This window comes from Stegodyphus dumicola, chromosome 3 (assembly GCF_044657685.1).
Source record: "Stegodyphus dumicola isolate Sdum_Otavi_A_Nest chromosome 3, ASM4465768v1".
In the NCBI taxonomy this organism is placed as follows: domain Eukaryota; kingdom Metazoa; phylum Arthropoda; class Arachnida; order Araneae; family Eresidae; genus Stegodyphus; species Stegodyphus dumicola.
The window spans coordinates 243,064,969-243,353,326 of NC_140770.1; the positions used below are offsets into that span (position 1 = coordinate 243,064,969).

The 288,358-nt window shown below is 32.4% G+C and overlaps 4 protein-coding genes across 9 annotated transcripts; 2 read left to right on the plus strand and 2 right to left on the minus strand.

The window, feature by feature from the left end:
• Window positions 1–10,135: 10,135 nt before the first annotated feature.
• On the minus strand, window positions 10,136–104,391 carry Pect (phosphoethanolamine cytidylyltransferase). Its single transcript, XM_035358379.2, has 16 exons — window positions 104,155–104,391; window positions 86,080–86,122; window positions 80,374–80,419; window positions 68,446–68,531; window positions 63,747–63,822; window positions 48,961–49,027; window positions 48,512–48,559; window positions 41,786–41,870; window positions 30,768–30,860; window positions 27,369–27,414; window positions 26,088–26,164; window positions 25,725–25,802; window positions 20,017–20,082; window positions 18,771–18,836; window positions 18,594–18,682; window positions 10,136–14,962 (listed from the first exon to the last, which is right to left on the minus strand). The coding sequence occupies exons 1-16, from the start codon at window positions 104,259–104,261 to the stop codon at window positions 14,887–14,889; spliced, it is 1,149 nt and encodes a 382-aa protein (XP_035214270.1). The 5' UTR covers window positions 104,262–104,391; the 3' UTR covers window positions 10,136–14,886.
• A 178-nt stretch (window positions 104,392–104,569) lies between these two features.
• On the plus strand, window positions 104,570–157,300 carry LOC118188043 (stimulator of interferon genes protein 3-like). 5 transcript variants are annotated; one of them, XM_085813985.1, is made up of 8 exons: window positions 104,588–104,876; window positions 119,716–119,948; window positions 123,747–123,794; window positions 128,683–128,794; window positions 133,791–133,817; window positions 137,435–137,658; window positions 149,740–149,902; window positions 150,958–157,300. In XM_085813985.1, exons 1-8 carry the CDS (start codon window positions 104,744–104,746, stop codon window positions 150,990–150,992), a joined length of 975 nt encoding a protein of 324 aa, XP_085670111.1. In that variant the 5' UTR covers window positions 104,588–104,743; the 3' UTR covers window positions 150,993–157,300. The 5 variants fall into 5 exon arrangements, with proteins under 5 accessions (XP_035214281.1, XP_085670110.1, XP_085670109.1 ...); XM_085813986.1 differs by having other exon boundaries at window positions 104,601–104,876; window positions 149,998–157,300; XM_085813984.1 differs by lacking the exon at window positions 123,747–123,794 and having other exon boundaries at window positions 104,579–104,876; window positions 149,998–157,300.
• A 548-nt stretch (window positions 157,301–157,848) lies between these two features.
• LOC118188024 (uncharacterized) lies at window positions 157,849–175,533 on the minus strand. Of its 2 annotated transcripts, none has more exons than XM_035358361.2 (2): window positions 173,253–175,533; window positions 157,849–160,486 (listed from the first exon to the last, which is right to left on the minus strand). In XM_035358361.2, the coding sequence occupies exons 1-2, from the start codon at window positions 175,513–175,515 to the stop codon at window positions 160,089–160,091; spliced, it is 2,661 nt and encodes an 886-aa protein (XP_035214252.2). In that variant the 5' UTR covers window positions 175,516–175,533; the 3' UTR covers window positions 157,849–160,088. The 2 variants fall into 2 exon arrangements, with proteins under 2 accessions (XP_035214252.2, XP_035214258.2); XM_035358367.2 differs by lacking the exon at window positions 157,849–160,486 and adding an exon at window positions 170,234–170,445.
• A 90,996-nt stretch (window positions 175,534–266,529) lies between these two features.
• Window positions 266,530–271,790, plus strand: LOC118188016 (uncharacterized). The gene is made up of 3 exons (XM_035358349.2): window positions 266,530–266,655; window positions 269,534–269,615; window positions 271,358–271,790. Exons 2-3 carry the CDS (start codon window positions 269,534–269,536, stop codon window positions 271,678–271,680), a joined length of 405 nt encoding a protein of 134 aa, XP_035214240.1. The 5' UTR covers window positions 266,530–266,655; the 3' UTR covers window positions 271,681–271,790.
• The last annotated feature ends 16,568 nt before the right edge of the window (window positions 271,791–288,358 follow it).

Genomic DNA, 288,358 nt, shown 5'->3' on the forward strand with positions numbered 1-288,358 from the left:
GTAAAGATAATAAATAATGGAATGGAAATGCCGATGTACAGAAAAAAATAAATAGCGATATGTTATTAGTCAAAATATACAAGATCTTATGGGTGGACCTACAAGCTTAGAGTTAATATTTTGTAAAAGTGCCGAAAATTATTTTTAATTCAAAACAGAAATGATAATAAAATAGACGAATTGAGACCAAGACCTAGAAAAATTTTTTAGAGAAAAAATATTAAAAACAGACCTGCATCAGTGCCGTCTTCTTTGGTTAACGATGAAATTCGAAGAGGGTGGGTAAACCCCGAACGTGCTTATTGCTTTCCAACTCGCAGGATGACGTAGAAATGGGGGGGGGGGGAATAACGTCGCTGGGAAAGAGCCAATGTAAAGTGACTGACCGTTGGCAAAAAACCTGACTTATTGCACAAGGGGGTAAAATGTGTTGAAAAAAGCGAAAAGTTTCAAAATGGCGTTTTGTCTTAGTAGTTTGAAGAAAATTGGACTAGGAGAAAGAGAAAATTGCTAATTCAACAAAATATTACCTAAAATGGCCACCAAAGTCAGCAGAAATAATGAAAAATAATAATTTGTTAATTAAAGTCATAATTCTTCAAGTTAGAGGGCGTTCAAGCTGCCAGAAACGAAATAGCCCATAAGTTAATGACAGAATAGAATTGGCCAGCAAATGTTTAAAATCTATTCAAAAATAGGATTAAAAGTATTGTGCCAAATTTTAAGAGGAAAACTAGAAGTTGTGACAGGAATTATTTGTACATTTATACATTAGATCTTCAGAATCAGCCATGCACTTTACACCGTCCCATACGGCTATAAGCATAAAATTTCATTATCTAACTCAAAAAATCTAAAAAATAATTTCGGAAGGCTCTTCAATGTCGACGTCATGTTCTTGATGTCCTCAACATCCACAAAGCGTGTTCCTTTGATCACAGTTTTGAATTTGGGAAACAAAAAGAAGTCTACGGGGACCAAGTCAAGAGAGTTTGACCGAAAATTCCCAAACTCAAGACTGCGATCAAAGGAACACGCTTTGTGGATGTTGAAGACATCAAGAAGAACGTGACGTCGACATTGAACAGCCTTCCGAAAGATGACTTTAAAAGTTGTTTCTACAACTTATACAACCGAGCACAGAAGTGTATTACGGCAGATGGGGATTACTTCGAAACATTATAAAAGGTTACGTTTTTCACATCATCTGTTCTGGTGTCATTAGAGCAGTAGTCCTGGAAATTAATAGCCACACCTTGAATAATAGAGATGGAATAAATATAGAGAAAAATTATAATAAAGGCGCATCCCAAGGGTCTGTCCTTGGTCCCACTTTATGGAATTTGATTGCAGATAGAGCCTTGAACTTGAAATTTGATAAGGGAGTAAAATTACAAGCTTGTGCTGATGATTTTGCGTTACTTATCTCCAGGGGCGTAGCTAGAGGGGGGCATCTGTCCCCGGGCGCAGAATCCAAGGGCGCTAAACTGATGTTACGACATTTTAGAATTAAATGTTTTCCATCCTTGGCTAGCAGTAGGGTGCGCAAAATCTTCAGTTGTCCCTGGGCGCTGAAAACCCTAACTACTACTCTGCTTATCTCTGGAGAAAGCTTTGGATGTTTCTTCAAGTGGGAGTGAAGAAAATAAGTTGGAAATTAGTGAAGCTAAAATAACCATAACTTTTCCAAAGAAATCGAAGCTAGTTCGTCTACCTTCAGTATCATGGAAAGACAGGAATATTATTAGTTAAGCCACTATAAAACATTTGAGAATAATTATGGACACAAACCTTTGCTGGATTCCACATTTGGAAAATGTTAAGTCAAAGGTTTATAAAATTGTTAATTAATTAAATAGATTGATAAATGAAGCTAATTATAAAAATTAAAGCACACTCAAAGAGTTGTATAAAAGAGGAATAGAAAGAATTATCTTATATGGAGCTTCCGTGTGGTGGAATAGGAAAGAAAAGACAAGACTTAAATTATTACAGATCCAAAGAGTAGCACTGCTATCTATTACTGCGGGCTACAAAACACTATCAACAAGTATACAAATTCTAGCGGGAAAAAGATATAATTTATGGCGATTTGCTTGTCAATCACAAAAATATTGATATAAAAAAGATTACTATTATTACCATCCTGCAAAAATTTAAAGAATATAATATGGGGAACATTTCACAAGGATGTGATTTACAGATATTCACTGATGGCTGGGTGAAGGACGAAAAAGCAGAAGCTGCTTTTGTGGGTTATTATAATGAACAAAAATGTGAAGATAAGGGATACAGACTTAATGAAAAAAGTACAATTTTTGAGGCTGAATTATCAGCCTTTAAAAAAGCTTTAGAATGGGCTGATATATGGATAAAAGAAAATAATTTGGCAAATTGTTTGTTTCAATCTTCACAGACTCTCAAAGTGATCAAAGCAATGAATTCTAGAAAATGTCTTTTTAAAATAGTAATTGAAGTAAGAAATAAAACTATAGAATTTATAGAAAAGCATAACTTGAAAATTAATTGGGTTAAACGTCACACAGGAGTGCTGTTTTCCAAAGGGACTGTGTGAAGCTGCAGAACAACACTGCGAAGGAAGCAACTAAGAACGATAATATAGATATTTTTTCCACCATACCAATAGAACACGTGAAAACATTATCGCAAAAAGAAAAATTTGGCCACCGAAGTTCATTAAAAGCATTTCTAATATCTACTAATATCAATGCAGTATGTAAATTATTCCTTTTATTTTCTTCCACAATTTTTTTTACATTTTCAATTGCTAATATTGTATCTTTTCCAGGCGTGAATCCATACTGGTTTTCATTGATTAATTTATTGTTTTGCAGATGAAAACATAAATCAGTTTGGCCAAAACTTTTCCAAAGGAAGACAGTAAACATAACGGTCTATATGCCGAAGGATTAGTTGACTTTTTTCCTGGTTTTGAAAAGAGAATTAAACAGGCAGCCTTCCAAACCTTAGGAAAATATCACTCTTCTAAAAATATGTTAAACAGATTAGTAAAAATAACGCCCTATTTCTTCTCATATTTCCAAAAGCGTTGGTAATTTCCTGGAGTACAAAGGGAACATCCTTTTTCATTTTGAAACTTCTTTTGCCAGTTTTCGAATTTTCTTAAGATTTTCATTTTCTTCTTCATCTATCTTAAAACGAAAGTCTATAATAGCTTTTATTGCTTCTTCAATGTTATTGGACATTGTGCCCTCATTCTTCTTTATTACTGAAATAATTGCAATATTTATGTATTTGTCATTTGCTCTTTTTGAATTGAGTTCCAAAGGGACTAGAAGTCGTAATATTGTCCCATATTTATTCTTTCAATAATCTTCTTTAGCTTGTATATTTTTTCTATACTGCGCAAGAATCCTTTTGTAGTTAATTCTATTTTCTGCTCTATAATATTGCGGACACGTTTGAAACTTCTCTCTCTTTATTTTAAGTTTGTATTCCACCATGAGGAATATATATATTTTTATATTCTTTAAGATTGAAATTTTTCTTATGTATTGTTTCAGCATAGGTTAATTTATTGTTTATAATATTTCTAGGGGAGTTTCATCAATGTCTTCCGACAGCTGTAAATCTTTAACCTTGTCACTCAATTTTTCTTTATATTGAATTTTCCAGCCCTTCCATGGTAGAATTTCAAAATGAATTCTCCAGCTGTGTATTGATATTGGACATATTGTACTGCTCTAACAAGATGCCTACTCTAAGACCAAATGATAGTATACACGATAGATGTGCCTGATACAAAAGACAGCATGAATCATTGAGTAGATGCAAACGAACGGGTTTCTAATTTCCTGATGATTTTAAAATAATGCTTGAGTAAGACGTTCACGTCTTAAATGCTGGGAATCTTGTAGCATTCGACATATAGATTTTCTACTGGTTACGTTATAAAACCTCCAGTGCAGATTCGAAGTGCTAGGCGATGTACAAGGTCAGTTTGGTCAGCACAGAAAGCCTTAGCATAAGGTGAAAAAGGGAAGCCAAGCTTCAAGAAGAAGAAGAAAGTCTCGCTGATAGCAAATAGCTGATACGAAGTCAAGTTTTGAATGGATAAGGGTTCTGTAAATACAAAGCATTGAGCTGCGATCAGCTCTGCAGAAGGTATTCGACAATACGTTCAGAGCATTCATAATTTTTAAACATTTCTTTTTAGATACATGGCAAGGGGAAGCAAAGGAAGTTTGTGGTCGAAAAACATAGTATAGAATTTTACTAGCTTTTTTTCAGTAGGAATCAGCAGATACTACAAGGATCATTGGGATCAGAACGAGGAATCTTTGTGCAACAAAAGGGCACGCACACAGCCGTTTGTGTAGAAAACCAGAAACCATTCTCCTGCGGCCATTTAACTAGACTATTCAAAGATGTTTGCAATTGTCTCTTGATGTTTTTCAAGTTTGCTATCTAACAACAAACTTGGAGGTCATCAATGTAAAGCATTTCATGGATTGTTTGAGGAAATTGTTTTAAGACTTAATTTTTAAGGTAAAACGAGTGACACTTAGCGCATTACCTTGCAGAACAATCTCTTCTTGACTAAACACACTAGAGAGAACACAGAGCCACTCATCACGTTAAACCTTCGATCCTATAAGAAATGCATGATAAGAATCTTCAGATTTCCTTGTAAGCCACTATTGTATAAGTAGCCAAGCATGGCGTACCTCAACGCAGTGTAATAGGCTTACTCTGTATGCGAAAATATAGAAGGAAGTGATTCCGTTATATGTACGCTTTACGGATACCAGTTTTTAAGAGCAGAATATTGTCAACATTTGCCCTTTCTTTTCTAAATCCACTTTGATAAACGGAGATGCATTTATTCTTCTCTAAAGAGTAGAGCAGGTAATTGTTGAGCATCTTTTCGAGCAGTTGGCAGCTAGTTAAAGTGATGGGAGGGCTACTACAGATATTTGTTGGTTTTTTTTCCCTGCTTTGACTATAGAGATAACGAAAACTTTCCACTTTTGGAAAAATACATACTGTTGAAATTATAAAGGGCTGCCAGTGACAAGCGGAGGTGTTTTAATATAGGATAACTATCCCCATCAGGCCCAGGACATGATTTCCTTTTCTGTGACAAAGCTCTTTTCAGCTCTAGCATAATTTGATTTTGATTATAAAGTTCAGAAGTGAGAGAGTTGAAATCAGTAGGCTGTTTTCCAGATAACAACTTAGCAGACAGAAATGCAGGATGATACTAAGTGTTATTATAATTATATATATTATTATACATTTGTTATTATATATATTATATTACTATATTATTTGATATGGCTGAAAACGCCTCTCCGATGTAATTTGCAATTCTTTACTACTTATTATACGGCCATTTAACTTTGAAATGGACAATGTGCGGTCTTTATATATACCAGACGCTTTCCGAACTCTTTCCCAGTCGATGTGAAGGTCGACGCACTTTTGCTTTAGCTCTTTTATATATGACGAGGTTCGATTCAGTAGGATATCGCCGAAAATGCTACAGGCTTTCCTTTGTTTTCTGATTGTATCATGGCATTCAAACTACTGCCACTGACTTGAGTATTTTACTAACGATTTCGGAATAGCTAATTCACCTGCTTGAACAATTTTATCGATAAGAATCTTCACAGCATAATCAGTTTGCTCATCTTTCACCACTTTTTTAGCGAAATAGGCATGATGAGAGAAACAAGTCCGGTTCTTCTTTATCCTACAAAACCATGGTGTTCTGAAGGACTTCCACTTCCCGCAAAATTTACAACGACTGGAAAATGGCTTATTAAATGAATAATTCCCAACACTAAAGGAGCAGAATTGCAGAAGATGTGAAGCAACAATAGCGAAGTTAATCGAGCGGAAGGTTCTTGTTGGTTGATTGAAAGTGTATCTTTTCTGCATTGTTGAGTATACAGAGACAATGGTGATGGAGGAGCTGTTCGATTTGCATTCTCCGTGAATTTTGAATCTCTAGTATCCCACAGGGGACCGTGTATATTAAAATCACTAATCAGATTATATGGTGCTGGTAGCTGCCCAATCAAATCATCCAAATCTCACTGATATATACTTTCATCTGAGGGAAAACATGCACTACAGACAAAGAGGTGTAACCAAGGGAATGGCACCTGATGGTCAGTTAATGGAGGTAAGCAAACCAACACCATCACTTCGACGTCCGATGAAAGTGTTATCCTTTCTTATCATTGAATTCATATGTAGCTTCGCTGAATAATGAGGTTCAAGAAATGTCTTTTGTACTGCAATACAAGTAGGTTGATAATTACAAATAAGCTGTTTAATACATTTAAGACTCAGTGGAAGCCACGACAATTCAACGATATGACGGTGGCCATTAGGAATGTTTATAATTACGATGCAGTTTCCTTGTTCTGTGTGCTAAGACATGTTTTGGAAGGTCTGCGTCTCGCTCCATTTCCATTTCTGATTTAACAAAATCAGAAAAAAATACCTTCGACAAAGTTTCGTCTTGGGCATTTTTAATTTTCTTTTCGGAGCTTTCTGTTGTCTGTTTGGACGGAGGAGGACTTAAATTTTTTTTTTGCTGCCAGTTCTTTTTTTGTATTCTATGCGATGTTTGGTTACTTATTAATCGAAACGATTTGGTGGCTTTAGCATAAGAAAAGTTTCTTGGTTGACTGGTACTAAATAACTTTAAAATAGATGATTTTTAACTTTAATATGCTGTATTTCTTTCTCTTCCTTCCATTTAGAGCAGGTTCCCGGGTATGATGGATTGCCAGCTTGACAGTTTACATATTTTGGATCAGCAGCGCAATCTGTAAATTTCCACAGTATGCACCCTTTGCATGTCCAAATCGTTGGCAACAGAGCAATGAGTTTGGCACATAAGGTTTGAGGGGACATATCAAGTAATTCGCTTTAATGGACTTCGGTAGCTGTGGAGATGAAAACAGCAGGATATATATGCTTTGCGTTAAAAAGTTGCTCAACCCTCGGATTTTTGTTCGGCGAACCCCACCAACCTTTGCTCAGCCAATTCTTCCTCGGAGTCTGATATCAGGTCTATTTCTGAAATGACACTTCTGAACGTGTTCAAAGAATCATGTGAAGACACACTAACCAGAAAGCTCGCCCATATTTGTCATTTTTAGGAGAAAAGAGGATTGTACATCAGATAATCGTCTCGATGTATAGAGATCTTGAACGGAGCTTTTTTGCTCACCACCATACACTTACTATAGCCACTATATACTTAGACACGAGGAATGGTGATGGAGTTCCTAGTTGATGAGTGATGATTACGAATTTAGGACATCTGAATGTTCTCGTTAACAATGGCAGAAAAGCATATTTCCCTAACAGTTCCAGAATTTTTCGTTTTCATGTGATTGGAAGACTTTAAAGTTGCCATATTATAAATAGAAGAGATTCAGATCCGACAGCTCCACCCTTCATAGAGCCCAATGAGGAAACAACCCGTGTCAGGGTTATACGCAAAATGAAGCTTCACAGTTAGCTTTCTCGAAAGCTTATCCTCAAGCCACTGACACAAAGGACTAGTAGCCTCCCGACAGATATTCACGGGTAGAGTTAAATGCCTCCCTTTTGGGCTAAGCAGAGTGTAAAGTAGTGGTGTGATAGTACCTCGCCCTTCAAGTAATCAGGATCCTTCTTTCCAGTCGCACGGATCTCCACGCACAGCAAACGCAATATTTGTTCCATTAAGACAGGAACAAGAGAGTTATAACCGAACTTCATAATGAGATTCATCCTCTACAAACCATAAGGAAGACGTAAAAGCTAAGAGAAGAGGAAAACGGGAAAGGTCACAGGGGAGTTGGGGATTGTGACATCCAGTCACCAAGAAGTTAATTCCCTGAAGAGTCTTCGCCTGCTATGGATATATTGGAATGGCCTTCAAGCCTGCGGTGAGGCAGCACAGCAGGACTTGGGATCCAGCAAACGTGACTAGAATCGGTAGTTTTGTTACCTTTCTTTGCCTTAACTTTAATTGTGGATAGTTAGAATATTGCACTTTTTCTGAGTAGTTTCAGGAATGTTACCTTGCTCACATAAGTCAACATCTGATACTACTGCATATTTTTTTCACTTGCGTTAATGCACCTCCAATTTGAAGAGTTCGCCAAGTCGTTTAGGTTCACCTGAATACATTCTACATTTAGAACAAGAAGGAAGATTACACCTGCAGTACTCATGTGAATATCTACAGTTAATTCTGTACATAAGCTGAGTTTGCAGAATCAGCATTAGTTTTTCTGTTCAACACTTTTTTTTTTTTTTTTTTTGCATAAATTCCGGCAAGGCATTGAAATCATTGTGCATCTTTCCTCGCATTCCCCGAAAAAGTGCTTTGCTTTTCAGGAGTTCTTTGAAGATGAAATTTTGAAGATTCTAGCAAAAATTCCAAGATATCTTGAAAACAAGATACAAAAAATAAAATATAAGAGAATATTCAAAAAATAAAATTTAGGACTCTCCAGCATATCTTTGACAACCTCTCCAAACTCACATGGCAAACGTTTTGAGTTTTCAGATTAAGTTGCAGAAAAGATAGAAGTAACCATAGTCCACTAGTAAGTGATGAATTCACTAGCTATAGCCGAAAATATTCTGGAACAGAAACTATCCTAAAGCTGTACAAATTATGTGGCTTAATGATAACCAATCCAGGCAAGCGCTGCTTGCATGCACTAACTGATGGAATCATCTAATGGCCTTTCTCCAACATGATGCACGGTGGAGTACATTATCTCTCTCTTTCTCCAAATGGATACCATCAAACAAGCGTGAAAAATTCCCTCAGCGAGTGTCTGAACTGCACAAAAGAATTTCGTACAATTTGAATCAGGAAATACAGGTACAATTTGATGTGAATATTACTGTATACTTATGGTTGTTGCATTTCATGACAAAAATTACATTGCGAGTTAAGAGAAACATACCCGCATTATTAATATATAATACAAATGAATGGGAAGAAGGAACTTTATCAAATACAAAAATTAACTACGATTTCATAGTTTAAGCATTGTTCTCTTAAAATACTGAAAAATGTATAAAATAAAGCATTACTATCTTGAGACAAATAAACTGATATTCTCAGTGGATACTTCCAAACAGTGGATACACCGTAACATGAAATTGATGTAGAATTTAATAATGAGCATTTCTCATTCATACAGCTCCTTAAACACTAAATCACATATGGCCCCTGCACGAGGATAACATCTGAAGTCTAGTGAATAAAACCAATTAGGGCATCAGTTGAAACACACATCTGCAGTTAACTGAATGAAACCAACCAGCTGTACTTTATACTGGGGAAAAAGAACTAACTACATTAAATTTTCATAATTGACATTAAGTTTTCATAATTGACACTGCAAATATGAGCCATATATTCCTAAATATCATTTATAAAATGCATGAAGTTTAAGAACATAGGGTATTTAATCATACCGGTAGTATTTCACACATTTTATAAACTCATATTTCCCAAGCATAAGTTATAAAAATATTTTTAATCAAAAAGTTGTATTAAAAAGTAGATAATTAAAAATGTAAAGTGAGGTATCTTTAATGAAACAGCTTAAAAAATTTTATATATATATTAAAATTAGTTTAAATGAGAAACTCAAACTGCATGTGGGTCACATGCACAATCTGAAAACAACTGAGAGGTCAGACTTTTTTTTTCTTTTCTTTTTTACAATATGAAAAACTTTATTAATAGAATTAAAAATATTTTATATAAATTTTAAATTTCGCTCACTAAATGTTTATGAAAACGTGACATAAACAATATTGATAATATTACAAAAGATATTAAAAAAAAATTCTATTTATTTTTTACCTGAAATCTAAAGTTTGGAACTTGGCAAGAGATATTTATTGGTTATGCTTTTTAATTTAAACATACTAACAGCTAAATATGAAGTTCTTAGACTGACATTCCTTTCTAATAAATCTAGCATGTTTAATTAACCATAAATTATTTATTTAAATTTAAACTAAAAATAAACAAATTATAAAAACTTTCTAAGTTTTCAGAGAAAATTTTACAAGTGGGACAAAACTATAGACTCCACAAAGACAAACTACCTGATTTCCTTTTCTTATTTATTAAATTTTTCTTTTCAGCCCTTAAATAAAAACACATGTTTGTATACAAATAATTTTAAACTCTTTATTTCTTACTACAACTTGATACTTGATAGTATTAGTTTCTGATAAAACTTGTAGCCTTGGAGAGAAATTATTGGAAATTATCTTTATTAGTCAATTGGGTTCTTTTCTTATAAATGTTCAAATATGAAAATTTATAATGTTCACATAAAAATGTATTCTAAAACAAAAGTGCAAAATTTCATAACTGAGTTTATTTATTTTTTGACAAATAGGAATAAAAGTTAATGAAATCTGTATCTTGAAATCTTTGAATAAGATTTATATCACATCGTAAATTAATTAACTACTTTCATTGATTTTCTGGTACACTGCTCATGCTCATTTTTAATGTAAATGAAAATAATATAAACTCGAATTTCAAATTATTAAATTTCGAAATCTTTGTAACATCATTTTGAGACAAACACATAACTGAAATAAATTTGTGGGCTATATAAAATTGCTTTGGAGGCCATCAGTTTGATACCCCTTGTTTAAAGTTTTAAAAGAACACGAATGCACAAAAAAACTTAAAGAAAATGTTAACAAACACATTTGAGTTCACATTCCATTAGTACTATGGAATATTCCATTACTACTATGGAATCCATAAATATGGAATATTTTTAAAATTTCAATCAAATGAGTATTATTTTGTATTACTTTATTTTTAGTTTTTAAATTGAATACAAGTTTGGAAAAGCATTTGAATTTAAAAAAGAGTATTTACTGAAAATTTGTATTCAAAAGTATTTATGTAAAAAATATTCTGAAGCGGAAGTGCAAATTAAGTGCTTTAGCAAAACTTTTGATAATTTGAAATACTAGAAAAATAATTTGTTTTCTTTTTTTTAACAAACTGAAAATCAGTAAAAAAGAAGGAATATAAATATAACAATTTTACTTTGCTATTTTGAAACATTAATGACAAAGTTTGCAATTAATGAAAAAGAAAGATATTTAAAGAACGTAAATCTATTAGAAGTTTATATAAATTATAAAATACATTTAGTAGTTTGCAATTTGTTTAAAATTTCAAATAATTTATACATGAATTACAACAAATTAGGAAAATAGTCTGACTAGTTAAAAAATATCTAATTTACAGGTAAGTGCAATATATTTTACACAGATGAACACTAACTACATAAAATCTCTCAATTTTAACTAAGTGCTATAAAAATGGTTAATAAATAAAGTTGAAAATATAAAATGCTTTGTTTATTACATAAATATAACATTTCCCCTTAATATAACAATTAAATAAATGCTTATTTTGCTACACATTAATGTACTAATAAAGAGTATTTTAAAAGTATGCAAAACAGTATTTATAGAATAATTTCAAACCATAAACATAATATCAAATATTATATGCTACAATGTAGAGTTACAAATGAATGACATTACAAGAATTTTAGTGAAATGGATCATAAAATAGATATTTTTGTAGTATTTGTGCCCATTAGAATGAGGAATACTTTATAAAGATTAGACAAAATAGCAACTTTAATTTGGTGTAGATTCCGAATAGTCATTTTGATGACAATCAGACACAGGTCCTTCTTCAGAAGGGAAAAAAAAAAAAAATCTATGTTAAGCTGAGGCTAAATTTTGAAATTAAAATTTTATATTGCTGTGTTTCACTTCCAATTTAATATTCGTATAACAGATTCCAGCTGAGTTTTGAGGAAATGCGATTAATAAAGTTACCTTAGACTTTTCTTTAATAGTTATTCTGCATTTTCATTTTTGAATAGTAGTTCTTTAATAATAAATGCAATACAGGCACTGACAACATAATGTAAGAAAAAGCCTTATCATAATTACAGTTCTATTATAATTCTTTTTTTTTTTTCTTTTTTCTCAAAAGATAAAAAAGTACTATATATTACCACATATTAATGGACTGAAACAGACAAAAATCCAATGTAGGAGTTCAACAATAAACTTAATGAAGTTTTTTTTTTTTTTTTTTTTTTTTTTTTTTTACCCATGACTATCTCTGAGTAACACAGATCAATCATAAGTGCAGTATAGGTACAGACAGCTTGAAGGCAAATGAAATGCCATGCATGGGTTTCAGTCCTGACATTTTAAATATTATCACATATTTACAAATGCAACCTGAAATATTATTTTTCATATTTCACTCCTAAATGAAAATTATATTAGACATATTACAATTAATGATAACATTATAAAATATATAATCAAGGAAAAGCAAATCTCAGAAAAAGAAAAATAAATAAATCAATATACAAGCAAAAAATTTTCTCAGAAGTTTAACAAAAAAGACAATGCAACATATTCATGCAGTGAAATTCATTAAAATTCATTGTATGACATGTACTGAATTTTTTCTTTTTAGACAAGATTAAAAACATTAAACAGATTTCTAATAAAAATGATTCTTTCTAAATAATTTATATATAAAAATATAATGAATATAATGATTTGTTCCACAAATTAAGTACAAACATATCATGAAATAACTAAAATTTTCAATGACTAGTACATTTGTTACATTGGCATAAAATATAATCACATATTAAAACCGCATTCTTAATAATGCAGAAGCAAAGAATATAGCAGTAAAATTATATAACAGATATAAAGCTATACAGTAATGATATCATGTAAACAATATAAACAAATATGAGCTAAGGTCGCTTTTATGATCCAACCCCTACTTTTGAGCATATTTTATATTTGTACACTACCTTAATATTTTTTAATTTCAAAAATTGTTAAGGCAGTTCGAAGGTACATATAACTACTTTGAAGCTATTTATTAAAGGAAAAGAAAGAATAAAAAAATAACTATTCACTGAATATGCATGTAGAAAACATGCAAATATACTCAAGCATAATTTCAATTGTGTAAACTATTATTTTTTAAACAATGGAGAAGTGAAATGAAATCATCACTCAATTTTTTCCCCACCCATAAGACAGAATACTTCTATAATTTTGATTAGCTTTACAAAACAAAGGTTCCTAAATAGCTTAAATTTATAATTACTATTTTCAATAAATTTCTTCGCAAGGAATAATGCAATAACAGTCTACAGAACTATACTGTTTATAATATGAAACTTAGTATTTGTTAATTATTAAACTTTTAAAAATTATTTTTGAATCCTGAATAAGAAGTGAGAATTATTCAAGTTTCTGATGAAGGTTTCTGCATGTTTTTAAAATACTGCATAAGAAATTTTACTATTTTATAATTACTTTTCATATTATGATTATGCTCTTTTTTTTTCAGCTCTACTTACATATACAGAATACACTATACCATTTTAAATTTGACATAAATGTCTAAATCTATGATTTTGCTATAATTTCATTATCAAATATTTTGCTTTGGCACATACGCCAAACATGTAATACTGAGTGTTTCGGAAATGCAGATAAAGCAAGTTGCTTATAGCACATATCTTGCATCAAATCACCCAATCAACTTTTATATTAATAAGAAAAAGAAAATTTTATTTTAAATAACATAAAATAATATTTGCAATATTAATAGCAGATTAATAGATTTTCTAATATGACTATATTAATTGACTTCTAATATGTTAAAGATTCTTATTTCTTAAGAACTGTAAATAATTTGTATGTAATAAAATAAATTTATAATCTCTGCAAATTAAATAAATAAAAAATCATAAATACTTAAAATATGTTATAAAACTGAACTATGTTTAAATATATATATGTATAAATAAATATATTCATAAGATAATATAAATTAAATTGATTAAAAGCTTGCCACAGCAACAACAACCAAGATCAAAAATAGGAATAAAAAAGTTTAATTCTTTAAATTTTATAGCAGCACATAACTTTTAATTATAAATTTACATAAATGTTATGCAATATGTTAGCAAAATTTGGAGCATTTATTAAATCAAGAAGCTCAAGTGCATACCAGTTCAACACACCAACGTTTTGTGTACATAGTGCAATCTTTGAGACTTTAACTATGAATTATTTTTCTTTGACAGTTAGTTTGTCAAATTTTTAAAGATTTTTTTTAACGTAATTGTTTACTTTTTTAGAGACACATAATTTTGATTATACTCTTTTTCTCCTTAATGCATTTCATTTTTTCCTGCACGAAAAGCTTAAAAATGCATTAAATAAACCAAATCACAGAATATAATTTGTTTTAATTTCATCTATAATCTATAAACTCTATGCTTATAAATAACTGCTTAGTGACAAAACTATTCTCTGAAACAAATTACATAATTATACTTGAAACATAAATATTCATGTTTTAACTTGCACCTCTGAAAAGGTTAATGCTTATTTAATTTTGTTGTGTAATTGTGCAATTACAAGCTTCTTGATTTACAAGTAACAACCATGCCTTAATTTGTTACCATTACAGAAAAGTAACTGATCACATGTATTATTTAAATATAATTTTTTTTCATATTTACAATAAATAAGTTTTAAAAACTTACATATGTGCTCTATAAATTATATTAAAATATGTGTGGTTAATTGTTAAGTAGTAAAATTTTATAAAACTACATGATATATTTCCTATTTATCATAATTTGAAAAAGTTTCAAGATTCTAGAAATAACTCCTAGAACATTCTGAATAAAACGTGATAATCAGTGTAACAGCCAGGATGCATTCCAGTGATGATAGAATATCCACTCACTGATATCATGCTTTCCGCAGTGCATCCAACATAGCAATTTCTTTAGCTTCTTTCAGACGATTTCGCTTCTCATATTCTAACCTAAAGTGCATGAAAATCATTGGTAATAAAAAATTAGGCTCTCATAAAATTAAATTTGAAAGGCATTTAATTAAAAAACATTAAATCCAATTTTTTTCGAAACCTTATTATTCTTTTTAAAAGTATTACTATTTTACACATATAATTGGGAAAAAATATATGCATGTATGCTCATGATACATATTTAGAACTGCATATTTTCTCACTATTTAAAGAATTTATTAATGAAATAAAGACTTTTATTTTTGAAAAATTACGTTTTCCTATGAAAAATACAGATAATATAAAAAAGATAAATCTAACACATATTTATTGTCAATTTCATATTTTCGCCTTTTAAAAGGGTTCGTCATTAAAACATTTTACCAAAATTATTAATATTACATTTTCATAAAACAAGCTTTTTTATACATATTTCTAAAAGTAAATAGCTAATATCTATATAAATTTCAATAACAATTTATAATAATAAAATATAAATTTCAATTAATTTAAAGCCCACCAGTGGCCGAGCGGTAAAGTCGCTGAACCCTGGTAGTTTGGTCCGTGGTTCGAATCCCATGAACGGGCTGGCTGTATGGGTGTTTTCGTGGTTTTTCCCATGCGTAACGTGTATATGAGTATTTCCCTTAGAAAGTCCTCCACGAAGGCATCCCTCCCCTTAGGCAGATAGCCCTCGAGGCTTTGCCGTAATTAAATAACCTAACCTCAATTCAATTTATATTCAATTTATAATAATAATATATAAATTTCAATTCAATTTCTATATAAATTTCTTCAAATGAAAAAGGAAGTTTTCCTTATGTAACTATATGGATGGTCAGTCAAATGTTCATAATGCATTATATAATAAACCATTAAATCAATTAAGAAGCTGAAATAACAGAGGTTCTAGTTTTTAGCCGAGGTGGAAAATAACATTCACATTTCTGTATTCAATGCCTGTAAATTGACAAATCTTTTTAATGAGATGATTATGGACCATGCTTTTTACTGAGCATATCTCATTGTGGAAGGCTTTCAATACTTTTTACACACTGAATTTAAATGCAAGTTTCATAATATCTGTAAACTGTGGCTTGACATTAAAAACATTCCTCCAAAAATTCTTCACACTAATGTAGAAAAAGGATAAAATTAGAGGTGAATTTTGATTTCTTTTTATGTGCACACTACTTAAATTTTATAGTATTATATACATGCAGCTGCCTGTACTTTGAAAACATATCAAGTTATACAGTACATAATAACCATTTATAGGTATTTGCAATGTTACTAATTTGTATATAGTGTTACATCTGTATGTTATATGCATATCTAAAGTGCACCCATTAAGTAACCAGACAATTTCTTATAAATAAGGAAAGCGACTACTGATCTTCAAATAAATTTAGATCCTTCAAAATAATAAGCCAGAGGGGGTCTATATAATTTTTCCAATGTTTCTTCAAGCAACTGAAACACTGTTTATAGGTAATGGAATTAACTGTTTGCAAAATATGCATAACATTTGATTTAACATCTGAGACGTTTCCAAATCTCTATCCTTTCATGGCCATCTTAAGTTTTGGAAATAAGAAAAAAAAAAATCAGCTGGCGAAAAGTCAGGAGAACATGGTGATTTATCACTGCAACTGAATGTTTAGCAGGATACTGTTATGCAGACAATGTTGTATGGGAAAAAGCATTATCATATAAGGAAAAAAAAAATTGTGAATTAAAAAGTTCTTTCCTAACTCACTTTATTCTGTTTCTTAATCAAAAAAGCACCTTCTAGTAAAAATACTGATTAACAAATTGATTTTCAGGAACAAATTCATCGTGAATACGTCCTCTGTAGTCAAAAAATCCAATCAGCATGGTCTTAGTCTTTGATTTTGATATCAATGCTTTTTTTTTTTTTTTTTTTTTTTGATATAGGAGAAGACTGTCCTTTCCACTGTGCACTTTGTCTTTTTGTTTCTGGGCTGTGTTGTAGACACCACATCTCATCTTCCACTATGATACACTTTAAGAAATTGTTATTCTATCTTGCAGAAGCCATTAAACTTCATAGCAAACTTTTATGTCTCCTTTTTGTAGTTCTGTCAAATTCAGTGGCACAAATCAAGCACTCAGATTTTTAATTAAAATTCATCTACAGCTTTATTTGCTTAGCCAAAGCATGTCTAAAAATTGTTGAGCTGATTCACATCTGTCAACTTAAACCACAAAATGAATTGCCTCCACATTTTCCTCACTCTTTTAAGTTGAAGGTTGCCCTATTTTTGGCTTCCCTTCAATGCTTTTGTGCCCACACTTAAAGTAGTTGTACCACTCATACACTTGTGTTTTTGATAATGATTCATGACCATATACTGTTCGAATCATCTTTAACTTTGGTAGCAAATTTACCTAATTTGTAACAAAATTTAATATTACAACATTGTTCCATCTCAAAGCAAATTTTTTTGTACAGTGCCTTCTCAGTAAATGAAAATGACTTCTGTGTTTGCATATACAAATAACAAAATAACCAGTAGAAACTGGCTTTAATAAGAGTTGAGATGTCATTCTAAACATTATTCTTCCACTTTTTAAATTTATTGTTTGGTTTTTTTAATTAACCAGGGTAGTTTAAGGAACATACCTTGTATCTGTAAATATTTAAATTCTTTTTACTGCATTGTTAATTATTTATTTATTTAACTATTTGTTTCATATTTGTGGCCACATTTATTTTTTATATGTGTGCTTGTTTCTAAAATGAACTTGCTAATCTGACAATAGTAATGTTTAGAGTGTAAAAATAGCTGAATAAATAGTGAAAAATAGTGAAATGCTTTTAACTCAACATAACTTTCTTGAGTTTTCTGGAAGCTTATGTCTTACATAAATACAGTTGAAAGAGCGCAGAGTTGTTGTTACTGTGTTAGCTATTATTCAACCATGAGACTTAGATGAACTGTGAATTTACCCTGCAAGTGATTTTGGCAGTTGCTGATATTTATTGCACCCTAAGAAGAAATTGTTTATACCTGAATTCTGTTTAAGCTCTATTATTATTGTTTGCAATTAATTTTATAAAAATCATTAATTTCTTCCTGTTATTTGATAAAATCTCTGAATGCGTTCATGGTGTCACTCAATGCTTGCAAATTTGAAAGAGTCAGAATTCTTGAATCTAGCACAAAAGGGTCTTTTGCTCTAGTGGTAAAGGATTCTGCTCACATGTCATGGCCTCAAGTTCTGTGTCTGAAGCCAATGCAGCCTCTTGCACCATACTTCTGATTTGATACATAGATGTCACACAAGCAAGCGTCTGCTAAAACACTGAAAACGTCATTTTTTTGTTTTTTCAATTGAGTTCTTGATACATTAAGATTCATTATGACATATCTTGAAACTAAAAATTTCAATTAAATTCTTTGAAATAAAACTAGCCAAATTCACACCATTAGTGTATGCTACGTAAAAGTGTTTTAACATTTATTTTTTTAAATCTAATGAATTATTAAGTAATTTATAAAACATAACTTTTAAGTGTAAAAGAATATTCTTCAAATTTTTAAAATTAATTATATTTCAGGAACTCGTAATTATTTTAAAAAGAAAACACACAATAAGTCTAACAAAATAGTTAAATACTTACCTCTGCTGTATAATTCGTTCAACAATTTTTTGAGTTGTAACATCATTGAAGCTATCTAATTGCTTGAATTTACCCTGCCTTTTTGGTTCCTATGCAACAGATTTAATATGTAAGAAATTTAAACTTTTGAAAAATCAGAAGTATAATGTGATCAGATATGAAAATTAAAAATGTTACTTCATAAGGATCAGCTCCACTATCATCAGGCATCACAGGCGTTTGACCATGGCACACTAAATCTACCTGATATAGGAAGAGGAGAGAGAGAAAGAGAGTATTTATTGAAAAGTCAAATTCATACATCTGAAAGCATATACTATAGATAAAAACCAATAATGCTAAAACAGGAAGACCTTAATGATGCACATGAAATCAAAACACATCATAAATGGGAGGAAATGAAAGATTCATTAGAATATGAGTATGAGCACTGTATTACATGATTTTAGTAAAATGTTTACCGAGATGTTAGAATTTCTGCTTTCAATTTTATTACACCCTTTAAATTCTTATTTATTTTTTTCAAAATTTAAATATAATAATGAGAGTACATCAAGCACGTCACTAATGAACATCTCTCTAATAACTCCATGTTTTTCTAATTAATTTAATATAGCAATCCCTTGTTACAATCAGGAATTAGACTTTTCATTATTTCACAACTAATAAAACCAAGGGTAATGTGGCTAAAAGAACATACAAAATTTGCTGCAATTTTAACCATTCATGCAGAATTTCAATAATTTCAGTAAAAATAAAAAATAAAATACAATGAGAAGATTTATTTATGTATACATAACAGTAAAAATTAATTTAATAAAATATTCATATATAAGCCATTCACTAGGTCACTAGGTTTTTACATAATCTTTCCAAGATGTTTAGATCTTATGCTATGTTATGCTCAAGGCTGGTTTCAGAGCTTGACATAATGTATCATAAGGGTAATAAATAAAAAAGTTGTCGCCCTTAAATTCTGCTCTCCAGAGCAACAAAAATTTTCAAATTTAGGAAATGGCAGAATTTAGGAATTGTACAGTTTGCACAACACAGAAAAAAGTGTAGTGTCAGCTCCAGATATACTGCTATGGATTTTCTTACCCATTTAATTTAGTATGTATAGCTATTATTAAAATATAAGGTCTTTAATTTATCTTCCATATGATCTCACAAAACAGCCAGTTCTCGGTGTTGCCATTTAGCAAAGCATAAGATCTTTAATGTACCTTTCAAATTTCAACTCAAAATCTCGAACTCAAAATATGACATTAAAGTTAATTCATGTTTTAAGCAAATTTATAGCTCATAATATATTTATTAGTAATTATGAAAGGTCTGCAAAATTAGCATCTTTTTACTATTTTAATATCTATTCAAATTAGTTAAAAAAATCCTATTAAATTGTAAGGATTACTTTTAATACCTTAAAATGTTCCATGAGATCTTTTGTAACAGCATATGGAGCTCCTATCACAACTTCATTCACATACTAGATTAAAAAGGGAACAAAAAATATAAATTTTCTTTAAAAGAATCATTATATAAGAACAGATGGTGATTATTATCACAAAATTAGTATACAACAATACCATTCAGCAAAAAATTGTATTAGTTTGAATATGAGATGATTTCCTAGCCATCTTGTACATAATGCATCTACAAAGTTTTGGAACTTAATTCATTAAAAAAAAGGGGGAAGGGGGAGAGAAAAATTTTATTGCTGTTAAAATTTCTACTTGCATTTTGTATAACACTCTCTTCTGTATAACTCTTGGTATGTTTATTGAGCTTCTGAATGCTTTTACAGAAATCATCTGTTGAAATGCTGTCAAAATCTAGATTTTTAGTGTAGGATTAAATATAGGGAACAGAAAGTAGTTCTCAACTTGCCAAATTGTGGGGGGGGGGACTAGGCAAGATGATGATTAATAGAAATTAACACTTTTCTTAGCAATCAAAATTTTGACGATAGTTGCATTGTGTGAAAGGGTATCAAATTTATGTTACTTGTTTGAAACTTTTCTGTCCTAAAAAAACAAATTCTTTTTAAAAGTTGCATCTATTGGTTCGAAAATGAAACAACAGCTTTTTTCAATAGAAATTTTATTTAAAAATCCAGGATTATTGTCTGCTATTTCATATCACACAAAAATATCAGGCCACCACATTTTGGCCAATGTAGTACAAATTTTTGTTCATTTAAGCTCTATAAAACAGAAAAGCAGATAAACTATTAAATATGCTCCCTTTTTATTTATAATACATGCATATCATGATCATGTAATCGCATAACATGCAGCATGAATTTAGCTTTATTGAATATACAATTATGGTACCTAATATTAGCAGTAACCACAAAAGTATGTACCTCAATTTTGTAACTTTCTTGTAATCTGTGTAAATTTTGGCAAAATATAACACTAGATATTCATTTTATGGGGAAAAAGAAAAGTCCTCCCATATTATAAGAAAATCTGAAGTTTATTTTATTTTCCCTCAACAAGTGCAAAGGCTTTTTTCCTGTTAGTGAATTTTTACTGCAGTATTTTTGAAGCTAATGATGCTTCTTAAATTTTTAGCTATTGATTACTTTGATCATATTGAAATTTATTAATAATTAAGGTTTTCAGTTGGTAGTAATGGCAAAAGATTCATGAACCAGAATACAGCAATAAATTTACAGTAACGCAGCAATAATTTTAATAACTATTATCTTTCTACTCCTTATTGGCAGAAAATATTTGTTGTTGAGTGAGAGTTCCAGATACCTGTGTTGATAATATACAAATAAAATACGAGATAAATTTTCAGTTAGTAGAATGTCTTCTCAGCTTACATATACTGAAGTCTATTTAGTTTAATTGAAATAGTGAAATTATTCTGAGAAAACACAAAACATTCCAAATTCAAAGGCATATACAAAACATGAGTAGAAATTAATAGATTATTTCACAGACACTTTTCAAGTACTTAAGCAACATATAGTTGGCGAGAGTGTGGTTTAAAAGCTACAAGTATGCAAATGCCATCAAGTATATCATTTATGTGATCAGGCCACTTGACAGAGAAGCAAGGACTTCTGTACGATCTTGTGCGTTATTTAAAATAATAGCACTGTATTTTGGCTAAGTTTCCTGTTAAGAACATGCATTTGGAGAGCTCCTTGCATAAGAAAAGTATAACTGAAGAGCAGATAACAAAGTTTATATGCACAATTTCTTACCTACACTTTAAAGTTAAAAGACTATGAAGTGGACACTTGAAATAGTCTAAAGCCTGAAACTGTTTGATTATCCTGTTAATAGAATGAGAAGGGATAAACCATAAGTTGGGAAAATTTGAAAGAATTTTTAAGTGTTGAGCTTTTTTTGAAGGAAATTATACAAATGAATCAAAAGCTGTTCACCATTAATATGTTAAGATGATAGCACTGTAATAAAAAACGATTTATTTATACCAGATGTTGAAGAAAAGCCTACTAAGCCATTTCGGTCCAAGTCAGAATAAAATGCTGAAGATGGAGATCTTAGGTCATTGAAAACTGTTGTGCATGGCAGCTAGGAGGAGCTGTTGTGATATAGATTATGGCATCAGGTGCAGAGCTTAGCTACTGGCTACAAGTAAGAATACATAATTGCACTTTCTTCACAAGAAATGTATTCAATATGTCGGTGGATAAACTGAGATAGATTCTTCAGTACAATGTTATATTTCATTCAGTTACCACATTGCTAGGAGGTACTAATAAAATAGACAACATTACTTTGATGAGCTCTCCAAATTTATATAACACACTTTTATATTGTAATCTTAAGCCATTCTACATCAATTCGAGAAGTAGCAAGGACATTTTCAACAAAATCAGTGAAACTTTGAACCCCAAATTCAATTTCCAATTGATCATCATTAACAAACAATTTTTTGACCAATAAAACAATATACTGAACAGAAGAAAATGAAATCTTCCTTGTCAAAAAACAACTACTATTTCTGCACATTTCAGAAAATTAATGTTAGTGGGCATTTTCTTAAGTAATAGTCACAGCCTGCATTGAAACATCCCATCACATTGGAATAAAACTGACTTATCTGTGAAGCTGTAGGTTTCTTTTTTAGAACATACACTTATAGTCTTAGCAGCAGTTACCAAATCAAAATCTTCATGGTTTTTTCTTTAATAATGATTAAAGACATATGCCTCATTAACATCAGCCTTAAAAGCTGTAAGTTTAACAAATCTTATTACAACTAAATCTGTGAAAAGAGCAAGAAGTTTCTTATTAAGAACATACATTTGGAGAGCTCTTTGCATAAGAAAAGTATAACTGAAGAGAGAAAATTGTGAAGTGGACACTTGAAATAGTCTAAAGCCTGAAACTGTTTGATTATCCTGTTAACAGAATGAAAAGGCATAACCAATCAGTGCTCACATGTTTCAAAATATTGTGAAATTAAATTCTAACCACAATTTGAGAAAATTTGAGAGAATTTTTATGTGTTGAGCTTTTTTTGAAGGAAGTTATACATATGAATCAAAAGCTGTTCACCTTAATTCCAAGAACTGACTTGAGGCATTTTGAACAATTATGTGAAGAAAATGGGAAGAACATATTTGCAGAAGTGCAGAAGGCTGAACTTTTCTAATGAAAGCACAAAAAGCAGCAACCTTTACCCTGTCCACCATGGTATTTGCACCATCCCAATAAAAGACAATACAGTTTACCCAAGGTACACACTTCCAAGGAAAATCATTGTGCAATACATTAAGAATTCCTTCCCCTGATTTATCAGTGGATTTCAACACTGACAATAATGATAGGCATATTTGCCTATGATTTCTATCACAGTATGAAACAAAAAAAAGCAAAAATTTTACAGAACTCATATTGAATTTTGAGCTACCATCAACAGCTAATGCAAACAGAACATAATTGCAACACAACTTCCTTTCTTGTAGTATTCACCATGCATTTCAACAGTGTGGCTGCCTCAGTCCTTTTGCATGCAATTGTTTTTGGCATGGCAGAACTGGGAAGTACTGATCAAAACAAAGAATTTTCATGGTCAGCCATATATGATTGCAATATTGTTTCTCCAAAAGAAATGATGAGAAAAGCTCTACAATTAAATTAGAATAGTCATAATGTTTTATAAAAAATGATGATACTGCCTTTAATACTAACTTTATTTTTATGTAATTATGGTGTTTTTATTAGACTGCACAGGTCACTTGCAGTTCTCATAACTGCCATGAGTGATTGAAAAATCACAATAGCTCTCATAATGCAATGGATGACTTTCTGAAAATTTAAGTAAACATGGCTACTCATCACTATAACTGTTTCCTGTACTCTTGAAGAACTTTTTGTCAATCTGAAAGTGACATGATAATTATACTCATTACAACACTTTTTAATGAAAACACAGTGAGAATCATACACATGTTTATGGCTTTAACAAGCACTGTATTACTAAAGCTGGACATCACTCACATAATGCACGCATGTGACATCATAAAGCTTTGAGTTAATTTGACACATCAACTGTGACATCATTGGAGTCAATATGATCACAGCACAGCCATAAGCTTGGATTTTTTATTTTTACTCACTTGCATTTAGCTGTAATGCAATTCAGACTTGATATAGTCTATAACAAGTATTGTCCCATTTTTAATTTCATAACAAAGGGAAAAAATCAGTAATAATTGTAGAAAATCTGTACTGGAATTTCTATATACATAAACTTGGTCAAAGGTAATTAAGTACATCTGCCAAAGGTACATATCATCTGCAGAGATATGACACACAGACATACCACTGCAGATGACTGTTGAATGTTCTAAGAAACCAGACTGTGACGAGATTTCATCAAAACAAAGGGCATAAAAATCAGATAGAAAATGCCACATTTTTTTTTTTTTTTTTTTTTTTTTTTTTTTTTTTTTACTGCATAAGAACCAAGTGCACTTACCATTTTTTTAGGTTTACTTCTCAATATGAAAAGTGGACATATAAATAAATTTAAAAAAAAAAAAAAAAACCTGGAAAAATACATAAAAGGAAAATTATGTCTAAACATATAAATGTTGCAAACTCTAAACTATGAATAATGCTGATATACCAGAACTGCTATTGCTTTTGTGTTAGTGTTTTGGTGTAGACAGAGACTGCTTGCATTGTCAAAAGTGTAAAATTGTCCTTCATTATACTGCACCAAAAAAGGGGGAAAATTAAGATGTAAATCATGGTCAATTATTTATTTAAGGAGCTCAGCAGATCATCAAGAAACAAGCAAGAAATTTCTATTTTACTATATATAATGTGATGATGAGGATGGAGATTAACATTCCATTTTAAGCTCTTAGATAGCCAAAGGATCAATGTTGATCTGCACTACTCATAACTGAGGGGATTTTGTGGGCAATGAACAGCAAAATTACAGTTGCGTTCCACTAGGGGGAAAATAAAAATAATAATAATAATAATAATAAAAAAAACTGCCAATATTATTAACTTTATTATTGAATACACATTTACCTTATATTATTACTTAAAAGGAATTCTGAACAGTTTGCTTTTCAATATCCACAGCAAAAAAATGCTGGAGAGGAAAAACTGCATCGCCAAATTCTTTGCATCACAGTTTTAATTATTCTACAATACTAAAACTGTTTCACCAAAATCATACAAAAAAATCACCAAATAAATACATTTTGTAAAATCGAACATCCTCTAACTAAAATAAAATTAAACTTTTAATACATTAGGAAAAAGTGGAATATTTCTACCTCAGTTTATGATTTTAATACATATGAAAAAAGATAAGGCAAATATTCAAATTTAATTATTCATTAAAAATATACAAATTTATACTCCAGTATTTAATTATTATAATAAAATAAAATCATACATATTAGTATACTAAGTAAGCAATACTATTGCATTAAAAACCTAAATAATGTTAAAAAGTCACAATCAAGCTGTACAGAAAATTTAATACGATAAATGTTCAGTGACATTTGAGAATAGTGAAAAACCATAGCATAAGAATGAGCAGTATACTATTTACAATCAACTAAACATCATGATATTTTAAATTTTATTCATAGGCTAGAATAAGAAAACTTACTTTGCATGCAAGAACACTCAGTACTCTCTCATGAAGATTCATAATTGGGTAGTTACTGCCTTTGTATCGATTAACAATCTACAAATAATAAACATGAAGGATATAAAAATATAGCTTTGGAAAGATTCAATATGTACAAAATTCTCATATAAATCCAGAAAACAATTACATACATTTCTCATTATTATAAATAATATGCTACCAAGTATTTTTCCATGTTATCATTAAATAATACATTGAGGTTTCAAAACAGTAATAATACAGTTGAGAGCACACAATCAAAACTAACTTTTGTGACCGGTAAGTGACACTGCAATAAGAATTATACCATAAAGAAATATATATAAATATATATTAATTTACCGGATCAGTATGCAAACCAACAATAACATAATCTCCTTCTGCTTTTGCTTTTTCTAAAAAGTCTATATGTCCTACATCTAGATAAAAGTTAAGGTTATTAAAAAGACATATTACATAAAAGCCCAACACTAATTTGAAAATACAAGTATTGAAGAATATTCATATTTATCAAATCATAAAAGAAATGCTTATTATACACTTTCATAGATTTTCTTATTTAAGATAGGACATTTTTACTGTCTCAAATAATAATATGGTACAAAGTCCAAGATCTGAAATCATTGGGACTTCAGCAATTTCAGATTTTGGAGGCTTTTTATCATCAGGTTAAATATAGTATGATCACATGTAGACATGGCACTAGTGGGGATTTAGTTATTGTTTAGGTCAGGTAGAAAAATGCAAACCTCCCCACAACCACTAAAAAGCCGAAAATGTCATCTTGGCCACCACTGGTCATGGTGCCACTTCCTAGCCAAGCCATCAGGTGTTTGAAAGTGATAAGCAGAAAGAAAGCTTTGTTAGACATATTTACAGCACACCTACTTCCTTTTGCCAATTATTACATTCTCTATTCCTAGATTCAGTAAGGAGAGGGAGGGTATCTCATATTATTTATTTAGTTATTTTATTTGGCATGAAGCAACTTCTATATTAGTAAGTCAAACTTGGCAGTTTTTTGATTTGAAGAGTGAAGAGAATTGAACTGTTCATTTCAGATATTATTTCTAACCACACCAAAAATAAACAAAATAATCTTTTTACATGATATATTATTAGTATAACGTTTACTTATACTAATAATATATGACGCATTCATATATTATTAGTATGAGTAAACTCACACTCATACAAATTCCACTGAATATAGAATAGAGTTTGAGTCTTCATAACAGTTTTCTAATTATGCATTATACAATCTACCATTCTTACTTAGGTCTCTCTCTCTCACACACACACAAAAAGAGTTTATCAAGATTTTAAAAACCACTGCCAGTTTAATAATGAAATTCAAATACATGGCTCCTTATTATGACAGTGGGAAAAACTTATTAAGTTATGTATATTTTGGTACTAATCATAATTAGCCCAAAATTATGCACACAGTAAAACAATGTAATATACAAAACTATTTAAAATAAATAAGAACACAGCATAAATAATATCCATATTAAAATACATTCAGAAAAGATAAAACATGCATCTGAAACAATCAGTGAGAAACAATAATTAAAATCAATAATTCAGGGGAAAAAATTCTTAAGAAAGTAAAAAGGATACGAAATAAGTCAAAGGCACCAGCAACATAGACAATACGATCTCCAGGCTGCAAGATAAGTTACTATATATTATTGATGCTACATTACTAAAATTTTAATAATGTTTAAGAATTCAATGAGAATAATTACTTGTCATTTAACCGTCATTAGAGAAAAATATTTCAATAATTACTACAACATGTACCAACCTTAAAAAAAAAAAAAAAAAAAAAAAAAATTATGATGTAGCATTGTAACCTTACAGCTTTCAAGCATGTAGTCACCGCAAGACCGATTTTTTTTTTTTTTTTTAAAATGGCAAATGCCAATAGAAAAATAAAGTTTTAAAAATATTTTTAGGAAAAACAATAACTGACATAAAACACTATAAGCTATCAATGCTTAGATGTAGGGCCTCCTCGTTATAAATTGGTAGCACAATGCAGGACTCAAATGATTTATCCGGTTCAGAGCAACCAGTGTTTAAGAATTCAAGAGTTGCTTTGAACCAGGGGGAGATAAAATCCCATATAGTGAACTTTTTTCAAGAATCAAGAAATTTTCAAGAATCATTCTGATTTCACACAGTTAAATGAATAATCCCGATTCAATGAAGTTTGAAGAGAATCATCATGATTTTATGCAATTTTGAGTGAATCATCCCAATTTAGTTCAGTTTTGAAGAACCATCCTGATTCTATGCACTTTTGAGTGAATCATCCTGATTCAGGGAAGTCTGAGAGGAATCACCCTGATTCTATGCAATTTTAGATGAATCATTCCAATTCAGTGGAAGTTTTGGAGAATCATCCTGATTTTGTGCAGTTAAGTGAACCATTCTGTTTCAGTGATTTCAACTGTAATATAGTTAAAAGTTCAATAAGTGTCATGCATGCTTTAAAGTCATTGACCTTTCTTTAATTAGTAGACAAAAGTTTGTGTTCTATGTCTAAATTGCAACATTTTCTTTTACCCTCCACAAAATGGACAATATGACGCTGATTCTGGTAATGAATCAAGTGCTGAAGATGAAGCTGAACTGTCGATTTCTTTAGAACTGGAACCCTCATCTAGAGAAAAGTTATCTTTCATTATCAAGTTCTGTCTACGGAACAAATAGTTCAACATATAGTTGATTTTATATGAAGTAAATATTGTAAGATGTACATGTATCTGATGTATGTAAATATCATGTTTTGCATCTGATGAGATTGCCATGGTATTACCCACAAAGAGTATCTGGAAAAAGGTAACAGCCTCAACAGTAAGGTGGACAGCAAGATGGCAGTTCATGTTGACACTGCTATCAAGGAAAAATGTCTGAGTTCTGGCACAAAAAGGTATTGTTCCATCAAGGTAATGAAAGACCACATGCATCAGCATTCTCTGGGTGGACTCCGTACAGACTCAAATGGGATCTTTTGCCACACCTGCTATATAACCCTGACATTGCTCCTTCGAACATTCTTTCTACTTTTTTTCACACCTGCAGCTACATCTTGCTGGTGCTATTTTCCATTCTGCACAGGAAGGCCGAAATGAGGTTGATCTGTTATTAGACTCATGGCCACCAAGTTTCTGGTCCAAAAACTATGAAATGTTGACAGAAAATCGTAGATTAGGGTGATGATTATTACCCACATTAAAGGTACTGCTTTCATGTCTTTTTTTCTAATTTTATTAAGAACGTTTTTTTGGTGGAAAACTTTCGTTGCAACCATATATTTTTCAATCCTGAGCTTGAAAGTCGTTCATAAACGTTGTTGCTGTTAATATAAAACCAAAATTTTCTTTTACATATTCATGAAATTTGTATTATAATCCAGTATTTAACACTTGTATAAAAATCCACATTTTCTTAATTGTAAAGCAATGTAAAATGAAATTTAAAACTTAATAAACACAGAAAAGTAACAAAATTCAGTACAATAACAAAATAAACTTTGATAATAATGGGCATATCCTCTAAAATGCAAATCAGTATAACAACTTGCTGATGGCTGTGGGATGCTGAAATAGAATAGAACCTAAAAACCTCTGTTCCTTAATAAAGGTTATAAAATATTATATTAACTGTCAAGAATTTCAAGATATCCTGGTTCAAAAAACGCTAATTCAAATCATACATATTATCAAGGTAAATGAACACTACGCATCAGATTTCTAAACTGCCAAGTTTATTCAAGTCTAACACACATTCAACTGGCGGTGCCAGATCCAAGAACAAGAAGTATATATACATTATGAAAGATTTATGCCCTCTTTGGTGATTAAAATATATTTCCAGATAAAATTTCTTACAAAGGTAACTGGCTTCTAGTATTATATAATTATCAAAGTTTGCATTTATAATTTATGGTCATAAAAATTTTGAAATTAGTTAACTGAAATAAAAAAAACTAAATTTTAAGACATTTAGAGGAAACTCTAAATTGCCTTAGAATAATAATACGGATCATATAGCTTTGTGAATATAAAATAAGAAAATAAATAAATTTTATAATTATATTTGTTTAAGGAAGGGTTTTAAAACTTTTCAAATTAAAAAAAAATTAAATACCTCTACTATTTACATTACAAAATCAAGAGAAATTCCAAAATATTGTAACATAATTAATTTTTCATTAAATAACATCACTTGAAATAATTTACTTAATGCTTTATATTATTTTTTTACATTTCTAATTTATTTATTTTGCACAAACTGGAAGATCCCACAGCTTATTGTGTACATAAAATTAATAATATACCACCTATTAATGTAAAACAAAATTAAATACAAATATGAACTGATTAAATACTGATTGAAACTTCGAAAAAATTATGAGTATCTAAAGGAGATTAAGATAATTCAGATCAAATGAAATTTACTGAAAATCACTAAGGGTAGGAAGAACAGCATTTTTAGAATTTAAATTTAATGAAGTCAATAATTTCCATTTACTGTGGATGGATAAACATGTTCCTTTGTAAAGGTTAAACGAATTCCATAATCTACTGGGAAATTAGGAGATATAATGAAAAACTGAGAAAATTTGGCAGCTATGATATGGCCTAATTTTCACATTTATAAACTACAAATGAAATCATGATTATTAACTTAATGTAGATTATTCTGTTGAGTTAAATGATCAAGTCATCTTCCATTCTCTGGTACTTATTCTTTTTTAACTATTACAAACCTCATTCAGCAGATTAAGAGTAGCTTAATTAACTATCAAGAACATACCCATCACACTCAGATTAAAACCTAAAACTATACCCATTATATAGCTGAGACCTAATATCATTTTATGAAAATAATCATGCAAATTTCTGATATAGTAGTATATCATCATACAATAATCAGTAAACATCTAATACAGAAGTTAAAAAATTAATTTTTGTTTCAAATTTTATATGACAAATAAATTTCAATTACTTTAGGCTCTTTTCCTTCAGAAAACTGAATGATTTTTTGAGTAGTTGGAAGAAACTGTGATATACCAGTCCAAGGACTATGAGTACTAGAGTCCTAAAAATTATATATATAAAAAAAAGATTAAAAATTTTTTTTTGAAAATGCATTATATCTAGATTATTATAAAAGTTGAAACTGATAAGTACATAGTATTAATTTGACAGTAAGATATACTTAACGAACAACAGAACATCAGATGTAGAAAAGATTTAGAGTTTAATTAGACAGCAAGTTTTGTCAACTGTAGGTAACTTTTCCAAGAACTGTAATTTACATGGATCTCCAATTCTTATAAAATATACGTGCAGGGCTTGATGTCTCAAACTAATACAATAAATTAACATTTTGATACAATAAACAGACATTTAAATTAACACAAAAATTTTACTACACATGAATACACACACACACACACACACACACACATATATATATATATAAAACTGACTACTACAATTTTTGTATCTCTCACATACAGCGAGGATAAGTCTGGCAACAGCTGCAGGGAAAAAAAACTTGACAGTGCTGGAATGGCAACAGTGGATGATATTCTATACATTTTTAATTTTGATTTTGAGTAGATGTTTTTTGCGATACTATTGCGTTACAAATTTTGAGTTTTGTGTGAATGAAATAGAATCCGCTGCCCTGCTGCGGATATTAGTAAAATATAATTAGAAAATTAGCTGCATTGAAACCTTTGTGTTTCAAATTTGCGGTATTTTACCTCCTAAAGTTGCGACGAGTTCATAAATTATGCCAGGCTTATTCACACTGGTGCAGATAAGTTCAAATTTTGTTTATTGCGTTTATAGTGTATAACTTGCAAATATATGAATAGAATTATATTAAATAAACATTTAAAATTCTGGAATGGTGTTTTAAAATTTTAGATGTAGAGTGTTCACATTGCTATGTCGGAGCCAGTGGCAGTCAGGTGTAAAGTAAAATTGTTTTTGCTCCACGACATAACAACAATCTTTACATTCTCATCATTGCCAGCTTCCAAACATCATTCTTTTAAAAAGTACAGGGTTGCCATTTACTGACATATAATTTTTTTAATGTTTTATAATTTCTACATAATATATGCAACACCTAAAAAATTGATTGGATAAACAAGCCAGACTTTTTATATAAGCAGATAATCAAACTTTATATAAATGATTCAGTTTTCAAAGATATACAGTGATAAGCCATTTAGATATATGAAGAATCAATAAGATGTTGTGGCTCTGTTTTAAGCAATACATTCCTAAACACTTCCTTGCCATTAAACCAGTGAGTATCCAAATCATGTCCTGTGGTTCAATGAGCCATGCATGTTAATGTGATCCGACAGTTCATCTTCATTTAATGATGGCAGTGAAGTATTCAGTCGATGCCCAATCATGTCCTACAAATGTTCAGTTGGCAAGAAACTATGCTGGCAGAGTAAGCACTTACACACCGTGCAAGGAATTCAGGATGAAACAAGCAGTGAGAGGTAGAGCATTATTTTCTTTAAAATTGGAGTTTGAAATGCCCTGAATAAAAATGAATGTTTGAAAATAAAATTTAATAAAAAGGTGAACCTGCAGCATGTTATCACATAATGGCATCCCCTTTATCTGCCTATGCACATGACAGGTAAACAGCTGCTAGTACTAATGGCACCACAAACCATTATTACCCTTACTGTCGATGGATTATATATTGGCCAAAAATGATAGAGATATCCAGTGGCCATGTTGGTCATCATTTGTGAGGCAAAAGTGAGATTTATTACTGAAGATTAAACTATTCCATTCGGCATTCCACACAAGTCTCTGTAACAACATAAACTTTTACAACAGTGATTTGTTGTTAATGAAAGTCTTAGTTTAGGATGACTGGACAAAAAACCTGCATCAGCGGATCATTGCAAAATTGTCTGCACTGATACAGAAGTATGAGAAATATCACACGCACTTTGCAAATGGCTAGAGTTGTAAACCATGGCTCACATATGGCATGTCATATTCGGCAATTAGTGCAATCTGATATCCATCACCTTGTTCTGGATAACACTTAATGCTGCACAATTATTCATGCATTCATTTCATCAATTTGACAGCACTTCATATATCATCCTAAATTTTGACTAATAGTGAATGTCTAACATGAATCCTGAAATGAATTTGTCCATTTGTTGATAATGAGTATGATGATTCTTAAAGGCATTCTCTTGTCATCTTCACCACTCAGAAAGAGCAGAAAAACTCACATATTATAGTAATAATAATGTCAAAATTGATGTCTTCATGGATTTTTTGGACGTTTATATCCGACTTAGTAATTGCTGGAATGACTTGCAAATGTAATCATTAGTCTAACTTGTACATGTGCACACAGAACAATTTGAACAGCAATGTATTTTCCTTTTCATGATATGACATTATTTCTGTCAGGCAGTGCATCCTTTAGCAAGATGTTTGGCGGTTCCAGAACTTTTTTACTTGTGAAAATGAACTTATGCTTCAAAACTGATATATAATGTACAAATACAGACATATTTTGCATTGAAGGCAATTTCATGATAAATACATAGACTCCAACCTTCAGCAAACCTTGTCAGTAGTCAACGCGCGAACGACATTTTTACAACTTTGAAAATGTGCGCGTAGCGTATGTTGTAATTAACCATTCATTAATTTTAAATTAATAATTAATTGTAATCAATTTTATTACATTTAAAATCCATATACATATAAAACTGAATAATTAAAAATATACCTTGTAAATTATATGCACATTTAATTAGAAATTTTCTTTTAACTCCTCAAGCATTCACTAATAAAAAGTACTTCAAATCACTACTAATCATAGAAAAAATCAGAAGCTATAAATCATATCTTTATTCTGGATATGATTTCTACAGGGAAATAAAATTTAAATAACCAAGAATGATACATATAAGTATTAAACAAAATACGCATAATTTATGAATGCAAAGATTTATATGTAGCATGCTTAAGTTCTGATTTTGAGAATGTTTTTTTATAACACAGTTCTTCATTTGCCTGCATATTTATTTTTTCAATCAAAACTGCTTCAAGAGTTTTAAGACCTAAATTTGGTCGAAATTCCGTCTGATTTTTTTTAACAATAGAAAAAATTCTTTCGCAAGCTGCATTTGAATGAGATATTATTAAGACAGCAAGCATTACAGAAGGCAATACTTTGTATTTAATACACCCATTCATATTTTTTAATTTGGCAATTTCTCCCCATGCTATATCAATACGCAAATCTACAATTTCTTTCAAATCATCTACTTGATACATGGAAAATTCAATTTCTACTTGATTAAGACATTTTTTCATCAATAATGGATGGAAAAGTATTCATCAAGTAAAGAACAGATGAAAATGAGACTTCAGTTCTCAAGTTGATGTCAGCAACTTCAGCATGTTTTAGAAATGGATCACTCAGTGGAAATTTATCAATTATATATGAACATGCAGTTACAAAAAAAGCTCGCACAGAATTGAAAAATGATTTCACTTCACTTTCATTCAATTTGGCATTTTTTAAATATAGTCTTGTTTCCGCACCAATCACTAAATTTTCATTTTCTTTTTGTTTACTATACTTCTGAAATGGAATAGACGTTAGAGTAACATCTTCATTTTCTTTAGAAATTACTGATGGTTTTACAAATCTAACAAATAAATTCATTAAAAGTTCAAAAAGTTCTCTTCTCAATTTATGTATATAAGGAGCTTGTTGTTGCAAATTAATATTTACTGTTATAAACAAAGGCAAAGTATTTTTCAAAAATAACAAGTACAATTTGGTGGTCGGTGACTGTAAAATTTTTTTAATGTTTTGCAATCTCTTTCCTTCATTCTCACTGTTATCTGGTTTATCTCCAAAAAAATTTATCACAGCATCCCACTGTTCCAAAATCCTTGTTATAGATTCTAAAAGAGACAACCATCTCGTACTGCAATATTTCAAAATTTTATGAGATTTTGCATACTGTCCCAAAATTTGTTGAGCAACTTTGAAGCTATGCTTCCGTTTCGAACTTTTCTCCAAGTAAAAATATATATCTATTATCAACATTTCAATTTCTGAGCCAATTAATTTTTCAGTAGCTTTTTTTGCAGCTATATGCAAGAGGTGGCATGGAAAACCTCGGGTGATTATACTTGGTTGATGCATTTTGATAAATGATGCTACACCTTTAAACTTTCCAATCATATTACTAGCATTATCTGAAGAAAATGATAAGCAATTTTTCCATTCTAAACCTTTGTTTTTAAAGTTTTCATTTATACAATTAAAAATACCTTCTCCTGTATTATTCGTGCATTCTAAAATAGAAATCAATGAAGTAATTATCACTCCCTTTTCTTTACTGTAGTATGTTATAACCAATGGGTACAGTTTGTTATCATTGTTATCATTACTTCCATCAGTACTTAGAGAAAATGATGTACTGCACACTGATTTTATAATATCAGCAACAGTATTTTCTGCAAGCGTTTTCACAATAGCAGCAGTTTTGGTATGACTGCAGCTAAATTTTTTTGCTATGGCAGAATCCGGAAACATTGCTTTGAAAAGCTCTTTGGAATGATCCGAAACAGAAAGCGGTAGATTATGTTCAATTAAAAAACGAACAAAATAGCATTCGGCTTTTATAGGATCTGTTTCATCATCTTTTATTAAGAAATTTGTTATTTCTTTAGATTTTCTTTAGATTTTTGCCAAGCTCTATATGCTTTTGAGAAAACACATGCCGTTTACAGTCATCTTTTCCGCCATGAGCAACTGAGAAGTCTTTGTTGCATACACTGCAGTGTGTGTGATTCACAGAAATTTCGGACGCTTTAATGCATGGAAATTCTGAAGAATATGAATCTTTAAACTTCTGCTTTGATAATTTTGGCTTCTTCGTTCGAGGCAGCATTATGATTAAAAATCTTTCACCTGATTCACAGTTCACAAGACACACGCTAAGCTCTCGCAGTAAACTACACAATGCAGCCGAATGCAGCCTAAACACGCATCAGCGAGGAACCTGGGAGACAGACAATTGGGTGGAACTATTGATAAGTCGTTAACGGTTGGAGTTACTGATCTACGATTGGCTAATTCTTCAAAACTAGGAACGCACTCAACACGTGATATATGATAACACGAGTATTCAGCCAATCATCGGATGAATTAGTTGGTTCCGTTTTGCGTACTGGTTCTCCTGCTCTTGTTTCTGTAAAATCCGTAGTTTTTTTCCATACTTTTCGTAGCTCGTAGTTTTTCATGAATTTCCGTAGAAACTACGGAGAATCCGTAGTAGTTGGAGTCTATGTAAATATAATAAATTTTTAATATCTCAAAAACTCTTAATGTCAGAAAACTTGTAAAAGACGGTAGGGAAGCTTTGCCTTGAGAACAATGAAACTGCATTAGTATTTTTGCCAATGCCACTGATGCCAGATGAATAAATAAATTAAAGATTTTACTGAGAAACATGAGGACAATCTATGCAAAAATACTGACTAGTATCTGATTTATTGAGTAATGTTTAAATTTGGAAGCAAAATACAATAATATTTCTAAGTTATGTAATAGGTGGAACCGATGAAAAGCATGTAAACAGAATCTGGGGTCTAACATTGCGTGCAAATATTTCAGTTAGATGGGACCTAAAAAGTTATTAGTTAAATAGGAAAGTGAGGGAGAAGAGGTTAAAAAATTGTTCAAAAGAATTTAGTTCCCATATACATCAACATAAAATAATGTTAAAATAAATCTGCTACATAAAACAGAATTATTTCAATACCAGTGGCTTCATAAAATTTAACAAATATGCCTGATGACTCAATGATATTTTTTAACTAGTAAATTTTCTTAGTAGTCTTAAAGTATTATTTAAAACAATGATGCAGAGCTATATAAAATTTTATGTATTTAACATTAAATTACCAAAATAAGCATTTAAACTTTTTACGAAGTGAAAAGTGCTGACGAGTGGTAATATTACATTTCAGTTTCTTTAAAACAGCTTTTCTTAACTACAGTAGTAGGATGTTGCCAAATTAATTATACAAAAATTAAACATTGCTCATGCAAACAAATATTAATAAGAGAAAGTTAAAACGCATTTCAGGGAAACAATGCACAAACAAAAGCATAAAATAAATGCATTAAATAAATTTGAATTCACAATATTAACACTTCCCCTTGAACTCAGTTTATTAATTAATGTTCATGATACCAAGAGCAGCTCTTAGACTTTCAAAACATTTTCTTGACAATGGTTTTTTAAAAATATCAGCAAACTGTTCATTATCAGAGATATAATCAACATATAGTCACCATTTAGAGCTTTATCATGTACAATGTGATACTTAACATCTATGTGTTTAGTTCTTTGATGATATTCTGGGTGTTTAGTTAAGCAAACAACACTTGCATTCTCAACCTGTAGTGATGGGGTTACTTTCAGAAAAGCTATATATTCAAATAAGCACTTCAGCCATATTACATCTTTGGTAGCCTCACTAGCTGCAACATACTCTGCTTCAGTGGTGCTTAAAGAAATACACTGTTGGCTTCAACTTGTCCAACTGATAGCTCCACCAATGTATTTTAATATTGCATCAGACACTAGATTTTGAATACTAAGATCGTTTGCATAATCAACATCACAATATGCTGAAGGCTCTTTGGAACAATATTTCAAAATTAATTTTTCCTTTAACATATTTTAAGACTCTCTTAATCATTGATCAGTGTCTCTGATCAGCTTTCTCCAAAAACTGTGAACAAAATGATACTGCAAAAGTAATGTCTGGTCGAGTAGCCTTAGCCTAGTAAATCAGAGTACCAATAGCTTGTCTGTATGGAATTTTCTCACAGTTTATCTAATCATCATATCTTCCCCTGCAAGCTGACACTTCCCAACAGGTGTAGAGACAGTCTTTACATCCAGCATATTATTTTTTTTAAAAAACTTTGGTGGCATAATTTGGTTGGCCAATAAATATATATCACCATTACTTAACCTTTTTATCTCAAGACTCTAGAAAAATTCAGCATCTTTATAAGTTATTTTAAATTCTTTTTGCAATTATTGAAAGAAATTGACTTTAAACTTATGTGTAGTGGCAACAAACTCATCGTCAACAAATATTGCTTGTAATAACTTGTTCTTCGTCGATATTGCAAAACAAACATGGATCAGCCTTGCTCTCCTTCAGACCATAATGTGACAAGAAAATTTTAATCTTCTACTCCAACAACGAGAAGAATGCTTAAGCCCATACAGACATTTTACTAATCTACACACTCTGCCTGACTTGTTATCATAATCTCCAGGATGAAGCATATAAATCTCTTCATTCAATCAGGGTTCGTACACATTTCTGCACATGGAAATTAAGTACTTTTAAGGACCATTAATGAAAAAAATTAAGGACCTATCAGCAAATGAGAGCTGAATAAATTCAATTAAAATTCAATCAACTGATGTCTGAACTTCATTTTTGTAATAACCCTCTAAGAATAAAATAGATCCATTAGTAAGATGCATTCTTATTAAACATAATTTAATAAACATAACTATAAAACAAATTTGAGAATAAAATCCACTTTATAAAGTTTATTAGGTAGCATTAAATATTTTAAATGTATAATAGTTGGACATAGTTTGAAAGAAGATTAGGGACATTTTATTTATGTTTTACTAACAGCTTTACATTTTTTTTTTTTGTCTTTTATGTCTCATTTTGCCATGTACTTAAGTCTAGAGGTTTAGTAAATAGCAGGTAAATTTTATGTCAAATGTCATAGGTTAAAATGAGATGTAAAATCATATTCAGCATGATTCAAAACAAACGTCTGGCTGTTGTCACCGATCCTGCTTCCCTACAGAGAGACCTGCTGATCAGAACAAACTTGAAAGGCCTGATATAAGCATGGTTAGCAAGTTTTGAAAGTTAGCTGGGCTCTGCCTGACGAGCTAGTGTCGTAGCTTCGTGTAGAGTTCCGGGGGTTGTAACTCAGTTAATACACTTTAAGGTTCGAATAATCCACTAAAGCACCAGAGGTGATAAGTTGTTTTGCATTATTAAAGTCTTACTAGATGCAAAGAATAAGTTTTACATGAATTTTTACATTTTTGTGTTTTATCTTATGACCACGGTAACGGTTAAATGAAAGGCAATAACTTGCTTCAATATGCAGAGATAACTTTTAAGGATAAGGAGTTAGTTATAAGTAATTAAATTAGGTATTAGATGACTTTAGTCTTTATGGATTTACATGGTCACTATTAAATCTTACTTCTTTTTTAGCAATATTTGTTAAAAAGCCCTATTAAAATCACAATCTAATAAAATTTCACAGTTTAAAATACATGTAATTTATGACATTGATTCTTAAACGATATTAGATAATTACACATTAAAAGATACAAACCATTTATGTTTCATAACAACAACATTCAACAAAATATTTATGCATCTTTCTAATTTGAATCCTTCCCAGACATTTTGGCTAATTTATATAGATTTCCTTCTCTTTAAGCATTTTTTCTAACAATCAGAAATTTGTCTCAGTATGCAAAACAATGTTCTCACTAGTTCTTCATGTTTTATCTCCTAACCTGTCAACCTCTCCACAAGGTAGCTATGAGGGTTTTACTTGAGCTGGTAAAAGTTAAGTAGTCCAACCCCCCCCAACACATGTGAAACAAATTATTGCTATGTCTGAAAGTAACTACAAAGTCAGACAGGTTTAAATAAGCTTCTTATTTAAAAAGAAGGTAGAACATAAAGGTATGTTCTTATATGCTAACAAACTCAATTACAGCTCATAGTGATGTAATTAAATAAGAAGAGTCAAATTCAAGCTAAAAGTATGGACTAGTGGTCAAAGACTATACAATTTAATTTCATCTTAAGCTGGCTCAGTAACTCTATCATCATAACAAATTCAAATGTTGGCAGTGGTTATGCAAAGACAAATAATTGCAAATTATAAGAGTTGGCAGGAACTATTGCAAGGAGCAAGTAGAGGTCAGAAACACACTCTTGTCTTACACTCCAAAAAACCTCAGTTTAAAAACTGTCTAAGTGATTTTTATTCTGGTGAGAAAATAGAAATGGGAAATTATAGTAAAGGATGAAATTGTAAACAACTGGGTAATTTACATAATAATAACTGTACATATCTTTAAGGAATAATTTTCTTTCTCTTTATGTATTCGGTTTCTTTCTTCCACGTTTCCTTCACATTTTAGAATTTTGGGATTTAATTAAAGATTTCTGTTATTCTAAAAAAACCTAAATGCATTTAGAATGTATAGAAAAAGCTGCTAATTTTATTTCTCTAGTAATATGAAAATTCAGAAGAAATATGAAATATATATGGTAAGGTCTGGTTACAGAGCTGGTGTGGCAAATTTTTAGAATTTAGTGACACACCGAGCAACACAATCTAGAAATGGCAAAACTTTTAGAATTTAGAACAGGCATTGCAGGCAGAATTTAGAAAGGCACCAAGCAGCAGAATTTAGGATCCACAGAGATTGCATCAGGTGAGAAAATGCCTAATGCCAGCGCTGTGCATGATGCATTAAGACACATTAGATAAATCTTTTAAATTGTCAGTTTTCAAATTCTTTATTAATAAAAATACTTCTTTTCTATAATGCCTATTCATATGATAAGATTAGAAGTAATTTTTATATTTTCCATGCTTGTGTCTAGTGAAAAGTAGAGAAAATAAAGGGAAGAAAAAAATGTTAAGAAAAAATTCTAGTATCAGAAATAAAAATTCAACTATTACGTATTCATTGTTCTTACAGACTTTCTCCAAAAAGTAAGAAATTACATGTTAATATACCATGGAGACATTTTCCATTTTGCCACATTTTTCTGGAATCTTCTAGAATCATGGGTCTATAAATCTTGCCTTCAAATCTTTCTAAACTTTCCAAGCTGAAATGTTTAAAATCCTAAAGAAAAATTACCCCTACCAATTCTGTAACAGCAAAAAGCCAGAAATATTTTGAAAAAAAAGGGGGGGGGAGGAAAAAAGTGTAAAATTAATTTTATAGAGAAAACTGATGCATAGTCTGAGAATTCTGAATATTCTGAGACAATTACATGGAAAACTCTTATCATGAAAAAATTAAAAAGACATTTTAAATTAATTACATAGCTATTTTGTTATTGCTAAGAACTGTTTTGTAAATTGCGTTGCTATACCTTGTTTATTTTTCAGATTCAAAATATTGCATAATAAGTGACCAAAATGGAATTTATAAAAAGACAGAAAATAAAATGCTTTAATTTAATGTTATATCTTAAACATGATTACAATACATTATCATTATTTTAATGAAATTTATCAATGTTATAATGATCTAAAAAAAGGTCATTAAAAAATTTCCAGATCTCGGAATTCAAAAATTTCTACAGAAACTGATCTTAAAATCGTCAAAATGTTGATAAGTCACCAAATTTAGAACGCTTTAATAAAAGAAAATAAAAGAATTTACATCCCCAAAAGTGAAAAGTTGTTTAAGAGCTCTTCATTATAAAAAATGAAATAATTTTGAAATGCTTATGTCTCACTTTTTGCTCAGAAACTCTATTTCACATTTATATTAGAAATAGGAACAAATTATAACCTATTAATGCATTTACCCATTCAAAAGATAACCATACTTGTCAGCAAATCGCCAAAAATATTCCTCCGAAAAGCTAATTCACACTCAAAATGGCAGTCATAGAAACAAACAGCAATTTCAGATGATTAAAATTAAGGATCTTCTGCCTATTTTGGCCAAAATTAAGGACTTTTAAGGACCAAAAATCAATTAAAAAATTTAAGAACTTTTAAGGACTTTGAAAAGGCCCATATGAACCTTTTCAATGCACTTAAATTGCATGGGCTCAAAGCAAAGATAAGTGATATTCATTTAAGTAAGTAAAACATACTCTGCTTATGTTGCCAGCTTGTTCTTTATCAATGCCATACTCTCTTTCTCCTCTGTTATGATGCTGTTTGGTAAGTAAAAGCATCCTGCAAATTGGAAGAAGAATGATATATATATATATATATATATAAAGAAATTAAAGATAACAAACAAATTAACTTATTTGTGCAATTTTTATTACGAATAATTTAGTTACTACATAGGTACATTTTATGATTCTAAATATAATGCATTTATGAATAAGAAACCTATTATTAAAAATAATTAACAGCAGAAGGAAAAATGGTGATTCCAATCAGTATCAAAATATAAAATACATATATTACATTAGAAACACATTTTAGAAATTATAATAATGGTGTACACTTCTAAAAATTATCAAACTAATATACACTCTATTGTAAAACATAATATACAAAAATTTGAGCAATGGACATAAACTTGATATGTTTGTATCACTCGAGAAAACATGCAAATGATTAGAATTTTGAGGCAAAAAACATTTTATTAAGAAATGGTGACAACAATAAGGTTACAATTTTAAGTGGTAAAATTTACCAAGTGGTCATACAAGATAATATTCAATGTGAATTCGAATCAATTAAAATGTTTATGTGCTATTATAGAAGTTTCTACAACAAATTTTGCATCACGTCAGCTAATTCAATGATAGTTTTAGAAGGCTACATTTGAAATCCCAGTATACTCCCAGACATGTTCTGAATGGTTATGGAAGGGTATTAAATCCTTGAAGACATCACTGAAGAAAGTTCACTACCTTGCTGGAAAATAATGATGTTTGGATAGTGTTATTATTTTCATTCAGCAACATAGGCACTACAATAAGCTACAGAATTTTGTCAACATACATGTGTTACAACTCGAACGCAAAATTAGCGAAAGTTTCTCTTCTGCCAGTGGCAACGAGGAGTTGAAAAATGAACTTGGAAGAGAGCGGTCACTCACTCAGTTTCTCTTGATAGAATTTGATACAAAGGGGGGATAATCTCCATCTTTTGATTTGAAATTAATCTCGAATTATGTATATATTGTAATATAAAAGATGTGTGTAAATAAAAGTCATTAAGACTTAATTGAAGTAGTGATTTGAATTGAATATACAAATCGAAAGCTCTCCCAAATAGAACTATGGATTATAGAAATAGCATACGGTGCCTTCACTAAGGGACTTTTGGATTAGAATTTCGAAGATTAGATGCTAAAGAATTTGAAAAAGATATTTCTGCAAGTGATAAATACAATGAACAAATTATGTCTTCAAAGTTTAGAATTAAAATAAGATTAAAGAAATGTAATGAAAATTTGTCTGTGAAAAATGCATCAGATGCAAATTCTTTGAACACTTCTGTTTCTGAAATAAATGTATCGTCATCAGCTATGAAATTGCCAAAGTTAAATATTCCGAAATTCTCAGAAGATGCAGGAAAATGGTTAAAATTTTTTAACAGTTTTCAAGCTGCGATTGATCAGAACAAAGCGTTAAGCAAGATTGAAAAATTCGTATACTTGAAATCATTATTGATAGGGCAAGCATATAATGTCATTGAAGGATTTCAGTTAACCAAACAAAATTACAATTCGTGCTTAGAACTTTTAAAAGAACACTTTGGAAAACCAAAGAAAATTATAAAATCACATAGGAATAATCGTTTGGACATAGAACCAGTTAAAAATTCTTCTCACTTAAATGCACTAAGAAGATTACACGACACTTGTGAAATAAACATTCGAAGCTTAAGTAATTTAGGAGTAACTTCAGGTTCGTATGGACACTTGTTAAATCCGATATTATTGAAATTATTGCCTCATGATTTGATTCTTGAATATCATCGAAAGCGTGATCCAAAAGAGGAATCTGATGTTACAGGTTTAATTGCTTTTTTGAAAAAAGAAATTGAATGCCGCGAACAAATGTACGCAGTTAACAAACTGGAACCGAAACTCATTCCATTGAACGGAAAGAATAAATACAAAAGTAGTTATAAATACACAAACAATAAGTTTAACTCTAAAGTTAACCCCTCGTCGGCGGCAGAATTATTAGCTCCTGCAAAAGAAGGAAACTGTATTTTTTACAAAAATAACACACATAATAGTGAAAAGTGTAATATGAGTGTAAATGAAAAACGAAATGTACTGAGATTACAAGGTTGATGTTTTGTTTGTCTGGCTCAAGGTCATCGATTTTCCGATTGTTCTGAGAAAAACTCTTGTGTATACTGCCACAAAAAACATAATGCAACCCTTTGTTACAAAAATGAGAAAAAAACAAAAGCATCACAATCAAAAGGTGTAGAAAATTCAGCATGCAATCACATTAGCATCGGTAGGAATAAAATACTTTTACAGATGGCAACAGTAGAACTTAAAAGTAGGTCACGCAATAAATTAGTTCATTGTTTATTTGACAGCACTAGTCAACGCTCGTATATTCAGAAACATCTGTCTAAACAACTGGGATTAAAAGTCGTAGGAAGGGAAGAAATAATGATTCATACTTTTGGATCCCAAGTGTTTAACAAACAGAACTGTGCGCGAGTAGAAGTAAAAATAAAAAACATTTTTGATAACCAGGAATTAATTATTCAGGTTTTAGAGACTGATGAAATATCGAGTGCTGAGCTAGACTATCCTCCGCAAAATATTAAGGAGTTGTTAAAAGATAGGGGAATAATTTTAGCGGATGTTGATCACAAATCTTTAGATAACAACAATGTATCTTTACTCATTGGAGCCTGATAATTACTGAAAATTAGTAAAAGACAAAATTGAACGTTTGAACTCAACATTAGTTACAATGGAAACCAAAATGAGTTGGATTTTAATGGGAAAATTGTCTTGATCATATCGACGATAAGGAAAATGTGACTAATGCCGTCGCAGTGACTTCTTTACTAATTCACACATGGAAGATTGAAAATTTGTGGAAATTAGATTTATTGGGAATTCAAGACTCTGTTGAAAGAAAATATAGAAAGGAAATGGAAATTGCCGCATTGAATTTTTAAATTATTTTATGTTATTTTTAAAGAGGGAAGATATGAGGTTCATTTGCCTTGGGTAACAGAAAAGGAGTGTTTGATGATTTGTCACTTTTATCCAGTATTAGAATTCCAAGGGCTTTAGATATAAATGGAAATGAAAGTCTTAGTCCTCATACATTCTGTGATGCAAGTAAACAAGCCTATGGATGTGTGATTTATTTAAGAAAAGAAACAAGTGAAAATGTATCGGTGTATTGTCTTCTAGCTAAAAGTAGAGTGAGTTCATTAAGAAAAATTACCATAAATCGTCTAGAATTATTATCCTGCTCTACAGAAGTCAGACTTGCAGCTCTTGCTTTACAAACACTTAAATTAGACAATGTTCCAAAGAACTATTGGACAGATTCGAGTACTGCTCTTTCTTGGATCCAAAGAGATGACCATTGTGCAGCATTTGTCGCAAATAGAGTAAAAGAGATACGAAAATTGTCATCGGAATCTGAATGGCGTCACATTCCAGGAAATTCGAATCCAGCAGATACAGCATCACGAGGGTGTTCGATTAAGAGTTTTGTGAAATCTCGCTGGTGGCAAGGGCCAGAATAGCTTATGAAGAACAATGAAGAGTGGTCAACTAGTGAAGTGATTACTAACGAAGAAGAAATTATGAAAGAAAAGCGAAAGAATATTATTTCGACTTTGGCTAATATCACCGCTGAAAAATGGTATCTGATTTACTTTTCAAGTTACTTTAAAATTGTGAGAATGATTTCTTGAATTCTAAGATTCATAAATAATTGTAGACATGGAGGAAGAAATTATGGCAGAATTGGACATTGCTGAGAAGAAATTAGTGAAGATCGTTCAACAAGAAGCATTCTCTAGTGAAGAACAGTTGAAGAGACATTTTACTTTCAGAGATGAAGAAGGGATTATAAGATTGAAAACGAAGATTTTGAGAAGACATGATGATGTAAATTTCCGGTGCCCCATTGTACTTACAGCCAAACATGAATTAGTAGAAAGAATGATACAAGACTACCATTTACAACTTTTACATGCTGCAACTCAAGTTCTTTTGACCAATATTCGTCAAAAAGTTTGGATAATAAAAGGAAGAAAAACAGTACAAGGAGCCATATTGAAGTGCGTTCGGTGCAAGAGACACTCAGCAAAAGCTCTTGATACAGTGCCTTGTCCTCTCCCAGAAGATCAAGTCAGAGATGCTTATGCATTTGAGGTGACAGGTGTTGATGTAGCAGGACCATTTTATTTAAAAGAAAATAGAAAAGCTTGGATCTTGCTTTTTACTTGTGGAGTTTATCGTGCAATTCATTTAGAATTAATCGAAAGCTTATCGACTAATGGATTTTTTCTCGGATTTAGAAGATTCATAGCACGAAGAGGACGGCCTAGGGTAGTATACAGCGCTAACGGCACAAATTTTGTAGAGGCAACTAATTTGCTCCGATCTGTTGACTGGAACCAAATTATCAGAAGTTCTTCGATAATGAAAATTCAGTAGAAGTTAAATCCACCAACCGCAGCATGGTGGGGCAGCTGGTGGGAGAGACTGGTTCAGATGATCAAGAAATTATTGAGAAGAGTCCTGGGAAAAGCATTACTTTCATATGAAGAAATGTTAACTATCCTATGTGATGCAGAAGCAAATATCAACTCCAAATCATTAACATATGAGTCAGAAGATTCCACCGATTTATGTGCACTCACTCCATCTATGTTTATTCAGGATGTGCGAACTGAAGGTGTTCTGGATCTGGACAGTTTGGACAAAATCAACTTATCGAAGAGATGGCGATACCACCAAAAGTTACGTGTGGAATTTCGTAAAAGGTTTAGAGATGAATATCTTGGTCTGTTAGTACATCAACCAAAGACTGTACCTTCGCGAACCATCAAGAAAGGTGACTTAGTGTTTGTAGAGGACGATAAAAGGAAAAGAACAGACTGGCCTATGGGTCGTGTGATTGAAACATACCCAGGAAAAGACAACAACATCACAGTGGTGAAAGTAAAAACATCTAGTAGTGAACTGTTAAGACCAGTTCAAAGAGTATGAGTATGTTTCAAACGTATCTTTACTTTAAGTATCAAAGCAGAAAATCCAATTAAAATTGTTAGTGAACGAAAGCAAAGGTCCTTTTAAATACTGCCCAATGTACCTATCTCAAACACTTTAAACAAGTTCATATGATAACTAGCTTTGCAATTTTAAGTATCTGCATACTTTATTAAAGGACATTTACACATGGCTGCAGTTCAATTTTTGAAAGGTTCATATACTTTTTTCTGCAACAAAGTGTACTGTAAATTATATAACAAAATTTTAATAATAAAATAATGGCAATAAATTATTATGAAGTATATTTATTGTTTTTAAATCTCTTTCAGTTTATTTAGCAACTACAATTATAGTTTGAAAAATACAGGTTTTATGCCATGTCAAATTGCAGTTGGCTACCACCAAGCCAAGTTAAATTACATATCTTTCCAAAATAGCAACATTTGTTAGGTCATATGGATGCCCTTGTAATACAATATGAACTAAAAAACTGGAAAGACTCAGTGAATAGACATTTCTAATTTTAAAAACTGATACTGCTTATTTGAGGAAAATAACTTTCTACAGTAAAAAAATACATAAACAAAATTCAGTGCAATAATTAGAACACATCAGCAAGACTTTCATCTCTAACTGCAGTTTTACTGAGCTTAATCCAATATTATCAAAGCATTAGTGTTTTGATAATGTTGGACTTAAGCTCATTGTCTAAATATTGATATAATTTAAATAATACAAATGTAGTATACATTTGAAAAGTGACTTTCAGCAATCCAGTGAAAATTAGATGCAGTGACACAGCAAATACTGGATTACTGAAATGGATTGACCTGCTTGTTCTAATCTAAATTGCACTAAACCCATAAGAGATGTTCCATGCAAATATTTTGCAACACATCCATGATTGCTGCCAACAATTCAGCAGATGGGAGGGACCATTTGAGGAAAGGGAAGGATAATACTACTACAGAATTTGGTATACTTCTGTAAGTATACATGTAATGCAAAATATGCACCACTACTTAAGGTGATCATGGCAGATAACAAAGACCATTTGTAATCTTTAGTTAATTTTTTAACACTAATTCATCTGTAGCTATAGTTTATTGTTACTGTTTATCGTGATTTTTTCCTTATGATTTTACTATTAACTGATGTACCACCTTATATGTTAGATTTTTCCATATGTAGGCCAACTCAGCAAAAAACTGTCACTGAATAGTGATTATTTATTAAATTTTACATGGTAGAATATATTGTCATGTTAAAATGAAAAGTAGACACTAACATTTTTACTTACTTTGTTTAACATTAACACATATAATATTCTACGCACTTGCTGATATCTTTAATTACCTAAAACATCCCAAAACAGCTTTTCCTCATATTAGTTTAGATAAATAAAATTCCCCTGCTTTTAGTTTATTAGAATTTTAAACAGAGAATGAGAAAAAGTTCCTTGGTATAATTTACAGCACAGCCTTTTAATTTCACATAATCCTTTTAATGTAGGATTATTATTAATTTACTTATTTTTATTATTTATGTTATTATTAATTTACTGTTATTTTTTGTTATATTTTTACAGTATTTTTTATTTAAAATGTTCTATTAAAAATCAAATAAAAGTCAACTTTACCGTCCAACAAGATCAGTTGTAGAAACTCCAGCAGTTCTCTTGCATTCCCTAAAATTAAAATAATAAAACTAAAATAAATATGAACAAAAGGTTAAATGTTTAAATTACATCTTTCAGTATGCAATATAAGAGAATGCACAGATAAAAGTTTTACACACATTCTAGAGAATTAAATTCTTAAATTTAAAACTAACCTGACACAGATGGACACACTTGAAGGAAAATAATATGATAATAAATTTTATGAAAATAAAGATAAAATAAAGCATAAAACTACACACAGAAATCAAAACAATGCAATACGATATGGGAAATAGTTGGGGGAAGTAAATTATAACTGCTAAAGAAGCATAATTATGTGATAATCCCACAGATAGTTCAGATATCCAAACACATGAAAGAAATTTATTTTGTGCAAAAATGATAAAACAATAAAATATTAAACTTACTTGTATCTACCAGCAGCTTTGACATAACGATATGTGTCTTGGCCATCAGCATCCAACGTAATATCATCTGTAAAAACAGACAATGCAACTTTTATTAACTTTTTAACAATAACATGCTATAGTTTTGTTATTAAAACCTCAAAATTATCTTTTAACTTACCATGATTTTCACAAGAAGATGCAAAATTATGAGCAGCTACTATAAAAGGCCTTACAAATGTTCCAAGTGAAAAACATTTTTTTTTAAGCCCAAAAGGGCATTAGCCCAGAAGGGCCATTAATTTCATTTTGGCATTTTGTGTTGGTTCATTATAAATGTCCGCTCACTTTTCAAACTGCTGCCACCAAATATTAAGAGCCCTGCATTATATTTAAAGATATTAAATAATGAAGAATCTGCATAAATGCATGTATGTTTGTAAGGATCTTAAGTTTTACTAACGTTTATTTTATTTTAAATCTTTACTATCACTTCTTATTTTCTACGTCCGGCCAGAATTATAAGTGTTAAGGTTTTTATGCAAAGTTTGTCTGGCGAACGCCAAGTATTTAAGTTGTGGCTTTTTGCCAAGCGAGAGAGAGGAAGCAGTGAGTCGAAGCAGGCCGCTTACCTTAGAAGTTACGCAGTTGCTTGTTGCCTTCCAGGCCAGAGGTTTTAATCCTCTTGATAAATTTTAAACGTATTGTAGTGTTCACAGTTCCCTGTACTACATACGCTTCCTGTTAATATAAGGCCAATCTTCCATGTTTATTATTCTAAAGTTAAATTAGAGTTTAGTTTTATTTTTATACTTTTACGTTTTGACCTTAAGTAGCGGGTCGGTGTATTCCGAAGTACGGAAGTCATTGTAAATAGAGAAAAATAAAGGGTTTTGTATACCCTTCTTGTGTATCCTGTTTACTTCCCACAGTTTTGAACATAGCTTTAGTAAGCTCTCTGTTCCAAGTCAGGTCCTTGCATGTTCCCGAAGAAGGTTAGAAGGAACATTGAACCTGATATGTTTCTTGCATTGTGATAAAACAACAGTATCTAGAGCAATCAAATTTCAAAGTGAGCAATGGCAACATTGTACGAAAAAAAACACACTTTTATCCCCAGCGCATGAGACTGTGTATCGGAAATTCTAAAGATATGCTCATTTTAAAATTATTTTGTGATATTGCTGTTGAATTGAATTTTATGGTTTAAGTGCGAAGAACATGATATTTAATTTACACTTCTTTGCAAAAACATTGAAGCAGCAAGAAGGATTTTTGCGATTGTGATGATATTTGGTATGCAAAAACATTTTGATCAAACATGCAAATGGTCAAATTTTCAAGGCAAATGAACATGAATTGTGATCACAGTGCACATTTCTAGTGCGAAATTCGCAAAGTATAAAACCAGTAACAGAGGCGGAAAATTTATCTTTTTTTGTTGCTGCCTGTGTAATTCCATAAAGAAGCAACTAAAGATGCCATTACGATGATATCGAAGACCTTACAGACAACTAAACGACTTCGAACGTGGTCACATAGTAGGGTTGCTTGAAGCTGGATAGTCACACTGAGCAATAGGCTGCCACCTGCAGTGTACAGACACTGCTGTGCAAAGATGTTGGCAGAAATGGTTGCTACAAGAAAATTGCCGACGAAACGAAGGCTCTGGAAGGCCAAGGATCACAAATGCGAGGCAAGATAGGATGATTGTTCGAACCGGCCCAACGGTATCACTGTTGACTGTTCAATGCACTACAGCCACGTCGGTACCTCCCGTGGTACCGTCCATCATCTCATAGTGCTTGTCTGAGGAATGCCTGGCAAAATGTGTCTCAGGATGACATTAGGAACCTCTACCACTCCTTGCGTCAACAAATTCAAGCATGCACTGCCATCAGGGGTAGTTCGACCATCTACTGATTTGAACACTCAATGGGTGAATGTGAGCAGTGAACAGGTACTATGACCTTGATTTTTTTAATCATTTTATTATCTGTGTATGAGCTATACACATATTCAATTTCATTAAAAACAACCACTTCCTTCATGGTGCTTTGATTTTTTTGCAAAAGAGTGTATAAAAGAAACACACAAAAAGTTTAAAAAAAGTACCTTTGGGCATAATGTAAAATCTGAAAGCTTTCAGATTTTTAAAGTTTTTTTCAAGTTCTGGAAACTTTAGATTACAGACCCATACCCCGATTAAAAAGTTTCAAAATTTGTTAATATTTATATGTATAAAACACCAATGTTTTCTCTGCTTTTTAATAAGAAAAGCATTCATGGGTGTCAGGTCATGAAACCAGATCTTCCTCCTTAAATAAAATTATAACTCAAAAAGAATTTTAATTTAAAAAATTCTATTTATTCCACAACCTTTTTTTTTGAAAGTATAAATAGCACAGAAAAATATCCAAATATTAATAAAATATATTACTGTCTGAAAAATAAATTAAAAACAAGCATGCAGAAAGCTTTGCAATCTCTGTGTAAGCAACCAAAACAGAAGGTCTAGCTGTAAATTTTGCAATTAGTCAAATGTGATCAATTTGTGTTGCATTCAGAAAAATATTTTTATAATACTAAAGAGAAACAAAACATCTTTGATTGCAGAGATGATTTTATCACATGCTGAAAATAATAAACACCTCAAAGTGGATTTTCTTCAATATGCTTAATCATCATCAATTAATTCAAAATTTATTTGAGAATATGTATGTCTTTATTCATTGAAACTATTCTTAAAACAATTAAATCCTTGGTCTTGTTTAACATTTATTAAAAATTATTCATAATCTCCTATAGCTTTATCTGATAATGAGAACTATTTTTCTCAGCTCTTCCTTCACAAATAGCAATTAAATAATTTATCAAATCATAAAATAAATTAATATAGCAAGTATGGTATTTAAAAAAATTATCTCGCCCCTCCCAGGAGAAATTGTAGAACAATTTTACACATGGGTTTACAAGTTTCTGGGTGAAAAACTAGTTTTTAGATAATTTTACTCATAATTTTTTTACAAGCAGTGTGTGAATAAGCAAACACTTTAAAAAGATTTTGCTGTAAACGTATTTATTTTATGTCTTTGATGGCACATCTTAAAGCTGGTCACTTATAGAACAAAAGATATAACTATTTTTGTAACTGCTTTTTCTTTTTCTTCTGTTTCTCTGACATTTTGTGTTCTTCTGTCATTTGCTGTTAAAACAATGGTTTACACACATACATCCACATTTCTGAAAAACTTTTCCTATTATATTTTTTTACTTTATTTGAATCAGCCCACAACTCTTTTTCTGCTTACAGTGAAGCACCAGCCTAGAAAATAACTTTCTGAAACCAAGGGAATCACGAACACAGTTTATGCTGTTTGACCTGATCTTTAGAGTCTCCTTGATCTGCCCACAGATCATATGAGATCTCAGCCACAAACTTTCCAGCAGTGAATGAAACGGATAAACAACCCTCAGATGTGCTATTTTTTGAGGAATTATTCCTCAATTAAAATTTCCCTCAGAGAACCATTCATCAAAATTAGATGGAGTTTAGGCAGATAGATCACGTTAACTCTGCCTAAATTAAATAATCCAGTTCCTAGTTTAAAATGAACATATCAACTAAAAACTGTGACATATAAAGCAGCTTCAATTTAACCTCATTTTGTTACATATATGTATAAGCCCTACCCTAAAAAATGTTTTTTTAGTCAGCAAATGATTTTGTCAGGAATGTGAGTGCTCTATTTTTTTTTTTTTTTTATTTTTTTTAAACAAAAATGACATTTAATGCCAGATTCTTAGAATGTGCACTGAAAGACTATGGCAGTACTAAGGTTTTAACTCTCATCTATAAATCTCACAACCTCTTGACTGTCCTACACAGTTTTAATTAAATTTTTCAACTTGCATTATATTTATATTACTATTAGCATTAGGTATTTTGCTTATTAGTGATAATTCAACAGATGATAGTGACTTACGCATGGCTTTGCTTCAAGTTCAGGTTTTATTTCTTCAGTGTGCAGTTCTAAAACATATCACAAACACCTTCCATTATGCCTTTGTACTGTGACTTATATAATATTAAATATTCTTGCTTGCGAAATACAAATTGTGAAATTAACCACATAAATGACATCTCAATCTACATTATTTATTATTGCTAGCCTGATAACTAAAAATTTAATAACAAAAGCTTGAAAATTGAAATTTCATTTCATTAAATAAAACAATATTGCTATAACTGCATGAGCATGTTTATTGGACAGATACAAATATTCATTTCTTCTACAACACACATTTAACATTTACAGCAAGCATACAGATACTTGAAGAACTTCTATCTCAAAATTACAATAATAACTAGAAATATTAAAAACCAATAGGGAAAACCTGATGAAACTTGGGAAATACTGACTTATTCTGTAATTATAATAGCAAGAAAAATTTTTTTCCCTGCTGCTGCTGAGCTGAACTGATACATAGTAGATCCTTGATTAATCAGAGTAATACCATGGACAATGCCCACAAAATTGGGGTAGAAAGAAAAGAAAAAGAAATAATTCATATTATAGTTAATAGAAAAATGCTATTAACAATTTTCTGCATTTTTAAAGTCTACTTTGGAGAAGAGTTTCACATGGCTAAGAAATTAAATCAGCATTTAAAAGAAGAACAACACAGTTCAAAACAGAAAGAACAGTGATTTGTTTATATTATTTACTTATTTTGATAGGAGTCAATAATAAACAGAAAATTAATGCCTATAAACTTAATTTATTTTTATAATTTAGCAACTTTTTTAATGGATGACTTAAGAATGCTATATATTCCCGATTATACGTAATTACATAATGTAATGTAACAAAAATAATTCCTACATTCTGCATCATCATCTGCTATTGCTGTTGTTATCCCATGCATTTTCTTATTTATTTCTCACAGGAATTTTGCTTAATTCTGATAGTTCATGACAATTACTTTTCCATTGTTTCACATAACTGCTATTACACTGTTATTATTGCTGTTATTCCATGCATTTTCTTCTTTTTTTAAAATTCCCCATAGAAATTTTCCTTAATTCTGATAGCCTGTGATAATTACTTTTCCACTGTTTCACAATAAACAAACTTAACTTCTTTTACACAAGGTCTGGATAAGCTGCGACTTAGTTAATTGGGAACTGACTGTAACTGCAAAGGGTCAAAAATAAAGAAAACCAGAATACAATTTCTTGCTCACAATTGAAATCACAACTAACAATTTTTATTTATTTACCTTGCACCAATATAAAACAATTTTGGGTTCAATACTCTAGCCCAACAGTATGTAATCAAAGAACTGCAAAAAATATCACAGAAATAAGCACATGGATTAAACAGCTTTAAAACTGAATGAAATATGCTTTTAGTTAAAAGAAAAAAAAATTGCTTAAAATGACTCAAATGAAAATTTATTTATGTCTTTTAAACAGCCTTGTCATAATACGGATCAAACATTTTTGATTTTCTAAAGAACAAACTAAACTGTTAACTGAAAAATTTAGCTGTTATTGGTGGCACATTTTGCACTTGAGGAGCCTGCCATGAGCACAGACAATATTTAAGACCTCTTTTTTAATGTGTGAGTTTAAAATGTAAAAAAATAAAAAATAAAAAAAAAAATAAAGTTAGTTCACTCTATTAATAAATCACTTTTGTTTAACAGAAGATAAAAGATGTTACAGGTCACAAATGATAATATCACTGACCTGGAGAATTTAATAATGTATTATTATGAATAAACTAATATAAATATTATTGTCAAAATAAATATTATTATTGTGATATATGATTACTATGTAAAATCTGCTTGTGTAGCAAACATATCAGGTAAGTCAATTATATATGTACAGATCATTCTGTCATTTTTAAAGACTTATACATAATAAACATATTTTCTTAAATACTTGCATGATTTAGGATCTGCAACATTTTACAAGTTCAGCATGAAATTTAAATAATAAAAATTGTATGAATTGAAATTATATGTGCATTGAATTACCTATTTGAGATTTTAACATGTGTAATCTAACCTTTCTTCTAGAAAGTAGGTTTAGAATTAATGAGAAATAATTTTCATGGCAGAAGAGAGCAGCTGATTTTAGATTCTTTCTGTGACCTCCAAAGTGCTTTTGAAAGGTTTTACCAGGTGATGGTCATATAAAAATAAGAGTATCTTCATTGCAGCATTGTGTTCTTGGTGATGACACAACATGGATGAAAATTGAGCAATACATGAATATAAAGTTTTGTGTGATGTTAGAAAAACAGTAATTGAAATCAAGATTCTTCTTCAACAGAGATATGGTGAGTAGTTGATATGCTGCATTTGAGAGTGTCCGAAATAGATTTCTGAGTAACTCATTTTGATAAGTTTGAATAGTTTTCTGCCAAACTTTTTCAAAATTTGTTTAATGATATTTCTTTAAACTTTTGATTTATGCCAGAATCAGTAATCAAAACAAATTTTTTAAAATCAGATGCAGCATATATATATTGGCTCAGATGTCTTGTGAAAGGATTTCAAATTAAAGAACTGTCTTCCTAGCACTGTTTGAAATATTGATTATAAGTCATGCAAATTTTGTAATACTTCACTGTAAACTTTACTGTCTATTTTTTAACATTCTTCATTAAAAACAAAACAAATTTATTTTGTTCTAGCAAAGAAATCCAGAATAGTCTGGATTCCATAATAGTGGAAAACTATAATATTCATTTTTTAAAAATAATAGCATTTTTTATGATAAAAATATTACACTTTTTAGTTATTACATGAAAAAAATTTACATTTATTTATCAATTAAGACACTGCAGGAATGCTTGTGCTTTCTGCATGCATTTCATCAGATAATGTGTGTTCATCGACTGCTGCTTTATTGGTTTCTTCACTACTAGAACGTAGTTCTTAGTTGAAGAGTGAAAACAGTATGTTAAGTCAATTTCTTACCAAATATCAAACCATTAAAATCAGGTGTCTCAGAATTCTTGCCCTGATTACAAATATTCATAAGGCATAAAATACACATGAACAGGCGACACATAGACAAATACTTTTTACCTGTAATTGCATGTAACATATTCATGTTCTCATGTACATACTTACTTTTACTTTGTTACAGGGTGCAGTGACATAACAACAACAGAATGAGACACCACTGACAGAAACATGCACCCAAACCAGTAGAAAGCTCAATGTGTCTGCCAGTATCACAACATACAGTCACCAGAAAAGTATAGAGACAATTCAAGATGGCATACCTTAGACAGCTACCAGATGTTAAAAGCATCAAGATGTGATATGCTAAGTTTAAGGAAACTGACAGCGTCTGTTATCTTTCTGGAACAGGAAGGCCTGGACCTAGTGCACAGACAATTTAAACAGTGAGGGAGTTCTTCATAAGGAGTCCCAAGAAGTCAGTCCACTGGGCCTCACGAGTTGCAGATGCTTAAGATATAAGGGCACTGAATCCAACGTACAAAGTCAAAATTGTGCAGTTCCTACAAACAACGGATTACAATGCTTGTTATTGTTATGACTTTGCTGTTGCCATGCTGTCTGTGAATGGTGTTGTCAACCAACATAAAGCTAGAAGTATATGGGAGTCCGAGAGTCCCCCTGCTGTGTTTGAGACTGTCAGAGACAGTCCTAAGTTGAATGTGTGGTGTGGTCTTAGACACAACAAAATCATAGGATCTTTTTTTTCTTCAGTGAAAAGATGTTAACAGCCAACACCTATCTTGATATGTTGCAGTTATTTGTTGTGCTCGAGACTGAGGACATTCTAGACTTAAATTTTCCAACAGGATGGTACAAAACCTCATTGACAGATGTCTGTGCCTATTTGAATACAACCTTTCTGGGAAAATTATTTGGGCATGATAGTCCCATAAACTGGCCTCAGCAATCACCAGACATAAACACCACTGGATTTCTTCCTTCCACTGGTTATGTCAATGGCCAGGTTTACCAAACACCAGTGAACAATATCCCAGCATTACATCGCTGTAATGCTGCGAAGTTATAACATCCATCCCTCATGTAATGTTGACCAACATATGGATGGAATTGGAATATCACCTGGATAAATTTCGGACAACAAAAGGATCACAAATAGAAATTTATTAATAGTGTACACAAAAACTTGAATATGTTACATGCAATTCAAAATAAGTATTTATGTGTCATATTTTATGTCTCATTTTAATTGCTGTTAAAATTCCATAATCAGCACGAGTGCCAAGCTTGGCAAGGGTTTTTTATTTGGTGCGATTTTGATTTGTTTGTGGTTTCTGGCCGTATGTTTTCTTGTGGCATACCTAGAGCTTTATTTCAGTAACTGTAAGAGTGCAAATTTAGTGTAGCCAGAAGATTTTTTTAAAAATTTTAATTTTGAAATACTGTGTTTGTTTTTAAAAGTTTTACTGTTTAATATTATTAATATATATATGTTTAATTTTATATTTATATAAATATTTGCAGAAGGTTAAGCTGTTGTTGGTGGGAGAATGTTGGATTTCAGATGATGTGATTTTTATAATTTATGAATGTTTTCATTTAATTTTATTTAGTTAATTATTATTATTTTTTTAAAGTTTTATTTCTTGCATGTAGCAATCAAAAGATGTGGAATATTTAAAGCTTTGAAGTTTCGAACGAAAGTTGTTTAATGTGTTGAATTTTACGACGATAGTAACTTAAATATTTTAATGAGTTCATGATGCATCTGTTATTAGTGAATTTCAACATATTTACTTAGTTGACAACTCTGGAGTCTGAGGTAAGTGTCATAAGATTTATTTCAGAAGTTGGTTTAATTCCGTCAATTGAAATTGATGTGCACTGTCTGAAATGTTCTACAAAGATGCTTGCTAATAAGGATTCAAGTAAAAAGCTAGGTTGGCGTTGGATTTGTAAGAATAAGATTACCGCTTTGAGATGTAGTGGTACAGTGAATCCACTGAAGGGCACCTTCTTCTTTGGAACACAAATACCTTTTAGGGATATTGTAGCCATTATTTTTGGTTTCGTTATGAAATTGGCTGTACTTTTCCTTTTGAATAATATTAATGCATGGAGAAAACACAGGAATGAAAGTAGTATATCATCAGAAACTGTTACTGACTACTTCAATTTTCGAAGAGAAATTCGTGAAGTTATTGTATCTCATGATAGCCACAAACTGGGAGGTAAAGGAAAAACAATTCTTTTGGATGAGACTTTTCTTAGCCGTAGGAAGTATGAGTGCAGCCGAGTTAGAGGAGGAATGAAAATTATTGTGTTTGGTATCTACTGTAAGGAAGATAAGCAAGGCTCGTTTTTCGAAGTAGAAAGTAAGAGTAAAAGGAATCCGTGGCCGTATGGGAAACATTATTGCCATGAGGAGACAAATGTAGTTATCTTTTCAGATTCAGCAAAGCAGTATGCTAGAGTGGATAATCTTTTTTGTGATGCTAGTCATAAAACTACAAATCATAAAAAGGCAGAATTTGTTTCTGCTGAAGATAAATTGAATACTATTAATGGTTTAGAGAATGAAAATAGATTACTGAGAAAAGTGTTTAAAAATAGAATTCCTTACATCGTTTCATGGCTGTATTCTTTTATTGGCAGGTTCAGATGAGTAATTTAAATTCGGAAGGAGAAAAAATATTTAAATATTTGGAGGATGTTAAATCAGTTTATCCAGAATATTGAAAAGTACCACTGAAACTGAAAATGATTAGCTCTCCGACTGTGGAATCTGAAGGAATAGAACATCTTTTGCTGAAAGAAGTGTCTTCCTATGATTGTGATATTTTTGAAGAATGTGATGATTTTGATTGGGGATCTTTGGGTTAATTCGGAAATAAAGATTTTTGTGAATGTATTAGTAAGTTTCAAGAGTTTTTTTAAAGAAGGATGAGTTTCTTATTTTTAATTACGTTGCTACCGTGTTTACTGTTATAATAATTGGTAGAATTCAGTTACTGTATCATGGCAATTTGAAATACTATAAACAACTTATTGTACTTATTTCTATATCTGGTAGAGAATACATTGTGACGTCACAAGCTAAGTCCCACCCATTTATAGATGTCACTTATTCAGATTTAGTAGCAAAGAGAGAACTTTGTTTTTACTTAGAAAGCTGATGCACGTTGTTTTTTCATTTACTTTTCTGTTTGCACATAATAACCACTGTAAACAAAAATTTGCTATTCTGTTTACGTTTAAAATTCACTTTGCAATGTTCTGATCTGATAAGTGTATATATTTATTTACTCAATAATTATTTACAAGAGTTATTCATTCTACTATTTTATGATGAATACATAGATAGGACTATGTTTTTACTCGCAAAGCTGTTGGACTTTGTTTTACTCATCTATTATTTTATCATCTCATTTTACTATTCTGTTTACATCAAATAACGGCATTTCAGTACTGCAAAACTTAAAAGTTGCTATTCTGTTTATGTTTAAAAATCACATTTTAGTGCTTTCATTGCCACCGAAAAAAAAAAAAAAATTCGACAAATTTTGAAGGCCAAAATAGTTTGGTGCCAACTTACCAAGCTTATGGAAATTTAGCCTTAATTCGATGTATTATTGTATCTGAAATCAAGGAAATAATTCTATGACTAAAGTTATGTTTTATTTTTACTTAAAAGGTTACAATTTATAGAGAAAGGGGGGAATTTATGCTAATTTCAGAGCTTTAATTCTTTGGTATTTCATCTGATTTAGATTTGACAGTCATTTATATAAATTGAATATATATTGGCTCTACTATAACTGCTGGTAGCTTCAAGACCTATGTAGTTATATGAATTTGTGGGCTATACAGAATGTAATTTATATAATGTAATATACTAAAGCTTGACAGGGAAATATATATAGTAAGATTAAAAAAGGAATGAAGTAATAATAAAATGCAGTATCTGTGTTGTATTTTATATGTGTTGGGTACGTGCTCAGTGATGATTACAAGATGTACACAAACATCATTTATTCTACATTACTCATCTACTATACTATATTACAGTTATGGTTAAAGATAATAATAGATACAGTTACAGTTACATTTATAACATCTCCCTTTTTTATAAAAAATAATAATAGTAGTAAAATTAAACATATTCTTTTAAATAATAAGGTTTCTTAACAGTCCTACCAGATCGAGTGACGTAGTTATGTCCATTTGAAAAATTTGATGATACTATACCTCTTTCACTATTTGGTGACACAACACTTCTGTTAGATTTTGAAAGACTTACCGGCACATCTAAATTTGTAGTGCTCCTACTATTTTCATGTATCTCGGGTTCATCTATAACTTCATTCTCATAGTTGCTTTGTATTGCAAACACTTCCTGATTAGTTCCTTTAAGAAGGTCTCTTCTGTTCCTTTCTACAATTCTTCCATCTGTTCTTATAATCCTATATGAACATGGTCTTTCTGCTTCTTCTATAATTTTCCCTCTTTCATTTAGTTTTTTCCATTTCTCTTTTATGTAAACATGATCTCCTGTTTTCAGTGGTTTTAATGGTCTTGCATTCCTATCATAATAACTTTTTTGTAAGGGTTGTCTCTTCAGTAAATGTTGTTAATGGTCTTCATATCATTTAGCTTGGATGAAATTCTCTTTTATAGGCATCAATCCATTTACTTTTCTTCCAAACATCAATTCAGAAGGTGACTTAATTTCATCTGAAATAGGAGAGTTACGATATTCCAGTAAAACTAAATATAGATCCTTGTTGTCAACTACAGCTTTTTCTAACATTCGCTTGACAGTTTGAATATGTCTTTCAACCATTCCATTAGACTGTGGGTATTTTGGACTTGAAGTTCTGGTTTCAAAATTCCATCTTCTTGCAAAATTTTTATATTTCCTGAAATTATATTGTGGACCATTATCCGAATATACTATTTTTGGAATACCATGTCTTGCAAAAATTGATTTCAATTGCTTTATCACTGCTACACTTGACAAATCTTCCAAATGTCCAATTTCAACATATTTGCTAAAATAATCTATAACTATTAGATAATCCCTTCCTTGAAAGTAAAAGAGGTCTGTTCCCAATACTTCCCATGGACCATTAGGTATTTCTTTAGATATCATTGGTTCTTTAGTATTAGCTTTTTGTAAACTTAAACTTGTTTGACAATTCAGTACCAAATCTTCAATTTCTTTGGACATTCCTGGCCAATATAATATTTCTCTTGCTTTGATCTTGCATTTTACTACTCCTAAATGACCATAATGAATTCTGCTTAACATATCTTTTCGTAAACTTCTTGGTACAACAACACAGGAATTTTTAAATATTAATCCATTTGCTTCTGATAGTTCTCTGAAGTTAAAATATGGTTTTGCCAGTTCTGGAACCATATATTTTTCATCTTACCATCCAGTTTTAATTAATTTTCTTAAAACTTGTAGTTCTTCATCTTTTTCTGTTTCCAGTTGAAAAACTTCCATTTTACCATTAGACATTGGTATACATTCTACAACTAATCCAACATGAGCTTCTATTTCTCCTTCAAAGAAATCTGATCATTTATCAGTGAATGATCTTGATAATGCATCCACTATAAAAAGTTCTTTTCCTGGTTTATATTTTATCTCAAACTGATATGGCTGTAATCTTATATGCATTCTTTGTAGTCTTACAGGGCATTTATTCAATGGCTTTTTAAAAATTGATTTCAGTGGTTTATGATCACTTTCCACAGTAATATTTTTTCCAAATATATACTGGTGAAATTTCTCACACGCAAATACAATAGCTAAAGTTTCCTTTTCAATTTGAGCATAATTCTTCTGTGTATCTGTTAATGCCTTAGATGCATATGCCACTGGTAAATTATTCTGCAGTAAGACTGCTCCTAGTCCTTCTTGAGATGCATATACAGATAAAACTACTGGCATGTTTATATCATAATACTGTAAAACTGGTTTATTTACAAGACATCTTTTAGTCTTCTAAATGCTTTTTCATGTGTTGCATTCCAGTTCCAGATAACTTATTTTTTCAACAAATCTCTTAAACATGATGTCAATTCTGATACATTAGGTATAAATCTAGAAACATATGTAATCATTCCCAGGAAAGTTTCTAATTATTTCACATTTTTTGGTGGTTTTATATCTAGAATAGCCTTAATTTTAGTTTTACATGAAAGTCTTTCTTACAAGGCTGACTTTTTTCCTCTGAAGGTCGAAATTTATTACGTTTGATAGCTTCTATTTTATTTTCTTCAGTTAAAGTTTTCAGCTGAAGTTCTGCTAATTCAAAAGCTTTACACATTTTAATACATTTCTCCAATGTTAACTGATCTTCCCTTAATAATCTATCTTTGAGATTTTTATTTAGAATTCCACTTTCTATTCTATCCCTTATTAAACTATCTTTTAATTATGCAAATCCACAGTTGCTACTTAATTTCTTTAAATCGGTTAAGAAATCATCAAACGATTCACCTACATGTTGTGTTCGACAGAAAAATATATGTCTATCAACACTTTCGTTTGCTTTCGGTATGCAAAAATTTTCGAAAGCTTCAATTACTTTGTCAACATCCTTCTTATCTTCTTCACTTAAATTAAAAGTATTAAATTTTTCAAGTGCTTCTTCACCAATTATATGCAATAAAATAGCTACTTTAATTTCAGGTGATTTAGTAATACCACCAGACGCTAACATATAAATTTGGAATTTTTGTTTCCATTTCTTCCAATTTTTGCTTAAATTTCCTTCAAAACTTAGATTACTTGGTGGCTTTAATCCATCCATATTTAATTTAGGAATTTAAATAGTTTATATATACATATTTTTAGCCACTTCCAATAAAAATAAACAACTCACTTACCAGCGATATAAGTTTCGATTTCACAGTAAACAATTTCCCATGATGTTTTTATTTAGAACATCTTTACCGAAACTGCATGGTTCTTCAAAAAAGATTTTCTTTTTTAATCAACGACGGGCTGCGCCATGTGTTGTATTTTATATGTGTTGGGTACGTGCTCAGTGATGATTACAAGATGTACACAAACATCGTTTATTCTACATTACTCATCTACTATACTATATTACAGTTATGGTTAAAGATAATAATAGATACAGTTACAGTTACAATATTTATATTGTATTTTCCCACTTTTCGCATATACTCTCTCTCTAGAAGTTTTGGTATTCTGATGTTTTATCTTAATTTTTAAGATAGAATAATGCAATAAAATACAGCATGTATAAAACTCTGTAAAGTTTCAAGGGATAATAGAACATTGTGTATCAAAGCAATGCAAGAGTGATCCAAAATAACAATATTTTCCCCTCATTAATGATGAAGCCATGGCATCCATTTAACTATATGATAAACCATGTTTATTTGAGGTATTCTGTCATCTTATAACTCATTCTCCAAGCTGGCAGTCATTTTATATCTTATAAACTACTCATTTTCTTAATTTTCAAAATATGTATTATGGAGCAAAAAGTTGCAGATAACAGAAACCACGGATACTTAATTAATATACACAGCAATTCCACTATGCATAAGTTTTATTTGAGCTAACATAATAGGTATACGAAAACTATATTTGCCACATTTTTAATGTAAAAACTATACAGAAAAAACTTTCAAAAACTTTTATTCTCTAATTGAAATATAGTATTATTAATGTTATTATTAAACATACGAAAATACTACGTATAAACATTATTTAAAACCCTTAATTTGTATATAAGAAATAAAAATTAACATACCTGCATGAACACAAAAGTCACAATTGTACTTATCCAGAGTTTCAATGGTTGTAATGTAAGGTGCAGCTTCTACCACCTAAACATATTATAGATGATAAAGTTAAATCAAGTAATGTCTAAAAAATTGAGATAAAAAACTGTTTAGAACTAGGTAATAATAAAAGCACAGGTAACTGAAATGCACTTTTTAAATTTTTTTAAAATTTAGAATGAAAATTACATAAAAGTACCTTTCTATGTACTTGAAAGGAAAACATTATGTTAGTTTCTATTTAACAAAATACATTTGAAAGAAGAAATATTTTTAGAAACTATTATTACTATTAAAAAAACAGACAGGCAAATTATAAATTTTGTTTTTCTGGTTCCAATAATAAATCCAAATTTTCAACTTTTCCAAACTTCCTTATTGCTACAATAATATATCACATATGTTTCACAAAATCTCATTTTAACTCTTGGTTCTTACTTAAAACATTACATTCAGAGCCAACTATTCTCATTTTCTACTTCAAACTTTCTTAGACTAAATAAATTTTAATTATTTTATTAGATTCTTCTACCACTGCTTGCCATATTCTTGAACCATAGCATAAAAGAAAATAACTAGAGAGATTTCTTATTACAGTGAAATTAGAATCAGACATACTTTAGCTGTGAAAAAAGAATCAATCAGATAAAAGATGCTGGATTTAATGAGATTTCTATAATCTGTACAAAAGACTCTAATTATCTCTGAGCCCTTGCTTCTAGATAATTCTCAGTCAGAACACATTAAATGCCAGTCCCTTATGAAAATTAATGTATGCGCAACCTCAGTTCAATGCCCTTGAGTCCCTGATGATTAAATGTCCAACAGCTGTTTAGTGGTTAAATTGCTGAGCAATGATAATTTGGTCCAGTGTTCTAATCCTGATGAATGGAATGGCTGCATAGGTGTTTCTCCATGTGTAACGTGTATTACAAGCCAATTTCCCTTAGTCCTCCCCAAAGGCATTCCTTCCTTTAGACAAAGAACCCCTGAGTGCATTGCCATAATCAAATAAACCCAAAACAAATAAACCCTGATTTACAAAGTATGAGATCTGGACTCATCAAGACTTTGAGGATTCCAGATTTGAGATTTTTCTACATATAAAATCATCAATTAAAATTTAATAAGATCACATGTAGAAATTATAAACCTAAAAATATGAAATAGTACTATATAAAATAATGAAGCATGTATGTCCTTAAATAAAATTAATAAAAAATTTAACAAAAAAAAAAAAAAAAAAAAAAAAAAAAAAAAAGCTAAACATTTATTTGTTAGCTTAATTAAGCATTTCTTTCATTTCAAGTTATTCAAATTGTGTCAATTTTGGGGTTAATATTTGCTCTTTAATTCTGTAGATAGATGTAATCTCTTATTCAGTTACAACACTGTACAAGTCTTGTAAATTTCATGTTGACAATTTTCACCAAATTGTTAGTCAACACTTTTTTTTGTTCTCAACAACCTCTGTGCAGCATTTATTCACTATCAGTAGCAATATTTTCTGGATTAAAAACCATACTACAAATTTAGGTTATCCAAGGAGGTTCAGATTTTAGATCATTTATTAAAAAAATTTAGTTTAAAAATGATCCATTTTAATCTTGAAATGAATGGAAATAAAAGTCTACTTTGATTAAAAACATGCTGTATTTTCTGAATTACTTCCAAATGCATTTCTTAAACACTTCATACTTCCTCCAACTCTAAAATTACTCATATATTTAAAAAGCTAAGCTACATAATAAACACCCTCTGTCAGAGAAGTTAACTGCATCAAAAGAGGATAACATATATGCTCAGTTAAACCCTGAACAGCTCCTATCTTTGGCTGCTATCAGAAGGTAGAATACAAGATGTCAGTCATAAATCACTTATATTGAGTGAAGATAAGATGGAAACCTAGCTGCACAACCAAAATTTTAGAAAATACTCCAACAAGTTAATATTTCTGTAACTTTTCTTATCATTCTTATCATTCTTGCAGTATGATAAGATTTTACAAATCTTATCAAAATCTTATCATTCTTGCAGTATGATAAGATTTTACAAATACCTAAGAAACGCAACTTGAATCTTTTAGAATGCAAATTACTTCAAGCTGAGCTATCGAAAATGTCAGACAGTTTTCATGCAATGGAGGGGACCCCCCTTCCCAAACAGCTTAAGAAGTTTATATATCTTTGTACAGTTATCGAGCAGTATAAATGCATGGGCTTCTGTCCTTATCAATGATTCTTCTTTGTGGTTCCCTAAGCCATTTTACTTAAACCTGACTGAGCAGGACTTTATTCATAAAAAAATATCTATTCCACAGTTTAAATTGACAATTAAAAAGTATGGTTCAATTTACTATTCTAGATATTTAGTTTCATGGTTAACATAGCACCCAAATATTTCCTTCAAATTTTGATTTGCAGATCCTCTAGTGAAGTTGCAAGGAACAGAGTTTGAAGGCTAATAACATATATGAAATGTGTTAATTAAAAAAATATACTAATATTTAGGAACATATTAAGGAACTAAATGTGTTAACAAAAAACTCACCATATAAAACCATACACAAATAACTTTGCTTTATTGTAAATAATATTCAACTTGTTACTCAGGATAAAAATATAAATGAGAGAAGAATATAGCTAGTATAAAATTTCACAATCTTTTAACTCAGAAAATTATTTTTTTCTTTTTGTCGGAACAGTAAAGTATACTCAAAACTTCTTGCAGCAACATTGCATGAAAAAAATTACAACCCTTCCTGATATTAAAAAGAATGCATTTCATGTATTAAGCAAATACATGAAATAAGTCATCTATATAGTTTATGTAAATTGATTCTTTCACAAAAATTAAGTACATATTTTACACAGATTTTAACTCCTTTTACCTAAATGAAATAACTTTATGATGATATACGTATTTAATATTAATTGTAATGAAACTTAATTTGAATTTTCATATAAATTTCCATAGCAAACAATATTTAGCAGAACATTATCTTGAGATAAATCATTTCAGAGATCGTGAAAAAAATTATTTGAATTTGTACTTGCACTATACATATTCAACATTTCTTCTTTTGCTTTGAATGGAAGGGTATAACTAAAACTTCTGGAAGCAGCATATGTTTTATGGTAAGTCTACTATCCAGAGCTGAATCAGCCATTAAAAAAATAAACCTTTTCTTAGAGGCCGTCAAGAAATGAGGGCACCATAAAATGATTTTTGGAACTCTTCATCAAAATCTTTTAAGTGTGCTGGGCGTCTAAAAGTCTTAATGTGGCCTTGCTAATCTTATTGTTAGGATAATTAATGGTTGAGAGAAATTACGACAAAAATTCAAATAATTTGTAAATTTAATTGTACTGCAGAACTGTTGACACTGAAATATGATAAACGGAGATTTTTTGCATTATGCTGTGACGCAGTTCCAAAATAGCTCCGGACTAATAAATCACAGTTACTTTTATAATGAAAGCCAGATTCAGATTATTAAAACTAGTTCTTATGTGAATTTTTTTTATAAAACACACCGCCTTATTTCTTTATTGCAAATTTGAATTTAACTTTAATCCTCTGAGTGGCATGACCAGCTTTTATTTGGTCATGAGATTTTTTGTCACTTGAAACATATCAGCTTACAATTTAAGATATTTTGCCTTTCTTAATTTCTTTAATAATGTAAATGTCATCTTAATGAATTTAAGTTTATGAAGATATGGACTAAAATAAATAATCATACAAATTTAGCTAAAAAATACAGGTCTTCATGATAGGTTCAAAAAAGAGTCACGCAGCAGGTCAAGTTGTAATTTTGCCCCAATTTTATTCTTTTTTATAATTTCCTTAAATTGTTACATTAATGAAAGCAAGGAAAATTGTTATTCATTAAAGTACTTAATTAAGCATTAAAAATAAAATTAAAAATTCATGTGATTTTAATTATGTGGTGAAATTAAAAATGCACCACTCAGAAATTTAGAGCAAAATTGAATACAAATTCTTTTACCTACTAAACAATAGTTAAATCTTTATAAAAATACAGTATAAATATCTGTAATACATTAAAGCAGTCAGATTACATAAAATTATTTATAAACATAATGATGAAAATCACCAAGACAGGATATGGAATTCACACAATTTAAGTTTCATTAAAAGACAACAATATCATTATTTTATAAAAATAATTAGATTTGATAATTTAATGACAAACTAAAAGATATAAAAAAACCCCGAGTTTCCTAATTTTACAAACAGAGATGGCAGCTCTGGTATTGTATTCTTACAGATTTATTGGTGGCTAGTTGCCAGAATTTAGCAAATGGATTACAAATGAGTACCAGTGCAAATTATGTTTTTGAAAAATGCCAGAACTAGCAGAGATTGATTTTTATCACTTTATTATTAGGGAAAACAACAGAAGGTTAAAAAATTTCTGTCTGAGGAACATATATATTTTGAATAATCAGTAAAAACATGCTTCCTTAAATATTTTTTGCCATTTTTTTAATATGTTTCATTAAAAATTCCTAGATTAAAATTCTCATTTATTAAAAAACAATGTGCACAATCTCTCTCAATTCTCCTCTTATTCTCATGTTAAAATATATAAGAGCATAATTAAATTACTATACTTGGATTTAAAAAAGGTAAATATCTTACTTCATCAACCCATTTGACAGCTCGAACCATTTTATAACGTTCCTGTTCTGTAAATACTGGAGGACCTTTGTGCTTTGTTATCTCTTCTAAAAATGAAAAATGACTATGTTAACTACACTAAATTTAATAGCAAAGTAACAGCAGTAAAAATTTAGCTATATAAATTTAATTTAAAGCTATATAAATGATAATTTGGAAAGTTCTGCAGCTTTTTAAACCAAAATGTGCTTTCTTTCAGTTATTTTGCTTCTGTTGCTAAAGAGTTACCTTGATTGAAGTGGATGTTTAAATATAGTCTTTTCTAGTCACGTTGCACAATTCTAGCATGTGTTGGGGCATAATTTTTATTTTAGTGCAATGCTAAGAATATGAAACTCAAAAGTTTATTTTCATCATATTGTACTCTTCTATTTAAAAAAAAAAAAAAAAAAAAAAAAAAAAAAAAAAATGCTAGCAGACTGCTCACAAAATTTGTGCTTCATATGGACAACGTGCTGCTTCTGATGGCCATGTTTAAGCATGGAAATTTCAACCTCAAAGATGATGAGTCTCTGACAACCTGAACACTCTGAACAACCATCCACTGCACACAAGAACCTATTAAAAGAAGCTATCTCTGAAAATCCATGTTATACAGTTCAGGAATTATCAGATGCACTAATTTTTCCAAAAAGTACAGTACATGACCATTTGAAGAAGAATAAGGTATATATGCCTCTAGGATGTATGGGTACCCATACACAGAAGAATATGTTTGCTCGAACTCTGCCATGTAATTCTTTGCTGAAACAGCTCATTAGTGGAGATAAAAAGTGAATAGTATACAATAATGTTACAAGAAAATGATCACAGAGTAAGCCACCTTTAGTAACACAGAGAGGGGGCAGCTGCATTAACAAAAAGTAGTGCTTTGAGTATGGTGGAGCTACAAAGGAACTGTATAAAGTGAAACCTAGAATTACAAATAAATAAATAAATAACCTGAATAGTTAATGCCTCTGATGATTACTATGCCATATAATTAACACATAAGGCCTTCAAGAAACACTATTTTAATAGTTTCCATTGCTTAAATCTCATTAACAATTTCTGGCATCAAGTGTCTTACAAGATCATGAATTGGGCTCCGAGGAAATTATGGCAAGATTGGGTGGCAAGTAGAGACCTTGACATTTGGGACATTTTTTATTATCTATGACATTATGCCTCAAGGCAAAACCATGGCTCAGAAGTAAGACACACAGAAGTTACCAGAGGCTCATAAAAATGAGCTCAACAAGAAAGAACCACAGAAACAACAATAACTTCAGAAGCAGCAACAAAAGTTGACTGTGGAAGAAATGCCTTCAGAAGAAGAGGAGGAAGAGGAAAATGATACTACTTCTCTATTCTGCAAAATTTGTGCAAAATGAAGCAAGATGCAAAGTTTAAGCAAAACATATGCCTAGTGAGTCACAAGCAGAGTGGAGTTTCACGGAGAGACAAAGAAAAGATGAAGAAGATGTCTCATTCAAGATATTTATCCCATATTTTTATAGAATAAAATTTTTTATCCAAAATAACATCTTCCTGATTTTCCATGTATGCTGTATCCTTTCATTTATACAGGTGCAGTAAAATTAAATTAAGTTTTTGGTCTATTTTATATATTTACTATTATGTTTCTTTGTTTAATATTTACTAATTTCCATTTATTATGTATTATGAACTTGTGCACAAAGTACAGTTGTAAAATAATGAATCATCTGTGATCTAGGAATGAATTAATATATTTTACATTAATTCCTACAATGGAAATTGTTTCGGTTTATGAATATTTTGATTGATGAATGGCTTTCAGGAACAGATAAAATTCTTGAACTAAGGTTTCAATGTAATATGAGCTCTTGCCACCAAATTAAACAAAAAATGCCCCCAAAAATCCATTCCCAAATGACAGTTTAAAACAGAGATCAAAGCAAAGAGCCCACAGAATAATTGGGTGTAGCTGGGATGTATCATCTCTCATAGTCTTGGCCCTTGGATTTTCCTCTCTTCAGTCACTTCAATGGTCCGGAGTTCACATCTTTGGATACTATCAAACAGCACCTAGATAACCTCTTTGCAAAAAGAAATTCAACTATCGTCTTTTTCCAAAAATAAGACATTGTCTTACTTTCTTTTTTGGTCCAAAATATGCGTTAGGGCTTATTTTCAGGGAAGGGAAAAAATAAAAGTATATTTATATATTTTTATTTAATATTTATTTTACACAGAATACAGAAATTTAAATTTATTCAATTACAGTCATGTCATCTTCTCCTGGAACATCGTCATAAATAAAATTCTGAATTATATTCTGATTTTCTTCTAAATCCATTTCCTGTTGAATCATTGGTCCAAATCTCTCCTGTCTTGTGATATAGCTATCGTTAAATGAATACTTCTTGTCTAAGTAGCCTGTTCATAGTGCATTTGAAACATCACTATCAGTTATTTTGTCCCATGAATTTTTTACCCAATTCACAACTTCTTGTAAGCCTGGTTTTACAAAATTACCTCGATGATTTCTCACCATTCTGTTTTCAATATATTCATTGATTTCCATCCGAAAATGATCCTTGAATGGCTTGTTTATTGCAATGTCAAGTATCTGGAGGTAACCAGTCATTCCTGCCGGAATCATTATTTGATCAATTTTCCTCTCAGCAAGAAAGTTTTTCGTGTCTTTAGCGCGATGAGTACTGGCTGAATCCCAAACTAGTAAACCTCTATTCTGATCCCTCAACAGTGGTGGCAGCATAAAATCAACCCACTTTCTTATAACTGCTTGGGTGCACCAGGCTTTTTCACTTTCAATGACATAAATTCCTGAAACACGTTGAATCTGGTCATTTTTACCTTTAGTGATTAAAAATGGCGATACTTTCTTGCCATCTAGACGAATCGCCAAAATACAGGTAACACGTGCACTATCGTAACCGGTAGAAAGAACGTAAATTGACAAAGAAGCCTTGTGGTGAACTGTCATTTGAGCTCCTTGGCCTAGGAATACCGTGGTCTCATCCATAGAAATCATGTTGCAGAGTTGGTATTTCGAAAAATCGATGCCATCAACAAAAAGCTTAAACGCAAGTGCACGCTTAACAACTTCATTGTCTTCCAGCTTAAACAATGTTGTTGATCTCCTTAGAGACAGTTCATATCGTTTAAGGAAGTTGTCCAACCAGTGTGACGATGCTTTAAATTCTTCTGTGGATATATCAAATTCAATTGCTGTTTCAAGGGCAAATTTTTGAATATCAGCCCTGCGCACAACCAAAGCCATTGCTCTCCTGCCTGCAATCCATTCCCAGATGCAATCTTCCAACTCAGAAAATAACGGCTTCCGACCTGATCCAACTCAGCGTTTTTTCTCATTTCCTTGGTCCACCAGTTGACACTATTGTGGTAACAACTCTGTATCAGACAAACTACTACTCAACTCATGTTTTTACTCTCTCTAGTTTTTCTTAAGCCGACTGTAGCATGCGCTAATAAAATGGTTGCGTTGCTTGACCTTAACATGCTTCCTCGTTTATTTGTACTTAATTAATTGCTTTTTGTTTTTAGCCCAGATAGTATTTTACGATAACTTCAACAGACACAGGTAATCGTAGTCTGCACGCCATTTACGAACCATATGGAGATTCAGCATCTTCTCTTTACAGAATGCTGCAAGATTTACATCCCTGGAGTCTTCCAAGATTCCCTTTTGTACTCGATGGAATAGCTCTTTCGTTTTGTACTCATTTTAACTGGGGTTAAAAATTATTCACTTGATTTTTAAATAAAATTACGTATGAGGAAATAATCAGACTTACAAGACTGAAATGAATGAACGTTGTATACCTGCACTGTCGCTCAATGTAGACTGCTGCCTTATGTTGTATTTTTAACCAGTTCGCCGTTAGGAAAATCACAAACATTTCGTGCCATTTTCTGCATCCAAAGGTAAACTTATTGTGCCTAAAACTGGGCTCAGAGTATTTCTTTCCCCCTCTCACCACCTGTGAAAGCTTATTTAGAAGTTCTGTTCAAATCAGATTGAACAGCGTACCTGTCACACTGAAGGATGGTGAATAACGACCCCTAAGGGGCAACATAAAACACAAAGACTGGTGTAGTCCTCAGAGCAGATATTTTCCCCTTTGCACCCAGCCCCACTTCCACTTCCTGCACCCAACCCCAAATCTATTGCAATCTATTACAATGTAAATGTAATTTTTAATTGTCAAGAAAAAACTTTATATAAAGTAAAACTAAGGGCATTAGCTAGTATTTGAAATGTCCTTGAATTTTGCTTTATTATTTTCTTGATGGCCTGTAACAAAAGAGAAGAATTGAAAAGATAGCATTCAAATCCCTTTGTTTGTTAATAGAAAGGGAGAAAGCTGTTGTGAATCTCATAAATTATGTTGAGGGGGTAGCTATTCGAAAATGTCCCCATCCTTTACTTTCCTGAAACAGTCCTGCTGTGATCCTAGTGCAACACCGCTGAGAAGATGAGTAACCCATCAATCATCCCTTTTGATTTTCGACTAATTCTGTGGAGGGTTGAAAAAAGGTAGCTGCGTCGTATGTGTCTCAGGGGTTATGGTTCAGCCCAAATTTCACCCCGACGAGAGTCTGTCGATGCTAACGGATGACGATGCCTTTCTTGTGAACGTATCTCTCTCGGGGCAAACGGTGAACTGGTTAAGATAAATTACAAGAATTAATTTGAAACGAACTGTAGAGGTAAACAATTAATTTCTCGGAATATTTTGTTTCAAACATTTCTCTGAAATACAAGTATTAGGAAAGCTAAACATATTATTACTCATACTTAATAAATCAACAGCATTTTTTAATGAATTCTTTTTGTCTCATTATTTTAACTAGGGATTATTTTTGGGGGATGTCTTATTTTAGAAAAAGTTCCGAAAATTACGATAGGGCTTATTTTCGGAGGATGTCTTATTTTACAAAAAGTTCCGAAAATCACGATCGGTCTTATTTTCGGAGGATGTCTTATTTTCAGAAAAAGATGGTAGCTGCTGAAAAGGTTGCAAAAAGTCATAAGACAAAATAGTGCTTATGTGATTCAATGAAATTTTATTATGCTGTCGAACTGCTTCATTTGCATTTATCATAAAAAAGTGCATAAGTGCATAACTTTCCAGATGACTCGATAGAATTATTGTAATACACGGAAAATATTTTAAATTTCAAAAATAGCATGATAAATTAATATCTCAGTTCTTTGGCCAAGGTGGAAAACAAACAATATTTCATATCATTTATATCTATTATGAAATATTATTTGTTTTATAGTTCAAGGAAAATTCAAACGAAATGTTAGATTCATTAAAAATGATTTGCTGCATCAACGTTCCTGGCAAAAACGTCTTGATCTAATCATTAAGCTATAATATAATGTATTTCTAGAATTCTCCATTGAAAAAAGAGGGAAAAGAGGAAGAAAAGGAAATTTACACGATAACTTGAACAAATACTCTAGAAAAATGATAACTGGAATTAAAATTATTAACGAATGGATAAGTTTAGCAGAAGAAAATGTGAAAGAAACATGTGTACCACATTTGTATTGTTTATTAATTCATCTTATATTGCTCTGTGTTATTATGCTATGCTATGCTAGGCTAGTAATTTAAGATCTTTGGAATAAACTAAGTATTATTATAAAGATTACTAACTGTTATTATTTACAATGGCCATTCCAATAGGATAGCTGTACATCTTTGGAGCTTGCATGCACTTTTGGTAAATCTGGCTCACTCATCTGATGGTGATTCTTTCAGCTGGAATCAAGCTAGGTCATATTAACAGTAATGAAATGAAATTTTATGTTACTGTTTCTACTGTTCATTCTGAGATTTTGGAATCTGTAGGAAACATTGATTTGAACCTTCCTGAAAATGACAAATATGATGCATTTAAAGCCAAACTGATTGCTATTAAATTCAAAATCAGCAAATGCTAAATTCAAGTGAATTTTGCAGGACTTTAAATTTGGCAATATGTGCCCTTCCCAATAGCATACAAAACTTACTGATCTTACAGTTATTTATCTTAAAGAAACAGTATTCAGGTCATCGTGACTTAGCTGCTTATCAAATTGCATTCAAGTGATCTTTGCTGCCTGTAACGAGCATCTTTAGCTTACGTGGTTGATAAAATATATGAGCTGCTCAGCACTCAACAAATCCATATTAACACTTTACCGACCATTGGCAGTCCAACAGCATACGCACGTCTGACCTGCTGCTCAGCCACAGATTCTCCCTGTCCTGAATAACTGTCAGGACACTCTGATAAATCATCTAAATAAAACTCTCCAGTACCATTTTTTTTTCTCATCGTGAATGGTAAATTTTTTAAAAACGGTGTGAAAATGTGGGAGTTTATGAAGCAATGCACCTCAATACTAATAATAAAATGCAGATGATATAGCAAATGGCAATTGTTTATCACCTTGGTTACCGATTGATATGCTATTTTTAGGTAGCCCCGAGAAAAAAGTGATTAATAGGCTATCGGTCGGTAGGTGTTGGTGAAAAAAAGCTGATTAATAGGCTATGGGTCAGTAGGTGTTGATGGAAAATGCTGTTTAATAGGCTATCAGTCGATAGGCGTTTGCGATAAAAAGCCAATTAATAGGCAATCAGTCAGTACAGTGTTAAGCAACAATCTAGTACCCTAGATGAGAAGTTACAAATTCAGACTGAGGAGCTTTCTAAACAAATTTCAATTTTTACAGATAGACAACATCACAGACCATAATTCATATAATTATAAAGAAATCACTTCCACACTCAATAATGTAATAATTCTAGATGATGTTATAAGCAGAAAGAAGGAAATATTGGATGTTATAAGCAGAAAGAAGGAAATATTGTTTTTATCATGCAAATTTTGATCAACTCAAAAGTGTATTTTTGTGATTTCTAAAAAACTTCAGGTTATTCAATGAACAATTTATAGCAGCCATCATAACCGACTTACTATTATCCACTTCCAGAAACTTTATGGCAGACTCTTTTTTGAAATATAAATTTCTCATTAACACTGATTGAAAAATTTCTATAATTCATTGAATGAAAAGTTTTAGACATACTCTTGACAAATCCACATTGTTTATAGCAAATACTACATTCTGTACAGATCTAGGACACTGGACTTCTTAATCTGGATTTGAATTTGCAACAGAAACATTTTTGTCCCTTCATCATAGCAGACATTAACAAACTGATCATACAAGTCGATTTCTTAAGGTATTTTAATTTCCTGATAAAGATTCTGAACAAGAAGACAGTGAATGCTTTATTAACAAAGATCACAATGATTTGAAATATTTTTCCCAGTTCTACAGATACTTTGATCATTACACCTATGTTTCAACTGCTTTTACGAAACTTTCCCTAAACTTCTCCAAAGTTAAAACAACTACATGTGTTTAGACAAGCATTCAGTCCATCTTTGTTAGCACAACGTCACTGCTTCAGCACATCATTATTGAAGGCAGCCACCACATCAGTAATTCAATCTGAGTTCAAATCCCAGCAAATAGACTGACTGTATAAGCCTTTCATGGTTTCCCTCATGTGCAATATGAACACAAGTCATTTTCTCAAAAAAATGTCACCGCAAAAGCATCCTGTCTTTTAGGCAGTTAGCTCTAGCATGCTTTCCATAATCAAATAATCCAAATGAATATATTCCAATTTATTGAATGCAGTCTAGGAAGAATTTCAATTTATGTTTGATCAGAGCATTATTCAACTGTCAAAATGTCCTTGGCTAATCTTTACATATATTCAAAAAGAAATCCGGAGATTACAAATCACGTGATGACTATACACGAAGCTCAATGCTTGTATTATTGTTTACTGATACTAACCACACCTTTAAGACTATGAGCCAGAAACTATCACTGAACTATTCACATGTGAGCAAGTATGAGATATCTGTTCATAAAATATGGTGATAAAATAGTGTCTATATGTTGAATTTTAAATGTTCCAAGTTAAGGCTTGTGGAATACTTTGATACCAATTATTTTAAGCTGTTTTTCTGAACTTGAGCAAGAGCTAAGAAATCAATGGATGATAGCAGTATCAAATCATTACTCTTGGGGAAAAAAGTATTTGCCACCACTCTGCCAGAAACTTTAATATACTAAATGTCCATCGAGAAATGGGCAATACAATCTTTGTCTCAGTGGCCTTCGAGATTTGGATCAGTTTTTTTCTGAAAGCAAATGCGAAAAGTTAATGATCTAGGATTAAGAGATATGTGAGACTGATTTGAACTCAGATTGAATTACTGATGTGCTGGCTGCCTTCAATAATGATGTGCTGAAGCATTGTGCTAACAAAGATGGACTGAATGCTTGTCTAAACACATGTAGTTGTTTTAACTTTGGAGAAGTTTAGGGAAAGTTTCGTAAAAGCAATTGAAACATAGGTGTAATGATCAAAGTATCTGTAGAACTGTGAAAAATATTTCAAATCATTGTGATCTTTGTTAATAAAGCATTCACTGTCTTCTTGTTCAGAATCTTTATCAGGAAATTAAAATACCTTAAGAAATCGACTTGTATGATCAGTTTGTATGATCAGAAGATAACCACTTGCTATACCTGAAGCATCAACAAAGAAATAATTTGTCTCTTTCAGAATGATAAGCAACAGTAGTTGCATTGCCATAACCTTCTTTACACTATTTAAATGAAACCATTATTTTTACATAATAATTGTTTTGGCATTTTTCTTTATTATCTTTGAGAAAATGTATGAATTGCAATAAATTGACGGTGGTTTTAGGAATAAACCTTTAGTAGAAGTTCAGTATGGTGAGAAAATGTATTAGTTCTGCTACAGACCAGAAAGCATCACTGAACTATTTACATGTGAGAAAGTATGACATCTCTATTCATAAAATATGAAGATGAATCTTGTTTACAAGATGTACATTGACTCTCCTGAAGATTTGCTTGTCAGAATTAGCATTGTTGCTCCTGATATATGGGACATTTTCCAAAGTGTATGCCAATCACTTGACCACCTATGTAATGCATATATTGCAGTTGGTGGTTATTTATTTAAATAATTCTTATAAATATCAAACATTATTTATTGTAACACTAATATTTGAAATTCCATGAGACACTGTATCATGAAAACTGTTGCTTTTGCCATGTTTTATCACCCTCTTTAAAGTTTAAATCATCAAGCCTGTTACAACTTACACATATGTAATAAGTGCATGTAATGTTAACTAGAATCAGTGTACAAGAGAATAAGAAAGGATGAGTTTTCCATATAGGAATGCTGTTTCCTCTTTATTTATTTAACCTGAAATGCAAACCAAGCATCAAGTTGTAGAGTTCCTCACTTTTATTCTACTAAATGAACATTGAGGAACCTAGTGAACTACTAAGCAACTTACCACCAAGTTCAAACAACTAAAGAGCTAGAGTCAAGAAGGGTTAACTACTGTTTATTTAACTTAAAATAAGATGAACAGTTGGCCCCTTTCTTGGCCTTACAACAAAGCCTCCACTTGGGCTTAAACTCAGAATAAAAATTAAAGACTAAACTATAACTAACTAAGAGACTTAGTCGAAGCTAACATAAATCTAACATAGTTGGCCCTTACTTTAAACTAGCCAGTGAATATCAAAAGACACGTAATATATGGCTGCGTGTAACAGCTTCAAGAGAGGTTTAGCCTTAAGGCAAACAAGCGCTACTCAGGATTCCTAGCTCTATCTTATGAAGTAAGCTGAACCTTCTTTAAATACCACTTCTTACTCACTTGCATTCAATGTGATTCTAAAAACTCATTCTGGTAGGGAGTTGTAAGTGGGAACAAGAATCAATGAGAAAGTATTTTAAAATTAAAATAACTGTTATAAAATTAAAATATACCTTATAAAGTAGTAAGATGAAATGTACAGGGCTTGAATTTGATTGCAGGAAAATACTATGCTTAGACTGTGGATTATTATGCTTCACATGTTCATTATAATCTTACCACTGTCATGTGAGTATTTAACAGATGTGTCCAGAAAGGACCGACAGAATGAAATATAGGTCCACAACAACTTCAATACACCAATGTTTAAGAAAGCAGACATCTTATGCGAATAGCTCATATGGACCATACACCTATGTAATATAGCATAAAAAATAAAGTCTGTAGCATGGCAAAAAGTGTCTTTACATGCAGTGTGACACTATCTTGAGAATCACAGAATGTTTATATGGTGATGACACAGAATGTTACATAGTGACATATTCTTCTCAGATGAATTTCACTTTTGATGCAATATCATTATGGACGTATGCATATATGGCACCATTACGGGGAGAACTCATTGAAATTCACAATTTTTTCCTTTCTTTCAAGAGAATCATATGTAATTTCCTCAATAACTTTTTTCATTCCTTATGTTACAACTTTCCTCCTAAATTATAAATAAATCCAGTATCTTTTTTCTCTGAGATTAAAAACTAATTATGAAATTATGAAACATATTTCCAAAATTTGTTTATTCCCAGCTTATAAATTTCAAAAGCTAGTGCTGTATCCATAACTGTTAACATGTTAGACTGAGAATCAGAATTGTATTTATTAAACATCATAATTGTATTTTACTGTATCTTAGGCTTATCGTGCTGAAAAGTCATGCAACTTTGATTATACTACACTGCCCATTTTTATTGCATTTACAACACATATTTAGCACTGGTCATTCAGTTTCAAAGTGATAAAGAAATGACATGCTCTTTACCTGAAAATTATGACTCAGCAGTCTTCCTGAACACTGACATTTAATAAAGATAAATGAAACAAAAATATCTATAGTCATGCACATAATGTGATTGCCTTCCATATCAGAATATTCTTTACAGAAGTTTTAGATGATATCAAATATGCAATTCAAGCCAAGTGTGAAATGAAGAGATACCAGAGCTCATCATGCACATAAAGTGATTGACTTCTCTATCAGAATATTCATCAGAGAAGTTTTAGATGATATCAAACATTCAATTCAAGCCAAGTATGAAATGAAGATATACAGGAGCTCATTATGTTTACCAGCAATGGTCTTATGCACAATGGTTGAATTACAATTTTGATCAAAAGTACATGCACATAAAGTAGCATGGAGCTTATATTCGATTAAGTATTTATTATCTTCGACCCCAAATCATCTGTGTTAATATCAACTCTTACATATAACATATTTTACTACTGCCTTAAGCATTTACGTAATGAGTGTTCACTCACAGCATATATTCAAGTACAAAAGTTAAAACAGAGATAGGCTACTATGGTGAATATAAATCCAACATTCACAATGTACATGATAAAATTTCTGCTGAAAAGGTTTGGTTTATTTAATTAATGCAAAGCACTCAAGGGCTGTCTGCCTAAGGGGAGGGAAGCCTTTGTGGAGATCATTCTAAGGGAAAATGGCTTACATATATGTTACACATGAGAAAAACCATAAAAATGCCCATGCAGTCAGCCCGTTCACTGGGATTCAAATCCCAGACTAAACTACTAGCATTGAACAATGCTCAGCCACTGGTGGTCCAATTCTGCTAAAAAGAAGTGGATTTTAGAAGAATTACACATCGTTTTATTGAAGAAGTTTTATGGGTTCCTCCCTTTTTTAAGAGGTGAAATCCAAGTTTTATGAACGACTTTTAAAGAAGTAAGCCATAAGATACAATATAATGACTATTAAAAATGCATAAGCCAATTATTTGTAAATATGATGATGAATTGCAGTAAACTAAAAATGAAACAAACATTTGCTTGTTAACATGAAAGCTAACACATCCTGAAGTAATAAATTAAAGAATCTAAAAATTTCAGTAAAGTATACTTTACCATCAGTATGAACACCAACTATCAAATAATCTCCCATTGCTTTAGCCTAAATAATAATAAAAAACAGCATTACATTTTGTTTTTCATATTTTCCATAAGCGAGAAATGGATTAATGATATTTTGATATTGAGACAAAAGTGATGTAAAAAATACACAATTATACTTGATTACAAGAATTTTATTACTTATATCACACTCAAATACTTATTAAGAAGCTGTTATTAATCTAAACAAATTTACATTAAAATCCAAAAATCTTCACAAATTGATAGTAGCTACATTTCTCAAATAGAAATTCTGATCACTGTTTAAAAAAAATCCATGAAGAATTATGTTTTGTTAAATCACTAAGAACTATTATTTCAAAGTTTTGATGTCATTTTTCAAATTATCTGCATCAAAAGGAAATGGATATATCTCCTATCATATAACAAACATAGCTCCTGAATACATAAATGATGTAAAAATACACTGGTTATCATAAATTAAGGAAAAATCACAAAAATAGCAATAACTCCCTAAAAAATAAGCCAAACCGTGTAAAAATTGAATATGTTGCCAAGTAAGAGTAGCCGAGTAAAACTGCAATATGCAAATTAGTGGCGCTGCACTCGGAATACGCTATCCACGAGGAGAATAAGTCCATGTTTGAGAGCAAGCCCACATATTTCACAGTGATAGTGACATCAGAAATGAGAGATAGCCAATTCGTAACAATGACCTCCAGGCATCATTTGCCTGCAGAACTACAATGGAAAGCCATTGGGAGACTAGAGGCAGGATAAAGTCAAACAGAAGTGGCTAGATGGCTAAATGTGAGTCCTCCTGTGATTCATAGACTTTGGAGGCAATTTCAAACCACAGATTCGGCATCTAGGAGGTTCAGCTAAGGATGGCCCACTGTTACGACGAGCGCCGATGACCGATATTTGACATATGCACGCACGCAGGAATAGAACCGCTACTCCGACTTTTCTTATATCCTCCCTTGCTGCAGCCATCGGAAGGTTCACGTCAACGTCAACTGTGCGTAGAAGGCTTCACGAAGGTGGTCTGTATGCGAGGCGACCAGCCATTTGTGTGCCGCTCAAGTCACGCCATAGGAGGGTCTGTTTTCAGTGGGCACGACAGCATGTCCACTGGATGCCTGCTCAATGGAGGGCGGTTCTCTTTACGGATGAGTCCAGGTTTAGTCTAGAAAGCGATAGTAGGCTTTATTTGATATGGAGAGAACCTGGAACCCGTTATCATCCGTCAAACATCCGTGAAAGAGATGCATACGGAAGAGGCAGTGTCTGCGTTTGTGGTGGCATCTCTTTGGGTGGACGCACAGACATCCATGTCTTTCCAAGGGTAACCGTGAATGCTGAGATTTACAGAGATGACATCCTTGATGTTTATGTGCGCCCATATGCAGGGGCAATAGGTGATGCTTTCTTGTTACAGGACGACAACGCAAGATCACACAGGGCTCGCATCGTAGATGATTATCTTCAATAGGAAACAATTATGCGCATGGAGTGGCCAGCTTGATCCCTGGACTTAAATCCTATTGAGCACGTTTGGGATGCTTTAGGGAGACGTTTAGCTGCTCTCAATCCGCACCCTTAGACCCTTGCCGCACTTGCAACTGCTTTGCAAGAGCAATGGCTGTCACTTCATATGGAACTGATAGACCGCATAACTGAAAGCATCACACATCGCTGAATGGTCTGTATTTCTTCTAGAGATGATTATATTCCATATTGAAGGTACTTTTACTATAGCAAACTGACATCTTCGATTTGTTAATTTTATACATGTGCTAATTTCTATATTACCGTAATTGTCTGGTAATTTCTTTTTATGTTATTTTATACTTTACTATGTGTTGTATATTGTGGGTAAGTTTCATAAAATTCTACATGCAACTTTTTCAGTAATCATGATTTTTCCTTAATTTATGATAACCAGTGTAAATAAAAGTTACAAATGACAGAAATTAAAAAAAAAAAAAAAAAAAATATATATATATATATATTTCAGAAAATTGTGTGGTAAAAATGTTACAAAAGAAATACCATAAAATGGTACTCATAATTTAATTAATATATGCTACAGACAATTAAAATTCTGTTAGCTTATGTCAACTCCGATGCAATTTTACATTGTTTTTCGAATAACTCCATAAAGAAACTGCAGGACCGCTAGTATTACTTCAATAAGAACAACTGGGGGGAAGAGCTTTAAGAAATTTCAGGAACAGATGAAAATTACTTCAGTATTTAAAAGCTCAAATATTTTCTGACTATTAAATTTGCTAGTAAATATCAAAATAAAATGCAATGAATAATATAAAGACAAACATGACTGTCTCTCTTTATTATTGCATTTATAAACATCTGCGTTTCTAAATTAACTGAAACAAAAGTGTATCATGTCATTATTAAGTGAGATACAATCGTGTAAACATGGATAAAGTTCATTTGCGACACAGTATTTTATATGAATTCCAGCAAGGAAGAAATGCTACAGAAGTTTGTTGAAATTTAGTAACATTTTTTGGTAAAAATGCCGTTTAAAATAGAATGTGTAGGAAATGGTTAGGAAAATCTGAAGCAGGTGATATCGCCCTTAATTATAAGCTCTTTCTGGCTGACTATCCCTGATCAATGACGATATTGTCAAGACCACGGCAGAGCAAGATCCTGTTCTGACAAAATTAGAGATATCAGAAAAGCTTATTTCAGCTCAACAAACAATTTCAGATCATATTTGGAAATCAGATTGGTCTACAAATATTCCAGATAGATGGTTCATGAGTTAAGGAAGAAAACTTTGCATGAATGAGTCAGCATATGCACATCTCTGCTTGCTTCGAACAAAAATGATTCCTTTTTGAATAGGATGATAACTGGGCATGAAAAAAGGATAGCCTATGAAAACATTATTAGGAAAAGAGCACACTGAGAGCCAGGAAATCCTGCTCCATCCGCCTCTAAACTGAGTTTGAGCGTGAATAAGAAAATGCTGTATATATATAGTAAAAGATCCAAGGACCAATACATTGCAAGCTTTTAAAATCTAGAAAAGCTCAATTCAGAGAGATATTGTCAGCAAACAGACAATTTAAACAAAGCAGTCAAAGAAAAGAGGCTGGCAATATTCAATAAGAAGCACATCACACTGCATCATGATAATGGCAGACCATATGTTGTTTTGGTGACTCGTCAGAAAATTGTAGAGCTAGGTTGGGAAATTTTGCCACATCCACCATACTCCACAGGCCTAACAACCCGGTCCCCCTTGATCCTCACTTGTTTCTTTCCTTGCAAAATTTTTTGAAGGAAAAAATATTCAAAACTGAAGCAGATAACAACCAAAGAGTACTTCAGTTATTTGTCTACAAGGACAAGACATCTTTCAAATGACAAAAATGGTATTTACAAATTACCATTATGCTGGCAAGAGGTCAAAGTAACAATGGAAATTAAATTGCACAATAAATATTTTTAAATGTATGAAAAGTGTATTATTCCTTTTCACTTCCTAAATGGACAGAATTTTCTGGTAGACTTTATATTTTGTTTTAAAGCATTTTATGACAGAATTTCTGAAGGAAAAATATTATAACTGCTGCTAATTTCTTCACAAATGAATCATATATTTATATATTATACGAATCATATATTTAGTATGATTATTAAGATTGAATAAAAATAATTGTATAAGAAGAAAAAAGACCATAATCTAATCTAGATAATGTTAAAGTCACAAATAAAAAATATCTTAAAAATATAAGTTGATCATAAGAAAAGAAGAAACCTATTTCATAACTTCATAAATTATTTTGTTATGTTTCAGTTAGGTTTTGCTTTGATATTTATTTTTTTAGAAACTATACATAGGAAATACTAAAAGTATTTTCCTTATTTCAAAATAAAAATACTTACATTGAGTAATCTGGTGCTTTATCTTCGGAATTAAGATATTCTCTCCTTCCATAAGCTTTCAAGCAAATAAAACAATTTCTGAATATCAAAATAAATTTGTCAAAAGCAAGAAATCCTGTTTTTTATGAACTAAATTAAGCCAGTCTCTATTCCCACATAACCTTTCTTTTAACCCAGCAAAGCCATTAGCAATATAAGAAATTATTTCTAATTATGCATGTATTAAAGAATGAAAATTTTGCCTTCATTATCTGAACATCATCGAGTTGAAAATAACCTGATGTTACCATCACATTTCCACATTTCTATCTTTATTACTGAAAATCAACACGCTTCTTTCTGTCATCAGCACATCACATTATCATCAATTTTTAATTTTTTTAAAAATGAAATTCAGTCTTTTCATAATCTGGATAGAATAAAATTATGATGTGAATAAAACAAAAAGTCTACTGACACTACACTGCATCTGCGTCATAAATGAACTTGCCAGAATGGCATTTTTTAAGCTTAATTTCTGAAATCTCGTGTCCTCTCAATTTGGCTAATAATAGAGAATTCCATAGGATTTAAGTTTTTTCCCCTTAGCTATTTGCATAATAAATAATTTTTTAACATGAACAAATATAGCATGTACATTTTTTCAGAATGGCTTTTAAGCTACATTTCTGAATCTGGCTTCTTTTCAGTTAGGTTACAGAATTCATTTAGATTTCTAGCCCTGCCTGAAGCATTTTATCATAAAAAATAAATCTATCATTTGCAATTTTTTATAATCTTTCTTTAAAAATTACTTGTGGTTCTTTATTTGTCAAACCTTTCTTTGTTGCATCAACAAAGGCATCAAAATTACGAGAATCCAATTTTTATTTATGCTGCAAAGGATTTGCATGCAATTCATATTCACTAAATAGAACAAGAAACATTCCTCTTGCCACCTTTAATTGTCTAATAATTTTTAGTAAGCAAATCCTCTCCTAATCCTCTGTCATACACTTGATAAAAAGAAAAGCAAATGAATTGAAATTGGATACCCTATATCTTCTTGATGTTGTTTTGAGCATTTACACAGAATAAATGCTTTGAAAGAAATGCTGCAAAAATTTCAATAAATTTTCAAAAATGAGAAAAACATTTTTTGAACAAAATTTGCATTCATACCAATGGATATGATGGATACTTTTGAAGCATTTAGGGTAACAACAACATGAAAAATACATTTAAAGTTGTCTAACTTTTTCTTGATTATTTTATTTGTACTGCAATCCTCATTACAAAATTTTATAGGAGCCGGTCACAGTGTGGCATTTGAAGCATTTCTATAGTGCAGGAGCTAATTTTTTCATTTCTTTTATTGATGGCATTAAAAGAAAAAGTTTAACATTTATGAATCATTCACCAGAGAATATTATAATGCATTCAAAAGCTTTTCCTGCCAGATTTCTGCCTCTTAATAGAATAGTTTCAGCAAAGTGGCTTAAAAGCCACAGAGCTCTTTCTTAGACAATAAAAATAATCAGAAAACTTTCAAGAAACTAAGATACTTCACCACACTTCTAAATTATAATATTGAAAAAATTTCAAATGTTCATACGCAAAAAATATTTATTATGCAGGAAGTAAAATGAGATAAACTATTAGATTTTCTAAATCTTCTTATCTTAATAAAATTATGAGTTACACATCAGTCTTTAAGGCTAAAGGATGATATGCCATATTTTAATAACTAACACCTTTAACTGATTTTATATAAATTTCTGTACTGTTCATTACCTGACGTAGCTGATTTGCATGACCAAAATGAACCATGTCATAGCTGAAAGAGAAAACTGCCATAACTAAACAATATAACACATTAAAAAAGTATATAGGATAATATTAAATTTGACAGCAAATTCAAATCCAGTCTTTTTTAAGATAGCCCCTACTAAAAAAGGGGAGGGGATTGGTATTATTCCAAATTGTAAAAATTATAAAACTGTCAAATGTCTTTTTTAGCTGGTCTACCTTATAACTTACCACAAAATATTCAATCCAACATTAAAAGAATTTTTTTACATTTCCTCCTGATTATTTTGTTTTAATTACACACATTCTTCAACTAGATTTTACACAAAAGCATAAAGTGTAGCTGAAAGCAAATTTTTTGGGATATTTTACACTAACAATAATAAAACAGATAATACAATTATCTAGATTTTCCTAATGCTCGGATAGACTGTGGTCTTATTCTGAAAATTCAGAGTTTTACTGTACTAAATATTGTACCAACTCAGTGCAACTGCTATATATTTTTAAATATCAGAATGATTATGTTATTGGAAATGTCATTTTAGTGGCATGACATTAATTTATTCTGATAAAAAGGAAATAGGTTACTGCAAACATACTTTAGAGAAACTAAGATTAAACTCTGGTAACTAAATATAAATTTTAATCCTTTCTGGTTGGAACTGCTTTATTTGCAAGTTGAAATCTATGATTCTGAGCTGGTAAATTCTTTGAAAGAGTGTGGGTAATCTCTTTCAAATTTCTAATTCTAAATTTCTAAAATTGATTCTAATTTCTAAAATTGATTCTAGTCACAAAACATATCTAGCACATACTCTTTACTAAACATTCATTTGACACAGTCACATTAATCCACATATTGATGACTTGAGCTTGGTTTAGGAAGTCAACAACGACAGATACCCCCACTTCTTCAATGTTTCATCCATGAATTGGTGCTTTCATCCTGCACTAAAAGATTTCATTTTTATTTCACTAATATCAAATTCACACAGCAGTATTACCATATTTATATTGCAAAAACATTTGGCTTAATTTAATTTTTTTAAATTTAGATTTAAAATTCTCCCTCCCCCATAGCAAGCAATGTTTTAAAAGTACCTTAGATGATATAGTAATATTTCAATTTCTGAATGTACTATATTTTAAGTCACCTCAGGGCTGACATAAGAGGATCTGATGTCTCTAGGAAAAAGCATAAGCATTTCTATATACACTCTGTTAAAAAAAATATATGCACCCCCAAAAAATTGAGTCAAACTACAAAATGTGGCACACAATTGTGTTTTGGGAAGTTGCATAAATGATTTAACTTGTAGCATAAATAAGCATTGTGAAGCGATACAATATGTGTCTGAAGTGCGCAACTGATAGAATATAAAAGGGCAAGTGTGAGGAGTGACAAGCATTTACAACTGAACTTACAGCTTGCATACATGACATTATAATAAAAGATGCCTTTAAGATGCACTCGACTGTGTTACCAACACTTGTCGGCTTAGACGAACATTTTGTTCACAGTGTAGGTACCCGCGCAACTTGGCGCTACCCCGGAGTATCTGAATGCCGATTTTCGACTATTTGAAGCTTCGAACATAAGTAAGAATCCTAATAATTAATTGCAGAATGATGTGCATAGATGAAGCAAAGATAGGCATAATCTTACAGATAGTCTTTGGCGAAAAAATATGAGAGACGACAGAGACCAGCGTGGTACGGCCGTAGCCGATCAACCAATTCAGGCGGAGAAAGGTGCGAGTAAGTACAGGACGGTACCATGCAAAGCAAAGAAATGCGAGTAGTTGCAATAGAGTCAGAGAATCAAATGTGTGACACACATATATACATAAATAAATCTATCTGACAACATTATACAAAGCAAAAAACAAGATCATGGAAAGTATATACATAAAATATAAATGAGTTGACATAAGCATATACAAAGTGTACATACTAAAGTGATAGGTACATGGATATAGGCACAAGATATGAAGTATGCATAATAATAATTGAGGCATATGAGGTATTCATATGCAGAGATAATACATATACAGTCAAAAGTCGTTAATTCGGACACCCATAATCCGGACCTCAAAGATAAAATCTTTCTGCACACGCGCCGCGTTGACGCATGCGCACAAGACTTTTACGACTGCGCATATGGGTGTGCGCAAGCCCAGAATACGTTTTCGCATGCGCATTTAATGTATAACGAACGGTATAAGCTAAAATTATCTAATTATCTATTTCAGTTAATGTTGATGATTGTGTTGTTCCTTAATCTTTGAACTGGATCCGGCTTATTATTTTTTGCAGACTGTAAGAGCAATTTTATAAAAGTAAGCTTGAACTTTCGATTATGTCAAACAGAATTTCCGATGCTGGAGCTCCCAAAGGATCTACAAAACGAAAGTATGTTTCGATGTCCATCAAACAAAAACTGGAATTGCTGCAAAAAATGGATAAAGGTATATCCTTTGTTTATCTAACCGTTCCGAAATCTGTTTATCAATTTCACGCTGCTCTGCGTGAGGAGGGGGGAGGGGGAACGTCGCGGCACGCAATGAACTGGAAGTTGATCTGTCAGCACTATCGTTATCTTCAGGGCAGATGTTTTTATTTTATTCGGCTTATAATTCCTTACTAATTGTAGTATTTCATCTCGATGCACTCCGTCTTTGATATGATTTAAATCAAATTCCACGTCATTATAAATATCACGAATACAAATCAAATAGTTTTCTGGTTGCAATTTTCTAATTTCGGCTATGCGTAATGCATGCTTTACGCATGCGCACGTTGAAAGAAATGTTTAATAAAGTAAACAAATAAATATTAAGCTCTTTTTTTTTGTAAATTTTGATACCTTTTAGATCATAATTGCTCATTATTTTATAAATTATGGTTTCATATTTTTAATTTTATAATTTCTGCATGCCATCTTACCAGATTTAAACTGATGATCTATAAACCGGAAAAATCGATAATCCGGAATCGCCGAAGTCCCGACGAGTCCGGATTAAAGACTTTTGACTGTATATTTTTTAGATTTTTTTTCATGTTTATTTTTATTTATTTTTTTTTTTGAATTAATTTTCATTCATATTATGTTAATATTGCTTAATTTAGATGTCTAAGTATCGCAAGCAGTCGCTTTCTATTTGTTCCATCATTATAGTCCTAAATCAACATCTGAATAGTGGGGTTTTGAATTAGTGTCATTTTACTAAAAATTCTTTCGGCAAGGGTTGTCATGTAGATATGAATTTCTGGTATTTTGAATTCTCTGTGGATTGCCGACTTCCTAATAAACCACGGACAATCCACAGGTCTCAGTACAACATTCTGCAGTACTTGCAGTCTTTTAATTGCAGTATCATTAACATACCCCTAGACAGGGCAGGTATACGTAATTATGGAACGTAGCGTGGTTTTGTAAATGAGCAATTTATTATCAATAGATAAAAGGCTGTTCCGAACAATTAAGGGGGTGCAATACAGTTGTCAGACTTTGAGAGGGCTCACATCTTAGGAATAAGAGAGGTCAATTGATTGAACAGACAGATCGGCCTGTATATTGATTGAAGCAATATGGTCACTGTCCGTTGTTGGAACCAGTGGCTCAGCAAAGGCATAATCAGCCATTGTAGTAACTTGGGACGTCCCTGGGCTACCAATGCACAAGATGATCATGCAATTAGAAGAGCTGCCCTGTCCACATCAATAGTTCAATACCCGAGGTACAATTTGCAGAAGACCAGTTGATTCTGGGCCAGATCTTTATGTCTATTAACTTACTCCACCATAAGCAGTGTCGTTTTACTTGGTGCCACTCTTGCTCAAGCTGTGTCCGATTGGAGAAGTGCAATCTTCAGTGATGAATCATGCTTTTCTCTCAATGCTGACGACCGCCGCATATGTGTCTGGAGGCAGAGACGTAAGCATTCCAATGTATCATTTCTTAGTTATCCGCACACAGCCAAAATATACGGCTTGACAGTCTGAAGAGTGATCAGCTGGGACAGCCCTTCACTTCACCATTTGGCATGCTGCAAGGTACTCTGACTACTCGCAAGTACACTGACGACATTTTGCTGCCGATCGTACTGCCTATGCTATAGGTCATCCAGGTTTTGTTTCCAGAAGGATAACTCTTGGCCACATATTGCATGACTTTCCCAAACATTCCTTTGATGTGTTAATGCCCTCGAATGGCCTGCCAGGTTTGCAGACCTGCCGCCTATCAAATATGTTTGGAACATACTGGGCAGGCAAATTCAGCCACATACAAATACATCCCAACTTGCTGACCAGTTGCTCCATTTGTGACACAGTCTACCGTAGAGAGATACTGGCAACTTAATAGACTTCACACCCAAATTTAGTTGTTTTTCCTTTTTGTTCTAAAAATAGTAACATCTAATAATAAATCTCCCTAACTGAATTGTTTCAAAATTAAAAGCTATCGCACGATATTTATATAGTGTAACTGGGCTCTGACTTCAGATTTGGAAATCAAAACTTTTAATAGGCAATAGTGACACCTTTTATTAGCTAATAGAAAAATTATAGTCATAACTATGTCACTCTGAGCTACGATTTCATTTTGGACACATTATACTTTCTGTTTTTTGATCAAGTTAGACTGCTGCTTCTCTTCTTACACTTCTTTTTTACACTTCTCTTCTTATAAAAAATATGAAAAGTTATGAAGAGGCATGCTTATTGTACCATTTTATTTGCATTGGCTAAATGAAATGTTCAGCAATAAAAAATGAAAAAAAATAACTAAATTTGGCCATGTTTGCAAACTTCTTGTTCATATAGAAACATCTACCCACCAAAACCTTTCCAAATTACTGCAGCAACAAAAACTTAAATTAATAACTTACGTAAATTAAACCCTCTCAGGAAAAAGCAAAATTGTATAAAGGAACCTATTACATTTTAAAATTAAGAATTAAAATTTAAAACGATCCACTACTATTTTTGAAATTTTTTTATAATTATTTTAAGTGGATAGACTAATCATATTAAAATTACAATACATTATACATTGTTCATATTTTTACATTGTAGACGTACTTCTCAAGGGCTAATAATATGAAACATCAAAACCTGAATAATCCGGGAGAACTGTATCACATTTTGTTCCACACGACTCTTTGAGCATTTAAAGATAAAAACAAAGTACACAATAAAATGAAATGTAAGTTGAAAGAGAAAGATGAAAAATATATGCATTATTTATACCCCATACTAAAAATATGCGATTACCCCAACATGATACAGTCTGGCACAAATAAATGTTTATTACCTAATTTTTAAAATAAAATTACCATAAAAATACAAAATGTAATTGAGTTGAAAACTTAGTAAAAAATATCAAATTGCATTGAAAATACTGAGGTCAATTTAAGCATAGAATTTAAGCTTACTAAATATTTGACTCGTAACAAATTTGCCAATTATGTTGTAAAACGATATACTATAGACAAGATTACTAAATGCTTTTAAATTAAAACTATAAATAGTGAAAATTAGTGTTAAATAAGCAATAATTTATTTACATACTTATTTAGTACTTTAAATCTTCACTGAAAAGTCATGAAAAAGTATTGTTCAAGCAATGCACATCTCCAAAAAGTACTTGCCTCACAACCTATGATGTTATTAATAAATATTTATGAAGCAACCCATGCATGTGAATGCCACATTACTTGTAGGTTTGCACTTAATTAGAAATTTAATGACCTTTTTTCTGATTATTATTCCTTTCTGCTTTGTGTACATTTATTCTTGTCAAAATGAATCTTAATGGAGCTGGAGAGTTTTGCCTCTTATTTTCATTACGTTGGAGTGTACATTTAAGTTTCAACTGTTCTTGGACAAATGTGCACAATGCCAAGTTTGCGGAATACTCAGATTTTTTTTAGCAAAAAGAGATAGTTGCATACATGGGTATAACAACAGCATAAAAAAATTACAATAATATTTCTTAAAAATGACTGAGCATTTTATTTTTTTAATGAATATAAAAAATACATGGTACCAGATGCATCACTGAAAAGACAAAAAATACCTAAACAATCAATTCTCTTCAAAGTCATCAAGTTACAACTTTTCAAACAAATAATCAAGTTCAACAAGTTACAACTTTTCAAAGGAGATAAGGACAATCATAAAGTATACTAGTCATATTTTAGAGAAAATATGATTACACGTTTGTGACGGAATACAACTTTTTAATACTTTCTGGTTGGAAAACAGGCAGAAAGCTACATTAGAAGATGAAGGGTTAATGCTAGTGAAAGAAAATTGGCAAAATGGATGGCCTTTGAGTGTTGATAAAGTTCCTAAAGAAGCAAGATCTTATTTTAAATTTAAAAATGAGTTGAGTGTTGAACAAGATTTAGTTTTTTTTAATAATTGAATTGTAGTACCTGTTGCATTAAGAAAGTGTATGTTAACATTATTGCATGAAGGTCACTGTGGGATTGAAAAATCAAAAGCTAGGGCTCGACAAGTACTATTTTGGCCAGGAATCAACAGTGACATTGAGAATATGATTTCTAAATGCCTAATTTGTGATAGGTTCAGGCCTAAAACAGTAAAAGAACCTCTTGTTTCTCATGAAATTCCCAGTTTACCTTATGAAAAGGTTGGTGCTGATATCTGTGAGTATGCAGGGAAAAGTTATCTAGTAATAGGCTGTTACTTAACTAAATGGGTAGACATAATTCCTCTAAAAAATAAAAGTGTAGTGGAAGTTATTAGTAAATTGAAATCGATATTTGCAACACATGGAATACCCAAAACTTTAATTTGTGATAACGTACCATTTAATAGTTGGAAAATGAAGAGTTTTGCAAGGGATTGGGGATTTGAAATAATCACTAGCAGTTCTCGATATCCTAAATCCAATGGATTTGCAGAAAGGTTGGTAGGTATAGCCAAGAGTTTATTTAGAAAAGCAGGATTAGAGAAATTAAATGAGGCTTTACTGGAATATAGAAATACTCCAATTTCAGGTATAAATTTATCACCAAGTCAAATGCTATTAAGTAGGAATTTAAGATCATGATTACCAATTATGCAAACAGAATTGAAACCAACTGTAAAAGATCAATAGAGAAAAGGTGAGGAGTAAGCAGAAACAGGCTAAAATCTATTATGATAAGCATGCAAGGGAAAGACCTGAATTTATTCCTGGGGAAAAGGTAATGTTGAGATGGGAAAATAAATGGGAGCCTGCTATAGTTTTAAAAAAGCATTCACCTCCTAGATCATATTGGATTAGAACAAAAGATAATAGGGTAATTAGACGGAATAAATTCCATTTAAGAAAAACTAAAAATCAGAATTTAGTGACATTAGACTATTATGATCTATGTAATGAAAATGAGGAAAATATAAGTAGTGAACATCCAAAAATACATAATGATCCTCACCATCAAAATAATAGCAATAATATTAATCGTGATTGTGTATATAAAACAAGAAGTGATCGTAATGTATATCGACCATCTAAATATGATAATTATGTAAGGCATTGATTCCTATGAGTTTCCCAAAAGAGGGGAGATGTTACATATATGTGGCAACACACTAGTTGCTGGTCAAACTGAAGTGAAGTAATAGTCAGTGAATGTTAGTGTGGAATAACAATGTGCTATGTGAACGTGTTGCAATGACTTAATTATAGATCAATAAAAATTAATACGATTAAAACATATATAACTTGCTTATGTGGATGACAAACACCAGTTGGGTATTCTTAAAGCAAACATTAAAAGTCCACTTATATGACTAAGTGGGACATTCATAATCAAGAAACAAATTTCTTTTTTTAAACAAATTAAAAAGAAGTCAAGTGTTAACACAAAATTTATAGGTTGATATCAAATACGTAATTCATAATAATTTGACTAATCATTCTTCGAAGTATTCTGCTCTTGCCAGAATATGTAAAATAATGTGTACATTCATTATATTCGGTCTAAATTATAACTGCATGGCAGTTTATAGAGGTTGAAGTTTTAGTCTTGCTCTTATTCAGTGTTATGCAAATTTTATTTTACATTACTGAGCTGAAGAACAGTGCAGATGCAAAATAGTTAGATTTTTTTAAATCAGTAAATGGAGCTTCAGCTGGTAGCTGCTAAAATTTATACTGTGTTTGTTCTTCTAAGGTGTGCTTTCCTGAAGTATGCAATTATGAGGAGCTTAGCAAGGTAGAATTTTAAAGTTTTGGGCATGCGTGGCGAGTCACCGTTCTTCAGCCTAAGTGATGTCTGCAAAAAAGACAAATACGCTAATTTTGGGCAAGATTATGAGCGATTTTTGGCGCAAGAATTGCCGCTATACAAAGCTAAAACAACAAGACAAAGAATTGCACAAACTTGGTATCCATGTACACATTGACCTATTTTTACTTTAAAAAAATCCCAGAATTGCACAAACTTGCATATCACACTCCTTTGACTTTATCCATGTACACATCGACCTACTTTCACTTAAAAAAACATTAGAGAATTGCACTCCCTTCACTTTGTCTTTCACATCGATACACAAAGCAAATATCCACTTACCTTATTTAGAAATGTCTTCACCTTCAGCCTGTGGTACACACATATCCTTAACAGCATTCAAAAACTTCCTAAAATTATCTGAACTCATAAAAAATATCCTAATAAGCACCATTATCATCTGACATTCCACCATATGCATTTCCTTCCTACAAACAGGACACTTATAATGACTACAGTAAAAAGTCGTTAATCCGGACTCGTCGGGACTTCGGCGATTCCGGATTAGCGATTTTTTCGGATTATAGATCATCAGTTTAAATCTGATAAGATGGCATGCAGAAATTATAAAATTAAAAATATGAAACCGTAATTTATGAAATAAAGAACAATTATGATCTAAAGGGTATCAAAATTTAAAAAAAAAAAAAAAAAAAAAGCTTAATATTTATTTGTTTACTTTATTAAACATTTCTTTCAATGTAAGTTGTTTAAGTTGCTTCGTTTTTTATGTGATAATACATTCTCTTTAATTCTATAAACAGACATAATTTCTTGTTCAGTTACAAAGTTCCGCTGTTCAAGTCCTATAACTGCTGTGTTGAGAATACCGACTAATTTGTCAATCGAAATTTTTCATTTTCAATAACCTCTGTATCACTTTCTTCACTATCAGAAGTGAATTATAATGATGAGGAATTTGTTTTAAATCATATCAAAGATGGAGTACATCGAGATGAAATACTACATTTAGTAAGAAATTATAAGCCAAATAAAATAAAAACATCTGTTCTGAAGATAAGGATAGTGCTGACAGATGAACTTCCAATCAAATTCCGTTTTAAAGATAAACAAAGGATATGCCTGTTGGCTTTAGTTTTCCACATGCAAATTCTGATCGGAGGTCAATTGGCGGTAAGCTAACGTGGTTGCCGCTCATTGGCCGATGACGTCAAGATCGGCGGGTTGGCCGAGTATTATATATATGTACGCCGGTATCGGCGAATGTCTTGTTCTCTTGTGTGATTATCAGTTAGCATTATGGTAGTTTTTCTTTCACTTAATGATTTTAAATGTAAAGGTTACAGTGTTAGCTTATTTTATTTTATTTACGGAATAAAGCATGAATTTTATTTAGATTAGTCTTAGCTTTATTTAAGGGAAGCAAAATATGCTTTGCCTTTATCATCACCACTGCCAACAATGCCTTTATCCATTTTTTGCAGCAATTCCACTTTTTGTTTAATGGACTTCGAAACATACTTTCGCTTTGCAGATCCTTTACATATTAGTAAATATATATCAGAAATTCTATTTGACATAATCGAAAGTTCAAGCTTACTTTTATAAAATTGCTCTAACAGTCTGCAAAATATAATAAGGAGAATCCAGTTCGAAGATTAAGGAACAACGCAATGTGCAACATTAACTGAATTAGATAATTTTAGCTTAGCTTTTACCGTCCGTTACACATTAAATGCACATTCGAAAACGTATTTTGCGCACACGCATATTCGCAGCCATAAAGGTCTTACGCACATGCGTCAATTCGACGCATGCGCAGAAAGTTTGTACCTTTGAGGTCCAGATTATAGATCATTTCGGATTATGGGTGTCAGAATTAACGACTTTTGACTGTACTAAGTAAACCTTCATTTACACACCAGCCAACTCTCTTTTACCCTTTTTTTCCAAATCATACAAAAACTTCAAATTAATTTTACTACGTTCAGCCATTCTACCATCTAAACCAGCAGTCGGCAAACGGTGGTTCATGAAAACTTTTTATGGTCCGCAGAAAAATTGGAACGTTATTTATATTTTTATGAAGATTCAGTTTAAAAAATGGCGAGTAAGAAAACCTATTATGGAATATGGATTATACTTTTTTAAAAATTTTTGCTACTACTTTTAGCAAAATTCCTATTTAGCGACTTTTCAGCTACTTTTGCAGGCATATCTAGTAACATTTGAAAGTGAGAGTTGGCATCCATGGATATGCTGCTTTTATCAATAAGTGCACAATGTGGAATTCTCTTTCTTTTTGAATTACAAACATCTTGTTAATTCATAACACAGTTTTTCTCTGTTTCAATAGGCAATTTGATGGATTTTTATGAGAACCATCTGCATTCTCGTTTATAACTGAAAAACTGGAAGTTTCCGTTTTTGTTTTGTCTAAGTGTTGAGCGATGATTATTATGTTTACAATAATTAAAAATTAGTGGCATAACACTTTCAATTTATTGATATTGCTTTGCGTTTGCCTGTTTGTTCTTGCTTTTCGTGAAGTTACTTTTCAACGATATGGAAATGTGAAGCTTTCTGTACAAGAAGGTAAGATTTTTCTACTTTTCACATAATTTTTCAATGGGAACGAATTATGTGTATCAGTGAGATGTAAATAGTGTTTTAATTGTTACTCATAATCAGGGGCATAGCCTGAATTTACATAAAGGCATGCTGCTGAACACTAGATACAGTCAAAATTCTTTAATCCAGACGTCCATAATCCTGAATCATCTATAATCCGGACCTCAAAGCTACAACTTTTCTGCGCATGTGTCAACGCATAATACCTTCACACATGCGCATAATACGTTCACACATGCGCGTTTAATGTATAACAGACGGTATAAGCTAAGCTAAAATCATCTAATTATCCATTTCAGTTAATGTTGCAGATTGCTTTGTTCCTTAATCTTCGAATTGTATCCGGCTTATTATTTTTTGAAGACTGTTAGAGGAATTTTATAAAAGTAAGCTTGAACTTTAGGTTATAGCAAAAAGAATTTCCGATTCTAGAGCTGACAAAGGATCTACAAAGCGAAAGCATATTTCAATGTCCATCAAACAAAAAGTGGAATCACTGCAAAAAATGGATAAAGGCATATCCTTTGTTTCTCCAACCATTCCGAAATCTGTTTATCAATTTCATGCTGCTCTGCGGGGAGGGGGGGGACGTCGCTACGTGCAATGAATTGAAAGTTGATCTGTCAGCACTATCCTTATCTTCAGGACAGATTTTTTTATTTTATTCAGCTTATAATTCCTTACTAAATGTAGTATTTCATCTCTATGTACTCTGTCTTTGACATGATTTAAATCAAATTTCTTGTATTTATAAATATCACGAATATACATCAAATAGTTTTCTGGTTGCAATTTTATAATTTCGACTATGCATAATGTATGCTTTACGCATGCGCATGTTAAAAGAAATGTTTAATAAAGTAAACAAATAAATATTAAGCTTTTTTTGTAAATTTTGATACCCTTTTTATCATAATTGCTCATTTCATAAATTACGGTTTTTGCATATTAATATGTTGTTAAGCATTTCATAATATGAAAATAATTTAATGCATTTAATCAATATAGTAAATTCGTCAGATTTAAAGCTCTTTTTGTTAAAAATTTATATTAGTCGTCAGTCAAATATAAAATTATATATGTAGTGATCTGTGAAGTTCTAAGGGTTGACGATAGCTGGTCTAAACAACAAAACAAGCAAAGTACTTCCTAGACAACACATACCATAAAAGCCCTCACAAAACATTCCCCGAGGTCCACCAGCAGCCGAGCGGCAAAAAGCGCTGAGCACTGGTAGTTCGGAGTTCGAGTCCCGGCGAACGGGCTGGCTGCATGGGCGTTTTCACGGTTTTCCCCATGTGTAACATAGATACGAGCCAGTTTCCTTTAAAAAGACCTCCATGGGGCATCCCTTTCCCCGTGGAGTGCCTAAGGGTGGAGCATGTAATAAGCAAAAAAAAAAAAAAAAAAAATCCCACGATTCAAAATTTCCTGGAATAATGTAATCGATAATGTCATAATAGGGTTTCCATAACATTTAACAACTCAGGTTACCATAAATGAAACAACAACTTGGCGATAATACAAGGGGTACCCTTCACTCTACTCGAACGCTAAGCTGAATTTCTTTTTTATGTTATTTCATTGTTTGATTTAAAATGTAGTTTGTTGAGATTATGCATTTTTTGTTGGCTGCTCTTTTGACTTTTTAAGTGAATATAGATCGATGTGTACATGAACAAAGTCAAGGAGTGCGCAATGCCTAGTTTGTGCTATTATCTGATTATTTTAAGTGAAAATAGGTTGATTGTGTACATGGATACCAAGTTTGTGCAACTGTTTGACCTAGTTATTTTGGGTTTGTAGAAAGCCAAAATAACAAGTCAAAGAATAGCACAAACTCGGTGTCCATGTACCGCCAAAAATTGCCACTTATTGGCAAAGGGTACCCATACATATATTTTTACCCATCTTAGCACTACTCAAAGAAAATATCCACTTACCTTATTTATGAATTTATGTGTCTCCAGTCAAGTAAAATTCCTTAACAGCACCCAAAAACTTCTTAAAATCATCTGAACTAGAATCTGGGTTGATCTTTACATTATGGTAACTTGGCGTTTTTTTGGCGATGAACTCTCCTACAGCAACCCTCTATTTTTTTTTCCCGCCGCCATTTTGTCTTCACGAAGTAAAGACATGTTTCTTTTCTTTTTATCTACTGAACACTTCTTCCAACAATCTACTAGCCGAATTACACTTATGCTAAAAATTTTATCTAACAAAACTGCTTAATAATGACAAATATTCACTGCGAACTTGGGAAAAAGTGCACAATACTATACTCCTTACGCTTTTTTCAAAATAACACATACACATAAACTATGTACACGTGGACTTATTTTTACTTAAAAAAACATCTCAGAATTGCACAAAAATGGCATTGCGCACACTCTTCACTATATCCATGTACACTGCTTTTTTCTCATAAATTAGAAAAATTTCACGAAAATACATGACAATTTTCTCAATCTTTAAACCCGGTAAAAAGAACATATATGAAATTACCTGATCGCGAAAAAGTATTTACCCTTTCCAAATATGAACATTTCCACATATAAAATAAATAAAATATCCAAAAACTTTTACCTCTAAATCATCTATTACATTATACACGTCAGCAACGAATTCATACCGCAAGCATTACAAATACATAGTATCAAATATTTAAATTACTTCCATGCACGTTTACTTCAACTTAAACGTATACCAAATTCCTACAAACATAAAATTCACAAAATAACTATCATTTAATTAAAATATCACTAAACCATGTACACGCCGACTTATTTTTACTTAAAAAAACATCCCAGAATTGCACAAAAACGGCATTGCGCACACTCTTCACTATATCCATGTACACTGCTTTTTTCTCATAAATTAGAAAAATTTCACGAAAATACATGACAATTTTCTCAATCTTTAAACCCGGTAAAAAGCACATACATTAAATTAATACATACATAAATACCCATTTCGAATTCATTTTAGTTACGGCCATGGGATCCAAAAATTAACGAACACTCTTTCACACAACACAGAATAAAGCCAAATACAAAATTTCCAGATTTTTTCCCCATTTCCCCCCTTTTCCGATTAAAGAACCGTAATTCGTCCATTAATATCACATGACATATCCCATGATCTCTCATTTCCCTCACACAAAATAATGCGTAATCGGAACTGAGTACTGCTCACATTATTACCAAAGTCCCAGGTAGTTTATCGCCTCCAAAATGTCGCCAAACTACCAGTTACCATATTGTAAAGATCAACCAGAATCTGTACACTTACATCGCCACATAAATTCACAAAAATAAGAGTAAACAATATCCTCCACAATGCCGGTATCATCTGACATTTGACCATATGCATTTCCTTCTTACAAACAAGACACTTAATAATGGCTACTAAGTAAACCTTCATTTACAGAACAGTCAATTAATGCATTTTTCCTTTTCGTTCCAAATCATACAGAAAATTCAAATTTATCTTACCACATTTAGCCATTTTACTATGTAATAATAACCACGAAATAACAATGTGCTTCTTATCCAAAATCCGACACACACTTTCCAAATCTTTCTCCATCATTCAAATTGACCGCAATCACACAACAATTACGTCACAATAGGCTTCCATAACATTCATCAACTCATGTTACCATAAATGAAACAACAACTTGGCGATAAATGAAACAACAACTTAGCGATAATCCAAGGGGCACCCTTAAATCTACTCTAACCTTGCCTTTATTAATCATGTTATATTTCCTAGTCCATAAAGTCTGAAATTCTATATTACACTTATCTTGAAATTTTTGTTCTTTTTTACAAATTAACCACATTTAATAAATTAAAACAACTCACACAAATTTAAACAAGCAATTATATCAATGAAATTAGTTTAAACTTTTAACTGTCAAGTTATTTTGATGATTTGGGTGCATAAATTGTCAATTTTTCTTTTATTTCAAAAATGAAATGTTTGCCTCACAGTCAAAAAATCAAAAAAATGCCGCACACTTTGAACTTTAACCTCTATCCTTTGAAACCTTCAGTAAAATGCTGCCATCTGTTGAACTGAAGCCGAAATAAACTTCTCACGATATATATTCAGGTATAACAATACGATGCCAGTGCTGTGCAGGAGATTATTTTGGGCATGACAATCAAAAGGTTAAAAATGATAAAAGCTACAAGTAATTACAGCTGACATAAGCATAAACCAAATGAAAAAAACAAGTGAATAACTAGCTTTGTGCCCCTCCTGCTACCTGCACATGATCACTCGTATTTGTACAAAACAGCAGGCCTAGCCATAATCACTGCTTGCAAAGGAAACAGTTTTGAAAGTGATCAAATGTTGATTGGCATTGCTAATAGTAAATACCTAAATTCCTCGAATGATGCCAAGTCCAAATTTTCTTGCCGGATCCATTGATGGCATGCATTCTCGCGTATGCAAATTATATCCAACATTTGCATACATGAAGGCCAATTTTATATTTATTTCGGTCCACACAGAATATTTTGGTTGATCTTTACAATATGGTAACTGGTAGTTTGGCGACATTTTGGAGGCGATAAAGGTTACTACCTGGGACTTTGGTAATAATGTGAGCAGTACTCAGTTCTGATTACGCATTATTTTGTGTGAGGGAAATGAGAGATCATGGGATTTGTCATGTGATATTAATGGACGAATTATGGTTCTTTAATCGGAAAAGGGGGGAAATCGGGAAAAAATCTGGAAATTTTGTATTTGGTTTATTCTGTGTTGTGTGAAAGTGTTCGTGAATTTTTGGATCCGATGGCCGTAACTAAAGAAAAGTTTATCGAACACGTAATCAAGATTCTGAAGAAGATTAGGTAAGTTAGTATTTTTAATTATTTGAGGATATTATTTTTATGCATTGTTCTAAATGTAAGGTGGAAGTAAAGGAATTTGGTATTATTAGGAAAATTGTTATTAGCAATGATTTAGTTTAAAGTAATTAGGATTGTAAGGTAATTTTTATTAATTTAATGTATGTGCTCATTTATATTTTAAGTAGTGTTTTTGAATTTAATTATATTTTAATTAAATGATAGTTATTTTGTGAATTTTATGTTTGTAGGAATTTGGTATACATTTCAGTTGAAGTAAACGTGCATGGAAATAATTTAAATATCTGACACTAAGTATTTGTAATGGTTGCGTTATGAATTCGTTGGTGACGTTTATAATATAATAGATGATTTAGAGGTAAAAGTTTTTGTATATTATATTTATTTTATATGTGGAAATGTTCATATTTGGAAAGGGTAAATACTTTTTCGCAATCAGGTAATTTCATATATGTTCTTTTTACCGGGTTTAAAGATTGAGAAAATTGTCATGTATTTTCGTGAAATTTTTCTAATTTATGAGAAAAAAGCAGTGTACATGGATATAGTGAAGAGTGTGTGCAATGCCATTTTTGTGCAATTCTGGGATGTTTTTTTAAGTAAAAATAAGTCGGCGTGTACATGGTTTATGTGTATGTGTTATTTTGAAAAATGCGTAAGGAGTATGGTATTGTGCACTTTTCCCCAATTTTGCAGTGAATATTTGTCATGATTAAGCAGTTTTGTTAGATAAAATTTCTAGCATAAGTGTAATTTGGCTAGTAGATTGTTGGAAGAAGTGTTCAGTAGATAAAAAGAAAAGAAACACGTCTTTACTTCGTGAAGACAAAATGGCGGCGGGAAAAAAAAAATAGAGGGTTGCTATAGGAGAGTTGGTCGCCAAAAAAACGCCAGGTTACCATAATGTAAAGATCAACCAATATTTTTTACACATCATTAAAAAATACATCCTGATATAGTATTCAATAAGTATATACTATTCAATATATATTTACTTTCTCTATATAATCTACCAGCTTTGAATCATCATGACAATTTTTTTTGGAGCAGCAGACTGATAATTAAAATACTAACACTGAAACATGTTTATTCAGAGCCAAGCATATTTCATCTTTAAATCCTTCAAACTACTATTGCATCTTTGAACTACTCAAATTACCAGTAAGTGCAAGGTTAGTATATTTCCTAAAAACATTGCCATTATAATATCGAAAAAGCTGCCAGTTGGCTATTATCAATGTACAATTCTATTGCCTATCAACTGGATTAATCAGAAGATAAAAGAACCTATGATTTTGAAATAAACACTCTAAAATAACATATTCATGAAAACAGTTTCATCAAATTTTACTATGAATGCAGAGTATTTAGCCAAAGGGTTTGCAAGTATGAATAAACATTATAGAAGTAAGGAATAAAGTGAAAGATCAAAATAGTTTTGCAAAACACTATGAAATGTTTCTCAAAGCATGCTATAGATAACTGAGAAAATTAAAATGCCTAGCCAGTATTTGTTTGGAATTATCAAGCATGCAGAAGTTGTTGGATGCATTCTTGTACTGTGAACAAAATTTGGGGAGTTGAAGAAAGAGAAAGTTAAGATGGTGAAAACTTTTATCCTTCCTAAACAACCATATTTTAAAGGAATTTTTTTTTTTTTTTCTTGATACATCCAAATATCAGCAGGAAAAAATATCTTCCGAAACAAGTTCATAAATCTTATAGACATTTTCATGAATTTAAAATATAAACGTAACACTGTATTTTTTTAAATAGCAAATTCAGTAATTTTGTCATCTGTAACGCTCTTTTAAAGCGAAATTTACACTAGTTAATTTTTATGCCATTATTTATTTAAAGTTCGGTTTACAACACATTTGTAGTTAGTTACACATTTTCGTTTCGACAATACGCTTTCATTTGAGTTTTAATCAATTAACTGATTCTACTTTCAGGTCGGATCCTTTCCTTGACCTCTTAACAGTAAGCTACTTTTCCTTTTCACCAAGGTTTTTCAAAGTAAAAATATGGAAATATCCCAGATTTTTTTAAAAAAATTTTATGGAAACCTAAGGATTTAAGAAATTACTTAGATTTACTATTTGACCACAGATATATATCATGAGTTTATAAATTTTCCTAGACATTAAGACAAAACACACACAAGGTAAGAAAATGCGCATATACAGCTAGAAATATCAGTAACTAACAGTTCATAAAGTGTTAAGCATCAGCGAGTTTTAAAAGGTTTTAACAATTATTATTACCATCCATCACACCAGACTCGAATGATTTTTCGTTTTCCAGAGTCTTCTGATGCACGAGACATTTTTAATTCTACACACCCGTTCATTTCAGCTGTTCTAACACTCATTTTGGCTCACTACTTCCCTTATCAAGCATTTCCTTCACGAAACACACTATTTACAAAATTACGCAAGGCCATCGATAATCACGTCGTTGCTCATAAGCAGAGCAGACAGCCGATCGATATACCTGTTGCCAAAATATCGCTTTTAAAATGCTGAATTTAGATAAAATTAAAACTGTATGAATAACACTTTGTTTAAGAATGCACTTCAGAACTACTGTCAAGTGTATTTAAGAAGTTTCTCTGTTCTTCTATAATTAAAAGCTTAAAAAAATTAGAAGAATTATTTATAATCGTTTCTTTATAAACTCGTACCACTTCACTTTTCTTCAAATTTAAATTTGCGGTTAGCATATCGCGTGTTCAGAAAGTTTTTCCCTAACGGACTGGAGGAAACGGCGTTCGCCAAAGTCCTCACCTCCTTTCTTCTTGCTCAAAAGCAAGATTGCTACAGATTGCTACAGAAAGTTTTTGTTGACGGTGATATGTTTCCAAGGGTAGATAGGCGCAGGTATTTTTTTCAAAGGTTCTGTAGCATTTTGATGCTACTGTTCTTATGTGCAATTTTTCTGATGAGATCCGATAATAAGGAAATTTTAATAACAGATGATATATTGAGTAAGTCACAGAGTTAATAGTCTTTTTGATAAATAGCTAAAAGTTCCCAAAGCTGTGTATGCTGAACATGAGAAATACACAACATTTAATTTAGTATAATGCAATAACAGAAAACTTATATTATCAAATTAAACGGAAAAAAAATTGAAATTTTTTATGATATATTTATCTCACGAGCTTACAGTTTTAAGTGAAGAAAGTTTAAGTTTAAGTTTTGAGTGAAGAAAAATATTAGTCTTCTAATATAATTTATTAACTACAAACATACTGTGAAATCATGTGCCAATTTTGCATGTTGATTGACTATTGAAGGACTGGAATATTTCATGCACGCTGTATTGTTAGCATTTGTTCAGTGAAAAATGACGTTTGGTATGTAAGAGAGAAGAGTCGTAGGTGAAAGTGGAGTCTGGCAATAAAATTAAATGAAAATATATCTCAGGTAACATACTGTTGCCAAATTTAAGTCATGATTTCTGAGGGACATAATACAGGGCATTTTACTGAAAAGTGGTTCTAGAAAAAGTGTGATAAAAATCTTATAGCAAGAGGAAATGAAACCAAATTTTTACATCATATACCTTTCTTTTATGTTTGAGAAATTAAAGTATATTACAAGAGGAGCTGGAAGTGACTTCTCCCACCTGTATGCACAGTTCAGCATGGTGCTGAGTTTTTGTATATGTTGCTTCCAGTGTAGGTTGCTATGTGGTATAGTGATAAAGTGAAGTTCCACTTTTCAGCATACATAAACTAACAAAACACACGTTTTTGGAGTAGTGATAACCAGCACGCAACCACCGAGCAACAAAGATGCTGCTTCACAATTGGTGCGAGTGGCAGTTAAGCCACCGCCTTTTTGTCGCGGAGACCCATCATTATGGCTAATTCAATTGGATGCGCAGTTTAAATTGAATCACATTACTGCCAACAAAACTCAATTTTGTACAGTGATTGCCGCATTAGAATCAGAGTTACTGCAATCAGCTCGTGAAATCATTTTGAATCCACTGGCGACGGACAAATACATGGCTCTAGTGTAGAGTTGGGTTCCCCTTCGATTCGCGACAATTTTTTGTAAAATTTTGGCGATTAAATCTTATTTCTGGTTACCATGATAGTGTAACTTTGCTTTAGCCTCCTTATTTTTTTAAAATAAAAATAGATTGACGTGTACATGAACAAATTTAAACAGTGCGCAATGCTTAGTTTGTGCAATTCTGGGATATTTTTTTTAAAGTGAAAATAGATCGATGTGTACATGGACACAGAGTTTATGCAATTCTTTGTCTTTTTATTTTGGTTTTTTCTAGAGGCCATCTTGAAATTGTGTCTTCCTGGTACCGATCTTGGCGTCAAAAAAGAATTGCCGAAAAACAAGGGGCACCCAATTATTATTTTCTGTTTATGAAGAATCTGAGACATATCGTTAAAAATACTAACAATACAATAAATATTATTTTGTTTTTGGTTGCTATGGGTTATCAGACTAGCAGCGCTGAGTTGTAGTAGGCAAGTTGCCACAATACTGCTTTGGAATAAACATTAGTTTTCAGTTTTTAGTCTATGGTGTTTTGTGACCTTATATTTATCAGATAGCTTTGAACTCATGACTTTAGTTTGATAAATTTTTCATGATATGCTTTCATTTGAATTTGGATTGATTACCTGATTATATTTCAGAACCTTTCTTGGTTGATCTTTACATTATGGTAACTTGGTGATTTTTTGGCGAAAATTTGGCAACCAACTCTCCTACAGCAACCCTCTATTTTTTTTTCCCCGCCGCCATTTTGTCTTCACGAAGTAAAGACATGTTTCTTTTCTTTTTATCTACTGAACACTTCTTCCAACAATCTACTAGCCGAATTACACTTATGCTAGAAATTTTATCAAACAAAACTGCTTAATCATGACAAATATTCACTGCAAAATTGGGAAAAAGTGCACAATACCATACTCCTTAGGCGTTTTTCAAAATAATACATACACATAAACCATGTACGCAGCGACTTATTTATACTTAAAAAAAATCCCAGAATTGCACAAAAATGGCATTGCGCACACTCTTCACTATATCCATGTACACTGCTTTTTCCTCATAAATTAGAAAAATTTCACGAAAATACATGATAATTTTCTCAATCTTTAAACCCGGTAAAAAGAACATATATGAAATTACCTGATCGCGAAAAAGTATTTACCCTTTACAAATATGAACATTTCCACATATAAAATAAATAAAATATCCAAAAACTTTTACCTCTACAAATAGTTAGTATCAAATATTTAAATTATTTCCATGCACGTTTATTTCAACTTAAACGTATACCAAATTCCTACAAACATAAAATTCACAAAATAACTATCATTTCATTAAAATATAATTAAATTCAAAAACACTACTTCGGTGATTCCGGATTATAGATCATCAGTTTAAATCGCGTAAGATAGCATGCAGAAATTCTAAAATTAAAAATATGAAACCTAATTTATAAAATAAAGAACAATTATGATCTAAAGGGTATCAAAATTTACAAAAAAAAAAAAAAAAAAAAAAAGCATAATATTTATTTGTTTACTTTATTAAACATTTCTTTCAATGTAAGTTGTTTGAGTTGCTTCGTTTTATGTGATAATACTTTCTCTTTAATTCTATAAACAGACATAATTTTTTGTTCAGTTACAAAGTTCCGCTGTTCAAGTCCCGTTAATCGCTGTGCCGAGAATACCGACTAACTTGTCAATCGAAATTTTTTCGTTTTCACTAACCTCTCTGTCACATTCTTCATGTCTTTATCCATTTTTTGCTGCAATTCCACTTTTTGTTTGATGGACGTCGAAACATACTTTCGTTTTGTACGATCCTTTGGGAGCTCCAGATTCGGAAATTCTATTTGACATAATCGAAAGTTCAAGTTTACTTTTATAGTATTGCTCTTACAGTCTGCAAAAAATAATAAGCCGGATCCAATTCGAAAATTAAGGAACAACGCAATCATCAACATTAACTGAAATAGATAATTAGATAATTTTAGCTTATACCGTTCGTTATACCCTTTCCAAGGATGAACATTTCCACGTATAAAATAAATAAAATATCCAAAGACCTTTCCCTCTAAATTATCTATTATAAAGGTCACTAACGAATTTATAACGCAAACATTAAAAATGGTTGCAAATACTTAGTGTCAAATATTTAAATTATTTCCATGCACGTTTACTTCTGCTGAAACATATTCCAAATTGCTGCAAACATATAATTCACAAAATAACTATCATTTAATTAAAATATAATTAAACCACGTACACGTTGACTTATTTTTACTTAAAAAAACATCCCAGAATTGCACAAAAATGGCATTGCGCACATTCTTGACTTTATCCAAGTACACTGTTTTTTTCTCATAAATTAGAAAAATTTCATGAAAATGCAGGAAATTTTTGTGAATCTTTAAATTCGGTAAAAAGGACATATATGAAATTACCTGATCACAAAAATGTACATACCCTTTCCAAGGATGAACATTTGCACGTATAAAATAAATAAAATATCCAAATTATCTATTATAAACGTCACCTGCAAATTTATAATGCAAACATTAAAAATGGTTCCAAATACTTAGGGTCAAATATTTAAATTCTTTTCATCCACATTTACTTCTACTCAAATGTATTCCAAAATACTACAAACATATAACTCACAAAATCACGATCGTTAAATTAAAATATAATTAAATTAAACACTACTTAAAATATAAATAAGCAAATACATTAAATTAATAAAAATTAGCTTACAATCCTAATTACTTTAAACTAATTCATTGCTAATAACAATTTCCCAATAATACCATATTAATTTATTTATTCCTTACATGCATAAAAATAATATCCTCAAATGATTAAAAATACTAACTTACCTAATCTTCATAATCTTGATTGCATGGCGGATAAACTTTTCTTATAGATTCAATAATCCAGTAGTCAACTGGCAGTCTATTCACCCACTATTAAGAAATTAATAAAATTTCACCCATACTCAAACGACTTTCAGCAAACCACGTTGCACCGCCACTCAAACTTATCTGTAATATCCTTCCTTTCACACAATTTCATTTCATTCCCACATGTTGGACATTCATACTTACCGCAATTAATCCTACACTCATACACCATTCAAGCAATTCTTTTGGATTACACATAAACGCAATAAAAATTTCGGATTTACTTTACATAGGGCCATGGGATCCAAATATTAAGCAACACTGTTTCACAGAACATAGAATGAAGCTAATGCTATAAAGTACGACAGATATTTTTACAAATTTACCCCCTTCTCCGATTACAGAATTGTGATTCGTCCATAAATGTCACATGACATATCTCATCTGTCATTTTCCTCGCACAAAATAATGCGTAATCGGAACTGAGTACTTCTCACATTATTCCCAAAGTCCTAGGTAGTAACCTTTATCGCCTACCAAAATGTCGCCAAAGTACCTGTTACCATATTCCAAAGATTATCCCTGTTTAAAAAGTTGTTTTAAATTGCTGAGTTTATCTAGTTCTAATTTTAGTAGTAAATGTGGTTCTCGTGAAAAGAAACACAGTGCTGGTTTTAAATGCAAAGCCAATCATTTCGTGAAAATCGTGCTACAAGAAGGATGTTTGGCTTTGATAAAAGATGGAACGGATAATGATTATTTATTTATGGATCAAAATAATGATGAAGATGAAACAAAGTTCGACAATATCGCTGAAGACATTATCAATTGTTTTAAGACAAACATGACAAACTCTTCATGTTATCCAATAACATCTCATAATGAAAGTGTATAATTTCATGAGTTATGTGCAGTCGAAAGTCTTTAATCCGGACTCGTCGGGACTTCGGCAATTCCGGATTGTAGATCATCAGTTTAAATCTGGTAAGATGGCATGCAGAAATTATAAAATTAAAAATATGAAACCATAATTTATGAACTAAAGAGCAATTATGATCTAAAAGGTATCAAAATTTGCAAAAAAAAAAAGCTTAATATTTATTTGTTTACTTTATTAATCATTTCTTTCAACACGCGCATGCGTAAAGCATACATTACGCATAGTCGAAATTAAAAAATTTCTACCAGAAAACTATTTGAATTGTATTCGTGATATTTATAATGACAGGGAATTTGATTTAAATCATATCAAAGAGGGAGTACATCGAGATGAAATACTACATTATAAACCGAATAAAATAAAAACATCTACCCTGAAGATAAGGATAGTGCTGACAGATCAACTTCCAGTTCATTGCGTGCCGCGACTCCCCCCCCCCCGCGCAGAGCAGCGGGAAATTGATAAACAGATTTCAGAATGGTTAGAGAAACATAGGATATGCCTTTACCTATCTTTTTGCAGCAATTCCACTTTTTGTTTGATGGACATCGAAACATGCTTTTCCTTTGTAGATCCAGCATCGGAAATTCTATTTGACATAATCGAAAGTTCCAACTTACTTTTATAAAATTGCTCTAACAGTCTGCAAAAAATAATAAGCCGGTTCCAATTCGAAGATTAAGGAACAACGCAATCTGCAACATTAACTGAAATGATTTTAGCTCAGCTTATACCATTCATTATATATTAACCGCGCATGCGTAAACGTATTATGCACATGTGTAGATGCATATGTGCATGCGTAAAGGTATTATGCGCATTGCGTTGCCGCACGCACAACACACTTGCGTTGATGCATGCGCAGAAAGTTTGTAGCTTTGAGGTTCGGATTATAGATCATTCCGGATTATGGATGTCCGGATTAACTACTTTTGACTGCAATCTCTTTTAAATAAGCAGCATTTTGGTGCATGTAAAAATCTAATTTTTTCCTTAGTTTTAAGCTGTCATTTTAAGATCTGGCGTTAAGGTGCACCTGTAAATTTTAGTCCTATTTTTTATATTAAAAATTCGAATAGTAAATATACTGCCGGAATGTACTGTACATTAATACTCCTATTCATTTCTAATATTGTCATGAATTTACAGATTTACTCCATATATGTTAGAAATGCTATTTCTGAGCCTTTAGCATGGAGGTAAGAAGTAAGAGGAGAGGCATTAACTGGTTTTCTCCGTACACTGCTCTGAAGCAGTGGCAATCCCTTTGTGGGCCCAAAACATTCAATGACTTACCATGAAGATCAATGGGTTTTGACATGATCGGATGTAAACATTTTGTAATTACATAGTAAATGTGCATATAAATGTATATATCTTCATTTTCTACGATATTTCAGAATCCTAAGTATGTGAAAAGAATACATTTTTAAACAACATTTAATTCTGAATGGAATTAAATGCTTTACTTTTCACAGAACAGTTTAATTTGAATGAAGTATTTTCACATTCATTAATAATATTAGAAAAAAATTTTAAGGTAATTCAGTTTTATTCAGTTAAGGATTACAAAAATTAAGATTAATGTGTATTGTATTGCAGTCAAAAGTCTTTGATCCGGACGTCCATAATCCGGACCTCAAAGCTATAAACTTTCTGCGCATGCGTCAATGCATTATGTGCATAATACCTTTACGCATGCGCATTTAATGTATAACGGACGGTATAAGCTAAGCTAAAAGTATCTAATTATCTATTTCAGTTAATGTTGCAGATTGCGTTGTTCCTTAATCTTCGAATCGTATCCAGCTTATATTTTTTTGCAGACTGTTAGAGCAATTTTATAAAAGTAAGCTTGAACTTTCAATTATGTCAAAAAGAATTTCCGATTGTGGAGCTGCCAAAACTCTACAAAGCGACAGCATGTTTCAAAGGATTGACCAAGCAAAAGCATGTTTCGATGTCCATCAAACAAAAAGTGGAATTGCTGACAAAAATGGATAAAGGCATGAAGAAAGTGACAGTGAGGTTAGTGAAAACGAAAAAATTTCGATTGACAAGTTAGTCGGTATTCTCGGCACAGCAATTACAGGAACAGCAGAACTTTGTAACTGAACAAGAAATTATGTTTGTTTATAGAATCAAAGAGAAAGAGGTTTAATCCTAGTATCCAGTGCACACGGGGTTTGGCTACTTTTGGCGACTTTGATGATGAACAATAAAAACGGGACATATACGATGAGTAGTAAACGGGTCATTCGAGTGTATATACACTATAGTATATAGTATATACACTATATATAGTATATACACTATATATAGTATATACACTATAGTATGTAGTGTATAATATATATATAGACATTCTTTGGATCATGTTTGGTGTTGGCGATAATTTTCAAAATCGCGCCAAGGCTGCACTGTATACTAGGATTTTACCGAGAAAGTATTAGCACATAAAACGAAGCAAGTTAAACAACTTACATTGAAAGAAATGTTTAATAAAGTAAACAAATAAATATTAAGCTTTTTTTTTTTTGTAAATTTTGATACCCTTTAGATCATAATTGTTCTTTATTTCATAAATTATGGCTTCATATTTTTAATTTTATAATCTCTGCATGCCATCTTACCAGATCTAAACTGATGATCTATAAACCAGAAAAACCGATAATCCGGAATCGCCGAAGTCCCGACGAGCCCGGATTAAAGACTTTTGACTGTATTAAAATAGCACATTATTTCTTTTCTATTTACAGAGCTTTTTCTAAAAACACTTTCTCAAATACGAGATGATTTTTTTAGCTTCTGAGGCATCTTTTAAATCGAAAATGAGTCGATTTATAATTGACGCTGTGTTCAGTTCATTTTAAATTAGAGTACATTTTATTTTTAATAGTGAAATATGTTAAATAATGGTGTTGATTTCCATGTGCTTACCTGTCTGAAATGTGAGTGTTTCTAAAAGGGAATGGAAAAATGATTGTTTTTAAAAAATATTATTTGAAATTTGTAACTGATATAAAATGTAAGGACCTAATTTTTTCAATATTTATCAATTTTTTTACCATTCATTTCAAGAATACATTTTCTAAAATTCTCATTTACTGCTTCCATAAGTACATATCTCATAGAATTTGTTTTACAATACATTTTAACAGATTGCTTTCCAGTGTTAATTCTTACTTAAATAGTTTTATAAATCTATTCGTCAACAGAATTTCAATTAATATTTTTACAATTAAATATTAAGGTTATTATATATTTAGATAACATTTATAATTATTATAAATTTAAACGTGTTTATTAACTAGATTTCTTCACAGTAACTTTCGCAGGAGTTTTTGAATTAATAAATCCTTCAGATAAAAATATATCTACAGGTGCCCTTTTGGCGAAAATTGGCGATTTTTGGTGATACAGTCAAAAGTCGTTAATTCAGACACCCATAATCGGGACCTTAAAGCTACAAACTTTCTGCGCGTGTGTCGTGTTGACGCATGCACATAAGACCTTTACGGCTGCGAATATGCGTGTGCGCAAAATACGTTTACGAGTGCGCGTTTAATGTATAACGGACAGTATAAGCTAAGCAAAAATTATCTAATTATCTATTTCAGTTAATGTTGCAGATTGCGTTGTTTCTTAATCTTCGAATTGGATCCGGCTTATTATTTTTTTGCAGACTGTTAGAGCAATTTTATAAAAGTAAGCTTGAACTTTTGATTATCGCAAAAAGAATTTCCGATTCTGGAGCTGCCAAAGGATCTACAAAGCGAAAGCATGTTTTGATGTCCATCAAACAAAAAGTGGAATTGCTGCAAAAAATGGATAAAGGATATCCTTTGTTTATCTAAACTTTTTTTATCTTTAACGCCGCAGCGTGCAATGAATTAGTAGTTGATCTGTCAGCACTATCCTTTTCTTCAGGGCAGATGTTTTTATTTTATTTGGCTTACAATTCCTTACTAAATGTAGTATTTCATCTCGATGTACTCCGTCTTTAATATGATTTAAATCAAATTCCTCGTCATTATAATTCGCTTCCGATAGGGAAGAAAGTGACAGAGGTTATTGAAAACGAAAAAATTTCGATTGACAAATTAGTCGGTATTCTCGACACAGCAGTTATAGGACTCGAACAGCGGAACTTTGTAACTGAACAAGAAATTATGTCTGCTTATAGAATTAAAGAGAATGTATTATCACATAAAAAACGAAGCAACTTAAAACAACTTACATTGAAAGAAATGTTTAATAAAGTAAACAAATAAATATTAAGCTTTCTTTTTTGTAAATTTTGATACCCTTTAGATCATAATTGATCTTTATTTCATAAATTACGGTTTCATATTTTTAATTTTATAATTTCTGCATGCCATTTTACCAGATTTAAACTGATGATCTATAATCCGTAAAAATCGATAATCAGGAATCGCCGAAGTCCCGACAAGTCCGGATTAACGACTTTTGACTGTATATGGATACTAAATTTGTGCAGTTCTTTGAGTTGTTATTTTGGCTTTGTGAAGCGGCGGTTTTTACATAAAGACAAATTAACCAGTCAAAGAATTGCACAAACTCAGTATCCATGTACACATCGACTTATTTTCACTTAAAAAAACATCAGAGAATTGCACAAACTTGTCATTGCGCACTTCCTTGACTTTGTCCATTGTACACACCAGTCTATTTTCACTTAAAAAGTCAAAGGAGCACCCAGTTCTGCAGTAGAGCCAAACAAAAAATACACAATCTCAATAAACTACATTTTAAATCAAACAATAAAATAACATAAAAAGGAAATTCATCTTATGCATTTAAACACTACACAAAGCAAATATCTACTTACCTTATTTAGGAATTTTTGCGTCTTCAGTCTGTGGCACACAAAATTCGTTAGTGGTATCCAAAAACTTCCTAAAATTATCTGAACTAGAATCTGTATATTGGCATCGCCACATAAATTCACAAAAATAAGAGTAAAAAATATCCTTTGTAGTGCTGGTATTCTCCGATGTTCAACCATACACATTTCCTTCCTACAAACAGGATAACACTTATAATGGCTACTAAGTAAACGTTTATTTACACACCAGTCAATTAATGCTTTTTTCCCTTTCGTTCCAAATCATACAGAAACTTCAAATTAATCTTACAACATTCAGCCATTCTATCATCTAAACCACAAAACAAGCAATGTACTTCCTAACCAACACACACCACAAGCCCTTACAAACATTTTCCCATCATTCAAAATTTGCAGCAATCGCGCTATCAATTACGTCATGATAGTGTTTCCATAACATTTAACTACTCAGGTTACCATAAATGAAACAACAACTTGGCGATAAATGAAACAACATCGCGATAATACAAGAGGCTCCTTTCAATCTGCTCTAAACATCCTTCATTTTCAAATATATTTATAAATAATTTAATAAATATTTATGTATTTTGTTAAAGGTAGATACACGCTTTTTGCAAGCATGTGCATAAATATCCATACATATTTCGTGCAAGCAGGAACCTCAAAATTTCTGGGAATAAAAGACTTGCATGACAAGATGCAAACATTTAACAATCTGGAATCAATAAGGGAATCATTCATGACCAGACCTCCTTTGGCAGGATACTCAAATGTTTTCACTTCCGTTGATCACCCTATTTTCAAATTCTTAATAAGCTGTCTTGATGATGTGGCACATTCACATAGTCACATTATCTTGACCACGCGTTGTAATTCTGCTGAATTTGCAAATGTATTTAACTTCTGTTTCACACATTTGTATAAAATTTTATATAATTTTACACAAATGTGTGGTTACAAATAAAGGAAAAGTTAACTTATTAGCATATTTCTCTGTGTATTTATTAATTTCAATGATAATTGCAGCATTTGGTGGTAATTTCACTTTTTAGCTAATCCAAAGTGTAAACCCGAAGTGATTATTTTTCAGTGATATAAAAATAAAATGATGAGTTTAAAATGAGCAACTATTAAGCTCTCCTCTTAAAATTTAAAAAATGTACATGTTAGAATAATATGTGGATGACAAATATATATATATATATATCTTATTTAAACACTTTGGTGTTTGGAACATAAAATAAAAGTAGCGAATACTCTATCAAGGGTATCGAAAGACATATATGATTTTAAATGTACTGTAAGTTATTTTTCAGTCTTTACACACAATATTTTTACTAAAATCTGTATTTCTCTGCGATTCGATGAGAGCCATCTACAGTGTGGGGCAATTACATAAACAAACATGAACGAATTAATTTGGAAAGACACAGTCAAGAAAAATTAATGCATTGAAGATGTTAGGAGGGGGACTTATAAAAATGTAAAGAAGACATTTAAAGAGATGTTGCTAATTAAGTTATTTATTTATTAGAGGTTTATTTTATATTTTATGCACACATTATGTATACATATATATATACATGTTTTTTTCTATTTTCTTTTTCAGTCACGCTGCTCTGACCATAGTTAGGCACAGAAGTGCTACACACACACACACATAAATTTTAAAATAAAATTTTTCTTTCTTTCTTATTATAGGGTACTACTAAATTATATTTTTGCAAAATGTAAAAAAGACTTTTAACTTGATTACACAAGTTATTTGTCTTCAATTTCAGTTTTAATTTTGTATAATGCTGTGTTATTATTAATATGAAAGATTTTTGAAAGAGCACAGAAAAATTTTGGCAAGTGTACAATAAAAGAAAAAACTAGTTACCTTGTTTAAAGAACGAAGGTTTTTTTGACCTCTGCCAACCACCAGCAAGTTAGTATGCTGATTTCATTGGAGAGGACATACCAAATTAATCGTTGAAGTGTTAGTGTATTGTTTAGTAATGCATAATATTATTATATTTTTATATTTAATTTTTGTTGTATTAAGTATGTGTATTGTCAATAAAAATTTATTTAATTAATTGTAAAATGGAGTATTTTATTCACTTTCATTTCATTGAATATGAGTTTAACTAAAGATGAAAAATTATATTTCTACTGAATATGGAAGTTATATTTTACTGAATATGAAAGTGTATGAAAGTTCACAATTCAATATATACTATAATGAAAATGTGTTCATAAATGAAAATTTGACAGATTTTTAGTGAACATTTACTTTATGCAAAACATGTGAACATTTACTTTGAAAGACTTTTAGTGAACTTAAAAACCTTATGGAAGTATTTGAACATTTACCTGGTTGAACTATTTTCATCAAGAGACTTCTAAAACAATTTTCATTGAACATCCAAAAAGACATTGGACATTTTGTTTTGAAAAAGAATTAAGGACTTTTAAAATTATATTTGTCTTAATTTATTAGTTTATTTAGAAATTATATTGTTATTGCAATAATTGTAAATTAGGTGTTTAAGTTTTACATAATCTATGTATGAAAAAGGTCATGAATGATGACGGGGCATAGGTAAACCTACTGGCTATGTCCTTGATGCTTCTTCATGTGTTTTTTCATGTACTAAAATCTCTGTTGCTTCTCTAATACTTTTCTGCCACCCTGTTCTTTCGACCTTTCTTTTAAAGGGGGGAATATGTAAAATATAACAAAATATGATGGCTGCTCTCCCAAATTCGAGATTTTTCTACATTATGTAACGCTGCTTGAAAAGGGTAACCAAAACTAATATTAACCAATCATAGCTTAGAGTACTTTCTGCATGTACTTTGTATAAATGCCACCTAGAAATAAACTCCCTTACTCTTTTCCTACCTTCCACCTTGCTAATATCTCCTCGCTTTGCTATTCCATCTATGCCCTTAATTTTAAGAATCAATGTACATAAAAATTTATCATATTTTTATTATGATTGAGTCATAAAAATGTCTCTGATTTCATTATGATCAGATAAGCATCTATGGAGATGATTTTATATGGGTAGAAATAAAGACTGGAAATTCTTCAAGTTCATGCTTTGTTATCTTCATCTATAAGCCTGCACTGTCAGCTAGGATGACTGCAAGCTGATTCTTCTTCTATGCTTCCCAGAAATAAGACATACGTACATTAAATTTAAAGTGTAATAGGAAAAGAAATCCTGATTATCCTATCTGAGAAAAGAGGTTTAGAGTAAAAATTAAAAGTGCACAATTTAAAGTTGACTAAAATGTCAAATTAAGTTTTCTTTTTTTCGTGTGGGAAGTTGAAACTTGTTAGAACACTTTTAAATTAAAATACTAGCAGTAAAAAATTAAAATAAGAAGTAATGTAAATTAAAAGTGTAAAATGATAAAATCAATGTATTGATCTTCTCTATTTGATGTTTCAAAAGAACCTTTCAAGGGGCAGGTATTATACAGATGATATGTCAAGAAGGATAAGAAGACATATCCTCTGTATATATATATATATATATGCTCTCCTTTTTTGGAGAGCATGTGGTTAATCTGAAATTATTGTTAAATTTACTAAATGCTGCACACTTTGAGACATAGAAGTTTTATTATATAATGCTTCCCCGCATAAGAGCACCTCACTTGGGATGTTATTACTATTTGTTTTATCAGTGTTTTTATGCAGATGTTCTGTGGCAGTTTTTTTTACCAGATTAAAATGAAATAAGAGTGGAAAATGAATTTAAAAAAATATATCCAAAATCGCCATGTTATATAGTAACTATGTTCCTGTGCAACTGTTTTACTACAGCCCTAGGTCCAGCATGAAACTTGTCCATGCTCCTCATGCTTTATTGCTCCTTTAGTTTCTCATTGGCTTACCTCATTTCAAGTTATTTAAAAATTTCCTAATGGCCATTTCATTGCCTATTGTGCATAATGAAAATGGGGAATTAACAATAACAATTATACTCACATTCAAAAACTTAGAACTTCTGAGCTGCTGCTTTTATCATTTATTTATTCTTTTATCATCTTTAATATAAAGATGCAGAGTGATTAGATATTTATTAGAACACGAAACGGAAAGTGGAATACATTCACTCAGATTCAAACTCTACATCTCCTAATTGCTAGTGGGATGTGCTGCAGATGCTATGAAGGCATTTGATAAGGACGTAGAAAAGTCCTTTGTATTTTTTCTTCTTAAAGGGTAACTGGGTTTCTTCTTAAAGGGTAACTTCATCATCACCAAATCAAGGTGATGATGGATTATCGTTCACCATATTTTAGTTCTGGTGCTGCTTGTAAAATGGGTAGTTTCTTATTGGAGCTGTAAAAAAAAATCAACAATGCTGTCACGAGGATTCAAACTGTGGACCCCTTAACTGCCAGCCAAATGCACTTTCAATTACACTGTGAAGGTATAATTTAAGGAAGGAGATTCTACTTAAATGTCAAAATATCAGTATAGGTCAGCTTTTCTGCTAAAGATCTACAGCTATGCAAATCACCATAGCTGTTTCATTTAATTTTGATGTTGCAACCTTAAAAGTAGTGCTGATCCTTAGGCTTATTGTTTGGTAATTTTTTTTTTTTTTTTTTTGTGAATTTTTTATAGAATATGTTATTTTTTACTTCACTGTCAGAATAATTTAGAAGATAATTATATTAGCTCTTTAAAGTAAAATATAGACAGCATAGGAGCAGTAAATTGTATTTTTTTATTGAGTTGTAATTGGCATTTCCAATTTAAAGTAGACCAGGAATTTGTGTTTTTCAATGCTGATTACTTTAGAGATATATTAAGGATATTATTTATATTAAGGACCTTAAATGACCCATGAATGATTTTAAATGTGTTTGATATTCTAAAGTGTTGCTTTTTAACTAATACATTTAGTTAAATGTTTTTTATTGTTTTCTATAAATTTTAATTAAAACATATAATTTTTAAATAGAATAAAATGTAAGAGTAATACTAATGCAATCATTAATAATTTAAAAATGCATTCTGTTGCTAATATATTTTTAGATGTGTATATAATATACATGTATGTACTTTTTTTTTAGGTCAGTTGTTTTATGCCGGAACACTTATTTTTTTCACACCTAATTTGACTCTTTTATTTTACCGAATTATAATATTTATTGAGGAATGCTTTTATTGGAAAGAAAAATGGAGAGACCATCTACATCTCTGTTTTGGTAATTGTTATATGTCTATTTTCATAAGTGCCCTTTTTTTAATCTTCTCATGTGTGTGTTCTCATACGTCCACCTTCTGTGAAGAATTCCATGTTTGTGTAAGTATTATTTGAAATTTTTATTAAAATTATGGTCTGTGATAAGTTTAATATTGATTAATAACATAATTAATAACATTGATTAATAATGATTAATAACATATTATAACTTCGATAATTTCTGTGTCAAAAAGTGCACGTATCTAGGCAAATTTTTCTTGCGTGATGGAATTTGACATGATCAATGAAAAATGTAAATGAAGGAATGATTAAAATTGAGTTGTAATTAGCTCATTTTTTAAAATAAAACATAGATCTAAAGCCATTATGTGTTAATATGATGTGCAGCTACTTCACCAATGCATGGGGGTATTCAGTTAATATGGCAGCTGAATGCAGTTCTATGAAATTTGTTGGCAGTTAAGTTATTATTTTGTTGCATGAGGTTGTTGCATAAGGTTTATATTTGTTGCATGAAGTTTGTAATTATCATTCTAAAATGTCCTGTGCATATTCAGTTGAAGTTCTGGAGATGTGGTAGGCCAATAGAGAGATGTTGATGCATTGCAGAAGTTTTCTAGAGACCTTCACAATAAACAGATAAGCATTACTGCTGAGAAATATTCCCTACCGACAGCACAGCATGTTTCAAGACGTTGTCAAAGTGCTATTTTGCAGTGCCATGATTCTAGTATTAGTCAGGCCTCCTCCGTCATGAATGTTGGTCACTGAATCCAAACCGAAATTATTTGTCAACCATTTTACGACTTCAATACATTCTAGCCATAACACCACTGCAAGCATTGCTACTGAGCACACAGCTGTGTTGGAATATGCCATGTTGGAACTGCTAGTATCAGGATTATCTGCCTGTGTAATCTACCCAACCCTTATGCAAGATTGTTAGTGAAGCGATTAATGACAGCTAATTGAGTAATTTTTGTTAAATTTTCCTGACTGAATGTATTATCTTTGAATGAATTTTGGGAGCATTATTATATCCTAAGATAAAAAAACACTGCCACATAAGCAGTCATAAGTTAACAGCAAAGCAGTATGCTTTCATATTTATTTTGATATATTCATTTCCCATGCATTTTATGTTTGCTCTGTCTATTTACTGACTGTACATTTTCTTGTCTAGTTAACATGAATGATCTTTCAACCTTAAGTGTTCAATATTTCTGGGAAGAAAGAATTATATTTTACAAAGCACATAATATGTTTACACATGCGCATATGCGTTTATGCATGTGCATAATATGTTTACGCATGCGTGTTTAGTATAACTAAGTTTGTAAGTATAACGGATGGTATAAGCTAGGCTAAAATTATCTAATTATCTATTTCAGTTAATGTTGCAGATTGCGTTGTTCCTTAATCTTCTAATTGGATCCGGCTTATTATTTTTTGCAGACTGTTAGAGCAATTTTATAAAAAGTAAGCTTGAACTTTTGATTACGTCAAAAAGAGTTTCTAATTCTGGAGCTGCCAAAGGATTGACCAAGCAAAAGCATGTTTTCATGTCCATCAAACAAAAAGTGGAATTGCTCACAAAAATGGATAAAGGCATGAAGAAAGTGACAGAGAGGTTAGTGAAAATGAAAAAATTTCGATTGACAAGTTAGTCGGTATTATCGGCACAGCAATTACAGGAACAGCGGAACTTTGTAACTGAAAAAGAAATTATGTTTGTTTATAGAATTAAAGAGAAAGTATCAGCACATAAAACGAAGCAAGTTAAACAACTTACATTGAAAGAAATGGTTAATAAGGTAAACAAAAAAAAGTAAACAAAAAAAAAGTAAAGGTTTTTAAAGTAAACAAAAAATTTTAAGCTATTTTTTTAAAATTTTGATACCCTTTATATCATAATTGTTCTTTATTTCATAATTTACAGCTTCATATTTTTAATTTTATAATTTCTGCATGCCATCTTACCAGATTTAAACTGATGATCTATAATCCGGAATAGCCGAAGTCCCGACGAGTCCGGATTAAAGACTTTATACTGTATATATATATACATGCAGACATATAAATTATGTACATATGTGATGTGTATATGAGTGTATGCACACACACATATATGCACATATATACATACATACCTGTACAATTCTGAATCCGTTCAACAATAACAGAAGAGTACCCAAGGCTTATTTAAAATGAATTTCCAATTGTGAATTTTGATACTATCATTATACAGTCAAAAGTCATTAATTCAGACACACATAATCCGGACCTCAAAGCTACAAACATTCTGCACGTGCGTCCCGTTGACGCATGCGCATAAGACCTTTACGGCTGCGAATAAGCATGCGCATAATACGTTTATGCATGCACATTTAATGTATAACGGATGGTATAAGCTAAGCTACAATTATCTAATTCAGTTAATGTTGCAGATTGCATTGTTCCTTAATCTTCGAATTGGATCCGGCTTATTATGTTTAGCAGACTGTTAGAGCAATTTTATAAAAGTAAGCTTGAACTTTCGATTATGTCAAATAGAATTTCCAATATATTGTTGCGTGCGTACGGGTTCGTTATGAAATGAATGCACAAGTCCGATGAAAAATGAACAAAAATTTATTATTATCACAACAAAAATGCTTAAATTTTCTCAAATTATCATGCAGTATTACAATATCTCACAGTAGTTATCTTTTAACTACTCAAATGTCCAATAGAACATAATTCAAAACAGCTAAAGAAAGCTAATCCGCGAATTCGCTACAATCAACAAGAGCAGTTTTCTAAACAACAAACTAAGCAACTACTACGAACTGAGATGTTTTCCTCCTTTTATAAGCTTTTAAAATCACGCGCTCTTGTATTTTTAATTTTACGGCTTAGCTTTCTTCTTTTAATATTCGTCACGCGCTGCACTGCGTGGGAAATAAAACCAATTAATTTATAATTGAACTAACATTAGCTTTTTAAGTACCGAATTCGTAACAATATATTTACTAATATGTAAAGGATCTACAAAGCGAAAGTATGTTTCGAAGTCCATTAAACCAAAAGTGGAGTTGCTGCAAAAAATGGATAAAGGCATATCCTTCATTTCTCTAACCATTCCAAAATGAATTGGGCCGCACAATGAACCGCGGAATGAATTGGAAGTTGATCTGTCAGCACCATCCTTATCTTCAGGGCAGATATTTTTATTTTATTCGGCTTACAATTCATTACTAAATGTAGTATTTCATCTCGATGTGCTCCGTCTTTGATATGATTTAAATCAAATTCCTTGTCATTATAATTCGCTTCCGATAATGAAAAAAGTGACACAGAGGTTATTGAAAACGAAAAAATTTCGATTGACAAATTAGTCGGTATTCTCGACACAGCAATTATAGGACTTGAACAGCGGAACTTTGTAATTGAAGAAGAAATTATGTCTGTTTATAGAATTAAAGTATTATTACATAAAGAGAAAGTATTATTACATAAAACGAAGCAACTTGAATAACTTACATTGAAAGAAATGTTTAATAAAGTAAACAAATAAATATTAAGCTTTCTTTTTTGTAAATTTTGATACCCTTTAGATCATAATTGATCTTTATTTCATAAATTACGGTTTCATATTTTTAATTTTATAATTTCTGCATGCCATCTTACCAGATCTAAACATAATCCGGATCTATAATCCGGAAAAATCGATAATCCGGAATCGCCAAAGTCCCGAGGAGTCCGGATTAACAACTTTTGACTGTAATGTATTTTATTTATATGTTGTACATCATGCATACCTGAAGTTTAAATTGTGTTTATAGCTTATTTGTATTGATTACAGTAATTTTTATGTTAATTTTAAAATCATTTCTTAATTATTTTATTATTGTACAGATACTTGGGATTTTTTCCGTGGTTATTTTCCATTCCAGTTTAAACATGGTAAGAAGCAGTTTATTATTTTAGTCAGTATAATTTAATTTGCACTATGTTATTATCTATTTCAAAACTAAATAAACAATATTAAATAAGCAGTACTTGCTTCTTATCTGGGCACAAAATGATGATTTAGTTAATGCCAAAGGGGGAATGTAAAAAATCAGCAAATGTGGTGTTAATTGGGCTAAATATACAAGCACAATTGAATCTCTTTTAAAGATGTTTCCATTTTTTACTTTCTGGATCCCTAAGGTTGGAGACCATTGCACACCTATTTATCAGACAGTCCCTGATAACTGATAAATTTCTTAAATCCATTGATGCATAGATATGATATTTAATGGGGAAAATACAGTGTCTGTGTTCTTATGTAGAAAGATGAGGACTGATATTATCTATAAACAGCAAAGTTTTCATTGTTTCCTTAATTTTTTTTGTATCAAAAGATAAAAACTAATGTAATATTACATCACAATTTATCTAGGATTTTTTCTTTGATTCATTCAGGATTTATGTTCTATACAAAATTTTTGAAATCAGGTTGTTTAAACCACTGAAGTTTTTATGTTTTTTCTTTTAAAATTCTGTGAATAAATCAAAACCACTGAATGAATGATTTAGAGGAAAGAAAGCCATCTCTTACTTTAAGTATACATTAGATCAGTGATCTCAAACTCAAATCACTCACAAGTTGAATGCCTAATCTAAAAAGAGCTAACAGACAAGATTTTTTTTTCCTACAAAATTTAAATTTTTTTTAACAAAATTAAAAATATTTTAAATTTTGCTTATTAAATTATTATCAAAACAATAACAACATTGCGTGAGGAAGAATGCAAATTTATGTTTTTGTCTGAAATCTAAAGTTTGGTACCTGCAAGACAATTTTGTTGGTTATATTTTGGAATACTGTTATATGGACAGGGTGTCATTGTCAGCTATGCTTACAGTGGGCCTGGAAACATTGAGACTGAACCATCGATAAGTGGAAGATAATTGCCTGGTCAGATGAATCACGATTTCCCGTTCATCACAACGAGGGTTATGCCAGGGTATGCCATTTTCCTGGTGAGTAGTTGCTCCTGCCTGTACAGCAGGTCATATGATACATAAGCTAGTGTTGGCAGTACAGTCAAAAGTCTTTAATCCGGACATCCATAATATGGAATTATCTATAATCCGGACCTCAAAGCTACAAGCTTTCTGTGCATGCGTCTACGCATGTACATAATACGTTTATGCATGCACGTTTAATGTGTAACGGACGGTATAAGCTAAGCTAAAATTATCTAATTATCTATTTCAGTTAATGTTGCAGATTGCGTTGTTCCTTAATCTTCGAATTGGGACCGGCTTATTATTTTTTGCAGACTGTTTGAGCAATTTTATAAAAGTAAGCTTGAACTTTCGATTATGTCAAATAGAATTTCCGATATATATTTACTAATATGTAAAGGATCTACAAAGCGAAAGTATGTTTCGAAGTCCATTAAACAGAAAGTAGAATTGCTGCAAAAAATGGATAAAGGCATATCCTTTGTTTCTCTAACCATTCCGAAATCTGTTTATCAATTTCACGCTGCTCTGCGCGGGGGGGGGGGGGGGGCTTCGCGGCGCGCAATGAACTGGAAGTTGATCTGTCAGCACTATCCTTATCTTTAGGGCAGATGTTTTTATTTTATTCAGATTATAAATCCTTTATAAATCCTTACTAAATGTAGTATTTCATCTCGATGTACTCCGTCTTTGATATGATTTAAATCAAATTCCTCGTCATTATGAATATCACGAATACACATCAAATAGTTTTCTGGTTGCAATTTTCTAATTTCGACTATGTGTAATGCATGCTTTACGCATGCGCGTGTTGAAAGAAATGTTTAATAAAGGAAACAAATAAATATTAAGCTTTTTTTTGTAAATTTTGATACCCTTTAGATCATAATTGCTCTTTATTTCATAAATTACGGTTTCATATTTTTAATTTTATAATTTCTGCATGCCATCTTACCAGATTTAAACTGATGATCTAAAATCCGGAATCGCCGAAGTCCAGATTAAAGACTTTGGACTAATATGTTTTCAGGGTCGTTCTCATGGGTGGCTCTTTGACCCTTAGTTGTGGTAGCACAGACAATGAAAGCTGTATACTATCTGAACATAACTATGGATCAGTTGCGTCTTTACATGGCCTCTGTCTTCCCAACTGGAAGTGGAATCTTCCAGCCTGATAATGTCCCATGTAACAGGGCTAAAATTGTGCTGGAGTGGTTCAAGGAGCACAAGGATGAATTCTAATTACTGTCCTGGCCACCTTCACTTGATCCAAAAGAGCACATTTGGGATTCCATAATGTGGCAGCTCAGAGGTCAAACACCACCATGTCGGAATATCTCGAATTTGTGTGACTGCTGCTTAGACATTTGGTACAACCTGTCTCCAGTCGTCTACCAAAAACTTGTGGCATCCATTCAAAGGCAATTTGCTGCTGTTTTGCGAGTCAAAGATCGCGTAATGCGTTATTGAGGAGGTAATATTATATATATTAAATATTTTGGCTCTTCAGTATATATGGACAGCTAATTGTTAAATTTTCAGACTGACATTTATTTCAAATAATCCTAGCATGTTTAACACATTGAGGATAGCGCAGATTTTGCTATATGACGCTACTGGATGACAATGCCTTTAGCTGAAGAACGTTTAGATAAATCAACGAATTTATGTGATACTGTAAAAGTGAACAGAAAATTTGTACAGGCAGAAGAAAAATGAAAACAAAAACAAGGTGACATTGTGAGTGCTAAATATCCTAAAGGAGTTAAATTTTTTAAATAGACAGACAAATGGTCAGCTTGCATGTTAACTACTTGCAACAATCATACTTGTACTATGATTGAAGGAACAACTGGCAAACGAAAACCTGATGCTATTTTTGACTAGAATAATGTGAAAAAAAAAAAAAAAGGTGTTGATATATCCAATCAAATTGCATCATATTACAATTCCTTACACAAACTGTAAGTGGTATAGAAAATTTATCATAGAATTGATTTGCCCAACATCAGTTGTCAATGCATGGTATATTCTTAAGAGGTGGGGTAATGAGCATTTTAATATTTTAAAATTTAGATTAAATGTTATTCATCGGCTCCTGGAGGAAATAGCTACAAAAATACAAACATCCAAAAGAAGAACTACACATTTTCTTGAGAAGCATTCCAGAACTGCGAGAAAGTTGTGGAAACGATGCCGCAAATGTCATAAATCCTAATCTGCTCAATGAGGTAGAAACATAGCTGCAAATAAACGAAAAAGGTTATAATGTTTTGCTGATTTTGCGAAGGTGAAAAAATGTTTTAACCCTCCCAAAACAAATAGATATGTAAATGCATTAATTCTGTTATAGTCTACCTGTAAAAATCAGCTTTTCAATTTTTCAACAAAAAAATTATTTTTAACCACATGAAGTTTTTTTCATCTACAAAATTGTTTTATAAAATTATAGCTGATGTGAGCCACCAGTGGTACATGTCGCCAGATGAACCATTTGCATGTAAGACACCAGTGGTTAATGCCATCAGATGAACCATTGGCGTATGAGCCACCAGTGGTATATGCCGTCATTAAATAACTTACTTTAATTTAAACTAAAAATAAAAAATATAAAAATAATTTAAGTTTTGAGAGAAAATTTTTCAAGTGCGAAAAAACTTGAGTATAAATAATAACAGTTTGTCTATTTCTATTATTTACTAAAATGTTCTTTAGTGCATTAATAAAAAGACATATATTTCTATGTAGGCAATAATAAACTTCTTATTCTTAATACAGCTTGATTCTTCTAGGTATTTTGATACTGATAAGGTTTGTAGTTTGGAGAGAAATTACTAGATATTATCTTTATCATGGATTGTAGATGCTCATCATTCAATCAGGTTCTTTTCTTATTAATTTTTAACTGTGAAAAAAAGCTTCTTCATTTATAAATGTGTTCTCGAGGAAAGCAATTATTCTTAGTGCAAAAATTTGTAAGTGAGCTGATATATTTTTTGATAAGTGTGAATAAAAGATTATAAAATCTGTATCTTCAAATCTTTGAATAAGCGTTATGTCACATTGTAAATTATGTAGCTCCATATATAAATTTTCTGCTACATTAGTCATGTTTATTTTTGATAGTAATGAAAATAATATAAATTGACACTTTAAATATCTTGAAATTTTTGTAACACTGTTTTTACAATAGATACCTATTTGAAATGTACTCGTGAGCAACATAAAATTGCTTCACTGCCACCAATATGAGACCACTACAATAGATTACATATTTTATTGAAAAGACTGGAAGAGGTGTTGTCTATTTGTATGCAAAGCCAAGTGGTCATGATTCTTTACTTCTTAAACATCAGTTAAAAGAATGGTATATTTCATTTAAAGAATTGTTGATGTAAAGAAATAGTATGAATTCAGTTTTTCCCTCACCTTTTCAGTATTTAAATGAGGAAAATTTTAAAGCTTAGATTTGAACAAATTATTTAAAGCTGCATATTTATTAGGGTGAAGCATGAAAGAAAGAAATTAAGTTAGAGTATGATCTTAAATAAGATATAAATAGATGTGAATAAGTTATATATTTAAATTGCAAGACTGGGAGTAGCAAAACAAAATAAAGGTATTTCTTGGAGATGATATGGAAGAGATGTTTTGCTGTGTTATTAAACAATTCATCATAGTGTATTATTTCTGAGTGTGCAAAATTATTTTTAGTCAAAAAAATCTGTCTTTTGTTGTTAATTATATAAAATGTTATTTTGATAATGATTTAAGATTATCTTTCTTCTCTTTTATTTTAGTATAACTATTTATGTAGTTTAATACTTTTTTTTAGCTCTTTGATTATGATGAATATGTCATAAACAAGACTTTTGATGATGAAAAGAGCATAGGTTGGTCATGGGCCTATGGGGCCTACAGATATTATTATAACATTTGTTTTGAAGGTAGGTTAACTATCTACAGCATGTTTTATTGTTTGACTGTTGTATTTTAAAAGTAGGTGTGTACTTAAAATGTGTTTAAAAAATTTATGCTGAGGCTAAATGAAAAAAAAAAAAAAAAAATTGTTGTTACATAGGTATTTTCATATTATTCACAGTCCATTGAAAAGCTGTGAAAAAGTATTGACGAGGAAATGCATCGTGTTGCCAAAAAGTATTTATGTGGCATTGCATGAAGTCATAAAGTATTTATGTGGCAATCCAGATGATGAGTATAGTATCCTTCCTGACAACTTTTCATTTCAGATATTTTCATCAGTGTGACTGTAGATTATGTCTTCTCCTGTGAGAACTTAATTTCAGTATTTTAGCCTTGCAATGGACCTCAGACTATGATTTCCATCATCTTTAGTGAAATCTCGAGCTTAGATTTTTGCATCTGTAGAGTGCAATATGGCTTGCTTAAAGCCATCGTACCTTCTCTAATCCATCTCATTTTAGGATTTTGGTATTGAGGTTGTAAATGCTGCTAAGTTTATGTAATTCTCTCATTTCTTCATTAATGGAAACTGATCACTGTTTACAGAGACAAATGCAAAAAGCTTAGAAATGTGTGCGTATAGTATGGAAAATAAAAAAATGTTTAAAAAAATGTAGATGGCACTAAATATACTATTGAAATAGATGTACAGATACCAAATAAATGTTTCTGCCAAAGTCGGCAAGTAGCCTATGACTTTTGATGCAAAACCTAATCTGAATCTAGCCTGAATTTGAATCTTTTGGTGGTTTAAATAATTCAGATGCAACTTCAAGTGCAGAAAATTAAATCTTATCATTCTTCAGTGACAAGATTGAGATACATTTGCTAAATATATTTACTGAAATATTTACAACTTAAACATTATTACTTCGTTTAATTTTAAAAAAAAAGTACTTCTCTCACAACGTGTCAAAAAATATAATCACAATTGCTGAGGTGATTCTCGCAGCCGTGTGAAAACCCATTGAGTGAAGCAGTGCCCTCTTTTTTAAACAATTTCCATATAATCCCCATCTGTACTCATGTTAAGGAGTACACAAAATTTACACAGCAACATTAACATAGCTTAATGCTAAATAGTAGAACTTATATTAGGGGATATCATATAGTAACGTACATCAAAAATAAAAATAATGCACTATAATTAAATGAACAGTATATGGTAATCAATAATATAAACAATATTAAATGCTCAAAAATGACATCCAACATCCTAAGTTAAATTTCAAATGGATATAAAAGCTAGGCAGCTCTTTTGAATTGTTCATTTGGTGTGGGAACGATGCACACTCGTATATGTCGATCTTGTTCCACAATTACTTCTTCAACTACTCCCATATCCCACAGTACCTTAGATTGTTTTGGTCCTTCTACTAACACAATGTCTCCCATCTTAAGGTTATACTAAGTTGAAGGATTAGCTAAGTTACGAACATTTCTGAGCTGTAGCAAATATTGCTCTTTCCACTTGATCGATGTTAGTTTTAAGAGCTTGGCTTGGTAAAGCTTCCATCTGTTTAAAATAATTTGTCTGATACCTTGTTGAAAATTTCTAAAAATGCTCAAGAAAGTTAATGGTAACACATCCTGGAAGTGAAATCTATGAAGGTATGAGAGAGTGGTGTTCACCGAGCTCATTGCTCTCATAAGTTAATAGTCTCTTATTTAACACACACTCAATTTCAGTTAATATTGTAGAGAGCTCTTTGAGAGGCAGTAATGCTGCCTGAGATTTTCTTTAGAGGTTCTTTAATGCTTCTCATTAAATGCTCCCAGAATCCTCCCCATCCGCATTTGAATGCTTTATGGGGACCGTATTGAGAGATTTTTCTTATAAAGCCTGTCTGATGTACCTGAGTTATGTCATTATCATCAGGAAGAGTTTTGAAGAGCATTTAGAAAATATTAGGAAAGTATTTCAGAAATTGAAGGAAGCCAGTCTAAAATTGTCCTGCCAAATGTAAATTGGTCAGACAGGAAGTGACTTACTTTGGACATGTCCTCTCTGCCGAAGTTATGAGTATGGATGCAGAAAAAATGTCAAAGATTGGAGATTCCCCCAAAATATCCATTAACTGAGAAGTTTCCTGGAGCTTTGCACCAACTATAGAAGATTTGTGAAGGACTTTTCTTCCATTACAAGAGCCCTTCACAGACTGACAGAGGGCTAACAAAAGTTCTTGTGGACAAAAGAATATGAGAGATGCATTTAACAAACTGAAGATGGCTTAAACATCTGTGACAATAAGTTTTCCATCATCATCTGTATGGCAGATAATTCCTGCTCCTCACAGTTCATGCATCACTATCCCAAAGGCCAAATAGTCAGATGGATACAGAGACTGCAGGAATATGACATCACTATTCGCCATTGGAAACGATCATCAGACGGAAATGCCCGCACCCTGTCCGGGCAACGCTGCCCAGAAATCTGTTGACATTGTCCCAGGGTCAAAACAAAATATGACATGGTTAATCTTGTTGCACGTCAAATTACAACTTCAACATCGTCTGACTCAGTGTTATGGAGTGGCAAAAATGTCAGGAAAAACTAATTGGAAGACAGCGACATCAAACCCATAATTGACTTATTGGAATCCTTAAATAAGAAATCTACCTGGCAGGACATTTCGATCTATAGTCCTAGTTCTATAGTTTGCATAGAGTTTGAGAGTGCTTCTATTGGAGTAATGCAAGGGCTGATATGCAACTGTGGTGGCAATCTTTCAATGCGTGTATGGGCCAGAAAGCACAGAAGAAACGTAACTGAGGGAAGCTGCAATCTTATAATGTACGAGCGTCTTTTGAACACACCGCCTTCGATGTCCAGGTACCTCTGCCACGATATGCAAATCAGTGGCGACAAATTAATACATCCTAATTGTCATTAATTACAATCCTAATTACAAGTTTTCTGAAGTATATCCTATCACTGATCAGTCACTATCGCTGATCGGTAAGAGGCTGTCAAGGTAACAGAGGTAATAATTATACAGCATTGTATTTCCAGGTTTGCAGTGCCTCTTCAGTTACATTCCGATCAAGGACAATTTTATCTGTTTTTTTTCCTCTCTCAAGAACTCTGTAAACTACTCAGTATTGACTAAACCCAAACAACATTTTTACATCCACAGTCAGATGGCATGGCTTAGAAGTTTAATCGCACCATCTTTGATAACCTCTTGCTGATGCTTTCATAAAATCAACGGGACTGAGACCAGAAGTTACGTCCGTTCTTACTGTCTTATCACAGTGAGATGTTGGCTATGCCCCATCCCAGATGCTGTTTGGTTGGGACCTTCGGTCTGCCTTGTGTTTTGTTGTTTGGTCGCCCTCTGAATGTGCCTTAATTGCCTGAGGAGTACATTCAAGATCTCTAGGCATGGTTTGGAGTGTTGCAGAATTTTTCATGAGAGGGAGTCAGCTTGGATACGGAGAAAATCAAGACTCAATACGACACTAGACTGGCAGGATATCGATTCAGCAAAGGTGGCAAAGTGTGGTTATGGAATTTGATTCTACAGAAAGGACTCTCTTTTTAAACTACAGTCACCTTGGAAAGGTCTTTCCACGTCAGGATGAGTGACATCATGGTTCGAATCTGTAGTCATCAAATTCTAAACCTGGAGTTGCTCATTACAATAGGTTAGCCCCTTACTATGGCCATAGTACATAGTCTGCATAGTATATGTATTGTAAGTAGAATACTAAGACCATGTTGTATTTATATATAAATTTCTAAATTTGTGCATTTATTTTTAGCCCAATAGGGCATTAGCCCAGAAGGCCTATTGATTTCATTTTGGCATTTAAATTAAATTACTATAAACAATGTATCACTTTTCAAATTGTTGCCACTAAATATTATCACCCGGTGTTATACTTAAAGAAATTAAATAATGAAGAATCTGCATAAATGTATGCACGTTTCTTGCATTGTGTTAAAACTATGGTACCTAGAGCCATCAAAATTTGAATAACATAATCTCCCACCTGAATATTGGCATCTGGAAGCCCGAATTTGGTTTATTACCTATTTAATTATTTTGCAAAACTCCAATGAATTTTTGATTGGAAATTATAAAGATATGCCCTTTTAAAATTATTTTATGATATTACTGTTGAAAGGAATTTTATGGTTTAAGTGCGAAGAACACAAAAAATGTAAAAAAAAAAGCCCCTTTGGGCATAATATAAAAATCTGAAAACTTTCAGATTAAAAAAAAAAAATTGTTTTATGTTTTCCCATTGAACTTATTGTTTTAGTATTGCATCGAATTTCCTTAGTTGTAAGTATGGATTCTTATACAGGGTCTACTGCCTGGGACGTGCAGTCCTTGGGAAGGGAGAAATGTTACTAATTTTTCTATATATGCAAATAAATTTAGTGAAGTTATGTTCAAAACTGTTTTATTTTCTGTATTCTTGCACTTAGATATACATTTTCTATACCAAAAGCTGAACATTGACAACTGGTTTTATCAATTTATCTGCAAAGCATATGAATATGTATATTATATGTGTTTAACAAATATTCTCTCATTCATATAAAGCTAATTTAAGGTTAATTTAAATTGAAATTTTAAATTATGAAAATTTAATTGTATACAAATAAAAGATTAATTATTGCTGCAAACTAATTTACAATATCATTTAAATTCGGAGAGCATATGTAAATTATGTGCAAGTATCTAAAACCATGAAAAAAATGTATTATATACATTATATGTATTATAAATTCAAAATAAAGTTTTTAAAAGTAAATTAAAAAGCCTGTGACTTGCACTAAAGCTGCAAAACAATAAACCAATAATTCATAATAATTTATAATAAGAAAATTTTCCATATACCATCTCCAAGGGGCACAAATTCAATTTAATACCAATGTATTATATATATATATATATATATATTATATATATATTTTATTAAAATATATTTTTCTCCCTAATTTAGGAGACCCAAATAGTTTAACCAGCATTAGTATGTATTGCATTTTTGTATCGTAGTTTTAAATGCTTTTCATTGTCAGATATTTAAAATATAATGATGTTTAACTTTTTTTAAAAAAATTATATATAAATTTGTTCTTTACCTTATTAAGTATAAGATCTGTTCGTATCCCATCTAGATAATCTGCTTCTTTTTCAGTAGAATTCAAAATTTGTTTTTATAGAAAGGTTTTATTTAAGTACATAACTTAAATTGAGCTTGAGCCCTTAAAGTAGACTTAGTAGCTTATGATCATGATAAGTTATTAAAGTAGCTAGGTAACGCTCTACTTTTCTCTTCTTATTCAGGCATCTTTTGTGAAAAGCATTGAGATATTTAATGAATATTGTTGATAATTTTAAATAAAAAATTAAATAATATTGAAGTGGGTAGAAGAATTGCTAATTATTCCTATCCTATTATAAATTGTCAGACGCAAATTTATTTAAAATGGGTGCCCAAGTAAGCATGGGGAAAGTAATCTTGTCTTGAAAAGTGGTTATCACGTTGGCGTGTATCCATGCAAATCATTTGTGTATCACTAACAGCTGGCATTCCTTGCCCACTGCTGTTGATAAAATGCATTTTTTCATTTCTTATTGAAATTTGCACCAATGTAGATAGAATATGTAAATGATTAGCGCATATGCATATATGCAACACATATGCAAATTATGTGCTACTTCGAATATTTATAAAAAGGGAGAACAGTAGTCTATTTTAAGTACTAAAAATATTGTTTTCCCATTGTTCTTTTGTGTAAAAACTTCAGTATGCTTTATCCTTTCTTCCCTTTTTTTTTTTTTTTTTTTTGAATGAGTGCAGAGGAAATACCATTTCATCTCAACATCTCCAGGCAAACACTGATCTCTCTTTAGACAGATGCAGGGAAATGCATTCACTAATCATTATTTCTACAAATCACATCTACACAGCAACTTAATGGTGGAAATATTTCGCATTCTTAGATTCGTTCAGATGTAAACGGTTTAAGAATCAGATATTGAACTAAACTGAAAAAAATCAGATATTGACTGAAAAAAAGTGCAACTCTATTGTTAAAGACTGACGTTCTTTGCATCAGTTCAGATTGGCTCTCTTATATTAATGAGGTCAATGTCAGCCTGTAAGGATCTTAAGTTTTACTAACGTTTATTTTATTTTAAATCTTTACTATCACTTCTTATTTTCTACTTCCGGCCAGAATTATAAGCGTTAAGGATTTTATGCAAAGTTTGTCTGGCGAACGCCAAGTATTTAAGTGTGGCCTTTTTGCCAAGCGAAAGAGAGGAAGCAGTGAGTCAACGCAGGCCGCTTACCTTAGAAGTTACGCAGTTGCTGTTCGCCTTCCAGGCCAGAGGTTTTAATCCTCTTGATAAATTAAACGTATTGTAGTGTTCACAGTCTCTGTGCTACATACGCTTCCTGTTTTTATAAGGCCAATCTTCCACGTGTATTATTCTAAAGTTAAATTAGAGTTTAGTTTTATTTTTATACTTTTTTTACGTTAGACCCCGAGTGGAGGGTCAGTGTATTCCGAAGTACGGAAGTTATTGTATATAGAGAAAAATAAAGGGTTTTGTATACCCTTCGTCTGTATCCTGTCTACTTACCACAATTAGTGAACATAGCTTTAGTAAGCTCTCTGTTCCGAGTCAGGTCCTTGTATGTTTCCGAAGAAGGTTAGAAGGAACATTGAACCTGATAAGCCTTTCTTAAACCTTTGGGGTACAGTTTGATGCGATACAAGTTGCAGTAGTGACTGGTTCCATTGCTAATCATGAATAGAATCTAGTCCTGAGAAGCATTTGTTCTTATACCTTTGTCTCAGCTTCCTATTAGTACCATCTGTAACAGTATTATGGTCCTCCAGGCTGGACTTTACAACAGCAAATCATAGAGATGAAATATAAATGGGGATCTGCAAGTGCCCAGCAGGCCTATGTATTAAGAGGGCCCTGCTTTCAAGGAATGGTTTCAATCTTTAAATCAAAGCAGTGTATAGATTGCCGGTCTTTGAACATTCAGCTCCCTTACTATCTGTTATACTCTCTTGCTGGCAGTTCTCCACTTCAAAGACTCTTTCAATACAATTTTGATGCTTTATTTATGTATTTATTTTTTACATAGTAAGCATCAAAATCTGAATTGCAGAAGTTCATGAAGAAATGCAATCATGCAGACAGTTTTCTACCCTTTTGAATGCTGTCATACCATTATTTGAATTTTAGGAACTGATTGAAGTTGATTGGGTAATGATTATGAATTTAGTTTTTTGCTCATTTCACGAAAATACAAAGTAATTGAGATTAATTATTTACTTCACAAAATACAATTATTGGATATTAATGTATTTCAATCTTTTTAAGGGAAACTTGTATTTTTTCAGCCTAACCTAAACTAGCATTGTATAATCTATCTTCTTTCTTTTAATCCTATTGGCTGACAATAATTATGTGCTGTTAGAAACAGTCTGATCCTGTTTCCATCAGCCATTCAGATTTAATATTAAGGCATCAGCTTTCAAACTGACAGTCTTTTTATGTAACTGAAGTCTTTTCCTTGTTACTTTATTTAATTTTTTTTTTCAAAGATAGCTGTTAAAGCATGTACTGGAAAGTGTCCAGTTTCAGTAATAAAATTATTCATTTTGATCACATAAACTGACACAAGAAAAAAGGTATACAAACAGGAGCAGATGGGGCATCAAGAATCTGGAAAATTTCTCAATGTGCTGTTGGTCGTGATGTGGCCTTGTTAACTGATATCAGTGCTTTAAAAAAGATAGGTTATTAATCATAACTAAATGATTCCTGCAACATGAAGCAATAATGGTACTTCCTTTTTATTACTACCCCTTTTATTTAAACAGTCAGGTATCTTGATCACCAGTACTTTATATTTCAGTCAGGTATCTTGATCAACACTACTTTAACAGTCAGTAATTATGATCACCACTACTTTATATTTAACTATTTTTGTAAATATTTTTTAATTATCATTCATCAACAAATATTAAATTGTTAATTGTACTGAATTAGTTTCCCACACCAGTCAGATTAATCGCGTTTGGTCCCACATACAAAGGTATTCATTTCCTGTTGTTGGACTAAAAGAAAGTGCAACTGCTTTGTGTAAATACAGTGAAAAAAGGAAACTTACCAGTATCTGCACTGATATTCTCATAGTAGAATAATAATTGGACATATTTGCAAAAGTAAGTTTTAAAGGTTTCTATAAACATTTTCAGTCTTGAGAATAAAGGGAAAGAGGTGCCACTTTGTACCTTAATAATCGGAGAAAATAAACTAAAGTTCTTAGAAATTTCTCTCTCTCTCTCTCTCTTTTTTTTCTCGTTAAAACGTGAAACAATGTTAAATAATTAAGGTCTGTAAATTAAATGTTATGCAATTTATCTGACAGCTAACGTTACAGTTAATAATTTCTTTTTCTTCATTTAACTTCAATAACTTAAAAAAATTATAAAAAAGTTTATTATTATCATTATTTTTATTTTATTTATTTATATATATAGTTTTTAAACTTTTGTTGGTCACATTTTGATCAATTTTTCCTTGTGTAAGTTAACTCTTACCTTTCATTTGTAGGTATATTGCAAAGAATGGAAAATTTTGAGCAGGAACATAAAATAAAATTATTTGTTAAACGCCTTGTTATTATTTGTCCACTTTCATGTAATATCGATGGTCTACTTAGTGGCCGAGACCCTGCAATATGTTTAGTTGGAAGATTAGAATCTGTTTTCAATGATCAAGGAGGAAACGTTAACAGAGATTATCATAATTCTGTTTATAAAATAGGTGATTCTAATGTAAGTCTTTAAAAAATTGTGCATTAATTTAATACTATATACTTAAAATGTCTTAAACACTTGAAATATTATTTTTTAAAGTGTTATTAAGTACATATGCTTACACTATTAAATTGTTGCTGGGTAAAATTTGTGTATGTGTTTTTAGCGGCAACTAAGGGCTGAAACTTGTGATCATAACTATTTAAGTAATTTTTAGTTTAAATATCTATTTCACATAAAACATTGTACAAATTAAAGCATCATAGAAGTTAACCTCTTAACAGCCGTGGGCACTTATATACACTTTTGCCATACACTTTTATGCAATCGATATGTTAACTATCTCAGGTGTTAATGTATGCCTTTACCAAATATGTTCTCCTGTAATTTGCTTCTAGCCATATAACTAATCAAATAGGAATGCAAAGGCAGATTATCATGGGTACAATATACTTACTGTTTAAAAACAGTAAATATAACTGTATTTGTTAAAGCAGTATCAGGATACGCGTACAAGGTGATTGTGTATACAAAAGAGAGTACAATTATAAGGTATTTCTCCTACCTTCTTAGCATGCCTTCGTGGTATAGTGGTCAGCATGCATGATGCGAATTCTAGAGGTCCGTAGTTTGAGTCCCGTCGAGGGCATTGCTCATTTTTCATTTCTCCTGCTTTGAAAAAAACCTAATCTCTCTACACAATATTTGATAAAAATTTGAGAATTATAGACTTGCTGTAGGAACAGTGATAATGCTTGTGGAATCCTTTTTTTTTGGGGGAGGGGAATTATTGTGTAATTGTTGACAAATTTTATCTGTAAACAGAATTAGCAGATGTTTTTATCCAAAATAAAATTGACATATAGAGAATTCTTCATTCTAATTGGTGTGATTTGCCAGAAAGCTTACACAACTTATTTTCAAGAATGGCAAAGTTGCCACTTTTCAACTAGCAGAATTACTGTATTGAGATGGCATGACAAAAAATATGTATCACTTCTTAACTCAAACTGCTATAAAACTGATAAGAAAGTTATCAAGTTAGTTATGGTTATTGATTATATCTTAACAATCAATATGAAAAAGATAGAAGTATTTGTATAACACTTTTCTGCCATCTTCTAGACATGGCTATTAGGAGTAGCTTTATTTTACAAAAGAAACAACTTCCAAACATTAACAGTTACTATTCTGCATGAACACATTTTTCAAAAGTTTCACTTACCATTGTATTATCCACCAAATACAAAAGCTACAATCTGACAATCCTCTGTGACTTCCTGTTAGATAGTAGCATAAACTTCTACAAAGAAAAATGTATAGTTTTTCTAAGAAAAACATAATTGCCTGATTCTTGCTGTTAGTGGGCTGAATGAGATGTTGGATTATGTGTTCAACCATATTTCAAGATATATCAAACAATAGTTAAATGCTAACTCTTATTTATTTTATTATACTCGGTATTTTAATTTTGTATTTTTTGATATTTCCACGATAACAATACACACTTTTTCAATGGTAAAATGTGCCTCTGCTTTTACAGAAACACACAGTGTCACTGTGTATTTATGAAAAAGACAGTGGCATTGGGGAGTGAATTGCAGAAGATTTCGTCAACAGTTAAGCTATTGTAATACTATAATGCCTCATGCATAAGAAGATTAGGTAACTAAAAAATATAAATAAAAACGTTGAAAAAGTTACATTTATATATCCAGTAGGGAAAACATTTATCTGTCTCTATATATACCAGTTTTGAAAAATTAAGGAAAAGCCTTATTAGTAGTAATAACTCAAAAATTTATATGAAATTTGGGAAACATTTAGTGAAGTACAAAGTGACACATGCACACACACACACAAAATATATATAGCAAATTGTTTTATTTTTAAAACCAGTTTGTGAATGAAAATAATAAATTGGAAGTGCCAATTAGAAATAATGGAGGTTTCTTCAGTATGGAGTTTGATTAAAGAGCAACAATGCAGCACAGACAGCTTTGTTCCGTGTTGTTAAATAGGATGTCTGTGGGTACAATGGGGCATAAAGCAATTGTTGTCATAGAGCTTGGCCAAGTGTATTAAGTATTTAAAAGAGGAGTATTGAGAGAGCAACATATCTTCATAGAAAGGGCATACCAGACATGCTGCATAGAATTCAAGTTGAGATATTAAGCTACATTTTATGTGTTAAATTGTTTCTCATTGAAAGTATTCTTTCATTATATGAACTTTGATTGAGTGTTGTTGTTTTGGAGGATAAAATTTTCACTGATAATCTTGCATAAGCATCAACAGTATCACCTCTATACATGTGAGCTGTTACTGTTCCATGTGGGAAAAAATGGATGTTTGTGTTTGCTTTGATCCCACTCTAAATATGGATGTTGGAATGAGTAGTCAAGGTTATTAGAATGATGATAGCATGTTCTATGTTCTTTCTGAATCATGTTTGCAGGTGTTTTGCATGCTATGTTGGGCTCAAATAAGCTCCACTGGTCTTCAGTTCAGTAAACATGTTGTTTGTCTATAACAAATGTTGTCATCTATAACAGATAGTGAGAATTGCTCAACTAGCTGCTTGCTTTGCATGCAGATTTCTATATGAAGCGTTCTGGAGACATAAGATATCCTTCCAATGGCTGCAGTGAGGAAAAATTTTAATTGGCTTGGTGTCAAGTTCTTGTTGCTTTATGCATATAACTGAAAATTTCAGTATTTGATGCCATCATAGCTATTGAACTTTCCTTTCTGCTCTTTCTGGAGGCTGTATCTGTGCTTAAACATTTTGCCCAAATTCTTCAAAATGTGAGGCAGTGTTTCTTAAATTTTTTTCAAATGTGGACCTCTTTTATAAATTAGAATGTTCTGAAGATAATATTACTTTTGCCCCCTTCAAAAGCAATTTTTAAAGCTTATGTTATTATCAATATATTTATATTTTTAAAAGGCAGTTAATTTAAATTCATTTAATTTTATATTAGTATTAAGTGAAAAAAATTTATGTTTTTTTAATAATAATTCAAGCCTTTTAGAGTTTAGATAATATTAATTGTAATAATTAAAAATTAAATAAATGTTGCTATTCACATTAATGAAATGAATGATCCTGCACATTCTTGCATAATTCTTCTGTGTTTCCATGTATGCTAGTAAGAAGCACCACAATCATAGGGCCAAAATGAAGTGAGAAGTCCATAGCTAGGGAAATCAGTAATAATTTCATAAAATGCTAGTTGTTAGTCTTGAGAAAATGTGATAGACAATTGCCATGTGTAATTAAAAATTTTTGAGATTTTCAACTGCAGTGTAGTATACACAGTTAATTGAATTTCATTTTTTTGTCTTTTTGGAAAGGTAATGAATGCTGTAAAGCACAATTCCATAATACTTCTTAGAAAAAAACAAAAAGTTACAATAATTATTTTTGAAATGATTTCATTTGTCTTCTTTTATATTTTGGATAAATAATGATAAAGATAATAAATGCTTACTTCTTAAAAAAAGCTAATATAATTATTTTAAAATTAATTTCATTTGTCTTCTTTAATATTTTTTCATGATAAGAGTTTTTTCCTGTGTGATGGTGCCAGAATATTTAAATATCAGCATACTGTTACAGATTTGGTATTTAATTAGTTAATGTTAATAGAATTATAAATAAAATTGTTTTATTCCCCGCACAATGCAGCACATGATGAATATCATTAGGAAAGATTTAGCTGAACAGTTTAAAGATAAACTTATTTGGATGCCAACCTGTGTTACCCTCCAGACTGCGTCTGGTGACAAGATCGACATAGCTGGGAAGTTAAAAGTTCACCTGTAGTTTCATGTAGCAATGTTGCATTTGTAGGATCTCATCAGGACTTAAAAGAGAAGGGCTAGCTCATAGAGCTTTTCCCCCTGAAACAGGCAGTGGGGAGTGATGACGTAGCCATGATGCCACTAAGCGCCGAGATGCAATTGACAACATAGAAATTAGCGTTTTAAATTTGAAGAACCAGCGTTTAAAATGAGCTGTGCGTGAAAGATAGCTATAATTTGGAAGAGACAATGTTACTGCAGTATGCATTTTACACTGAACATTAAAAAATTTAATAGTACTTATTCAGTTTTAAAATAAGAGATAAAATGCACTACTCTTAGCATCAAGTTCCTTTTTTTTTAATTTTTTAATTTTTTTTTCTTTAAATGCCTGTTTGTTTCTAAACATTTCTTTATATGCATGTTAACTAAGAAAACTGTACTACTGCTTCTAAGATAACTATAATAACAGCGATTTAAAATTAATAATAATAATAAAAAAAAAAAAAAAAAAAACCTTAAATTGGCAGGGTTTTAAACATGTATGGTTATATATGGCAAAATTTCTGCTAATAGAAGTTTGAGTTTCAGCCTAATTGTAAATTTCACGTTGGCATATTTTTCTCCCGATTCAATGCAATAACATATATTTTTTTTAATAATTTTGTAACTTTGGCTTACATCAATATTACATTTAAATAAATACATGTAAGATTGTTTTCTTAATTTAAACAAAACAACTTTACTCACATTACCTAAAAAAATTATTTAATTTTTCAAAAGTGGCTGTTAAGAAGGCAGGTCTTCTTATGAAATTACTTTAATGTTATACTTTATGCATATTTTATCTAGAATGCTAAGCTAGCACAAAATCGAATCAATAATAACACAGGATACAATAAAAATAACTTTAACAATAACTTAACAAAATTAGTTCTCATTTGAAATATGCTTTACGCTATTAACTTCTAAAATGTCATCTAGAAATATTTCAAATCAAAACATATTATATATGCTTACTTGTACAGTCGCAGTGCAACTACAAATTGTTCAAATATTATTTATTGGCTGCCACATTCAAAGCAATCCACTTTTTTGCCTTTTGGGTTACTTTTCGTTGGGAAAAAACACATGCATTTCTATTTAAGAAACGTATTCTAATAAAAGTTCGCACTCTGCAAAATAAACGAATTGCTTCTCTGTTAACTTCAGGATAATGTTTCTCCAGTTTATTAATTAAAGAGCCAATTACATGCTTCCCTTTATAGTAAGTTGTACCATGAACTGCACAAAATATGTTTTTGAACTCATAAACTGTATTCATCCATGAATGAGAAGGTGTAGTCAAACTTCCTAAGGACAATAATTTAATCCATTCTGAATTAAATATTGGTTCATCAGCACTATTTTTAGATATTGTTCCTAATGATGGGTCTTTGTCTTGCACACGGTAGGCAATATAACCTGCAACATATATTAATGCTTCTTTTTCGGCGGTCGAAAATTATCTGGCAGAATTCAATGAAGAAAACATCCTTCCTACGGCAGATAGCTTCGCATGCCTTACTATACGAGATTGCTCAATGAATCAGTCTTTAATATTGGTACACCTTTTATCAAAAATGAATTTTTGTTTTAAGAAAGACTTATATGAGCTTGAACAAAACTTTACAAACCAGTCGATTCTGATTTAAATATGGCCACTGGAAATTAATAATGTTTAATGCTTCATACTTTCTCTTTACTTTCACCTTGCTCCATCAGTTTACTATGGGATCTTCGTTGTGTTAAATTTCACAAATATGATAGGTGGTTGCAACCAATTTTTATTTGCATTAACAAATAAATTTGATGTTCCTAGTGTAATTGATTTTGATATTTAAGTTTTTAAAATCTTCAAATCGACAGCTTTGTTTGTATAGTTTAACAGTGTTTTTTTATTATTAGTTATATTAGAAAAAACCTTAAAAGCTTGTTTTAAATTTCCCCCAGAAACTTCAAAAATGCTGAACTTTCTTTACTTTTTTATATGTTTACATTACAATCTTGACAGCTAGTAAGACTATATTGTTGATTCTTTATCCATCCAGATATATATGTAACTGTACCAGAAATAACCGTAGTTAACCAACTGTGCAGTTCTGAAGCAAATCACATATGGAAACAACGAGACAAGATCTTGAATCATGCATTTCATTCATTGGCAACATTTACGCAGTAGACTGATAAAATGGTACAGTTCATTTTCAAACATCCTTATTTAGTTTTCTGATACTTTCCCAGTGGTTCTTTATGTGTTGGGTCCATTGCAAGATAATGTAGGAAATTGCGTAGATATTAGTACTCAGTTTGTATGCTTTGGAAAGCTTGTCATGATGAAAAAAAAAGAGCTCAAGTTAAAGGAAGCTTGTTATGGTGAAAAAAAGAGCTCAAGTTAAAGGAAGAAGAAACATATATAATAATATGAAACCTCGACAGTTTTTGAAAATAAATTGATATTATTAACTCGTTTATTAATTCAGCTGAGTTGTATAAAATAAATCAAAACTATGCAATAAAAAATATGCATCAAAGAAACCTGTGTGCAATAAGGAAATAATATTAATCATTTAGTTTGCTGCTTATTATATAGACACTATGCTGTACCAAATGTAAACTGAGAGGCACCACCCTGACTGAGAAGAGAGTTACAAAAGATTAACAGAATTAAAGCTGTTGGTGATATAAGCACAGAGAGTGAAAGCTGTATTTATGAAAGTAATGCTTTTAAATTATTATAGCTAGTGTTAATAAAATTATGTCATTTGAAATATATTTTTAAAACAGTTCGATATTCAAAGTATAAAATTAAAAATCGGTGTTTTTTTAATAGAAAAATTCTGATTTTTCATGCCTCCTTGTAGTCATTTACTTGAGGCAAGTGCCTCACCTGCCCCACCCTTGTTCCAGCTCTGCTAGTTAATTCAAAATTCTACAACATCTAAAAATCAACACTAGAAAAAGTAGCTCACCCCTTAGAATAGTAACAGTTACAACTATTGTAAGAACAAAACTATTGTAATGTAAGCATATTACTTACTATCCAGTTTGTCTGTACTTGATAAAAATAATATTGTAAAGCAGTTTAAATGATATTGAAAATCCAGTCAATGTAAAAATGAATTATAAGTTTACTTTGATTATCTCAGTAAAAGTATTGTAAATATGAATTCAGATAATGTTTAAATGTACACATCGCTGTCATGATTTTATGTAACTATCATATATAACTTGTACAAGACAATGTTTGTAATCAACATATCTATGCTTATACACAAGCCTTGTATGTCCATATAATATTTATATTTATATTTTTACACGGAGGAAATATTCCCTTCTGCCAGTATGACTGTTAACACTGTAAGACTTTTACAATAAAGTCAGGTCAGTGGTTATCTCAGGCGGCGCTCAGCTCTGCTAGTTAGCATGTAAAGGATGATACAAATGGAATTGATTTCTCTAATTTCAAATAATGCTACTAATAAGGTTGTTTGAAGTGGTATTTGAATCATTTTCACAAAGTTGGTCCAAAAGGTATTCCTAGAAAAAAGAAGAAGAAATTAAAGATGTGAAGGATGTTTAAGAATTACAGTATAAAGTCTAAATTCTGCAATCATTGGGACTTCAACAATTATGTATTTAAAAAAATTTTGGATTTTATATTATCAATTTAAATCTAGTTAGATGATAAATAGAAACTGTAAAATTAAAAATATGAAATAATTGTTCATGAAATAATGAAGCATTTGTGACCTTAAAGAAATTAAAATTCACATGCACGCATGCATGCACACACACGCACACATCTTTTGTTCAGTTAAGGTTCTATTCTTTAAGTTTCATGATTGCCATGCCTGTTGAAAAACTCTCAGGTAAAATCTTTTCATTCTAAATGACCTCTTCCTTTATTAGATCAAGTCATTGCAAATGAAAACTTTTATTATATCTCTATAATTTAGCATTTATATGCATTTCTTCCAAATTCTGTTCATCAGAAGATTTCCTAGTTCTTTCCTGTTAAATCTCTTAGGACTTGTCTTGGCATATTTCCTGGGCACACTTAGACATGTCCTCTGCTCCACACAGAAGATTTTATATTGAAATATTTCAAAAATTCTTAAATGGTATGGCCACTATTTGGAAACTTTATCATAGATTTTAAAAATGCTGCTTTGTATCTGCATTTCAGCATGCTCAACAGTCTTTCAATTCATTCAATCTGTTAGTTTGAATGGAAGAATAAGACAGAAAGGTTATTTTTTACCAATAATTAAAGGAAAATTATGCTCTGAACCAATCATTTATTAATGTTTGCATCGTGCATGCTCTTGTACTTGAGCAGTAGATGTTAGAAAAAAATCTTGACTCCCAAGGTCACGCTTTTTTTTTTTTCCTGATTATAAAAAGTTTACATTTTTACATCCTATAAGTTTACATATGTGCAGCCCTGTCCACTTGCTATGATCATTAGTCCAGCTTTCAAATCATTGACACCAGTTGGGTCTTTTTCACACAGGTCAGCATAGTATGAAGGTCACTGAAATTTTCGAGCGATATGATGCAGTTAAATTTACCAAACCTTAATCCTAGAAGTTTTCAAAGTAGTCCCTTCGAACACCAGTGTATTTTTGTAGCAAATTTCCTGAAGATGAAATGTTTCAAGCCATCCATTTCTTGGAACCAATGAAAAATATGCTTTTATAGCCTTATCAATCCCTCTCTAGAATGAAAATAACGGGCGTGTAAATTTTGTGTTAAATCACACATAGTGCGATCAGGAGAACAAGGTGGATGTTTTGTCATTTAAATGTATAATTGTTCTAGGAACTGAACTGCCAATCTTAATGAAGGAGGAACATGGTGAAGCATCAATTCCCATAATTTTCACTTTTTAAATAATTTTGTGGAAGATGCTTAGTGTTTAAGCAGTTAGATGTCACTGTGTTCTGCCTCTCTGACTTGATGGCTTTGATCAGACCTTTACTTCTGAAGAAAATGGTATACATTACTTCTTTTCATAGCTCATTGTCTTTTTACTGTTGTTGATTTGGGGCCATCTTCGAAGACCTATATTTTACTTTCTTGATATGTTGGAACATTAAAAAAAAGTTTGTATGCTTCATCACCAGTTATGATTTCAGAAATAATGCATTATTCACTATGAAAAAATGATTCTAGGATTTCACTACTGATTCAGATACACTCTGGTGTTCTGTTAATTATAGGGGACCAAACAGCAAACTAATTTGTTTCATATGCAGTTCTTGAGGAATAATTTTATGTATAGCTGGAAATCCAATGCTAAGTTCCTTTTGTATCATTTGATTAGTTAAGCACTTATCACCAATTAACACATTTTGTATAGACATATTTTCTGGGTCTACAGCTGACAAAAACCTTCTTGTATGTTCTTCATGCAGTAGAGAATTTCACCCTCTACAAAATTCTGTAAACCATCCATATACAGTGGCACAAGATGGAGCTTCATTTCTGTGTGCTAACTGCACATGTTGAAAGCATTTTACTTGATCTATTCCCACTTTAAAATCATAAAAAAATCAGTGCAATGGTTCTCTTATGCTAGCTTCATTTTTCTTTCTTTCAAAGTTTATTCTACAGATAATGTATAATTGATGTCACATATTATTATCTGTGGACAAAAAAAGTGTTCAAATTTACATATCTAACGAACAGTTTTCCTTTAGTGCATATTACATTGCTACAATGCTGTGTCATCCATTTAATTATTACCTTGTAATGATTATTACTTTTAGAATAATGAATGATTTTTTTTTTCTGTTATTCATTGCAAGTGGGGTGTAAGAATACACAAAAAGTTGCTTTTTTTATGTCATATTTTGTTGACTTTCCAATACAATACTCCTTGCATAATTTTGAGATGGATATACCTTTATCCATTTGATGCAGCAGTTCCACTTTTCATTTGATTGACAATGAAACATGCTTTGTAGCTCTAGAATTTAGATCTCTTTTGACATAAATAAAAATTCACACCTTAGTTTTGATAAGATAGCTGTAACAATAATATCCTGCCAAAAATAATAAGGTGGGTCAAATTAGAAAGTTAAGGAAGATGACAATATGCTATGTTAACTAAAATTTCTTGGAATCTAATTCTAATCTAATGCTAAAAAAATAAAAACAGAATGAGCAGTATCCCACTCCAAACAAATATGTCTTGGCACTTATTGTTTAGGTCAGGTAGAAAACTGCTTCTCCTACAATCACTTAAATACAGTGTTAATGGTCTTAGTTAGGGTGTAATTTCCTAGTCAGAAGGTGTATGAATGTGACCTGTAGGAATCTGTTAATCAAGAGAAAAATCATCTGCTTTTTCTTGAATATTATCATCTGCATTCCTAGACTTTTTAAGATATATATATATTTTTTGCCTTTTTTGTCTCCACATTCTGGATATTGGATGTCTAGGTTTTGGACTTTATACTGCAATATGGAACATTTGGGATGAAGAAGCTCCAAATTGCGGTCGACATGATCCAGTTACTCAGATGTAAAATAATTTATCTACTAACTTAATCACAAAACTAAAAATAATATTTATATAAACACATAGGCTCTAAATTTACAGGCATTATTTTTTTAATTTATGAATAAACTTGAAGTATATTTATTGAAAGATATGCATTATGTTTAACGCTTACTTTGAATGGGTGACCAGAAAAATGCCCATAGAATAATGCTCACAGGAAAAAAGCCCACACAGAAATATGCCCATATAGAAAAAAGCTCACATGAAAAAATGCTTACTTAGAAATATGCTCACACGGATAAATGCTCACTTAGAAATATGCTCGCATGGATAAAAGCTCACATGGATATATGCTCACATGGAAATAATCCCACTGATAAATAAGATACATAGAAATATCCTTAGATTAATCAATCAATAATTAATCAATTTGAACATCGTACACCAACTTGAATTGTACATAGAAAAATTATTTAAATTACCAAAACATCTATGGTATATATATATATATATATATCAAAAACTGTATAACTTATATGTAAATTCAGTTGCTGTATAATATTAACGAATGAGCTGTTTTGAATTAGGAAAAGGAGAAAAAGAAGGAAGAAAAATTAAACAGAATATACAGTGAAAAATTATTACAATTTTAATTATTAAAAAATAAAATAATAGTAAATATAAGGTACACATTTTATAATATAAACATTTAGAAGAATAAGCAAATATAAATAACTATTTTATTTAAATTACATAAAATACTTTATTATGTATAAATCATAAACATATATTTCAGAAAGTTATAAATACATAAACGTGCTGAATAATAGCTAATATATGTAAATATCTAATTTTATCATAGATTTCATCATAATTTCTTATATGATTCGCGATTACCAAATGTAAGTTTTCATATTTTTTTTTTTTTTACTTCAGTATGCCATGTATTTACAATAGCTAATAATAAACTTTGACCGGATAAATCATTTTCCAGTCCATCAAATAAAAAACACATACTGGGATGGCTAGAGTTAAATAATGAATTTAGTACCTTATGAAAGCTTTCGTAACAATTTGTGGTTTTAGGAGATTTTTTGAAGGCTGCTTCATAATGATTCCCTACTTCAATTGGAAACTCTGGTCTTCTAGAACTTTTTTGGTTCCAAACTTAAATAACTACATTCGAACACCAATTTCTTTAAATACACATCAAAAGTATGCAAAAGTAGAGTAAAAAACAATAATTAACTATTGGCAGTTACATGAATAAGAATGTTGAACAGAGGCGGTAGTATAAAATATTATAGTACATTCAAAATTTTACTATAGTTTTCATTCTTTTATATACTGCCCCTGAAAAGCTTTATGTGAGCATTTGTCCAATAATTTTTTTCAAATGATCAAATAATTTTTCTTTTAAAAATTAAGTATGTGTAGGATGTTCAAATCAATTAATTATTGATTGATTAATATAAGGATTTTTTATGTATTTTATTTATCAGTGGGCTTATTTCCATGTGAGCTTTTTTCCGTGTGAGCATATTTCAAAGTGAGCATTTTCCATGTGAGCTTTTGTCTATGTGGGCATATTTCTGTGTAGGCTCTTTTTTCCTATGAGCATTATTTGTGTGGGTTTCTTTCCTAGAACCTTTTGAAAGATATGTAGTGTTTAATGCTTGCTTTGAAATCTTATCCATTAAATTCATACTTCTGTTTATCCATTTGTCATGCATTTTTTTTAGCCAATTTATGCCGCTGTGGAATTCCCAAATTCTTTGAAATGTTTTAAGAAGGAAGGTGATGAACAAATGAGTGAAGAAATGCGAAAATACCACAGAGACTGCTTTATAAAGCATTTAAAAAGGTTTTTAGAAGACAAACCTTGTATTTTTCTATTATATGATGGTGAGAGTTTTAACTTCATTTTAAAATCACATTTGAAAATTTTAAATTACATAATAAATTAATATTTTAATTTTCAATATTTTCTCTTAATTTAGATGAAAATCCCACGAAATCATTATCAGAATTTCTTGAACATGAATTATACATGTTTGTGAAAGACAGTAAATTTTCAAAATTTATAGCAATATCTGAAAAGGACATTTAAAAAAATTGTATGCTAGATGTAGTTAAGTGTTATTGTGATGAAATGTGATAATTTTACATTATTTCTGAATTCTGTGTCATTTTTTTGAATTGTTTTATGTCGGTTCTGAATAATTTTGTGTTATTTCTGAATAATTTTAAATAAATATTTCTGGAATATTTTTTACATTAGCTAAAAAAATTAAAATTTTTTAGTAGAATAGCATAGAGAAAACTTAATGATAAAAGTTTTTGCTTTTATTTATGTGTTGTAATTTCAGACATATAAACATTTTATTTTGATGTAATGACTTTTTATTTTGTTATGGTTAACATGAACAGCTTTCTGTTTGAGTTAAATTTTAAAGAAAAATTTAAAAAGAAAAAGCTTTATTTATCTAAATGGAAGCATACTATTTAATTAAGATATGCATCAAATTAAGAAACTTCCATTCCTTGGGAATTTGGTGTTTGTAGGTGCTTAGAAAATTATAACATTTAAAGATAGATAGCTGAAATTATCTTTAGAATAATATGTATTTTTTTAATTCTAAGCTGGAACTTTGTGTATAGTACTAAGACTGTATTCAGTTCCTATCGGCCAAAGATGTGATCGGGAGCTTAATGTGTCATTACAGAAAGCAGCTCAAGCATTTTGATATGACATTTAAGAATGGCGATCATGTTGATTATAATGTTTTACTTCGTGATGGAATACTACTGCTAGAAACATCCTGACAACTTATTACAGAATCAACCATTTGAAATTGTTTTTGATATGCTGATCTTGTAAAGGATGTTTAAGAACAAGACTAAATTGAGGATATGCCTGTTGTTAAGTAGATAAAAAAATGGTGTTTCATTATTTTCAGAATGTGACATGAAGTATTTTCCAATCTTGCAATGATAATATTGTTCCATGCGAAGATCCAGATGCTGCAAATATTGTGACAGAAATTAAGATGAGAAATGCTGGTGTCAAAAATTCTTTTTCTGTTGTTGATGAAAATATTGAGTAAATGCACATATGAAACATATTTCCTACAGCAATGTTTTCCAAAGCTGTGATGCCTATAATTATTAAGTTTTTATTCATGCGAACTGTTGATCTGAAAGCGATAGAATCTTTTCAATTTTTGTACAAAAATCTTGGTAAAATTTTTCTGCATTCTGTAATATCCCAGCAGAAAGTTATGGATTATTTTTGTACTTAGGAGTTAAGTAAAAATTAAATTAAAATTTTTCAGTATTTTTTGTTATTCGTTTTTAATAAAATAATTATTCATAGTTATAAATATGTAATTCAAGGGAATGATCAAAACCATGATATTTATGCTTATCATTTTATCACTTAAACTTATTATTATGCAGTGAAACTGGAAAAGCAGAACCGACAAATTTGATAACTGTCTATAATAATGATTGTAACTAAATCTTAATAAGATTTTTAAAATTTTGATTTATTATGTGCTTTATTTGGCAGAGGTGACAGTGTTAAAGTCTTTTTTATTCATTTTTCAATTTTTACACGTTTTTTGAGACTGCCCATTTTTTCTTATTGAATATAGCAAACCAAACTTCAGTTTCTTAAAGCTTGTTTTAAATCTCTATACATAATACAAAGTCTGAGATCTGGCATTGTCAGAACTTTGTCATTCCTGATTTTAAGCAGTATGATATTACTGAAATTTTCTTTGCTTTCTGTGATTTAGCCCCAATCCAAATTGAGTTTAAGTATTTTAAGTTTCACCCGTTGGTAGACCTAAAAAAATTATGTGTCTGATGCACTCATTTCATTTATACTGATAAAAAAATCACAAATTTTAAATAGTAATGCCTTTAAAGTAAACAGTGGTCAAAGTAAACTGTGATTTTTTTTAGAATTTTTGATTTTATCTGTGATATTTCTAACTTTACAATCTTTCAAGCTTCTTAAACGAATTTTAGATATAAAGGAAATAGTATTTAAATTGGGCTTGAATGGCTAATGGAAAAAAACCTTATAAATATTTCATGAAGTCATATGAAGATGATACGGTAATACATAATGGTATTAAATGGTGGGTGAGTTTTTAACTTTGGCAGGAGCCAGAGATTAGCACCATTTAACTGAAAGAATAGTGACTAAAATTGTTGAATTTATGCTGATCTTACAGCACATTTCTTACTGTATATTTGTCACTAATATAGTTTCTTTTATACTTCATGTCTGTCCAATGTACACTAATCCACATTCACTTATTGTACTAGGTTTTCTCCATTGATTTCATTTTATTTTTCAGTCTCAATCTTGATTTCATTGAGCCAGGAAGTGAAGACAGTTTCAAACATTGCCATATTTCAGTTATTTTAAAACGGATTGAATGAGATCATATTTTTATTTGATCTACTTATGTATCAATCATTCTAAATTTTTTTATAAGAAACACTTTTCTGCGCATTAATTAGGAAAACTGGGTTCATGTATAGTTTTTTTAACTCTCTTAGAATTCATATTATATTCAGAAATAAATAAAAACTATTAATTTTTTTCATGAATGAGTTGTAGGATAATCTAAGCATCTAGAAAACACCTGATTAGATTTCCCAGGCTCAGATGTACTTGAACTTATTCTTTATCCATAAAAAATGCTTTGCCTGTGTCATACATATGTACTGTCACATTAAAAATCCTTAAATACTCAGAAAATTAACACAGTAAATTATGTTTCTAGGGTAATTAAACAACAGAATATGTAATGCAAGTAAATTTTGGAGAGAAAGAGATGGTCAAATTTGTATTCTTTTTCTAATTATTATTTTGTTTAAATAAATGTATTGAGCTCATCATTTGCAGATTGATAATTAACTCTAAAATTCTATTGTTTTTATAAATCAGTAAAATTGAAATAATAAGCCAAAATTCAATTGAAACCTTACTTGTATAACCAAATACTTTATTGTAACTTTACCTGTATGCCAGAAGAATAATGTAATTGCTGAAAAAATTAGATTTTTTTTAATCCAAGTTTAGAATATTTGTTTTTAGTATGAGAATGATTATTGCTAAAGTACTATATGAGAATATTCTGAATTTTCATAAATGTCATACCGTAATTTTGAAATTTCATTGTTCCCATTAAGCTTAACCACAAACATTGAGGAAGAAAACTACCCCATTCAAAGAGAATTCCAAATAAATAGGTAAATACATTATCCAATGTCTCTAGCTAACAATATGCTTTTCGAAGTCATTTATTGGAGGATGTAATTGAAAAGTATTTCAAGATTATTTTTTTAATCTGCCTTTCATGGAAGTGATTTATTAATATAGAAGGAATTTTACCTTGTGCTCAATATTTTTCAGTATGAAGTAAAATATTAATATTTTTCAAAATATTTAATACACATTAAGATAAATATTTATGCTTAAATACGAGGGCATTTCGAAAAGTAAAGATACAATGGCTCGCATTCCTTAAGAAAACATTTATTTAGAAAGCGTCAGTTACATCTTATTAACTGGATTATTTATTATTTTTTGACATAGTCACCCCCGTTATCCAAACATTTGTTAAGTTGGTGCACAAGCTTTTGTATCCCACAGTCATAGAAGGTTGCTGCCTGTTGGAATCCAGTGTGCACACAATTTTCTGTACCCTAACTTGACAGTCACAACTTCATAAAGAGTTGTCATTGACACTTCTGGTATGATCTGATCTTTCAATTTGAGATGTCTATTCGCACAAATTGCATCCTCTGTTCTCTGAAGAAGGGCATCAGAGATCACAGATGGCTGACCTGTTCTTTGTTCATCATGAACATCAGTCCTACCTTCAAAGAAATGACGACACCATTTCGTTACATTTTGTCGATTCATAATTTTCCCATAAACAGAAACAATTTCCTTGTGAATATCCGCTGGTCGTTGACCTTTTCCATGAAGAAAACGTGTGACGGAGTGCACTTCATTTGGCGGGATTCTGAATCAGCGCAGTCATTTTAAACACTACCTACTCCAACCAGAATTAACGTTGAAATGCCGAACAGCCGCAAGGAGAAAGCTAATGGTTCAAGGTTAACACCTGTGTTGCCAACTTGCTCACCAAAACTTTTCTTTTCCTCTGGCATACGGTGTATCTTTACTTTTCGAAATGCCCTCGTATATATATTACTGGGCAATAAAAGTGTAGTAGATGTATCTATCTAAAAATCAAAATGCCATAAATTTTGATATAAATGTATAGTTTGTTGAAAATTACTAGTCAGTTTCAATCTAAATAATAAAATAGATTTCTGATATCTGTAAAACTTCTTTTATGCCTGTAATTATATTATTATATGATTTTTATGATATTTAACTTGGGGTAAATGTTTACCCTCTCATGTAATACTAAAGTTTCACAGTTGCACTGTGTGCTTAAGGGTTAAAATAATTTAAATTTTGCAAGTTGCACATTTATACTTTTTTACAAGTGATTGTACCATTTGTGCTTTTTAACAGGTGATCTTTTTCAACAGTTGCTTCCTCTAGTCTAAAATGTTTTTTGAAGCTTTTTATAACAGTTATTTCTTCAGTTTTGAAATGTTTCTTGGAGATTTCATATATATATATATATATATATATATATATATACACAGTACAAAGTCTTTAATCTGGACTCGTCGGGACTTCAGCGATTCTGGATTAGGGGTTTTTCCGGATTATAGATCATCAATTTAAATCTGGTAAGATGGCATGCAGAAATTATAAAATTAAAAATATGAAACCGTAATTTATGAAATAAAGAACAATTATGATCTAAAAGGTATCAAAATTTCCCCCCCCCCCAAAAAAAAAAAAAAAAAAAAAGCATAATATTTATTTGTTTACTTTATTAAACATTTCTTTCAATGTAAGTTGTTTAAGTTGCTTCATTTTATATGCTAATACTTTTTCTTTAACTCTATAAACAGACATAATTTCTTGTTCAGTTACAAAGGTCCACTGTTCAAGTCCTGTAATTGCTGTGCTGAGAATACCAACTAACTTGTCAATCAAAATTTTTTGGTTTTTACTAACCTCTCTGTCACTTTCTTCATACCTTCATCCACTTTTTGTTTGATGGACATCAAAACATGCTTTCACTTTGTAGATCCTTTGGCAGCTCCAGAATCGGAAACTCTTTTTGACATAATCGAAAGTTCAAGCTTACTTTTTATAAAATTGCTCTAACAGTCTGCAAAAAATAATAAGCCGGATCCAATTAGAAGATTAAGGAACAACACAATCTGTAACATTAACTTAAATAGATAATTAGATAATTTTAGCCTAGCTTATAGCATCCATTATACGTTAAACACGCATGCGTAAACATATTATGCGCATGCATAAATGTGTTATGCACAATATGCGTAAATGTATTATGCTTAAATGCTACACATGTGCAGAAAGTTTGTAGCTTTGAGGTCCGGATTAAAGACTTTGTACTGTATTATAACAAACTTGCCAAACCATGATATATATCACTTTTTTCATATATGATTTGCTACTGAATCTGATATCTGATGAAAAATACTAGTACTTTATTCATATTAAAGTTTCTAAAATTACAGATATAAAATTGAAAGTTACTTAAATGCCACATGATTCTATAAAAGTGACGACAATCAAAATAGTGCTCCAAAATTTTTCATGTTTCAGAATTACTGCGTTTAGTATTTGTTTGTTATCTGTGGTTATTTACTAACATTGCCATGTTAAACTTTTTTTTTTTTTTCTCCCAGTAAGACTTCAATGTTAAATAATTTTTCCCATTGAGACTGCCATGCTAAATATATAAATTTTTTTTAATTGTGTCACTTTGTAATTTTATATTTGGATTTATATTTGGTTTATAATAAGTTTACAATGAATAAGATTTCCTTTAATTTTGATGAAAATGAAAATTTCATTAAATGAAATTACTTTGTCATCTGTTTTGATTTGAATTTTATGAACAGTATTTCCCAAATGAAGCTGTAAAATTATTGGAAGAGTTTCATAAAAAAGGAATATGAAAATACAGTAATATCTTAGTATACATCCGCTTTGAAATGCATCCAACTTAGTACTTGTCCTGTCTGGAATGCAGAAATTATTTGATGTATGACATTTGTTTGGAATAGTGCTGAGGTCAGTGAGTTATGACTGTGTGCACTACGCCGGCTTTCATCATTCGAGGTAATGCTCAATGTATACACAGGTACATATATACTTATTTTTGTAATGCTTATCTGCTTAAAACGTTGACTGCTGTGGGGGTCACTGGTGGCCAGCAGGTGACTTGGCTGCAGCGCCGTGGGGACCACCAGTGACCGCCGAGGCAACCAATAGTACAAATGCATAATTAGAGTAAATATCGATAGTGATAGATACATTTTTAAATAATACCATTGTTTCTATAATGGTTTGAAGAATATTAAATCACAAAAATTCAAATAATAAACCGCAAAAAGGTCTACAGCACCTCAGAGGTCAGCGGTGACCCTCCCCCACGAAAAATGCATTAAACACGATTATATAACTCACCTTATCCTCTGTAGGTAATATTTCAACATAATATACATTGCATAACAAAATCTTCTTGTTGGCGCCATGAGCAAAACACGTAAAATGCAAGCAGTAGTAAACGTGTCAATGAGGCGAGGGGACATTTTTATATTGGATTTAATTTTCTAAATTTCACAAGATATGCCTACATTTTGGTGCTCATTTATGCATTTGTGCTTCATCATTTTATTTCATTCTGTGTTTTAACTTTTTTATTCATTATTCATGAGCTTGATTATTTTAGTATTTTTCTGATCAATAAATGTATTGGTATTAACATTATTAGTTTATATTACCATGTCTGTCTGAAATTACATCAATAAAATCCATAAATGAAGTAGGAGGGATTTTATCTTGAAAACACAGAGTATGGAATTTTTAATCATCTGAAGAAATTTGAAAAATATTTTCCGTTAATTCATTAAAAGTGATAATGTTATGATTTGTGTTATGGATACATAAATTTAACTTTTAATTAATAATTTTATTTTTATATCTTGTATGGCAAATTTATTTTTGTTTTAAGCTATTTCCCAATGTAAAAATAGTTTAAACAACAATTACATAAATTATTTGTAAATAGTTAAATAAGAATTTTTAAATATATTTTTATGTTAGTATGAAAATCTGTATTAAATTTTTTAATAAATTTATTTTATAATAAATTGTTTTTTATTAATGTAAAAAACATAAATATTCTTCAATGAATATGCCATGAAAGAACTTGAAGAAACTTGAACTTGAAGAAATGAAAATGAAATAAATCAGTATAAAACTGAGTAAGAAGCGTCGGTTTCTTTTATCAGAAATAGATCTTTGTTTCCACAGGCATCTTGTTTTTCAGATTACTCACTTTCTCAATTCATTAAAATTGTTCATTGAGCTCAATATTTTTAAGGAATTCAAGTTACAGTGTAACCTCGAGATAAGAGTTTAAATTTGTTCCAACATTGAGCTCATATAGTGAATTTCTTGTATCTAGAAACAAACTTCCCCATTGAAAATAATGGAAATCCAATTAATCTGTTCCACCCCCCCCCAAATATCAACATAAAAATCAATTTTTCTAATAAATAACACTGGAAAGTAATATAACTGTAGTTTACCTTTATGATAGCTTCCCACACCAACTTTAACTGCTTCTCGTTAATCCACACCAACAACAGCTGTTTTGGACTGTAGCTATGAAATAACAAAACTAATTTTCTTTTAAATTTATCTTTTATTTTATTTGAAAACTAACCGCTCAATTAGCAGCCATTCACAAATCCAAGCAACAAATTTCTCATCGAACAAGCTAATAAAAAGAATTACAAAAAACAAATGATGTTGACACATGCGCATTACATGAGTCATTGCTAGGCAACAATGGTAGAGAGGAGAAAAGTTTCGTATAGCAGACATTCAGGCACCAGCAACAGCTTCTACGAGTTTTGGACGGTGCTTGGAAGTAACAGTAACTCCTTTGCCTACATCGTTTCTTAATTTCTTCCTTCTTCAGAATAGTGCAGATTGTCGATGTCAAAAAGGTGTAAGTCTTTGCCAATTCCATCACTCTTACACCATGCTTTTGTTTATCTTTGATTTCATTCTTAATTTTGAATGGCTATGGCTTCCTTATTTTTCTTTGCAGCATTATCTGAGGCACCAATCTTCTTAGCTGGCATCATGAAATAATTATTTCGACATTAAATGTAATAAACAATTAACAAGCGCACAAACACGCAGCTCAAAGAACACTGAGTGAACTGATGAGGGGATTCCCCGAGTCGAGCCAGATCGGGAAATGGGGCCACACATACCAACAGCCTGGTTCATTGCTCATTACTAGAGTCAGTGCTCGTATTTAGAGACTCATTTTAGAGACATGTTCACATATTTAGAGACATGACATACATATTTAGAGACACATTCAAGAGATATAAATTCTCTTGACAAGCTGTAAATAAACTGGAGTGCAGTCACAAATGTTATTCTCCTGTTCTGAACCACGCTTCTTTTTGAGTGGATGTTCTGTTGTCATAATTTTTCATATTGCATTACCATTGTTTATCCATATTCAAATAAAGTACATTATTTTTTTGCTCTAATACACACTTCTTTTTGATAGGATTCTATAACTATTCAAAATAATTCACTACTTACTATTCTGTAGAAGGCAGATTTTAAATTTTAATATATTTTTTTTATCTAATTTTTTCAAAGTAAACTTTCCTGTCACTCAAGACAACCGGTGAAGATCATCAAAGGAAATCAACTGGCTGTTCAGAAGAGGCAGTAACCACCTATAGGCAGACCACCTGTCTGGAACTGAGATTAATTAAGCTTTTTAACCTCAACAACTTTAATATATACTATTGGAGGTAGAATTACTAAGGCTGCTGGCACCAGACTTGCCCTCCAATTGATCTTCGTTAAAGGATTTAGAGTGTACTCGTTCCAATTATGGGGTCTCAAAAGAGTCCCGTATTGTTTACAGTTTATTTATTTCTTTTTTCATAAAAAGAAAAAAAATTGTCTTATCCAGAATCAATCTGTATTACATAATATGAAAGCACAGATGTTATGAGTGTGCTGTGATGGCATAATATACACTAAACAGTATTGCGTGGCGATACTTTCATGATCAGTGGGATAATATGTAAGTATCAAATAGAATTCATATTTCAAAACGGTTGTAAGTTAGTTCTCAGATAAAAATATAAAACTGGAAAAAATTAAAATGATCATGTAAATATTAACTCATCTGGAAGAGCCAATGCATATATTAACTATATCAGCAAAATTAACTATGAGAATAAAATTTTGCAAAGCTTACTAAATATCACAAATAACCATTATTAATTGATAGCTCTGAATACAGACATCCTAACTACCAAAGACAAATTGTTAAACCTATTAAAATTTTCTGTATCTACTCCTCAGTATCTATGAATTATTTCATGGTTGCTTTCTTGCATATACTATTATCAGAGTAAGCTATTTACCACTAAATATTCCAATAATAAAATAGAAATATTACTATGAATGATTTAAACTCAAAGAACTCACAAAAGTATGGGGAAAAGCCTCCCCGCTTCTCTTAATGAAAGAATCCTTGAATGTAAGATCTGGTACTTTGAAAGAACCAGACTTTTCATAGATTTTTTAAATTTGTTTTGAACTAAAAGTTAGAAAGAATATTTTAAATAATCTAGAACGTTTGCATTTTTGCAGCACATTAGTACTGGAAAAATAATTTTTAAATACTTGAATAGACTGAGTTCGGTAAAAGATCATGTTTTGAAATGCTGTCACAGCGAATCTCCGGAAAGGAGTTAGTTGAAACCACATCGCTATAATAACTTTTTATAAGATGATAAGAAGTTATACTCTACATAATTAAGAGTGTATAGAGTGTATTTGTTACATTTTATGAAAATGAAATTTTTTAATCAATTACTTTGCTTTATTTTATCTTATAAAGTGTGGTTTATATCTCATCATTCCACTTGATTTGCTCTCAGTGTCATTCATTCTGGCTTTTTCATCTGTGAGCTTTGTAAAAGAGATCTGCTCACTGTTATTTTTCTGCATTCTGTCCGCTTTCAGTGTCATCAAATTTTTTTTTGCTTCCGCTATAGAAGCTTCCGCTATATTGTTTCTAGAAAATTTTCCACCATAGTCATGTATATCCCGACTTTCGCTATGAACATTTTTACCTTTCTCTGTTGCTTGAGTAGTAAAAATTCTTTCTTTGAAATTGCTCATTTTCTCTTGTACAGGAAATGCATCTTGATTAGTACAGCATTGCATGATGACCTCTTCCAATGAATAATTTTCATCTGATGGTGTGTGTTCTTTCCTTTTTCCTAAAGTTAAGATAAAAATATTTAGTCGTTAGTTACATCTATAGGAAATATATTACATAGCTTCTTAGGAGAATCACGTTAGAAAATTCCTAACACTCAGTAAATCCCAAACAACTTTCAAACAGCTTGTCTTAATGGCCATATACAAAATAATCATGAGCAGGCTGACTGAACTTGTTTATAGTACCCCTAATTAAAGTTTTAATTATTGGTTAGGCTCACAAGGCATGGGGCTAATGCTCAAGATATTAAAGGGGTCTTAAAATTATTCCATACTTTCTTACAATCTTGTTTTCACTCTCGAAAACAATAAAAAGGAATTGTAGATAGGTTATTTGTATAGTAGACAAAATAGATTTGTACAGTAGGTAGGTTAGGTTATTTGACAAAGCACACCAGAGCTATCAACCCAAGGAGAGGGATGTCTTTATGGAGGGCTTTTTAAAGGAAACTAGCTCGTATTTATGTTACATATAAATGAACAGTAGAAGACCCTGAATGAGCACTGTGCCTAGGGCTTCAGATAATCTTAAGTGGGGCTTGCCTATTACGGCACAATACAGAACTTAGAACTTTAGGAACCGTAACTCAACTGTTGACTTGGATTGTTTTGAGTATGGTAAAGTGCGAAATAGCTTTCTACCTAAGGGTAGGAATGCTTTCAAAAATAATTTTCTAGAAGGTCAAATGGCTTTGTATTCACGTTACATATGAAGAAACCATTAACATACCCCAGGCTGCTGTACTGGTTCAGTTCCCGTGTAAGAGCTTTCTCATGTCCGATTGAAGCGATTATGTAAAACCTTCCCTTTTTTTTCCAAGCGAAATATCGGTATGTAATGCACTTTGGGAAATGTTCTTGGTGATGAAACAGTGTTTGTGTGAGATACCACAGCTTCATGTTAACTTAGAACTTGACTTAAAACCTCATAAGACAGCCATAAGGGCATCGATGAGGATTGAGCAAAAAGTGAGTGGATAGAAAATGAGCATGAATTAGGGTACATGAAGATCTAGCCCTTGTGAAGGGAAATTACAGTCAGATACTGGTTAACCGCGCTTTATTAAAAAAGTATTATGAACGAACGAAAAAATTACTATCACAAACCATAAAAAGAAGCAAGATTTCTACAAAAAAAGGCCGAGTAGTTAAGACGCGGCTGTAACTAAGAGCAAAAAAATGTCTAGAACTTAAAAAGGCACTGAGCTGCAGAATTTAGAAACCGCTAGTATTGGACCAGGGAGCAAAATGTCCAGCGCTGACCCTGAACTGGTGATTACCGAAAGTTCAACGTGGGCGAACAGTCTGGTTGTATGATAGTTTTTCGTGCTTTGTCTATTATACTATACCATGAATACGAGTCAATTTTCCTTAGAAGGCATCCCTCTCTTAAGGCAGACAGTCTTCGTGCGCTTTGTTATATCCAAATAACCTAACGTAACCTGGGAGAAGTACACAAGGAAAAGAAAATATACGTGATAACAGCAGGTGATAGCAGATGATGTTTTAATATTTAGAGAACAGTTTTTTTGTCCACAGCAATACGCAATTTAATTGCACATAATCTGGAATGTTATCAATATAAATTATTAAATCATCCGTATAAAATAATTTGTTAAATGATAAAAATGAGTGTATAGTCCATTAATCTTTAAGGCCTTTCATTAACTCATATCGAAACACGAGAGTAACATAAACAAAAATATTGTTCTGTTAGTTTCGAAATGTGTTTTCCTTTTGAATGCTGATTTAATTTACGTAACTAAAGATCGTAATTAAACGTATTAAGTTACTAGAAAAATCTTGCTATTTAAATTAAACTGCTTAAAATAACAAGTAATTCGTTATTAATATTTTTTTGTGTTAATTACAATATGGGTTATATCTCATTCCTGTAGCTTTTATTAACTACTGTTGGATTAACCATAATTTGTGGTTAACAGTGAATGTGGTTCCCAATACTATTCACCTTCAGGCGTCTACCAGCGGCCGAGCGGTAAGTAGCTGAACACTGGTAGTTCGGTCCGGTGATCGAATCCCGAGAAAAGGGCTGGCTGCATGGTTGTTTTTCTCATTTGAAGCGTCTATTCAAGCTTAGAAAGTCCTTTACGAAGACATCCCTTCCCTTAGGCAGGTAGCTCTCGAGTACTTTGCCGTTGTCAAACAAACCAAACCAATCATCAGGCGTCTACTGCGCTGTGATATTCTATTGATGCATAGCAAATTTTAACATAATGCAGAAGAGACTGAGAGGTTGAACGATATACTCTATTATTTGTGACATGAGCGTTACTTCACTTGACTGTTTCTCATTTATCTGTATGTGTTATAAAGTTCTGTATTTTTGTGAAGAGCGTTATATTCGTGTTCAGTCCTTATTTCTGTGACATTGTCACTTGCCGTTCAGATCGAGAAATCTGCGGTCTTTCCTAATAAACTTGTACATACTTCGTTAAAATATTTATTTGCAGGACAGAATTTCTTTGTCAGTCACTACTAATAGATCTGCCAAGTGGTGATAACAGCAAAATAAAATGCTTATCAGATTCAACTAACATACGGAGAATAGTCTTCATTCTAAACTTTGTGAGACACTTGATTGTAACTTGAAAACTACTACTTCATGTTTCAGCTCTGAGGAATGAAGTATTACAGTATCTTACATTTTATTTGGAGACTAGAAAAAGGTGAGAATATTGCTGCTATTTTTGGTTATTACCCGCTCTCTAGAAAGAAAAAATGAATACTCAACGGCTTTTCTTGCAATGACTTTGATAGGCTTCTGACTAGTTAGTTCTTCAGGGTTATTATAAACGATGCAACAAAACGTAATATTTCATTAAGTATTCGAAATTTATATAAAAATGAATACCAGATGAAATGAAATGAAACATTTTTCAAATTTTGAACACGATATGATAAATGTTGGAAGTCCGCTCCTTTTTGTGACGCGACACACCTCCAAGGTGTACTGCAAATCCGGCCCACGTGCGTTATAACACTGTTCCACTAATAGTCACAAAAGCAGTTATAATGCAGCTCTGGAGTTCCTTGGAGAGCACCACGATGGATGAATTTCAGTCTTCCTTCAAAACAAGATCCTTAGAATAATTATTGAAGCTCATTATTACATTAGAAATAAACTCTTGCACAATGGTTTTAAAGTTAATTATGTAGTCGACTACCCACGGAAGTGCAGTGAGATATTCTCTTTATTAAATGCATATACTTTCTCCGCCTCTTCAAATTTTGAGATTATCCCAGAAAATTTTAACATCTGGCCGTATGTAGCGCATTGAGATAAAAATTTCTCTAATTAGTTTGATTTAATCTCTGTTTTTTTTTTTTTAGGAAGCGTACTCTCTGATTTCTCTTAACTACTTGATAGTTGCCTGGGGTATAAAACAGCGATGTTCTCCTATTTGCCTCCTTTTTATCGCTAACGGACTTCATCTGATTGTTATTCACGTGATATGCTTATGAGGAATTTCCTGAATTGGTTTGTTAAGGCCAATATCTCTTGGTCACATAATCATTTGACTATTGGATCATTAGAGTCTTCTTTCCGTCTTCCCTATCACTAAACTACTGGAAAGGACTTTCAACACTCCAGACTATTTTAATGCTGCTTGCCACAATGGTCTGTTTAGCTATTTAGAGCTTACCAGATCTGCGTGCCGCAGCATTAAAATACTGGCGGATACTATATGCTTACAACCTCGGGCTTGAATGGCTACCAGGCGCATCGGCAGTTAACGGATTGCCGGATATCCTGTATTATCTTACAGGATAGCTCCGAATAATAAGTAAGAACCTGCGAACTCCCTCTCGTAACCCTGGTGTTATGCGACCCGTGCTTAGGGTGAATGACACTGCGATTAAATTGTCTTAACGGAGACTTTAAAATGCCTAGCAACTTCTAGAGTATTTTGCCTTACCCAGCAACAGGCAATACTGAATCGCACGCACACAAACAAAAAAAGAAAAGAAAGAAACGTTCTCGAGGATTGAACATTGCCAAAGGTACTTGGAGTGAAACACCCAAGGGAAAGTGGGGAAAAAAGGCAATCTCAAAAGTTGGAGCAGAATATAGCCCCAGGACTGCCAAAAGATATAGACCTGAGGGGTTATACCTTCGGGGGGGGGCTCCTACGGTCATCAAAATGGCTGTACTCATTGAGGGACATCCTGAAAAACGTTTATCGGAGGAACACGCTATCGACCTTGAGCTTTTGATATAGCGAATAGAATAGGAATGTGGGCATTGCACCTATCTTCCTATCCTGTATACTTGAGAATGAGGCTCTTACGAGCCTCATTGTATTATCAACTGTGCAGATCTGGTAAGCACTAAATGGCTGGAACAGACACTCGGGGAAATCAAGACCATCTTGATGGGAGATTGAATATAATCAAGATCATCTCACATCAAGATGGCCTTGGTGAAATAATCGCCTTGCAAGAGCAAACATTTTTGGCGCGCAAATTGGCACAAAATGCTATTTAGCAGAGGTGCCTGATACCTGACCTGAAGAAGAAGAAGATGCCTACAAACTTCTTCGCGATTTGAGCCCTGGCCAAACGGTGCGGCAGCCCCAGCATTGTTAACCACTTTACCAATGAGGCTGACCTTGGATATCATCGTAGAATGTTCTGGCTTGCTGGATCCAGTGTCGTAGCTAGGGTTTTCAGCACCCCGGGACAACTGAAGATTTCGCGCCCCCTACTGCTTGCCAAGGATGGAAAACATTTAATTCTAAAATGTCGTAACATCAGTTTGGCGCCCCTTGGATTCTGCGCCCGGGGACAGATGCCCCCTCTTGCCACCCTCTAGCTACGCCCCTGGCTGGATCTGTATCTTACTGTCTTTGAAATACGCGTTGCGCAATAAAATAAACATTTTACGTGTCTTAGGAATTTCCTTTCCTAGAAAATTCTTTATTTTGAAGATGGAATTCATACCCGATACATCATATATCACAAGAAAGTCGACACGCACGAATTTAAAATTTCATTTTCTTTCGTTATTTGAATGTCAAGGGCAGTGCGTTCTTTAACTTGGAAATCACAAGACTTGAGGAAGCATTTGCAATAATTCTGCATTTAATTTTTTTAAATATTGAATGATATATATGCAAATATTAATTTGCTTAGATAATGCTTTGCGCCATCAGTCACAGAAAATTTCATTATTTTTTTTAAACGTGATTGAATCCAATAATTTATGTGAGTGTTAAAAAAAAAAGTAGTACTTCATGTTGAATATTTAATTTCTTCTTGCCCTACCTTCGATGACTCTAGATTATGCTGAATAATCTAGAGCCGACATAATGCTGAATCTCTAGATGAAGAAAGATTTCAAAACGTTTGGCGTGATTTGGCCAGTAAGCTTATCTATTTTTGTGAAGTCCAGACTGCTATCCTTTGTTTTTGTCCATTTTATTTATGCTTGAAATGTTTAATGTTTTAATTAAGTTACTTTTATAAGTTCTATGTTGTATATCTGTAGTGAACGGAGAGATTTTATGTGTTCAAAATAATGAAAACAATTTGTTTTAAAAATAGGTTATAAGGTATTTCTCCCACCTTCTTGGTGTGCGCCGGTCTGCACACTGCGCCGGTATTCCAGAGGTCCGTCGTTCGATTCCTGGCGAAGACGTTGCTAATCTTTCATCTTGCCTGCTTCCAAAAAAAAATCTTTAATGTCTCTAAAATGGCGCCCGAACTAAAAGAGTGGTGGATGATGATTTCTCCTCACCCATGATTTGGCGATTGGGTTCCCTAAAAATCCCAGTCGCCCTTTAAAAGAGGAAGTACATAAGGTATTTCTCCCACCTTCTTGGCGAGCCGTCGTAGTGTGGTGGTCTGCACACTGGGCCGGTATTTCAGAGGTCCGCGGCTCGATTCCCGGCGAAGGGGTTGCTAAGTTCATCTTGCCTGCTTTCAAAAATATGCCTAATGTCTCTACAAGGTTATTGAATTGTTTTAGCGTATTTTTATAACATTTATTTTCATTACACAAATATTTAACATTTAGAAATAATGAATTTTAAAATGAGATCATTCAATAATATGCTTACTTGTTTAATTTATGAAGCCTGGTTTTTTTCGAAAGCAAATTTCCGAAAATAATGTTCAGGCTTAATTCTTTACATTAAGATGTATCACAGGACAGAATTTCAAGTATGACTTGAAGTTTCTGATTATGTGTTCGTAGTTATAAGTTTGAAATATGAAATTCTAGGCTACATTTTTTTTCCTCCGTCATAATATATAGGTAGAAACAATCACCTAGGTTTCATAATTTTTATTTTCAACCAATGGATTGTATCGGAGGACAAAATACACTGCGAGAGAGATAAGTGCGACATCATGAATTAGCAAACGCATTTAAAAAAAAAAAAAAAATAAGATAACAGATACAAAACTCCTCGTGTTCCACGAAGTATTCCACGAGGCTTACAGACGTAAGTAAGTAACTCACAGTACAAGGAATTCAGCTTCTCTCCATGGTGTCTTTAAACACTAATTCGATCATCGTGGGGTACTACAAGTAGGAACGTGATTCGTCCGAAAACACAATGTCATGCCATTCGGATATCCATCTCTGCCGTTCAGTGCCCCATTTCAAACGGAAACGCCTGCGGTTTAAAGATAAGCGAAGCAATGGACGCCTAGCGGACAGTCCACTGTACTTTAAACGCTGCCGAACTGTTCTTGCAGACCGCGACTGTTTTGTTTATAGACTACATTCGTTGTAAAATGGTTGCGGATGTAGTAGTGCGCTCATCAATATCATGCGTACAACATGCCTGTCTTGCCGGGAGTGGTGCGACGAGGCGGTTGCAATTGTTCCTGTTTGTCAATCATTCCCTCCTGCATTCAGCGGTTCCATATTTGCATGACTGTTGCTTGGCTATGTCCGACACGATGACTGATTTCTCTGAAGGATAATCTGCAATCGAACGATTCTGCCTCGGTCGCACTCAGAAACGTGCTCAAATGATGTTCGTGTTTTTCTACGAGGCATACTGAAACTGCCCAAACAAAAATCTTACGAGAGAACAATTCCTACTATTCAAAACGGCAATCTTACTCACGTTATATACGGGTTATAAGGAGCATTGTATTTGCCCATAACTTGCTCTGAAATCGTAATCATTTGCATATTCCATCGCGATATACAAATGATGCATGTTTCAGGCTTTTTAGATGCTTTCTTCATGATGTTGCATTTTGAATGGCCAACACTTTATTTGAAGCCATAATATCTGTCTTTTCTGACATTTGGCAACCTTCTGGCATTTTGTAGCAACCATGATTCACTTACGGGTTTGTCCTGTTAAAAAAGTCCTCAAAGAGGATTGAATCAATATCATTTATCCTCACTATTTTATTGCTTTTGTATCTATCTCCTGTTGCAAATAAAAAGATTATCACACTTCTTAATTATTTTCGAGTAATTTTCAGTAATTTTCTAATTTAAACAAAATCCGAAAGTTGTAGCACTAATTACTTTATTTCAATCACTTAGACGCAGGTTGATTATTTATATCAACATTAAAGAAATTAACGAAAAAAAAGGATAAATGTTGCTGTTCATTTAGAAATAATAATTTTGCAGTAGAAGAAAGGTATTTTATAGCAGGGGAGGGGAAACCCCGGCCCGAATCGGCTCTTTTAATTGTTTAATCCGGCCCCTTATAAAATCCTGTGCAACGACATTTTCATGTGCTTCCTACCCAAGTTTATATACAAATAACCGAAATCAAAAACACGAATTCTCTTCTATTATTACTGAGTAATGTGCATTACTTTTACTAATGGACAATCTATGCTGAGAACAACAGATATGTTAGAAAGCATGTGCATCAACCGAACAATATAATATCGGTGATATCTCGACTCATCTGTAAAAAATATGGCACTTTACTGAAGTCTTGTCCAAGACGCGTGTTGTCTGCACTTTGTTGAGTACTGAAACGAAATTTTTTGGCAAGACAGTGCCATGGCGAATCAAACTGCAATATTTGCTCAGTCATTATCTTTGATCTAGGTTGAGTGTTAATCAATGAGTGGGATACAAACAGCGGGTCTTCTTGCATACAACCCTATCACATCAAGCCTTCAGCCAACTATAAACAGTGAAACTCGGGTTTCAGTGGTAGCATACAGCTCATGGGAAAGCCGTGAAGCTGTAGCAGTCCTGTGTCACTGCGTTAAAAGTGCCAAATAATAATCTTCATTTGTCGTTGTGAATCTTGGTCAACCTTATCCAGATCTTTTCGACAGGAACCAGTGTCCTGAAGCTACCCATCTTCCGAAGTAACTATTAAATTCCACTAAAAATTTTAATATTCCGCAGAGATTTTTGCCTGGGTGCTTTTTTCGCTTGTGTGGAACTGGTCAAAAACAATTCTTGGGAGCGAGAGACGGACAATTTAATAACGATGTTCCTCTGATGATTGTTGTAATCAGTTTTTTGCATGAAAATGAAGGTTTTCATACCTTTATGTTCGCAGTCTGATCTGATAATTGTCTGTAGTATTACAGACTTATATAAGTGGTGGGAGGGATATAGATTATGGATCTCGCTAATTACGTGAAGATAGTGTAAACATTGTAAAGATTTTTTGGCAAGACAGTGCCATGGCTTCCGCAGAACAGCTTGATGAAAATGTTATATTTGAGGTATAGTTCTCCGAGATAACAGCAAAACGTTCGCCGCTGGAAGTTCGACAGAGCTCAGCAAGAATTGAACACCGAAGGTACGTTATCGCCAGATCATGATCAGTTGAATTCCAAGCTTATCTGACGGAGCAACGACGGAAGTCCCTACACTGAAGTGTGGTGTTCGTGTTACAGAATAAGAGAGTTCATGTGAGTACCTCTTATTACTCACATGAACTCTCTTATTTTGAATGTTGATTACCTTTAAGGTTATTTAAGGGAATGTAGAAGGTACATTTTTTTTATAAAGGTATTGAGTTTAAAACTGGGGTTGGGTTGAAAGTGTATGTGAATCAAACTGTAATATTTGTAGAAGGTAAAATTTTTTTTAAAGGCATTGAGTTTAAAACTGTGATTGACACTGTGTGCGAATCAAACTGCAATATTTGCTCAGTCATTATCTTTGATCTAGGTTGATTGTTAATCAAACTACAAACATCTACATTTACTAACTGTAATATATCTGTGAAAAAAATTGTAAAATTTCACTGAAATTCCAAAGTATATTAATTCAGTAATCTAATCAAGACTACAGTAAGAGAAAATATGTATTTAAGTAAAGTGAGAACGTAATTATATGTGAATTACTTATTAGAAATATCCTTAATATTAACGGTGAATTATATTGAATGCGGATCATAACTGGATGTGAAGTTCAATCTTTTATGCATACTATCAATACATTGTGTGTTATTTTGTGAATTGATGTAAATTAGTAAATTTGATTATCAGTATAAGAAAATGTGTATTTTGGAGTATAATTTTGAGAGTTTAGGAAGTGTTAGTGCATATTAAAACAGATCTATATCTATTAGAATTATTGTATTTTAAATAAGTCTAGAATTTAATGTCTAGAATCTTTAGAACTTACTGAAATAGTAAAATGGTGTATTTACTGAGATTCAAGCATTAAGTTATTTTAATTAGTTAAGAATTGTGGTCTTGATATAAATATGGGAATGAAAAAAGCACAATTAAGCGATATACTTCTAAACAGTGAAGGGTTTCAACAAGAAAAGGTCTTTATTTTTTTATTCCGTGCTCCGCCATTATGCACTACATGGAAGGGAAGGGATTCCCCGTGGAGAGGCCATTTTAAAGGGAAACTGGCTCATATCCAAGTTGCACACGGGAAAAACCACGAAAGCGCACATGCATCCAGCCCATTCGTTGGGACTCGAACCCTGGACCGAGTTGCTACTGTTCAGCAGCTTTTACCGCTTGGCCGCTTGCGGGTCAAAAAAAAAAAAAAAAAAAAAAAAAAAAAAAAAAAATAAATAAATAAATAAATAAATAAATAAAAAATAATAATAATAATAATAAAAAAAAAACAAAATCTGAAATGTTTCAGATTTTAAATTACGTCCAAAGGGGCGTTTTTTAACATTTTGTGTGTTACCTTTCTTTATTAAATATCATGTTCCTCGCACTTAAACCATAAGATCCAGTGCAACAGCAATATCGCAAAATAGTTTTAAAACGAGCATATCTTTAGAATTTCCGATACAGAGACTCACGCGCTGGAGATAAAAATGTTTTTTCTGCACAACGTTGCCATTGCTCGCTTTGAAATCCTTGAGTTTGTTAATCAAAAATTCGTCAAAGTTTTAAAAAATAGGAAATCAATCATAAAACAAATTTCAAATTTGGTCTTCCACATGCTCATATTCGTTGGAGGATTACGTTATTCAAAATTCGATGATTCTATGTACCGTTGTTTTATCACAATACGAGAAATATACATACATTTATGCAGATTTTTCATTATTTAATTTCTTCAAATATAATGCAGGACTCTAACATTTTGTGGCAACAGTTTGAAAAGTGAACCGACATTTATGAGTCCGACGCAAAATGCCAAAACGAAACTAATAGTCCTTCGGGATTCAAATCCCTTTGGACAAAAAAAAAAAAAATTAAGGCCACTCTTTCAGTTATCGAGAGGGAAAGAGACAGCGAGAAGAGAAAGGCAGTTTAAGCAAAAGAAGTAAAGAATTACAACCGTGAGTAGTATTAGGAAATCCATTCCCAATCTTTCAGATATTCCATTTCAGCGAAACATGATTAAAATGCAAAGATTCATGCCAAAATTGAATGTCCAGGTAACCGATGTTAATATATATTTAGCTCTTTTTTGAACTCTAAATCGAATCCAGAGCTTTATGAGAAACCGAACGCACAGCCCACCTTATTGCTATTTTGCCAGTGGAGGTAGGGCAGATAATAATTTGCAAAAAGACTACAGAAACACGAGAATAAGCTAAAATCAAGGTGGTTTTGTTGGATCATTACCGTTTAAACCCAGAAACATTTGCAAGTCATACAAAGAAGCCAAACAATTTAAGGGGAAACGTTTTATGTACTGCAGTCTTATTTTGATGGATGCATAAAAGTGTGTGAAATGAATTCTTCTGATAAACTGAAGAAACTAATGGTCACGCACCTCACGATTCGAAAAGGGACATGACTACCGAAACTAAAGATAAATTCATAAATGAAAAGGGGAAAATTAAATCGCCGCTGTGTTAGCGAAGGAGCTAGGTAACTTCGAAAGTGTGAAACTAGATTTCAAGCAAAATGTAATCTCTATTAAAAGAGATTTTTCGGTTGTGATACTCAATGAACCTAGAAAGCGGAAGAAGAAAAGAGAAAACAAGAGGTCGGCTCAAGAAATTATCCAAGAGACAGAAGAATCAGATTACATTTCCCCCATAACCTTAGTAGAGGTCTTTGAGAAAGATTAGAGACATGTATTGATTACCGAAAGTTGAGTTGTATGATTCAAACCGAATTTTTTTCCTTTGTCTACTACTGAGGTACGGATAAACCAGGTAGTCTCCGTCAAGTAAGTAAATAATCACAATTTATTAAATGAATTTAAAAATTTTCATATCTAATTTGGCTCTTTTGGTAGTTTGTTCCCCTCAATCAAGGGCTTTACCACATAGCATTGCTGAATGAAATATTTTATAGATATGAAATTCAGGTACTTTTCCGTTTTGCCGGCGCAAGCGATAAAGTCGTCAATAATGGTACAACCGATGCCAAACGGAATGTTCTCGCTGGTAACCTTTTACGCCTCATTTTCAAAACAAGTCGCAGCTTTTTCTTATCAGATTGATTGTTTCTTTCAATACCGGCATATCATTACATAGAATTTTTATCAGATAGTTCAGTTTTATGTCTAAGGCAATTTTCGGCAATTAAGTCAATTAGGATGCAATCACAGCGTTTACCCGAAGCCGAAAATATAGAAAAGTTAATGTCAAGGGTTAAATTCATCAATTCTAATGAGAATGCATTAGCGAAGTAAAGCACTGCAGTTTTACATAATTTCTGAGAAAGTTATTCGTACGAAATTGAAATATTTCTTGCATTTAGACTTGTGTTCCAAATTAAGATTTAACATGAAATTAATGTAGATAATTACTGAGAGCATTAGATTTTTGTAGAGTAGTTTACGTGACATGAGATCGCTTGGGGTCACGTGATATGAACCGGCGAATCAGGATGTTGAACCATGAAAGCATAGTAAATTCTTAAATTAATGTCTTTTTACAAATTTGTTGTCTTTATTTATTGGCTTTTTATAAAATTTTAAGCGATATTAAAATGTTTATGCCTTCTTTTTTAAAAAGAATTCTTAGAACTAACATATTTTTAAATATTTTTTATGTGTATACTGTATGTTGTCGCCAATAAAGTCTGCTTGGCGAGATTTGCGCCGACGAAACGGAAAAGTACCGAAATTCATAATTTTTAAAAATAAGTAGTACATCTATACGTGTAAAATATTCTGAACCGTGAAGTCAGTATTTTGTCTACTATAATTTTTTAATATATCTGCTCTAGTCTGAATTCGAAGTAATCGTAAAAAGGCCCTTATTAACAAAAGGTCTTTATAAAAATCGAAAACTTTATGCGAAATGTGTTGGAGTTCCTTTTTAAATAATGTTGAAACCATTTATAATTGCACTGAAATTAAGTTTTGACAAACAGATCAGAAATAATTTAAATGGTGAATTATTTAATTACCTTTTGGAACGAATCCTTTGGTACTTCTGAAATAATTGTTGCTCTGTTTTTGTACACATTTTCCTTTCATATTAGCAGAGTTCCCGCTGCAGTTGTAAATATTTAACCCTGCTGTTGGTGGTCCCTGATTACCTTTATCTTCTGCGAATGATGACGAAAATTGATTACTTTCAAACTGCCTTCTTTCCTTTATATAACGCTGACGGAACAAAACAGATATGATAATTACTAGGATTAAAAATATTATAGTCAGCAACCCAACAATGAAACGGGATAAAAAATTCTGACTTTTCACGTCTGTCAGAAAATTATTTGCATGAAGTGTTCCATTGTTGTTTGTGATAAATTTCTCGATCAGAAAGGAACTTCTTCGTAATTCAGCCAATAAATTCGCACCAAACAGCCGAATAAATATGAAGAGCGATGATATGTTACGATTACCAGATATATCCATTTCACCACCATGTACGTTATATCCTTCCAAAGCTTTTATGGATTCAAAAAGCGCATTGGTAGTATTTTCTAAAATTTCTTCTAATTTTGCAATGGATTCCGATTTTTCCGGCCTAATATTGTCTGAGTTTGATTTAATAGTTTTTATTCGAGCAAGCTGTATCAAAGCTTTATCTAACCGGCTGTTGAGTGTGTTATTCTTGGTGTCGATATCTATTGATTCCTCTTCTATTAATGAAGCTTTATTCTTGTTTTTAAGTATTTTGTTTGCATTTCCTTGTAACCGATGGAACTGTCTAGTTTTTTCTCTTAATATTTGTATTACATCTTTTAACTCTGGTGATATTTTAGAGAATAAATTGCTTTCAACAATATTTCTTACAGGAATGTCTTGGGTTCCAGTCCAGCTTGGGGTTGTCGCTTTAAAGTGTTTCAATTTTTTAATTAATAATTTTGCAAGGTTCTTCTGTTGTGATGACATTTTAGAAAATATGCTGCTTTCAGTAGGAATAGAAATGCCTTGCATTTCATTCCACTTATGGGTAGACACTGTTTGATTTGCATTTATACCATAGATTTTTTTCCTAATAACAGCTAAAAGATGCCGTGTCTTTTCTAATAATTTTTCTTCTTTATTAAAGTCGTTTGAGCTATATACTTTCGTATTCTTTATGTAGACTACACCTGGATTCTCAGCTCTCTTTTTATACGTTTTAATATTTTGATTACTTAGAGGTGATGTGATATTTTCAATACTGTTTAACTTTTCTTCAGGTGCTTTCAGTTTTGACTTATGTTTTGTGAAGTTTTTAGAAACTATTTCCTTTAGAAATTTTTCAAGTTCCATAAAAATTTCATCCTTAGACTTATCTTCCTCTTTTTTCAATGAATGTTTATTTTTCGACATTTCCAGTAACTTTCGACCTAATTTCTCGATATTCATTTTGGTATCAGTCTTCGACCGTCTCCTTCCGTCGTCATGAAATAAATATCCTTGGATAACTGTATTATTTATAAATGCTTTCCCCATTTTTTGACGAGGAGAATCAAATGTTGAGTAATCATAATTCTGATTTTCTTCTGCGGAAACCTCAGTAATGTTACGTATGATTATACGATCTTTGTTGTTTTTTTGTAATCTAATTTCATCCAGGTGCGTAGTATTCTCATCAGCATACTCAGAAGTAATTTTCTCTAAAGCACTTTCTGGTATCTTAAACCCAGCTAGGCCTATAGATCCTTTGGAGGTGAAAGGGCTATCGGTAATCTCAATTTCTCGTATGTTTTGGTGGTTTTTATCCGTAAAAGAAATATGTATTTTGCTATCTGACTTTTTTTGAGTCTTATTATTCCACCTATTTACATTAGCAGAATCATCAATCTTGGAGAAAGGTTCGTCAGTCATCCGATATTCAGAGGGATATTTCTTTTTATAATAAATTTCAGTTTTATTATCATTTCCATCGTAATCAGAATTTTCCTCGTTTCGAAGCTTACCTCTATTCGTTTCTCGTTTTGTTTTATCCAGAGACGTCAATGTAAATTTTGGCGATTTAAAGGAATTAGATTTTTTAATATTTCTATGATATGCTTTGCTTTCGCGAGATGGCACTGCTAACTGAGTTTTGTTCATTATATACGTTCCAAAAGGCCTCAATTCTGAATCTGCATTTTTATTGGTACCGTCATATTTGATTTCTATTTCACTAGACCCATGAATTAGCGAGGGATCTAAACTGGTGGCTGTCTCATTGGGTGTAACTCTAAGATCTTCCTTCTTCCATTCTAGATCCGCATCATCCATAGTCATCACAGAGCTTGCAGTTGCTAAGGGCTTATGGGGAGAAAAAGAAATTAGTAAACATTTTTGTTTATAATTTTCGGTACTTATTATTACGGCCCCCGTTTTTTTTAAACACGAAATTCACGCTAAGAACGTTGATTGCTAAGTTGATGCTTACTTCTCACGTATATTTTGCGGTTGCCATGTTTACGCTATGCTATGTTGCTATGCCGGTTGCCATGTTTGCGCTATACGGAAATCTGAGCGAGAAAGAATTCAACAATTTCTCAGCATAACCCGCTAAATATCTCGTACTATGGAAGAACCCTGTAGGCTTTGTTTGGTTACAGTAGAGAGAAGGGTACCTCTTGTATTATCGCTAAGTTGTTTCATTTATCGCCAAGTGGTGGTTTATTTATGGTAGTCTGAGTAGTTGAATGTTATGGAAACCCTATTATGACGTAATCGGTTGCATAATCGCGGTGAATTTGTAAGGGCTTGTCGTATGTATTGGTTAGGAAGTACATTGCTTGTTTTCTGGTTTAGACCGTAAAGGGCTGAATATGGTAATATTAATTTGAAGTTTCTGTACGATTTGGAAAGAAAGGGGAAAAGAGCATTACTTGACTTGGTGTGTAAATGAAGGTTTACTTAGTAGCCATTATTAAGTGTTCTGTTTGTAGGAAGGAAATGCGTATGTTCGGACGATACGGTGGTGCGGAGAATATTTTTGACTCTTATTTTGTGAATTTATGTGGCGACGCCAGTATACAGATTCTAGTTCAGATAATTTCAGGAAGTTTTTGGATGCTGTTAAAGAATTTTTGGTACAACTCTGATATACGCCCTAATTTCACTAAATGTGGCGATATGCGTTCTGCGCTGGTTTTTGGCGCGATTGCGTATTATATGGCAACCCTGTTGACGTTGAAAAATCTTTCGCTGGAGTTCGTTGGTTCGCGTCATGCTCTGTGTCTGAGAAGCTAGGGGAAAAGATAAAATGGTGGAAGTTGTTGAATTGAAGTTCGGCAAAAGGAAATATCGTCGTGGCCATCCTGTTGAGGGGCTGTGGGTATTTGGAGGTGTGGAAAGAGGATCTGGGAGATTATTTTTAGTGGATGTGCATGATAGAAGTAGGGATTTGTGATTATTTGTTATTTTATTTATTTGTGAACCGTAATATGAATTTTCTGGATAGTGTGTCTGACTGTCATATAAATACGATAGTGATTACGTGGCCGCATGTTAAAGGCGGTATGAATTTGCTGTTCGAAAAAGTATTAATTCATGGTAAATGCATTTTATTTTATTCTTGTTCTTATTTTGTAGAATGTTATCTTCATTGTTTTTTCAGTATGAATTTCTGTTGTAATTGTTTTTTTGAATTGTTTGAAATTTATTTTAGTTATTTTGTTGATTAGTGCGTACCGTCTAAATTGTGCAATTCGTAGATGTTTTTTAAAGTTGAAACAGAACGCTGTATACATGGTATTCTTTGAAATTTATTGTTGTTATGTTAATTTATTAAAGTGAGGTGTGCGTAGTTCGTAGATCCGTTTGTTGCCTAAATTGTGCAATTCGTAGATGTTTTTTTTAAGTTTAAACAGGATGTTGTGTACATGGTATTCTTTGAAATTTGTTATTGTTATGTTAATTTATTAAAGCGAGGTGTGCGTAGTTCGTAGATTCGTTCGTTGCCTAGATTGTGCCATTTGTAGATGTTTTTTTAAGTTAAAACATATCGCTGTGTACATGGACTCTTGTCAAATAATTTTTGTTAGAAACTTTACGATTTTGTTATCTAAATTTTTTGTTTTTGTTTCGGATTTTTAGCTTAAATTGTGTGTTCAAAACGTGGTTTTTGCATTCTCAAAAATTGTGTTTTTGGAGACATTTTCGGCTTAAAGTTCGAAATGTAGACACAAAATTTAGATAGCAATATGGCAGCGTGGAGTTTCTCTCCAAACAATTTTGGCGACTTGAGGGCGCATATCAGAGTAGTTCCGAATTTTTTTTTGACTGAAGATGTGTTAATTCGTAAATGAGGTAAGTGGGTATTTCCTTTATGAAAGGAAAGATGAATTTCCTTTTTTTATGTTGTTTCATTGTTTAATTTAAAATATAGTTTATTGAGATTATATATTTTTTGTTGGCTGCTTTTTTGATTTTTTAAGTGAATATAGTTCGATGTGTACATGGACAAAGGGAGTGCGCAATGCCCAGTTTGTGCAATGTCCTGAGGGTTTTTTAAGTGAAAATAGGTCGATGTGTACAAGGGAGCGCGCAATGCCAAGTTTGTGCAATTCTGGGATTTTTTTAAAGTGAAAATAGGTCGATGGATACTGAATTTAGGCAATTCTTTGTCTTGTTATTTTGGCTTTGTGTAGCAATTTTAGGCGAAAAAATAACCTCTACACAAGTTAAAATAACAAGTGAAATGACTGCACAAACTCGGTATCCATGTACCGCCAAAAATCGACAATTTTCGCCAAGGGGTACCCGTAAATATACTTTTATCCTTTGTTTTTCTCCATACGAACAGATTTACTTTATCTCCACATAGTTTCATGGCCACCTATTTGAATGTTTGGTTGTCAGATTAAACATAAAAACTAAATCTCTCTTATAAAACTGAACGAATAACTGTATTTTCGTAAAGTCTGACTTGCTTCTCTAACCACTACATCAGTTCCTCTGGCCAACAGTAAATAAATCTCAGGTATGTTACAAACAGTATTTTGGAAACTTCTGATCATATTCTTTTCCCGTTGCTGCTCAAATGCCGTGCAATCTGTTACGTTCGCATATTCGAATGCGAAGTAAAACGCATCTTTTTTGGAAGAAAGATGTGGCATCTTCTCGGTAAATCAAATATATAATATTTCAAACATTTTTTAAAAGAAAAGAAATACGTCAGTACATCGTCAACACAGAACTCTGTTCTTGACGAGAGAATTGTGAGGATCGTTAATTGTTAACCATTTATATGAAAAACCAAATACGGTAACATTTGCTTTTGTCGGACTCTCACGAGGAAACTATAAGTGATCATGGTTAAGACTTCCAAGCATATGATGATGGTTTGCGATGGCGATTTATCGATGATATTGGCGCCGTTTTAGAAAACGGGGGCCGCAATGATAAGGAAGTACACTAGTATTTTCTTAATTATTTAAGTATGAGAACTATTGATTAGTACGGAGATATAACTACGTTTTAGAAAAAGATAAAATGTCAAATACTAGTACTTCATAACAAATATTATTCATATTAAAAGTAAGTCATATTTAAAATTGAAAAGAGAAAATTTTACGATTACTGTAATATTTCCCATATTTATTCAGTACCAACCAGTTTATTGGTTAATTTTCTTTCATGGGAGTTATGAGGTTTGCTTTAGTGATTTATTGGCGACATTCGGACAATATTCGTTATATGATTTTTTTCTTTCAGTATCGAAGCAGGCTACCGCATTTCATTAATAATCATCTTCTTAAGTATTGTTAAATATAAAATCACCAACCTCTGACGTCCCAGCTGAATAAAAAAGCAACGTGTTTTGTTTCAGTATGTACTAACATAAGCTTTGCTAAAATGTAGAGGGTTTTACACATTTTTAGAACGCTTTCGGGGTCGTTAAATTAATGTTTAAAATATAAAGAGTATTTTTTAAATATTCGATTTGATAGTCTTTTTTCTAGATTATAAGACTGGATTGTGCTTTCCGTAAATTTTTCAAGGCATTGGTTTCCACATTTCTTCCGTTACTATCCCGATTCTCTGAATCGTAGTGAATCTGCGATTAGAAAGAACACATTTCAGATCAAGAAAGGACTCTTTTTAAGACATCAAAGTCACAACGGCGAAACGTCAGCAGGGACTTTCCAGGGATACATTGAAAAGGTATGTACGCAATATTTGTATCAGCCTTCATTTTTTTCAAGGAATAAAGTGGTACTTTTCGAAGAATTACTTACTGCTTTGTATTGATGAAGTTTCGCTCTTTGAAAGTCATTGGGATCAAGACACAGAATTATTTCTGTAAATATCAGGCATAAAACTTTCTATTGGTGGTATGCTGAGTTGCTTTTAACTTTTCTCACAATTTTCGTTTTTTTACTTTCCCATCGTAAGATAGTTCTGCGACAGTCATAAGTACATTACTGAAATGTTCTCTTTACTGACGGAAACAAGTGTGTATATTTTTGTTTCGTTTTAGACAATAAATAGACCTTTTGTGTTGCAGTCATTTAGATAAACTAATGCTCCATTAAGGATCAGAATGCATTTCCATTTGTCTTTTGCTAAAGAGGTTTCATACAGTGTTCTACATATTGTTGCCACCTCAAAAACGGAAAAACAGTATGTTTTTTTAGCTTTTTTTAAGTTGTAAATGTTGGTCTATTATTTTATTTTTTTGTTGCTAGAGATGTATTAAGAGATTGCTATTGACTTCTGCATCGGCGGATTTCCTCTTGTTACTAACTGTTTAACGTTAGAAATAGTATGTATCTTTCTCAGATATTCACCTGGAGTCTTTTTTCGATGTAGAGTGACCATGAAGATTTTTCCCGTTACGATTAATAATTTTGTATGTTTTGCACTTGGAACTTTTAATACCGTGTTTTTGAACTGTGAATAGGAATATTTCTCTTCGGAAAGCTCAAAATCGTATCCTTAAATCCGCAGCTTGTTTACATGCGCCGCTGTAAAAGAAAACTAAATTTAAAAGTAGCAGATAATATTTTTTATTTCAAATAATAAGCTATTGTCAAAACGTTTTTCCAAAATATTTGCCCTGTAAATTTTTTTTTTGCATCGAAATTGTTCTAAAATTGTGTAAACATCATTCGTATTTCACTGATATGAAATTTAGTAGTTGCTTTCTCATGAAAGTGACACCCAAATAAAGTTTTGTCCCTATATGAAAGTTGCACGTTATGAATTTGGCAATTAAGTTTGTCAATTTTTCGGAATAACCGCAACGACAGGTTATGAAAGTACCATGACCGATAGTGTGGGCCTAATCATTTCAACGAAGTTTAAGCATACTTCATTAGTGTTTCAACGCTATTATTGACAGTTGAGAACAAGGTTTTATTGAATATTCCTCAAACAAATTTAGTTCTAAAAACTATAATTCAGTTCAACAGCTTCTATAAGTATGTGAATATAAGTGATACTGTATAATGATATTTGAAGCTTCTAAGTAGTTAATAATGCTTTATCAAGATCCGGTTATAATATATATTACTTATCAATGAAGGCTAGCAATAATTATTACTGTGAACGACTGCTCTGAAAGAATAACAGGTGTAAAAGAATTATTGGAAAAAGGAGAAGTATGTTATTTTACTTTGGGCGTTCTGTGAGCGACTTTAATGGAAGTTGATGAATTGAATATATAAGTATCTCACCTATAACATGGTAGAAGGCACCTAGAAAATATTGTGCAGTGTGAAACCGTATTTTACGAGACTAATAGTCAACACAAAATAGAGGAATGCGTTTCGAAAACGTTTGAAAACAAAATGTTTTTTTAATCGTTCTCTCTGCTGCCTCATTTAAACTTAGAATTTTTGCAACATGAGATGCTTCTTCTGCTTTTAACATATGATTGAAAATTTGTATTTCCAACTTCAGAGAAATAAATTTTCTTTTAAAAGTTGTTTTCTTACTTTCAGACATAATCTGGGATTGAAACAGTATTTCGCCATAATTGCTCCTAAAAATGACAAAGCAAATTCGTAATGCATAACAAAAATGTTTTTACGAGTTTCTTCCAAAATCACAATTACGCACCTTATGCAATCTACCAAATGAACACTTAAGGCAGAAGATGCATATTGTATAAATTATGGGCACGACTCAATTTTTCAAAAATTTCGACGTGAGAGAAGCAAGTATTCCGGAATTTATTTTATGTTTTTATGAATAGATGAATTGTCATTTTATTTCACACGATATCACAGGACTTAACTGTTGCAAATATTTAAAATAAATGTAGTGCTATCGAAATGTTATGAAAGATCTTTTATGTGTATTCATTAACCAGGTAGAATGAAATCATGTTACCGTGATATATGGAGATTTCCGCAATTTTCTTATTGTGTGGCAGCGAAACCATGTTATAAGAGGATACCTGTAATTATATTTGGGCAGTTAAAATTCATATTTAATTAATCATTTTACAATTTTCATATGCTTTCGGAAAATATAAAGTAAAAAATTAATAATGCTGTCAACTTGAGAAAAATTTCTCGTATAATCGTCTTGTGGTTCTTATACAATTACTTTTCAAATTCTTTTCATTGTGATATTATTGATTATAAAATTTCATCGAAGTTTTTTTCAGTAGAGAAATTAAAGCATTATTGTTAAGCTTATTTAAGCACTGCTTTGAGACTATTTTTTTAGGTGGTTCGAGGTTAGAAGTTAGAATCACGAAAAATCATCTACGATCTTGCCAGTAATCGAAACGTGGATTTTAAGTTTGCTAAACGATTATGCTAAGCGTTATGGTACAATTACTCCAACAGCATGCATAACCGAGATAAAAAGGGAAAAAAACCTTCTTTATATTCATTTTTTACTCATTAATTCTTTACATTTTCAGGAATATGTTTGGAAAACTGTGCAACTAAAGGTCTGCACTCAGTACATAAAATAAAATAAAATAAAACCAATTTCCTTTAAATAATTTATTTACTTTTTTCCACTTAGACAGGTCTTAGAATTCAGGAATGCCAAGAAACTGTATAACATCGGAATAACAGCTTTATTAACTTATTTTGGAACAATAAAATAATGATACGGTACAAAAATTCTTACACAGAAAGAAAACTAGGAAAAATCTGAATTTATTAATATAAAAAATCTGAAGGTATTAAATATTCAGTGAATTTTATCTCGGGTTTCATGAAATCTTTAGATGAAATTATCTTTAGATGATAAAAAATTCTTAGTTTTTAAAATTTGATATTTTTAAAATTAAAAAGGCTAAAGTGCAGAATCGCCCACTTATTTGATTGGCGTTTGTTTGGCGCTTTTTATAAAAGTAAGAAGAATTGGATTTTTGTCAATTTTCTTTGACTTTTCAAGTGAAAATAGGTCGATGTGTACATGTATAAAGTCAAGAGAGTGCGCAATGACATTTTTGTGCATTTCTGCGATTTTTTTTTTTTTAAGTGAAAATAGGTTGATGTGTAATGGGATATCGAGTATGTGCAGTTCTTAAAAACGCGCCAAGCAGTGTGCGATTCTGCATTTTCTCCAAATAATTTAGATTATTTTGATCAATTATTTGATACTTATATATTATCCTGCACACCGTGAAAGTTTACTGCCTTCGAACCATGAAAACTGGCGTAGATCCCGTCAAAATTGCGCCAATTCTGAGTCACACTTCTGTCTGCAGAAGTCATTTGTTTTGCAAACTCATTTGTCAGTTTCTCTGCACAACCTAGCAAATAGTAACTTCTGTGAAAGTATTCTGTGAGCATCGTTTTCGTTCTTTGTAGAAAGTCTTTCGCCAATTCTATTATTTTATTAGACCCTCTGATTTTACCGAAAGCTTTGTTTGGAACGTTTATGAGTATAAACTTTAGTATTACTATGAGTACTGATAGTTCCAATCTATTACTGTTTCGTTAGCCCCATTTAGTTGTTCTTTTCCCTATTCAACATATGTTAATTCTCTCGACCAATGCAAATGAACGGAAGTGCAGTCACAAATGGGAGTTTACAGCCCTCGGATTCACTTATTTCCGAAAAAAAGGAAAACAAAATAGAGCAGTAACAGTTACTTTATGCCTTTTTTCAAGAAAATGGAAGGTGGTTTATCGAAAATTAATCGGAATGTTATCAAAAGAAAGTTGAGATAGTATTATGCCGTCCCACTTATTCATAATTTGCGGTAAATCCTATTGTTTGGCTTCAGTTTTTATGGTCAACGAGAAAATACGTAAGTACCAGTTAATCTTCTGTTTAATTTATCTCATTTTCCATCTTTTCATATTTATAAGGCTAGAAATTCACCGAAATTTTAGCAATTAAACTACGCAAACTACTTTCTTAACTGTCATGATCGAAATTGTATTGATGAATGCTTGAAGAATTTAGGGTAAATCGGTCTTCGCATAGGCCTTTACGACATCTAATTTTTTCATATAACAAATTGAGCAGTTAAGTTCACCAGGTCTGGTAAAATATATGTGCAGTGGTGGCTTCCGCAAGGAAATATCGAATTCATAACTCGCTCAAATTAACTAAGATTTGAAAAATCTACATATTCACAAAGGTAGTTGCGTCATTTAATCCGAATGACTGTTCTGAAACGATATACTCCGAAATAGTTTAACAATTATACCTTGAGTTTCATTCTTTGCTATTTGACTACTGAAATATACGGTGAAAATATGCTTTAGCCCACATATTTGGCGGGATTTTAAAAATCGCGCCAGACTCACCCACATACGCCGTATTACTTAAAGTAACTTTCACCCAAAATATACCTGCATGCATAAAAATATCACTTTTGAGTGAAAGCAAAGTTTAAATTTGCTGATATCATATTTAAATGTAAAATAAGAAACATATAGTTTTATGAAAGCTTTGCAAAAGTGTATTTAGAAGTTGATATGATTAAAATCGCAGGTGAAATATTAAATGGATATTAAAAAAAAGATTCAATCTTAGTTTACGGTGCACACGGATTTGGCGATATTATGATGAGCACTAAATGTGGTATTTATAATGAGCAGTAACCGAGTCATTTTGGTGTTGGCGAAAATTTTCTGAACCGCACCAAGGCAATACCGTCTACTAGGATTCTATCAAAAAGAGATTTCAACTAAAAACATGAAAAATTCGCTATATAAACAAAATTTGTAAAGCGAAAATAAGCCATAAAAATTAACTACAGCATACTCTAGACTTAATCTAAAAAATCACCTAATCACAAAATTTCAGTTTTCGGCAAGAATACGTTAAATCGTTGTGTTATATTACGGTTTGATTACTAAAAATAGAACAACAAATAATTTTTTTTAAGATGTCTAGTAATGAGATGAAGCTAACGTACCATTTTTCTTTGAATTACATTTGGAGATACAGTCCTGAAATGATTTGACGAAAAACAAATTATAATATAAAATAAGTATAATTTACTCCTCATTCTAACATGTAAATATTGAGCTCTTTTTACGAAATTATCCCTGAAGGTGAGTTTGTATTAGATGCCATGAAATATCGTACAAAATTTCAACTTCAGTGAAAATTCAATTTGCCAGAAAACCTTAATTTCCAGAGATATAATCAATAAAAATATACTTATGCAATAAATTTCTAAGATATTCACTTAAGTATAAATTATTATTTGACGTTCATATTTACTTAATTTCTCAAGTTATAAAAGGTAATGCCAGTTAAAGTGACAGCTTGTAACCTCTACAAACGAAATGTAATCTTTTTGTTTCTACGACTTTATGTAGACTGGAATGGCAACGGTAAAAATATAGTTATATGTTTTAGAATAATAACGTTGTTTCAGAAGATCAATGTCTGAAAAGTAATAAATAATTTTCGTTAAAATATAGAGTGAAAAGTTATTCGTAAACACATAAATAGCGTTTTTTTTTTAATGTAGCAACCGCTACATTTATTGACCTGCGTTAGTAACGGTAACCATTATGGCAAATAGCGAGAATACAGAAAACCAGTCAAACGGTGCTCATTATTGAAATCCTTGGCAACCAACGATATTTTCAACATAGTATTAAAAATATTATGGACTAAAAAATTGGCGCACAATTTTAAACAGATATTGATGTTAGTGATGAAGGTATTGATAAATTGGCGATTATGGCTGATAAGAATTTTGACATGCATTCACAGATTGAAGTATATGATGCTTATTTAACAGAAGGTAAGAATTCGAGAGCATCGAAGATTACCATTTCACAGTTACTGGAGAAGATAATCTTCGTTGTAACGGCGGTTTGAAGAGCTCCATTTCCATCATCAGCCAAATGAAAGAAGTTGTACAGAAAGAAATAACAATCATTGTCTCGAGGCAGAAGTCGGAGGCGTTGCAATTCGGATGCTCTGTGTTATTACTTCTTTATTTTCGGATCAAGATGCTTTCTGGAAAAATGTAAGCCACCAACGTAACTGGAAAAACAAGGAAAATTTGCCTGCGCAGCATAATCCGAACTAGCGGCCGCATCCGGTTTTACTGCTAAAGATTTAAATAATTACCTTGAATCCAATTATAGATTTTTTTTTTAATTGACAAAAAAAAAAAAAAAAGTGTCTGCAAGATTTTAAATTACTTTCAAAGGGGCCTTTTTTTTTTTAACGTATTGTGTGTTACTTTTATTTATTAAATATCATGTTCTACGTACTCAAACCGTAAAACTCAATTTAACAACAATATCGCAAAAAAATTTTAAAATGAGCATATCTTTAGTTTCGATACACGTTTCTGGCGCGCTGGACATAAAAATGTTTTTTACTTTTCGTACAGAGTTGCCATTGCTTGCTTTGAAATCGTTTAGTTTTTTAATCAAAAATTCGTTGAAGTGTTGCAAAATATGAAATCGATAATAAAACAAATTTCAAATTCAAATTAGGGCTTCCACATGCCCATATTCTGTGGAAGATTACGTTATTCAAATTTTGATGGCTCTAGGTACTGGCTATGGTAATTTTGATGGCATTGTTTTTATCACAACGCGAGAAACATACATACATTCATGCAGATTCTTCATTATTTAATTTCTTTAAATATAATACTAGTCGCTAAAATTTGGTGGCAACGATTTGAAAAGTGATTCGCCGTTTATAGTTTTCAACGCAAAATGCCCAAACGAAATTAATAATCCTTCTGGACAAAAAAAAAAAAAAAAAAAAAAAAAAAAACCTTTAAAACAGTAATTAAAATTTTTGGTTAGCAGTACGATGTAAGTTTAATTCCAGCTACGTGTAAAGGCAAAATAAGTGGCGACTGTATCCTGCAAATGGTACTGAAATTCTATCTTTCGGGCAGGAAACTCTTGATTTGGGATTTCTGCATAATTTTTAGTGGCCATTTAAAGCAGCCATAGTCAATAAAGATATTTTGGGTGCAGATTTTCTTAACTGATTTAATTTATTATTGATATAAAAAAAGAAATTAAGTGTTGGTGTAACTAAACTGATAATTATTGGCGCAATTACATCGTCAGCCGATGAATCAAATATAAGGACCTTAAACAAAAATAATAAATGTTATGATATTTTGACACAATATCCGGAAATAACAAAATCTAATTTATTAATGTCTGAAAAATAACACAATGCTGAGCATTATATAACTACTACTAATGGCACACCAGTTTATTCAAAAGCAAGACAGTTAGATCCTAAATGATTAGAAAATAGCCAAACAAGAATTCAACTTTATGCTTCAAAATATTATCAGACCTTTAAAATCACCAATGGGCAAGCACAATTAATTTAGTCACAAAATCAGACGGCACTCTGAGATCCTGCGGAGATCAAAGCCGTTAAATGATATCATAGTACCAGATCGCTATCCTTTACCCTAAATTGAAGATTCCATCATATTTTAAGAGGCAAGAAGATATTTTCTAAACTTGATTTACTTAAAGCTTATTACCAAATCCCAATAGCAGAATAAGATAAATAAAAAAACAGAGATAATAAAATCATTTGCAATTTTTGACCATTGCACGTAATGTGTTTTGGCTTGAAAAATGTGCCCTTCACTTTTCTTAATACAGTTTTCAATGTACCATACTTTACGTTTCGGTATTTGGATGGCATCCTATAAGCGTCAGAAACAAAGGAGCAGTATAAAAACCATCTTACGAAAGTATTCAATAGAATTCAGAGAAAAAGTACAAGCCATAACAAATTACAAACTTCCTAAAACTATTAGCTAACTTCGTGAATTTTTAGGAATGACTAACTTTCACAGAAGATACTTAAACGATGCAGCTAATACCCAAGCTTCCTTAAATGAATATTTAAAAGATTCAACAAAAACGATCGAAGGAAAATTCCATGGACAGAGGAAGCAAAAGAATTACTTTGAAAAATGCAAAGAAGATTTAACCAATGCTGCTTTATTAATCTTTCCTAATATACATCTAGTTTATGTATAGACGCCTCGAAGTTTGTGTGTGTGATTATGGCAAAGCCTCGAGGGCTATCTGCCTAAGGGGAGGGATGCCTTCGTGGAGGACTTTCTAAGGGAAACTGGCTCGTATACACGTTACACATGGGGAAAACCACGAAAACGCCCATGCAGCCAGCCCGTTTGCGGGATTCGAACCTCGGACCGAACTACCAGTGTTCAGCGACTTTACCGCTCGGCCGCTGGTGGGCCCGCCTCTAAGTTTGCAATTGGACCTGTTCTATAGCCATATGAAGACGGAGATTGGAAACCAATAGCATTCTATTTCAAAATGTTAAGTGACATTCAGGAGGCTTATAGCACATATGACCGTATAATTAGGACATATGACCGTATTTTAAGTATCTATCTGCCCATCAAACAATTTAAACATGTGCTTGAAGGACGAGAATTCACAATATTCACAGATCACTTTAAGAGAAAAATGACAAAGCATCACCAAGATGATTAAAACAGCTCCAGTGTATTTCTCAATTTTCAACAAATATAAAATATATGACTGGGAAAGATAATACTGTTGCAGATTCGATATCTAGGAATGAATTCGTTTCAGATATGAATTATGACAAAATTGCGGACTAATAAATCAATAAGGAAGAACTCTAAAGAAGAATTACTAAATAATAGCAAAAATTTATATTTTAAACGATACTCACTACCCTTTAGAAAACTCATCTGGTGTGAGGCTTCAACTTTAAAGATTTGACCGTTTATACCACAATCATTTCGAATGAATGCTTACACAAAATACATGACCTGAACCATACTGGCATCAAAACATCAGTGAAACAAGTAATATTAAGGTACATTTAGAAGAATATTAAAAAAGATGTTATAGAATGAGCTAAAACTTGCATTATTTGTCAGCAAAATAAAATTATTCGGCACCCACATTCCAAATTCAACTCATTTGAAGAACCTGAATTGCCTATATCGATATAGTTTGACTCTACCCTCCATCAAATGGGAATAAATATTGCTTAACATGTATCGATCGTTTTACTTGCTGGAAGTTCGTTTTACTTGTTGTTGTTCCATACAGCATGATCACAGACAGAGGAATTCAGTTTAGATCAGAGCTTTTCAGAAGTTTAGGCATTATCTGTGGTTTTCAGAAGTTTAGGCATTATTTGTGGTTTTCAGAAGTTTAGGCAAACAACTTCATACCATCCACAATGCAACGGAAAAACTGAAAGACAAGACATAATATTAAAAGCAGCCATTAGAGCTCACAGTTCAGTCAAATGGAGTGAAACTTTACTTACTATACTTCTTGGTATAAGCACATTTCTACATGATGATACCAACTGCTCCATTACAGAAATGGTTTATGGTAAATCACTGAAGCTACGATGATTCTTTCAAGAACCCAAAACCAAATTAGAACCAGATATTTTCACTAGGGAACTGCAAAAGCAAACGGAAAAATTAAAACCAATTATGTTTAAAAATTATTTTGCCATATGGATTTAGGTTTATGTTCACATATATTTGTCAGAGTGGACCGTGTAAAGAAAACATTCGAATCTCCTTATCAGGACTACTATTCCTTCTAATTTCCTTGGGAAACATCTAATATCCTGAATGAGAACAGGAAGCTCACTCAAGTTATATTCGTGTCTGTGTGGAATAGACGACACAAGTAGGAAGGGTTAAATTGACCCTTTATTTTCCACACTTTACAGGTGCTCTCGCACTTCGAGATACATAGACCAATCACTTGTGGTCTCAACGTAAAAATATAAGAACTACTAACTGACTAAATCTAAATAAGAGCTAACTTCGAATATTTTACACGGATGAATGACACTAAGATTGGCCTTTCAGATTATTACGTAGAACGCAAACTGCGGAAAACTACAATAGATCTCAGATCAAGAGGACTAAACCTCTGGCCTTAAAAGCGGACAGCAACTGACTAAAAGCATGCGTGAAATAAAGTGGCGAGAAGACTCACCTCTCCCCTAACTCTCTTCTTGGCAAAAAGCCACAACTTAAATACTTAAGAGTTACAAACACGATTTGCATAAACAGATTAACTCGTTTATTCTGGCCGGAAGTGGAAAATAAGAGAGGACAATGAAGTTTTAAAATAAAATAAACTTTAGTAAAACTTAAGATCCTTATATACTTATGAAAGAACTTTTCATGTGATTGTACGCGTCCCAATTTGCTGATGGCTGTGGGTGCTCAAATACAATTAGACGTAGAAGCCTTCACTTCTTAACAAAGGTAATTGGCTTCTGGTGCTGTTTAATTATCAAAGTTTGTATTTATAACTCATGGCCATAAAATTTTTTATATTTGTTATTAGATATATAAAAATATATGCAAAAATCAAAGAAGCATAACAAAATTCTACGTTGCCTTGCAATAATACTATAGACCATATAATTTTGTGAATATAAAATAAGAAAATAAATAAACTTCATATCTGTTTAGGGAAGGCTTTTAAACTTTTCAAATATAAAATTTTTAAATGAAACACTTAATTACATTACAAAATCACAAGAAGTTTCAAAATATTATACTGTAATTAATTTTTCATTTTAAATGATATTGCTAAAGTTACGGTTTCTATTATTATCGACCTTTCTAATTTACTTATTTTGTACAAAAAAGAAGACCCCGCAGCTTTCTCTTAATACAAACATTTCCATCTTCTAGGCAAATCCACAGCAACGAATTAGTGTATATTATCACCAATGGTTAAGAATGCGCACGTCAGTTACTTATAAAGACCTCCTTTCCTCACTTAAAGGCAACTGACTTTTCTGAACTTCGCTATAGCATTTCATTTATATATAAAAAAATTAACCACAATTCATTATATTAGAAAAATAACAGTAGTAATTATATATAAAAAATAAAAGTGGAAGCCCTTCAAAGTTTGTTTTAACGTGTAAGCATCCATACATTTTAAAATTAGTTGACATAATTAAATAGTTATGATAATTATTCAGTTTCTTGAATTATTCATATTTTTATGTTATTACACTATTCTGTATCAAAACATTTAATGTTTTGTATAGTAATTCTCAAAAACTCTATTTGTTAATCTATCTGTTACTAAATTTTCAAAATTAGTTCACACACTTAAAAATTCTTATCAACAATTCAAAATGTTCTACATAAATTCAAAAATATAATTATTTATCTTAATATCCTTCACTAGAAATAGTTTAAATACCTTAAAATTCGTTATTGGGATTTCCCGGCTCAGGTTTGTATCCTGTCGACTAAAAATGCAATGAAAACAAATCTAGGAACGCTGAACCGTAGAAACGTAGCAATGTTTTTGGCGTAGAACGTAGATCCATATTGAAGAGGAAGAAATCCGATTGCGTAGAATGCTATTACATAATGAATAGGAAACTTGCCAGTCGAAGCAGACTGAATTCCATTTTTATTTAAATTCCCATTTGTGGCCACAATTCACTTGCCACTCTAATCGTGCCTATTTCCATAACATTTACATTTTTGATACTGTTGCGATAGAGAGAGAGCACAACAAAATTGCGTCCAAGCAGTATACAGAGAGAAGCTAAAAGTGCGTATTTATCTATTATAGAAGATCACTTACAGGAAATTTTTGGTTTAAGTAGGAAAAGTTTCCGTTTTCAAAATTTTAACTTAGATTCCAAATTACCTACGTTATCAGAGTTGCCCAGGCCAAAGCAAGACGTATTGATCTAAAAATGACGTAATCCAGAGAAGTTATTACAATTTTTAGAATAGAGAGGGTGAATTAAGGGGTTGCCGTTATTTTAAATTGTAATTTTGGTTTACATATTTTTTTACCTTGCATATATATATATATATCTTTACATATGAAGATCCGAGAAGACGCCTTTTTGTAAGATTCTATGAAAAAGCTTGGCTTATATCAAACAAATTTGGCAACTTGACGAGTATTATCAGGGATTTATATCATTCTTAAATAAAACTAAAATTGAAAATTGAAAGAAATATCTCTTACTTCTTTTAACGAGATACTTGACTATTTCTTAAAAGTATATATTTTTTGAAGTAAAACACTGTTAAATTTACTGACAACTGACTTTTTAAAGCACTTTAGTTAATCAAGAATTCTTTCAGAAAGTTTACATTCTAAACGCAATCCTCGTAAAATGGCAGACGAAAGCAAGAAAACAGTACAAATTTAAAATAACCACTTTTTTTTATCCTTAAAGATAAAATGTTCTTTCTTTAGGCATTTGTAATTCTAAGATGGAGAATAATTCTTAGTCATCAATAATTAATTTTTCTTCCATTGTTATTTCAAAATTTGCACATTTTTCTAGGATAGGTGTACCGTTCTTAGAATATCTGACAATATTTCATACATCATACAAATATTCGAAGAATACCTTAACTGATGCAAATAGCTCAAGAAATAATCAGAAACTTAAGTGTATTTTTAGCAATCCGAATACTTGCAACCTCTCAGACATGTGCTGTATTTTTCGTTGTAAACACTTCGGGTATTAAATATTTCATCCTTGATTTTATGATGAAATTATTATTCTCCTCTTAAAATCTCATACTGGTAAAATATACCCTTAAACTCTCATACTGGAAATGAAACCAGGGTTATATAAATGATGAAATATTTACTAACAAGAATACATTTAAGAATTAGAGGAAAATATGAGCTTAAATATTGCTCTGTTCTTATATTCAACTCGAAGAGCATTGTTTTAAAAATCCTAACACTGCAGATAAAAGTTATTCTTACAATCGCTTTAAAAAGTTGAATAGCATTGATATTAATAGCTCACAGGGAATTTCGTTGCATAAGTAACTCGAATTTGAAAACATAAAATTGTACATCAAATTTATTGAAAATTGATTAACATCTCTGATCTAATAAAAGGAAAAAATGCAGAATAAACAGCTCAAACATTTACTTAAAATAACTACGAAAAAAGTGTTCAAAATTATGTTTCCAATTACTGCCTAAAAATTATATTTTACGAAGTAACGAATCAATCTAATTTATTTTTTCACGACATGAGTAAAAGTTACACATAATTACCCTCATTCAATTCAACTTGATCAACCTGTTTCTGAAATCAAAATAATGCCATTATCCAAAGGCTTGGCCAAAGAATTGCTCAAAGTATGTTTTCCAGCGAATTTTCGCACCTCAGTTCAAATTTAACGTTTACCGAACCAAAAAGGTTTTAATGCGAAGTACTCGTATTATTTGAAAAAACTATTAGAGAGTTATCTTTCGCTTAGGTAAACGTATGTGACAATAAATATTTATTGCAGCAACCACTGACTGAACACTTCAAGATAAACAGTTTACACTCTCTGTAAAATAGTTAATGATTAAAGTTTTGCTGTAGCAAAACTACAATCAATGCTGTAAAATAAAATAAAATCCATTTCTGCTTTCAGCTGCCTTTTTTATAATAAGAACATGATCACTAAACAACTGAATTTAGAGACTGCAGCCCCCACTTGCTTCACGAGCTTTTCTTACAAATGTTGTACTAGATTCTTTGAAGAAAAGTGTTGATGAGCAATCGCTGAAAGAAATAAAAGATTTAGTTTAACAGCGTAAAATAATTGCTGGTCAAATGTGAAATTCAAATAATTTAATTTAGAAATTTAAAGGTGTAATTTCAAATTCATCAATGGCTTTGATGACAATGTACCATTGCAAAACCGAATGGACACAGGAAGTTGTTACCCAGTTACTAAACGATATCCTCAACATCATCTTTTGTCTAAATATGAAGAAATCGAAAATTTTCCGAAGGAAGCGCAAAACGATGATATCATTGAGCTCGAACATCCGAATCCCTAACAGTCTCTTACAGTTTATAATAGCCGTACTGGTGGCTATTTGATGTTAAGAAGACACCCCTAGAGTATGTCAACGTGTCTTTTGGGGCAAAATACAAGCAGCTATGGAAAAGTGATGCAAATCCTTTGATGTTTCTGCAGCTTATAAATTCCCCGAACACATACCCGAAGGCGATCACAGGACAATAATATAGAAGAACGTTTTGAAAATATCATTTTTGATAATCTGGAACCATAATCACAACCCTAGAATCTGAACAATCGAAGCGCAACAAGTAGTACGTAGTTGCTATATGAACTACTTGAGTTAAATGGTCGGAAGTTTATGACATACTTGATCAGGAGACTTCAACTCTTGCAGAAGTTTTGGTAAAGAGCTGGATTTCCCAATTCGGAGTGCCTTTTGTTATTCACTCTAACTAAGGAACAAATCTCACATCTGCCATGTTTAATGATGGACTATGTAAGATTTTCAGTATGAAAAGAGTCAGATAACTTTCCAGCACCTACAGTCGAAAGCCGTGTGCCAGAATTTACTTGAACAGTGTAGTTGGTTGTGGTAGTCGTGCCGAGACAGATAAGCATCGTTGTGTTAAACCGTAGCGTAGGGTTCAGTTGCTTCACACATGTCACCGTCGATCGACGCATAGATGACACCCATTTTTTGTTTGTTTAACAATAAACTTTAATAAGTAAACAATTCTTGATTATTATACATTATATGTACAAGCATGAATAGGTAAGTCCGGCATGGTCTCCGCCGGATGAGAAAAACAATCTCTCCATGACGAAAGAAAATGGCGATTCTCCCCCGCCAAAAAAAAAAAAACTCCGACCGTCCCGTCCGACAACCAGGGTGCCAAGTCCTCTTCGCCCCCCTCGTCTTCTTGTTCGTCCTTTCTACTTCCGTCCAACGAGCCACCTGCTTCGTCGGGCTAATTATTCCGCTCGCTAGGCTTTTCCTTCTCCTTCTCGGGTTATGGGCATTACACGCCCCCACCAAGATGAAGATTTGCCTCTTAAAGGCTAATTTTCACAACAGGTTCAACCGAACCGTTCAGCGTTCATTAGAAATAATGTAGAGTTCATTAGATACAAAACCCAGCGTTCATCCTAAGCAATTCCGAATTCGTCAGAATCAGAATTCAGAGGTTTATTAGTTGACACACTTGATTTCATACAAAATGTCAAAGTTCCTGATGGCTGACATGGATACTGAAATTTTTCAGCCTCCTACCCGACCAAGTGCAGGGGGTACTTAGAAACCAAAATCTGATCAGGATACAAAAGTCTTCTTACCATGTTTATTCGTTTAACAAATACAAATATTACACTAAACCTAACTGCATAAATACATTCTACATTAGACAAACATTTTTTTTTGTTTACCAACATCATTTAAACAAGTTATCTCGAAAAGTATTTTAAGGACAAGAATTAAGAACTTCTGAATATCTGTGGTTCCTTTCTTAAAAAAAAAAAAATATTACTATTTTTCACACCAATCGTGACAATGCATCTGCGGCTCGATGTTGTACTCCTGGACGATAAGTGATTTTTAAATTCCATCTTTGCAAAGAGAGAGCCCAACGTGTTAATTTTGGACTCCTAGGTGTAATTTCAGTGAGATATTTCAAAGGATTATGGTCCGTAATGATTTCCACCGTCCCCCCGAAAATCCACTTATCAAATTTCTTGAGCCCGAATAACACTGCCCAGGCCTCCTTTTCTATGGCTGCCCAATTCTTTTGAGCCCCAGAAAATTTTTGGGATGCAAAAGCTATTGGTTTAAAATGCCCTTGTGCATCTCTCTGAGTTAGACAACAACCGACGGCCACATCTGATGCATCAGAATGCACCTGAAATGGAAAATTAAAGTCAGGCGTGGTCAGAGACGTCACCTGACACAGCATATCTTTCAACTTCTGGAAAGCCGCGTCTTCAACTTGACCCCACCGTACATTATTCGGCGCATTCTTTTTAGTCAAATCCGTCAAAGGTCCAGCTATCTCGGCATAGTTCGGGATATATGAGCGATAAAATCCCATGAGACCCAATACCGAACGGACTCCCTTTTTATTCGTGGGCCTTTCTAGCACTTTAATTGCTGCAATCTTACTAGGATCTGGGCCGTGTTTGCCGTTTCCTATCTTATGTCCTAGGTAATCTATTTCCTTAGCTGCAAAATCACACTTACTGAGCCTGACAGAAAATTTTAACTGTTCCAGTATCTTAAGGATCGTTTCTAGATGCTTCAGGTGTTCTTCAAACGTGTTTGAAAAAATTATAATATCGTCTATATATGCTTGGGCGAAATCGCTGTACTGGAAAAGAACCTTATTCATTTCTCTTTGAAAGGTACCTGACGCTCCTGCCAAACCAAACGGCATGACGTTCCACTGAAACGTCCCGTTGTGAGTTGAAAACGCTGTCAGTGGTTTACTTGATTCCTCCATTCCGATTTGCCAGTATCCTCTGCGCATATCTAAACTTGATAGCCATTTTGAATGCCCAGCCACATATATTAATTCATGCATATCCTTCATAGGAAATGCCGGCACTTTAGTGATCGAATTCAATGCCCTGAAATCAACGCACATCCTGATTGTCGCGTCTTTCTTGACCACACACACAACCGGGTGGGCTATGTCCGCTTCCGACGGTTCAATGAGACCCAGCTCTAGAAGTTCCTTGACTTGTTTGTCCACCTCTTTGCGATATGCCATTGGAATGCCATAACAATGAGGTTTTTTTCTGTCTGCTCCAGGCATAATATCAATCTTATGTTGTCCTACTCTAGCAGGTTGAACATGTCTCAAAAATAAGTTCTTGTACTTTCTCAACAGTAGTTTTAGATCATTAATCTGCTTGTTGTTAAGATTAGTGGTACTTAGATTATTTAACCTGCTTTCAAAACTACTATCCTGGTCTAAAGTAGAGGGAATATTGTCTACCTCCCCGAACTCTTCCCCGTCAAACATTACATTGATTGCATTTGACCGCACAATGAATTTCCTTATTTTATTTTGATGTACATGCTTAATGCTCCCGTCAGCCAATTCTACTAAAAAAGAGTGTGGGTTTTTTCTTTCCTTTATCACTGCAGGACCCTGCCAACGAGCATATAACCTGTTGCTTGAATCAGGTATGAGGACTACAACCCTATCTCCTATTTCAAAAGTTTTACTCGAAGAGCGCAAATTATAATACTGCGCCATCCTACCTTGTTGGATTTCACTCGTAAGATCAGCTTGCTCAGCAGCACGTTTCAACCGCTCCTTCAAATCTTGCAAATATTTATGAATTGGCTTCAGATCGAATTTTAATTCGTCATGCTCCCCTAACCATGTAGATTTTAAAATAGATAACGGTCCTTGTGGGGGTCTACCATACAATAGTTGGAAAGGTGATACCCCTGTAGTACTGTTAGGTATTTCCCTGTATGCCCACAATGCGTAAGGTATTTGGACATGCCAAGCTCGACCTTCCTCTCTAATAATATGATGCAACATACGTTTCAAAGTCTGATTAAACCTTTCGACTAAACCATTTGACTGAGGGTACATGGGTGTCGAAAATCTCGGACTGGATCCTAATCTTTTCTCAAATTCCCGTGTTAAGTCTGCGTTAAAATTGGTACCATTATCTGACGCTATCACATTAGGAATTCCGGTCCTGGAGAAAATCTGCAGCAACGCGTCGCAGGTAGTCTTTGCCGTCAGACTGGTTAATGGCACTGCCTCGGCCCATCTAGTATGCTGGTCCACCAAGCACAAAATATATTTATGCCCCTTCGAACTAGGAGGATCTATAGGTCCGATTAAATCTACATTGACAACCTGAAAAGGTAACCCTGGTCTTGCTACTGGAGTAATTGGCGCTCTGTCCTTCACTTTCACTGGCTTTGTTAATTGACAACTTTCACATGATTCGCAAAATTCCTGGACATCTCTTTTCACGTTTTCCCAATAAAAGGAATAACGAATCCTCTCTAATGTTTTTTTAATTCCCATGTGTCCTCCAAACACTGATGCATGCGCGAGCTCTAGAATTTCATTCCTTCTGCATTTAGGAACAACTAATTGCTCTGCACTCTGTCCCAAAATCTTGTCCCGATGAAAAAGAAAACCGTCCCTCACAAAATAATTTCCTTTATCCGTTTTCGCTCTTTCCCACATCTTAGATAAGTCAGTGCATTCTTTTTGTTGCTGACGAAACTCCGCTGTCTGAGATAAATTAGTTGTTTTCTCCACTAAGGGCGCTCCGACATCTGGGATAGCAGCTACGTGGCTTTGAATGTCCGTTTCTAACTTACCCTGAGGTGTTTCTGCCTCTCCCACGTTCGAGGAATCCTTCGATTCGTAGAACCAACCACTGCTACTTCCGTCTCCGTTGAACTGTCGATCTTTACAAGTGTTTTCGCCCCGTAACATATATAACACCTGTGGGGGTAATAAAACATCTTCAACTAAAGATTTTGCCACCGCGCAAAGTATCTCCTGATGCACATTTGTACCCTTTCCATTAATTAGTGCTAAAGGTAATTTTACTAACTCACACCTTCTCGGCGGTCCAAAAATCCCCTTCAAATAAATTGCCGATCCGCTTCCAGATCTAAAATTTGGAATTATACTTTTCTTTACAACTGTTATCTCACTGCCAGAATCGATTAATCCGTTACATATCCGACCGTTTACACTAACCTGCACTCTATCCAATTTGCACAACTCCTCTTCGATTGATTGTCTAGAAATTTCCTTTCCAAAATGTCCCGCTTTGGCAACAATAACTCTGTTCTCTTGAGTTTCGATAACCTCTCCACTATCTACTGCACTTGCTCTGTTCACTTTCGCAAATTTGTCCTTCGTATTTTTATTTTGAGGGCAATCACGCTTAAAATGTTCTCTTGACCCGCATTTGTAACATGCGAAATTTTTCTGAGGAGAGTTTATTTTGCCTCTATTTGACACTGTTGAAGCCTGCTTCTCTGGACCAAGTTTATAGCTTTCTTTTGGCTTTACTTAAATCCTCTCTGGTGATAATCCCTCTTTAATATCATTCTCTTTCCTATAACCCTTAGCGTAAGATTTCCCGGTTGCCGAAAAAAACATATCGCATTCTCTCGCTAACTCCTTTGGTTTCCACCAATTTTCACCTTGCTTAATACCAATATGAGTAACAGTTTCCGTATCGAGCGTTTCCATTAATCTGTCCACAACTACTAACTGATTGACAGTTTCCAGATCCGTCGCTCCCCTCAATTTGCAGTAATAACTCCACATAGAATTTAATCTTGTAGCAAACTGAGTAAAATTTTCCTCCGGGTTCCTTTTAGCCCGCTTAAAATTTTCCAAACAAGTCTTAGGTGAAGGTTCATATTCCCGAAGCACTATGGTTTTCAAAGCCTCGTAATCCTCGTACTGTTCTTCCTCTAAATAAGTTAAAAGATGCGCAGCTTTGTCTCCTAACAAACACATTAACACCTTAGATTTTAAATTATCCGCTACTTTCTCACTCGCGAGGGCCTTTTCCAAACTGTTAAAAAAATAATTCCAGCCTTCTGACCCTGCGGGAACCCTCACCGTCAGCAATTTTATAGTTTTCACAATTTCATCCAAACTTTTAACTCTGGGACTCATTGTCGAATCCACCGGACCTTCCGAATTAAGACTCCGGTTTTCCGCTTCGAGTCTTAATCTTTCTAATGCTATCCGTTCGCTTTCTATGCGTAATCTCCCCTCGGCTAGCTCTATATTTTCTTTCTCTTTCCTCTCGGAAATTATCGAAGTTAACAGCTCTTTAACTACATCCTCTTCGTAATTTTTACTTCCTAGAATGATATTTTTTAATTCGATCATTTTTAAATCATCCGAGACAACTTCCCCTAATTCATCGGCCAGAAGTACAAGATCGGCCTTCTTTCCTTTCATTAAATATGCCATAATGAAATATTAAAACAATATGCACAGCAATAAAATCAAAAACTTCACTGATAATTACTATAACATAAGTCATAAAGTATAAATACAGCCACTTATTTTTGTAAAAGAGATATACAAAAATCAACCAGTTATTCTAAAAAAATTATTTTACCTACTAAAATTTAAATATACAAGCATATATGCACTCTAATCAATTATCTGAGCTTTTACATACTTTATGAGTTGATACAAAAAATGACATCTGTCAGTTAAATGTTACAACAATCCTTTTAACAAATTTTAGTACTTTACCTCAGAATAACTTTACATTTGATATGAAACAGTAATAAAACCGTAAATAGTATTTGCAGTAAGAAAAAATATCACTGAAAATTACTCTTCACTAAATACACAGTTCCCTAAATTATTCATACGACAAAAACACATACAAAAGTTTACATACATAAAATATATATATAACACTTAAATTCTACCGAGCTTCCACCATTTCCGGAGCTCCAAAACCAGAATTTCAATTGACCTGTGTTATGATACCCCTAAACTTTTGTATCCTGACGCAGAATAATTTTAAACTTAAAGAAAAGTAATTTAACTTCAGATAAAATTTCTCCTACAGTTTGCTTTACAATCTTGCACCTTTTAGCCGTACCCAAACAAAAAAATAAGATACCCTGCATCCGATCGAACAGAGAACTAAAAAAAATCGGTACTCACCCCTGCGATGAAGCATTTGATCGCAAAGCTGCCACCATTGTAGTTGGTTGTGGTAGTCGTGCCGAGACAGATAAGCATCGTTGTGTTAAACCGTAGCGTAGGGTTCAGTTGCTTCACACATGTCACCGTCGATCGACGCATAGATGACACCCATTTTTTGTTTGTTTAACAATAAACTTTAATAAGTAAACAATTCTTGATTATTATACATTATATGTACAAGCATGAATAGGTAAGTCCGGCATGGTCTCCGCCGGATGAGAAAAACAATCTCTCCATGACGAAAGAAAATGGCGATTCTCCCCCGCCAAAAAAAAAAAAAAAAACTCCGACCGTCCCGTCCGACAACCAGGGTGCCAAGTCCTCTTCGCCCCCCTCGTCTTCTTGTTCGTCCTTTCTACTTCCGTCCAACGAGCCACCTGCTTCGTCGGGCTAATTATTCCGCTCGCTAGGCTTTTCCTTCTCCTTCTCGGGTTATGGGCATTACAAACAGGATTGCGGGGCAAAAACTGTGTCGTTTCTACTAGCATATAGGAATGCAGTTCATGACAGTTCCTGATTCACACCATCCTAGATGATCCTTCACTATGATCTACGTCTGCCGAGGGCATTATTCTTCCTCTGACAGCCGATTTCACTTCTTCGCTTAAGCAGTAGCTGAAAGCTTTGCAGGCAGGCTAGAGGATTAGTGTTTCTAGTGAATTAGTTTAGTTAGTAGAATTAGGCTAGAAGATTAGTTTCCTACTGAGCAATCGCCAAAGAGGAAATTTGGAACTGACTTAATTATGTATGGGATTTCGATTTTTAGAAAACTATAATGTGATTTCTTAAGGCCTGAAAATTCCAAAGTAACATACATATGATTAGCGTTTCACAAATATCAACTTCTGTAGTTGCTTCTGGAGAACATAAAATGCTCTTAAATTAATAATACAGTGAGGAGAAAGAATTTATTGAATTCTTTTTATGAAAGGTAGGATACACTAAATATTCAAATTTAACTGGAAATAAGACTAACTGTAGAAAGGAAAATGCACGACTTTCAAACAAAAGGAAGCTTGATATGAATAAAAAAAGTTTAATTAGATTAAAGAAAGATTGAATGCAATAAATGTAGAGATAATCAGTATTAGAAAATTTGAAAGCAAAAATGCAACAAGTGGGAAAAATTTTTAAATTTGCCGAATTTAATCAAATTTCATAATTTATAACTTGAGTACCTTCTACACTTATCTGTCAGCTGGGTTTATTCTATCAGTGGTACCAATTTGCCCTCAGTAGAAATGAAATTAAAAGGAATTTCACTATACATTTTCTAAAATAAGAAATTGCTTTAATGTATTAGTAAACAACTATAGGTTATACAAATTAATTGCAAATGGATTTTGCTGGAACTTGCAATCAGTAATTATTTAATAAACAAAATTACTTTTTATTACTCTGGAGAACACATGTATTTTTTCATTTTTCTTGCTTAATTAAATTTATAGTTCATTTCTCGAGTTATGCTAGCATTTTTCAGTAGTCATAAGTTTTCCTATAATCTTTCTAAAATTAGAGATCTTTGAATTTAGGTGTTAAATTAGACAGATGGATTTTCAGAAATGAAAATAACATCCGTTACATAGTTCATTGCTTTTCTAATTGTTTTTGATTGCAGTAATTTAGTAGGAACGTGTTCGAACGTATTCACAGAGGAAACACAGATGTAATATGCTATTTCAGCAAATTTTCATTTAACATGCGAAGGTATTGTTGATGATTCAACATAAGCATTTGATGCAAAGTGGAAACAAAAGGGTATTTTTTTTCTTTTGACAAAAAGGTTTTCGTAAGAGAGATCAAGAAATATTACACTGACTTAGGAATGTTATCAGTCAAAAGAAGTAAGCAGGTTCAAGTATTTCAGAAACATTGTTAACTGATTTTTACATTCAAAAAGTATTAATGTTTTAACAAAGGAATCAAATACATTCAGCAGTCAGTTGATATTATATCCGGAATAAAATTTCATAGTACGCATTAGTAATCCTCACTTCGCATGCGAAACAGTATTTCAAGCAGAAAGACCATAAGTGCAACAATAAATTATGATTTGCGATAACAATTAAGAAATCATGAAATAAAATGTATGATACTCAAAATGAAATCGAAACTGAAAAATTATTTGACAGGTATTGAGATATTCTCTTGCTTATTCCCATGCCTGTAAAACATTATTATCGAAGATGAAGCCTTTTGTTAATATTATGTAACATGTGAACAACAGAAAAATTTTAGTTAAAGAAACAATGCATTTATGCTAATTATGGACGCTTAATTTCATTGGCTTGCTCTGGACATCGCCAGATGCACCTTTCTTCCAAAACATCCGAAGAGGCGTGTCCAATTCGCATCGCTTAGGCATGATAGCACACTCCAGCGCTTTGTCATAATAAATCAAACCAAACCAAACTAATCCGCAGCGGCGGAGGTTCATTTGCTTAATAATAATGAAAGAAAGAAAATGTGACCACATGAGACTTTGATTTTAACAACGAGTTTATGGATGACTTTTGTTCGGTGTAACTACTTGCTTGAATGAATGAATTTGAGTCTTAGCAAACACATCACTCATCAGATAAATGACATTTCAAAGAATGATGGCATGAAAAATTACATTTGAGTGATCTCGATCTCATTTGAAAGAACAGTTTAATTCCCTACAGAACTCTGGAAAAATATTGATAAATATGTAGCATTATTTGACATTTTATCAGATTTCGAGACTTGAGGAGGGAAACACATAATTAGCTCAAAGGGGCAATTTGGCTAGAAGGGCTATTAATTTCGTTTTGGCAATTTACGTTGATTCACTATAAATGGCGAATCACTTTTTAAATTGTTGCCACCAAATATTACAGCCCTGCATTATATTTAAAGAAATTAAATAATGAAGAATCTGCACAAATGTATGTAGTTTCTAGCATTGCGATAAAACAACGGCACCTAGAGCCATCGAATAACGTACGTATGCACGCGAATATGGGCATCTGAAAGCCCGAATTTGGAATTTGTTTGTTATTCTATTTCATATTTTGTAAAGCATGAGTTTTTGTTAAAGACACTCAACGATTTCAAAGCGAGCAATGGCAACAGTGTACGGGGAAATTTTTTTTTTTTTTTTTTTTTTATCTCTAGCACGCGAGACGCGTATCGGAAATTCTAACGATATGCTCTTTTAAATATTTTGTGATCTTGCTGTTGAATTGAATTTTATGATTTAAGTGCGAAGAACATGATATTTAATAAATAAAGGCAACGCACAAAACGTTAAAAAAGCTCCTTTGGGCATAATATGAAAACTTTCAGATTTTTTTATTTTTATTTATTATTTATTTATTTTGTATTCATTTGAGTTGAGACAAAACTTACATGCGAACTTGAAAACAGGGTATATACATAGAATGAATCTTGTCTTCAATCACAGTGTTGAATTTAATTACACGTTCTTCTGAAATTTACAATTTATACCTTGACTAGAAACAAAAGTCTCTAAACTCTCAAATTCCTAAAGTTTTCTTGGTTAAACTTTCGAGAAACTGAATAACTTTCAGTTGAAGCGAAACTCCAAGAACAACTTCACCTAGGACCGGCTTTCAATACGGATGTTTTCCTCCCTTTCCGTCGTTTCGGTTCACTTCGAAGCTAATATTCCACTGATTCATAGCTACAAATCATCTGTTCGACGAAAGCCAGCTGTCAGACACCGTCATTAAACACTAGAACCTGTCATACATCTTTCCCCATCACTCGACATTATCCTTGGCGTTACTACAATAAAAGCCCGTCTTCAGCCTAGTATTTTAAAGAACATTTCTGCTTGTCCAAAATGATCCGCCGGGCTATCTGGCTACGCGGAGCGAGATTTCTAAAGTCACATCACCAACAACTGCTTACAGCAATTCTTTTAAACTGTCTGGTCTCATTTGAAGTCTTCGTCAAACACGTATAAGAAATGGCATTAATGGCTAGGATTTTGATGTTTCTTTCTGTAGGATGTAAAGAGCTGATATGGAGATTTTCTTCATTATTTTTTCAGCAACTTAAAGTTAATTTGTCGTTCTTCCGAGGTGGTATTTTCTAGTACGAAACCTTAGAACTAAGCAGTTGTAAAATTTGGGGTAGAAAACGAGGTAGCTTATATTTTTAAGTAAAAATCTATCGATTCCGAGGATGACTGATATAGGCCAATCTTCTTCAAAAACAAAATGATTTGCATCTGCAGAAGAGGGATCTATGTCAGTCACACTCATATTGGATAGAATTTTATTTAAAATCTGTGCTACACTAATTAATACTAGTGTGTCTCCTTTACATATAAATAAAGCAGTTATTTCAAAAAACCTATAAAATTAAGATAAAAATAATTTTATCTCTGAAGAAATTGCTATTAATTAAGCTTTGCTAAGTTAGTATTATAGCCTGTAAACAATCGAATAGTTAAAGGTGATAGTGTTATTCACGTCATACCGTACAGAAATTGATTCAAAAGATGATTGATGATAAGAGTTCAAAGACTTGCGCGCACTTGAATCTAGCTCTCTTGCTGTTAATGCGCGTTCTTCCTATCGCAATGTATTAAAAAATATAAATGTTCTTAAATAGGCATGACTAGAGTGCCAAGTAAATTGTGGCTGCAGATGTCAATTGAAATAAAGTTGAATATTTAAACTCACTCGGCTCCAAAGTTTCCTCTTCAGTACGGATCTACATTCTACGCCATCAACATTACTACGTTTTTTTTTTTTTCATTACATGTGTGTGTATATATAGATATTACTTTTTTGAGGCTGTCGTACAAGATTCTGAAGAAGTAGAACGTGAAGAAGCTTTCACATATTATCTTTATACCAGCTAAATCCGTAGAAAACATTGAGAAACACAAGAGGCACATGTTTTTCACGTATTCATATCACTGTAACATGGCAATAAGAGCACGAAGTGGCGGACGTGACATTAGCAGTACAATTTCAAGCAGGAGAAAAATGAGTAGATTCTAATATAAGTGTTAGTTTAAGACTAATGAAGGTGCCACTTTTTTTTCTAGTGCTTGATTAAGGCTCTGATTTGTAAAATTTAGCATGTTGGCTAAAATATTTAAATTTCAATTTTGAGTACATGCATCATGAACATTATATAAGAATGGTATAACAAGGATTAATTTTGAAATGATGCATAAGAGAAAGATTTATTATAAGCATGTTAATGTTTTGGTGATAGAAAGGGGACTAATACGAAAGGGGACTCGAGGAGTTACTACAAATTAAAGTTAGAATCCTATCTTATTTATCACTATAAGTAACAACATTGAAACAATATGTAATGTAAATCAAAACGTCTTCATTTAATAAAGTAGCTCAAACTTTAAGAGAGTTTTGCGTTGCTGGAAGCATGCATAAGTAGATCGAATGAAATGAAAAATAGAAGGAGCAATGCAAGTAAAAAACAGTGTAGATAGATGAATAAATCGATTAATAATGAAACATACGGATTTCAACCTGACATTGGCGTTATTAGCTTGTATAGCCTACTCAAACATCAGGTATGAAACTGAAGGCTTGATAATTGATCTTCCTGCTGCGATAAAATTGCTGATAAACGACTTTCAGAAGCATTATATCTCTGAATATAGTAATACAACGTCGTATATACCTCCAGATGGCTTCTTGGCTTCCAGAAATAACCATCAGTATCGTTAGCAGCATGCGTGCCTGCAATTCTGACACTTAAAAACGTTTTTCAACGTCCTTTTTAGGCACATTTGGATTGATGCTGTTGTTATTCAGTTTCATATAATTAACTCTTTGCTCTTGTCGTGCATCTGCAAAGTTGTACTAGCTGAAACTATTTTAATGTGCTGTTTTGATCATCCGTCCCAGCAAAAAAGAAATGTTAGTTTTTGGATTTGCACATAACTTTAGTGAAAAGATAATCCTGCATTCTATATGCTCACCACAGACTTTATAATCTAAGTCTATTAAATGTAGTACATAGTTTACTCAAAGTGTACAGTGATTTATTAAATAAACAAACTATTAATGTTATGAGTGACTATATACCTGCTTCATCTGGACTTGACAGATTATGAAAAGTAATGGAATGAAAGTTAAATACAGATTATCATTATCTGTATTTCTGTGTATCTGTAATGTAACTAATGGGATTGAACAACTTAGCTATAAAATGGAAGTTTTTTGGTATTCTTACATTTTCCGCAAATGAGTCTTTTCTTTCACTCTCAAGTTATAATCATGTCCTTTTCTCATTGAAAAAGATAATGGTTTGCAATAAAATTATAATTTTGCTCCTTATTATTAGAGGCAAGCTAACTTTTAAGATATAATCATAAACTGAAGTAAAAAATATTTACTTATGATTGGAAAATATCAGTTCAAATCATGCTTAATAAAGCTAATGATATAACCCAGGTCCGATATCGAATCGTTGGCAAGTTATGCAGAGTCTAGAAAATAATACTAACGATCGTTGTGGAAGTTTAGTGTAATGGTGTTTTTACCAAACCACTTTTGTTTATATTCTTATGGAACTTTTATGGAAAATGTGAAGTTCGTCTACGTATTTTCCATAAAAATTCGATAAAAGAAATAAAATATTTTTCATTAATAACTGGACTCCTTTTTCATTCAACAACTAAATAAGACTTTTCATTTCTGAGTTTTTCATTTTGTTTCTCAATATATCTCCAAATTATCTTTTCATATCAGTTTTGCCTCGTAGTTAAACGGTGTGAGTTTCAAACATTTCGTTTTAACTCGTTTAATTGGCTAACCAACATTTAGTTATCAATCATTTTCTTCAAGTCATGAGTTTCAGAATAGTTTTAAGATCATTAAGTTTCGAATTCTTTTTTATGCTACATTATTTTATTTTACTTCATTTATCTTTTTTTAAGAAATGTTTTCAATAAAGCTATGTCAAGATTTCTGATAAAAACTTTGTCATATGCTGAACGACATATGACAAAACTGTAAAATAAAATAAACATATACGAAAAATGTAATTCGTAATAAGTTTTCCTTAAAACAGATTGCAATAATGATAGCTTGCTTATTTTAACAAAGATAGATGTATTTTAGTGATATTTGTCTTGTCTTCAGTATTATTTCTTCATCTGTTCAAATAAGAAATCAATATGTATTAAACTACACAACTAGTAACATGATGCCAGGAATATTTCTTCTACATCTTATGCCATTTTCTTCTGTAGATGACAATTAATATATCATATCAGCAAAATAATCGCCAAAAAAGTGTGTGCTTGTGGCAGAGTAATTTTGTAACATAATTTATTGTAAAGAAGAGTGAAAGCTTACCACGAAAAGTCTGATTTTAGTCGCTACGTAAATGGAGGAAATCTTTAATCGAGCTCGACCTTACCTGTCAAAAATAATCCGTGTTGATGGATTATATGAGAGACGTCGCTGTTTGAATGAGTGTCACAGAGAGTTATTAATTATACTAAAGCATTGTTTCTAATAATCTGTCACTTTAAAGAAACACTGCAGCTCTGCTTATAGAATAAAGAACCATTCCTAAAGTAAGTATATAAATGATACTGCGTTCTTATTTTTAAATTGTTTTCAGGGAAGTTTCAAGTTTCAGGGAAACAAACTACTGCTTTCATCAAGAAAGTTTTCTATTGCGATATAGTAGGAGAGTTCCAATAAAGGAGCAAGTAAAGGATTGATTTGCCATGAAACATAATTTCTTTCTTTTTATCCAAAAGGGCTATTAATTTCAAAACGGCATTTTGCGTCGATTTCTCTTTTCTAACTGTTGCCACCAAATATTATCGCCATGTATTATATTTAAAGAAACTAAATAATGAAGAATCTGCATGACTGTTTCTCGCATTGTGAAACCAATACCAACCAAATTTTGAATAACGTAGTCCTCCAACCGATCATGGGCACTTCGAAGTCTGAATTTTGAATTTCGAATTTGTTTTATTATAAATTTAGATTTAGTAAAAGATTAACAAACTCAACGATTTCAAAGCGAGCAATGGCAGCACTGTACGTATAAAACATTTTTTATCTCCAGCGCGTGAGACTGTGTATCGGAAATTCTAGAGATATGCTGTTTTTAAATATTTTGTGATATTGCTGTTGAATTGAATTCCAAATATTATAAGTGCGAAGAACATGATATTTAACAAATGAAGGTAACACACAAAAAGTTAAAAAAACGCTCTTTTCGGCATAACATAAAATCTGAAAGCTTTGAGATTTTTTTCTTTTTTTATTAACTGAACAGAATAGGGATTTAAACTGTTTAGCTCTTAAATAATTCTAAAATAATTCATCCTAACTTTGTATTAGTTTGTTCAATTTTTTAAACTTCATTGGCAAATGTAAATATCCCCACAGTTTCTTGAAAATGTCTGTGATGTTAAGCAAATTTAAAATAAGATGTGGAAAGCACACAGATTTATTTTACACATTGTTAGAATCTGATGATGACGATCTAAATTTAACAGAGATAATATATGAAATGTTTTAAAATTATTGAAAATAAGTACACCAAATTATTTTATTTATTTATTTATTTATTTTTTTTAAGGTACTGTGTTTAATGTAATTGTGTTTGTTCTACAGCAGCCAAAATTTGGTATTCAAATTTAATTTGAATTCAACAACTTTCAAATACTGCTTGCTCATCACTAAATGTTGCTTTCAAATGTTGTTTTTTGATAAGAACACTAATAATATATAGAATCAACCCATTTGAAACTACACATTAAAATTTTATAATTAAGAAATATGCATTTAGGTTCAATACATTTTCTTTAACAGAATATCTTATACTTAAAATGGGAGGATTTGGTTGCTTTACGTTACAGAATTAAAGTAGTTTTACAGAAGTGGGAAATTTAATTTCATTTTAACTACGAAAAAAGATTAGATTTTAAAGTAATATCTACAGATATACACTCATGCGCAAAAAAATACTCAACAAATGCTAAAAAGAAAAGGTACGAATATAAAAGAGTGAATTAAAACATACAATTTACATATGAGGTAGAAGTTGCATCTCCGAATGCAAATTGACAACCAAAATTAGCATAAAACGCAATCCAGCAGTCACACTACAGCGCCTTAAAAATGGACATGCCGGAGCTATGCATCAGTTCACCAGCGCTAGTTCCATATAATCCGAGATAGCCAAAGCGGAAGGCATGAGTCGAAGACATCTGTTGCATGATGAAATGCGTTGGAGAGTTGGGATGTTGGAAGCTAGTGCAAGACAATCCGCTTTTGCGAGAGAGCTCAATGTGCATTGTAGTGTCATCAACAGGCTGTGAAATCGTTACTAAAGTGATCAAAACCCCGCGTGGAAGACGTAGGTCTGAACGCTGGCAGACAATCACACGATTATCACAACGACAAACGATCGCTTCCTGTTGCTATGTTCGAGGCGCCGTAGATTACTAACAGCACGACAGAGGAAGTCGCATCTGTCTACTGCTGCAGGAAGGCCCATATCCCGATAAACTGTGTCACGTCGACTGCATGAAGGTGGACTGTACGCCCGACGACCTGTCGTTTGTGTTCCTTTGTCCACATCGTATGTCACAGCGCGGTTGAATATAACCCGTGAGCATCGCATTTGGACACCAGAACAGTGAGGCTACTTCCTTTTTTTGCGGATGAGTCTCGATTTAACATCCAGAATGATTCCCGAAGGGCAGTGATATGGCGAGAGCCAGGGGCACGCCATAGCGTGCCAGACATTGTTGATAAAGACCATTACAGAGGAGGAGGCTTCTTTGCATAGGTTGGGATAGCAAGGAACGGCCGCACCAACCTCTACTTGATTCCTGGTGGCTCCATCACAGCCAACCGATATCGCAAAGAAGGATGTACACTCTTTTGTATATCCTTTTATCACTGCTGTGGGTGCTGACGCGATATATACAGGACGATAACGCGAGTGCACATATAGCTCGAGTGGTGCGGAGTTATTTGGAGTATCCACCATTTCACATCTGCCGTGGTCATCTGGATCATCAACTCACAATGTGCAGCCAGCAATCCTCCACCAACTCTGACATGCAATACTACAGGAATAGGCGCTACCGCCACAATAAACAACAACAACAACAACAAAAAAAAAAAAAAAAAAAAGGGACAGATTGCCGTTGTCAAGCATGCATTTCAGCTTCAAGGCACCATACCCGTTACTAACATGATGTAGCCACTACACATGTTTCCGACCCATTTGGTCTTTCGTGATGTGATGGTCGTAACACATGTGTTTTCTTTATGTCTTTGCTTTATTGCTTGCCATGTGGTCTAGTAATGGCACACCAACCTCTTGGATCAATTTCACGTGTATTCATTAAAGACTTTTTCTTTTACTCCTTGTTTTGCCTTTGTTGCTCATTTTTTTAGCAGTTGTGTACTATACTTTACAGTGCATTGAAATGTTTAAAAAGCTGAAGAAAATGCTTTAACTTTCAGATCTATCAGGTAGGAAAAATATATAAATTTTAAAAAGAAAAGTTATACTTTTCCATTTTATCTCTCCAGACTGAGAATGGGCCAAATAATAAATAAATCCAGCAAACAGAATTTAATTTATCAAGAAAAAGAAATACATTTTATAAAAGAAAATAAGCAAAATGTAATGATCATATGTAATACCTTTAATTTTAAATCAGCGCCGTCTTTCCGTAGTAAAAATTGAAAAGCATTCCTAAAAGATTTCTAGAATCGAACGAAAGTCGTTTAAAAATAGTTATTCCTTGCTTTACACATGAAAAGACTGAACGATGACTTTACACTGAACGATTACTTGCGAAGAATCGGTGAGATATAAGTAAGCTATAGCTACAACTAAAATTTTCATAGGATTTGCTGATACCTTGGCGAAAAAGATAAAGCGACTTTGATAAATGATAGCAGTTAGTTTTCTTGCGGAAAAATTGAATACTCTTTTTTTTTTTTTTTTTTTTTTTTTAAAGGACAAAAAAGCAAAGAAGGGATTTATGGAAGATTTTAGGGATTTGATTTCTAACATTCACTCAGATCATTCTTGAGAATTTTATTTTTCACCTTGGAATCTTGTAGTGATTTTCAATGAATAGAGAACATTGAAACAAATACCGAAGAAGGAAAATTTCTTGGAAATTTAAAAGAGAAAATAGGATAGGTAAAATCTAGAATATTGGAAAAGGAATTAAACCTATTTCTTATAGCTATTGTCTTTTACACATTAGATGATGAACATAGACGTAATAAGGAAAAGAAGAAGAAATTTTCGATAATAAATTTAGAAAATGCAAAATCTAAATTTTCTAAATTACAACTAAGATCTGAATTTCTACCCTTCCTAACTCAATTTTTTACGCTAAGATAACTCCTGGATATGTTATATACAGCAGTTCTCACTTTTCGAAGATTCGCCTGTCGAACCTTTTATGTTGTGAAGAGAACGAAACATTTCACACGTGAATAGCTTTTCCATTTTATTGCATTATGCTTCAGTGACCTTTTGATATATTTCTGCGATTACATATTATTTGACAACGTTAAAATTCAAGGGAAAAATTCAGAAAAGAAGCTGTCGTCCTTTAGAAGTGCGTGTGCTGCTTTCATGATCTCAATGGTTTGGTCAGAATGGGTTTGGGTTTGTTTTATTACGGCAAAGCATTCGAAGGCTTAAGAGGAAAAATGCCTTCTCGCAGTACTTTCTAAGGTAAACTGGCTCTTATACACGTTACATGTGGCAAAAACCACGAAAATATCCATGCGCCAGCCCGTTCGCCGGGATTTAAACTACCAGTATTCAACGACTTATCGCACGGTCACTGCTGGACCTTTGGTTGGAACAGAACGTGTAATCAACGATACTCCAATGCAATGTAAATTAAATGAATCAAAGGGAATTCTGATCAGGTGAACAAACGAAACTTTTAATAAAGAATGATAATTGAAAAAAGTGTACATTTATTATTGCTGTTGTCGTGACTATCTTACTTATTTGGCAGTAACATCTGATCAATCGCCGAATTTTATAGCGGCCGAGAGCACAAAGTTGTGCCTATTGTTGGTTCAGCTATCGGGCATTTTATAGGTGACAGCACGAATTGGCCCAGATACTTGGCAGTTTAATCACACCTTCATCCCCGAAAGGACGGATCCGTAGTCTATCATTTCCTCTTCCACCAACCTCTCGAAAGAACTTTCGGCTTAAAAGTATTTTAAAATGCTTTCATGGTGACACTATATACTTAGAAACGTCCATACTTTCTCCGGGATCCGAACTCGGTCAGAAAGCTCTAGCGTTTTAATTACCGCCAATCCATCAAGGCAGCACAGTGATTGTTAAACGAAATGTTTCCTATTAGCTCTCAGTTAGGCGTGAAAAATCCCCATTGTATATCAGTATCAAATAACGTCACACTATTTACAATCTCAAAGTAAATTTACGCAGTATTTAAATGTGAGTAACTAGCAAACGGTAAGCAACAGTAAAAGCAACAGCAAAAGCAACAGCAAATTACAAATGAAACTAAACGAAATGTTTATGAAGTGGATGACCTCGACGTATAAGCATCATAGCAGTTTGGCATAGCAATCCCACCCGTTTTTTAACTCAATGGTTCGGTACCGTCTTTATATTACGTATACTAGAAGAATGTCTCCTTGAATTTTGCAATTATAGTCTCCTTCAGGCTTAAAAGAATCTCAGCCATTCAAATACATGTATATTATAGTAGACTAATGAAGAAACTCAAAGCCATTTATTAGCATTAAATCATAAAATTAATCAGTTTAATTGGGCTTCATTCCAATTATATGAAAGCTTTGCTATTACTCCATTGTTATTGAAATAATAACAACCGTTTGATAAAGTTGCGCTAATTACCAACAAAATTGTAGTCAACAATAATTTTTATGCTTATTTACGCTAATTTTTATATTGAATTTCTTCATTTTTCTGCTGTTATAACGATCTGTTTCAAAGGTCATGCGTATTCAAGCATCAAATATTTCAATTTAAGCTTCTTTAACTTTACAATAATTTTGCATATTTAGATGCTTAGTTTCCTAAAATATGTCTGAGCAATACATTGCTAATTATTCACTCTATTTTCTGGCTTCTTGTCATCTTATAAAGATTTTTTTCTGAATTTCGTTGATTTCTGTTTTTTTTTTTCTTTAAATAAAACTTTGGTGCTTAATTTGTTGAATAACCTGAGTATGTCTTTATTTTTGATAACTTTATTCTTATTATCTGTTATAACTCAAAACTGCTATACAAAATAAATATGCAAACTTTATGTGAAAATGACAGGTCATTAAATTTTATTTTAAAATTCGTCAACCAAGAAATGTAAATTTTTTGAACGAAATCTAAAGAAGCTTATGAATGGAGTATAAATTTGCCATTAGAATTATCTTCTAAGGAGTGACTGAAGATGAAGTGCTTACGAAGTTGTTTTGAATTACGAACATAAAATGGACATTTTGGACAAATTTCCTAAGAAGGGATTTTTCACTTCTGTTAAATGTTCAGCCTTATGTCTATCTAGATATCTTTTTCATAATTTTGGATTTTGGAAGTATTTTTATAATTGCTTCACCATCCTTTATATTTAAAATTTTAAATTGCTTTACTTTTTCTTTAGATTCCTGAGCTTCTTAAAAATTTTCAATTCAGTTTTGTCTTACAGAAATTTAAATTATTTTCAGATTTCTATCATGATCTTTTCTGAATTTGTTGTCTGGTAATTTTCAACAATATTCCAGGTTTCACTTGCGATTTTCGTTGTGAGTTGGTGGAATTATTTTCTGATAACTTTTGCGGCATTTCTTCTCGTCTAGAGTGGAAGAATTTTGGAAGAAGTCTCCATAAATCAAAAGCACAGAAAAAAGACAACCAAAGTGGCAATCTGGATTTTCTTACAGCATATTTTACATTTGTGTATCCATCTTATTTACTGTATATATAAAAATAAATAAGTTTTAGTTTATGAATTTGTATGTTCTGTTTAAATGTAAGACATAGGCACCAGAAAGGTATTATTATGCCCGCATAAGAAACATACTCTTAAACGTGGATACATGTAGAACGGGTGTATAATTTAATGGTTATAGAAATATACAGGTATAACCATTAAATTTGATCATTCAGGTTTAAACATGGAAGAAGGAAGATAAGGCGAGGCTCTACCTGGTTTGTGTTAGTAACCGCGTTGACGCAGTGCCACAGTCCTCTTTTATCAAAACTTTTAGTGAATGGTTGACCTATAAGATTTATCGGTTTTGACATGTTCGGAGGTAAATATTTTGCAATTTTGTATTAAATATATATAATATCTTTGTCTACAATATTTCAGAGTCCGAACAATGTGAAAGAATACATTTTTAAACAACATTTTATTATGAACGGAACTAGAAATTTTGAAGTAATTCGATTCAGTTTAGTTAAAGATTACAAAAATTAAATTCAGTTTATTCATATTAAAACATTATGGTCTTTTATCTCTCTTGTTTCTTTTTGCATTACAGATCCTCTTTCTGAAAAGCTTTCTAAAATATGAGATGATTTTCAGCTTTCTGAGGTATTTTTAAAATAAAAGTATAATCATTTTATAATTAATGCTTTGTTTGGCTTATTTCAAATTACAGCATCTTTTGTTTTAATAGTTAAACAATGTATGCGAATGAAATGGCCGATTATTATGCTTATGGCATAAAAACATTTAGAACTATAATTAGTTCGGGAGTTATATGAAAATTTTAACTCCTCACTTTGTAGAGTCTTTGTAGAGAGAGAGATCATTAAACAGCTATAGAGTCACATGATTTATTTGCAATATGAAATGGGAAAAATATGCAATTCCTTGACGAGACTGCGAACCTCCAGATCGCTAGTCACACGTGCTTTCAGTTACATCATGAAGGCACGCTGTAAGAGCAGGGAAAATAACAAATTTTCATTGCTTCAATTAAATTTATTATGATTAAGATTAATACTGATTAAAATATAATTATACATACTTACAAACTTAAATTTAAAAGCATATATTTACATACTTTTATTACAAAGTAATGCGCATCTACATATTGGAAGATAATTATGCAATTAACTTAAAATTTCTCATAGGTATAATTTTCCTGTTTGTGTGCACGATTTCTCTGAAACCACTAATCAGAATTTCCAAAAAGTTTAATTAATTGTGTAACCCAGTGGTTCTCAACCTGCTTTGCCTTAAGTACCCTTTTCATCAATTTCCAAAAGATCATTTCTCTCTCCTTCATCAAACTAGAAAAATACATATGTGCACTGCGAAAAAAAAAAAAAAAATGGGACAGTTCTATATCTCTCGTCCTAGTGGGCCGATTGACGAAATTCAACTTACGTTTTTCATGTCTCCAAAGTCCATCCTAAGTCGCTCCAAGGCGCGACTTAGGATATGTATTAGATTAATATATAGCATTGTTCAGGTATTTTGACATAAAATCCGAGTTTCTCTGAAACGACATGCCAATGTTTTCTCATATATCGATTCTACGACTCAAATTATGCCAAACTGCCAAGTTTTGTAAAAATCGCAAGAGTAGTTTTTAAAAAATTAGCTCTCAAAATTTTAGCTCCTCAATGTTAATTGAATATGGTTATATTTATTAATATCTCTTTTTTATTAAACTTATTTGATTCTTCCTTTCATATTTCGAAATTTAGGTACATTCCAAATAAAATTCGTCTATTTTTCACGATTTATTTTAAAAATTTGTATTTTAAAATAAATTGTATAAATTTTCTGAAAAAATTTATAAAATTAGAGTTTTTTATTCAAAATTTCCTAAGATCTACGTGAATTTACATTTTGAAATTTGGTGTATTTATTATAAGCGATAATAACGAAAATGTGGTTTACGCACTTTGTTAAAATTATTTGAAAGTAGGAACGATGACTTTTTTTCCCGCTCGTGGACAAAGAAGGAAAAGGAAAGGAAAATAGGTTGCTATAAATTAAGAAGTTTGCCAAAAGAAATATTCTTAGCACAAACTGAAAAATATTCTCCAAGATAAATTTTTAAATTTCTCCATACCTTTCTCACCAAAAATTACAAAATTTAATATCTAGACATAATTTGAATCATAGAATCGAAATATGGAAACAATTATATGTTATTTCAGAAAAATACCGATTTTGTGTCAGAATACCCGTGTTAGAACAAAGCTATATATAAATCTAATATATATTAGTCGCGTTTTCGAGACATGGAAAACACACTTTAAATTTCGTCAATCGGCCCAGTAGAACGGGAGATATAGAACTGCCCGCCCCCCTTTTTTGCGCAGTGTACATTTATTTAGATTTAGATTATTTTCTAACGTTTCATAAGCTTTTTGTAAATTATGCAACAAAAAGTATAGGAAATGTTGATAAATACCAAAATTTGAACAAAAAGTTTTTATATGCATAAACTAAAACTAAATAATTAACATAAAAGTTTGACCGCATTCCTCTCTGGAATTCTGAAATTCTTTCCTAGGGCCAATTTCAGAAATTAATTTTAGGTTAAAAATAGTCGATTGTAGAACTAATTTTTTTAAAAAATTTAATTTTTAAGAACATGTAATTCTAAGATAACCATAATGTGATATAGCGTGCGGAAGTGCTTCTGAACTATACAAACTGCTGTTAACTCATGGAACAATAAATGCTTTTTCGTGCGGAAAGCGTGCGCTTTGGCATGCGTGTCCTTTTTTATTTAGATTTGTGCCAATCTGTCATGTGCGGAAGTGGTACTAAACCGCTGCCAAACTAACGTGCTCTAGATGTAAACAAAAGAACCACATCTTCTTAGACTATCAAATCTTGAAAGCACTGCATCAGCCATGATGGAAAGGAAGGCGTCTACTCCTATTTCTTCCCGTGAGTTAAAAGAGAAGCATAATACAGGTAGATCGGCTGCTGTTAATTAATAATGGCAAAGCAAAAGCATTCGAGAACTGTCGGTTTGACGCGAAATATAGTGTTATGGAAGACGTTCTAAGGACAACTGGCTAATATTTCCATAACAGGTGCGAGAAACTATGAAAAACATTTGCAGTTAATTCTTGCGTTAGTCGTAACCGCATCACAGATAAATTACTAACAGATTTAGGCTTTTGACATTCAACAACTAATTTGACAGCTCAACAATTAGTCAGCTGAAAGAGCAACATAACAATTCTTACTTTTGTGAAGTAAACCATAACTGCTACTTAAACATTTCAGTATTTGTAATTCATATTGCAATGCAAATAGAAATAAATTGTATTTTCAACAACAAAATTAATCATTTTGCCTAATAATCGGTAATAGGTATTTTAGAAGTTTGGATGTAGAGAAAACAGCATTTATTTTTGTGCCGTTAAAACTTTTTATGATATCATATCCGAAGATAACGAAGAATGGTATCTGTGTCCTCTATTTCAGAAAGAAAACTTTTCCTAAAACTCAGAACGGGATTTTCTAACCGTTAGCTCTAATAAAGAGTGAACAACGCTATTCAATACGCAATTAGCTTCATTGTTATTGAAGTCATTTTTTTCCCGTTAAAAGAAGAGCGTTTCCTCCTAACTATGCCAATAACTCCTTTGCTAGTATTGCCAATTAAGGTAGTTTTTATCGATTTTCTTATGTTCGAAATCCTTACTTTAGTACTTTTAAATGATGGGCCATTTCCTACGTCCTCAAAGACAATCTTTTGAAAAATACTCATTGTGAAAAAGGTTTCAAATTGTATTTTTTACATGCTACTTTAAAAGTTCGAAGATCGGTAAGTTTCTGTATTTACTCTAGATAGTATATTATTACTGTTATCAATAGAATTAAAGTGACCATCGAAGTATCCTAAACCTAGTTCAATACAGTTTCAGACAGCGTTTCATTTAGACATCTTTCATGTGTTTTACATTTTAGTGAAAAGTTCTTCTAAAGATGTTTGAAATGTTGTGTAATATACATAACATCGGACGTTTTTTGAAAAGACATGCCAATGTTTTCCATATTCCGATTCTACGACTCACATTATGTCTAAATATTAAATTTTGTAAAATTTGGTGCGAAATTTACGGAGAAATTCAAGAATTTATCTTGGCGTATATTTTTCAGTTTTCGCCAAGAATAATTCACTTGGCGAACTGAAGAGATAATTAAAAAGAGAAAATAAGAAGAGAGTTATAAAATTAATATGAAGAGGAAAATTACACGAGCGAGAAGTTTTTTATTAACTGTATTGGTAGGTGTTTAAGAGGTTTTCAAGTTTAAATAAAAAGATAAATTGTACGGGAAATCATAGAGAAAAGTAGGATTACGTTCCTGTATAATGTTCTAATGGGAAAGCAAAAATTAAGACTCTATTTGAAGCGTGCTCGAAAGTTTATATCTTAGAAACTACAAATGTTATAGTCAATATAAATACATCATTAGATAGATAAAACACCACACTAGCAAACACACACACACAAATTAATAGTAGTATTTTTTGAAAATTCAAAGCTTCGTGCGCATGCGTGACCGCCTGCAAGTGAGAAGGTCGTCTGGTAGATAGCCGCGCGTAGGCAATCAGTGTGTTCAAGTGGTGTTTTCTGCATTTTATTTCGCAGAGCTAGTAGTGTCGCGATTTATAGAAATTTGACGAGTGTAGCAAATAATGCACCAACTGAATTTATTGTAAACAGCGTAAGATAATAGAGAATTCAGAAGCAAGCGGTATTTGTATGATTGATGTAATTGTTAATGAACAGTCAAGATTTATCTAGCATCCTTATATATTTATCCAGCCGTTAATTCAGGAGATTTGAAGAAGCACTTCTTTAGTGCATTGATGGAATATCCTGAGACTACTTTATGATCAATGAAGAGTTTACTGTAGATACAGCTGTTCCTAGACTGCAATGTAGGTGTCAAACGAAGTGAAAAATCATTTGATTTTATGAAATATCATTTTAATCTTAATATGGTGCTAAGTATCTAACTATCCATGTACCATATCACTCTTTCGTCAGGCAAGGAAGAAAACCAAATGCATAAAAGGCCAATTAAAGCAATCTTTGTCCTAGGCAGACCGGGCTTCCAATGCTTCACTTTCTTTTCCATGAAGGAAAAACAGAATTACGAAAATTATGTGGGGCCTATAAAATCTGAGGCCTTCAGTTCGGGTCTTGTGGCCAACCAAATTTGCCTACACACCCAAAACATATGATGCACGAAAGATTTATATACAAAATAAGGCTGAAACTTGCTTGAACTAGTGTTTATCAAATTTTATCGGTACGTCTTGACAATTTTAGTTAACAGATGGTAAAAGCCCGTTATCATCGTTTAGAGATTAAATGCTACTGGATACTTTTGGCTCAGATCTGACATTTAACCATCATTCGGTATAAAAAGATTCATAAAGCCTAAAATAATTTTAAATATAACAAAATCAAGATTGATCTAGTGACTGGACAGCCTATATGAAGTCGTAATTATGTAAGAATGATCCTAAAGTCAGTAAATTAAAAAACAATTTGCATATAAATGAGTGCTTAATGCACACTGCCAAAATCAGCAACAGAAATGAAAAATATTTTTTTCATTACAATTTTCAATATTTCATCCTAACGCAAAATACTTAACAAATAAATGCAGATGTGTCATCTATCATTACCGATTACTGCCTGGAAACGAGCTAAAATAGCAATCAAAAACTGTATTTCTTTAGGAACCATTTGATTTATGTCTTCGTGTGACGCTTTTCCACACTGCCAGTGACATTGGATAATTTTCCTGTACCCAGGAATTCATGTACCTCCTTAATCAAAAAAGAATTTAGGCCTGGGAATCTGTGTGTAAAAAATGACGGTTCATTACTCCATTTTTCAAACACTGAGAATCTAATAAAAAGCAAAACGGAAAAATGCAACCTTCTAAATGAACGCCAGTTTGGGAGTATGCTAATTCGTAACATAACGTTGACTTTTGACAGTGATAATTCAAAAGTAGAGCCATCTATGGAGAATTTTGATGCACAATCAATTAAATTTCAATAAAATTAAATAATTTCAACACAATTAAAAAGAGCACTTGAGAAAATTTCTTAAAAACCACAATTTCACAAAATTCTATACTAATTGCAATCTTACCTTGTAGAGTGATTAAGTTAAATCAGTATAAGAACGTGAGAAATATACAATGCTCTCTCGGGAATTTAAACCCTGACCTCCCGAATATGTGTCAGTCGTGTGCTTCTACAAGTAGTTCTTGTAGTTAATTACGAAGGCATGTGGAAAAGAGGGAGAAAATACCTTATAACATATATGTTATGAATTCGGCACTGTGAATCTATCTTACACACACACACACACACACACACACACACACACACACACACGTCATCAAAATTAAAGGATAATGAAAGAATAAAATTTAACTGATACTTAATGAAAAATTATTAATAGAAATTTGTACAAAATCATGGTGAACATAAATTGTAATATTTACCAGTTGATTATTCGCAAAATATTTAAATTAAAACCAAATTCATAAAAATTGGAAAATGATGGAAATATTAAGTCACCTCTTCGGGAAAATATTTTTCTTGAATTCTTGAAGATTTTTCTTGAAGCTATTGGTAGGAAAACTATAAAATCTAACAGTATCGAAGTTAGCCTGCATGTCTGTTTATTTATTATCTGATATTATTAGCACGTCTGCTTATTTTCTAAAGAATTAATTTAAAGAAGTTTTATTTCATATGCGCTTAGGAGTTTTGATTTTTACTGTTATTGTTGTTTTTCTAGAAAAACTAGTTGATCACAATTACGTATCATTTATATTTATAACGTAATTACTGTTGTAAAGTACATACTTATACGCATATATTCCAAACATTTGTGCACAATTAATGTATTAAACTGATAAAAATGCATTTTAATTATATTTAAATAACAGTCATATGAAAGGTTTTATAATTAAAATATACATAACATGCACTGCAAATCAGCTCCATGTTTTGAATTTTAAGTAATAACAAATAATGTAAAATTTGAAAAGTTACTTTTTGAACACAAAGACGTATGTAGCAAACCTACAATTGTGGAATATTACCAAGAATGATTACTAAGTATTCAACAGTGGAAAGGATTGATACTGGTTTCTTGAAAACTCTAACCATTTATGAGGCCAATAGTCCAATAGTCGAATGATTATGCTTAGAAATATTGGCTTTAACAAAGTTAATGCCTCACAGTCACATCACGTAAATAATAATCATTTGATATCTCCTATGGGGAAAACAAAAGGCAAGCAAGAAATAGGAGACCGTTACTTTATTAAGTCAGGCAGCTATCAAAGTAGTTAAAAGAAATCAAAAAATCAGAAAGTAATGTTTTCTGGGTAATCGCGCAGTATAAAACAATTTTACTCAGATGAATACTAATACGACAAATCAATACTATACAACACACAGAAAACAATAAGTAAATGCCAAATACGAAATTCTAATACAAGTATGCAATGCAGAATATTACAGAACTAATTGCAAAATATATGTTCAGTAAGAACAACTAAAATACAAATACATGAATGCAGCGAAGAAGAGACATCGGATTTTAAATAAGCAAATACGTATGCAGAAATAAAATAATGAATACAGTGCGAATGATCAGAGATTAATACAGGTTACATAATAAAACTGCTGTCTCTTAGAAAATGCTCTAAGCCATCCATAATGACTCTGTGGTTTAAAGAGGTGCCGAAATTGCACTTGCATGCCTTTAGTGAAGAATTTCGCATTGCATTTGGGTATGTAGTCAACTAGTTAATTGATTTTCAAGTCATTGTGCGAAAGCTCGTTTCTAATGTAATAATGTGTCCCAATAATAGTTCTAAGAATCTTGATTATAACTCTTCAGTATCTATAGCCTTTCAAATCAGTTTATGTGGCTGCAGCCTAGACCGGAGATGCATAGCATATAATATGTCTTATAATGGAGATACAAGTTTGGCGCTTCCTGTAAAGACTAAACCAAGATTTCTTTTTATGTAACACTAGCAGTTGACTGGCAATGGAATTTATTTTACTTGCAGCATATTTTATGTGTTTATTGCAAGTAAGCCTGATTAAACAAACGCCAGATAACTGATACTGGATACTTTCGTCAATTGTACTCCGAAAAAATATAAAGATGTAATATTGGTGATCTTCAAACTTTTACGCTGAACTAACAGAAACTTTGATTCTAAAGCGTTCATGAAAATTCTCCACCAGACACATCTGCCTCAGCATCCAACACAATGTCCTGCAATTTATTGATAGCGTTGTTATATCGAATTGATCTGACTGCTACAGCAGTGTCAGCCATGAAGCAATCCAGCTTTGAGTTGTAATTTAGTTTTCCTTGCGAGGCATCTGCGATTTAAAAAAAATAAAGCACGAGGTCAAGGCAAGATTCTTGAAGAACCTCTGCCGCAATTTATCTATAGGACGACTAGATTTCCACTGTCAAAGTTAAATACTTTTGAGTAAGTACGAGTTCATCAGCAGGATAATTTCTTATGAAAAATTAAATTTTATCAGCTTGTAAATAAGGCTCTTATGACTGTAGAGCGTCGAAGATTTCGCCACTTCCAACATAAGGAGCGCAGTTGAACATTTGGGGTCAAGCGCCGAACCGATAATTTCACTGTCTCAAAAGCTACTTTGCTGTGAAGAGTTCGTTTCTAAATCCATTTTTTCATCAGGTAGAAGAGGCATATAGGGTTGAAGGCTTATCAAATTATTCTTTCAGACATTTTAACCCAATGATGGACGTATGTTTTTGCCATCTCCAAGTCTCCCAGTTTTCTAGTTTTCTAGTTTCTTTATATTCTTATCAAGAAGTTATGGCAATTAATCTCTTAAAATGTTTTCCTTCGTCATGAACTCACTTATCAGTAACATAAATTTCGTCGTTTTTAAGTCTTTTCAACTATACGCAAGCATCGGTGGACACTGAGATTTCTCCAGAGATTTCATGACTGCATTTTAATAGGCTTCACTTTTACCTATGAACGTTCAATTTTTATAATGCCGTAGGTAAATTTTAAAGTTAGCGAGTAAATGCTTTTTTAAACTTATGAAGTTTTGAGGAAAAGTACGAACCGACAGTAACATAATTTGTTTTCGATTCGAGGAAATTCTGAAAGCACTTAAATTAAAAATTCACAATTCATGATTTAGAAAACACAGAAGTATATACAGAATTTTCTGAATAGTTTCTGAGCAAACCAAACTGCGAGTCAAGCAAAAGCATACAACAGCAAACCAAACTGCGAGTCAAGCAAAAGCATACAACAGCAAACCAAACTGCGAGTCAAGCAAAAGCATACAACAGCAAACCAAACTGCGAGTCAAGCAAAAGCATACAACAGCAAACCAAACTGCGAGTCAAGCAAAAGCATACAACAGCAAACCAAACTGCGAGTCAAGCAAAAGCATACAACAGCAAACCAAACTGCGAGTCAAGCAAAAGCATACAACAGCAAACCAAACTGCGAGTCAAGCAAAAGCATACAACAGCAAACCAAACTGCGAGTCAAGCAAAAGCATACAACAGCAAACCAAACTGCGAGTCAAGCAAAAGCATACAACAGCAAACCAAACTGCGAGTCAAGCAAAAGCATACAACAGCAAACCAAACTGCGAGTCAAGCAAAAGCATACAACAGCAAACCAAACTGCGAGTCAAGCAAAAGCATACAACAGCAAACCAAACTGCGAGTCAAGCAAAAGCATACAACAGCAAACCAAACTGCGAGTCAAGCAAAAGCATACAACAGCAAACCAAACTGCGAGTCAAGCAAAAGCATACAACAGCAAACCAAACTGCGAGTCAAGCAAAAGCATACAACAGAAGGGTATATTTTAGATCAAACAAATTCAAATACATTGTAATCTTTTACTCGATGTTACAACAAACCCGGCAAAGCTACATACTTCTTGAAATGATAACCACAAACGATTATAAATATACAACACGAGCATAGTGAACACATTTTTAGAGCAAGTAAAGAGAAATCGTAAAGATACTCTTCGTTGATTAATATTTACGAAAGTCTGAGAATATATCTAATTCTAAATATTAAAATCCGATTTATTTACAGTTTAAACGTCTGCTTCAATTTCTTCTCGTAGAGTATTCACTAATCTAAATGAATAAAACACCCGTGAGGAGAATCTAAATGAATAAAGATATGGCAAGGAATGATCACGAATGATTATTCTCGGGAATAAATAATTTTGATATACTATCGTAAGCTGGAAATCGTAATGAAACGAAAAATTTATTCATTCAACAAATTCTTCAGTATCTATAGCCTTTCAAATAATTCTTCAGCCTATAAAATAGTTTTATTGCAAATAATTTCATTTTATCTAATTCTTATGTAACATCACTTTGCAGAGCATGATAGAAGCCAGTTTTAAAAAAAAGGTAAACATAATTCAGACGAATTAATTCCAAATCTTTATTTATAATCACTTATTTTATTGATTTAAGTTTAATGTAGCTTATTTTAATAGCTTTTAGTAACTGTAAAGAGCCTACCAGCTGTCGAGCCATAAAGTCGCTGAACATTGTTGGTTCCAACCTGGGTTTGGTTCCATGCAAACGGGTTTGCTGCATGGGTGTTTTCGTGGTTGTCCCCATGTGAAATGTGCACACAAGCCAATTTCCCTTAAAATGAACTCCACGAATGCATTCCTCCCCTTAGGCATATAGCCCTCAAGTGTTTTGCCATAATCAAATAAACGGAAACCAAACCAATAAACGACACAGAAATCTTAGCATCTATAACGAAAGAAGAACACAAATTAACAAAACTTGGCGCAACTGGAAAATTAAAAATATGGAATTATTATTGTTTGTAGCTACAGTTTCATGAAATTAAATATAGTTAGTTTCGAAATTTCATTAATGCAGTTGTTTACTGGTTAATTACTTTATATCATTTTACATGTAATTCATTTTAAAATGCTCTATTTTAAAGTTTATTCACTGCAAAGGTGTTCGAATGTAAGTGTACGATAAAGAAAACTGAGAATTTTTTAAAAATTGAAATATTTAAAATAATAAACTAGTTGCATTTTTCCAATATACTAAAATTCGTATGAAACTAAAATCATTTTATAACATGCATGCTTATTTAAATTTACCTAAACGTGTTTTCTAAAAATAATAATACAGACTGTTTTTGCTTAAAATGAACATGCACAGAAATAATAAATTTCAAGGCAATGATTAAGAGATTAATACACTCATTAATTTATTTGAAAGGTAACCTTAGGATTTATTGGTTTATGATTACCGATGTGTATATTCATCTCATCTTGTTGTTCGCTGCATTAATTTATTTTTGAACTTGACCACATCCGGTTATATTTAATACCAGTAACAGGGTTGCGTAGACGATGTAATAATTAGCGGAGCCTACTGCGGTTACGAAGGGTCCGGGTTCGAATCCCGGAGAAGACATGGATGTTTGTAAATGTAGAGTGTCTTTACGGCATAGAAACACTCTAAATATATGGTGAGCCAGAAGTCCTCTCGTGTGATTTGGTGATAGGGGAGAGGGATACGAGATCCCTGGATCACCCCAGGGTTTTCTCCCTCAAAATGGGGGTGGAACCTTCTTGAGGCTCTGGCAACCAGTCTTCCATGAAATGTGGACTCGTACAGGAAATATATTGCCCCATAATTGGTTGAAACATTACAAAAAATAAACTTTTTGAGTCAATTTAACAAACCTTAAGCTGCCAAATTTTCGACATTTTTGAAACTTCTCGCTATATGTACTGAATTTTCGTTGGCAAAGAAGGAGATAAAGATTAACTATATTTTATACTGTTATAGACATAAAAAAACTAAAAATTAGCCATTAAAAAGTAAAACCATGTCCCCCGCTACTTTCGTAGTTCAGATAAACACAAAGTGTTTAATGAATAAGAACACAACCAAAATTATGTCTGTTAAGTTTTCGCTTCACTACAGTTCACCTCTGATTAACGATAAACTGTAAACAGATTAATAATTCATTAACATTTTCCAATACAAAAGCTGAAAGAGTAGCTCGTGTACTAAAGAGAAGCTGAGAGATGCACGGCTGAATCACAAACTAAACACATCATTAGCATCATCGCTTAGATAGTTACCAATCTAAGCGATCTAAACTAGCTACTTAAATTTACCTAATTTGTATTTTGGTGCGAGCCGGCAGGAAAAATAGAATTCACAGAAAATAATTGGCAGGAAAATTATTAGTTAATTAAATGAACCTTACAATTTAATCAAACCTTATCGTACAGAACATAATTTTGCATGTATATTACACAAAATATTTATGCTTTCGATCTCATTTATATATCTTAGACAAGATATTAAACTAGAAACATATTCAATTAATTTGAAAACTTAAAGAATATATTATTCCTTTTTATTTATCATTTATAAAGTGAAAGTTGAAGATGCATACAGCATTAATTTCTCGACCAGTTATATGCTTTGTTTAAAATATTTATGTTTTTATATAAAATATATCATATGCATTAAATTTTCTGTCATTTTGTATTGGTGTTGGATAAATTGTAATAATAATTACTAAAACAGGCTTGAAATCAAACAGTATACTTTCACTTTCTTCCTTAAATAAAATCTGATGTGTACGCCACATGATTTCATTGTACGGAATATTAAATGTCTTTTTTCCTGCATTTTATTTAAACTCATTTCCTCAAATTTCATTAGAGATATATTTCTCATTCAATTAATTCAGTTGTCACTTCGCAGCAATATTTTGAGTTTTTATATATATCTTCATTAAAAACTGAAAGATGTAGAAAAATATAAAACACCAAATACAGTTAAAAACAATTAAAGAACAAATTTTACAATTAAAATTATGGTTTCTATGCAAAATCAAGCAATTCCGCCAGCAGGTAAGTAGGCAGATTTTTCGGTGCACAAAACTAAAAGTTTCGTTTTGGTCCCACTGCACAAAAAGACACTGAAGGTGCAGAAACCGACATAATTCACTATTCTGCTAAGTTTCAATAGTAAAACAATAAGACTGTTTTGGTAAAAAAATGGGTTAGCCGTACTTAAACAAATTTTTAATTATTGATAATTCTACAACTATTGCATGCAGATTAACTAAAGGCATGAAACCTTAACCCGAAGATAAAAACAACATATTTCAATCATTTTTTAAAGCAAAAATGCACAATTTATCAACATACAAGAATAAAAAAAGCTGATCTTACTAAGACGAATAAGAGAGTGGGTGTATATATATATATATATATAACTGTATACTTTTGGTGCGGCCGAATGCAACCAAAATGGGAGGTGCACAACTTCATGTTATAGCAGTCTCATATGCAAATTTTCAACGTTCTGAGGCTGTTAGATTTTGAGTTATGCCAGATACATATGTACGTACGTACGTAGACGCCAAGAAAAAAAATCTCTTCTGAATCCATTTTAGATCAGTTTTATAATTCGCTTGGGGAAAAAGAGTCCTTTATTCTGTACTTACGTACAGATGTCACACAAAAACACTTTAAATTGCACTCTATAGCGGTCAAAATAGATATTGTCGTTGAAATATGAAACCCGCAATTTTTCCTGATTACAATACTTCCTTCACTTCGTAAAAGCAAGTAAAAAAAGTCACCAACGGCCCAGTACTTAAAATGGACGAACCCTGATCGTTCGATCCAAATGAAATTCTCATAAATATTTCCCATGCATAACGTAAATACCAGCCAGATTTTCTTTGCAAATCCTCTGCGAAGGGACTGTTTCTTTAGGCAAGTAGTCCTTTTGTACTTTGTAAAAAAAAAAAAAAAAAAAAAAAAAAAAAAAAAATCCTTCTTCTTCCTCAGACATCCCTTGCATGTTGTGCTACAATCCAATATTCTATTATCCATCCTTAAAGAAAAATATTGATTGGCTATTTAGAGAGAAGCGGGAAAGTAGCCTTAGACTAATGTAGATTATTCTGAATTGCTTGTAAAGAAGGGAGATATACGTAAAATCTACTTAGAAATACATAGAGTTATATTCAAAATTTCAATCAATGGCAAGTAGATATTTTACTTCCTTTTAAATTTTACATTGATGAGTTTCTATTTCAATGCAAAATATTTCGCGTATTTGCGACTGATTTTGGTATCCAAATTGATATTACTTTGGTTGTATATCCCTTCAGAACTGATTCTAGGTCTAAATTCTAGGAAGTTAAAATTCTTGTTATCGGGGTAATTTTCCCTATTTTGTTTGAACTTCTTCTTTTCCAGTTGTTACTTTAAGATGTTCTTTATTTAATGATTTCGTTAACCGTGCTATTACACGCAAGGTAAATGGTAAAGTTTTAAACTTTATTAATACACTATGCAGTTATATTTTCATCTGCTTTTTTACAGTGAAATTTCAAAATAATATTCCCGTAAAATATGCAGTTGGATGATTTTCATCTAACTATATTGTATTCCGGAAAGAGGCCATATTGTTATAAAATTTAAACTTGCAAATTCCAAACAAATTAAGTAAACAATTTCAAATTGATAAACAATAATTTTAAATAATAAACAAAAAGAATTGTGTGTAAATCATTGATAAGCAGTGATTTACTCGTAATTCTTTGAACATTGTTTTTTAATCATTTGTTGAAAGCTTACTTAAGTTGCAATGTGAATTTATGCTTTGAAATTCTTTCGAAGCACTTTCTTCCACATACTGGATTGTTTTACCTCAAACTGACTGAATTTCTTACCAGCTTTGTTATATTTTTATTAGACCATACGACTTTTAGATAAGTGCATATATGTGGATCCTTAAATTTGAAGCCGCTTTAGCTTTTAAGCTATCATATGCATATTTGATGGCAAACGTTTCACTCTTTGTGAAATGCACTTTTATCTTCCGCTACTTCAATTTTAAAAACGAAATATCAGAATTTTAATATTGTAAAAAGTCTATTACATTTAACATATTAATAAAAATCTCTCTGATACATTTTTTTTCTGTAAATTTATTTGCAAATTTTATGGTGATATCTATCAAATCTACCAACGTAGATTTCATAGCTTATACAATATAAAAGCTTCATTTCATTATAAGAGGTAATTTTAGTTTGTAGGGTTTATATTTATTTTAACTAACATTTATTTTAAGTTTAAGCTATCTTTCCTGTCAAGCCTTTACTTTCCCCTGGAATTGCCAATGCCAGAGTATGTAAATTTTAGTAGAACGCGCAGAGTATTCAAATTTTTAGCAGAAGTAATTTGAGTTAAATAGAAGGGAAATGAGTTTGTAAGTGTGCTTCTTGATTCACGAGCGTGAAGGTTGCTAGGTAGAAATTTAAGAACAGCGCGTTTCGGCCTGTGTGCCTACTTCGGCAGTTAGTTGAATCTTTCAACTTCTTATTCAGAAAGTTTGCTGAAATCTGAGCTGTATCTTAGAACGCGGTTAAGTTAGTCACGTTTATAGAGCTTCGTAGGTAGTGACCTCTTTATTTATTCAGCCTGTTATTTATTTTTAGTAGTACGTTTCTAGTTTTTGTTTAACCGCCGGGTCGGCGTAGTTTGTGAGCGTCAAGTGAACGCATCTGTAACTTCTGAAGTGAACGCATCTGTAAGTGGAATGAATAGGGAGTTAAACCCTTCTTAAGACTCTGTGTAATTTCCAGTTCATAGCAGTCACTACTACTGTTGCGGGCAAGTTGGGGCCATGCAACACCACAAGTTTTTAAAGGCAGAAATTTTAGTCCAAATGTAATAGGACCTTACATATAAGACAGAAGTTTCGCCGTTTTGAAAGTATTTGGTAAGGCACAAAAGTTGTAGAAATATTAGGTATTTTGGAAACAGGAAAGATGAAAAATATGTAATGCCTTCGCCGGGAATCGAACCGCGGACTTCTCAACTACGCGCTGAGCGTGCGGACCACCACACCACGAAGGCTCGCTAAGAAGGCGGCAGAATACCTTATAAAGAGTTTACACGTAAGACGACCTTACTTCGCATTTTGAAGACATTCTTTAAGAAGACAATTAAAGGGTCTAAATATCATAATGGCCTGGATACCCAAAGATAAAACTAATAACTATGTTTTATTAGGAAGAAATGCATATACTAAATTTACTTTCAGCATATTGAAATGTCATAACGTCCGTTTAAGAGTGATATGTTTTCAAACGGATGTTTTAAGTGAAAATATTGTCCTATACTCCGAGTAATTCCCATGCCAAATGAAATGAATCATGTAATTATAAATTTGGAGAGAGAAAAGATTTTCAGTAGCTATCAAGATTAGTTTGAAATCTGGATAATTTTCTCCATGAATAACGTAGATTTGAGCCAATTCATTTAGGAAGAATTAGTAAAATATTATACAAACACAAATGAATTTATCGTGAATTTAATTATCAGTTTCCATGTCTTACTAAAAAAAGTTCTTTTAGCCCAGTAGATCTAAAAATCTAAAATTTTGTATATAATTTACATGGATGCAGATATATTGATGACAAAAGCTTCGCCGCATGCCAATAGAATGGGTATTTGAAATCGAAAATATTTAAGCCAAAAGATCTAAGTTTGAAATTTTGACGATTACTCATGATTCATATGAACATCATGTGCTTTATTATAAAACAATCATTCCTATGATTTTGAAACTTCTGGCACTTTAGTATAAAATAATCAGTTCTGGGAATACTGAACAGTAGTTTAAAAGACATCTTGCTATTTCGAAGGTCATTATATAATAGTTTATATTCTCGTCAAAACTCCATTTGGTGAACAACATATTGTTAAGAAATTATTATTGCTGAAATAGTTTATTTTTAGCAAGTAGACAGTATACACATAATTAAAACTTAATTTAATGTTTAAAATTTTCTTTTCTGTAAAATATGCAGGAGAACTTTCTCCCCCTTTCTCATGTTCAAAGCAAGACTTTCATTTATTTTTTCCGTTAAGGTATTTTCTTTGATTACATTGGTAGCATTTGTTACTTTTAATAGTCATTCAAGATTCCTCAAATAATATTATTTTTTCCATTTCTAAGGTATTTTCTTTGATTACATTGATAGCATTTGTTACTTTTAATAGTCATTCAAGATTCCTCAAATAATATTATTTTTTCCATTTTTAAGGTATTTTCTTTGATTACATTGGTAGCATTTGTTGCTTTCAAGATTCCGCAAATAATATTGGATGCAACAGAAAAATTATATTTTTGTTATATAGAGTTTTTCTAATGAGCAAAACTTAAAAACTTAAAAACCAAATTCATTTCTTAACCTACAACCATGAAATGACATGAGAGGGTACGTGAGGGTATGCAAAACACGAGGAGTCAGAGCTAAGCAATTTTAAAAGATGAAAGGGAGGCACTTGCAGGCATTCTTCGGTAAGTGAAAGTTAGATTCTAGGTACAGTATGACTACAAGAAAATATTCGGACGCCTTTACATGCCTACTAGCAAATTCAGACGCGGCGTAGTTTGACGACTCTCTCTCAAGAGTTTGGAATTGACAAATGTGTTATTTCATAAGTTTGAAAGGCCTTCTAAACGAGAGTACAGCTCTAAGAAAGGTTGGTGGTAGTCAACCAAAGAAAACAATGTTCACTGATGACCGATATATTGGCCTCTAGGCGAAATGGGATTGAAATCAGACAGCGGGCAGCATCGCTCAGCAATTGCGCACGGCTACCGGACGATAGGTATCCGAATTTACTGTTAGTCAGAAGACTTCATCGAGGTGGTCGAGGTGGTCTATTCGCTCGCCATCCTGAACGCTGCATACGACTGACAGCAGCCCATCGGCGACCCAGTTCATAGTGGTATAGAGAACACAAAGACTACGACAAGTCATTAACACGGTCATGTACTCTTCGCGGAGGATCGTCATTTCAGTCTGACAAACGATATCAAGCGCCAGTTGATACGGAGATAGGAACAGACTTTCATCTTACTAATATCAGAGAAAACGATCGCTGAGTTGGTTCTGGCGTACTTGTATGGGAAGACGTTATCACATTTTCGATTGAGGTTCAATTGCTGGAGATTGTTACTGAAGTCATTTTACCACCATATGCATCTTTTCTGGGGTGCTATTGGTCCTGATTCTGTTTTTACGCATGAAAATGCCCGGCCACACGTGACTCATGCTGTTGAGCAGCTCCCTGAAAAAAGAAGACGTCCACAGAATGGATTTCCCAGTGTGCTGCCCTGGTTATATCCCACTGAACATGTGTTGGATTCTTTAGGGAGACGCCTTGTGCCACGATGTTACCCTCCGGCAGACAAGGGAAACAAGTGTTCCTTGAAGAATGAGAACTTTTAATGCAGAAACTGTTAGATAATCTAGTGTTGAGCATCGACAGACGTTCAATACATCCACTGCAGTTAAGGGAGATCATAACCCTTACTAGGATCTTCGTTTTGTTATTTTTCTACTTGCTTTAACTGTATGTTTTTGTACGAACACCGTATTGTCAATAAAGGATTTTTTCTGTTTCTTCCATACTGTATGCATCCTAATCACGTTTTCGCTTTTATACCTTCCTCATCCTTCTGTGCCTCTGTAGTATGAACTACACTGTGCTTCTGCGGTAAAAACTCTGCGGTACATTATAAAATACACATTTTGCAATACATTTAGTCTGAATTAGAATTCGAAAATGCCCAAGCCACATAATACCTGAGTTTGTTTCCTTAGGATTTGCTACCTTAACGTTTTGGGAATATTTCAAGTATCCCTATGTTCCAATAATGATGTAAATACCTTACCTGGGGAATTTAGCTGAGAATCTTTCATTATCAAGATATATTCAATGCCACCATTAAAAGCGGCAGGGTATATTCTCCTCAAAACGTAATTATATTTTTTGCATTGCTAGGAGTTCATATTATCTCCTAATATAAAGCAAAATATGTTCTGACCATTTATAATAATGGTTATTGCCTGCATCTCAAAAGGCTATATTTTAGTTGGGTGCCTACTTTTAAGTTTACCGTGGACAAAGAACTAAATTCAGAATCTTTGTAACAGGTACAATACGAAACCTGTATGTGCAGGACTTTTACCATAAGATAGTGTTCGAGAAGCCTTAGTTTTTAAAGTTGTAGGCGTAGATTTTTGTGGCCCACTGCAGTTAAGAAATGGACTTAGGAGCTGGACAGTATTGTTTACTTGTGTCATTTATCGAGATGTTCATATGGAACTAGTAACGTTATTGTTTACGGATAACTTTCCTATAGAGTTGAGATTTTTAGCTAGAAGAGGTAGTCCTAGCGTTATGTATTCCAACAATGGAACAAATTTAATGGGTACAGCTAATGAATTAAAATGAATTGACTGCTCCAGATTATAGGAATTCACATTGTTCAAGAGATTTACCTGAAATTTTACCATTAACACCCTGTGGAATGGCTTTTGAGAGGGTCTACTAAAAAGACATCTTGAAAAGCATACTTAGGCGTGTTTTAGGAAACGCTCGTCTAGATTATGAACCCTTATACACAGAACTCTGCGACGCTGAAAATATCCTGAATAATAGACCTTTGACTTACATGTCTGAAGATAGCAATAATCTTATACCCTTAACTCCTGCAATGTTCTTGTAAGAAATAAAAGAAGTGGGATTTCAAGATTTAGATCAAGTTGTTGTAACTTATTTCACTTGTTTCACAGTAACATCAGAGCAAGCCCACGAAAATTCTTCATAACAAGGAATGCAAGATTGTGCCTGTCGTTGGCAAGAGCTTTGAGCACTATACAGATGGCAGTACGATTTTGCTCAGTTCCTCTCCTAATTTTAATGGAGAGAACCACGAGGGAGGGACGGGTAGGAGAGTCTCCTACTCTTTTCCCCATATCACCAACCTCCTAAGGAGGCTTTTGGCTCGCCTCATAATAAGAGTGCCCCATGCCGCACAGACACTACATATTTATAAACAGCCACGTCTTCTCTAGGATTCGAAACCAGGCCCTTCGGTACGGCAGTCGACATCATTAACCACTATCCCGGTTGGGCGGCCCAGATTTAGATGTAATCGACTCAAGCATGGCTAATACGCGTTATGCTTATAGACAAAGAATTAGAGAACGATTCAGAAAACGATTTGGAATTGAATATTTAGGACAGACGACAGGATATAACAAGTCCGCAAAGGAATAAAGTTTGGAGGAAGTATTGTCTTTCTCAGAGACGACAACGTGAAAAGAAACAACTGGTGCTTAGCGAAAATAGCTAAAATGCATCTTGGTAACGACGGAAAAGTACGTGTGGGAGAAGTCAAAACCAGATATGGGACTTATTAGAAACCTGCCCAGAAATTATATCCGTTAGAAGTCTAAGACAGTGTTAAACTGTTAAAGACGAACAGTCCCGATATAGTGACCAGTGACTGTATTCTATTCCTTACGCGAATTCTCCAAGTGATCCTGAACGTCTTGAAAATGATGAAGTTGACATTCGAAAATCATAATTTGGACGTTTCTTGAAAAAGATACAATGAATTAAATTGTTAATTTGTTGACCTTCAGTTATCAAAAGGGGGAGAATATCGCGAACGTTTTCCTACCTCTGGGTTAACTGTGGCTATAACTTTAACGGACTCTAAATTTGATTTCGAATTGTAGCCGCGTGGAAGTTTTGAGCGTGTAGTATATTTTGTAAAACGCTGTAAAATATACTTGTAACTTTAATACTATATATTTTCAAACTTGAGAATTCTGATAAATTTCAGATTTAAGCAAAGATAGATTCTGATAAATTTTAGATATTCGCTATCTGCGGACTCGTTTACAGAAGCAGTAGAAGAAATCTCAAGGTGAATATTCAACGTTCCTTTATTGTACGTTTTGAAATAGGAAGCTATTTAAATCATTTGTTATTAAAGAATGAATAAAATAATCCTTAAATGAACAAGAATATTTTATTATTATTAATTCGTGTTCAAAAATAAAAAATGCCACAGACTGTAGCTTGAAGAGATAGATGAATTAATATGGAAATAGGCATGAATTTGTATTACTGAAGAAAATTGTTCTGTGAAAAAGAAATTTGCATTAATAACCTTTTCCACTGTAGATTTTTGTATTAAAGTAAAACTCGTTATGGAAAACAAATCTGAAATATTTCAGATTTTAAGGGTCGACCAAAAGGGTTTGTTAACGTTTTTACGCTCTCGCTGAGTTCGTAGTCGTCTACTAATCTGCTGTTCACTCACTCCTGCTAACCTATTATTTTCCTCCTTTTAATTTTATTATTAAGCATTGTTTTCTTCGCACTTAACGCCATATGTTTAACGCCATGTACTTAAGCCCAAATTTGAAATTTGGAACTTGTTTTATTATCAATTTCATATTTATAAAACTTGAAGGAATTTTTGATTAACAAACTCAAGGATTTGAAAGCGAGCAATGGCAATATTGCACTAAAAAACGTTTTTTTAAATCTCCAACGCGTGAGACTCTGTGTCGAAAATTCTAAAGATATGGCCAATTTAAAACTATTTTGCGATATTGCTCTTGAATTGAATTTTTATGGTTTAAGTGCGAAGAACGTAATATTTAATAAATAAAGGTAACAGACAAAATGTTAAAAAACGGCTCTTTGGACGTAATTTAAAACCTGAAACATTTCAGATTTGTTATTTTTTATTATTTAAATCAATCCTATTGAAAAGGAAGAAACAAATATTCTTCAGAACTACATGTGTTACTTTAAAATGGCTTAGTTTGTTAATCTACAACATGAAAATGGATTATCTGGTCCGCACTTCTTAAGCAGAAGTATCACCAGAGCCAATAGGCCAAGAAAGTTTTCAATTTTGGAGCAATAGCTCAAAGAATAAATAAAGCCAATTAGAATTTTGAAAAACCTAGTTAGAATTTTGAAGTCTTCTGACTAGGAGATGTGCTGGCCTCGCCAACGTCTTTATTGAAAAATACATTACATAGCATACATTTGATATATACAAAAATTAGTTATGTACATGAGATTAATAAAATGCAACATCTTACAAAACGTAAAACAAAGAAAAGAATTCAAGAGGAAGTAATACAATGATTAAAAACATGATAATATGACAGAACAAGTATATTATTTTACATGATACAATTAATATTACAGTTACAGATCTAAATATAATATGAGTATTCTAAGATGGATACAATAATAAGAATTGATACAATCAGCTTATAAGTATAGCTCAGATTCATTATGATATATATATTCCATAAAACTTGAAATCAAGATTCTACCCTTGTCATTCTTGATTAGTTGTTTTAGAGTTTCTAAAGTTATAGTTTGTTTGAAGATTTCTCTGCGCTTTGTTGATAGACTGGAGCAGTCTATTATCATATGAAGTGCATCCGCAGAGTCATTGCCACATTGGCATTTACAAGTAGATTCCTTTAACTTGAATCTATTAATGTAGATTGGGAAGGCTCCGTGATTAGTGATGACTTGATTTAGGAAAAAATCACTAAAGTGCCTTTTCTCCGAAACAGTCGGAAGCAATGTAAACGTATGCCGGCCTGTTTCTTCTTCATTCCATTGTCTTTGCCATAGATCGAGAGCTTTCATCTTGGTCGTCCTAATGATGAAACTCATAGGGATCTTGCAATCCAGATTCGTGTTCGAGTATATCCCTTGTTTGGCTAACTCGTCGGCTTTTTCATTACCGGCAGTGCCTTGGTGCCCTCTGATCCAATGTAGTTTTGCTTTTGTAAAAGCTAGTAGTTTCTTAATAGCGATAATGTTCTGATTATAAATATTGTATTTATGGATAGACTTTAATACTGCTTGGCTATCCGAATAGATATGCGCCGAACTGTGGTGTGATTTTAACCATAGTAGTGCCGATTTTAATGCTAGAGTTTCGGCTTGATAGACTGTGCTGGTCTTATGTAGTTTATACATAAATTGATCTTGACAAACTCCATTCATGAAAGAACAGAAACCTGCACCAGTACCGTCTTCACTCTTTGAACCATCCGTATAAATTTCCAATCCTTTATTGATTGGAGGCTTGTCGTCCCATCCGAAGACTTGAATATGGGCTGGATGAGAATGCCATTTTTGTACTGGAAATTCTATTTGTTCGCTTGGAATTTCTAAGTCCTCATATTTAAAATCCGTCCATCCTCTTTTGGTACGTTGGATGATGCTTTCCATATCCAATTTAAGATCAAGCGGCATTATTCCAGCAATCACTTGTAAAGCTGCGGTAGAGGCAGTCTTATAACTTTTGGTCATTGCCAATAGTGCTATACGTTGTATAGAATTTGTTTTATTTCGCATTTTTACCGTTGGTGGATACCACCAGGCTGGACATGCGTATACAATGGTACGTTCTATTGCACGTTTATAGAGTTCTTTCAATACTGGTTTGGGCATCTCAGGTAATCTAAGTAAATTGTTCATTATTTTGCAAACTTTAGATTTAATATAATCTAAATGCGGCAGCCAAGTAAGACATTCATCTATAACTACTCCAAGATATTGGATAAATTTTTGTCGTTTAATTGTGTAGTCGTTCATCTTTATGGTTGGTGCTGAATAAGCTGCACCACGTTTTTTGATCGCAATAAACATAGACTTTGACTTTTCTGGAGAAAATTGAAGTTTACACTTGAGTGCCCATTCTGAAAGCTTTTGAAGCGCCAACTTTGCTTTGGTTTGTATTTGCATGTGCGTAGATCCTGTTACCAGGAGTAAGACATCATCCGCATAAGCTTGGATATGAATTCCCTCGTCAAATTCAAGTTTTAAAGCTGTATTCATCACTACATTCCAGAATAGTGGTCCAGAGTTGGATCCTTGCACACATCCTTTTTCTTATTTTATAGAGTATTGAATATTATTAATTTCGTATATAATATATCTATCGTCCAATAAACTTTCAATAACTTTATAAATATTTAGAGGACATCCCAGATTTCGGAGTTCCTGAAAGAGGAACGGCCACCAAATATTGTTGAATGCACTTTTTATATCCAAAGAGATAACATTAGCGTAATTATTATTACGTCGATTTGTTTCTATTTGTGAAACTATGTCTTTAATAGCATCCGCGGAACTTTTTCCCGCCGTGAAGCCATATTGTTGTGCACTTAATTTAGAATTTGACACTAAGAAATAAGTCAATCTATTGGTTATTAATTTGTCATAGACTTTGCTCCATGCATTAAGCAAGCAAATAGGGCGGTAAGCATCAGGAAGCTCACCATTTTTGCCTTCTTTTGAGAATAGTACTAGTTTCGCTGTCTTCCAACATTTGGGAAATAATCCTCTACGGAAAAGTTCATTAAGTAACGCTACTTGTAATGGCGGATTAGCATAGAAAACTTCCACTATGATTTCCTTGGGTATATTGTCCATTCCAGGTGCTTTACCTGGATTGAGGGACTTTATAGCATTTTCCACTTCTGAAATTGTAAATGGTACATCATTTGTTGAGTTATACGGAATTTTTTTGTTCCGGATTGTCGTATGTAGTGCCGTATTCTCACTAATTAAGTCTTTAGGAAAGTGATATTCCATTAAGAAACGTATAGTTTCTTCTATTGTAGAAGTCTTAGTTTTGTCGGGTTTGAGTAACGCTTTTAATTGTAGAGAGGATTGCATAGTCCCCTTAGCTATATCATAGTGTACCTCGAAGGGTGTACTAGGACTAAGACGCTCTAGGTATTTTTTCCAAGTTGTTCTTTTAGTTTGCATAAGCTTTCTTTTATAGAGAGCAAGGTCCTTTTTATAGACTTGCTTATAATGCGCTCTTAATTCATCATCATGTGTACATTTTTGGTAACGCTTTCGCAGAGCAAGTATTCTTTTTCGTATAATAGAGAGTTCCGGGGTCCACCATGGGACCCCTTTGTGTTGAGTTTGAACATATTTTCCCTTGGCATGAGTTGCCAAGTCACAAAATTCCTGAATGTTTTCAGTCCACTTAATGATAAGTTGATTAAGATCAACTGTATCTTTAGGCAAATGGGATTCCATTGAGCCAAAGAAGCGACCGATTTTTGCCTTGAGTAAGAGCCAGTCCATTTGTGAAAGTTTATATCTGACTCTTTGATTTGTGCCAGGATGTTGATACGTAATTTCAAATGGGATATAACAATGGTCACTTAAAGTAATACAATCCATCACTTTCCAATTTTGAATGAAAGACATAGTAGTTGATCTAGAAGCCGTGATATCAATCCAGCTCTTCCCCCTTGTGCAGTTATAAGTGGGGGGACCATCCGGATCGTTCTCAACGACTAGTCTATGCATCGTTAAGAATTCTCTGAGTGTGCGCCCTCTGGGATCTTCAAAAGGGGAGCCCCAGAGCTCACTTTTCGCATTTAAGTCGCCAAGAAGAAGAAGATCATGTTGATCATCAAAGTATCGTTCAGCTAAGTTTAACAAATTAGTTAAATCTGTTAAGTCCGTTATAGGTTGACTATAACAGTTGAGAATAGTAATTGTCCTATTTTCAAACTTTAGTGTAATAACATTTAAAGTAGAAGAAGCAAAGGTATTTAGAACCGTAGGTCGAGGATTAACAACCACTGTGGCTGTTTTGGGATGTTCAGTTGAAGAGTAGATTACTCTAGTTTGGGTTGGTAAGCCAGACGGCTTGTCGTTAATACAGTACGGTTCTTGAATAAAAATCAGGTCATAGTCAAAAATACAAGTTTTTAATTGTGCTGTTGCTACATGTGATCTTGCTAAGTTGATTTGCAACGCTTTTAAACTTTGATTAGATTCTCTAGCCATAATTGATTTTCCTTCGGAGATCTTCAATTTCTAGCTGTCTGCTAGGACAGTCTTTTGAAAAGCTTGAGTGCTGCTCGTCTAAGTGTTTATCACTATTTGCATTCCTTTCTGCACAATTAATACAACGTTGGTAGTTATTTTCACAATTTTTGTGGGAATGACCCACTTCTCCACAATGTCCAAACGCCTCCTCTGTTTGGCATTGTTTGGAAATGTGTCGATATTGGCAGCATTTAAAACACTGCGTTGGTCTGATATATTCTCGTAAATTAAAACGTTCCCAATTAACGCACAATTTGCGTATCTTACTTAATTGTTTGAAAACCTCCGGTGAGGTTTCGCAAACCCAGTGATTTCCATTCTTATGCTTGATTGGGAATTTAATTTGTAGGCCATCACCATTGATGCCATCATTTTGAGCTAAGATAGCTTCCTTGAGTTCATCCTTAGTCAAGTCCTTTGGAATGTCATATATTATGATTTTAGGTAATCTACGTGCAGGACGTACAATTTGTAAGTTCTTTTTAAGTTCTGGAACAATATTTATTTCATTTTCCAGTGTCTCTAAATCTTCCGCTTTATTTGTCTCTATTAAGAGACCACCTTTTGCCACATTTTTAAGTCTTTTAACTCCAATATGGAGCTTCGTGGGATCAATAGTTTTTAAGAGTTTTTTCCTAATATTATCCGGTTTATCCCCTTCATTGGTGGGGTATAATATAGTTACATGCTGTTTATCTGGTCTTCTCCGTGTTTTGGATCTGTCACGGGCTGGACGTTTGAGTACGTCCGCATAAGAGTCTTTAAAACTTGTTGATTGTTGTATTTGTCCTTCCATGTGTGCCATCTCGACACACTGCTCAGTAAGAAGGTTAAACATCAATTGAAATTGATGTCGTATATCAGCGGCTACTGCCTTGTTTATGCTAGAAGCTTTATTTGTCAATATTGTCTCTAAGGTGGCAATATATGCCTGTCCTTCTTTAAGAATGTCTTTAGAACTCATTGTAATGTTTGTAGAGTTTTTCAACTCTTAACAGATAATATACACTAGGTCTGTAGACTGACTTGGTACCCTGGGGTTCACACCAAGTCAGTAAGTAGTAGGCACTTTTGCTCAGGCTTTCGACCCTCCTTGGAGAGGGAGCCCCCCGACCTCGCCAAGGTACCCGAGCTTTGGGAAAGCACACAATACGAAGTAGTACAAAATATTCAGAGTTTTATCAAGTTTGCACGATAATTTCGCATTTCAATCGCATACAAATAATCGTATTTTTAATCGCTTTCCCCGGGGGGTGTTAATCTACAACAGAGAGATTCAGTTTGAAATCTTACATTTTGCCGAATGTCATCAGAGTTAAATGACGAGTGAAAGGATATATTTACAGTGATTCAACGCAAAAAAAAAAAAAAAAAAAAAAAAAAAAAAATCTCACTTCGAGACTTTGGAATTTTTAAGAATCGAACAAAGGATTGCTTCTGAAAAAGAGGGACCCATACCTGTTAGCCCTCGAAATCAGTAGAATTTCGATTAAAGCTATGCCAAACACAATGTTGTTCTGTTGCCTAACTGTAAGTTTAAATTCGCGTCTTGAATGCTCAAACTGCCAAATGTTTACAAAAATGAACAACTGGCAGTAATTTAAATTAATTTGGCTTTAAGTTTCATCACTTAGGTACGTTATTAAAAGACTTATTAGGTACGTTAATTAAGACGTTATTATGACTTAAGAAGTGTGTTTATTGCTTTTAAATCGTTCAGTTTGTTAAAGAATTTCGAAATGATTAAATTTGAAAAATAAATTAAGAAGCTTTTGTTTTGAAAAATGAAAGTCCTTTGAGTTCTGGTGGAAGACAAGTTAAAGAGCTTTTATTTCGCCTAATGGGATTATCAGGTTCAATGTTTCTTCTTACCTTCTTCGGAAACATACAATGACCTGACTAGAACAGAGAGCTTACTAAAGCTATGTTCACTAATTGTAGTAAGTAGACAGGATACAGACGAAGGGTATACAAAACCCTTTATTTTTTCTTTATATACAATGACTTCCGTACTTCGGAATACAATGACCCTCCACTCGGGGTCTAACTTAAAAGATATCAAAATAAAACTAAACTCTAATTTAACTTTAGAATAAGATTGGCCTTATAATAACAGAAAGCGTATGTAGCACAGAGACTGTGAACACTACAATACGTTTAATTTATCAAGAGGATTAAAACCTCTGGCCTGGAAGGCAAAGTAGCAACTGCGTAACTTCTAAGGTAAGCGGCCTGCTTCGAACTCACGGCTTCCTCTCTCCTGCTTGGCAAAAAGGCCACACTTAAATACTTGGCGTTCGCCAGACAACTTTGCATAAACTCCTTCACGCTTATAATTCTGGCCGGAAGTAGAAAATAAGAAGTGATAGTAAAGATTTAAAATAAAATAAACGTTAGTAAAACTTAAGATCCTTACAGGATTATTTAGCGACACGAATAGAACATATATATGTGAAAGCGTAATGTAAGGCTACAAAATGCTTCGAAAGATTCTTCTAAGAGGCGTTTCTAATACACCGAAATAACAAAAGAAAATAGAAATCAAGACTATTATCAAGCCCATTACAGTTTTCTCATAATGGGTCTTATTGCTAGTAATTTTAAGAAATATCGTTTCAATCAATATTAGAAGGAGGATTTTCTATTGCCATATAAAACGTATCTGAGCAACGGAAGCTCTTTCGAATTCTTTATCTGCAATCTATTTGTTTAGGTGCTCTTGTTACAGCATGAAATGATTAATGTATGGATTTCGTTTTGGTTTGAATATTATGAGCTGGTCCGAAACTTCTTATTTACTTTTCTATGTTTTAATTTTAATTAAATAGGAAATACACGATTTTATATGATGGCTTGACGTATATAAGTATTTTATCTTTTGGAGCAAACTTTTTGTTTAAAAATCAATTAAAATCCTTCCACTCAATTAAAAATATAATAATTTAAAATGAGTATATCTTTAGAATTTCCGATGTACAGCCATGCGCGCTGGAGATAACTTTTTTTTCGTACAATGTTGCCATTGCGCGCTTTGAAATCATTGAAATTGTTAATAAAAATTTCATTGAAGTTTTACAAAACATGAACTAGGTAATAAAACAAATTCCAAATATGGCCTTCCAGATATCCATATTCCAGTGCAGGACTATATTATTCAAAACTGGATGTCTCTAGGTGCCATAGATTTTTCACAGTGCGAGAAAAATACATACATTCATGCAGATTATTCATTATTTAATTTCTTTAAATATAATGCACAGCTCTAATATTTGATGGCAACAATTTGAAAAGTGAAACGCTGTTTGTAGTGAACCAGCGCAAAATGCCAAAACGAAAGTAATAGTCCTTCTGGACAAATTGTCCCTTTAGACTAAAACTAATAAAACGTTTCAGTAACACCTTCTGAAAGCAGTCAGGAATTTTGGAAACATACAAAAGCAAATTAATATTTCAATTGGTTAATTAAGTAATTAATGCTTAAGTATGCGATTTAATTAATTTAGTATTTTAAGTGTTGTATTTATTGATAATTTAACTAATTGTTTATTATGCTGAGTAACTAAGAAGATGAGGTTCAGTTTTATATGTATGTCAGGAGGTAACCATTTTGCTCCTTTTCCAGGAATGCCAATAGGAATTCGAAGTCAACATCAGAATAGCACTACTCTTTGGGTGCTAATTCGCAGGATGAAATAAGTGTACGCATTCCGGAGAAGATTTAGAGATGAAGTTAACTACATTCGAGGAAGACGCCAAACTATAAGAAAGCTTCTTTTTTTTTTAATTGCCGTTTGGTTAGAAGATGGAGAACTGTAGTACACTTAATGTTTCTGTCGTTTATTGATTTGTGTGAATGTTAGGATGCAGGACATTATCCTGGGTAATAATCCGGAAATTTTTTCCATTCCTGGCACGTAATAATGAATACAATTTCACAGCTCACCGAAGGAGCTTTATAGGATATTAACAGCTCACCGAGAGGCTTTTATGGCATATGATGGACTTAAGAATGAGTGTGTCTCGGGAACTTTATGGATGAGCTACAGCCATTTTAGAACATTTGCGTATTATGTATGATATAAAATTATCCCTCAGAGAAACAATCAGATGAATATTTTTCTAACAAATTGTATAGTTTTCTTAACTTTGGGACGCATCATTAGGCAGAAACATTAAAAATGATTATCAGTGCCATCCACTCAGACTAAGCTAGAATTTCTTCCTTGTTTTAAAATGATGAGAGTTTCTGAGATTCTGCTTTATTTTGTTGGGTGAATTTACACACCACAGAACATTTCCCACTAGGAAGTAATGAACCTTTATACCCTTTTTGAATCTTGGAAATAGCGAAATATTTTGCAATATAATTTGGCCAATTCAAAGCACTAATATAAATTTCGAATATCATACCTCGGAAGAAATCTATATTGTTCATGCTAAATACCGAGTTCTGAAACGAAATCTACCCAGAGTTACTTTGAAATGAAAAGTCAAAGAATAGGAATTGTTTCTGTTCCGACGGGATACGGCTCATACGATAAAATCTTCAAAACTCGTGAATTCATATCTTTTTAATCTTTCTCAAATACCAGTCTGAGAAATGTTTTGAAGGCGACCCACATATAACCCGTAATTGAATAATCGAGAGTTCAGAGTATTTACAGTTTTATGGTTGGTCTTTCCTATTAGGCTAAAAATGAGATTTGGCTGTTTTTTTGGTTCCACATAGTGAATTAATTATCAGACATAAATAATACAAAAGCGTGTAAGAGCAAGTTAAAATATTTATTCATACGTACATATTGTAGATATTCGCAAAGCATTACTAATTACCGACATTTCCATTGCCACGTTCAAGGATTAGATTACGAGTAACGAATTCAGTAGTTATGGACCCCTGTATTAAACACTTTTGCGTTTTACGGGTTCGTGGATTTGGAGTATTTGATGACAACATTTGATGAAGTATCAAAACACAATTTATTCGCCAATATTACACAGGGGAGTTTCAAAGGCACGTTTACAGTCGTCGAAAAAGTACGTATGATAAACACGCTGAAACAACCAGCAACACAGCCATCAGGCAATAACGGTGAAGACAGCTTCACTACAAGGCACAGCTTCCGACGCAGTCGATCGCTCTCAATATAATCTCTGAAATCAAAACACTACTACCGAACTCAACATACTCAAGGTACTCCTCACGATACACGCGGGTATTTATTTACGAAAGCTTTAGACTAGCTTCGAGGACATTCTCTAAGAAACCCGCTAAGAATGCGTTCTAGAACGTTCTTGCTCCGTCTATGGCATATCGCCAATTTTGTCTCTAAATTCTTTCATTATCACTTGGTGTTGTATATCTTTATCTACTTTTCTCAGTCTCTTTGAAGAATAACTTTTACCTATTCAAAAATTTTGAAATGTCAGTTTTGGTTAAGCTTTTCTTATAATTTCTTCACAAATATAGCTCTGTTGTGTTAAAAAAAATATTTTGCATTGCTCTTTAGGTAACCAGTCACCTCTTTGCATCATTTCTTTAATTTTATTATGTTTTAAAAGCTCAATTAATTAAAAAACACAAACACACACATACAAAAAAAAAAAAATCTTGATAGCAATCTCATAACATATTGACAAATGTGTTCCTTTGAACTCCAATATATGCCATCATTAATTTCATCTTATATTGACCTATTGGCTCATTGTAAAAACAAGATGACATCTACTTCGCACTCTATACACGCAATCTCATCACTATATTGAAATACTGACAAACTATTTCACATGAACTTAAGAGAGTTGTGCTTCTTTTCTCTAATTAGAATACAGATAATTTAATAACTTTTAATGCATTATATTCTTGATTATTTTATATTTCCACTGATATCTAATTTTATGGCACTGGTAAAAATAGAATAGTGTTATAAGCCATCAACCCTAAAATATTTTTTTACTGTGTGGTAATGCTACGGGGTGTGCAAGGACATACTTCTACTATGCAAAGAATACAAGATTTTTTAAATAAACGTCATTAAGAGCAAATATGATGTGTGGAGATCAAATGTGAATTCATGGCTTACCAAGCAGTCTTTCACTGAATGGATACACAAGGAGTTTGTATCTGCTTTACTAAAGGCTTATTTTATTCAGATGAAACATCTTGACCCAGGCAATGCTCCTGAGTATTTTAGAAGGCGATTCAGGTTTAGAAGATGATTTGGTGGGCAAATATTTCTCTATCAAGTTAAAATATTTGGCCCACTACTCCACATTTCTTATCCAGCTCAAGGACCAGGAGGTAACTTCGAACTTAAAAGAAAATCTGTACTCCAAGGCTGTATTCAAGAGATGTTTTGAAGTTACAAATGAAATGGAATAGACTGTTGAAGGAATAATCTTTAAAACAGCCCATCGAGAAAACATGGGGATGAGTTCCTCAGGGGACAATGAACTGCAAGGGCGCTTTTGAAAGCTTTGAGGCATTTGTTTTTCCTGATAGGGTACTTTTAGGCAAGTCCATCGGTTTGGAAGACAACGAAGAGTTTGTTAGTGAACGATCACAGAACTAAGCTGATAGCGAAAGAGCATCTCGATCAGCAGTATTAAAGACAAGTAGGAGAGGAAATTTGTTCAGAGGAGGAAGACAGAGAACGCTGGCATTCCCACTGTTGAAATCAAGGATCTTTGCAGCATGTGGTCAAACCCAGATAGTTGTTGAGAAGTAGCATCTTAATGAAACCTTTATTAATAGATGTTCTACAGTTACGTTATTGTGCATTTAGGAAAGATCAAACAGATCGCCAACAACAGACCAGTTTGGATGGTTGGTTCTCAAACTGAACAACGATCTGTGGCCTCAGGCTCTCTGCAAGGGATATTTAAGCATGACATGGAAAGAAAAAGAATGTAGACTTCAGAAATACCAAAAAGCAGCTACTTGGTGATATTATGGAAGACAACTCGCCTTCTAAACAATAATTTCTCTTCTTCTTTTCTAGCTATCACATGCACCATCATCAAATCGTCATATCACCACAGTATCATCCTTTTAAGGAAAATATAGATCTCATAATTTTATTAATTTTACATTTTTGTTCAAATATTATTAATAATGGTAATATTTTGCCTTAAAATTCAGTCTACGTACTGTTAAAATAATTTTGAAAATTCCACTTGAAACCAAGAAACGGACTAATTCAACTTCTGTTATTTTAAAGCGAAAAACTTTACTCCGAAGCTGAAGGATCATTAAGTACTTTTCACCTTGTACAGGCATTAGGTTATTTTCTGAAGAAGGAAACGTGAATCGTGCACCATTATTTTTAGCTTCGAAGACATTAATTTTAGAGTCGTTAGGTGTTTTGACGCTGGAGACGTAAAAAATGAACAACGCCCTCACAGGGACTCGAACCCTAGACCTCTTGAAAATGCATCGAGGATGCTTCCAGTTACACCACGAAGGCATGCGGTAAAGATGGAGAAAATACCTTATAACCTCTTTCACGCATGCACGAATGATTACGTAAATTATGTGTAAATCGGAAATGGATAGCCGAGAGTTATTTTAAATTTAGGGTTAAGTTTTTATGTGTATATTAATTGAAATTTTATATGTTAATGAAACACTTAATGGTTAGTATAAAACAGTGAAACTATTTAGCTAAGAATATGCCAGTTTTAATAATAGGTTTCTGTCCACTACAGTAAAGTAAGGAAATATAAATTTATCATTATATAAATCGAACCTGTATATGTGTAATTGCGGGTGCATTTGTACATTAATAAACGGTCATTAAGGAAAAGATAAAAAACTTGATGTTTTATTATTAAAATGTGTGACATAATTATTGTATTCCCTCCTACACAGCAGTCATTTGTAACAGCAAGTATAATGCGATATATACATACTCTAACATATCAAGAAAACATCATAAATATGGTAGAAAAATGTAAAATGTAAATAAATTGTATAGCGTCATCTTTGCATTTATGTTTAACTACTCTAACTATTCACTAATACACCACATTTGAAATATAAGAGTAAAATCAAAATGTTCATGTATAATTCATGTATGAAAATGTTCATGTATAATTCATGTATCAAAATGTTCATGTTCATAATACCATTTTCAGATAATGCATAACTTTAGTAATTAGCCCAACTTCAATTCAACCCAATTAGCTATACTTACGGAGAGCGGGAAAATCCTGTTTTTTTTTTCCAGTTGGCGAAATTCGTTTGGTAGCTGCCGTCAGATCATACCGGTATGCATATTTCACAAGTGCACGTCTATGTAGCCACCGAGGGAGTGGCTTCTAGGATGGACCAATGAGCATCCAGTAATATTTCTATCATGTCACCTGACCTTTCGGGTGCTTTAAGATTTAAGCAATATTCTGCCACGCAATTTTCTGTACAAAATAATTAAAGCATCGTCGATTGCTTCTGAAACTTTTCATTGCGAAGTTAAATCAATTATAGGAAATTATGAAGATTTCACTAACTGGTTGAAATAAATACAAGCACATGTTGGATACTTCGCAAAAGTATCGATGTGAAATATTACTTAATATGTAGTAAATAAGATGAAGAAAGAAATATGTAATAAACATCTGATCCAAAATGCAATCTTTACATAAAACTATGCGTATGAGAAAAAATATTTACATCAATTATATAAGTAAATAGAAGTCAGCACGTTTTATTGCAGTCTATATGAAAAAGATGTTCTAGAATAATAACCAATGCAGAATTTTATTCAAAGTGAACTTTACTAATTTGCATTCGTATACATTTCGTGTGTTAAATTTCCCATTTAATAACTGCTCACTCTTAAATGTATTGTCTACACAAGAAATGCTCATCAAACAGAGTGAATTTATCGTATTCACAGCAGGTATATTCAATTTATTCACATATAATTTTTAATGTTAACAATGGATATAATCAGATCATATGTATTCTGAATCTTGCACTTTAAAATCAAAAGAATGCAAGCACTGAAATAAGAAAACACTAGATTCATTGTCACATTTTCACTCATTCTCAGCTCAATTAAAGAAAGCACTACGAGATTTTCTAATATTACGCCATATATTTATAAACAAATGCAAATTAAAACGTAAACAACATACGCTCACATGCACGAAGATTTAGCGTCACAAGAGCAATAGCAGCTCATTGGTCCATTTTCGAAACTCCTCCCTCAGAGGCTACGTTGATGTGCACTTGTGAAATATGTTACCGTGCATTATGGGAATTCCTATTCTCCGTAATCTATCACCTGCTCTGAATTGCAAACACTTCGAGAATACCTGATTACCTTTCATGGGCTGCTTCCAATATTACCAGTCAAATTCCGTTTCTTTATGTTAATTCGCATCCGTGGTTTTTTAATTCGCATCTGAAACTTATTGCGCATTAGTAAATAATCGGAATACAGCTACGTTAGCATAAAAAACTTTGATTTATTAATTTTTAAATTTGATTTATTAATTTTTCTTGTAATATTGTATTTGTAGAAAAATTTTACAGGAGACTTGCGTATAGGATAAACTTGCATATTATATGAAAAAGAAGTTAGAAAATAAGATAGTTAAATTACCTAAGTAAATATTTTTTTTCTCTGTTGTACAGCTTAAGGAAAGAAACAGAGTTAAATTAAATCAAAATCTTTTTGAAGGAATATGATACACTTTTAAAGACAGTTATAGCTTTTGAAAAAGCATTATTGTGAGAGAAAAAAATTTGATGTGGACACTACATGACTTCCTTGTACAGAGTATTAAATTATGCGCATTTTTTGCTGCATCTCATTTAAACTTATTTCCTAGAATTTCGTTAGAGATATATTTCTCATTCAATTAATTGTTCTCACTTCGCGGCGAGGCAAAAATACATAAAACCACAAAATATTTTTATTAAAAATTGATAAATATAGAAAAATATAAAACGCCAAATACAGTTAAAACAGTTAAAAAATAATTTATACAATTAAAATTACAGTTTCTACGCAATAACAAGCAATTCGGCTAGCGGGTAAGAAGGCAGATTTTTCGGTGCACTAAGCTGAAAGTTTACTTTGGCTCCCACTCTGCAAAAAAACACTGAAGGTGCAGAAACTGACTCAGTTCACTATTCTGCTGTTTTAAATATAAACAAATATGGCTGCTATGGTTAAAAATTTAGGCTTAGCCACACTTAAACAACTTTTAAACTGTTGATAGTTCTACAACTATTGCATGCAGAATAACTAAAAGCATGAAAACCTTAACCGGAAGACAATAAACGTTATTCAATCATTTTTAAAGCAAAAAATGCACAATTTACCAACATAAAAAATAAAAAAACTAATCTCAAGGATCTGAGTAACAGCTTGAGTATATATATATATATATATATATATGTGTGTGTGTTATATATGCCGTATATATATGTTTTATATATATATGCCGATTGCAACCAGAAATAGAGGGGTACATCTACATGTTATAGCAGTCCTATATACAAGATTTCATCATTCTGAGGCTACTCGTATTTTAGTTATGCGAAATACATACATGCATACGTACAGACGTTAGGAAAAAAGCTCTTCTGAATCCAATTTAAATTATCTTTGCAGCGCGTTTTGGGAAAGAGGCCTTTATTCAGACCTTACGTACAGATGTTACGCAAAGACATCGTTAAATTGCATTCGATAGCGGTCAAAATGGATATTTACGTTGAAATACGATTCTCGAAAATTTTGCGCGATTACAATACTTCCTTTGCTTCGTACAAGGAAGTAAAAATCAGCGTCTTATATTCAGAGTGCTATAAAAACTACTAATCAAAATATTATATTTGAATGTTACCACATTCAAAATTAACTGCAGAATTTAAGTTTCTTTCTGTATCTTTCACAACGAATGATAAATAGACTGACTACATTAGAAACTGAGAAAGACTAATTCATATTTAGGCATGCCATAATTTACATCTCACGCTATATTAAAGTATGTAATTAAAAGACAATATGAGTTAATAAGGCATGTTTCGTTTAACATGCAGATATCACCACAATATTTGTAAGAAACGATTCCAGAATAGTCAAGGAGTTAGTATCAATATCAAAGCATTTTTCGAAATTACAGAAGCATTTTTGTATCCGAGGGATTTTTACATCACTTGCAGTCGATTAAATTCGTCGGGAGTAAATATTATTCAGAAGAAGGTTTGTTCTCTGAAATCTATCTCGTCATGCTTCCTACGATTGAAGCGGAGTGCCAGGCGTAGATAAACAGTCTCGTCTGGAAAGCCTTTCAGATCGAATCCTTCTGGGACTGAAAGGAATGTATTGATTTTAGTGTAAGCCGTGAAAATCTTCCTGAGATGCTCTCCAGTCTTAGAACGACTGAATGCCTTTCATTTAAAGGCCATCTCTCGAAGTAGTTCCACGTTGCCATTATCTAAGAACGAAATCCTAGAATTTAAAATAGAAAGGTTTTATCGATTTCGTTGAAATTAAAATTCCGCCCTTTTCACTTCAGGAACTTTAAAGAAAGGAAGAAATGAATATTTTTCTTATAATATCTTGGAACGAAATACGTATCTTAGATAATGCAGCAGCAAATATTTCAAGGATGACAAGTGGCTACGTTCCCAAAAGGAAATATTGCCATTAACTGAAACAGGATATGATAAAGAGTACGGGATTTTACTGAACGGAATTTGCGCGTGCCAAAGCAGTCAAAAATTGATGTGCTTTTTTTTTACTTTAAAGATGATCAATTAATTTGATTTAAAAAATACTTTCTCGCATTAAATTTCGTTCCATCAGCTTATAATCTCTATATATTATACTAAAATGGAGAAGCTGCTATGTGTGAGTTCATCGCATAGCGTAGAGAGGGCTAAGAAAATGTTATTATTTAGAAAATATTATTACGATATATATAACTACAACTACGAAAATAAAACGTTATTAAATTTACAAAATAAAAATCATATGTCACTGAAGTTATCTGTTCAACATCAGCAGATAATGGAGGGTGACTTTACATTATGTCGAAAAACACCTTTCCTTGTATTTTAGACAATCCACCTGCGGCCGAGCGGTAAGGTCGCTAAAATCGCTGAACTGGTATACTGGTAGTTCTGACCTGGGTTCGATTCCAGGCGAATAGGCTGGCTGCATGGACGTTTTCGTGGTTTTACCCAAGTGTAAAGTGTATACGAATCAGTTTGCCTTATAAGTTCTCCACGAAGGCAATCTGTCTCTTTATGCAGATAGCCCCACCGTGCTTTGATGTCTCTTCAATAAAACAAAACCAAAAATTTGTAGGGTATTTTCAACTATTACTCATTTCTAACAGGAAATAATATTAAAACGATTTAAATGTAAAGGAGGCTAACAGTTATACAAAATTGAACATAACAGAGAAAAAAAATGAAAAATTACCGATTCGTTCAATATTTTGGGGAAACTTTTGATAATTGCGAAATCTTGCGAGTAATAAATTCTCTAATATTCGAGAAACTAATCACCGAAATTCGAGCTTTGATAAAAAAAAATAGCCGAATCTAATGCCACGTCTGTTGGGGATTAGAGATCTGAGAGAAGAGATACCTTCGTGAAGGTCTTATTAAAATTTATTAAAAAGGTTACACTCAGGCCTGCTGAATAACACAAATATGGCTTTCCTCAGTGGAGTTAACATCAGAGACCTCATTTAGATGTCTCGAGATTCTGCAGCATAAAAATTATTTATATGAGAGAGTCATGCAATACCCTCCTCAAATTAATATTTTTGTATGCAAATATTATTTCTTGCGAAATGAAATTTTAGCTTTATCCACGGAAATTTTGTCTTTTCAATAATAAGAGCAAACTAGGTGCAGAATAAAAACTCAGAATGCAGTTTGTCTTTCACTTCCAAAGAACCTTGAATGCAATTCCTAACCCTGTACGAATAGAATTAATGATACCGTTTCCGAAAATAAATATTACATTTTAACCATAAATGAAAATAAACAGATGTGTGAATCTTTTTGATATTATATTGAAAATTTCAGTAGAATTAGATTTATCAAACGGATATTGTAAGAATTTCTCTGTATTTTCAGAAACAAGGAATTTTACACATGGATAAGCTTTATTGCTGCAGATTTTTCTTTTAGTACAGATGAAAATCGTTACCCAACTCTGATTCCATTAATATTACAGATCTATAGAACTATAAAAGGTATATTTAAATCTGGCATTTCCTGGATGTGTTTTGTTTTGATTATTTAGCTTGAAATAAAATATTTAATTTGGTAACTCTCGCCATGTTCATGAGATGTGTATAGGAAAATACAAAAGACACAAATAGCGGTCTATTTCCCCACCATGATTCGAATGCGGAATGACAGTAACAGAGTTTAGTCTTTAGGTTATTTAAGTACTTCTTTGTTTGAATATGGCAAAACATATAATGACTACTTAAGGATTTTATGCTTTCTTAGAGGTCTTTCTAAGCGAAACTGAGTCGTATTTATGTTACAAATGGGATAAACCAAGAGAACAGCACGCAATTAAACTGTTTGCTAAGATTTGAATATAAACGGAATTATGAGTGTACAATGGTCTTACCCATTCGGCCATTGATGGGCCCCAATATTTGTGAGACGATGAAAAGGAAATTTGTGTTATAACAACGAAGCAATTTATTCATAACTGTGGTTAGACTGATCACTTTCCGCAGAGAAATTTTAATAATTTACTTTAATTTGGAGTTTTACTTTAGTTAGTTCACTTTAGTTTGGAATCGCACTTGCTGACTTAAATTGTGATGGAGAGTTTAAACCAAATCAGAATAAAGAATCAGAGTATTGAACTATGTCGCATTGCTTTCGAAAAGCTTTGTTTCCGAAATCTACATTTGTTTTATTAGGTACAATCTACAAAACATTTCAGTTATACACTATTTATGCTACATAGCTCTGATTTATTTATACTAATATTGCAATATTTATTATTGTGTGCTTCAAAAATAATTACATAGATCTTGTAGTGCTTTTAGTGTTCCTCTGACGGTTCACTTAGCGCGGTGAAAGGGCAGCAAAATTCTCCGAACGGGGGTCGGCTAACAGGCCCGCAAAAAGGCTACTAGCGGTCTCCCAAAATGAGGGAACTAGCAGATTTCTTGGTGGTATATACGAACATCAAACTCACAAGATGTATTCGGCAGTGAGTATGCTGCTTCGGTACGGCAATGCAAATAATGGGGTCTAAAGGAGTTTTACAAGCCGGTGATATAAAAATACTCTAGTCTTAGGACCGGACATTTCCGAAGGTATAGTACATTTAGTGTGCAAATAAACATGACTGATTAATTTCCTAAAAACAATAATTTAATTTATTCTTCTCCTTGCCGACTATCATGTTATATGATAACAGGAAAATTTTATGCATCCTATAGAAATCCTTTACCTAACTCATTTTTTCCAAAAGGTGTATCATTTGCAGAAAAATCAATCTATCATAAGTAAAAAAATAAAAACAAATAGTAAAAAAAATCTGAAAGGTTTCACATTTTAAATTAAGTCCAAAGGGGTGGTTTTTCAACGTTTTGTGTGTTACCTTTATTTATTAAATATCATGTTCTTTGCACTTAAACCATAAAATTCTGTTCAACAGCAGTGTCACAAAATAATTTTAAAATGAGCGTATCTTTAGAATTTCCGATATACGGTTCCGCGCGATGGAGATAAAAGGGTTCCCCTCCTCTGTAGAGTGTTGCCATTACTCGCTTTTAAATCGTTGAGTTTGTTAATCAAAAAGTTCGTTTAAGTTTTACAAGATATGAAATTGATAATAAAACAAATTCCAAATTTGGGCTTTCAGATGCCCGTATTCGCAGTAGGTTTACGTCATTCAAAATTGGGTGGCTCTAGGCTATAGGTACGTTGTTTTATCACAATGAGAGAAACATACATGCATTTATGCAGATTCTTCATTATTTAATTTCTTCAAATATAATACAGGGCGATAGTATTTGGTGGCAACGATTTGAAAAGTGATAAGCCATTTAAAAGGTTCCGACCAAAATCTCAAAACGAAACAATAGTCCTTCAGGGACAAAGCCCTTTGAACTAATAAAACCATTTAAACCAAAAAATTAAACTTACTTTCAGACAGTGGCGGCTCGTAATAAGCACTGTGGAACTGCAGCACCCTCTATTTCCAGTTATTATTATTTTTAATATTTATAGTGTGCCCTTTAGTCTTTAATTCTTTCTTTATATTTTACAATACATAATCCTTAAGCTTAATGTCAGTAACCATCCCCCACTTTGTGAGAAAGGCGCTTCACAGTTCACAGTTCCACTGCGCGCTTCACAGTTCCAGCGGCGTGGTGTTTGGCTGTTATACGCATGCGCACACAGAAAGCAGCACGCGAGCCAGGATGAGAAAATAGCACTGTCGCTCTCGCAGTGCCGAAGTTCTGGCATGTTGTTGGAAGCGTGATTTCTTTTTACTCTACGCGTATGGTATTTCTCCACAAGGTGGAACTTCATCATACGGACCATAAACAGAGTTCATGAAAATTTGTAACCTTTAAAAAATTGCCTTACTGAAATTCAATCAACATCAAATGCAAAACAACAACAAACGAAACAATTGTTCCTATTGCAAAAGCAACAGAAATTTTAAAATATCTAAATGGTGATAATTTCAAGTTTTGGTTAGAGCTTTTTTATCAGATGCCTCATGTTGAAATAATATACAACTAAATGCAATCCAGAGAAATTAGTGTGTTTAGAGTTAACGAATATATAACAAATTTCAAAACTGCTATTTTAGAATTAAGAAACTCAAAGTACTGTGATAATTTTTGAAAGACACTGATGGCAGAAACTAAGGAAATATGTGACTTTATATTATGTATTGATGTAATGCACAGTTGTCATCCAGAGATCAAGGAGAAAGTTCTGGATCTTTTTGCGCAAATAAAATAAGAGGAATGGATTTCATTTTTAAATGAATAGACAAACATTGAACTGTAACAATTTTGGTTAAAGTAATTAAGAAATGTTTAATTTTTCTTGTAAGATTTCATGAAGTTTCAAAATAAATTTTCTTTTTATAAATGTTTGTGTCCTTTTAGACAATTTTAAAACAAAGGTTAAATTTTTTTGGAACAGTACACCCATTAATTTTAGCCACGAGCCGCCACTGCGTTTCAGAGTTCGGTGATGTTTACCGTGCATTAGAACTCAATCTGGTTTATGGGAGTTATATGAGAGGGTATGAACAATTAGTTTAATATCTGGAATTTTTTAAACTTTAAACAGAACTTTTTACTATTTTATGCTGAGGTTACAATATTTCACTAATGCAGACAATTAAAATTTTGATTTTATAAATAAATTTATAGCAATGATATTTACAGATTTCTTCGAAATATGCTTCTCGTTTCGATAGTGAATTAGCGAGCTATACCTCAAAATCAGAACCAAATATTACTTTTTTTAAAACGAAAATAGCTTGATATTGTAAACTAAATTAATTTTACTTTGAAACAATTTGTTACTTTTCCTTTAAATAAAGTAACATAAATACGTAATATTGTAAACTAAATTTATTTTTATGAGCCTGAGAGAAATTTCCCCCGTTCTCTCAAGACAACGAAACGTTGCTAACAAATTAAAATAGGCATATGCAGTGTGACAAAAATTTCAAGTCTAAAAGAATGATAACGCAACTGACTTGTACCTGAGCTAAATTCTTAAACTAACCAAACATTAAATGCATATTTAAGATGACAAAAGGAAATGAAACCAACATCGAATGATACATGTTCTTACAAATACTCTGATGTATAAACTTGACATCAATGGTCATATTGTTTCTAATCATGTATTTCGTTGGATCGATTTGTTTGATCGAGATGTTTCGCTAGACTTTCCACCAGTATGTTTTTTCCAATGCCAGTTTCTGACAAAAGTATTTTTTGGGGCTTCCCTATTATTTAATTTGATAAATTCAGAGATAATATGCATAAGAAGTAGAGTTGCTTTTATTTGACATCCAATGCCTCAGAGTTTCTAAACACACAATGGAAAACACAAAATTATTTGATGATAGCCCGTTTGCTGGGATTTACAACGGAATGAACTGCCAGTGTAAAATAACAAGTAATAACTAATGTTCAATTAAAATCTCGGTGCATAGTTTTCTTGTTTCCTCATGTAGTCAGATCAAAAAGCAAATGCACTTTCACAGGTAGCTCAATGAAACATTTAAAGATACGTGGGATAGAAGCAGCTTTATTTCAACTGCACACAATTTAATTCTTGTCTTATATACAACAGAATATCTTTCAGTTATTAAAATAATTGGGATAATTCAATCTCTTGCTTTCTTCTTCTGCTCGACGTTTCTAAATTTAAAATTGATTGTGCATTGAAATTCTCCATAGTTCATAATAATTAATTTCTTCTGCAATTAATTTTCTGTTTTATGAAAATTATAATTTGTAAGAATTTTGCGTTCAAATTATTTCTCAAACTACCTCGATTTGAATAGAGCTTTTAAACAATGTGAGAACTGAACAAAGTTCATAGTTTTAGAATGATTGATTTAAATGTCTGTGGCAGATGTATTTAAGAGCTTAAAGAATGCAGATGAAGGGTATTTTGTAATTTATAACAGCGTAATGAAATAACGGGTATGCACGGAGAAATTGCGCAAGGGATCCGATGTTTCATGCTCACAAAAGACAAAGAACCGCGTTATAAATAACGCGAATTACAAACATTAGGAATAAATGTATCAAGTAATGAGTTCAACAAGGAACAATTAAATGTATTTCGGACCTTTTAAAGCAAAACAAATCTCGTTGAACATTAACAGCAAATAATGTAAAAGGTATCTGTATGCCATTCCATTTATCGGAAACTTTCAAAAGGAAGAAAATATCAGCCATTAACTAAAATATATTATAAAAATCCATTCATAAGATAAATGAATGATTAAAATTTTCAAAATGATAAAAAACTCATAAAATAAATTGGTGCTTAAAGTTTTGCTTGAAAACCAAAATATTATACTAAACATAAATGATCTGTTTCTAAACTCAGTGCGTAATTATGCTTATTATTGGAATGACAGAGAATTCCTACCGATTCCAAGTGTTAGTTTTTATTCTAAAACATCACAGAAAGCATATTGGGATTAAGAGATAAATCGGCAACAAGCGCACTTGGAATGAAATGGTTGGTCGGTTGATTTATTTATGCAAAAACATGCGATAGTTATTTGTTAATTTGCATATTTTATTAAAGAAAAGAGGCCTTCTTGGTGGATTTTTCTAAGCATATTCATTTGTACTCAGAAAAATGTGTGAAAACACCATATATACTATAAGGTATTTTCTCCCTCCTTTCTGAATGCCATCGTGATGTAACGGTTGGCACAGTCCACGCGTATTAGAGAGTCCCAGGAGTATCGGCGAGGCATTGCTCATTTTAAGGTCTCCCTGCTTCTAAAATTCCTAGTGACTCTACAGTGGCGCCTGAATTACCAGGAATGGGCGAATGGGTCCCTAAACACCCTTTAAAAGGGGGAGTATATAAGGTATTTTCTTCCTCCTTTCTGCATGCTTTCGTGGTGTAAAGATTAAGGCACTCGGCGCGTATTCGAGAGGTCCAGGGTTCGAGTCCCCACGAGGGCATTGCTCATTTTTCACGTCTTCCTGCTTCGAAAATTACTAATGACTCTACAATACAACTAGCTTAATCACCCGCATTTCATTCTCGTTTCTAGTATACGGCAGTGTTTTCAATTCCAGAAGAAGGTCACGAAGAGGTGTTATAGTTAGAACGGAATAAAATATCAAGCAAAACCATAAAAATGATCGTACAATTGAAAGCGATGGAGATTCTATTCTGACCAAAAGATGTGCAGTAAAACGTAAAATATGTTCGGTCATTTGCTTTAAAAATACGAAGTTAAACTTCTGCTTCAAAGAATTATTAAATATTTATTTAAATACAATTTATCTCTAGAGGTAATATCAGCATAAAATGTTTCAGCTCTTTTACAGTTTCTGCTCTGCATATAATATAACTCTATCGCGATTTCGTTTGATGATAGATTTTGAGGATTAAAAATACGATAATTCCTCTTTGATACGTTAGATTACTAAAGAGAAACTGAAAAGTTCATAATTCTAAAATAACAAAAAATTAAGAAAATGTATACTTAGCTTGCAAAAGTTATGTGGAAAAAAATCTGACGTGCACACCACAAGACTTTCTTGTGCGAAATATTAAATTATACGCATTTTTTCCTGCATTTCGTTTAAACGGATTTCCTCAAATTTCATTAGAGATATATTTCTCATTCAGTTAATTCAGTTCTAACTTCGTGATAAAACATGCATAATACATAAAAACTCAAAATATCTGTATTAAAAACTGAAACTGAAAGCTATAAAACACATAAAACACCGAATACAATTAAAACAATTAGAAAAACAAATTGTACAATTAAAATTATATTTTCTACGCAAAAACAGGCAATTCGGCCAGCAGGCAGGAAGGCATATTGTTCGGTGCACAAAACTGAAAGTTTACGTTTGGTCTCACTCGGCAAAAAGACACTGAAGGCGTAGAAACTGATTAATTTGTTGTGGGCGCTACGCTGAGTCAATATACACTGAAGTGACAAAAGTCATGGGATACCTCCTAATATTTTGTCGGTCCTCCTTTTCCCCGGCGAATTGCAGCAACTCGGCATGGACTCAACAAATCGTTGGAAGTCCCCTGCAGGAATATTGAGCCATGCTGCCTCTATAGACGTCCACAATTGTGAAAGTGTTGACAGTGCAGGGTTTTGGGCACGAACTGACCTCTCGATGATGTCCCATAAATGATCGATGGGATTCATGTCGGGCGATCTAGGTGGCCAGATCATTCGCTGGAACTGTCCAGAATGTTCTTCTAACCAATCGCGAACAATTGTGGCCCGGTGACATGGCGCATTGTCATCCATAAAAATCCCATCCTTGTTTGAGTACGTGAAGTCCATGAATGGCTGTAAGTGATCTCCAAGTAGCTGAAAGTATCCATTTCCAGTCAATGATCGGTTCAGTTGCAGCAGAGGACCGAGTCCATGCCATGCAAAAACAGCCCAGACCATTATGGAACCACCACCAGCTTGAACAGTGCCTTGTTGACAACTTGGGTCCATGGCTTCGTGGGGTCTGCACCACACTTGAACCCTACCATCAGCTCTTACCAACTGAAATCGTGACTCATCTGACCAAGCCACGGTTTTGCTTTCGTTTGGAGACCAACCGATATGCTCACGAGCCCACGAGAGTCGCTGCGGGCGATGTCGTGCTGTCAGTAAAGGCACTCGAGTCGGTCTTCTGCTGGCATAGCCCAAGGAAGACAAATTTCGCCGCACTGTCCTATCGAACACGTCGCTCGTACGTCCCACATTGATTTCTGCGGTTATTTGACGCGGTGGTGCTTGTCTGTGAACATTGACAACTCTACGCAGACGTCGTTGGTCTCGGTCGTTAAGTGCAGGTGGTTGGCCACTGCGCTGTCCATGGTGAGATGTTATGCCTGAAATTAGATACTCTCGGCACACTCTTGACACTGTGGATCTCGGAATGTTGAATTCCCTAACGATATCCGAAATGGAATGACCCATGCGTCTAGCTACAATTACTATTCCGCGTTCAATGTCTGTTAATTCTCGTCGTGCGGCCATAATCACGTCAAAGCCTCTTCACATAATTAACTTGAACACAAATGAAAGCCCTGCCAAAGAACTTCGCATTTATACATTTTCTACGCGATACTACTGCCATCTGTATATTTGCATATTGCTATCCCATGACTTTTGTCACTTCAGTGTATGGGATAGTCTAATAACTTAAATGATAAGTCCAGAGTGTATTAAGCATGATTTAATTCACAATAATAAAAGAAGACGTTACTTTGTTGTTGAAAAGCTTAGTTTCTCTAGATTGGCAGCAAATCCACTATTCTGCTACGTTTCAAATGTAAACAAATATGGCTGCTACGGTAAAAAATTAGTCTTAGCCGCCCTTAAACAACTTTCAAATTGTTGATAATTCTATACCTATAACATGCAGGTTACCTAAAGGCATAAAAAACCTTAACCGGAAGTTAAAAACAACATAATTCGATCATTTCAAAAGCAAAAAATGCCCAATTTACATATAAGAATAAAAAACTGAGCTCATGTAGCCGAGTAACGGAGTGGGTATATATATATATATATATATATACTTTTGGTGCTGCCGATTGTCACCAAAACGGCAGGCGCACAGCTACATGCTATAGCAATTCTATGTACAAAATGTCATCGTTCTGAGGCTAATCGTTTTTGAGTTATGCGAGATACATACGTACGTACATACAGACGGGCGCACAGACGCCACTAAATGAAATATGGTACCCGGAGGTTTTCGTGATTATATTACTTCTTTTACTTCGTACACGAAGTAAAAAAGCAAAAGTAAATGAAGTGAAAAAGAAAAGCAATAAGGAAAAGTAAATGTATTGGAAAAAAAAAACAGTATTAAACAAACTAGTATTTTTTCTACCTATGAGAGATAAAAAAAAATTAAAATTTAGGCAATTAAAATTAAAAATTTCAGAAAATTAATTTTGTAATTAATAAGATGTGGTGTTTAATGGGAGAAATGGCTGCATTAGCGTGGGGTGCCAAATCGGAATGCGTTGGTTATTGATTATCATTGAATATTTTTATTAGCTCAGGTAATGTATGCATTAAATCTCGAATATTGGAGGTAAAGTAGACCGATGTTAAAGTGGATAAAATGAAAACTTGTATAAAATGAAAGCCACATTTTTTTCTAATGAAAGCTAGGGATGTTAAATATTTTGCTGATTTTTATCTTGCAGAAACTTCTTTGTTTAGCTTCATTTTTTTCACTTCTTTTTCCATCAATGAATTTAATGTTATGTAAGAGTTAAGAATAAGGGGAGGCATTACTTTCGTGAAAGATACTTTAAGAGAGCTGTTTCTTGCTTACTATTATACCCCGAGAAAATCACAAAAAGCCCTTGGAGCCAGATCGAATTGCATTTTTTATTATGTCGATTATCTGCGTAAGGGGTGGATGCTGCCTTGATTTGAACCTGGTTTGCATCAATGGTTTTTTTGTAGTTAATAATATAATTTACAATTAACGCTGCTTGCTGTCCTATAGAAGACAGATTTCAAATTCTAATCACATTTTTCAAAACGCAAGAAAAAGTACAACAACTGTTAATTTATATCCTTGTTCATAAAAATAAAACGTAGCTTAACCAAGCGGAGTTACATCTAACGCTAGCTCAGATATTGCAAGTTTGGTGATAATTCATGCTAATGCACAATTTTGGGCTAAATCACGCTGCTTGAGCGATAATGTCGTCGTGGAAGGGATAACAGGTAAACTCCGAAATTCTTATTACACATAATCCATCTTTAAATGTATGTAAAATGTAAAAGTAAAATAAAATGAAGGACTGAAAACCGTATCCTCAACACAGATTTCAAAATGAAACAATGTACTTGACTGTAAGAAACGAAATTATATTTAAAAGCTAACTTAAAATTTGAAACAGCATTTTTTCAGACATTAATGCTTATTCCCCCCCTGTTTCGTTACAGTTTTATTTATCGCATTCTTAAGAATCATTTTGTATAATATAAAATGACATTCTGACACGTACAGTTTCCCTTTTGTATACTTTTAAATGATATAAAAGAGGGGTTACAGCGTGTAGCACATAAAAAATGTTTAATCATTAGAAATAATGTTTCAAGATTTGCTATGATTTGAAATGAATTAAAAAAAACCGCAAAAAGAGATTTTCTAGCAATGCGAAACTGTGATAACAAATAATCGCTCTGTTATCCAAAAAACATCAGTGAGTTATCGTAGCAGATGTAGTTGGGAATTACCTTTTGTTGCTCACTTGTATGAAAGTTTTATGTTTCTCTTATCCTTTTTTATTTCTTCTTTTTTGGGGAAGGATGGGTTGGTGAATTTTTCATTAAAGCAAATATATTTATTCATATTGCTGAAACTCGTGAAATGATGCAAATATGAAATTATATTCAAAATATAGCAGAAATGCTCTAAATTAAGCTAATCTGCTATATCTGACAAAAGATCTGTTATCTGACAGCAGACTGGTAAACTGCTAACTCAGCGAAAGCGTAAAAAAAATTAGCAAATCCTTATGGGCGATCGTTAAAATCTGAACCCTTTCAGATTTTATTTTTATTTATTTATTTACTTGTGAGGCTGTATTTAATTTTATTAAGAGTTAATTTTAATTTGAAAACAACCTTTCCCAACAACTCTCGTTCTCAACCTACGCTTTCTTGCCAGAATGAGATTTTAGTTTCGCAGATTATGCAAAATAGGGGAGAAAACTACTATTTAAACTGGTGTCGGAGTTATTTCAGACAGAAGATATTGTTAAGAGCGTGTAAACAGCTTGTTAAGAATGTGTTAACAGCGTGCTAAGAGTGTGTTAATAGCATGTTGACAGCGTGTTCTGCCTTTCGGCCACATTGTTTCTCTGCCAACTAAGCTTGTTATTTTACGGCCGTGCGTATTTACACGCCGGTTAGTCTACGTCGGTGGTAGCCAAGAGCCAACTATGCGTTCAGTATCTCTGTATAGCTTCGGTTGATTTATCCAACTTAGGATTAGTTTTAATTTTACGTTTTTCTATTTTGAGTTGCCGCCAAAAGTAGCCAGGCCCTTTACGCACCAGGAGTGCTATTCTTGGGTTGAAATAAACAAAAAGGGTCTTTTTACCCTTCTTTTGCGTTGTTCCTGATACCAGTCGAACTTAACGAATAGTCGCTTTACAGTTCAAGTTAAGATCTAGCCTCCAGATAACTTTAATTAAGCTGGAACTGTATGTACTTACTTATTTTTTGCCAGTGCGAGTGAAAAAGAATTTCTACTTTGTACCTGACTTGAATTTCCGATTGAAGTTGGTAACGTAATTTACTAAGAACTCCATAAAACATTGCAGCTGAATCGATGCTTCTACAAATATTGTTATTGTCCGATAATAGCTTAATACATGCAAGGCACTGCAAGGATCATCGTATTGTCACGAAATGTACAGGCGCGGTGAGACTGCTTCCCCGCAAAGAAGTTTTAGGGTTGCCATAAAATGGCAAGGGAAGGCATGGTTGCCACATTTGTCGAGAAATCGCCCATTCGGCGACATTTGGCAACAAAGTTGGCGATATACCATGGACGGATGGAGAACCTTCTGGAACGAATTTTTACCAGTTTAGCCCAGAATGTTCTCGAACACAAGCCGAAAGCTATATAAACCTGTTGGTCAGCAGTCAGTGTGTGTCTCTCATCGAGTGTGTGTGCCTCGTCTAGCGAGCTGATAGTCAGTCATTGAGCAAGTGTCTCGAAGTCTAGCGCCGAGTTGGTCGTCGAGTGCATCGGGAGAGTCTTTTAGTGCGTCGCGAATTAGTGTATCGTCGAGTTTTGTCTTAGACTGAGTCGAGAGCTATACTCTTGTGTATCGTCGAGTGCATCGCGTGGAGAGTCTCGAGAGTATGTGGAGTTCCGAGAACGACCAGAGTCGGAAGCTGTACTCTGGTGCTTTGCAGTGAAGCTGTCTCCACCGTTATTGCCTGACAGTGTAAATGCTGTGTCGCTGAACGTGTCAGCGTGTTTATAACAGTTCGACGACTGCAAAAGTGATTTTGGAGCTGTCCTGAGAATATTGGTAAATAAATTGTGTTTCCATACTTCATCAAATGTCGTCGTTATTAACTTTAAATCTACGAACCCCGTACGAACGTGAAGGAAGAAAATAACGTAACAGTATATACCTTGATTCGAGAGCATCTTTTTCGTGTTGTGCCGTCTTTTTCTGCCGCCGTTCTTTACAAGTGTTTGTTTTTACGGCTCCCTGACATCTGGAAAATTCCAAATGTTTCAGATGCTGCTTGGAGTTCATGGATTAAACGTGCACAATGCTTGGCACTGCTTCGGCACTGAAATAACCTTCCACTGCTCTGCATCGGTGACTAAAAAAATCAGACCTCATAAATGTCTAAAACCTTGATCTAAAAGCGGTCAACATTAATACCAGACTTAAAGGTTCCTTCGATACATTCAACAGTGTCTTTCTCTTCAATTTAATTTTAAAAATATCTAAATTTACAGTATTACCTTATACTAATAAATTTACTTGCTGATTGCCAGTAATCTTAGGTCACCGGCAACCAAAGAGATAGTCAAAGCTGACTAATCGTTTCGAGGGATACCAGTGTATGTGCGTTTAATTTTATTCCTTAAATGTATCTAAATTTTAAGTACCTAACATTGATGATCTATGGGTTGACTCTCCATTACTATTAACATACTGGTCATCAGTGACAAACATCCTTAATCACACCTATGTTTCTCGAATTAAAGGCAATTTGAAAACATATCTAATTTCTTGCTCTGCCAACATGTAACCTGTTGGTTAAACCCAAATTTTCACTAACGTGTAAGTCGTTGTCGTCGCCAAGAATGTGACGGGCAGTGATGATGGTTTAATTTTTGTTTTGAACATACCTAAATTTAACTGCCGTGTCTCACGCTATGAACCAATGAGTGAATCCAATTAGCCCTCAAGTTGTAGTTCTTCCCCGAATAGAGGTGTACAGTGGCTGCGTGGTCTGAGTAAATGGTAACCGTTTCTTTGTCAAAATCAACTCGAAATTTTACAGGACAGCTAATATGTTTCTCTTGGTAGCGGTACAATTTCATTGAACTGAGCTAACTTTGAAATTTGCTAAAATATGGTACCGGCTGTCCATTTTGCATAAGCTCGGCTCCAATCGTGAAATTTGGTGTGTCAGACTTGGTTTCTAATTTAACATTCACTTCAGAAAATTTCAAAGAGACAGTTTGAATTATTGTCGCTTTAACGTTTTCAAAAAGTTCAAGCTTTAAGTTTTCCGTTTTTGCTTTTGTCGACGAAGTGAATCGAGCCTTTTAAAATTTAATAAGTGCTCTACTATGTGAGCAAGACACTTAACTTCTATAATAGGTGCGCAGACCCAAAAATGCTGCCAATGTTTTCCCCCATATTAGGGATCCACTGTGGGTGCTGCATTTCATTGAAATATTTAGTGTATTCTTTATCAAATATTTTTACAAAAATATGTATAAAACCGTATAATCTTTAAAGAATATTTATGAATGATGAGTTTTTTTAACTGATAAAAAGAGGGAACGTGATAGTATGAAAAATTCTAGAAATAAGTTTTGTAATAAACAACATATGGCTTTATTCATTTTCACGAAAATCAATAAAAATGCATGACGAACACGTGGCTATCGGTAATACATATTTCGCTGCAAATCTTAGAAATGCCTTGAATCAGTATCATATCTATTGTAGATAGCAGAAAGGAGCTGATAACACTGGTATTATATTCGAAGAAACATTGGGGAAAGAGAATAGAAGCTGCTTCCGAAACATCGTCTAAGCTCATTTCTCGGTAATAAAGGTAAGTTCTTCCAGAAACGTAGTTTCAATCTATTTTTGAGATCTAAATAATATACTACATACACAACAGCTTGTACATTGGTTAAAAAACCAGAACATCAGCAAACAAACAAATAATCAACAAAGATCATCAGAAGTTAACAAAACATCGTCAGAAGAAAATCGCTGAGAGAACCTATACATAACTCTATATTTAAATGTAATGAATGATACTTATTAATGTGAAATTACACAGCGTGTGTGTCTCTCTTTAAGATGCGTTTGTCTTAGAAGACGAAGCTACACAAATCTTTCAATTTAATTAGGCCCAAGAGCGGCTGTGCGGTAAAGTCGCTGAACATTGGTAGTTTGACCTGATATTCGAAACCCGCGAACGGGCTGTCTGCATGGGCGTTTTCGTGGTTTTCCCATGCGTAACTTGTATATGAGTCAGTTTCCTTTAGAAAGTCCTTCAGGATGGCATCCCTCTCCTCAAGCAGATAACCCTCGAGTGCTTTACCGTACTCGAAAACCAAACCAAACCATTGAATTTAATTCCTGGTAATTCATCCGCAATACACTAAGAAAGATGTTTTTTTAAAAGAACTTGGGTACGCGCATGAGCGTGCATGTTGGAATAAGTAAATAATAAACCGTATACTTTACTAACTTTAACAATTCCTGTAGTTTGGCGGATAATAAATTGTTTGGAAGATGAGCAAATTCATTAGATCTTTAAAGAGGCAAGAATCTAGCATATTAAAATGTCATACAGGAAAATTACACAAAATATTAAAAAAATTCACAAGTCAAAATATATTTCAAAAATAAAACATTACTTGTCGTTACTATTCGTCAAAATTGTCTGAAGAAGGAGAATATTGATTTACTTGGTAATTAAAATAAACAAAGTAAAACTGGAAAAGAGTAGGTTTAAGGTACATCTTGATGACAACAGATTACAGAATATAAGGGTTCGAGTTTTGAGATGCGATCTATTCCGCTCACAGAGTAGAATGATAAGCTCACATCATTCAGCTTTGCGTTTCTATTCTTGTTATTTATTTTGCTCAGCTGAGAATCAACAATTTCTCATTTGGTGTCAGAAAGGAATCTACAAAACTCTTTGTTTGTGTACAACTGTTGCAAAAGTATTTTGTTTAGGAGCAATATTAGTGGTTATGGCAAGAAATAATTGTTATTACATGTATATATTATTATATTAATAGTTATAATAGCATTTGTTTTAATGACTCATTGAGGGCAATAAGGCATATAGAATAAATTAAGAGACTTTTCACTTACTATATCTAGCTGAAGCTGGAAATTCCATTGAAATTATGAAAGGTAATGCGCGTTTACTATATCTACCTGAAACTGGAAATTCCATTGAAATTATGAGAGGTAATGCGAGTTTATAAACAGAGAAGAGTTGAATAGGTTGTGGTTTTGTTTAGACTAAGCTAGATTGTAAAAAAGACTTGAACATGCTTGGAAAATAAACTGGAAATATTAACTGCTGGCGGTCAGGTATCTGCATAGGATCTTGAATAGTTGGAACGTATGCATATACAGAAGCGATTAAACATACTTCAAAATCTCTTGAATTATCTTATTTTACTTTCTTGCACAAAAATAGTTTACGTCATTAGGAACATTTCCTGTTCTAGAAATTTTTTTTTTGATTAATTTTAATTTGAAGCCCCCCCCAAACCTTAAATTCGCTCCTATTATGTTCCCAAGACCCACCAGCAGCCAATGGTAACACTGGTAGTTTAACCGGGGTTCGTATCCCGGCGAACGGGCTGGCTGCATGGAACTTTTCGGGGATTTCTGAATGATTACGAAAATCAGAAGCATGGATAAGAGCCAGTTTTCTCCAGAAAATCTTTCACGAAGGCATCCCTTCTCTTAGGCAGATAGTCCTCATGTGCTTTGCCATATTTAAATAAACCAAAACAAACCAACTTATAATGTTCCCAGTTTTAAGCAGACTGAAATAAACGCGTAAGTTTTATGATAATAAAGTTCTCTTTTCTTACAATTCCTATCACAGATTCATTCTTAAGTTTTCAGGGGAAAATTCCTTTGGAAATCTTTCATAGCATTTTATTTCAAACTATGCTATTAATGTCAGCTTTTGTTGGAGTTTATGGTTATTTGGATTACGGTAAAGAACACAAGAACTGTTTTTCTAAGGGGATAGGATGCTTTCGTATAGATTTGTTGTAAGGAAATCTAGCTTGTACTTACGTTACGCATGTTGGAAGAGCACAAAAACTCCCAAACAGACAGCCTTTCGCTAGAATTTTAACCTAGGTCGATCTGCAAGTGCTCCGCGATATTACCGATAGGCCGCTGTTGGGCCAAACGTTATTTAAAGTTATTCGCACAAGTTCAATATCCACATAGGGTGATAGCCCGATAATTGTCAGCAGTACTAAATTTACAAAAGTTTTAATTTTTGAATCCTAACGACGGCCAAATTTAGAACAAAAAATGCTTTTATTCAGGATAATTTTTATTGTTTTAATATCATACAATTTTAGAAGACAGAAACTTGTGATGAAAATTAAGAGAAAAAAATCACAACAAACGTTTTGCGTTACAAATGAATGAAGATATAAATTACAAATTTTAATTAAAAAGTCGAAGAATACGTTTTGAATATTAATTAAAATTTCTAGTTCTAACTTTGAAACATAATGATTCTGGGTTATTAAAGCATTTTTTCAAAATAAATTTGCTAATAATAAGTTCTAAATTTATTTTTCTGTGCTCTTTCAATCATGAAATAATTTATAATAAAAATATACTATATTTCAATTTCAATTTTAAATTTTTACACAATAATCATGCATATAAAATTATTGATATTTTTACGTATTTTATATTGACAGATGTGGTTCTTATTCGTTGCTCTTCTACCACTTGTTATCTCGGGTAAAGATGTATGCCCAGATGGCACACTTTGTCCCGAAGGTTAGTATTTATACTGCTTAAAACTATTCTTTCCATTTCAGGAAATGATCAGGTATTTAGAACTGTTAATTTTCATGAAAAATTTGTGTTGGCAGATAAGCCTATAATTTAAAATGAAAGTTACATTAAAAACAAAACCGCTTCGGTAATTTATAATCTATATTATTTACTTATATGATCTGAATTAAAATTAAAAAATAAATCAGAAAATTTGAGACATCGAAATGAGTATTTTTGGTATTTCGTGAAAACTTACCTGATAAAAGACCGCACAGTGGATGTTATATTGCATTCAGAGGTTGAATAAGTACTGAAGAAAACTTCAAATTCACTCATTGTTTTAAATTTGTAAACAAAAATCATCATACCAAATATGCAAATGCATTATAATATTATTTGTTTAAAATACTGCTGGGATCGATTTTCACCTTTTTTATTTTTACCTTTTTATTCTGGAAAACTATCACTATATGTTACGTGAAATTTTACGAACATCTAAAATGTTTTTTAATACTTTGTAAGTAATGTAATGAAACAGGATATCATTCTTACATTATTAATAAAATAATTAAATTTTTAACCTGAATAAAATTTATACATTATTTACTTTCAATTTATATAAAGAAATTGTTTTAGCTGTATACTATTTTAAAAATCACAGTTAGTTTTCTTCCAGATGCACTGAAGAAAGTATTACTTTCTGCTTTAAAATTTTATTTGGGTGGAATATGGTAAGAAACTTAGCAAAATTTTACATTTGTATTATGCTCTATCAAAGTCATTGTTTTTCAAAAACTTCGTCAGGAAGTTTTTACGAAAAGTTCAGATGCTTATTATATGAAAAGATATTAAAAATATTTATCTCAATAATTAAGCCAGTTACATTTATTTATTTTTTATTACTTTGACAAATGGAAATACATTATTATTATCCTCCATTCTCATCATACTATTATCCTACATTTATATGGATGTTGTGCTCTCATTCAGAAAAATCACAAATGATTAAGGGTGCAGCTCGGTTTTACGGGTCGCCCAGATGCTAACTAATTAACCATAAATAATTACAATTGCCCTTTGTATTCTAGAAAATGCAAGTTGTCAACTACTACAGATTTTATTGCTAATGCATTTTCTTACTGTACACCCACTATAAATTATTACATAACATAATGGAATATTAAAGCAAGGTAAAAACTGCTTTCGTGACAGGCTCACTGCTGGAGAGAGGTGACTTAAGCATGGCATTGGCTATCTATGCAGTTACAAATCCAAAAACCAAGAATTAAGGTCTGGCGTGTGCTCAGTATTTTATCTCAGATTCGCATCAACAACAACTCAGCCCTTCCAACTTATATCGAAAAAATTATCAGCACCGCAGCATCAGTACATCATAAAGAGCCATGAAAGGGCATGGAAAGAGATAGCTAAGTTAAATTCAAGAGAATGAGAAGAAAATGCATCTTCAAAAGCACACCAACTTTGATCTGTAAGTTACGTATTCTAAACTTAAATATCTGAGTCATAGCAGTAGATTTAATCTATAGAAGATTTATACTCGATGGGTGGGATGAAATTTCTTTTAATGAACAGACATACTTTACTAGCATAAAAAATATTGTATGAACGCAGCATAGTATCTAAATTTACTACGAGAAAAGGTTTGTAACTGAGTATACATATGCGTTTAATTTACTTTTACCTTAACGTGCAATTAATTATTTACTTACCACATTTTTTAGGAAAAGTGTGTTGCCCGGAGAGTGATGCCAAGTTTGGCTGTTGCAACAGCGACTTAACGATGGGATCTTTTGACGTCGAGCAACAACATGTAATGGGAGCACCTTCTATAATTGCCGAGAATGCTACTTTTCCTAATCGCTGGTGCAACTGCCCCCGGGGAACATGTTGTGACAATTTCTGCTGTCAGCTACAAGCAGCGCAGTGTTGCAGAAATCCTTCAAAGTGTTGTGGAAATGGATGGATATGCTGCGGAAATGGTCAGTGGTGCTGCAGATGGAATCAAATCTGCTCGGCAGCTTATGGTTTTTGTTTAAACAAATAATAATTTTAAAATCATATTGATATCCATTCTGTATTATGTAGACTACATAGTCCGAAAGATTTGTGAAAGTCTTTTCCGTGCTGAAGGTTATTAAAGCGTATTATACATTATGAGATATATTTCTTCCTCTCAAATATTCTCTATTGAAACGTTAGGATATCTGTTTCTAGAATAAAGTACATGATACTCTTAACAGCTATATCTTCTAGGAATGCCTTTTGACCGCATAAGCACGAAAAGGTAGTCCAGATTAGCTTCTGGTTTTTTCTAGTTGAAGAAGTTATCTAGATGTTATAGCTACCACATACTTCGAATATTTATCTCTCTTTCAAGAGAAAAAATAATTGTTAACATTTCTGAAAATCTTCCAGTAAATTAACAATATTAAGAATAGTACATTAATATTATAGTTATTTTGTTAAAAATTTCATGACAATTTGGTTGACTTTTTTTTAAGATAGGGTTTTTTTCCCTGCATTTAATTACTGCAACTGAAATAAGGAAATTTAATTTTATTTTTTGTGACATTTTAACATTTCATTAAAACTTATGTAAGTAAAAATAAAATACTTTTATTTCTTTAAAGAGTGACACGAAACGCATTTTCTTTGAACAAATTAAACAACGAAAAGTACAGAACTCATTCTTATTTCTCTTAAAATAAAATATTAATTTTTAATTACATAGGCACAATAAATGAACTCATTACCCTATTTCCATTTGACTAAAAATTACATACCAAGCAAAGAAATTTACAAGGCTATAATTGAGCTGATACTTGAATTAAGTCCTATTACCCTTCTAGACAACTAACAAGTTATTGCTATATCTGATAGAGTATGACAGTCTTGCGAAGGTTTAAACAAATTTATTATTAAATTGAACTTTAAACAGAAAAGGCACGACTTGTGCTATACATAAACCACTACTTGTTGCGACGTAATTTAACCAATAACAGATGCTTAAATTTAAACTTTGGTAAAAAGTAGTCTGAGAATACACAGTCAAATAAATAAGCTATAAGCTGGCTCAACTAATTTACCGAAACTTAATTTAAATCCATCGACTGCTAGAAAATGCTTCCGAGAAAATTACAATTACATAGAGCTGGCCAAATCTAACAGAACGGCGCAAGTGACAGAAGCTCTTTCTCTGTCTAAGATCCAACACCCTCATGTTAAATATACTAAAAGCTAATTCCTATTCTAGTGAAGAATATGAAAAGTAGGAGTTAAAGCAAAAATCAAAATCATGCTAACAGATTGATTAACATGTAAGGTACTTCTCCCCCTTTCTTAGGGTGCCTTCATGGTGTAGTGGTTCTACACACTGGGCAGCTATTCCAGAGGTCCGTGATTCGATTCCTGGCGAAAGCGATTGCTAATTTTTCATCTCTCTTGCTTCCAAATAACCTAATGTCTCTACAAACATTAAGAATCTTAACAGTTTTCCTCACCAGAATTAAAGTAATCGCAATGAAGGTTTTGAACGACCTTAGCAAAGATTTTAAATTCTAATATCTAAGAAGGTGCCATTCACAATTTCAAAAAAGGTTTAACACCTGCGCTTTCTCTAAATTAACTTTTGTCACCTCATCTGTCCAGCAGCATTGTAATGGGTGAACGCATATGTAAGTATGCGATGCTTCAACAATTGCCCATTAAACAAATTCTTATAGGGTTAACTAGGTAAAACGGTTAGACGCACTAGAACCCAAAGACACGTTAAGAAATTATATCGAATGTCCTAAGCTTAATTTTCAATTACCTCTAAGCCTAACTTTTAATTAACTATGCTAGCTTTACAACTGCATATCAGCGTGATCATAAAAACACTTAATCTGGTTCACATTTGCTTTTGTACAAACCATATTTTCCTGCCAAAAATACCACTGTTTCTTCATTATTTTAATTACGAGAGGCCTTGGAACTTATTAGAAAATTTTCCCACTTTTCCGTCTGGTCCACACAAAAGTGAATGTTTAATTTTATCTCCCACCTTAAAATCTACTTCTGTCTTTTCTCATCACAATAAAATTCTTGTTTTTACACAGGGCTATACTCAAATTTCGATATGCCTCATGCAATAATTTCTGAATGTCTGCCAAAGTAAATTGTGCTGACATAAAAAGTTATAGAGAAACATAATCAATTGGCAAATCTCAAAGCAAAAGCCAGTTCATTGACGCAGCTATGCGGATAATTTTAACTATATACCTGTTCACTCACTTTGCAATACTCGATTTCGGTCAATAATTTGACTTTAGAATTGCTTGATGTAATCTGATATTACTTTAATTGGAGCTTCGTTCTTTAATATAAACTTATTTAAAAGTGAATCTGCATAACTTTTCTTGGACTTTCTTGGACTGCATAAATTTCTTTTTAGGGGAATAATTTCTACCCAATTCATACTATTTTGTTATAGAATTTAGTTTTATACTATTTAGGTACCTGGTCGAACTGCAATTAATATTGTTAATTATTTGGCGTATGTTATTGAACTTGGCATTTCCCGTTATAAATCTTTTTAGCTGTGGGAAAAAAAAAAAGATTTTTTTTACTCTCTGCACTGCGTTTGCTATTCTGAGCTGGTTGGAAAAGGGGAATCACGTGATTTATCTAAAACACTTAAAGTAGCTTTCTTACTTTAGTGTAGAACAGAAGATTATCAATGATTTCGTAATTTGCTGCCCAGTTCGTAATGCCTTTATGTCATGATGTTCAGGAATGATTGAGATTCTGAGCTGGTTGGAAAAGGGGAATCACGTGATTTATCTAAAACACTTAAAGTAGCTTGGATAATCAATCTTAATTCATTATTATTATTTCTTACTTTAGTGTAGAACAGAAGATTATCAATGATTTCGTAATTTGCTGCCCAGTTCGTAATGCCTTTATGTCATGATGTTCAAGAATGATTGAGATCTTTCAAATAAGCTTAGACATGTTTAAATTCTGTGTCTACCTGTAGTTCTGAAATAAATGTTTCCAGTGAATCTAAAATTTTAGAAGTTAACATGGCACAATTTACTTCTTTATTTCATCACCTAATTCAATTCGTAAAATGCATTTTCTTTCCAGAGTACAGCATTTTCTTTCCAGAGGTTATAATTTATCACATTTCAGCTTTGTGATTTAAGAGCTCATTCTATGAATCTGAGTGACAAATTCTGCCACGAATACACGCGTACAATGGTTGTATGATCCATACGTACGTTAACCATTTTTTTTGCCTAAATAAATTTGAAATTTTTGCATGGTTAACAGAATTGCTAATGTTTCTTTCTCGGTAACGGTATCATTTCTTTGAATTAAATTAAACGTTTTGCAAAAATATGCTACCGGTTGTCCGTCTTGCATAAGCAATGCTCTTATAGCGAAATCAGATGCAATTGCGGCTATTTCTAATTTACCATGTGCGTCAAGAAATTTCAAAAACGAGAGTTTGGATCAATGCCGCTATTCAGACGCCGTGTTTGCCTTTGCTGACCAAATGAATTCTGCCTTTTTCTTTTATAAATTTAATATATGCTCTGCTATGTGAGAAAAATCTTTAATGAAGGCTCTATAATGGGAACACAAGCACAAAACTAATGCAATTTCTTTGCCGTGTATAAATTTTCTTTGCTGTTTGATGGGATAAATATTTATCGATATAATTTAAGAGTATTCCGTTTCGTTTCCTTCTCAGATATATTATAGATGAGGTATCTAAATTCTTTAGCTGAGAATTTTTATTTTGATCCATTAACTTTTAAACCTTTCTTTCAGAGGAGAACTAACTTCGTGCAAATCCCGAACGTGCTCATCAAATATATCGCTTGTAACTATTATGTCATTTAAGTGAACAACAATGGATTTTCCAAGGGCAGGTCTTAGGATTACACCCAAGACTCCTTAAAAAGTGACGGGGGCTCCGCATAAGCCAAACGGCATTTAAAGAAGGTGTAAAATACTGATTTGGTGACAAATGCAGTTTTTGACAGGTCCTCCGGTTTCCCACATATCTGAAAATATCCCAACGTGAACTTTAGCTTAGACATGCATTTTGTAGATTTAATTTTCGTAACTATTTTCTAAATTATTGTAAAAAGTAAGCCGGGTATTTTCTTATGCTATTTAGTTTCTTGTAATCAATAGCGATACGATTGATAAGGTTTGCTTTAAAAATCAGAGGATGGATTGCTATTTTCCCTTTGTTCCTGCCACGTCAATAAATCTGTACCGTCTAAAAGTTTTTCTGAAAGGTTATTCTGCTAAACAAATTACAACAGTTTGCAAAATTAATAGAATTTCCATACGTCGAATTTCTGAAGAACTAATGGACAAATTTTAATGAAATTTGCACTTATAACAGAGAAAGACACGCTCCCCGTTGTCTAAAATCCACGTTCTGATTTCAAACTGAAAATGAGTCTGATATGTAGTATGCTCCCCTCTCGCAGTTCGACAGGTTATGCAGTGTGACAAGATACTCGATAGAAGGCTGTCGAGGAGTCCTAGGGGCAGTTGATCCCACTCCTGCATGCAGCAAGGCCGTTTTCAATTCCGGGATAGTTCTTGGAGGGGGATGACGAGATGAAAGTGCCCTCCCAAAGGCGTCCCAGATATGCTCTATAGGGTTTAGGTCAGGAGATCTGGCTGGTCTATCCATGTGGCGAATATCCTCATTTTCCAGGTAATTTTAGAGCAGCTGTGCTTTATACGGATGAGCGTTGCTGTCCTTTAACAGAACCCAGGACGAGCAAACTCTAGACGCGCTGTCTTGTGTGCCCTCCCAAAGGCGTCCCCTCTCGCGGGAGCTTGGATCAATGCCGCTATTCAATGCCGTGTTTGCCTTTGCTGACCAAATGAATTCTGCCTTTTTCTTTTATAAATTTAATATACGCTCTGCTATGTGAGCAAAATCTTTAATGAAGGCTCTATAATGGGAACACAAGCACAAAACTAATGCAATTTCTTTGCCGTGTATAAATTTTCTTTGCTGTTTGATGGGATAAATATTTATCGATATAATTTAAGAGTATTCCGTTTCGTTTCCTTCTCAGATATATTATAGCTGAGGTATCTAAATTCTTTAGCAACGGGAAGCAAACATCGGTCTTCTAGCATGCATTCCTATCTTCTGAAGACTTCGGGCAACTACAGATAGTGAAACTAAGGTTCCAGTGGCGGCATACACCTCACTGGAGAGCTGTGAAGCTGCAGCAATCCTATGTCAATGCGCTGAAACCATCAAATAATAAACTACATTCCTCATTGAGAAACTTCGTCGACCTTGTCCAGTCTTCTCGATACAGATGCAGTGTTCTGAAACTGTTTCCATAAATTGCAAATGACAATAGCTTTTCATTCATCCATTTGTTCGTGTTTAGTCATTTTTCCTGATGCCTTATAAAATTTACCCTACTCTTGCGAGAAACACAACAAATGTCGCGAAGGAGGACGTGCACACAAATTTCCGCAAACCCAGTCGCATGCTTATATCCCGTCCCCGCAGCTTCGCAGACACCCGCGCGTACGTTTATGTATTCGACGAATCTGAATATTTGCATTATTCTTCGGCGGCACAATTAGAACACTTGATTCAATACGTTTTGTAAAAATAGGCACAATTTGTAAATTATCTTAAATTTGCAAACGAATGTACTTTACGCCTACGTGTCTAATAATGCATCTGATGTTATGCCACTTAAAATAATTTGAATAATTGTAAGAGAAGAATTTTAATTAGAAGTGCATTTAATTGGATATAATAAACTTTTTTCCCCTCTCTCAGATGACTGCCCTTTGCGTACTTCAGCATTCCTACGTAATTCAAAAGTTTCTTATCTTTTCCCATTTTCCTCTTTTGAGATTTATTTTGGATCTCCATCAGGGGTAAAAATGTTTTCCTGTTATTAAATCGACTATTGCCGTCAAACATTGGCCTTTCTTCTGCTACAGGTTTGAGAAAATATCCGCTAATACTTTGCTCATATCCCACTGTACGTGTATTCATTGAAACTCGCCTGCTTTTCAAATTTTATCTCCAGATCAAATAATTGTTCTAACGTATCAGGGCTTCGTAACTCAAAAAAGTTCTGCATCTAGGAGAACATCCTAAACATATTGTTTGAATAACTTCTGAGTGAGGCATTTCATCAGGGAATAAGTTTACCACCCGCACCCTGCTGAAAATAAAGCTCGTCAAATCCTCCCGCATAGTCTGACATTTAGAAAAACGTTCTGCTTCTAATTTCGTCCTCATTTTCACTACACGGAAAGCTTCCAGAAGGGCTGTTTTAAGCCCATCGATCTTGCATGTTTCATCTATATCTTCATAATAGTCTTGGACCTATCCTCGAAATCCAGCATTTGTTATTGTGACCATCTGTAACTCTGCAAGAGAGTATAATATAAAGTGGGTTTCTAATTCTTTTATAAGAAATTTGGTAATAACATAGTTTTCCAACTATGTTATTACCAAATTTCTACCATCGAAAGTGGTGGCCAGGTTGAATGATGCACGCATGGTGTCGATGATGATAAAATCCAAGAGTTTTATCGGACTTCCTGGGTGTAAGAGGAATTTGAAATCTTGGAGGCTGGTTCAGGCTAAACATTGGCTGAGCCTGTGAAGTTTTCGGGTCTCTCTTATAAGGTTGTAATTGAATTGATACTTGAATTTGGTTCCTACAATCCTATTAGACGACTAGCGAGCCATCGCTTTGTCTGAAGTAGTATGAGAGATTTCCGAAGGTTTTAAAGAACATCTTTATTAAACTGAACTTTAAATAGAAAATATATGAGTTGTGCTACAACTAACCATTACTTGTGAAAATAATAAGTCTTCTATCTGTCTAAGATCAAATGCCGCATCATAATTACACTTATAAGCAAGTTACTATTATTTTTCCCGAACCAATTACTTTATAGTTTAGACCTTTACTCTTACTCCTCGTTTCCGCTTCTACAAGAATGTCAATTAGGTAGAAAGAGATAGCATGTTTTAAAAGGCTTTAGATTGCTTAGATAGCGAGTATTCTGCCCGCTGAAGGGCACGTTACTAGTTTGCTATCATTAGATAAGCGCTACAGCGTTAGTTACTTTTGCCGATAATGCTCTTCACGTCGATGTAGGTAAAAAAGGCCTACTTTTGCTTTAAATATCTCTGCGTAGTCTTTTGGCTAATTTCTACTTAAATTAAAATTCGGGAATTCTTATTTTGATTTATAGCCATGAATGCTGGCTAAGTTTGTCAGCAGCAGGAATGCCTTCTGTTCTGCATGTTAAATTTAATAAAAGGGTCTTTACACCCTTCGTTCGTGTCTGTAATTCTTTCTCCAATACTTAGCTATAACTGGCTCTCCAGCCTTAGTAAGGCCCACCAGCGGACGAGCGGTAAAACCGCTGAACACTGGTAGTTCGGTCCGAGGTTCGAATCCCGCGAACTGGCTGGCTTCATGGGCGTTTTCGTGGTTTTTCCCATGTGTAACGTATATACGAGCCAGTTTTCCTTAGAAAGTCCTCCACGAAGGCATCCCTCCCCTTACGCAGATAGCCCTAGTGTGCTTTGCTGTATTCTCAATACACCATCACCAGTCTTGGTGAAGAATTTCGTTAGTGTGCATAGTAGGAAAACACGTTAAACTTTATGCATTAAAAGCTAATTTACATTCTCGTGAGGAATACAGAAATAAGACGTTTAAGTAAGGATAAAAAAATTATAACTGATTAATTAATATAAGAACCTTACAAATTATCTATTACGTGCATATCGAAACATATAACCTGCTTCTTTTCAACTTAAAATAAACATGCTACTTTTTATTGATATGAGACAATAAAATAACATGATAATAGGCTTGTGCGCCTTACGTAATTGTTTTTTCATTAATGCTTAGCCATATATTTGGAGAACGTTATAAGTTTACCCATATGTTATATGTATTCTTTAAATTAGTTGTTTAATAGTTTAAAAAATACGTGCTATAGGATATTGCGTGTTTTTAATACATATATGAAAGTAAAAAATTAAAAGTATGAATTGAATTAGTTATAACATTACCTACCTTACCTGAAAAAAGAGAACAAATTATTCCTTATAACTGGCGCACGGGATATTTTCAGCTGAACTCCTCTCAGTGTATTTATTCTCTCGAATCATCACTTTTGTAATTACTGTATATCTTTCATAAAGATATTTTTAGTAAATATCATGAGAAACATCGCTCAGAAAACTTATATTCAATAATTAATTTTACCTCTCTTCGATGAATTAGCGAAAATACTCATTTATCAGATCATCATCCAGAATACACGAGCTGAATAAACTTCTTAATTAATAAATAACCAACGTATATTGGAAGCGTAATTAAAATTTCTCGCCGTGTAAAACTACAAAACAAGTTCTGATGCTGGTTCCGTATGATAAACAGAAAATAATAACTTCAATTATAAAGACGTGATTTTCGAGGCTGGCTATCTTATGCACTTAATTAGCAGTTGTATTCGGCCTCAAGTTTGTACTATTTTATTTTTCCTTTGCCGTTTAATATTTTATCACGCATTAATAAAGAAGCCGAATTTCGAAGAAAAAATTATTTTCTTATCTGAACACATGATTAATAAGTGAATTAGTTCATATATTTCTCAAAAGGTCTCTGCAGTGTTTCATTAACTTAGTTATTACTTGTCTCTGAAATTTCAGATGTTCAGATTATACGCATATCTGAATTTGAAAGAAGCTCATGTGAACTATTTAATTTTTGTATCTGTTCTCTAACATTTACTTTAACTAACAATTAATTTGGATTTATCGATACATAAGGATGACAGGACTATTTATCATTGTTTCCAGGAACTACAAGCTAAAATTTGTATTATCACCGCTTACAATTATCAAGCTTTAAGAAATGTTTTGTTAAATATTGATGCTTAAATTTTATTATCTAATCATGAGTAAGTTTTTATTCTGCAAGAAGATATTTTGTTTGCTTTTTTTATCACTCAGTACACTGACATCTGCAAGAAGAGTGTTGAGATTCACATATAATTTTTGAGATAATGAGTATTTTGACTAATCAGTTGACTGTTAATTAGAATGAAAAGAAAATGGTTGGACTACAGTTGTAAGATTCTACTTGGTTGGAATATAGTTGTAAATTTGAAGACAGAGTTTATAAGATTCGATTGTAGGTTAGATTATTTAGTAGATACGGCAAAGTCACGAGGAGTATCTGCTTAAAGAGGAATGCCTTCCTGAAAGACTTTCTGAGGGTAACTGGCTTTTATTCACGCTACACATGAGAAAACTATGAAAACCAACTATACAGGCAGTCCATTCGCCTGGGTTTGAACCCAGGCAAGGTCGAACTATCGGTATTCAGCGGTCTTCACCACTCGGCCACTGGTAGGGCAAGCTTCGTTTATAAATTTCTATAATGAAACTGAAATATTTAACTATTGATATGAATTTATTTACTATTAGGAAATTATTTAAAAATAGTTTTTGGAGAGTCACTCAAGTGATGTTGCATACTGATTTTTGCAATAAATCCTGCCTCCATATTGCACATAAAATGTTCATATTGTTACCACTGATGGTGAATGATAGGTAACCTTCGGACGATGAGCATTTAGTAATTATTTACTGCTCTGGATGTTTCAAAACTCAGAAACAACAGCTGTTCTAACATGTTAAGCTGCTATCGTGTATAATCCTCAAAATTAACAAACATAATCACTTATTCGCTAATGCGAGAATTTCAAATGTCACTAAACGCTTATAATCATTTTAACAAAGAAGTACCATTACGATAGCAACAGTCAAAACTCTAAATATTTCAAAATTATTCATTCCCGTACTATTTAACTACCTGTTTTTCGAAGAATAAATTTTATGCAAACTTAGTGCTGATGAAGACAAGATAAATACATAAAAACCAACTGAAAGCATTCATATCTACTTTTTTTCCATTTCATAATTACTGACATGCACGTCATTTGTTTTTAATTTCTCAAGCCCGCTTTATGTCATTTCTCATTGTTTTAGCAGCTTTTTAATCATTATAATTAACAAAACATTGCATTGTTTGGGTTTAAGAATACCTAGAATCTCAATTTTGATTGATAGAATTTGAACGATAGCCCTCTTTTTCAGTATTTTTAATAACTTAGCTAGCTGCTTAATATAATCACATTCAGTATTAAAGATAATTTAATATTTATGAGCTAATTTCAAGCTTTAAAGTTTGACGTAGTGCTCACAGAAAAATTGTTGTGAATCATTTTCATTCCGGAGTTAATAGTTTCAGACTATATTTCTGCGTGTTGTCTGTGTTTGATAATAGTAAAATGGATTGTAGATGTAAAATGGATCGAAGAAATGTGATTGTAGTGGTCCTAGCTGAAAATTAGAGAAATTATAAAATCTAACTCTACGACTAAAGAAAATCGCTGAATAATAAAACTATAGACTATACGGTATTTTCTGATTGTTATGAATTGAAATTCAGAAATACTGTACTTGTAATATATAAATATAATCGGATAAAAATTGACCATAAACGCGCTACGAGAATTGAATGACTGTAGACGATATTTTTTTATGAATATCATGTTTGCTCAAAATTTCCGTTACTCTTTGAGATGCTTTTCACTGAACCTTTCATCATTTAGAAATAAATCAAAAGAATAATTGTTTATCCTCTGGCCTTTGGTACTCTTGTATTAAAAGTTTCTTTAAGGGAGGGAGCGTTTTCTGCAATGCTCTTGATGCGAATAAAATTCTTTTTTTCTTTGTAGCGAGTCAAGAGTTCTTCCTAGCGCAAGATGCGACATTTGCTCAATATTGTATGCTAGCTGATGAGATCTAATAGTTGAAGTTAGTTTTGTCTTAATGCTAATAGACGATTCTGAGTCTGTATTTTTCCTTAAAAGAACAGGTTCTTTTTTGGTTCTTATTACATGCTTCATTTTTGTTCTCCGTCTTCCAGTTCTACTTCATTCTTAAAATGAATCACTTTACTGTTTAATTCAAAATTCTTGTCTGTATTAATATCTAATAAATTATCTGTTTCCTCAGTGGTTATGGTTACACCTAGTATTTCTTGCCCGTTAACTGTAGTGTTCGCATCTCTGCCAATAACTGGTATTTTTTTCTGTTGAATCAACAAGTAAGTCTGTACTTTGAACTTCTTCACTGTTAACCATAACTTTCTTATTTGTTTCAAAACCAGACAAATGGTCTGCTAAAGCAACTGTTAAGGTTGTACCTTGGATTTCTTCTCTGTTAATTATAACATTTTTAACTGTATTTATTACTAGCAATATCTCTGCAATATCAGTGTTCAAGCAGTGCTTCGATTATTATACTCTCGTTAATTGAAATATTCTAATATATTAGATTTGAAGGTAATTTGCTGTTTTATTACAGAGTGCAGCTTGGAGGCAATAATTAAAATCTTTATTATAAAGCTTCTACCACACTTCGGTCAGCGTTAATGAATGACGAGAGGTAACTCATGTTGCTCTACTTAATGGAGTTAATATTCTTCAGGTTTTCTTTGTAATCATTTCTGTCATCAGTGGACTACCAGCTCTGAAATCTTCTACGACTATTTTGTTTGGTTACTTTGTAGAGCCATTAGGTAATTTTGAGGCCTGAGAGATGAAAAATGAGCAACGCCTTCGCCGGGAATCGAACCACAGACCTCAGGAATACGCGCTCAGAGTGCAGACCACCACACCACGAAGGCATGCGAAGAAGACAGGAGCCCTTTTAGTTCGGGCGCCACTTTAGAGACATTAGGTAATTTTAAGGCCGCAGAGTTGAAACAGTAGCAACGCCTTTGCTAGGAATCGAACCACGGACCTCTAGAATACGCGTCCAGCATGCAGACCACCACACCACGAATGTATGCAAAGAAAGCGGGAGAAATATCTTATAACTTAAATTACCATCTCTGAATATCCATGAGAAATTAAAGAACTAGTATTTGATTCTACAATCGAATATATAATAGTTGCATTATGGAAGTTCTGTACTACTGCTTTAGTGAGCATTTTATTTTAATTATTTAATGAACTATTGGATGTTCTTTTGGATTTCTTTGATTTTATTTTCATAGACATTGAGAAATATGAAACACGTGAAACTGTTATAAAACGCAGTGTGAAACAAATAAAATTTAAGAGAGTTTAATATATATTCGTGTTAGTAATTTACGGGTATCAATATTCTTTTGATATTTATTTGTTTATCATTAAAAAATAAAGTTTTCAGTTTAACTGATCTTCTTATCAAATTATTTACTATACTATTACAAAAATTTAAAAACCGTTATAAAATGAAGACTAAAAAATAATTATTGTTAAAATATTATGGGAACAAAAATGAGATTACAGGATATGTTGTTGCTATGATAACTTTATTATTACGACATAAAATATTTTTCATTAGTGAATGAATGACAGATGATACAATTAAATTTGAAAATTTAAAAATAAAAGTAATTCTTTAGATATTAAATTACTAAATTAGAAGTATAAGGAATTAAGATATTATTAAAAAAATCTGAAGGCTTTAAGATTTTACATTACACCAAAAAGTGAGTTTTTTTCATTTACAGACACATACATGCTTCAGCAGCATTTTGACTAACGCCACATTAGGCTATTTTTAAAACAGCATATATTAAGAATTTCCGATAGACAGTCTCGCGCGCTAGAGATAAAAATGTTTAATTCTTTTACTGTGTTGCCACTGCTCGCTTTAAAATGGTTGAGTTTTCAATCAAAAATTTGTTACAAATTCTATGTTCGCGCTTCGAGGTGCCCATGTTCGGCTGGAAAATTACGTATTTAAAATTTGATGTCTCTAGGTGCACGTTATTTTTTCACAATGCAAGAAGCAATCATACATTAATGTAGATTCTTCATTATTTAGTTTCTTTAACTATAATACAGGTCGATAATATTTGGTAGCAACAATTTGAAATGTGATTCAGACATTTAAGGTGATTTGACGTAAAATGCTGTTTCGAGACTAACAGCCCTTTTTGGCTAACATTTGGGCTAATAAATTATACTGAAAGATGCAGAAAAATTGGTACTAGTATGCTATTTAAAATTTCATACAAATAAAAATACTTCTACTAAGTAAAATTATTTTTAAAATTTTTCAACAAGTTTGCATTATATTTGTCTTAATACTATTGTTTTCAAATATCCTTTAAATGTAAAATCTTTGCTTTATTGTGTATCCTACAGTGTTTCCATATACCTAAGTGCTTTACATTAAAAGACTATTTTACATTAAAAGACAGGCAGTCTTTACGACGCTTACAAAAATGATCTAAAAATTCTGTTCCTTGTGCTCACAGAAAAACGCGTCTAATACAGTATTTTATACAAAACAGAATCACTTAATACAGACTTTTTTTTGGTTACTTTGACACTACCAAGGATGATCTAAATTTCATAGAAGAGTCTTTCAATGTTTGCTTACTCTGGCGGGTACCATCTGATAACAGCTACATCCGTCCAAGAGAAGCGCTAGACAGCATTTATTTCAATTTAAAAAATATATGCATTAACACTTACGTTGAGTATTACATTTGTGAAATATTTTACATGATACATACATAACCACATATAATTAACGTCGACATTATGCAAGTCCATAACCACAATTATGATATGTAAGTCCTGAATAATTTTGATACACAACTCCAACTTAACGTATACTATTGGAAAGTAGGTACAATTCTGATGTATCTCCGAAAGAGAACGAGAAACTCCGTAGGATGCACCAGAAGCCCCACGTTAGTCGGCGCTCAAGTCGCATATCTTATCATCCAACACAAGAACATTCTGCCAAAGATGGACGTTGAGCAAATACATCTGGAATCAAGATCCAACTCTAACTTCTGGGTGATTGTAAAAAATGTGTCAGTCATTACATTTTACTACACTGACGTTTGATATAGTATTGTCGATGGTATTTTCGTGTTAGCTGCAGCATTATTGCTAATTTAAGCACTGGCCATTTTGTGTACATAGGTTGCATCACATACGACAGAAATATCAGGAACTATGACAAATTTGTCTAGATTTGTCATAGTTCATTTGTGTTACGAAATGCTCAGACGCAGTAAGATAGCTTATCTGCAAAGCGGATTTAGGGTTGCCAGAAAGTAGCAAGATTATCAAATTTGGCGCGAAATCGCCCGTTTGGCGATATGCCATGGAAGAAATGAGAACATTCCAGAACGAATTCTTACCGGTTTACCTCAGAATGTTCTCGAAGGCAGATCAAAAGCTATGTAAACCCTGCCTGTAGGTAGAGTATCAGTGTATCTTGGGTTTATAGTGAAGAGTATCTTGAGTACGTTGAATTTAGCAGTAGTGTCTTGAGTTCCGAAAGCGATCGACCGAGTCGGGAGCTGTACTTTAGTGCTTTGCCGTAAACTTGTCTTCACCGTTATTGCTTAATAGCCTGAAGGCTGCGTTGCTGATTGTTTCAGCGTGTTTGTCGTAGTTTTTCGACGACAGTAATGCGACTTTGGAACTGTCCTGTGTAATACTGGCTAATAAATTGTGTTTTGATTCTTAGTCACGTGTTGTCTCAGTCACTCCCAATTCACGAACCCGTAGAATGTAACAATACTTATAACCAGGCAATATTTTTTGCTATAGATTTATATCAATAGCGTGTAACTCTTAACTTTTGCACATTAGTGCATTTCTAGAAGTCGATTGGCAGAAAGTAGATCATACTGCAGAATTTGCCATTTTCTACGTTTTTTCTATTTCACATTAATGCGGAATAAAATTGATAATGTCTTGAATTTTTCGCTGGAGTGCATTTGTCCGACTGGGTGTTCTCTCTTTAATAGACGTAGACCTTTCATGATCTAGCATCTTCATTCTAAAGTAAAACGAATACTTACGAGCTTCCCTTTAGACCCTGCATGTAACATATATGAGTTTATATATGTTTTCCTTTATTGAATTTTTTATAATCGTACATATTTAAACGGGTGAAAATTTCTGTTGGTTATTAGTCCAAAGAGGCAATTTGCCCCGAAGGACTATTAATTTCGTTTTGGCATTTTGCGTTGATTCACTTTCTACGTTGTTTCACTTTTCAAATTGTCGCCACCAAATGTTATCGCCCTGTATTATGTTTACAGAAATTAAATAATGAAGAATCTGCGTTAATGCATGTATGTTTCTCGCATTGTGATGAAACAACGATACTTAGAGCCGTCAAATTTTGAATAACGTAATCTTTTACCGAATAGGGCCATCTGGAAGACCTAATTTGGAATCTGGAATTTGTTTTATTATCGATTTCATATTTTGTAAAAGTTTAACGAATTTTTGAGTAACAAACTCAACGATTTAATAGCGAGCAATGGCAACATTCTACGGGGGAGGACCTTTTTATCTCAGCGTGGGGAATTGTGAATCGGAAATTCTAAAGATATGCTCATTTAAAAATTATTTTGCGATATTGCTGTTGAACTGAATTTTATGGTTTAAGTGCGAAGAACATGATATTTAATAAATAAAGGTAACACACAAAACGCTAAAAAAACACTCCTTTGGACGTTATTTGAAATCTAAAACCCTTCAGGTTTTTTCAATCTTTTTTGTTTTCCTTTTTCTCTTATCGAAACTATCTTTCGGTCTTCGGTTTACGCAATACGCAAATATACGCAATATTGAGCAAATTATACTGGAATAGTTGGTTGTCAATGAAAAATGATACCTCGCACACCACGGAGCCACACCTTTACAGTATATAAAAGAACTGAAAATCCTTGGAAGATAACTGAACTATTAGACAAATTTGACAGTATAATAAATGAATACGTTTGATAAATTAAGACAAAATTATTTTTAAAATATTAATTTTTTTGAAGTAAGACAAGACAAACTGACTGATTCAAAAACCTTTTAGAAACCATACATACTGGTAACATCTTCTAATTTTAAAACAGTAACTATTATTCTGTTACTCTGTGTATCCCTCAATAAATGAACTAAGTAAATGACTGGAACATTAAAAGAATAAAATCAAATTTAGTTCCTTGAAATGCATCTAAAAAATTGAAATTTATTAGATTTCGCTTGAAAAGGGAGTTTGCTTATGAAAGAAAATGCGTCTAATAATTCTGAAGTTAGGTTATTTTAATTAATTAAGCTATCTTAATTAATTAATTAAACTAATATAAATAAATTAAAGCAACTTGAGGCTATTTGCATATGGAAAGGGATGCTTTCGTGGAAGATGTTTTAAAGAAAAATAACATTATATTTTCGATTTATTTCATTATGGGGAAAACCACGAATATTCCCATACAGCGATTTGAATTCAGGTTGAACTACCAGTGTTTAGCGATCTTACCGATCAGACGCATATGGACCTGACACATTTTGATACGGACATTATTCTGTTTTTCTTGACAGTGAAAAAGGGAATATAATAGAAAATAATGTAAGATTCAAACATTTGAGAAAGTAATGTACAACTGCCCTCTACCCCGAAATTAGTAGCATAAACATCAAAATCATATATTGCCGTTAAAAAGAAAGCAGAAACTATGTAGACGAAAATTAAGCTGTCAATAGGCTAGGCAATAGTACTACTAGAATTCGTAACAAGGGTGCATTAACTGATTCCC

Bases quoted from the DNA above. Each gene is read 5' to 3' on its own strand.
- Pect (XM_035358379.2), bottom strand. From the start codon at position 104,261: ATGAGTGTTAGAACAGCTGAAATGAACGGGTGTGTAGAATTAAAAATG. The intron at 80,420-86,079 runs GTAATGAACAGT...ATTATTATTTAG, and splicing joins ATGCAAATCAGCTACGTCAG to GCTAAAGCAATGGGAGATTA. The intron at 18,837-20,016 runs GTATTAAAAGTA...TTCCTATATCAG, and splicing joins ATCTCATGGAACATTTTAAG to GTAGATTTAGTGTGCCATGG.
- LOC118188043 (XM_085813986.1), top strand. From the start codon at position 104,744: ATGTTTCCAAGGGTAGATAGGCGCAGGTATTTTTTTCAAAGGTTCTGT. The intron at 128,795-133,790 runs GTAGGTTAACTA...TCCCTAATTTAG, and splicing joins TTATAACATTTGTTTTGAAG to GAGACCCAAATAGTTTAACC. The intron at 149,903-149,997 runs GTGAGAGTTTTA...CTCTTAATTTAG, and splicing joins TATTTTTCTATTATATGATG to ATGAAAATCCCACGAAATCA.
- LOC118188024 (XM_035358361.2), bottom strand. From the start codon at position 175,515: ATGACTATGGATGATGCGGATCTAGAATGGAAGAAGGAAGATCTTAGA. The intron at 160,487-173,252 runs GTAATTAAATAA...TCTTAACTTTAG, and splicing joins CAAAGGATTCGTTCCAAAAG to GAAAAAGGAAAGAACACACA.
- LOC118188016 (XM_035358349.2), top strand. From the start codon at position 269,534: ATGTGGTTCTTATTCGTTGCTCTTCTACCACTTGTTATCTCGGGTAAA. The intron at 269,616-271,357 runs GTTAGTATTTAT...CACATTTTTTAG, and splicing joins TGGCACACTTTGTCCCGAAG to GAAAAGTGTGTTGCCCGGAG.